This window comes from Megalopta genalis, chromosome 3 (genome assembly GCF_051020955.1).
Source record: "Megalopta genalis isolate 19385.01 chromosome 3, iyMegGena1_principal, whole genome shotgun sequence".
Lineage (NCBI taxonomy): Eukaryota > Metazoa > Arthropoda > Insecta > Hymenoptera > Halictidae > Megalopta > Megalopta genalis.
Window position 1 is genome coordinate 25,597,221 of NC_135015.1, and position 288,358 is coordinate 25,885,578.

Here is a 288,358-nt window from a genome sequence, read left to right on the forward strand (position 1 = left end):
CGAATTGCTTCGCCTTCTTCCAAACATTCACCGTTCCTTTGGAATCCCCTGGCATTTCTCCGTCAGTTTTCGAACGGTTCTCGCCGCCTCTCGTTCTCTCGCGGCCTAAAAATCGCACGGCCTTCCAAAAATCCTTGCTCGACTTCTAGCCTCGGGAACGAAGCTAAAAGCCGGCGGCAGCGGTTCCGACGAAGTTCACCGCCCTTAACCCTTTGTACTTGGACTTCACCGAACCGTCTCGGTTTCGACTGCATTACAAAAACACTTACGATCGACGAGGCGCGTCGCCGATCGGCGTCGCGGAGCCGCGTTCTCAATCGGCGCATGGGTGAATGTCGTCTTGGGTGCGGGAGGCGAGAGGGTACGCGTGCGAAACGGGCAAACAAAGAATATACCGGGGAGTAGTTTAACAGACATCGTATTTATTTAAAATTTTAAATAGGAAAAAAGACGTGTCGAAAGTAATAGGAGAATCATCGGCGACGACAGTTCGTATAACTGGTCGAAAGTAGAGCGTGTCGATCGAACAGGAGAGAAAAAATAAGTAGGAACAGATATAGCTCGTATGTATTCACATATTTATACAATAAAATTGACAGTGTCGAAGGTATCACGAGTTACTCTACAACTGAAATTGAACGAGAGGAGGCGGGGAAAGAAACGTGAGAGGAAAGAAACGGGAACGCGACGTCACGCTACGTTACGGTTTCCTTTTGTCGTGACGGGCTCTTGGGGCAGGGGGGAGGGGGGGGGGGTTCTTGCGGCCGTTTACAATTTCGTATTCTGTACAATGTTGCGTATTAAACATTACAAAACACGGTGCGGGCGTCGACATGTACACGGGAGGAGCGTCAACGAGGGGCGGGGGAGGGGGGTGGTTAAGGGGGGCACGGTCGAAAAGTAAAAATTCGTTGCTGCGTTTCGAGCCGACCGGAGACGAGAGAGAGAGAGAGAGAGAGAGAGAAAGTGTGTGAGTGAAAGAGTTACAATTCCGCTTACGATGCTCGTCGCGCGGCGCTTCGGCGCAGCAGGGAAACTGAGAACGGTGCGCCTGCGAGCAGGGTGGGTGCTCCCCGCGCGTTCGAAAATTTATAAAAATACAATTGTACAACCGCGAACGGTGACGCGAGCCCGCCGAAGGGAGCGGTGTGTCGCGCTTCTCCCCTGCGCGAGTCGGAATCAGCGCGAAGATTCGAAGCCGCCAACGTTCAAAGGGTTAATCGCGGGAACGCGGGGGAACAGAGGGTGAGCCGAGTAGCAGGGCGCGGCATCCCCGGCCTTCGGGGTCGCGGAGGCCTCCTCGCGGCCGAATCTCGCCGACATCTCCTCGCATCTCTTCGGATTTCTTCGGATCTCTCCGTCGCTGGTCGATCGTTCGATGATCCCCCGAAAGCCGATCGCTCCGTGCTTCGGCCCGTTCTCCGCAATTATCTACACCGATCGCTAAATTTTATACAAATACAGGGCCAATGGGGATGAATGGTGAGGACTGAGGGGTCGGGATCGACAGAGCGGTCCTCCTCGAGCAGAGATCGGCCGTGTCGCTTGACGCGGCGAACGCGTCAATGCCGGCGTGCCGGTCGCGCGCGAATCCCGGAGAACGACGACGCTCGACCATTCCTTCCTTTTTTTTTCTCCTTTTTCTCCTCCCTTTCCGTTAATAACATAGAAAACCGAGTACCGCGAACCGGGTTCCGATTCCATCGCGCCCGTCAGCGTATCGTCCGCGCTGTTCCACCGAGCTCTGCCGCTCGGGCAAACGTGCGTTTAATGCGTCTTTCTCATTTTTTTACGACTCTCTAATATAATTAATATAATATTATATTCAATAATTAATACAGAGAGTAGTTATTTATATATATAATATGTATATATATATATATAATATATAATATATAATATCACTAGGGTACATATGTACAGGGGCTGCGAATAGTAGGAGGTGCTCTCGTATTGCAATGTCTCCCTCTTCTTAGACCTAGAACGCACGCACGCGGGCCGGATCGCAGCCTCGACGGCTCGACGACCACGTTCCCCGCTCGAGCCGACGCCGATGGCACGGCCTCGAGACGCGCTTCGAGTATCGCCGGCGATCTCGAACCGATTTCGAAGAGAGCGCGCGGGCGCGTGCGCGCGCGACGCTGTCGGCTGCGCCCGGGACAATTGGTACAGCCCCATTTCACTCGCGATCAGCATCCCCCGGGACGACTATGGCAGAAAGAAGTCTCCTAAACGATGAGAGAAAACGCGTCCTCTAGCGACAAGCTGAAGTCGTCGCGCGTCTACGTCGGCGCGCGTCAGCACGCGGACCCAAACAGGCCCAACCGACATCTTTCGAAGCAACTTTAGTCTGCGGGACCGATTACGGGACGCGGGGGGCAAGACGATCCCTTTCTGCCATAGTTTGCCCGGCAACCAGCGTCGCGACGAAAGGTGCGCTTGCAGCTAGAGGCGGAAGATCTTGCGGGTAGGCTCTCCCGTTCCTGAAGTTCTATCGTGCTCTTATCGGCGGAATAAAAAGCTTGGTCGGATCGGAGCTGGCTGTGACACCGATCGGTTCGTCGGAGAGACGTTCTAGCATGCGACTTTGGTTAGTCCACTTCTAGCATAATCTGGCACCTTTCGCCGCGAACGCTGCCAGCAACTCCGCTGGCAGACCTTCCAGGCCAGCAGAAGGCCTCCTTGAGAATCGCGGTGGCGTCTTCTTCGGGTGTTTCTCGCGTTCGCGGGGTGCTCCGATCGAGGATTTAGGCCAAGGCCCGCGAACCGTCGCGGGCCGACACCCTTCGACCCTTCCTCGCTAGGTGCCGGGATTCGCGAACGAACGATCCTCCGGCTCGAGGAAGAAGAGCTCTCTCCGATCGCCTGGAAGGTCTGCCGGTTATCTAATCTAGTCCGAGGACGATCAATCGGCCCGAGGCTGGCCGAGGTAACGACGAACGGCGGAGACGACACGCGAAGGGCCCCGAAGGCTCGCCTCCAGCCATCCGGAACAAACACAGTGCCCCAAACGTAAATGTACACCACGAACTGGTCGCGCGACCCGTGCAGGGCGTCCGGGCCCCCCGCCCCGCGGACTTTATATACACTCACATGGGACCAGGCCCGTCGCCGAGTCCCGGAAACCGGCCGGGGGACCTGTGGCCCCGGTCCGCTTGTTAAAATTGCACTTCGTAGTCTGGATCGTCCCTGAACCGGGTCGCCGTCCGTCCCCCAGAGGGACGCGGGGGGGCCCGGGACGGCGAGAAGCGTCCCAGAATGGGGCACAGAGGGTCCCGGGTCGAGCCGACGACGACCCTCGGCCCCGCTACGACAGCTCGGAGGTCGAGTCCGGCTCCCTCTCGTCGCCGTAGAGCTCCTGGGGGTCGCTAGGCTCCTCGGACCGCTTGTCTTCCGGCTCGTCCGGGTTCGTGCTGCTCACGGGCTCGTTCTCCTGTCACGGACTCCCCCCTCCGGCGTCCGCGTCCCCCCTGTGCCCGGGGGACGTAAGACTCGGGCTCCGTCTCCTCTTCTCCTGGAGGCCGTTCACCATGTTCTCGATCGACTTCAGCTCGCCCGCGGAGCTGCTCGTCGAGGTCAGCCCGGCGGCGGGCGTCGGGGAGCCGGTCGGCGGCCTCGGCGGCGGGGACCTCGGGCTCAGGGTCCTGCTGCCCGGCGTCACCGTCTCGAACGCGGACCCGTGGGACGGCGCCGGCAGCGTGTACGGCGCGTAACGGTGCCCCTTCAGCTGGTGCAGCGGACTCGCCAGCGGGTGATGGTAGTGCGCGAACAGCGCTGGGTGCTGCGACGCCGCCAGCGCCAGCTGCGCGTTGAACATCAAAGCGCCCGGCGACACTCCGCCGTGGATGCCCAGGTGGCTAGGTGGTATCAGAGGACCTGGACCGGGGTACAGGCCCGTGACGGGCGGGTACAGGTACGGCAGCAAGGGCGGATGCAACGGAAGACCGACCGACACTTCCGGCCGTGGGCCTTCCGAGCCGGTCGGACCCTGACCGCCTCCGCTCTCGGACCCCGACGACTCGCTGCCCTCGCCCCGCTCGCTGGTCCTGTCGTCCCTTTCGCGGGAGTGCTCCCGCTCGCGCTGATGATGGCCCGGGTGCGGCGTGTCCGGACCAACCACGTCCAAGAGCTTGTCCTCGTCGTCCAGTAGGTCGTTTACGGAGTTGGACGATCGTCGCTTCTCTGGAGATGCTGGACCGCTTGCTGACAGCCTCGAACCGCCTCCCGACACTGTCAATACCGCCTGCCTTCTGCAACAACGACGCTGAGTTAGCAATCTTTTAGGGAAGCGGGGATCAGCGCGTGCGCGTTCTTTGCGCGGACACGGGCGTCGGCGACCTTCCTTGGCCAAGATATATTTACGAAAGATTGATAAATAGATAAAGAGATAAATAGATATATATATATAATAAATATATAAGCAATGTAAATATATATTAATAAAGTAGATCTCTCTCTCTCTCTCTCTCTCTATATATATATATATATATATATATATATATATATATATATATATATATATATAATGTGTATATAATAATATAATAAATATACATTAAAAATAAATGTATAAAACAAAAATGTATATGTTATAGATATTATTATTATATTATATATATATTTTTTTATCTTTTTAATGAATATAATATATAGTTTCAATGACCAAAATGCGAGCGTTAACCCTTGGACTGCGGTTACCGGACTATTTTGACTCACAAGGAACACTAGGCGAGTGACCTCCTCCAATTCTTTTCGTTTTCACACGTGTTCAAGTACTCAAAAAACTAAGTAACACGTGTTTTCATGTTTTGATTAGATTTAAAGGGATGAAATCCACCCCCGAAAAGTTCAGCGCGCGACATTGAAATTCGAGAGAATTCCGCAATTCCACGACAAGTTGCAATTACCGTCGATATAAAAGCAAACGTGTCGGATAGTTTTTTTTTTAAACTAATATATAGCGACATACGTGAAAACGAAAAAGATCGGAGAGAAGGACACTTATCTAGATTATATTTAGATGGTCGCCTAATTAGTTAATTCTTGGCGACTCAACTGTTGATATAAATGGCTGTTAAATTAGGAACAAAGGAAATACTAATAAAATCTGCACGAAATCTCTTCGGAAATATATCGGAAAAAATAGCTAAATAAAGCTGAGAATCGTCGCAAAAACAAACGTCAATTGCATAGTCCGAGGGTTAAAAAGACGCTTCGGGTGTCCTGTATCTCCATTTTGAGCCAGTATTTCAGTGAAAAATAAGACAAATATTTAAAAAATAATTACACGTTTCTTAAACTCCAAATATAAAAGTACAAAATTCAAATTCCAATCATTACAAAGATAAATATAATCAGATGCAATTAAATGTAATTAAATGTAATAAATGTGAATAAATGTGAATAAATGTGAATAAATGAAACGGGTCGCTCGGTGACCAGGGGGTCACAGGTCGCCGACGTCTGCGCTAGACGAGTCCATGGGTCTGACCATCGCGGCCGATTCTACTGTGGCCCGCCATTTGCCCGAGCGCAAGCGTGTTGCACACGTTATCTATGCGCCTCGTTCCGTTTTAATGCGCTCGAATCGTTTCCCGGTTTGCCGTGCGGGGACGCACGGCTAAGTATAAGGTAAAAGGGGTGGAAAAATGGCGGCGGGAACTCGTTCGCGCGGGAACGGGCCCGTTAATGCTCGCGAATTTCTCGGTTTAATGCCGGGCCGGGGCTCATGCTCGCAGTAAAACTTTACGACGCTTCGGTTGCGTTAAATATTTCCACCGCGGAACGGTTCGTTATCGTTTACGCTTCGCCTCCTCTTTGAAACGCGCGGCGGCGCTGCACGTTCCCATCGGATCCCTCCCGTCCGCACGAACTTTCCGCCGAGAATTGCTCTGTTCGCCGGCGCGCCGGCCAATCCCGAGCCAATTTAGTGGACCGTGGACGCGAACGTGAGGCGAGAAGCGGAAAAGATCGGCCCTGAACGAGGCTCGTGGAACAAGAGTACCGAGCCTCGTCGAACTTTCGGCGGTGGCCTAGACAGTGGCGTCGGAGAAACCGCGAGAAACCGCGAGAAACCGCGTGACTTCCTTCGAGAGATTCGTCGGCTGTGTAAAATAGCTTCAACGTTGCTTCTTATTGCTGTTTTTAAAAGATTACCTCCGCTCGAAGACGTTTCGCTTGGTCTTGGCATATATTTTTGCATATATTGCCGCGATTCGAGATTTTTTCACGCGAGACAGGGTTTTGTTTAAACTTTTTACCGCAATATGCAGCATTTTATTTTCGCCATTTTTGCGCTATAGTTCGTTCGAAGACGTTCCGCTTGGTCGACTTTGCGTATATCGCTGCGATTCTCGACTCTTTTTCTATAAAATTACGTAGATCTCGCGTGAAAAAAAGGGCTTTGTTGCAACTTTTTATCGCAACCTCCAGCATTTATTTTCGCCATTTTCGCGTTTCATTTCGTTTGGAGACGTTTCGCTTGGTCGATTTTGCGTATATCGCCGCGATTCTCGACTGTTTTTTTATAAAATTAAGATCTCGCGTGCAAAAAGAAGTTTTGTTTCAACTTTTTATCGCAACTTTCAGCACTTCTTTTTGCCCTTCCAGCGTTCATTTTTGTTCGAAGACGTTTCGCTTGGTCGACTTTGCGTATATTGCTGCGATTCACGACTTTTTCTATAAAATTACGTAAATCTCGCGTGAAAAAAGGAGCTTTGTTTCAACTTTTTATCGCATTTCTCAGCACTTATTTCTGCCATTTTCGCGTTTCATTTCGTTTGAAAATGTTTCGCTCGGTCGTCTTTGCGTACATCGCCGCGACTCGACTTTTTCTATAAAATCACACAAATCTTTCGTGAAAGAAGAAGCTTTATTACAACTTTTTATCGCAATTCCAGCACTCATTTTTGCTCTTCCAGCGTTCATGATCATCCAAAGATGCGTCTTCGGCGTCGAAGAAAATCGTTCTACAATCTTCATTGCAGTATTCTCTGGACAAAACGAGAAACCACCGTCTCTGCCATCCGAATCGACCAAAAATTAACCAACTTCTAAGCATTTCGATCGTAGATCATGCTGGCATAGTCTACGAAAAATGCCGGCGCGGCGCATAAACGCCCCTCGGCTGCTGCCAGGCGATAGTTCGGCCGTTCTGTTTGCTGGCGCTCGAGCGAGGCCCGAACAAACCTCGTCGCGCTCGGATCGAGAAAGGGGAAATCCCGTGAAACGTAGCCCGTAATCGAGCCAATTTACACCTCCGGCAAATTACAGGCGTTCCGGGTATCGCGTTCGATCGGCCGGTCGAGATTCGCCGCGACCTCGGCCGCGCGACGTGTCATTAGATCGATTATATCGCGTCGAGACCGCCGGTAATCGGCGGAAAGAATGGCCGGTGCCGTCCCGTTCTACATAGAGAACTCCTCGCGAGCTGATCTCGCCTTTCCGCGAGATCGAACCATCATCGTCGACCTGCTCGTTTCTTTGTCTAACCCTGAACGCGCTAAGCCGATCTTTACTGCCGCGAGCAGAGCAGCCCGTTCGAAGGCTCGCGATCGTGGAATGCGACTTTCGACGGACGTTTTTTCGCATCTGAACGACCGGCGTCCGTCTCGATCGTGGTCCAACGTTTCGCCGACGGATTACACGGTCACGCTAATCATCCCGACGATTAACGGAGAAACGCCGGAACGGGGAACCGAGCGGAGCAGTGCGGCGCGGAGCGGCCGTCGACGCATCGCGCGCTGCGAACAAGCTTAAGTATCGTGTAAGACTCGGCTAGAGCCGTTCGAGAGCCGGACGCAACGAGAGGCTTACCGATACCTTAATGCCGTGTAATGCGATCAATGCATCGACACACAGCGACGGCAAAACGACCGCAGAGCCGGCCGAGAGGGCCAAAGAGACCGGCGGAGAGAGACAGAGAAAAAGAGAGAGACAGAGAAAAAGAGAGAGAGAGAAAGAGAGAGGGAGACGAGGACAAGCCGTGTACGTACATGTATCGACGGAGCGCGGATGAATCCGTGAGCTTCGAAAGGGTGTTACGCTACGGTTCTCCGGTTTCTGACGCGCTTAAGTGCGAGAGCACATTAAAATCAATAGTTTGCGTGGACGATCTGGATTCGGCAAGTCGTCTCCCGCGGATTTTCCAAAGTAAAATCTCGATGCTTCGCTTTGCCAGAAAGCCTGCGCGCGAATGCGGCTCTTGCCCGCTGAGTTTTTCCGGTTTGAAAACGGTGTCCCTTCGGAAGGAAGACTCGAACAAAACGTTCGGCGAGCTCGCAGATCACTTTGCGATCTTACCAGTCGAAAGAACTTCTTAATTGGTTCGTTGTACGCCAATGAAACGAAACTTTTCGATCGGTTCGTTGTTCGTTGGTCAAAAGGACTTTTCTATCGGCTCCGTTGTTCGTCGATCGAAAGCGCTTCTTAATTGTTCAGCTGAACAATTAGGGAACTAGGTGCAGCGTGCTCCGGATTGGGTGTCGTTATCGATGTTGCCGGGGTGTTTCATTATATTCGACGTATGCTTTTGTTCTATGATTTTAGCCTCGAAGAGGACACGGTATCCCGTCTTTTGGCGTTTTGTAACAGTTGATCGAATGTATCTCAATGTTGCAATGGTGCATCGTGCGTGTCCTTCGAGCCCTCTGCTCGCATTCTTCACAGTTCCGCTGAAGCAGGCTTCATCGCAATGTTCAGTAATTTCTCCCGGAAATGCCAAATTTCGGGTTGCCGTGAATTTCTCTGTGCTAGTCCTGCGCCTACGTGATTTACTGCTTCGACAATGCTAAGGATCGACGTAGAATGACGTGAGAATAATTACTAGACGACTTCTCGTCGTCGCTGGACTGCGAAGATCGAGCGAGGTCTGTGCAGAGAACGATTTCGAGAATGTTCGACCAGGTATAAAACGATTCTAACGAAGAGGATCGAGTGATTGGAAGCTATCGATCTCGCTGGTAACAAATTTGAGAACGTTCCAATGGGTTTCGAACGGCGTTCCCGAAACGATTCGAACCGGAGCAGTGTGGGAATGCCTCCAGACAGCGAACGATTCGTTAAGACAGCACACAATCCTAATGTAATCCGCGGAAAGCGCTTCTCTAATCGATTGGACTATTTGTATTTACAGGTCGGATGAGGTAATTGGATTGTCTAGCCGTGCTTCCGTCGCGCGAGCTGCTCCACATTCGAACATGACCGAAGCACTGCGGAGCACCCAGAATTTCAACAATGCGTAATCCATGTGAAAAATCTGTACGGTAATTTCTGGCAGAAATGTTTGAATTGCGTTCGAATTGAAACCGGAAAATCTGAGAATACTGAGACGCGATTCTTGCGGGCCTCGTGGCTCGCTCGTTTTTATGGAAACTCGGGGCAGTCGACGCGAGAAAGCCAGCGGCCGGCATGCTGGTGTACGCTAATATGAATACGTAGCAATGCTATGGAACGAAAGCGATGACTTGACTTTTCTGTTTCTAAGTTTTTGCCGCGATTCGGGGGCAATTCGGAGGCCGCGTGACGCGATTCGAAGTCAATTTGAAGATCACGTGATGCGATTCGAAGGCAATTCGAAGGCAATTCGAAGGCCACATGATTCAATTCTAAGGCAATTCGAAGGCAATTTGAGGGCCACCTGATTCAATTCGAAGGCAATTTGGAAGTCACATGATTCAATTCGAAGGCAATTTGAAGGCCACATGATTCAATTGTAAGGAAATTAGAAGGCAATGAGAAGACAATTTGAAAGCAATTCGAAGACAATTTGAAGGCAATTTGAAAGCCATATGATTCAATTCGAAGGCAATTCGAAGGCCACCTGATTCAATTCGAAGGCAATTTAGAAGTCACATGATTCAATTCGAAAGCAATTTGAAGGCCACATGATTCAATTCGAAGGCAATTAGAAGACAATTTGAAGGCATTTCGAAGACAATTTGAAGGCAATTTGAAAGCCACATGATTCAATTCGAAGGCAATTCGAAGGCCACCTGATTCAATTCGAAGGCAATTTAGAAGTCACATGATTCAATTCGAAAGCAATTTGAAGGCCACATGATTCAATTCGAAGGCAATTAGAAGACAATTTGAAGGCAATTTGAAAGCCACATGATTCAATTCGAAGGCAATTCGAAGGCCACATGATTCAATTCGAAGGCAATTTGGAAATCACATGATTCAATTCGAAGGCAATTCGAATGCTTCGTGACACGATTCGAAGACAATTCGGAGGCAACGTGATTCAATTCGAAGGCAATTCAGAGGCCACGCGGCACTATTAGAAGACAATTCGAAGGCCACATGACCCGATTCAAGGAAAACTTCTCGAAAAAGAAAGAAAGCAAGATAAATGTCCGAGAAGAGAACGGAAGTTATTATTATGACTCCCGAACTGATATCAAACAAAAATACAAAGTCTTTAATCTCTTCGGTTTACAGAGACGAATATAAGATATAAACTGAAACGATTTCACAGTCCCGATAAAGTCACGCTTTCTAACAAAATCACCAAGAACAGTCTCAACGTCTTTTTTCTTTTTTCTCTAGCACAGATCTCGTTGCTCTAAAAACCGAACGCACGCGCTCGGCTCGTAGTACTCCGCTCTTTCTCGAACGTTCTATCCGAGATCTACGATGTTCCACGTTATCGACCGAGACAATCGATTAATCCTTAACAATATTACTGTGAATAAACGTCGCTTCTCACACCGGTGATTCATGGGGGCACCATGGACGGCACCATACTTTATTTTGCTTCAGATCGAAAATGCGTGTGCCGCTGGGTTAACGAACTTTAACGGAGCCCCCCGCCCCGCCGGCCGAATAAATTGGTGTTTACGATACTTCCTGGGTGAGATTGGCCCATAAAAATCTGTTTTGCATGATTGTTCGGGCCGTCGCATCGGTCGTTGCCGGCGCGTTAACGCTCCGCCATCCTGTCGCAATTTCTGCCGCTAATCCCGGCCGACATCACGGTGCCATCGATCCCGATTCAACCGCGTTTCCACCGGTCGCCGATGCCCGTTTTCGGCCGACTTTCCACCATGAATTATGCATCTGTCCCTACGGAAATCCATCCCGGCCGGCTAAATTGAGCCATTTCAAAAGTCGCCGCTGAAACCGTCCACCGGCTCCCGCGGAATCCCTTTGATCGCCGATCGGCCACGTGCTAGGCTTTGTTTTTTTCACTAGAACACGATCGGATCGCGTGCTTTCACCGGTCTTTCTGCCGACGATCGTCGTCCGCGCGCATACGTCGAAAATTGCCGGTCGGATTCGCGCGAATTCGGCTCTCGGCGAGGCAACAACAGCGGATTTCCGTGAAAGGGCGGGCTGCGGAGCGAATCTGACGATTTTAGCATTGTTTCGAGACTTTGTACGCGTCGCCGAATTCGTCAACAGCAGTAACACTATTGGGAAGTATGCGATGACGATTGAAAGGTCAGGGCGACTTTAATTCTTTATTTGAAAAGGAAATTTTTCAATTTTTTATTCGACGAGAACATTTTTTAAGTTTTCATTCGAGTAGAACAGTTTTTAAGCTTTTATTCGAGAAGAATAGTTTTTAAGCTTTTATTCGAGAAGAACATTTTTCTAAGCTTTTATTCGAGAAGAACATTATTTAAATTTTTTACTTGAAAAGAACATGCTTTGATTTTTCATTTGAAGAGAAGATTCTTTCAACATTTTTATTTAACATGGGACTACCAAACGAGTCCAAATGAATTGTTCTAATTATTTAATTAATGATCATTCTGTTCTGTATAAAATATTCTATTTAATAATTCTGATTATTTCTTTTACAATTCCTGATATCATAAAAATATTTCCACCAGTAATTATTCGGATGAACTTATTCATTCAAGCATTCATTACCATAAAAATCGTACAAAGTTCAAATAAAATCGATCTTCCCACAATGTACAAAATATCACAAATTTATCCATAAATGTTCCAGCATTTTCCAAAACCTTCGAACGCCACGACCTCGCACGCAAAGATCCTCGATCCAGCGATAAAAATCGATTCGCAGCAGTCGATTTTTAAGCGAACGAAACAGCTGATCGATCGATAGCGATCGCTGCGCTTAGCAACCCCTCGGCCGAAAACCACCCTCCGCCGAACAAAGGAAAGTGATTCCGCGATGATTCGACGAAAAACGCGGGAAAAAGTGCGATCCCCGCGCTGCGGATCACCCTCGTCGCATCCGCGCGGCAGCCGCCCTCCGGAGCGACCCTTAAATTAACGATCTATTCCGGTGGAACCGGTGTCGCGTCATTGGGAAGACATTTCACCGTCAACGATCCGTTAAGACAGTTCGCCAACAGAGTCATCAGCCCCGAAGATCTCATAGGGAATCGCTGCGCGGCAGCGGCACTCGATGCTGAAACGGCGCGGGTTGGGAGGGGGGTTGACTCTGGAAACAAAAAAGCGCGAGCGCGGGGTTCGTCGCATCATCGGCACGAGGGCCCCGCGAACCGGGTTCAAGGGGTGATTATAAATCCTCGAGGATGACGGTGGGGTGGGCCGACACCGATAGTCGAACGTCAAAGGCGTCGCGTCGGGGGCTGAACATTTTCATTCCGGCGACCATCCACGGAGAAACAGCCTCGACGAGCTCGACGAGCGGCCTACGCTTATTCTCCCATAATTATGGCGAAATTATACGAGACCTTTGACTCTTCGGCTCTTCGCTTTTTCGGGGCCGCGGCCGAGCGCTCTTTAAACAGGGGGCTCGCGGGCCTAGGGGTTGAGGGGTCAGCAGGGTCGCCGCGTTGTCTTCTCCGGGAACGGCTGATCGGCCGGAATTTGAAAGGGTTTCCGAAAATCGCGAAACTGCTGCGTCTCTGGCTAATCAAACGGCAGACGCGGCTAATCGTGATTTCAACCCTTCGCACTCGAATGGGCGACGCTAAAAATTGTTACGCTATTTTCAGAAGAATTTGCACGTTATTAAATCTCCCTGTACTCGATAAATCGATTAATAATAGAAGCGTTCTGTGACGTTCGATTTCGCATGCATCGAATAAAGACGATCGTGATCTTCATTTCGGAGTTAAAATAGCCTCGAGTGCAAAGGGTTGAACAATTTACGGGAATGCGTTAATTGAACTGCGTGTATACTCGATTTTTTTTAGATGACAGAGGGACTAGTTTTCTAGAGGATGACTATACTACTTTTCTTCTTATTTTGCTATTACTTGGAATGACAAGGAAAGAAATAAAAAATTCGCGTTTTTTTATCTTTTCTTGTCTGTAAAACGACAATTTTAGAAATACGTTTCTTACATTCCGGCGACTTGTGTGCGTGTAACGAAAGTTTCATCGAAATTGGTTCATCTTGAAATAGGCACACGAAACGCTGACACTGTGACACAAATTTAACAATCAGATATTATTTAAAAACCATTAAAATCATTAAAATTCTTGCACCGGACGCACTCGATCTTTATTTCGCATAATTACTATGAACAATCGAAAAATCTAATTATCATAATATCGGCGAGCGAGTCAAAAAAGTGACCCGAATCGATATCGTCCCCGAAAAGAAATCGATTGCTCGAAACGTCGAAGCCGGGAACGTTGGTCGCCGGCGAGCAGTATTTACGGACGACGCGACCGAAAGCGATGAAACTGCGATTCCGTAGTTAATTAACAACCGCGAAACAAGATCGTAGATATGCGTTTAATATTGTCATGGCACACTGCGGGCGGAGAGAGGATTGCGGCCAGTAGAAACGAAAATAAATGTTGTTTCGCCGGGCACCGCGGCTTTTCCGTGTGTTCGGCCGCGATTGTTATTTACCGGCGGGGCCGGCTCGTCGACGATATATTATATTACACAAATATCGATAAAAGGGGAGGAGGGCGCGACGATTAATAAACAGGTCCTCGTTTGAAATCTGCTCGCGGACTGATTGATTCTTCGTGCGCCTCGATTAGCATCGTTCCGACGCGGCGCGGGTCACCGCCAGGTGATAAATGACGCGCGGCAACGAGCCGTGGCGAACGGCTTTTCTCCTCCTTTTTTTTGTTCTTCTTTTCGCGGTGGAAATGTTTCCTTTTCGAGCGGCACGACGAATCGACTCGTCACAGCCGAGCTCGTTGAGAACGTGACGAAATAATGCATTTCGGGACGATCACGCCCATCTCTCCGTCGCCCCTCGAAAATAACAACACTTCGACGACTCGCGTCATTTTTCGACGAATTTACAGAGGACAATGTTCAAAAATATAGGTAGAATTTTTACATTCACCGTATAATTTTTATTCTATTATTTGCGCTCCTGTTTCAAGTAAGGGTTGCAAACGAGCGGTGTTTCGTAATAGGTACTCTTACCTTAAACATTTTCTTTCACAGCTAATTGTTACAAAACAACGTTCCCGTAAGTGAATTTACAAAGAAGAATGTTCAAAAATATAGGTAGAATTTTGATATCCACCGACTAATTTTTATTCTATTATTTGTGCTCCTGTTTCAAGAAAGGGTTGCAAACGAGCGCTGTTTCATAATACGTATTCTCATCTTAAACGTTTTCTTTCACAGCTGATCCTTACAAAACAATATTCCCGTAAGTGAATTTACAAAGAAAAATGTTCAAAAATATAGATAGAATTTTTACATCCACCGTATAATTTTTATTCTATTATTTGTGCTCCTGTTTCAAGAAGGGGTTACAAACGAGCGATGTTTCGTAATAGGTACTCTTACCTTAAACATTTTCTTTCACAGCTAATTGTTACAAAACAACGTTCCCGTAAGTGAATTTACAAAGAAGAATGTTCAAAAATATAGGTAGAATTTTTATATCCACCGACTAATTTTTATTTTATTATTTGTGCTCCTGTTTCAAGAAATAGGTACTCTTACCTCGAATATTTTCTTTTACAGCTGTTCGTTATAAAATAGAATTCGCGTGAGCGAATTTACAAAGAACAATGTTCAAAAATATAGGTAAAATTTTGCCATTCGCTTTCATACGCTCTATATTTTTTTTATTGCATTATTTGTGCCACTGTTTCAAGAAGGGGTTGACAACAATCGAGTCGCAATAGGTACTTTCACCATAACAGGCCTGCATCGCGTTGTATATAAAAAAATATATCAAAATCGAAGGAGACTATTAAGAATCGGAGAAATAAATAAAGCTCGTCGAAGAAAAGTTTCACTTGAAAATTCGAACACCGCCATTTCATTTGCAACAACCCAACATTTTCGGGAGCCTGCGTTCCCACGGAACCGTTCCAAGCAGGTCCGTGTTAGCTGCATCGTTGAAAAAAAAAATAATAAAACTGGAGGGAGGAACGAAGAGATACGAGGCCTCGGACGCCGGAAGTCAACCCCCCACGGTCGCAAATGCACCCTTTATACGCTGGTTACGGGCTGTAGCCGGCGATATAAAATTCAAAGCCACCAAGTGGCACCCTCCACGCTAACGACAGTGCCGCCCCTGAGCATCAGTATGCTAATCCGATGATTGGCTATGTTCCAAACCCCCCTCCCGTGCCCCTGCCGGCCGTCGTCCCCTCTCTCTCGCTCCATCTCCCCGTTTCTCTCTGTTTCTCTCTCTCGGGCGGGCTCCATCTCCCGTTTCTCTGCGGCTTCCTGATGGGATCCGGCCACCCTTAACCGAAACCATAAGCCAAAACTAACCCTTATTCTAATTAGGCGGCGCCACGACGCGCCCCCTGCTTTGCATATTTTCTCGATTAAACCTCGCCCTTTCTTTATCCGGCCGGGGCCCACGGGCGTCGCCACAATTTCCGCGGAATTTTCACGGATCCCGCGATTTCCCAGGCAATTTGTCCGAGGCCGCGGGGGCGAGCACCCCCGCTGAGCGGTGCGGTGTTTCGAGGAGGACTCGTCTCGTTCCGAAAATTGAATGTTTTCGGAGAATTTGAAATTTCGAAGTTAACTGTGATTTGAAAGCGATGAATCAGCGAATATAAATCAGTGAAATAAATATTATTCTTAATATTTTTCTTGCACCCCTAATTGTCGAGAAACACCCACAGCAACGATGTACATTTTTTTCTGCGACTCCCAAATCTTCTGACGCGATTTACGCTTTGTATTTTTGAATTGGATCACTGTATATATCGCACGGTGAACATCGCAGTATTCGTTTAATTAATGCAGAATAATAAATAATAATATTATATTGCACTCAGATATGAATGATAAATATGTCGGAAACGAACTCACTGACACTGTTATCTCACCGACTCGCTGTTCTTTTTTTCTTTTTCCATAAGCGAGAACGTTTGCGTTTGAACTTTGGTTGTTATATTGCGTTTATTTCGGTAATTATTCCACCCTTTAAAGCGAGATTTTAATACGTTTATTTGAATAAGAATCGTCTACATGGAGTGTGCGATAATTTGCAAAATATAATCGTGAAATACAAACATAAAATAAGAATAATAATATAAACGTAATAGTATTATATGTTGTAGTTAAAGTTACTAGGTCGTGTTGAAAACGATTATAAATTAATGTTCTAAGTAATTATAACGTACCAACTGTGGACAAAACTTTCTTTTTTTTTATTGTTTATTCATGTGTCGCCGTGTCTTAAATTTTAACAAATCAGTATACTTATTATTTCACACGTACTACCCATGTTTATTAACAATTGCTTAATATAACATGTTTCCAACAAAGAAATGTATTGACCGAACAATAATAAACTAATAAACTAACATAAAGTAAAATAGAATTATATTAAATTGAATTAAGTTAAAAGTAAGTGTATTATGAGTCATTGGTAGTAAAACTAAATTCTCCTTCGTTAGATGAAATGTTTTTCCTCAGAGGAATTTTTGAATATATATAAAAATAATAAGAACGAATTACATATAAAAATGAAAATTGTATTCGATAAAAATAATGAGAAATTTATTTATATATTAGGGGACTTTCTCTTTTATTATCATTATTATTACTGTTACTATTATTACTATTATTATTATTATCATTATTATTATTACTATTATTACTATTATTATTATTACTATTATTATTAGTATTATTATTATTACTATTACTATTATTACTATTATTATTATTATTATTAATATTATTATTACTATTATTATAATTATTATTATTAATACTATTAATATTATTATTAATATTACTATTACTATTACTATAATTATAATTACTATTATTATTGCTACTATTATCATTAAAAGTACGGCGACGAGCTCGGCAACGCAACGGCGAAGCCAAAGCGGACTCTCTGACGAACTGATACCCGCTTTGAAACATCCTCTTAGCGTAGCCAGGATCGTTGAATATCAAAGTCAAAGCTCACCGGACGATTTCACCCTCGATCGCAACCCTTTTCGGCCGACAGGTGTCTCGTTCTCGGCCGGTCACCGCACCCGAATCGTCCTCTAATGGATCGCTCGCGGGTAGACAAATTGGTGGAGATTACGCGAGAGCTTTCGACCCAAAAGGCAATAAGTGCGTGTAACGAGGATTAGCGACGTTAACGAGGACGGCACGAGACCTATGCATAGCAACTTAACCTCGTCAGAATCCACTCGAGCTTCTCCTCCGTCGCTCCCCGCCGCACACGGGTATCCGAGCCGAGCTCCCGCCCCTTCGGCGACCAATGAAATTGAAATGGGTCTAGCCCGATCCCGCCGCGGCGAACCCTCGCTGACATAAGCTCATAAACCAGCGATATTGAATACAAATGGACGATACCGGCGCGGCGCGGAGCGGCGCCGCGGACGTTCGGGGTGCAAATGAGCCCCGTGAAACCAACCCCGTCGCCCTGGGGGCTGACCCTGAGGTCGATACGCCGACCTTAATAGCCACGGACCGAGGGGAGAGGTCGAAATGCTCGGCGATCAATTAGATCGACGTCGAAGACAACCGTCAATCGCTTTTGCTATCGTAACGGGGTGGTTTTTCGGAAAGGGTGGCTACATTCGCGGTTATTCCGGGAACCTTGATACAGAGGTGGAAGTTGTTCGAATTGTTTCGAGTTAATATTTAACCGAGGCTATCATCCGGGTGGATCCTTTTTAGTCGAGGGTTTTTTGTTTAAATGATTTATTTTGTGCGTCGTTATTTAGTTTCTATCTATTTATTCGAATTATTCTTTATTCGAATTATTCTTTGTTGTAATTATTCTTTGTTCGAATTATTCTTTATTCGAATTATTCTTTATTCGAATTATTCTTTATTCGAATTATTCTTTATTCGAATTATTCTTTATTCGAATTATTCTTTATTCGAATTATTCTTTGTTGTAATTATTCTTTATTCGAATTATTCTTGATTTGAATTATTCTTTATTCGAATCATTCTTTATTCGAATAAATTATTCGAATAATTCTTTACTCGAATAATTTTTTATTCGAATCATTCTTTATTCGAATCATTCTTTATTCGAATAATTCTTTATTCGAATAAAATTCTATACCCGAACAAATCATTCACATAATTTTTCATACAGCAATTCAGCCTGTTTGAATTGATTTCTCTGGCTTCACGAGATGTTAGTTTCGGACGAACCTTGTTCAGACCCATGGACACAGTTTCATTGGGATCGTCGGCGGGGTTTCGTTAGAACAATGAAGTTTTGAAAGCGATACTCACTTTTTCTCTCGCTTTCCCGCCCCCGTGTCCCGGAACCCCTTCGCGAACGGGTTGTTGTCGATTTTCAGCTGTGTGATCTGCAACAGAGAATTCAATGAACACAAAAATCCACTGACAGTTAAAAATAATAAAAATTAATATACTCGAGGTGACGAAATCACGCCAGATGCTACCGCGAACGCATTAGACACATGAAACTTCGGATTTTTAATGTATAAATCTATAATTTCTAAATGTTTGTATCGCTGCTTACGTTACGTTGCTCTTTTACAGTTTTATCGTGCATTTCGAGCGTCATATTTAGCCAAACAGAATTTTTCCAGAATTCTGTATTTTTGTTACTTATTTTCAGTTTCGTGTAACTATAAATTCTGCAATATTTTTATATAGAATAAACAATGCTAGAGATCTCTGCGCATTCATTGCATCATCAAAAACGCAAATTAGCATGAAGCAAATGAAGAAAACACTTTGTAGCGCGACAAGGTCAATTCCAGTTCCATTAAAGCGACTTACAAAGAAAAAAATTAGAAATCTCCATAAAAATCCACAGTCTAGTAATCGCTCCGCGATGGACCGAGCAATCACGACGAAAAGCTTTCTCGGCGATGGTCGAAGATCGACAGGTCTCGATCAGGATTTTCGTGAAACGGGGCACGCGGCACGAGCTGCTGCCGTACCGGGAACAGAGATAACGAAGGGGGGGCAGGGGGGGTCAGACGACGAAAAATTCGGACAAGGGAGCCTTTTTGTGCGGGCGCAACATCGGAAATAATGTGTACCGGGAACTGTGCTGGTTCCCCGAACCCTTTCGGCCCATCAACCGGGGTGGGGACTGTAATTAACGCGGACTCAACGAAAAGAGAAGAGCTGTTCTTTCTTCGAACGCGGATCCTCGCTTCCCCCGCATTTTCCATCGATTTCCCGCCGATCGGGAATATAATTCATATAAATTCATATAATATAATTCATATAATATAATTCATATAAATTATGCTGATTGTACAATATGATCGATATAAATATATATTATACAATGTATGCAATACATATTATACAATATATACAATATATATTATACAATATGTACAATATGTATATATACAATATTATGTATATTGTATATTGTATATTATACAATATGTACAATATATATTATACAATATATACAATAAATATTATACAACATATACAATATATTTTATACAATATAATCAATATAAATATATTATACAATATGTACAATATATATTATACAATATATATAATAAATATTACACAACATGTACAATATATATTATACAACATATACAGTATATAGTATACAATATAATTAATATAAATTATACTGATTATACAATATATCCGATATTATATTATAAAATATATACAATATATATTATAAAATATATCCAATATACATTATACAATATATACAATATATACAATATATATTATACAATGTAATCAATATAAATTATACAAATCAATGTAAATTGGATCTTGCCACTTTTTCGAGGCGATGCACACAGTCAACTTCATTGTCTGCTATGTTTTTCCGCGGCGTTTTTCTTGGGCACCGCGGGATCATCGGCAACGTCGTCCGAAAATTTTCGAAAAAACGAAAGGAGGAGAAAACGAGACAAACCAATTTTCCCGCGCGCAGATTCCACGATGGAGCGGCGGCGGCGGCTCTTTTACGCAGTGCGCGCGCGATAATTACAACGTTCTCTTTAATTAGCGTAGTTAATCTGAGAGGACGACCGCGTGCCGGGCTAAACTTCGATAATTAATGTAGTGGCGATGGCTCCGGCGATAACTTTTCGGTGGCAGCGCAGCGAACGTTGTTGCGCTCCACACCTTTCTGCGGGAACAACGGGGGCTAAATATTAATTAACGACGGGTAGTGCGTGTAATTAGCCGCGGTACTGTTCAACATGTTACATTTTGATTCACGGCGCTGCTAACGAGAAGCTGTTCTATGCCCTAGAAAACTCGGCCCGCGCGACATGCTCGTTTCCGATAATATTTTCATCAGCGAAAAAACTCTTCTTATTAACACAGGTTGCATCGAGGGCCGCTGTTCTGCTTATGAATTACTCTGCCCCCGTCTCGTGATGCTCGTGTTACTTTAAAATTCGACTATTTCCCGTCGCATTTCACCGAACACCGATCTCCTGCTTTGCAGAAGTGCCATCGTGTGGTAAAAAGGGAATAGGACGCGATCGGTTGTAATATTAATACTGTTATAATAATATTATTGTTCAGTCGTAATATTAATAGTAATAATGGTAACATTAATAGTGATAATATTAATAATAATAATAATATTAATGATAGTAATATTAATACTCTTAATATAAATGATAATAATATTAATACTATTAACATAAATGATAATAATATTAATACTATTAATATTAATGATAATAATATTAATACTATTAACATAAATGATAATAATATTAATACTATTAATATTAATGATAATAATATTAATACTATTAACATAAATGATAATAATATTAATACTATTAATATTATTATATAATATTATATGATAATATTATTATTATCAATATTATATAATAATATTAATAGTATTAATATTATTATCATTTATATTAATAGTAATAATAATAATAATATTAATGATAATGTAACGCGATGTGTTCGGGGTACAACGGAAGGACACAGAGTGAAATTGCACTAGATTTTATTCGTAGATGTATATAAAATGACGCGCGGTGCTGATGGATACTAGATGGAGCGAGGCGGAATCGTTAGACGTGTAGAGGCTCGGCGTAATGCTTAGACGAGAAGACGTTCAGTTTCTTGCCGCTGTTATTTATATTATGTCCCCCAAAAAGGCCACGCCTTTTTGGGAGACTCGCTGTCTTCTTTTCCCCCGCTTAGTTTGGCGGGGGAGGCAGCCATCGTCGTACCCTCGCTGTAGGGGCGCGCTGGCCGTTCGGCCGGGTAGCGGTACGCGGCCGGCGACTTTCTCCGCGACTAGGCCTGCAGTGCATGTGGCAGTGATAAAAAACAAAGAGACAAAAGAATTTCCGGGTCTTGCAAACGTCAAGGACGTTTTCTCTCAGTCGAACCCTTGACATCTGCAAGCGGACAGTTTTATGGTTATTACGGTCGCCGACCGTGTGCCGCTACAATAACAACATTGTTACATAATATTAAATAACAATAATAATATTAAATTGAATGCCGAAAGGACAAAGGAAAAGGAACATTTTTCAATGCGATCTCTCCCGATAATGATCAATGCTTCGTCGTTGTTCCATGCTCGGTGCATCGCGATAGAAGTTGCCGGATAAAACGAATAGACCAATCGCTTACCTTCTCGTTCTGATAGGCGGTCACCGCGATGAATTCCGTCTCCTTGAAAACGTAACTTCTGAACGTCGAGTAGGCGAGCTGCGAGATGTGGTTGGCCCTCGCCAGGTGAAACCTCGGCTGGTACTTGTGCATCGAATTCAATATCGTCTGAAACAACCAGGCGAGCATATATTGGGACAGACTGTTCCGTGGACAGAGCTCGTGCTCGCAATCATTTCTCGGTCCCTAACCGCGCGCGCCTTGTCCGGGGGAAATCGCGCCGCGACACGGACTCGCTACCGCGGACCGTAAGGAGACCGCGAGGGCCCACGTCTTGCGAACGAACGGGGACGAAACCGCGTTACCTCGACGCGTAAGCTGAATCTGGACTATCCCGGTGTGTCAGACCAGTGCTGCTACCGCAATCCGATACGGTGTTATCACACGAGCATAAGGGAAAACCCGCGAACGCATGCGCAACCCGAGCAACTTGCAAGGGTTCCGCGCTACTCATTTTGACGCTTCGCTGTCGCAACGAGCAGTTCCGGAGAGGTAATTTACGATTCCGGAAAGTCCAAGCTACGTCTGTACGGTCTCCGAAATTCCAAATTTTGCGGTATTATAGAATAACCGAGTTTGCAATAACGTAAGAGTTGAAATTTTAAGAGAGAAATTTTATTTAGCTGCAGAGTGCAACCTAAGTTCAGCACACCAAGATGGCGGGTATTTTCGATTCTCTTTAGGTCATCAGCTTCATTTTATCGCAACTAGGATCTGTCCTCATGGTCCGTGTTCGGTACACGGTCCCTTCTTCCGCGTCGGCCTCGCGCCGGCTATGTCGGCAGAACTGCGAGACAGCGACGTTTGGTCGCTTTCTACGAATAAAAGAGGCCAACATGGCGGCCGAGGAGAACACGGAGGACCGAAGAATCCTATAAATCACGCCCTAAAAAATTCTTCCCCCGGTTTCGTTCTGTCCGCGACGATGACGAGGCGTTCGAACGATCGACGCGTCTCTCGCCCGCGAGATTCGAAGCATCGGAAGCCGCCCGATCGCGACGCAATTCCGCGCAATCTGTGCGTTTAATGGCGGACACTTCCAGCCCGATTCCAGGCGAATAAAACGATCGATTCGCTTTTAGTCGGCCGGACTCGGCGCGGATCGCGCGTCCACCGCGATGCAAATGCGGCAGCGGCTAACAAGATTGCGCCGGGCATTCCAGCGCGGAATGGACGCGCCGCTGTCGACCACTCGATAAATCTGCGCTCCGCCGTGGAATCGGCGTAATTGCGTGACGGAATTTTAGTAATTCACCGGTGGAAACCGTCGACGAAGCGCGATATTGCGACGGGACGCGACGACGAGACGCGCGACAGTTCCGCCGGCGGCCAGCAAAACGAGCAACGAAAAGGGGAAGCCCCCGTAAAGATCCCGGGTACAGACGGGTTATCGTTCATTGAAAATGTTCTTTGGCTTCGCGGAGACCCGAGTGCAGCGACTGCGACGGCTGCAAGCAGCAAGGTGCGGTGTTCGGACCGAAAAGCTGGCCGGAATACGACTTTTCGAACGTTGCGCGAAATAAACGATTGTGGTCGTCCGAACTATTGGAATGTATGAATAACAGTGAAGTAATATTGTCTTTTTTTGTTTACGAATTCGTGCGGCGTTGTTTTGCAATTGATGGTGAAAACGTTTTTTAGTACCCTGTGATAATTATTTATTGTTGTGCAAGGCTGTGACGAGAGCAAAAAGTATAAAATCGTTTCGAATAGCTTTTAATTAATTTAGTTTCAATTTGAATATCTTTTCCTTGGTTATTGTTGCTAGTCTCGATCATTTTTAATATTTTGCAACAGTTTTAACGGTTTTTAATACTTTCTGAGATTTTTTCCACGGTTTTTAGTACTTCTCAATAGCCCCACATAGCTTCTCACAATTTCTAAGTTGTTTCTAATTGTTTCTAGATTTCCTTGCACGTTTTTTAAACAATTATATACCCCTCGCACAGTGCAAATAATAATAATATTTGTATTTCGCGGTTCCAAATGATTTCCGCCAGGTTACAGTGGCATAAATAAATAAATGGTCGCGTCTCGAATCCGTTGAGAAATCGAAACAATATTTCGCAATATCCCAGCAATAATTTTCGCTTGATTATAATTATCGTGACTCGCTCGCGATTACGTCTTCCAAGTTGAAGTACTACAAACAAGTCAGCAGGTACGTTAACACTGTATAATAATTAACCGTCTGCGCGGTCAAACGTCGCCAGGGGCCGGCAATATTTACGTAAATTCATGAAATAATATTCAACGTGTGCTAACATACTCGTAGAACAAGCAAAAAAGCAACAACAACGGTAACAACACATTCTCGATGCAACGAATTAAATACTTCTTCTTTTTATTCTAATATTTATATAATATTAGTTATATAAATTATGGAATTAATGAAGATAATTATTGAAGCAATCACCTGCGTGATTATAAAAACATCGAGCGCACGTTATGCGAGCGGCCATTATGGTCATTATGTTAAACGAGAAAAACAACATTTCGGCCGGCGAAATCGGCGGCACAGGCCGCTCGCTGTGCAGCGGATCGGAAACGAACGGCACCGCGAGCGTCGATGAAACGTGGCCGTTTACGGGGATCTAATCGCGCGTCGGCGCGGCTCGGTGATGAACGCTATTGAAATATGTATTCCGGCGGTGCCGGGTCCGCCATGTTGGAGAGACGCGCGTTTGTCGCGGTCGAGCAGCCTCCGATTACGCTCCGGAGAAGTACTAATTGCTCCGATCGGCGTTCGCACATATTTTCCACGGCGCCGGAGGCGTGTCGAGGCCGAAGGTCCAAGAGAAAGGAGATAGCCGGAGTCAGAGAGAGAGAGAGAGAGAGAGAGAGAGAGAGAGAGAGAAAGAGAGAGAGAGAGAGAGAGAGTCGGGACAGAGAGGAGAAAGAGTAGAGAGGCATTCGGGTTTGATAGGCTAATGACAAACGCCTAGATTGGCCGGCTTATCAGCCGAGCAGCGCTAATTATTTCCCCTTTGTACCGAGCCGCGCGCATAATGGCGACCGCCGCGGGCCAGCAGCTTCTCCCGTATGATCGCGATTTCCACGTACGACCGCCGCCGTTGCGTTTGTCTGCGTCCGTTTTATTTATTGCCGGATCGAGGGGATCCCTGCCGGGGGGACGCGGATTGGACACCGTTTCTCTCTTTGCTCCCGTCGTTATCGCGGCCCTCTTGCCGCACGGACCTTTGCCCTCTTTCTCGCTCTCTCTCTCTCTCTCTGGCATCCTACTCTCTCTCTCTCTCTCTCTCTCTCTCTCTTTCTCTCTCAGGCATCCTACTCTCTCTCTCTCTTTCTCTTTCTGGCATTCTACTCTCTTTCTCTCATTCTCTCTCTCTGCGCTCCTGCTTCCTCTCTGATATCCTATTCTCTCTCTCTATTTCTCTCTTTCTCTCTCAGGCATCCTACTCTCTCTCTCTCTTTCTCTTTCTGGCATTCTACTCTCTTTCTCTCATTCTCTCTCTCTGCGCTCCTGCTTCCTCTCTGATATCCTATTCTCTCTCTCTATTTCTCTCTTTCTCTCTCTCTCTCTCTGCGCTCCTGCTTCCTCTTTGACATCCTATTCTCGCTCTCTTTCTCTCTTTCTCTCTTTCTTACATCCTATTCTCGCTCTCTCTCTCTCTCTCTCTCTCTCTCTCTCTCTCTCTCTGCACACCTGCTTCCTCTCTGACATCCTATTCACTCTTTCTCTCTCTCTCTCTCTCTTTTCACTCCTGCTTCCTCTCTGACATCCTATTCTCTCTCTATTTCTCTCTCTCCTTCTTTCTCAGCACTCCTGCTTCCTCTCTGGCATCCTATTCTCTCTCTCTCTCTCCCCCTTTCTCTCTCTCGGCTCCGAAGATCACCGCCCACGCCGCCAAAACGAAGAACAAGCTCCGAAGACTTCGCTTTTCACGCAAACGCCACGTTTCTCCGCGAATCTTTTTCAACGGCAGTCTTCGGGCTCGAAGTTTCTGCCGAAGCGACTCCGGGCAACGTCGCGAGACTCTCCTCTCTATAACGTCTTCTCGCAGAACGGCCAGCATCGACCGAAACAACTCCGAATCGCAACCAGTCGAAATGCTCTTCGTTGTAGGTTTAGTGTTAAAACGCTATCTAAAGCGCGATTCTGATGGTGCTGCCACGTTTGAGTGCGATTAATGTACGTTATATGATACTACACGACTATGTTACCATTTTATTAGCCCGAGGACGTCACATGTACGTGCTGGAAAATGGTGATCAACGATCTAACTTTACCCTTATTGCGGCTCTCTAGCCACCTACGGGGACGGCCGTAATAAAGCACCCGGTTCAAAGTGGCCGCCATTTTGTCGTCGCGCGTTCTGCGTTCGTTTTGCTTGGACCATCGCGTCGCGCATATATTTAAGTTCTAGTTTAAGTAGGAATTGTCTGAATCGCTGTCACGCTATCTAGAACTTGAACGATATATATAAAAAAATATATATATGTACAAATAATGTGGGAGAAAATTCTATATGTCTAATTTGTCGCTAATTTGTATCGTCAACAATTTGAAGTGTCCTATGAGGTTCTAAAGGGTAGTGTTTATCTAGGTGTTGATCTCAATCTTAATGCCAGCTGTTTGTTCTTTATTGCAACAATGCGTTTTCACTCCTATACAGAAATTAGTAAGTGAATAAATAAATAAATCAAAGAGCATTGGAGTTTCGACAAGCAAATTATAGCTCGAATTACAGTAAATTCTCCCCAATTGTCCTTCAGCCTGTAAAGAAAAATGGACAATTTGGGAAGCAGAGATACGATTGTACCATTGCATCCCGTTTTTATGATTGTTGACAATGGGCAACTATAAGCTCTTCCCAAATTGTCCATTTTCAATTCTAAACTGAAGAAAAATTGAGAAGTATTTATCTTACCGCAATGTCTCTCTAATTGACGCTCAGATTGTCCACAAAAATGGACAATTCGGGAAGAGAAGATACGATTATTCGATCCATGCGGATTATTTTTATGATCCCGAATTGTCAACAAGTATAAAAATGAGAGCTGCAAGGCTCGAATAATCATATCTCCTCTCCCCAAATTGTCCATTTTTGTGCGCGATCCGAGCGCGAATTAGGGAGAAATCACTGTATATCGAGCAATCGTATCTGCTCTTCCCAAATTGTCCCTTTTCGCGCGCAATCTGAGCGCGAATTAGGGAGAAATCATTGTATATCGAGCAATCGTATCTGTTCTTCCCAAATTGTCCTTTTTCGTGCCCAATCTGAGCGCGAATTAGGGAGAAATCACTGTATATCGAATAATCGTATCTCCTCTTCCCAAATTGTCCACTTTCGTACACAATCTGCGCGTCAGTTAGGGAGACATCACTATATTCCAATGCCAATCGCTGTCAACTTCGCTCGCGCTTCTCACGACAACATAACGCCAACAATAAAACAAGCCCTAAAAAGTCGCGTGGGAACCGCGACGAACCATTACCGATCCGTCGAACGAGCGGACGGGGCAAGATCGGGCAGCGCAACTATGTCGAAAAAGGCCGGCGCGACTGCCGCGGGGCCCGACTTGTCCGGGGATCGTTTTGAAAAACGAGGACCCGCGGGACAAAGCGCAAAGCTGTCGAGCGTGGTCGGCACGGCGGGGCGGGAGGGAGCGACGGATCGGAACGACGTCGGGAGCGCAGGGTACATATCGTGCCGCGTGAATTGACCGGGCAGATAAGGTAGAGGGGGTCAGAGGGGGGCACGGCGAGAGGGGCCGGCGAGGAAAGTGAGAGAATATCCTGGCCGACACAGAAGCCGACGCTGCTAATGACTCTGTCCGCGGTAATCTCCGGGTGTTATCTGTCCTGGCTACCTGAGGCCCACCTACTTCGAATCACGAGAGAGAAGCTGCACACGCTCCTGCGGCGCATCGTTCGCCGCTCGGACGCGCGTCTCCTCTCCCCGCCCTCGGCCGGGACCGGAACGAAGCGACGACGCCGGATGATATTGGCCGGCGAGGGAAGGGGGAATGGGTGGTTTCGAGCCGGCCGGGTTTGCCGAGAGGCTGAGAGGCCCGAGAGGCCCGAGAGAGCCGAGAGAGAGAGCCGAGCGATGAATCGAGCCGATCCGGTCGGCATCTTGGATCCGCCGCGCCGGCAGATTTGATTCGCGTTACGACCGAAGGAATTCTGCGGAGGCCGCTGTGAGGTCTGGATCGGGTAATTGGCCGGCCTGCCTCGTCAATATCGGAGCGAACGAGCGGGCCCCGAGCAACCTGCCGCCGCGCCGCGCCGCGCCGAGCCGAGCGGAGCCGCGCCGCCGCGAAATTTCAATCCTTTTCTCTCCGCGAGCCAGAAAAATTGAATCTTTATGGAAACGCGGGCCGGGGGTCGTTAACTGAGGAGTCGGACGGCCCCGGGGACTTCTCGGATCATTTAACGTGTCCGACCGCAGTCTAGATCCCTTTTTAAGACGTCCCTGCGCCGACCGTTCTCTCCCTATGTGTTCATTATATCGAATCCCTCCTTCCCTCCCTCCGAATAATAATCCCCCTTCCGAAAGCAGCGTTCGCGACCGCGTGCGAGCCGAGAAGCCATGCGGTGCCGGAATTATTTTCACAATGTTTCCCAAAGAATCGCAGCTCTAGCCGAGTCGCAGCGACGAAGACGCGTCTTCTGGCGCGTGCATGCCGGTGTTCCACTTAATACAGAGGACTCGTGTTCGTCGCTTACCAATCAGAAAGACCGTTTTAATTGGTCAGTCGAACAATTAGAAAACTGGGAGCAGCCGGCTCCCGATTAGGTTCGGGTGCCGGTCTTTTGTACACGATCGTGTTATTAGGGTGTCCGTTTCATTACCTCCAATGGTTCTTTATACTTTCTCGGAAAGTATACCATGGTCTTGGCTATGGGTCTGTTAATTGGCTAGCTTCGTTAGAGAGTACCTACTTTGTGTCCTGTCTCGATATGGTGTTCCGAGCGCGGCTGATTACCGGGGATCTTTATGCAGAATGAGCATGGCTCGCATCGGTTGCGAAGGATTGCAACCGTGCAGAAATAACCTTCGAGTCGTGACCACTGTCTCTTGATATCGCTATTAATATCACTAGGCAACGTGACAGAAAATTCAATTCGCGTAAATAAGGGTGACTTGAGGTTTTACTAACTTCGTAGCGATAATGGCATTATTGGCGATACTGAGTCAATTTGACGTCGCGTTGATGTTGATTGATACAGAGGGAATTTAATTTTAAGTCATCAGTATTGATACAGAGTCTATATTCGACCTCGAGTCATCGTTAATTGATGCGGAGTCAGTTTGAAGTCGAGTCACTAGTATTGCAGTGACGAAGAGTCAATTCGATGTTCATTGCAACTAGTGTTCGGAGTCAATTTGACTTATGACATCACTAATATCAGTAGTCAATTTGATGTACGTCACTACTAGTGTTAGGAGTCAATTCGACGTATATTGCTACTAGTATTTCGAGTCAATTCGACGTTTATCATAACTGGTGTTGGGAGTCAATTTGACTTATGTCACCACTAATATCAGAAGTCAATTTGATATACGTCACTAATAGTGTTAGGAGTCAATTCGACGTATATTGCTACTAGTATTACGAGTCAAGTCGACGTTTATCATAACTGGTGTTGGGAGTCAATTTGACTTATGTCACCATTAATATCAGAAGTCAATTTGATGTATATCACTACTAGTGTTAGGAGTCAATTCGATCTACGTTGCTACTAGTATTACGAGTCAATTCGAGTTTTATCATAACTAGTATTCGGAGTCAATTTGACTTATGTCACCATTAATATCAGAAGTAAATTTGATGTACGTCACTACTAGTGTCAGGAGTTAATTCGATGTATATTGCTACTAGTATTACGAGTCAATTCGAGGTTCATCATAACTAGTATTCGGAGTCAATTTGACTTATGTCACCATTAATATCAGAAGTCAATTTGATGTACGTCACTACTAGAGTTAGGAGTCAATTCGATGTACGTTGCTACTAGTATTACGAGTCAATTCGAGGTTCATCATAACTAATGTTCGGAGTCAATTTGACTTATGTCACCACTAGTATCATAAGTCAATTTGATCCACGTCATAACTAATATCAGGGATCAATTTGACGTTCATTACAACTAGTGTTAGGAATCAATTTGACGTTTATCGCAACTATTATTAGGAGTCAATTTGACGTTCATCACAACTAGTGTTCAGAGTCAATTTGACTTACGTCACCACTAGTATCAAGAGTCAATTTGATGCACGTCACCACTAATATTAGGAATCAATTCGACGTTCATCACAACTAGTGTTAGGAGTCAATTTGACGTTCATCACAACTAATATCAGGTATCAATTTAACGTTCATCGCAACTAGTATTAGGAGTGAATTCGACGTTCGTCACAACTAATGTTAGAAGTCAATTTGACTTGCGTCGCTACTAATGTTAGAAGTCAATTTGACTTACCTCGTTACTAATATTAGAAATCAGATCTACTCATTTCTGTCATAAAACATACAAGGTTCGCACTCTACCGATTAAATAACATGAACAGACTCCACTACATTAATTACAACACCATCAACTAGGTGATAGCAATCATTATAACTATATCCTCGACAGACCAAGCAATCGTCGATCCTCAAATCTCCTAAACGAAATCGTTCATCGGTGCGATACAGCTTTAGCTCGACTCGTTCAGGACAATTCCTCGTCGGACTAGGATTTATTCGTCGATCCTTATCGAGCAGAAACCAGAGATTTATACGCGCGAAGAAAGGAGCGAAGAGGCGGCAGAGGTGGCCCCGAGGAGAAAGCGAAGCCGCGTACACCTTATTAAAGAGTGCCAAAGAGAAAGAGTAAAAGAGAGAGAGAGAGAGAGAGAGAAGCCGGCGTTGGTCGGAAGGCGAGTTCTCGCGAGGAAAGCGACGGGAAAAAGAAAAGCAGAAGCGGGGAGAAGGAAGGAAGCTCTCGGCTCGGTCTCTCGGAGCCTGTGTGCACCGCAAACTAACCGCGCACAGTTGCCTTATGTACGGAGTCTAAGTAATCCTCGAACCATCAGCTAACTTCTTAACCCTCAAAGTGAAAAGGGCCGCCTGCGGGCGAAGAAGACGGAGAAGAAGCAAAAGAAAGGGGAGGGGAGGGAGGCGACTCGGTTGAAGGAAGGCCGGGAAGGCGAGAGGAAGAAGAGGAGAGAAGAGAGGAGAAGAGAAGAGAGGAGAAGAGAAGAGAAGAGTAGAGAAGCGAAGCAGAGGAGAGGAGGTGGAGAGGCGAGGTCTCGGGAGGACCGCGCTTTGTCTCGCGTTTGTTCGCCGGCTCGGTTCTTTCGACGCGCGAGAGTTTCCGCGCGGCCGCGGAAAAGGAGTCGTCGATGACTGAGAACGGAGGCCGGCAAACCCTTTCGCAGCCGAGAGACTTGTTTGCCCTTCTGTACGATCAGTTGACCAAACAACTCGGTCAGGACTCGGCTCGCGACGCGCGTGCACCAACGGCGAACCTGGAATTCCTCTCTGTTGACTCGCCGTCGCCGGCTTCGACGACATCCGCGCCTCCGCCGCGAACAAACTCCGCTTTCCGCGTAGCCAGCCTCCTTCCGACGTGCCCGTCGTTACCGTTTTCAAACGCTCCGCTAACATCGCTGATCATCTTTCCCTAGATCAGCGGCGGCCGAACTTTTCATCGCCGTGGGCTTTTTAAATTATAGGCGACGATCCATCGATATTTCATTTATTTCAGTGATCGCGAGAAAACTAGTGATTTAAAGCGAAAAATAAGCTTCAAGTTGGATTGAACATAGATAATATCAGGCAGGCGGGCGACTAGGTATAGTTACGACGCTTTGGCAGCCCTTGCTCTAGATTTTAAGCGCTAGGAAAAAGAGAATCCCGAAAGACATCTGCGACTAGTAGTATTAACGCTTCGCTGTCAGACACTTCGACAGCGTTTTGGGAACACTGAGGACAACAGCGAGTATGGGAAGTTGCGAAAGATGACTGGGTTTCAAGGCTGTTTCAGAAAAAAATAAGGATTCCCTTTCCAAAGATCCTACAACGACTGCTGTTTCCTTGCTTAGCGACTCGTTATTTTAAGAGAAAATGAGTCGATTAGTCTGATAGATTAGGAGCGGGATTCGAAACCGGATCTTTCGATTGTCAGATGGCTGCTTCAATCGATCAAGTATATAATTGATTAATTAATAAATGTATCTCGTGATTCAAGGATCTTAGAAATGCCGGCTGGCACTAGTGATAAATTTAGTGATGCCTAGACCGCGGATTTGATGCATTATTATATTATTATATATAATATATACTAATAATATTATATTATATTATACTATTATTATATTAAAAAAGATAATAATAGTATTATATTACTATATTATTATACTATATTATAATATATATCATATTATATTGTTATATTGTACTATATATTATATTATTATATTATTATACTATATTATAATATTATATTGTTATAGTATACCATATAGTATAATAATATGATAATAATATATTATATAGTATAGAGAGAGAGAGAGAGAAGTGTATGGAATAATACTATAATATAATATAATATTATATATAATATAGTATAATAATAATATGTTATATTATTATTCTATACTATATATATATTAATTACATATTACTATTTACTGTAATTCGTAGCAATCGAGATAGTCGATTCTTAAATCGTACAACGACCCGCGGCCGAATAATCGCGCGTCGCGCTCCAATTTCCGCATTCCCGTTTTCAAACAAGCATAAGCCGACTCTTTGCTCGCACCTCGACAACTTAAATCGTCGATCCCAAAAACGCAGCGTACATATGTGCCAGTCGCGACGGCGACACGCACCCTCCGCGCAAACAGGATAATTCCTAGGAAAACGGACGCGCGGTTGATCGCTGCAAGGTAACGTCATCGGGATCTTAGAATAGCGACGATTCCTCCCTTTAATCTCGAGAGGCCGTCGGCACAGTCGGTTTTTCCCGCAGGCCGGCGAGAAGAAGGGATTAACAGAGAGGCCGTAACTAGCCGAAGTTTCTCCTTCGTCGGAGCGGCAAAACAGTCGAAAGGAGCCCGGTAGAAAAGGAGAAATAGTGGTAGAGAAGAGGTTGCGCGAGGAGGAGGAGGAGGAGGAAGACGCGGCGAAACGAGAAAAAGCAGCGTGGAAAGGGCGCCGGGGTGTGGCGGGGGGGAAAAGACGGTGGCCGCGTCAGACGCGATGGTCGGGCAGGGTGAAAGGGTGGCGAGAACAGTGGCGCCACCTCGGCAGAAAGCGGCAGAGGAGCGAAAGCAAGCGAGCAAGCTTTGCACGGCGGGCTGGCAGGCAAGCGGAGGGTCCTCTCTCCGTGTGACCGGGGGTGCGAGAAAGAAAAGGCGAGGCACGCCGGCGACGGGGATGGTACGCGGAAGAGGAGAAGGAAGGAGGTGGTCGTCCTGGTATCGACCGGCTGAAAAAGGGGTGGATTTTTCTACCCCTGGGCGGAGGACCAGGGCGCTGGGGGACGTGTTCTGGACTCGATTGCGGCTGGCCCACCTCTGATCTCCGGCCTCGAAGGAAACCGACCCTCTGCTCGGTTAACTTTCCCTCCAACCCAACTTCCTCGGGCTTATTTGGGGGATGTTCTTTCACTTTCCTCCATCCTCCTTTTTATTTCCGACCGGTCCCCTCCGCGGCCCGGTTCTTCCGCGAACCGGTGCAGCTCCTTCGTTAAAAGCTTCGCCCTCGGAAACTTCGGCGAAGAACACACCGAGGAACGCCGAACCAAAGCCGATACGGATCGGGATTCGCTACTACTCGATTCGATTCTTCGACACTCTCTCGCAGAGCATTCCGCGCGCGGCGATCCTCGAGCTTTCTTGCAAACACGGCGCTACCGAGCCGGATACTGTGGGCTAATTCTCGGCGCCCTCGCGCGTCTGTTTTCGCGTGAGTAATTTTGTAATTTGGTCGAAACTGGATTGTCTGGGCTGAGCAGAGTGACGGAAACGTTCGATTGCGGATGAATTATCGATTATCCGACTCTGAATTATAGCGGAGACTCGGTCATCCGGATCTGCGATGTCCGAATTCTTTATTGTCTCAATTTGTATCGATTTTAAATATTTATATCCAAGGTGATCCATATGCAACTAACACTATTATATGGTGCAAATGAATGAAGATTTAATCCGTTAGCTTAATTATGTAATCGCTTCGTTATCCGAATACATATGTTTCCGTTAATCGGCTGAATAATCGAGGTTCTATCGCATTTACTGAATAATACAGGGTGTCCGGCATTTTCTTGTACGTACTTTGGGAGTGCGTTTTGCAAGTAAAAGCAAGACTGAGATGTTGTATGACGAAAGGTGTATGGATGCTTCGTTGAGAAGTTGAAGAGAAAAATAAGAAATGCGAAGGGGAAAGGAAGTAATCGAGATAAATTGAGAACATAATCGCGAAAAAAAATCGAGGATAAATTCGATAATTCGCGTTGAACGACGAATTTGTGTCGACAAAGACGACCGTCTCTTTAAAATAGAGATATACAGGATGTCTCGTCCAATTGAGGACATTGAAATATCTCGGAATGACTTGAAACTACGAAAAAAGTGTTCATATAGAAGCTGTTCAGTATAAAAAGCTGTCTTAACTAATATTAACTCTAATATTAATAATTTTTATATTCGTACAATGCTGAAGAATATTTCGAGGTCGAGTTGATTTTATAAAAACCAGGCCACACATGGTAGCTACACCTATTAGCTATATTCAGCAGCGTTTAAATTAAATAATATATATAATAATAATATACATTATATATATTATGTATATTATTATTATATTTATTAATAATATTCTGTCTCTATATTCTAGATAAAAAAATTCTATTCTATATTCTATATAATAAATATCCTGTCTCTCTCAACAAAGTATCTATGGACTTATTATTATATTCATTAATAATATTCTGTCTCTATACTGTATATAAAAAATTCTATTCCATATTCTATGTAATAAATATTCTGGCTCTCTCAACAATGTGTCTATGGACTTATTATTATATTTATCAATAATATTCTGTCTCTATATTCTATATAAAAAAATTCTATTCTATATAATAAATATTCTGTCTCTCTCAACAAAGTATCGATGGACTCTTCATTACACGATATTTCAGTCTTACTCGTAAAACACACTTGCAAAGTACGTACGCATCGAACTGAACAGAACAAAAAAGCTACAATGCTACAAAACAATAAAAACCATAAAACCACGAACCTACGAAACAATAAAACTAAACGTAATAAAAGAACGCAACGCGCACACGCCACAGCCAAAAAGCACATCACAAAAGAGTCCCACCAAACAGCCGCGATCAGGTGCGATCGAACGATCGCAAAATTCTCGCTGGGAGCGGACGACGAGCGTTGCTCTCAGACGTTTCGAGTCACAGAATATCCGAGTGTATCGAGTGGATTGCTCCGGGTGAGCCGGGACAGCAGACGGACACACCCGGCTAGATCCCCGGGGAATAAGAACGGGGAGGATGTTGCGATGCGGCGCGGTTCGGCGAGCGAGCAGCCCCCCGACACCTTTATCCAGCTCGCATCGCGTTTTATCGGCGGAACGGCCATCGGGAATTAGGCCGCAGTCGGCCAGGAAGGAAGGAAGGAAGAAAGAAAGGAAGGAAGGAAGGAAGGAAGGAAGGAAGGAAGAAAGGAAGGAAGGAAGGAAGGAAGGAAGGGAGGAAAACGAAGGAACCATCGTCCGAAGCGGTCGCTCCCGGTGCGGTTCGGGCATCGACTCGCGTTCCCATTGGTGGGCTGCGGCTCACGTGCGAGTCGGCCATAATGCCGTGAACCGGATGATGGAAAAGCCACCCTCGATCCGGGCCAATTAGCTTCCGGCCGAGTAAGTGGCAGAGAAGGCAGCGAAGGCAGCGAGCGCAGCCAGAGAAGGCAGAGAAAGCAAAGAAAGCGCCCCGGAGGATCCATTTCTTTTCCTGGCCCTCTCCCTCTCTCCCCTTTCTCTCTCTATCCCTCTCTCTCTCTCTATCTTTTTCTCTCTCTCTCTCTTTTTCTCTCTCTTGACGCGAAGCTCTCGGCGACCGCCGCGCGGAAAACCGAGAACGAAAGAGGCCAGCCTTGGAACGAGCAACGACGCCTAATTCGTTCCGGGAAGGAGCGCGAGGAGCCGGGCTGCTCGCTCCCGCGGTTCTTCCCCGAAGTTAGATCCAATCCGGGGATTAATTGGATTCCGGGGAATCGGCTCGGTGTCAAAGTTTGTTCGAGCCGATAAACGGCCTCTTCCGAGTAGCCGCGCCGTTTCCATTCAGCCGAGATTACATCGAGATTCGCGTGGGAGTGCGCCGCTCGTGATTTCGGCCGCGCCAATCGCCGGCGGCGTCGCGACGGGCCCCGAACCCGGGACCACGTTCTGTCGGCTCGAGAAACTATGTTTATACCGTGTAGAAATGTTCGAACGATCATGCTCGGATGCAGGAAGTCCGGAGATTGTAGTGGAAGACCGATTGCGAGCGCATTTTGCAAGCGAGTGCGGTAATTTCTCCTCGATTCGCGCTCGGATTGCGCACGAAAATGGACAATTTCGGGCGAGCAGATGCGATTATTTGGGCCTTGCGGCTAGTTTTTATTGTTACCGATTCTTCGTAACTAGAAGAACGAGAACATCTTGCGAAATTGTGCAGTTTTGCGCGCAATCTGAGCGCGAATTAGGGAGAAATTACTGTATCGAGAGGATCGAACAGCGCAGCGGTTTTTAACGTAACTCGTTCACGCTGTATTCTGAGCAATAGACATTTGTACGAAATACTGTTCATAGAAAATAACAGCCAATGGTTGTCCAATTGTAACGAGACGGTAGTCGTTTCATAGAAATTCTACGCGACGTAGCAACTGACCTGAAATTAAACGACCAAGTTTCTCTCGTTCTTCTACCTTGCAGAGAAGATTTTAAAGCGAGCGCTCCTCAGTTTCCAGAGATTTTTATACCGTACGTATTCGTAAGACAGCATACTTTGACGTGACACAAGTCTCGTCTGCAAAGAGTTGCAATCTCCGAAGTTATTTCGCGAAATGTGCAGCAAGAACCGGCTGGCAGCTGAGTACGCGGATGTCCACTCGTCGAAATATGAGATTTGCCGACGGTTATTGAGCGAGCAAAACGATTCGCGACATTCTATGATTAGCAGTACGATTAAATCGGTCGAAATTGATGTCTCAATTATCATCGTTAATTATTTAGAAGAAGATATATCACGCTGCTAGCCGAGCGGCCCCGTTGTTCGCTGCACTGCATTGTCGCGTAAATTGTTTGTTTTTCATTCTTTTTCCCCGTTGCATCGATACTTTTTGTTACTGTTTGCCACTGAAAATCCGCGATAAATCGATACTTTATTCGTAAATATCAATATTTATAAGCATTGTTTTCCTTTACACGTAAACGTACGACCATATTTGCAATAATGCCACGCAGAGACTGCTAAAACAGTGAATAAACGAAACAATAAAATAGATAAAAATAGCCGCGTTCGTTTCACGAGTCTGTCAGAGTTTATAGAACGGGAATTATTGAATTTTGTCCGAAATACGGTGCACATATCTCGGTGCACCGTGCGTCGTTCCGCCGCTCCGCTGCCTGCTCTCCTCTCCGAAGCATACGCTTCGGCCAGTCGAACGAGTTCGCATGCCAGCTGGTACCTCGCCGCGGGACCAATAGCTTCTGCGAATCGCTATTGATGAATAGGAACCGTGTCCCGTCGGTTCATTCAGCCGAGCGACGGCCAACTTAAATAGCGTCTTAGTTTGTTATCAAAAGAGATCCCCTTTCAATTACTCGGTATCTCGCCGTTGCTGGAACGGTTCTGGGTAATAGACAGGCCGCGGCGGTGTGCCCGGACACTCGGATCAAGCTTCCGAGCTTACCCTGCGACGAAAGTCGCGCGAAATTCGTTCAATTACCGTTTCATCCGATTCCCTGTAATTTCATTCGATCTTCGTCCCTTCGCCCGTTGATCCGTTCGTATCCACGTTCGACGGCCGTGACTTTATCGCCTGGCATCGTCCGTTAGCCTATCGAGTCCGAAGGATAGCCGAGTGACGAAAATGCATGATTTTGCGGGGCCTCGGACAGAAAAGAGTACAGAAAAGCGGATGATTCGACGGGGCGACGAGCGAACTATGTCCCGTGAGATCATCCACTCCCTGGCTTATACGGTGATATTTATTTTTGTCGAAGTGCTTGCAGCTTACAAAATTATTTGCTGATTTATACCGGCATGGTAGTGTACAGGGTGTCCACGAAATAGGTGAGTGAACTTCGGTATCGTATTCTGTATCTGATGAGAAAAGGTCGTACGAACGTAGATCCGGAAGATAATTGCAATTCTGAGATAATTGCAGATTATAGCGAGGTTATGTTATATTGTATCGTTGTATTAAATTGTGTCGTTATATTAAACTGTATAGTTATACTAAATTATATCGTTATATTAAACTGTATAGTTATACTAAATTATATCGTTATATTAAATAATATTCAATTATATCAATTATACTAAATTATATTGTTACATTAAATAATATCGTTATACTAAATTATATCATTATATTAATTTATATTTTTATATTAAATTGTATCATTATATTAAATTATATTTTTATATTAAATTGTATCATTTTATTAAATCATATTTTTATATTAAATTGTATCATTATATTAAATTATATCGTTATATTAAATTATGTCATTATATTAAATTATATTTTTATATTAACTTATATCGTTATATTAAATTATATCTTTATATTAAATTATATAGTAATCTTACTGCATTATTGAAATAAACAACAGCTAAGATAAGTGAAAATTGGTGGTAATTAGCGGTCCTACGACAATGGCGGACGGCAATCCGGGCCGGACGCGAGTAGCCTGACGGAATAGGCCGTCGACGGCGTAGAAACTCGGTTGCTCGTGCTCGCCGCGGGTATCGATGCCCCGTTTAATCGTAAATTAGCAGGCCGGTGTCGAGTTAACGGACGACGATAGTACCTATTTACTTTTATTCAATGATCAAAGAACCGCGTCAAGCCGATACCGCTTATCTGGCCGCGGCACAGTGGACCCATTCAACTCGGATTCGCCGCCGCCGCGGCTGCGAATTTCTGCGCAATTCCGTCGTTACAAGGAGAACCGGGCGACGGCCATTAACGCACCCAGCGCGCCGGGGCCTTTTTGAACTTTCTTTCTGCACGCCGCGAAACGTGTTCCATTCGGTTCGACGTTAACCCTTTGCCTCGGGTTCGGCTGGTTGGTTGGCTGGGCTCGTGACGGGAAGCTCTTAATAAATTAAGAGAACTAGATTATCTGCCGAAAATTCTTCACGATACGAAAAATGATAAAAAAACGTAGGATTTAATTTAATATAATTTTTTAGTTTTCTATTTCCTTTTTTGATTTTTATTTAATTAATTCGATATCGTATAATTTAATTATGTGCGCACGTGATGCTTTTGTCATGATTTTTTGTTATTGTTATGATTAAATTGTGTATCTGCATCTTCTGGAATAAGATATATAGTAATATATATAGTATAAAATATATTACTGTATATATTATTCCAGAATATATATAATAAATATAATATACACATAATATAATATATATTACTATATATCTTATTCCAGAAGATGCAATTATATAATTTAATCACAATAATAACAAAAGATTATGACAAAAGAATCACGTGCACACATAATTAAATTATATTATGTCGAATTATATATATCTTATATAAATAAATATATATCTGACGTCGCCAATACGTCGACATTCATTCTGAAAGGGTTAATACCTCCCTTTCTCCCCCTAATATATAAATAATTGGGAGATCTCTCAATAAGAGAGAGAATAATTGGAGAAATCTCTGCAATTTAAATAAAAAATATTCTGAAGAGTAAATTCTCCCCAATTCCCCCCCCCCCCCTCACTCTGTCAACGAAAATAGACATTTTCAGAACCGAAGATGCATCTTTCCCCTCTTCTGTCTACTTTCGTTTACAAGCTAAAGAAAAATTAAGAAGAATTTACTGCAATCCCGTTTATCACCGAGATTAACAATTAACCGCGACGAGACGCGAAATCGACGGCATTTCGATCGGACCTCGACGGATCCGTGAGCACCGATTCGCGCGGGCAGCCCCCGGCGCAGCTGGGCTCGAGCGTTGTTTACTTAACTCGATTTGTCCCCGTCGTGCCGGGGCAAAGATTGCTGAATAAGTTAATTAGCAAATCACCGGAAATTAATAATAATGAGTACGGTCGTGACTCTGCAATTCCCTGTCGAGGGACTAAAATTATGAGAGCCCGCCCCGCCGTCCCCGTCCCCGTCGTCGTCTTTGCTCGCGTCCTCTACGTTCACGTCGCACGGCCCTGGAGCCGCGCGGCTCCGATCGAAAACCACCCTCTCGAACGGGTTAACGTTTCTCCGAACCGTTTCGCCGCGCACCGCGTCGGAAACGGGAGTAACGGGAGACAGCAATTTCCGATGGGACGCGGAGAGAAACGCGCCGATCGCTCGGCGTCCCCCAAAGATCTTTTGTGGAGGGAAAAAAATGTACGAAAGAAAGAAAAGCGCCGTCGGTCGATCGTTGCGGATCGTCGCGCTGTCGCTCGATCTCTCGCTGCGGAAAAGCGCGGAGAGAGAGCGAGTTAGAGAGAGGAGAGAGAGAGAGAGAGAGAGAGAGAGAGAGAGAGAGAGGGCGGAAGAGGGAAAACGCGGCGAAGGAAAACGTTAAACGGAAATCAGCCGACCGCTCACAAAGAACTGTCGGCTGCGGGCTGGGGGTGGAAAAAAAACCTCTTTGATGGCTGCACCGCGGCCTCCGCGCCGCTGGAACACGCTCGGAAAGATGGAAAATACCGTGGGGAGACGGCGGGGGGCGGGGTAAGTGTGAAATTGCCGGCGATGCTCCGCGAGAACCGGAATTTCCCTTCTCCGCGAACCGTTCCGGAATATTTCAGGGGGCGCGTTTGAAACATCGATGGACGCGACGCATCCCTTGCGAATATTTCCTTCGAGCCTGCATCCCTTAAGCGGAGTTTCCGGCGTCGAGCCTTTAAAAAATTCATACCCTTCCCTCTCGTTTTTCTTTCGTGCTGCTTTTATGGCGCGCTTCTGGAACACGCGGTTGAAAGGAAATTTCGAAATCTCATAAATTATCAAAGTTGTTCGACTTTCAGTTTGCTCGGGGCATTTTTTTTACATTGCTGGGAAATCGGTCGATCGATTTAAGCGAGCTGTTGTTTAAATTAAAGAATATACTTTTCTCTGTACTTTCTGTGTTTTCTATAATATCGCGAATTTCCCCAAATTTACCGATTTTTAAGCAACGCGGAATTCCGGAGAAATGATGAAAAAATGTGATATCTGTTTTTTTTAAAGAGATCACGCGTTTTTTAACGCATTAATAGACGCAGCTCGGCGTTTCTTGCGCATTTATGCGCTTACGATTTTATGCAATTATAGCAGAAAACGAGGCATAAAATTTAAAACGGTAAAACATATTAGAAAAAGCCGAGAATGTCGAACTCACTAAGAATGTTTATCAGTTCGAACCAATTGAAATGATTAAAGAAAGGAAAAAACTTGGCTCCCGCGTCTTGTAATTCAGATTTTCATTTTTATTTTGCGCAAAAAGATCCGCAGTCCAGTTATAAAAATGTATAAAACCAACTTCTGTCGAGAAGTAAACAGTTCCGAAGTTATTTCAACCGAAGTAATTCCGAGCCGCCATTACTGTCTAATTAACGCGTTATCTCTGCATTTATCAACGCAACAAAAACGACCGGCTCTCTGCGTTCGGCAGCGTTATTCTAATTAAAATATCTCATAAACCGATTGTCCCGTTTTATATGCTGGCCAAAGAAGTGGAGCTCGTTCGATTCGTCCAATTAGAAATTTTTATTCGGCCGGCACGCGGTGACCGGAATATATTTATTAATTTAAAAAAAGAAGAAACTGTAACATCGGATTCTTCGAATTCTTTATTTCCGTGGGCATAGAGCCGAGTGTCCTAAACGCTTCGTCGACAATGCACCGAGCCCGAGTTGGTCGTAAGATAGATTAGATTTCGATTCGCCTAAAAATCTCGTGAAATTCCGCTCGCGAGCTTTATCGCGCGGCTCGTAAAACGCGCGGCGGCGGATCGCGGCGGATCGTGTCGCGGGTAAATAAGCTGCGTCGTAGATGCCGCAATCTGCGTTTTCCTCGAACAATTAGTCCCCGAGGGACATTAAGCGAGGCATCTGTTATCTAAATGCGTCTCCGCATTGTGCGGAGTCCGGCGACGGCGTCCTTTCTTTTAAACTTTCCTCATTAGATAATCAATTACAAATTTGCCCGATACCCGGGGACAAATAAAGTTATTAAACGGCCGCGCGTCGCCGTCGGAGAAAAAAATGAAATATGCTCTATCTGTCGAGCGTGACAAACAAGATAAATCGCTTAACTGGATGACTCGCCGATCTTACGCAATTCGACAATTGCGTTGCCGATTGTTGCCTCGACGGGATCGAACGGAGGAGGATCGTCGAAATTGCGAGCGCGCGCGCGCGCGCTGAAAGCTGCACGGAGAACTGCTGCAATCTTCGTTGAAAAATTGTGCAGGTTGTTCACGGATTTCTGTAATTGTTGCGCGCGGATATCGAATTATCGGCGGATTTTCAGCGAATTAAATTAAATCGTCGGCGAAAGAATAATAATCGTCCGCGTCGATCGCAAGCAACGGAAACTGAATAGAGATCTTCCTACTTTTATTAATAATGTTCACAGTTAGGAATAATATATTTTAAATTTTTTTAAATTGTAACTTCTGAATTTTTCTCGTAAACGCACGAAAACCGCGGTCTAATAATTACACTTGTATACGTTTGATTTTCTACGTATTTTGTTCTTTTATAGAAATATAAATATATAAATATTTATATATATTTATATAAATATATAAATATAAATATATTATAATTTAATAAAGAATAACAAATGATATTGTACTCTTTCTAACCGGCCAGCTGTATTTGACGAGTATATTCGTCACGATCAAAAAGGCAACACGTTGTATTACGATGTAAATAAATTATTATTTCCATTATTATTGTTAATATTAACAATCAGCTGTTCTGATACTGTTCTCACTATTAATTCTCAGGATTAATTAAAGCAATAATTAATTTATTGCAAAGAATTCATCCTTTGCATTCCAATGTCGTCGCCGATACGATAAATAAACGCACAAAATCTTTCATTTACCAATTTATAATTTCATTTATAATTCTTTCATTTTCTAATCGATAATAAAATACATATATATTGGAATATATATTGTTAGGGACATCAAAAGAAGCTTCGGGGTGCAAAGGGTTCATCTACGCTGGCGACGTCGCGCGCGGAGTCCGCGGCCGAAGTTTTCCACGAAAACTTGCGGCTCGACGGAGCTGCGTCGCGTCGAAAAAATTGCGGGTTCCGTTCGATCGTGGGCACAATAGACGGCGAATTATTCTCCGTCGGCGGTTCCCTAATCGTTTCCCGATCTCCATAACAATTTCCCGGGGGCCGGTTTCCCGGTCGAAACAACGTCGCCCACCCCCTCGAGCCGATCGACGGCCCCGTTGACCAACAATGGTGCTGATTGAAACCAATTATCGGACCTTTCTTCCGTCTACTTTTTAAGTTGCCGCCGCACAGTGGCGGCTGCGGGGCACCGGCAGCGGCGGCGACACCCTTGGCCCGCCGCGGCTTCCGCTCGAGATGCTGCGACCCTGTGATTTTCACGGGGTGACGGGGTCAAACGTAAAAAAGAAGGGCCGGGAAAAAATGCGAGCAACGAGGAAGGAGCCGACAGGGAGGGGAAAGGGGAGGCTCGAGGGACGGAAGGAGAATTCCTGAATGCTGCGAACCACCGGGAACCAACCCCACCCACCCCCTTCTTTTCCAGAGCCCGCTTTGTCCACCCCCGGAACAACCCCTCGTAATCGACCGCCGCTTTTTTCGAATACAAATCAGCCCGAATGTTTTCGCCGGGTCTGCTGACCGGTCGCCGGTTCGCTTCATCGATCTTTAAGGACGCCACCCTAACGGCTGCGAAGAAGCGATCTTTTCTCGGCGAGCTTTCGAAAGTCTCTAGACTGTGGAATGAGCGGAGAATGCTTACTTTTTTTTGTTCAGAGAGAAAGGTTATTCTTTACTTTGGAACGATACCCTTTTATTTTGTGGGGTAAGAAACGTTTTGGGGTTATGTTGTAATATTATTTGTGATATATAAATACTGGAACGTATTGAGGTTATGTATTGTGTAATTTAATATAATATATTATATACAATAGGTAAAATATATTGTATATTATATGATACATACAGTTTCAAGGTTTTAATATATTACATGTTAGTATATTTCATGTAACTACAATGTTCTAATTTATTGTATATTCAGTATATTTAACGTACTATATTTTATATAATATGTAGCCTCAATATTTTAATATATTGTATATTTAATATCTTTAATATATTAATTTATTGTAGAATATATAACCTCAATGTTTTAATATACTATATATTTAATATCTTTAACATATTAATTTATTATAGACTGTATAACCTGAATGTTTTAATATATTATATATTATAAGATATATTTAGCTTCAAGGTTTTAATATATTACATAATATATAACCACAATGTTCCAATGTATTATATATTCAGTATATTTAACATATTAATTTATTACAGAATATATAATAACCTCAATGTTTTAATATACTATATATTTAATATTTTTAACTTGCTGTACATTATACAATATACAACTTCAATATTTTAATATTATATATTATATGTAATAGATTACAAAATATGTAATCCCAATGTTCTAACATTCATATATTACATATTATATTAAATATTCTTTCCCCAGCACTTTTAATAAATAACACTCTCATTTTTCTCACTTGCCCTTCCATCGACAATTTTCAAATCACCAGACTGCACAAAATTGCCGCAATTTCCTTCCGGAACTGAAACGATCCACGCCGATCAGGTTTCGCAGATTTCGCTGAGATCCTTTGAATCGGCGCTAAACGACTTCAAGAGAGCAGTCGAAGCATTGTGTCGAAGCAATCGAGCCAATTAAGAAAGAAAACAAACATCGATACCACTTCGATTCGTCGCGATCGAGGACAAACAGCTTCGATTCCGCGCAAAGATCCGCGCGGTCTAATGATAGGCCCGCAAAAAAATCCCCACTCTCGGGGCGCCTCGGGGTGCCATTCTCCGGAGTGTTCGTCGTTTTTCGAAAATCAATCCGGGAGTCGCCGGGCGACAAAGACACCGCCGAAAAACGAAAGCCGTGTCGGCCAACAAGCCTGTTTACAATTTCCTGCCGGACAATATTTAATTGCCGACGCTTGATGGGGAGGGAGGGGGGAAGTCCCCGTGCCCCGGAGGAAGCGGAGAAGAAAAAAAGCAAACAGTGCTTCCGCATTTAAATGCGAAAAAACTAGCCCCGACCGTTTATCCGTGCGAGAGAAACAGCGATCGAGAGAGCGAGAGAACAAGAGAGAGAGAGAAGCATCGTCGCCGACAAAAAGGAGGCGAGGAAAAAAAGAGGAGGCCAGCTCGTTAACAATTAAAGCGTTGACAGAGAGTTACAAGACATCCGTTTCGAGGTTGGCCCACTGGTTTCCAGAAGGATCGGCCGAAAATGATCGTAAATATGGATAGCCGAGGCTCGTAAAGAAGATAAATAGGAGGGGCGAAAGATCGGGAATTGAAGCGTGCATTAAGTGTCCCCGTGGCCGCCGTAGAGAACGAGAGAGAGAGAGAGAGAGCGGGAGAGAGCGAGAGAGGGATCGCCGTCCGACACGACTTCGCCGCGCGTTTTTTCCTCTTCTCTGGTTCCTCGCCGGACGCCGGAGTTTCGTGGCACCGATTTATCGTTACCCGGTATCCGTGACCCCGGGCCAGGGGGGAGGGGGGCAGGCGGACGCTCGGATAACCCCGGGGTTCAGAACGCTCTATCACAATCTGTCTCAATAATTCGGCGCGGAGAGATGCGCGGCTCTGTCCTCACGTAATCGACGTGTCGGCCACCTTTTTTTTCTCTCCCCCCATGGGAACGGCCGATTTTTATCGACGCACAGTAACTCGGCCGAGAAATCTCGCCGACGAGATCTCTGGCTTCGATCTCTGCCTCTTGGTTCGCGCAGCGGGACCAACCGGCAATTTAGGTGGAAAGATATCGGGAAACAGATGTGTCCTCTGTTTGCTCTTGTTTTAGGCTGTTCACCGGGACCAATTACCGTGCCCCTAATAATAGCTTCGGTGACCGCGTATTGTGGCGTTAGAAATCGTTGCGCGAAATCTTGGAATCGTAACGTCACGAAATTATACAATTCATTCGTTGTTGTAGATATATGTGAGAATAATTAATAATTGCTTTTGAGCTTTTATACTGATTACTAAAGTGTATTATGCGAGTATTCTGCGAGTATTCTGTATTCCGAGGCAGTCTCGTTGAAAAGCGTGCAGATTCTTGGCGGATTTGTGTGATCGTTGCGTTTCGAAGTCGGTGCAAAAATTTGTCCGTCGATGCATTTTATAAAACGTTCTGCTAGCTGTATAAATTTCATTTTTATTGTATAAATTTGTTTATTCTGTAAATTTCATTTATTGTATAAATTTCATCTTATTTAATTTCAATCTTTAGATGCGATCAGCTTAATAATGCCAAGAGATACCGCGCCTTTGAATTTATGTTATATTATATTATATTTATATTTCCGAAATTGAACTGCTAATTAAACTGTTCTTTATAAAGGGTTCTTTATAAAGGATTTGGCCGAAAACCTTCTGTAAAGGGTTCTTTTAAAAAGAATATAAAATAATATAAATGATAATAATTATAAAAGTAATATAAAGGATACTCTTACAATTCCTAGATTTGCCGGTTTCAATTCCGATCTCCGACCATTTCTCAGAGAAATTACTGCATTTTTTAATTTACAAAACGTAGATGCGGAGGAAATTACCACGTCAAAGCGAACTAATTTCCAGCAATTCTCTTTAACCGACTTACAATTCCTTAAACTCTGATCTAACAATAACTTTAGAATCGAAACAGCCTCCAGCGCAAAGGGTTAATAAAAATATCCCTGAATCTCAGCTAAAATTTCCAAAGGACACCGAGCAACCGGTCAGCCCAACAGCCTTTGATTTCCGAAATACAAGCCACGTTTTCAGCAGCGTTTCCGCAACGGAGAAAATCGGCGGAGGATCGCAGGAGTCGCGCGGAGGCGGCGGCGGGACAGGAAACGAACGCGGCGCGGCAGCGTGTGTAATTAAACGTGTTTGCAGAGGCGTCCGCGGAGTGGCCCAAAAGGTGTCCGCGGGTCCGAGGAAGCGCGAGAGGTGCCCGGGGCCCCGGTAGGAAAGTGGAGAACGGGCCCGTGCAAACACCGGGACTGTCTCCCACGGAGGCAGTAAGTGAGCGAGAGCCCGGTCGCTCGTTCGAAAACATCCGAACGACAAACAGCAAGGAGTTGCGTTTCGAATGACTGTCGTTCGGCGGGCCGTTAATGGAGTTTGCGCGGCGGTCCCTCTGATGTCCGATCGTCGAATCGGGCCGTGTGTCCCCAGGGTCCTCCGAGAAAGGGGCTCCGCGCGGGTGCTTGACACCGAGGGCTGGCCAAACAGGGACGTCCGTGGCTCGAAACTCTGTCGGCTCCCGGGTTTCCGATCGATCCCGGGGACAGTTTTCTGGGGAATCTTGGGACGCGGCCAGTTCGGAGACGCTTCCCGGGGACTTGCAAGCGAAATCGATAATAAGGATATTGGTTTATCGTTGCGCAACCACCGTGACGCGCCTATTCTTAGAGAGCGAGTGCTCGATCGACAACGAAAAAGTCAATGGTCTAAGAATCGACTCTTAAAAAAGCGTAGGAAAGTTAGAGCTCATCTTTTAACGGATAGCTTGAATGCAGAACTCGATGTAATAAACAATGCTAATTTAGCAGCTGGTACGATTTAACAGCGTTTCTTTTGTTATCCATCTTCATAGCTGAAGCGATTCATTAAAAAATATTTAAGTGATTTGGCAGACAATTTAAAAATTTAACAATTTAACTATTTAACTATTTAACTATCTAACTATTTAACTTTTTAACTATTTAACTATTTAACTATTTGACAGTTTTTAAAGAACGAAATTTGTAAGCGAAATAAAAATGTTCGAACACCAACTACGGGATAATTATTATAAATTTTATCTTGTTGCATAAAACTGAAACGTCGAACGCTGTAACATTTAACATAATTTGATACATTGCCGTACCTTTTTATTATTATCATTATTAGCTGTTACTTATCATTGAGATTATTTTTACCGATTTTTATAATCATTGAAAAATCGCTTGATCGATCGAGCGACGGCTTGCTTCGGCCGAGCCGACAGGTTGGTCCCATCGCTAGCTGCGTAAGTGAAAACAGTGGTCGCGATCGAACTCGAAAAAATGCCCGTCCCATTATTGCGTCGACTAATGGCCGACGACGGTAACCGCGGCCACGGAATGGTGGCTACGCGTGGAATCCGAACGATCCCGATGAAAATCCCCGTCGATGTCGGGATTTCTTCGAAAGGCTCGAAGGCCGGCGGAGTCTGTCTTCGTTCACGGCGCTGCCAATTTTTACGGATTCGTTGTTGTTTCGCCGGCCGTTTCATCCCGCGGCCGGCTGACTCATCCCGCCGGGTCAATCGCACACTTTTCCGACCGAAAGGAAATTGTTCGTCGAAACGCTTCACATACTTCTCCGCGAACAATCGATAAGCGTGGAAGTTGCTGCTTCAAAGATCACGGCGAAACGACGGGTCAGTCTGTTTGTATTTTTGGGATTCGTTAAAAAATTTTAAACGTAAACAAATTATATCAAGATATTAAGTACTAATCAAATATATAAGATATTCAATAGTATATGATATAGTATGTGGTGTAATATATGATATAATATAGAATATAATATACGATAAAATATATAATATACTACATGATATAATATAATATAATATATCATATAATATACAATACAATATATGATATAATATATAATACAATATATGGTATAATATGGAATATAATATATGATAAAATATATAATATACTATATGATATAATATGTGATATATTATAATATATCATATAAAATATAATATAATATATCATATAATATACAATATACTGTATGACATAATATATAATATACTGTATGATATAATATACAATATACTGTATGATATAATATATAATATACTGTATGATATAATATACAATATACTGTATAATATAATATATAGTATACTGTATGATATAATATACAATACAATACGTGACATAATATATGATATAATATATAATATGTAATATATAGTAATAAATAAGAATAAATTCTCAATCCAAACGTCAAACAAATTAAATTAATTTCATTTAAAAAAAAATCAAGAAGTAAGCCGAACGAAACCGAACCGAGTTCGACAGAGATTTAACCCTTTCCTGGCGAAGATTCGTTTCAATTACTAAAAAAAGTGCTTCTTTCGAAGAACTAGACAATACCGACAGATTTGAATAATAGAAAAGAAGTGAACCCTGCATTTCCATCGTTTCTTTCTCTCAAGTCGTCGATACGTCGACATTCGTCCTCAAAGAGTACAGAACGATTGTTTCGGTAGCGATCGCGAAACCGGAAATCCACGAAATCACCGTGGTTCCATGTATATGTATAGTCGGATGGCGCCGGGAGAAGGCGGACGTCGAAATCGCGCGGGAATAAGAGAAAGACGGAGGAAGACGGTGCCGCATTATGTTTCGGTAATTGGCCGAATCCGGCGATGTTTTCAATTTGCTCAAAGGCGCCGCTTGTGCCTGCTCTCGGGTGGCGTAGGTGGCCGAAAAGGGAGGGGCCCTGGCCGCCAAAAAACCGAGGCACACGCGCGTCTAGATCCTTGGATCTCTGACGGCTGTTGTGGAAACGCATCCGCGATGCGAGCCGAAACTCTCCGAGCTTCGTTTCATTCGATTCATTTTGCTGGATTTATCCGATGAATTTATCCAATCATTATCACAAGTATATTAACTCCCTGTGTGTTCTCGAGATAATGCTACTTTGGGGCTCTCGATTAGACCTTTGTCCTGGCTGCTTTAAATTAGACTAGGCTAGGGGAACGATGGATTTTTCAAATTGTCAGTAAATTATAAATATTTGAATCTTCTCGTGTAAAACACAGAATTTTGCAAATGAATTTTCTTTACTGATTTCTGATACTTTCTTTGATGGGTACTGATGTTATGAAAATGATAAATTGAGAGTAGAATTTTTGCTATAGATAAAATTAATTTTCACTATAATATTAAAATTATAATATATTATAATATTATTAGTATAATATATAAGCTATGAAACATTATAATATTATTATTATAATATTTTAACTATAATGTATTATAATATTATTAGTATAATATATAAACCCCCCCTGAAACATTATAATATTATTATTATAATATATAAACTATAATATATTATAATATTATTAGTATGATATATAAACCGTGAAACATTATAATATTATTATTATAATATATAAACTATAATATATTATGACATTATTATTATAATATAAAAACTATAATAAATAATGACATTATTATTTTACAATATAAAAACTACAATATATTATAACATTATTATTATAATACATAAACTGCAATATTTTATACATATTTCTATACATAAAATATAATAATTAATTAAGTTATTTGTACAAAAATGTACACATAAATAGCGTCGATCTAATCTTTTATTTATCAGTGCCAATAAAATTTCCGTGCAGCACAATGACTCCGTAGAACGAGATCTCAATGTTTGCAGAATCTGCTCCGAGATCAAAGGGTTAAATATCAACGCTTGCGACACCGTCTACGCTATTGTTGCAGAATTCTTTCTCCTCGCGATCTACACTGGTTGTTGCCGCGTCACGATCTCGTCCCGCCTCCTATACCGGCGCGAAGAGGCCTCGATCGATTTCCGGTTGCTCCTCTCGGAATAGCCGCGCTAACTCGAAATAACCGGCTGAACGTTATAAACACCGATCTGCCGACCGGCCGGCTCGATAAACTCGATACACTCTATAAATAACAATATTCCATAGTCGGCCACAATGGAGCAGCGGGTGCATGTAAACACCGGCGCGATGCAAATCAGGCTATAAACTTCGTTTACGCGGGGGGAGAGAACCGCGGCGAACGTCGGCCTCGCCGTAACGTCGCGTTTTCCACGTTGCGTGCCGGCTAACTTCGCGGCAAACTTCGAGCCCTCCACTCGAGGCTAGTTTCTTCGTTGCAACAATGTTTGCTCCTTCCCGGAAAACTTTCTTCCCCGTCCGTACGGTACCCCTTTCCTTTCCGCGGCCGTAATCGCGGCGAAACTTTCCTGCGCGATCCATTTTGTTCGCCGGCGAGGGCTGTCTCGTTGACAAATTACTTATCGGACTCGGTAAACGCTCCGCGGGGCGGTCGGAATTTTATTTATATTTATTCTATATTTATTGTATATTTATTTGGTATATATTATTTTGCGGGTGGAAATCGTGACGACATCGAACTGCGAACGGATTCGGAGGGAAACGATTAATGAAACGATGATGCTAACGATTGATGGCGGACTGCTTGCTAATTAATGATAATTGGTTTGTGAAAAAGTTTGTAGAGATTTGTAGGAATTTGTAAATAATATTTCGTTGCGCATTTGTAAGAATTCCACTGTGAAATCCTAAAAATCCTAAAAATCCTCGTTATATACATGTCACCAAAATCTTATTGGCAGTTCAGCGAATATTGAACGCTATTTGAAAATTTTTGGAGAATTCACTGATTTTCCCACGTTAGACGCGTATAAAGCTCGCGCAAAGTGAGCTAAATTGCAATTTAGCACGTTCGCTACCAGGGTCACACATTTGCGACGACCACGATTTTTTATTTCACGCGAATAACAACGAATTCATTTTGTGAATATAATTATTGGGAATTGTAACACGTAAAATAATATTTAGAGAAAATTTATAGCTTCGTTTTGACGACATTTTTATCGTATTTTAAAGAAGGATACCGATGTATTTAATACAATAAGAGAGAAAGAATTGTTTAAGCAGAGAAGAATTATTTAAGACAGAAAACGTAACAGTTGTCTAGTTACGTTTTGTAATCGATGCAGGCCATTTTCGTACTTGTGCGAGACAATTTTGTAAAGAACGATGGTGAAATATATGGACGGAATTTTTACGTGACGTACTTTCGTACGCTTTATCTACTTTTTTATTGCACTGTTTGTGCCGCTGTCTCAAACTAAACAGTCAATCTTTTCACATCGTAAAACTGAGAATCCAATTTTAATAGAAACATATTCGATAAGCCTGTAATAATATCTTTACTAGCAACAAACAAATTCATTAAGCATTATACAAATCTCAGAACATTTTCTTACATTGTACAATTAAAAGTTTATCTTCGATAGAAATATATTTTACAAGGATAATTTATATATATACATATAATAGTATCTTTTCCTGCGACAAACGTTCATTAAATAATACAAAAGATTTAGAACACTATTATACACTGTAGAATTAAAAATCTATCTTTAATAGAAATCTATTTTGCAAGTATAATTTATAATAGTATCTTCTCCTGCGACAAACGTTCATTAAATAATACAAAAGATTTAGAACACTTTTATACACTGTAGAATTAAAAATCTATCTTTAATAGAAATCTATTTTGCAAGTATGATTTATAATAATATCGTCGCCAGCGACGAACGTTCATTGAATAATACGAAAGATTTAGAACACTTCAGTACACTGTAAAATTAAAAGTCTATCTTTAATAGAAATCTATTTTGCAAGCATGATTTATAATAATATCGTCGCCAGTGACAAACGTGCATTAAATAGCACAAAAAATTCGGAACAGAACCGAAATTCAGCAAATTAAAAATCTACTCTTCACAGAAATAGAATATTTTCCAAGTATAATTTATAATAATATCTTCTTTTGCGACAAACGTTCATTAAATAGCATAAGAAATTCGGAACAGAACCGAAATTCAGCTAATTAAAAATCTACTCTTCACAGAAATATATCTCCAAGCATAATATTTATAACAATATCTTCGCTTGCTACAAACGTTTATTATCATTCGGTATAAAAACTTCAAATTGAAGATCCGCGATCCGTTTTCAGCCCGAAAGAACAGTGTTCCATAATAGGCGCGTTTACTACCCCTTTTCCCCCGACGTTCCAAAATCATCGCCGGTGGATAACGCGTTAAGAAACAATGATTCCAGTGGAATCGTCGGAAGAGGTTCGTGGACGACGGGGAACGAACGACGGTGAACGGAGTGGAAACGGGTGATGGAACGCGTGGCAAGATTGGTCGAGTGACGAGAGCAGCGGAGACAAAAGGCGTCCGGGCAATCTCGTGATTGTCGGCTATCGTCACCCGGAGGTGGCTCTGATAGAAATTATGATTGGCGGGCTGATCGACGGAGAGCGAGAGAAAGAGAGAGAAAGAGAGGGAGAGGGAGAGAGGGCGAGGGAGAGGGAGACGGAGGGACAGAGAAAGGGAAAGAACGAATTAGGGAACGAGCGGACGTGGCCGAGTGGCTCGGCGTTAAGCAGGAAGCCGTCCCGACGAAGCGGACCCATTAACTGTCCCCCTTCTTCTGCCACGAGATTGCATTTTATCATTTCAACTCATTTTTCAATATGGCTGACACGATCCATCAGTCCAGCTGCCATGGAACACGCTGGGATCCCCTCGCAGCACGGATTTACCACGCGCTGAAAAATCCGAAAGACGGACGTATCGCGACGGGATCGGGACGCGAACGCGACGTAAATTAGAACGACGTTAGAAGATTCCGTCGATTTCTCGAACGATTTCTCTCGGATCGTCGCTTAACCTTCGACCGGTGGCGCGCGTCGATTCGACGGCTCGTCGGTCTGCGGAACGAGCCGTGAAAAAAGTTGCTCCTCGGTAGAAGGTTAATTATCGGACGGCGGACCGTTCTCGCAGCTGGGCGAGCGATGATGCTTTTGCGACGACGACTCGGCTTTGTTTATTAACTTTCTCGAAGGTAATTTCGAAGATTCTTCGCGCGGATTTGTTGGTGGACGGCGAATCTTTCGTGGAAAATCACAGTTTCGTAGGCTGTTTTAGAGAAATTAGAGTCGAAGAAACGCTTCCTTCGTCGACTGAAAGGAATACTGTAATTAAAAAAGAATAAAAGATAACAGAATACTGTCTTCGGGCACAGCGACTCGTTTTTATTGAAACTCGGGGCCGTCGGCGAAAAAAAGGCAGCGGCATAAAAGCGATGGCTTGAGTCTTTTATTTCCAATTTTTCGCCACGATTCGGAGGCAATTCGGAGGTCACGTGACACTATTCGAAGGCAATTCGGAGGCCACATGACACTATTCGAAGGCAATTCGAATGCTTCATGACACGATTCGAAGGTAATTCGGAGGCCACGTGACACTATTCGAAGAGAATTCGGAGGCCACGTGACACGATTCGAAAACAATTCGGAAACCTTATCAATCAACATAGCAATAAATTACATAGGCGTAGCACTAGCACAGGAAAATTCTCAGCAACCCGAGATTTCACATTTCCGAACAAAATTACTATACTCATTTTAAAACAAAAGTGAAAACGCTGTTATACCTTGCCAACTAACGCGTTCCCTTTCATTTCATAAATCCGTCCATGCCATAAATGCATAAAAATCCTCGCTCTGCTATAAATCTTTCTCTTATTCCCAGCACAAGTTTATTTAATTATTCCACCGAAAATTCATAACTTTGTTAACGATTCGAAACGCGCCGGTTTAAAAATGGCCCGGTGACCGCAGTCCGAGGGTTAAATCTTCCCTAGAAACCGGTAGACGGCTCGTTCCCGTCGTGACAAAACGCTCTCCAAGCCGAGAAGATGCTTTAAAGAAAGCGGTTCGCGCGAGGACAGCGTTCCCCTAATTGTAAAATGGCACTCGGCCCTCGGAGGGCTGTCGAGATTTCCCTTCGCCGAGAAGAAGAAGAAGAAGAAGAAGAAGAAGAAGAAGAAGGGGAAAAATGGTTCGACCGAGGACGACCAGGACAGTATAAGACGGCAAGGACAGCGTATCGTCGAATCGGGGCTCTTTCACAACCCTTTAGCCGATTTACCAGTCGGACCGCGAAAATGGCAGCCACCGGTGACGTCGTCGGCTCCCGTCGAGGCGGCTTTCGCCGAGGAATCGCGGCCAACTCGCGCCATTCATCGCGCTGTTTCAGACTCCGCTCGTCGCGGGAAACCGGCGCGGCTGTTCCTCGAGAGTCGGCGAGCAGAGAGAGAGTGAGAGAGAGAGAGAGAGAGAATGACAGAGAATGAGAGAGGGAGTGAAAGAGAAAATGAGAGAGAGAGAAAGGAAATGAGAGAAAGAGAATGCAAGAAAATGAGAAAGAGAAAGAGAATGAGAGAAAATGAGAGAAAGAGGAAGAGAATGAGAGAAAATAACAGAGAGTTAGAGAGAGAGAATGAGAGAAAATAACAGAGTTAGAGACAGAGAGTACAAGAGAAAATGAGAGAAAATGAAAGAGAGTGAGAGAGAGAGAGAGGGAATGAGAGAAAATAACAGAAAGTTAGAGAGAGAGAGAGAGAATGAGAGAAAATAACAGAAAGTTAGAGACAGAGAGTACGAGAGAAAATGAGAGAGTGTGAAAGAGAGAGAAAGAGAGAAAATGGGAGAAAATGAAAGAGAGTGATAGAGAGAAAATAAGAGAAAATTCCACAGTGTGAGAGAGAGGAAGAGAGAGAATGAGAGAAAATGCCAGAGAGTGAGAGAGAGAGAGAAAAGGAGAGAATGACAGAAAATGCCAGAGAGTGAGAGAGAGAGAGAGAGAGAGGGAGAGAGAGTGAAAGAGAGAGAGAATGAGAGAGAGAGAGTTCGGGAAAACAGGCCGCCGAGGGTAGACGCGGTAGCGAAAGGGTGGGAGAGGGCGGAAAGCTTGGTCAGAGGGTGGTTTCCGGAAGAGCGAGGCGCGCGTCAAAGAAGCGGCGCTCGTCGCACACCTTTCCCAGCCGCGATTGTGCGAGGAATCCGCGTAATTAAGCGGCTTGTTGCTCGGCTCGCAGCCACTCGCGAAGCCTCGCGCAAGAAACGAGATGAAGAAGTGGTCTCCGGGTCTGGGTTAGACGCGCTCGAGGATTCACCGAGAGGGCGCCAAGCTGGTTGCCACCAGAGGGACTCTGCTCGCTCTCGTTCGCCGTGCTCGCCCAACGGATCTCCGAATTTCGGCCGTCATCGACGGTTCCGAACCTCTCGAAACGCGACCGTTCGAAATATTTGTCGGAGCTTTATCCAGCCTAATTCTCATTTTCATACTCGGAGTCGTCGTTAGACTGCATCTTAGAATGCGGATCTTATGCATTCGTGAAGAAAAAGATCGCGCAACAAATGCAGAACGATAGAGAAGGATTAAAGGAATTTAAGAACGTCGATGCATCGATAGATTATTATTATTAACGAACTTCTAACTCCGATTATAGTGAGTTCTCAGTGAATTCTAATCGACGCTCGGATTGTACGAAAAAATGGACAATTTGGGAAGAGGAGATACGATTATTCGAGCCTTGGGGTTCCTTTTTTATAGTTACCAATTCTCGATCAATTGTCGTTAAAACTAAATTAAATAGAAATAAATAATCGGTCTCCTGTTCCAGAAATTGTCCATTTTCGTGCCCGATCTGAGCGTCAATTAGGAAGAATTCACAACTGCCTCTTGCTATTTGTGTAGACAATTTTGAGTTTGCATAAAGATCCAGTTATTTATTATATATATATATATATATATATATATATATATATATATATATATATATATATAGTTATATATTAGTTATATATTTCATATTATTATATTAGTTATATATTATTAAATTCTCCCTAATTAACGCTGAGATTGCGCACAAAAATGGACCATTTGAGAAGAGAAAATACGATTATTTGTGTGTTGCGATTCGTTTTTATAATTGTTGAAGATCGGTAACTATAAAAACGAGCTGCATGGTTCGAATAATCGTATCCCAATAATCTGAGCGTCAATTAAGAAGAATCTACTGTAACGGTCCAGATCCAGTCATTAAACGTCCAATTATCACATATTTGCGATCTATTCCACCAAACTTCAAGTTACCAAGAAGAATAAGAAGAAGAAGAAGAGGATCATTCGATTACAATATCCTAAGATCCCAGATCATTCGATCATAACATTAAAAGATTTCCAAGAAGGATCATTCCACCAGAGCGCCCCTTCCGTCCTCCACGGTGCAACGGCAGCCGCGACAGGGTTAATTGGGGTGTCGTCGTAGTATCGGGGCAGAGGCGTGTGATTCCATCAACCGGCGATGATCGCGGCAGATGCCATCGCGTGGTCGACTGATGAAGGTATACACATCAGCGGCGAATCAATTTCCAGCGGGGCCGCACAATGAATCAAATCCCAAATAGGCCCGAACCCGGAAGCCGGTGGCCCCTTCGGACAGGGACACAATGAGAGCCCCGAAAACCATCAGCGTAGAGGAGCGAGGCGAATCTCGGGACGAGGAATCAGCCACGGGTCGAAGGTGGCCCAATCAGCTCGGCTACTCGAAAAACCAGAAACCCTGTCTCCGTCCTTCTCCCGGCTGCTCCTCGTCTCCCAGCGATGATGATGGCGTGCTGCGTGGCCTACGGGCTATGGTTTGCTGGTTCGTCGATTCCTCTTTCTCTCTCTTTCTCTTTTTCTCTCTCTCGTTCTCGCTCTCGGTTCCCCCTTTTTCTTGGTCCGCGAGCGAGGCGAGGGCAACTGGAGATGATGGATCCAGGTGAAGGGAGGGGAACGGATGGCTGGCTCGGTGTATAGGCAGATATAATGTAGCCAGCTGTAGGCAGTCGGTAATCACATGTTTGTTTAACCTCCAGAACCCCTCATCTTTCGAGTCGCCCCCTCGAGCAGCCCAGAACCGGGCCACCCCGAGCCTAGCTCGCAAACAAAGATGTCGCTTCTTCTTTCTCGTTTTGCCTCCTCGGACGATCCTCGTTCCGCGCGCGTCCGCGTCCGCGTCCTTTCTCTCTTCCCTGGGAGAGAGAGGAGGTCTCTCTGCCTCTCTCTCTCTCTCTCTCTCTCTCTCTCTTGCCCCCTTCGCCCCGCGCACGGCCCATCGGCCCGGTTGGACGCTGGTCGATCTTCGGGCGCCAGCCGAGAGTGATGGATGACCTCGGCCCATGCCGCGCATTAATGGACCCGGGATTTCACGCGTCCCTGGCGCCCGTGGACCACGGATTAGCCGCGGTTTTCACGCACCCGGAGGAGCTTCTCGCTCCCGAAAACTGGACCCGGCAACCGTGAAACGGGTTTCCGTACGCTCGCGACCAATTTCAAGACTCTGTCGCTGTGCTTTCGATCGGATCGCAATATTTGCGATGGCTGCGTTTAGGGCGGGGTGCTCGCTGAATCGATCCGAGGCGAGCCGAAACAAGCTTTGCCGAATTGCAGAAGCTTTCGCGCGTGTTTACGCCTCGGCGAATATTCTAATTCTTTGATTATGCGAATTGGAAGTTGCTAGTTGGTTTCTTTTTATTTTCGATGAATTATTTATACAACCCCCCCCCCTCCATTATTGTATTGCGAGACTTTTTGGGACACCATGTAGAATAGTTGGTCGAGGTTTAATCGAGGCCCTTCAGTAGGATGTTTTATTATCGGCTCGAACAATTAAAAATCGAAATAACGAAGATAGAGGAAAATGCAGTTCGGTTAATCGAGGTTCCACTGTAATTATTGATATAGTTCATGATGGAAAATGCACAATCGAGACATCTTTTGGTCCATCGACGATATTGGTCGCGTGATCTATTTCGTCACAGTGTCGAGTATGCCTGAGTATACATATACACTCCACTCCAAAAGTATTGGGACATCGACAGAAAATTAAATGAATTTGAGAAACCGATAGGAAATTGTTATAATTGCTTCAATATATCCCAAAGCTAATGGTATGAAACTGTATATATATTCTTCTTGCATTATAATAAAAATAAGATCAATCTTATAAAAGAAAATTAAATTTTCTCTTCGACGATGTATCCATCTCGTTTTTATAATTATTTTTGTTCCTATTTGATTCCATGTACGTTGTAATATATTCTATAGACAGACCGTTTATTTTGAAAGTGGTGCCAGTCCATTTTTTCCAAAAAATGGAACATCACGTAATTTGTAATTAATTTACTGTAACCTTTTTATTTACAACTAAAACAATAAACCTTTCAAAATAAACGATCCATATACCGAAAACGCATCCCACGAAATGTATTCAGCTCGCTGAACAAAATGCAACAAACGGGTGAGCTAATTGTTTAAGCAACAAACACTTGTAACTCGATATACATTTTCAACAATACGATGCCATGAAACTCGATACTGAACATAAAAAGCACTGGCTAAACTGAACAAGAAAAATCACAGATTAAAATCTTTATTAAATCAGCAAGTGTCCCAATACGTGCGATAGCGACATTACATCATAGTTAACCCCTTGTCGTACCACATTTTCTTCACAAATTCTTGACAAAATTCACAAATTCTTGGTCGCAATAATATTTTCGAACGAAAAGGAACCTCCTATTTACTGTATGTATGACTCAACTGTGTATGTGTATGTGTGTGTGACTTTAGACTCGACGTCTAAATATCGGTGACAAGAGAACAGACTTCGCGATCCAAGCTTGAAACAGCGGAAGAACATTCGCGCGTAAACAGCTTATTACTGGAAATCTCCGCTTCGAATCTAACTCATTGAGGAACGGCAACGACTTAATCGTAAATCTCGTGGAGAAATCTAAGCTGGAAATATGGAAGCCGTTCGAGTTCCGAAGCCGAATGGAAAGAGACGTCGCGCGCCGCGATCACGACGAAGCGGACGTTTCCGGCATTACGGCTAAAACTCTGTCGCCGGCAATCGAGAGGAAGTTTAAGGATGACGACCGGGACGATCGCGGGGATCAGCCGAAGGATCGGAGGCGCGTTCCGGGGAACTTCTGTTCGCATGTTGCCGATACCGAGCCGATCTCCTATCGAGCCGGCCCGGCTGGCAACAGGCGAGGCCGCGGCTGAAACGGAGTCGGTTCCCGCGGATCGGTAACCCTCGATCCCCGGTTTTTACAATCCGCTCGGTTTCGCAGTAAAGCCTGGAATTCCACGGAAGAAATCGGGAAGCTCGCCGGCGCGGCCGGCGTGCCTCTCCTCTCTCGCAATTATGCATGATGATAAGGCAACTTCCGTCGGGAACGGGCCGGATCACCGCGGCGCTCGATAACGGCCGCAGTAATTCCTGTTGCGCGGCCGATCCCGGCCGTAATGTAGTCATAAGTACCCGCAACGAATTTCCGAGTGTGCGTCTCGAACGTGCCCGTGTTGCCGTGGATCCTCTCTTGCCGTGGATCCTCTCTTGCCGTGCTGCCGCAGCCTCTGGCAACCTCGCCGAAAACATGGCTCCCTCTGTTCTTACCGTTCGCGCGAACATTTCTCGGGCCGGACGGAAATCTAACGAAGACGCGTGTTCCGCGACGCTTTTTTATTTCTTCTCTTTTTTCTCTGCTTTTTTCATCGACCGTCGAAATATTGTCTGCTCGATCGAACATCCACCGGTGCGGTTCTTATATCGTCGAGGCTTTTAGGTTGTGTTCCGGCGGAATTATATACAGGGTGGACACCAAGGAACGCGATCTCGGCTGAATTTATTCAATTTATTCTGCTGTCTCTGTGGTTCCATCGGATCTCTTTTCAGACGAAATAACGAGGTTTAATGCCTCCTCGAGGCACGATGCGATGTATTGGATTTATGTTATACAGGGTGGCCCAACATTGTGGTACTTGCTGGAAATTGGGGGCTTTTCATTCTTGAAGTAACTTGTTGAGGGAGTATCGGTTTTAATTTATTGATAATTGGTGAACGAAATCGCAAATTGCATTTTCTATAAGGAAAAAGTTACTTTGAATGACTGCCGGTCTAAATGTTCATAATTTATGGCATTTATGACATGCGAGTGACTCTCTCGCAATTCAGAAGTAAAGGGAACTCGAGATCCTTTGAACAAAATTTTTCTTTTCGGAAAACGCATCCTACTAGCCGCAGTAAATGATGCAAATTTTTTCCTATCTTTCACGCGTGTGTCAATTACTGCGGTGTGTGGCGAAGCGTCGCAGTAATCGACACATATCGATGGAACTATTAAAAAATGCGCCAGTTACGGTGGCTAGTAGGATTCATTTTCCCAAAAAATGTTCTTGGAAGCATTATCGACCAAGTATTAACAAAAAAAGAATCGTTTTTCGCTGAATTGATGTGAGTGAAAGTTAGTCAGTTCGATTTTTGATGAAAATTAGTCAACTTTGATAAACGACAACTCTGCGAAAAATCATCGTAGGACGGTGAATCTTTTTTCAATTTAAAGCTTGAAACTTCTACTTTAAGACGCATTTTCTCAATTCTATGCTTGACGCATATTCTCGCCACGGTAACTCTTCAAATATGAGGCCACGTCCGTCGCGTTGAAAATTGCAAGGGTCACTTCAAAGTGTTGTAACTTCGCAAAAAAAAATCGCAGCTGCGTTTCTCTTTTTTTAAATTAAAGAGAAAGAAACGAACTTCGTTCCACCGTAAACGGCATCTCCGAAAAAAATTTTAAAAATCCCTGCTCATGCGATAAAGTTCGCGAAACTGGGAGGAGCTTGAGATTCGACTCAAAGCTTCGGTGCTTTGCGAGAGATTTGGTTGCATTCAATCGGCTAAAGCAGGATACCGAATTCTAGCAACACACTGCAATCAAGCAGAAGACACGGTGCTCTCAACGGAGCTAAAGTAGTATCAAGAGACATCGTTCGATAAACTGCGAAAAAGCATCGGCGACATCCAAGCACCCTGATCCCATCACCAAGGACAGAGTCTTGTCGAACATCCACTCTTGAACGCCCTTCTCAAGTTTTTCGAATCGTCGAACTGGCCAATTAATCGAGTCTTTTCGACCGATAATCAACGAACAGGCTCCTCAACAATAATAATTAGAGCCAGCACATGCAGACAGAGTTACAATCGCGTCTTATATTTATGAAGCAAACTGCGACGCTCGCGTAACGCTGCGAAGAAGATAATTTCAAGCTGAACGGGGTAGACGTAACTGAACGGCCAAGAGCGTCGTGGCAGCTTGATTAGCGTGGCGTCCATGTTGCAAGCAGGAATTAGCCGGGGTTCGCGGCGGGCGAAGTTTGCCGGTCGAGGTGGACTACCAAGTTGTGCCCGACGAAATTGGCATCGACGGGACGCGGAGAAGCGAAGCGGCCAGGATCGGCGGTGGTCGCACGACGTTGTTCGACGGCCGGGCAGAAGGGGACCGGAGAAGGCGGAGCACCCTGGCGCCATGTCGCGGGGGGTCCACGGCACCCACACGGCAACGGTTCCCGATGGCGATCGTGTCGAGGCCGGGTAGACGAGCCGGAGGACGCTGACCAACACATGGAAGGGCAAACAGGGAGGGCGCACACCGACGCCGGCACGGTTATTAACCGTGGACTCTATCGCTGGAGGTGTGCTGATGGAGGCTGAGATTTGTGATTTAGATGAGCTCACCTCGGGACAACGCCAAGCCGTGCCGCCCCCCGCACCACCGTTCTGGCTCCGCTCGATCCCCGAGGGCTTTGTTTTAACTGTTCAAAGTTTCAGCTGCGGCGGCGGCAGGCCCTTAACTAGTCGCGGCCAGGTATACAACGACCCCGGGGGACCCCTTTCCGCGGCACCGTCTCGGAGAGGATGGCCCGAGTTGATAGAGGCTCGCGTTGGGGGTTCCAGGATCTTGGAGGAACGTCCTCGAGAAGACTGGTCCACTCCGGGAATTTGAATATGGGCCGGCTACCCTTTTTCTCTGTTTTCGGGGCCGTTTCTCATTGTCCCTTGCGGAGCACGCGCTCGACGGAACCTTTCTGCTGTACGAAATAACTGGCGTTCACTTGCTCGATTCGTCTCGCCAGGTCTGCCTTAGGTTTGTGTTAGGTTTGTATTAGGTATGCGACGGTAAGTCTGCGTTAGGTCTGCGTTACGTTTGCATTAGGTCTGCATTTTAGGTCTGCGTTAGATTTGTGGCGGTAGGTTTGCGTTAGGTCTGTGACATTAGGTCTGCCTTAGGTCTGTGGCGTTAGGTCTGCTTTTTAGGTCTGCGTTAGGTCTGCGTTACGTTTGTATTGGGTCTGCATTTTAGGTCTGCGTTAAATTTGTGGCGTTAAGTCTGCGTTACGTTTGTATTGAGTCTGCATTTTAGGTCTGTGTTATGTCTGCGTTAGGTCTGTGGCATTAGGTCTGCCTTAGATCTGTGGCGTTAGGTCTGCATTTTAAGTCTGTATTAGATCTGCGTTATGTCTGCGTTAAGTCTGCATTTTAGGTCTGCGTTAGGTCTGTGTTAGGTCTGCGTTAGATCTGTGGCATTAGGTCTGCGTTAAGTCTGCATTTTAGGTCTGTGATTGGTTTGCGTTTTAGGTCTACGTTTTAGGTCTGCGTTTGGTCTGTTTTAGGTATGAATTAACTTTGTAGTTAAGGTAGCTCTTAAATGAGCTAGTAAATGATTGCCGAAGGTCCTTTTGCAGTGAGATCTACCTGGATGTCCACAGATCTTAAAAAGCTAAACTGATCTGCACTAAACTAGGTTTGCGTATGCTCTGCTTTAAGTACGGGTTAACTTGGTAGTTAAGTTAGTCTCTAGACGAGCTAATAAACGACTGCTGAAACGACTGCCTCTTACAGTGAGATCCACCTGATAGTCTTAAGGTCTTAAGAAGCTAAACAAAGTCTAAACAAAGTCTAAACTAAACTAGCCTTGCGTTCGCTCTGAGTTTAGTCTGGATCAGGATTAGGTCGAGGACCCGAGTTAAGTTAAATCTGGACTAAATTTGACTGTTAACACGCCTCCTCTGTGCGAGGTTATGTCAAGGACTACCAAAGGTCCCCTCGCGCCTCGCAGCAAGATCTATCAAGCCGTCGAAAAGTCTTAAGAATTTAACTAGCTACCTAAGTCCGGGTTAGGTGTTCCTGGGCCGTGTCGATCGCTCGGACTACACTGGGAACCGGTGGCCGCGGAGAACGCGTTCACGTCGCGACGGCTTTCCGCCGCTTCATTTTTTTCTATTTTCAATCGCACCTATAGCGCGTCGAGGCGACGCGCCAGCTGACGGGCTCGGTGCTAAAGGCGATGAAAAAATAATAACGCTCGGACGCCGATCAACGATTTATTCACGAGCGCCGACAGACCGATTCCTTGCAGGTGACGGCGTATGTAAAACGCCGCGACAGGTAATCATTTATCACAAAGCTAGATTGGCCTCCGTCTCTCGCTTACCTCTGTCGCGTTATCTATCATCGGCGGCTATTTCGGTACGATCGACGGAGAAGCCTACTATCCGTCGGACTCCCGATGCTTTAGCTTCCCAGTAAACTGTAAGATGCTCGCGTTTTGCACCTCTGTTATTCTATTCTCGACGAATGCACGCGGTATCGCACTCCCTTCTGCAACGTTCCGCGGTGTTCTAGACTACGCCTACGCAGTTGAGCGACCACATTTCGATGCAATACCGAATTGTGACGAAGACATAGGTATCAAACAGAATCGAGATACCTTTTGCGATGCTTGCTCGAAAATATCGACGCAAGGAATATCGATGCTAGAAGAAAGGAAGTTGTCATTACTGGTGAACGTTTTCTGACAAACGACCGTTCCTGACGTATCGAACGAGGAACGATACTTTCGGAATGTATCGGAGAATCTTTGATTCAATGCAGTGTTGGTGTGGGATCGTTTTAACCAGTTAGCTGTGGCGTCTTTTTTCTTTTTTTGTCGCGAGAATCAAGCGATGACGAGTATACTCGTCGTGACAGAAAATATTGTCATTTCTCTATGACGAGTATAGTCGTCGTGACAGAAAATACTGTTACTTTTTCGTGACGAGTATACTCGTCGTGACAGAAAATACTGTTACTTCTTCGTGACGAGTATACTCGTCGTGACAGAAAATACTGTCACTTCTCTATGACGAGTGTATTCGTCGTGGCAGAAAATACTGCTATTTCCCCCATGACGAGTATACTCGTGATACAAAATACTGTCGCTTCTCTATGACGAGTGTATTCGTCGTGGCAGAAAATACTGCTATTTCCCCCATGACGAGCATACTCGTCATGATACAAAATACTGTCACTTCTCTATGACGAGTATTCTCGTCGTGACAGAAAATACTGCTATTTTCCCCATGACGAGTGTACTCGTCGTGACACAAAATACTGTCACTTATCTATGACGAGTGTATTCGTCGTGACAGAAAATACTGCTATTTCCCCCGTGACGAGTGTACTCGTCGTGATACAAAATACTGTCACTTCTCTATGACGAGTATACTCGTCATGACACAAAATATTGCGACTTCTCTATGACGAGTATACTCGTCGTGACACAAAATATTACGACTTCTCTATGACGAGTATACTCGTCGTGACACAAAATATTGCCACTTCTGTATGACGAGTATACTCGTCATAGCACAAAATATTGCCACTTCTCTACAACTAGTATACTCGTCATGACACAAAGTATTGCCACTCTCTATGACGAGTATACTCGTCATGATACAAAATACTGTCAACTATAGTTCATGACGAGTATACTCGTCAAACACAGCTAACTATTTAAGAAATCTCCGTAACGACAAGTGATACCAAATACCTAAAATTTTGATAAATATCGATGCCTGCTATTAAGTACTTCGCTATCGAATTAATCGAGCACTGAATAATTCTAGGAATAATTCCTGGAAAAGGCGAACCGACTGCGACGACTCGGCCCAGTAAATCGCGAAATTCGGTGTGCCCGGCGCGAAATTCGAACGCGCCGTCGAGGAGTGATCGCGATAGGAGAAGACGTCGCGTCGTCGGCGTCTCCTATCTATTTCAGGATTCCGGCTCGCCGAGGGTACGGGTCTCTCCCGTCCTTCCAGGAAGATGGAAACGGGATCCGGCGAGCCGGGGACGCGCGTCGATTTAATCGGTAGCCGGGAAAGGGGTCGCATAAATAAGATCTATCTCGCGTGGAACACGGGAATCCTTTACCGCGTAGATAAAAGCCCCTGGACACCCCGTAGATAAGGCCGAGCCTTTCATCGCGCCGCCTCACGGCCCCCGGAGCCCTCGATAAACTGTCCAACGCGGCCCGGCTCCGCTCGGCTCTGCTTGGATCCGCTCGAACGTAGCACAGTGGTCCGACCGAGCACCGATCCGTGGCCAAAAGTCAATTTTTCGCAACTTTCGCGTTCAACTCTTTCGGAAAGCTGGCAACGACGATTTAAAGGAGCTGATTTTTTAGAGCAATTATTATAGATCGTCAATATATAAAATTGCACTGTGTTATTTTGTTGGCAAGTTGCGACATTTCTTTATCGTACTTATGAACTTCGCAGTGCATTTAAATCTAAGCTTCAGCAGGATTTATAGAAAAACTGTCAAAACTTGTTAAAACTGGACTTGCTCCATATGGAAGCCGATTCAATCGTTACCAAGGCCATATAAATTTAAAGTTTATTACTCAGCGTACCCTAATCGCGCTCGTCGCTCGACGCTCGCATCAATTCCAAAACAAACCGCGACGTTTCAGACGTTTCCGACGATCGGACGAAAAAATGTTTCCAACGAAAGTTGCTCAGTATTCGCTTCTCTATAAACTAGAATATAAAAGTTCCCAAGAAAAAGCTTCTTTCTCGCAAAAAATGCTGATCATCTGGACTTTTCAAATGTTGATATATACCTTTGACTGGATATTATAGTAGCCGGCGTCGAGACGAATTCAACGACCTACGGCACCATGACCTTGAACCTTGAAACAACGCTGAAATAATTTTGGCCAGGCACCGCGGCTTCGCCGGACCGCCGCGCCGCACCGCGCCGCGCGTCGTCCGCGTTCCTTGAATCCCACCGGGTAGGCAAAGACGGGCTGCCGCTCTCTCCTCGGCGTTTCTCGCCTCGACCGTTGCCTGCCGATCTAATCTCGATACTTTGCTCCGAGTGGCGAGCGTGATATTGAATTTTAATGCGGGCTACTTTGTGCCGCGGCGCGGCCGCGCCGCGAGCGTGCTCCCGTTCGATTAACTCTTTGAACCCCGGTTCACCGGGGGGGCCCGTCGCCGCCGCCGCCGCGAAAAGCATCTTTGCGGACCGCGTGGGAGACCGAGGGCTGCACACGGATCGATTCCGGGACGAAAACGAAGGGGAAATCCGCGTCGCGTGCATCCGCGGCGCAGCGTCTGGCGATCGGTATGCCACTCGCGCGGACGCTGCTCCGTCTAACTAAAGGCGGGCCACCTTTATTGGCACCGACGGGCATTAACATTAATGCCGGAGCCCATTGTGCGCTCGGTGTCCTCAGATTGAAGGTGAGATCGCGGGACGCCGCGGCAAAAGTGGAACTCGGTTGCGTCCGCTCGACGGCGGCCATCTTTGGGCCGGCCCGTTGTCCCAGAAACAGGCGCATCCTATGCAAACCGGTGACTGCAACCGACGATGCTCACTCGGACGGACTGGAGAAACGATTGTTTATTTGTTTATGGACGGGACAATGGAACTTTTCGTAAGGAGAAATATTGGAGAATCGAAGCTCTTGGAATTATGACAGATCTTTTTCAGCGGGAATCATGTTGTGGTGTGAATAGGTACGGGGGTTTCTTTAAGTGCAATGTTTTAGAGATAATGGCCAGTTAGGTGAGTTAATTGATATGTGCATAGTTTGGTGAGTTAGGTAGGTTTATAATTTGATGGGTTGGATAAGTTTGTGGTTGCAACTGCTGGACTGCAAGTCTGGGATTGCAATTTTTGGATTAAAATTCTTGGTTTGCAAGTCTGGGATTGCAATTCTTAGATTGCAATTCTGGGATTGCAATTCTGGGATTGCAATTCTTCGATTGCAATTCTTGGATTGCAACTGCAACTCTTGGATTGTAACTTTTAGATCACAATTTTTGGATTGCAACTTTTGGATTGCAATTCTTGGATTGCAAGTCTGGGATTGCAATTCTTGTATTGCAACTTTGGAATCACAATTCTTGGATTGCAAATCTGGGATTGAAATTCTTGGATTACAAATCTGGGATTGCAATTCTTGGATTGTAAGTCTGGGATTGCAATTCTTGGATTGAAATTATTGGATTGCAATTGTTGGATCACAATATATGGATAGCAACTGCAACTCTTGGATTGTAACTTCTAGATTGCAATTTTTGGATTGCAACTTTTGGATTGCAACTCTTGGACTACAATTCCTGGATTGCAATTCTTGGATTGCAATTCTTGGATTGCAAATCTGGGATTGCAATTATTGGATTGCTACTTTTGGATTGTAAATCTTGGATTGCAATTCTTGGATTGCTACTTTTGGATTGCAACTCTCGGATCGTAATTCTTTTATCGCAACTCTTGAATTGCAACTCTCAGATCGCAACCGCAGTCGCCGCACTAACATTTACACCGCGACCCTCGGCATCGTAACTCTCGAATGATTTTAAATCGCGGTGAATCGTATCGTTCGCCGTTCGATAATCAAAAATCCGCACCTGGACATCCGATCGAGAGCCCCGTTGATGCCCAATTAAAATTTAGGCCCGAACGGCCCGCGCGAACGACGCCGGCGAAAGAAGCGGCAAACGAGAAAACCGGCGGGTTTCCCACGGAGGCGCCACCCACGGCGGGGTGCTCGACCAGGTAGGTACGAGGCTGGAAACACACGACGGGGCAACATCGAGCGAGTTAGGCCTCGTCGCGGCTAACGAGTCCTTATGGAAATACGTCGGAGCATAATGACCCGGTGTAATGGGGATGATGCCCACCTACCGGCCAGAAAATTCCGGGCCGGAAAGGGGAACGAACGAGCCCCGAGTTTCGGAGCGGAGCTGCCTCTCGAAACCGAGTCACCGTCCGACCGCAGGCTTCTAATGTAAGTACTGGCATTTAGCCGGCCGTCACGCTAAATGCCACACTATTACCGCGTGCCGATACCTAGAGATACTGGCTGCTAACTGGCCGCCGCTCGAACCGCTCGCCTCTCCTTCTCTCTCTCTCTCTCTCTCTCTTTCTCTCTCTCTTCGACTCTCTCGTTTACTGACTCACCGTCTCTCTATCGTGGGATATCTCGAACAGAGAGGATTTCGGCGCACCGGATTTGCCCGGTCGTTGCGCGGACCTTGATCTTTATGGACTGATTTCGCGGAGAGCACAGAATCATCCGCTGTATCAGCGGCTGATATCGAAGGAAGATCGAATCGTTCGCGAATGTTTCGTCGGGCTTTAGGGAACGCGGGATCCCGCATGCACTCGCGCGTCGATTGAGATTAATGGGAGCTGGTGGAAGATTGGGAGCAAGCTGAGATCTAGGAGGTACAGTAATGTCTCCCTTACTGACGCTCGGATTGTCCACTAAAATGGACAATTTTGGGAAGAGGAGATACGATTATTCGAGCCTCGCGGCTCGTTTTTATAATTGTGAACAATTTATAACTATAAAAATAAACCGCAAGGCTCGAACAATCGTATCTCCTCTTCCCAAATTGTCCATTTTTGTGCGCAATCTGGGCATCAATTACAGAGACATTAATGTATTGGGTGCTAAAACACGACACCTGGCGGTTCAGAAAATTTGATGAAATTGGTTCAAAGAATGGCTGTGTAATTCGTTTGATTTGTTAGTTCGCTTCTTGGCTACGAGAAGCGGATTCAAGGGGTAAATGAATTTGTTTATTTACTAAAATGGATGGTACAAACATAATCTTTTTTTAATGCTGAATGTTTATGATTAAACCAGCGTCTGTCATATGCTAGTCAATGCACAGATTAGTCTCTTAGCATTTTATGTATCTCTGTGCCGTGTGTTTGTTTAAACAGTGATACAAAAAGATCGATAAAGCTTGCAAATAAAATATAATAAAATGAATACAAATCTCTCTATCGTTACAAAATCATTGATTATTTCTCGCCAAATACCTAACTACCGCTACGGGATGAGAAAATTCCGCGAGAAAATACGCGCTTAAAACGTGTTAATCGAACGAATTTTCCATACAGACGATCGCTAATATTAAAAACGAATATATATATTTCAATTCGATCGATTCTTCGAAACGAAGATCATAAATTCTAGCGACAAGCAGCGCGCATCGTTCGAATAAAACAGCCGAATTTCCAGCGGCCGATCAAGCAACGACCGAATTCTCTCGTAGCCTTCCGTCGAAGGAAGGATCGCGGAGCCAGTTATGGTAGGAGCGGAGTGATGAGCCACGGTCTCGAAACGGAAAAAATTGCGCGCGCGGAATGGCCGGGTGGGACGCGGCCGCGGAGAGCGGCTGGAGGAGGGGGCCGGTTCTCGCGGCGCATTCCGCTCGCGCGTTGCCCTGATATAGCTTGATATCGGCGACTTGCAAATGCACTCACGCGAGTCAGCTGTATGCAGATGGGCCCGCAGCTGCGGGGCCCTGTAGGGAAGTAGAACGTCGGTCGGCTGCGCTCGCCTAGGAGCCCGCGTCGCGCCGCCTCGCGTCGCCTCGCGCCGCGCCGCGCCGGTCTAATTGTTACCGCGAAAACAACCGCGATCCGCAGGGGCGAAAGAGGAGCCGCGCGGTCGTTACATGCCTCCACGCGATCCGCTAGACGTCTCAATCGACGTCGAAGGTCCCTGTAAATTACCAGTCCGCGGCGTCGGAGGCTGAGGCGGCCGGTCCGCGCGCGGCCGCCGAGGCCTGCTCGCCTCCGCGACCATAAAAGTGTCCCCGCCACATATTATTCCCATGTAGGGCGCGCCGCGACGCCGGGAAACCCGCGGTTTTCTCCTCGGACGCGTTTGCTATGGGCCTAGCGCCCGCAACTTAGATGGATCTCTCTCCCCTCCCGCCCCCCTTCTCCCTTCCTTTTTCTCCGAGACGTCGCTCTAGCCGGCCAGCTTCTTCTTCTTCTTCTGCGGCCGACGATGTTTATGGTGCGCGGCAGCCCAGTTTCTCCTCCACCACGGTCGCGGCGCATTGTGCTCGCGCGACGTCTTATTCCACCTGGGCCCAAAGCTCGGCGAATCGTCGCTGAACACGGCGCACTTCGCGAATCTTGCACGGTCTAAAGGCGTGCGAGTGTATTATAAGAATAATAAGAATAATAAAAATAATAATTGTAGCACCGAAGTTTCACTGGGCCCGGAAATGGGGTCCTCGGGTCACTGGAAGCAACTTTTTCCTTTGCGGAAATGCAATCCGCGGCTTCGTTTTCGAGTTATTAACGAAAAACGTTGGCCAACGAGAGGCGCGCTCGGCTCGCGCGAGGCCCAGTTGCGCTGATTGGCTCGCCGTCTCGCGCTAGACGAGCTCGCCTCTCATTGGTCACTGTTCTTCGTCGATAACTCGCGAACGAAGCCGCCGATTGCATTTTCGCAAAGGAGAAAGTTACTGCAAATTGTCTCAGGAACCTCGCATTCGCAGATTGCGAGACATTTTTGGGACACCCTGTATAGTACCAGATACTATGTACGATGTCATATAATATCAGAAGTAAACGTATAATCCCTTGCGCTATACGACGAGACAGACTCGCGATGAACAATTCTTTTTCATCATTTTCATCATTTCTTTCATTTCCAGTCGTTTATGTTCTGTAAATCGAAACGAAGATTGATTAATCTGTCGTCAAACCTTAGAGGAACGACGGCGAATAGAAACGCGGAAGGAATTAAGACTGCTTTCTTCTATCAGAGAATTCATGAACGCGGAGAAGCGCCGATCGACGCGGTCGCGAAAGAGATCGCAGCGCGAGGGTTTAAGAGGCGACAGGCCCAGCGACGGGCCCAGCGTCTCGTTCCTTCGGGCTAATACCCCAACAGCGCCGAAATGTTTATTCGGTCCCTGCGAATCGTCTTCGAGTCGCAAAGCTCCCGACGTCTTCCCGGCGAGCATTATCGTAACGAAGGACGCAGCCTTGGAATCTCCGAATCCGCGATCACGAATCCTCATCCCCGATTAACGAGCCCTCGGGCCCGAGCATGCAGAGAGAGCCGCCTGCATACGGGCTGAGTTACGCGTACAAGCTCGCGGCGTGTCGATACAACGCCCGGTGCTTAACTGCTTAGCCCTCGCCGAGATTAAGAGGCTCGAACCGCCCGGGAACTTAATATATTTTAATTAAGAGCCGGGGCTTTCGCTCGGTTTAATCGAACATTGTTATAAATCAGGCAGGAGAACCGAAACCAGTCCGGGGCGTGCTGAACGGAGACATTCGACGGCAGATTCATTGCGAACGAACCCTGGCACTCCACCTTTGTCTTCTCGGAGAACGATCTTCGGAAAAATCTGATCGCGTTGCGCCGTTGTTGTTTCGTTTTCGCGGAGAACGCGTTCTACTGTTCGATGGGGAACGGGGATACCTTTTCGCGAATGGTTAGCCACGTTTCATAAGTTTGCACGATTTTTAATTATATTATAGTAATTTTATATCAATTTAATAGATAATCAAATTAATCAATTTTATATCAATTATATTAATTTTTAATCATATATTAGTAAATATTAATATATGAAATTACATATATTAATAACAGATAATAATAGATAATATAAAAATATAATAATAATATAATAATATATTATATATATAATATATTATTATTATTATTATTGTTTTATAATTTTATAAATTAATTTCCATAAATACTAATATATGAAATTATGGAAATTAATTTATAGAATTATAAAACAATAATAATAATAATAATAATAATAATAATAATAATAATAATAATAGTAATAATAATATATAATAATATATAATATATATAATATATTATTATACTGTTATTATATTTTTATTATCTATTATTATCTATTACTTATCTATTAAAATGATCAAAGGAAGAATAAAGTTGCTACTTGCTTTCTATTTCTCATAATCGACGCAAATAATTTTTATTTTGCATAAAAATCCCCAGTCTAGTCATTGTGTTAATTAGATGAATAGGACAAATGCAAAACTGTGACGAAATTACAAGAGTTTGAGGACATTTTTATATTATCTTCAGCTTATTGCAATAATTTTCTAACGATTTGGAAGCAGACGTTCTCATTTGATCGATGTTTCTTACAATCAACACCGACATTTCTGATTTTGCATAAGAATTCGCGGTCTAATAATTAGTCCAACTGCACACGTTATCGAATAAATCAGAATTTTGTACCTCAAGTTTAACCCTTTGCACTCGAGACAACTTCAACTCCAAACACAAGTCATTTGTTTCTACCATTATAGCGTATCCAATCGATGCGATCATTTCTATCCTATACACGTGAAATCGAATACGCTTACAGAAGACTTTCTAACAGCTTTTTAACAGCAAATCGAATACAGTCAAATTTAATAACGCGAGAATTCATCCGAGAACATCGCAGCAATTCTTGGCGTCGCCTCGAAGTCTCCATTCGCGTGCAAAGAGCACACATAAACACATGAAAAAATGCCCACACACCACTATTCTCCCTATATTTCCCCGCATTCTACAACGTCTCGGCATCAACGTAGAAATAAAAAGCTGCATCGTTCAATCTCATCGCTGTCAAAAGCACTTCTCGACTTAGCCCAAACTTTTTCATTTATCCCGGCTGCGCGCCGCTGGAAATTGGCGACACGTTCCTGACGCGAGCGTCAACTCGGGGCCCCGTGCTCCAGTTTTCGGCGGGGCCCGTGGCCGAAAATTGCCGGCAATTTTCGGCAATCGTCGATAATTCGCTGGGCGTTCCTGGATTCCTCGGGGACGCGGATAAATAACAGCGGAAGCCTCGGCTCTCGCCGCGCCGCGCGGCAGCCGAGCCGAGCGACATATGGCTCGTGTGCCCCGCGATCGACGATCGCGATAAGCGGCCCGCTGACGATGAGTTCTATCGTATTACCGGGGAACTATCTCTTACGGTGGCTTTATACGGGGTTCCGGGATTACGGTCCACCGCAGGGACCTCTGGGGAATCGTAGATCCTCGATACGATACATCGCGAGGGTATAACTGTCCCTGCTCGCCAACCCTCCATCCTTCCATCCCGCCCTCGATTTCGCCGGTTTATCCGGCAAAGGATCGACCTCTTTCTCCCGGGGTTTTCCGCCTCCTCGGTCCCGCGATCCAATCGAACGTATCCTCGATGGCTCGCGGTTTATGGCGGCGACGTGACCCGACTTGGACGTCCGCGCGATCCGCCGCCGTTCGTCCGCGATTGCGATCTGCCGGCTGTTTTCCTCCGAGGATCGCCGAAATTTCTCCGCGGAAATTTCCTCCACAGAGTGGATTGGATTGCGCGGGGGAGGGGCAGGGGGGATGGGGCCGCGAGTTTACTGCCTCGTAAATGGAATTAGCCCGTTAGTTTTCTTCTGCGGCTTGACCAACCGGACGCCTCGAAAACACGAGCGCCGATCGTCCGCGGCCGCGACGTCGCTTTCGACCGTTTCCGCGCGAGATCCGGCATGCTTGCGGTTAGATTCGTCGGTGAAACGACGTCTCGTTTGCTCGAGAAATTCACGTTGCGAAAAGGATCGCCGATTCGGATGCTTTTGGAAGAACGTCGGACAGAGCGAACTTCGAACGAACCGAGTCCGAGTTCTCTCTCGGCCGCAGTTTTGCGCGTTCGTGAGATCGTCGGGAGATCCTGTGATACCTTAGGCTTCCCTTGAAAGAACGTTATTATATCGTGTGGACATTCTTTGAAAATTATGTTTAGGTTTTCGAACGGCTTAGAGTGTACACCGATGAGCGTCGATTTCGATCGTGAAAATAGCGGATGCTCGAACGGCTGTAACTTCGTCGGAAAAAATCGTACAGCGATGAATTTACGCTTGTTTTAAAGAGCAAAGTCTCTGCTTTCTGACCCTGGTTTCGATTTTATTTCTAAATGCTTGTTCACTCGAATGCGAAGCGAGAATGTGTAGAATGCATGAAATATGTAAAATGTACGAACGCTTTCATTTCGCAAACATTCTCCAACTTCGATCGTCGGTACAGAGCTTAATAATTTTTTCTCAGACTTCTTTCTGCGACGAGATTAAAGCGGGAGGTTTCCTCTTTACGAAGACCGTCTAAAAGTTTACGCACGATTTTTTGTTCTTGAACTGTCGCACTTTGAACAATGGAAGTCAAATGCAGTATATTCTTTATAATTCCGAGCAACGATACGCCGTTGTTGGTTAAACTTGAGAAAAAAGGGGTTCTTTGAATAATTTTAATAAATTAACAGTCCTATTTATTAATTTATGTCCATTTTTGACGTTTACAATTATCGGGATTTCTAAAATTTGTGTAGTTTCTTCCTGGAACTGCAGTAAATTCTCCCTAATTGACAGCTTGGAAATATAAAAATGGACACTTTGGGAAGAGGAGATCTTTATAGATAGATAGATCTTTAGATCTTTATAGATCTTTAGATTTTTGTAGATAGATCTTTAGACCTTTACAGACAGATTTTTATACACATAGAACATTTTTATGATCGTTGACAATCGGTAACTATAAAACCGAGCCGCAATCTTATCTCCCTTCCAAAATCGTCCATTTCTGTGTATAATCTGAGCGCCAATTACGGAGAAAATTTGTAATGTAATTTCTTTCGAAATTACATCGACAGGTTTGCTAGTTTTCGCCGAGGTACACAGAGCTCCTTCGGCCTGCACTAAAAGGGATAAAGCGATTGCATCAGCTAACTGGTTAATATCTCGTTTATCTTGCACGATGCGTAATTTTGCAGTTCCACTACACCTCTCTCTCTCTCTCTCTCTCTCTCTCTCTCGCTCTCTCTTCTGCTATAAACTTTGTTCTCCGGCCGAACAGATGTCTCTCTATACCGTCCGCTAATGGGTTTTCCGCCCGTATAACGAGTGAATAAATAACTAAACAAATAAACACAGCACCTGCCCCGGCGTCGAAAACGTTCCGGAACGCGCGTAGTCCGGGATTCTTTCGTGAGCCGATCCGGTCGGCCGGTTTTAGGGCCAAGGACGAAGAAGATTGGGATCTCGAGGATCGTTGCAGCCCATCGAGATATCGACGCCGTGAACGGTACCGGGCGATCCACGTAGGATTCGTTATGCAAAGAAGGAAGAGAACCCACGTCAGACACCAGAATTGACGGCCGATTTCCCATAAAATTGATGAGCGCCGTGTCCCGGTGCCGGGGCCGCGCGGCGCGGCCTCGTGATTAGGCCCCGGGCCCCGTCCGGTTGGGTTATGAATGGACCGCAGCTTTTCTCGATTGTTTCGCGCAGGTACACGAAAGGCGGGCCTACTACGGTGACGAGACACGGCAGCGACAACCACGGTCCGTCCCACGAGAAAATTATACGATGCCACGGGATTCGTTAAGAAAAATTAGTGGCTCCGGGGGCCCACTGGCCTTTCTCTCTCTCTCTCTATCTATCTCTCTCTCTCTCTCTCTCTCTCTCTCTCTCTCTCGTTCCCGAAACGATCGATGTCGAACGGCAATTTACCCGGCTCGGAGGGCCGACGGGCCCCGAACACGTTCAGTGATAAATTTCGTCGACTCGAATCAAGTGGCTCTCGGCTGCAGTCGGACGTCCTCCTCCCGTTTGTCACGGTGCAAACGTCCGATCGGGAACTATAAAAATCCTTTGATTCATGGCGAGATGTCCGCCGGTTGGGCCCCGGAACCGGGCCCAAACTGTTCACGCCTGCGCAGCTCGACCGATTCGTTCGTGGAAACTCGGCGAAATCCGGTGACTCTGTGATACGGTAAATTCTTTTATAGTTTTGCCGATTGTTAACGAAAAGAAGAAGCGAGAATAATCGCGTCGCCTCTCCCGAAATTGTCCATTTTCCTTGCGCGATCCGAGCGTCAATTACGGAGAATTCACCGTGATTTGATATTTTCTTCGATAAATCGCAATATCCCGGTGCTCCGAGGACTGCAACTGGAGAAGTAATGGGTGTTATGGTAGACCGGACGTTTATGCGAATGAGTAATCAGCGGAGAAAAACGGAGGAAGAAATATTATACAAGAAAGAACATAGTTGCATCGATAGGTCCGCTCGAACTGGTTTCTCACTGTTTTATGCTGTTGCATCCGTTTCAGTGCTTCTATTTACTTTATCGATGTACGTACGTAATTACTAGACTGCGGTTTTTCAGTGCAAAATATGAAACTGTCTAAATTAATTGCGAGATAGACAGTTCTTTTTTTTCTAAATAATTTCAGTTAATCGTAAATGATGCAATTCTAAGCTCTTTTATTCTTCTTACTGTTTAAAACTGCAACTACTAACTCGTGTTTGCCATAATCCGATGCAAATTTGTCGTGCTGATTTCTGTTTTCTTATGTTATTTCACAAAAATCATAATTGAAGAAAAGCTCCCTTCTGCGACTAAAAAATACTATTCCTCGTAAAAAGAAAATGAAAACGCTGATCGACCTAGCCGATTTCTAAATTTCCTCGCATTTCACAAATCTGCGCATGCCATAAACGCGTATAAAACTCGCGATCTATGTGTCTAACTATTAAAACACGATGTTCCGAGCATTCGGTCGAGTCAAAGCTCGGACGTCACGATTAATTCGAAGATAAATCGTCGGCCGATTTCCGCAGCTCGTTCGAACGCTTCCTGTCCGCGAGCCGCGCTAAATAAAACACTGAAAAAACCATCACGGTTGCGGAAACATTCGTCGCGTATCGTACCGTTAGAGACGGTGACATTGCGAGCACTCGTCGAAAACACGACGAATCGAAGCATGGATCCCGCGATTAGTCCGAGAGTAAATCACCGGCCTATTTCCGCTATTTCCGCAGCTCGTTTCCTATCCGCGAGACTATTAATTCGCGAGCGATCTTACCGATTTTCCGTCCACGGTGCCATCGGGAGCCGGAGCAAAGCCGAACAAATTGTTTCCGACACATCGAACGTCCGACCCGATCCCGGAGAAAACGCGAGATTAACGAGGCTGGCACGGAGATTCGGCCAAGAACGAGAGCAATTGAATAAAGGACGCGACCGTCGGAATCGAGTCGACGTAACTAGAATTTCATTGGACCGTCCGCGAGGGATGATTGGCGGTTGTGCGCGTCCCTTGCTCGGATTTTAATACCGAAAAGGGAGAAAAAGGGAGGAGATGGTGGAGATGGAGGTGGAGGAGGTGGAGGAGATCGATCGGTGGGACGAGTGTAGAGTAATCGAAGCTCCGGCCACGTTCAATCAACGTGAAACGTTGCGTAACCGGTCGCGCCGCGCGAGCAGCCCTCCACGTAAGCCAGCCGAGCCGCCCCCCAGAGGAGCGAAAAACCCCGAGAAAGGAACGCTTGGGCGACGAGAGAGCTTCAAAGTTAAACACAAATGGGGAAGAATCCTCCGTCGCTCTTTGTGCCGCATTTTCATACCCGGGAAACAACCCGCGGCGACAGAAAAACCCTCTCGATTCTCTCTCGCTTCCGTCGATCCTCGAATTCGATCGCTTCTCCCGTATTTATCCATCGGCGCCTCGCTCGAAAATTTATTTGTTTGCCCGTTTGCTCGGTCATTTGTCCGTTTGTTCGTTCATTTGTTCATTTGCTTCTTCGTTTATTCATTTGTTTCGTCGTTCATTCATTTGTTTCGTCGTTCATTCGTTTATTTCGTCATTCGTTTGTTTATTTCGTTATTCTTTCATTTATTTCGCCATTCATTCATTTATTTCATAATTTATTCATTTGTCTGTTCATTTATTTGTTCATTTTTCCATTCATTTGTCTATTTATTCATTTATTCGTTCATTTATCTATTCATTTGTGTATTCATTCATTTACTTTTTCATTTATCCATTCATTTACCTATTTCTTCATTTATTTGTTCATTTATCCATTCATTTGTCTATTTACTCATTTATTTGTTCATTTCTTCATTTATTTGTTCATTTATCCATTCATTTGTCTATTTACTCATTTATTTGTTCATTTCTTCCTTTATTTGTATATTTATTCGTTTATTTGTTCATTTCTTCATTGATCTGTCTACATACTTATTTATTTGTCTGTTCATTCATTGATTCGTTTATTTATTCATTTAATTATTTAACCCTTTAACTATAGCGTACTTTCGGATAGAACCATATCGATACAATAGCATAAAAAGCAGCATCGAAATTTCAAGAAATCCACCGCAGAATTCTTTCGCGAGTGCGAGGAGATCGTCGTTCGAGCATCGTAGAGAAGCGGCGCGAAACGAATTTCGTTGAACAGCCTCGGCGCCGGCCGGGGAAAGGCTCGAGGACGAGCACGAACCGAGAGCTTTATTAAGCCATCCGGACTTTCTCCTGTGTCATTTTTCCTAAGACCCGACCGAAATGGAGATACGAAACGCGCGGAGTCGCGTGACTCACTCTCCGCGGTTCTTTCTCCATTTGCGGCGCAACCCATACCATTCTTACACACCCTTTGTCTTCGAGGGGTCCTACGGTGTGTAATCTGCTTTGTACCAGTTCCTTTTTCTTACGCGCGAGCGTTGCCCCCCCTCTCCACCCCCTTCTCCTTGCTCCAGCCATATTTGTCTTCGGCGGGCGTTGCTGATAGCATTTTTCTGAGATAAGATCGTTCGATCATTTCGATGATTTCGATGATCCAGGTGAGACAATGATTTTCATTTTGGTGATCGAACACGGAAGTATCGTCGATTGTTCGTTCGAGAGACGTTTCAAGCCTTTCCAAAACTCTTGGAATTGTCTCTTGGAAGTCAGCGTGGCTGTAGACATTTTTTATTTATATTTTTCTCAATCTCTCTCGATACACTATTTGATCTTTAATATAAATTTTTAATATATTATTTTATATATATATGAGTTATGTATATGAGTTGCATTAAATACGAGTATTAATTTTTAGTAGAAATTTTTGGTCATAATTAGTTTTTAATAGAAAGAGTTATAATTCATGTTTTATAGAAATTTCTGTTGTAATTAATTTTTAGCAGAAGTTCGAGTCATAATTAATTTTTCGCAGAGACCAGAGTCGCAATTAATTCTCAGTAGAAATTTGAGTGATCTTTAATACAAGGAATTATGATTAATTTCCAACACAGAAATTAGAGTTACAATGAACTTTCAATAGGAATTTAATTTTCTAGACCTTCCGTTTGTTTTCAGGGTCTATTAACTTCATATATTTATCGAACAAGACATGTCACATTTTCTAATTAAAAAACAAACAAGTTAAAAAGATGAGAAATCTCAGTAACATCTTCTTCGACAACTATAAAGTTACGTTACTCCATTAATCAGCTGATCGCGTCTTCCGAAGTTCTACGATTGCCAAACAATACCTAAAATTGTACACGTAAAAATGTGCACCATTCTAAACGAAACAAACAAATGAGCCGTTTATCTTTGAAGTGGCATAAGTCACTTTATCGTAATGAAAAGTGGTGATTTTTTAACGTTTATACGAAACTATTTATACTGAGAAAAATATCAGTATCCCGAGACAACAAATACAAGTAAATCATCTCGAAAGTTAGCATCCATATTTTATAAACGTGTTAAAACGCAAACCCATAAATATATCGACTTAGAAAACAAAGTGACTTACGCCACTTTCCAAATGAACGGCTCAAATAATGCCAAAGAAACGAAGTCCCTGCCAGCCGCGGTCTAGCCACGAATTTGCGGAAGCATCGATCGCGACAGAGAGACCGCAACGAGCTCGTTAGTCCCGCGTCGTAACGTTCTTAACAATCGGGTAAACATCCGCCGTTCGCTCGAGGATCTCGCCGGGAAAATAGAAAGAAAAGAAACCCGAGCGCCGTGAAACAGCGTCGAATTAATCGCGGCGAAGTTTTTATTCGATGCGGGCCCGGATCGCCCGCAAACGGGAATGCAAATTCGCGGCAGCTTCCGCAGTCGGGCTGCGGTTTTCCGCGGCCCCGGGGACGCGGCGTCGGGAAACAGGCCGGTTTATTTATATTTTTCGTGCGACGACGTGTGGTTCCGAGGCCCGACGAGTCTCGTTCGGTGGTCCCGATCGCCTCGGCAACGTGCTATTAAAGGATAACCACGGGTAATAGCGACTTCCTGGCCGGGGACCTGGCCGGAGAGCCGGCCGGATACCGGCCGGTTAGCTCGGCGTGCAAAAGCCCGGCCCGCAAAAAGCCCGAACAATCTGTTTCGAGGCTCGTAAACCTACCCGCGGTCCAGGGACACGGTATTAATGGGAAGAAAATGGGAACGAGCTGCGAGAAATCGCGGACGCGTCGCTCCCGGCGCCGATAGGAAACCCGCTCTCGCCCGGCAATTTTCTGCTCGTTCAGGATCCTGTAACGGTTATGGCTGTTCGCGTTACGACGTCCCCCAGGACGAACGTCCCGCGGCGGCGCTAGGATTTTCGCGACGACGCCGCAAAAACGGCCGCGACTGCTTCCGAAGTCGCGGAGAGAGTCGCGGCGCCAGCCGATTTCTGGCCCGATATACATGACGGGATCTCGGGTGGACGTTGCTCGATAGCGGGGGGAAATTGAATTTCATCGGGGAACATCGGGTGGCTTCGATTGTACGGAGAAATCGAGATCGATGGAGCTTAGAAATCGGCGATTATGCCTGGAGACACCCCTTCGATTTTTCGGCATGGGTATCGATATAGAAAATATAGTGCGAGTAACGTTAAAGCTTGTAATAATTACTTAGAATAGTTTAAACGATAGTTTAAAGTAACGTCGTAATTTTTATAGTTTAAGGTAACTGTACAATTTGTTATGGTTTGAAGTAACGTTAATATTTATTGTGATTTTAAAGCAACGTTGGAACTTGTTACAGTTTAAGGTAACGTTAGAAGTTAGTATAATTTAAAATAACATTACACTATTGAATTATAATAGAACATGTTAGAATATATTCACTCTAGAACCACCCCTTATATTTTTCGACATAAGTAATAATACATCAAATGCCGTAAAAGTAAGGTTAAATATTATTATTATAATTTAAAGTAACATTATAACATTGAAATTATTATAAGTAACGTTAGAATATATTTAATTATATACGATAATATATGAACCCCAAAATGTACAGGTTATAGCATTATATTATAATAAGACATATTACAATATATTTAACTCTAGAAGCACCCCTTCTATTTTTCAACATAAATAACAATAAATCAAATGCCGAACAAGTATGTTAAAACTTATTATTATTTAAAGTAAAACGTTATAACATTAAATAATAATAAGTAACGATAGAATATATTTAATTATAACGTAAAATGATGATATTATATGAATAATAATAATAATATATAATAATAATAATAATATTATAATAATAATAATATAATAATATATGAACCCCAAAATGTCACATCACAGCACAAAATTATAATAAATGGCACTACAATATATCAACCCCAGTACCACATTACAATACATTTAACAATACATACAAGTTCATTACAAATACATTAATAGTACATAATACAATCACGCACAGTTAAATATAATGTCCTAATTAATTATAATGACCCTCATTGCCCGCTGGTGCGGGCAGCAAGGGTGAAAACAATCGTCCCCTTTAACTCTAATTGCATCAAGTAAGTTATTATCGATCTTACAATTATAAAAAAAGAGTCACTTTAAATAAACATCCAACCGCGCATGTCGATCGCATCGCAATTCTTGTTCAAATGACCGCCGTCACCCGGTTCTACCCGATGTTCCAGCCACGACAGATCACGTCACCGACACACAACGTGACCAGAAAACAAAGGGGGAGGATCAGTCGAACGGAGGCAATTTCGTAGAGATCCAGGAAAAATTCGTTCGCCTTGAATCCGGCATTCCGAGACAGACAGACAGACAGACAGACAGACGCCGAGAGGTACTACCCCATAAGTCGAACTCCCAGGAATAGGAGGTTCTGTGTTTGTTTCCGTTGAACTAGGACACTTCTGGCCAACTTTCGCGGGCGGTTGCGATAAAATCGAGCCGCGATGAGAAACAAACGAGTGACGTTTGCCGGGAACGCGATGGCGGGAGCGGCGAGCGAGAAAGAAAGAGAGCAGGAGAGAGCAAGCAGGAGATAGAGAACAGGATAGAGAGAGCAGGAGAGCGCGAGTGCAAGATAGCGCGAGTGCAAGAGAGCGAGAGCAGGAGAGCGCGAGAGGAGAAGAGCGCGAGAGCAGGAGAGCGCGAGAGCAGGAGAGCGCGAGAGCAAGAGAGCACGAGTGCAAGAGAGCGAGAGTAGGAGAGCGTGAGAGCAAGAGAACGCGAGTGCAAGAGAACGCGAGTTGCAAGAGAGCGCGAGAGCAAGAGGGCGCGAGTGCAAGAGGGCGACAGCAGAAAAGAGCGAGTGCAAGAGAGCGCGAGTGCAAGAGAGGGCGAGAGCAAGAGAGCGCGAGAGCAAGAGAGCGCGAAAGCAGGAAAGAGCGAGAGCAGGAAAGAGCGAGAGCAGGAGAGAGAGCGCACAGAAGAGAGAGAGCGAGCGAGCGAGAGAGAGAGAGAGAGAGCGCGCTCAGAAGAGAGAAAGAGAGAGAGACGGAATAACCGGCGTCGATGAAAAGCAGAGGGGCGGAGGGGGAGGCCCGAGATGGAGGAGCAGTTTTCTGTCGCTCACCATCGAAGCGTGAGGCGGACAAGTCCGCGGCTCTTCGTCCGCGTTTGTCCGGGTTAAGCCGGCGCGACATCTCGAAAACCACGACACGTCCTTTGGGCTCTTTCCTCGTCCTGGCATGCTGCATCCTTCGCAGCGTCTTGTTACGCAATCCCCGGTACGCTAAGCTCTGCGTGCGCGCTTACCGGGAACACACCGGCTAGGGAATTTTACGACGGGCCGGACCTCGAAGCCGATGTCGGTTCTTGCTCGAGCCACGTTCTTTTGCTCTTGCTTTACCGGCTCGGCAGGAAAGGAGTCGCCCGGCGCGGGACGCCTCCAGACTTTCCAACTGCCGCTGGCCCGAGACTTTTTCATTTTTTGGCAGCCGACCCGGTCGGCCGGCCGGCCGGCCCCGGACCCTCCCCCCCCTTCCTACGCCGCGATCCACGCGATTACTTCACTACGGCCAATTTTTCGGGACGAGTTTATCGATCGGTAGGGTAGCCCCGGACCGTTTACTGTGCGGTGACCGATTACCGTGCCTTTGGTTTTGTTTACCGGCCTGATTAACACGGAGACGTGTTAAGAGCTTTTTCAGAAATTTCGTTCTTTTTAATTACGTTTTCGTTGCGTTCATTTTCTTGTCAAAATCTTATTGTCGGTTTTGCAAATGTTACGAGGATTTCATTAAATTAAAGTCGAGAAGTTGGTTATTAATTATTATTAAGTCGTAACAATGGTTAGCATTTTTACGCGTGCGATTTTTTATATTAATAATATATTATCGTATATAATTGAATATATTGTAACGTTACTTATTATAATTTCGATGTTATAATGTTACTTTAAACAATAATAAAGTAATAATAATAATAATAATAATATAATAGAAATAGAATTATTAATAGTAATAATAATAGTAATAATAATAGAAGGGGTATTATTCGATATAATTAAATATATTCTAACGTTACTTATTATTATGATATGATTCACCTAAACGAAGAACGCATTGCGAGCGAATATAGCAAATCACGCAGAAATCAGGAAGAAGATCGAGATGCCGTGAACGCGTAACAGGAGCGAAACGAACAGAAAGAGGATAGTATACGTTATCAAAACCGTGACAATGTTGTATAACAAACGCAGAAACCGAGACTGTAAAAAGCATTCAACGAACATGATACTTCGCCGATCGTGTCTGATGCCATCGGATACGTACTCGGACTAGTTTCGTGTATAGTCATTCACTTATTGCGATTGCTTGTGCAAATTATTATACAACTATTCGTAAATAAAGAATTCGCATTCGAGAACACATTTCTGCATTTCTTCGGTGTATACAACATACTCGAACATCGCGAAGCATTTCTGAAGAACAAATTTTCCTCGATATACAGAGTGTCCCGTGTTTACGTTAGCGCCCTGAACGAGGCGATTCCCGAGGTCATTCGAAGTAACTTTTTCCTCGGCGAAAATGCGATCCGCGGCTTCGTTTACGAGTTATTAACGAAAAACGCTGACCAATGAGAGGCGAGATCAGCTGGCGCCCCAGGCGGCCGAGCCTGTGAGCGGGCGACGCCCAGTTCCGTTCGTTGGCTCGGCTGCCCAGCGCTACGCAAGCTCGCCTCTCATTGGTGAACGTTTTCCGTTGATAACTCGGAAACGAAGCCTCGGATTGCATTTCTGCAAAGGAAAAAGTTGCTTCAAATGAGCTTCTGCTTGTATTAAGACAGTTTGTAAATCGGTATTCCTATACATTGTTTCTTCGATTTTTCTACTCTTCCATACTTCTTTATATTTATCCTTATATCCATTATTGTTATTATTTTTGTATTCGATTGCATTTGTATCTATTATTCTTGTCGCTTCTACATTCTTCTAAGTTTTCTAATGATAATGCCCGTGTGATTTGCTTCTAAGACGCCCGTGCTATTATTATTATTATTATTATTATTATTATTATTATTATTATTATTATTATTGTTACTATTATTATTTAATGATACTACTCGTAGGGTTAAGAGTGCCGTAAAAGGTCGCAGCCGCGACTTGTGGGAGCCCGTCGCAGATATTCAGGTGTTAGCTGGAACGGCGTACAATTAATTGCGCTCGCGGTCGCGGAACCGAGGGGCGCGCGGCGTGTTCGGGAAGAAAAGTGAAAAAGGCTGGGATAATTACAGGTGAAGGAATGCAACGTTTTAATAAGAGCCTCGTTTCGCGTCTCGTTCCTTTTCCCGGCATTACCGCGGCCGCGGGTTGCATCGTTGCACCTGGATAGCGCAACCTGCCTGTCGGCCGATGGGATCACGCGATGCTCCTTCGACACTTCGAGCCTCTGTTCCCTCGTAATAAACGTGCTGCGGCCGCGACGGATCCGAGGGATCGGAGATATTCGATCGAGACGGGCGATCTGTGCTTTTTCCACGAAACGCGGGGCCGACGGGAGCGAGCGTTTAAAGGGGACGCGAGGAAAATCGGTGAAGGATCGCCGGACACGGCGAGAAGACAAGCGACACGGGTACGGCCGATTAGCGGCGAGCCATTTTCCCGAGACGGTAGCCGACGATAATTACCAGAGATAAACGGAGGAAGGGACCGGCGAGGTGGTCAACGCTCGCGGAGCCAAAGTTCGTAAAAAGCGAACGACAGGGCCGTCTCTCTGGGCCAGATGACTCGTTCCTCGATTGGGACCCCGCTCGCCAAGTGGTTCCCGGAATGGCGCTTCGACGATGCATTTCGGGAACGCTCGGGCCCTACATCGACGTTTCTGAACCGCCTCGGAACATATATCGAACCGGGGAGCCAATTAATTTTACAGCGACCCGGCCGAGAGAGCGCACCCTGACATAATATTTTCTAAACGGAGTCGCCTAGGCGTCCACCGGCAGCTGCGAAACAGGGCCGACGGTGCAACGAGCCCTCGATGAAAATCGTTCGATTTCTAAACATGTATGTTAATGAATTCGAACGCCTGGCACCGGTTAATTGTCTGCGGGTGCTAGAATTGTAGTTCACTTCGGCGCGGTGGTAGCGCGTACTCTTTGAACACCTCGTCACGGGAACGAGAACTTTATGTGCGTGCGGAGTGTGGGATAAGATCATTTTAAAATGGCTGACACACACGACTGTGACTGAACAATAAGTATTTTCTAAATAATCGGCGGAGTTTTGAACGATTAATATTTTTTTTTTGGAGCAAGATGTGTTTTATAATCGAGAGGTGTTTTCCTAATCGAGAAGTATTTTCTAATCAATGAGTGTATTTTTGTATTTTTGTTATTTATTTAAGCTGGAGTAGGTTTTAAGAAAATAATTGGTCGAACACTTTTTGCAGGATAGGTATTCGAATATAAATTTTGGAAAATTATGATCTCCAAGAGATATTACAACGAGTAGCATTTGAAATTGTGAAAAGTACAAGTTCATGATTGAAATATACTCTTATAATGAATATTTATTATCTTGGATGCTTTAAAAAGAATATTAACTTGGATTTAAATTTAACTTGGATACTCTCTCTCTCTCTCTTTAAAAAGGATATTTATTATTTTGGATACTTTAAAAAGAATATTTATTATTTTGGATACTTCAAGGAGAATATTTATTATTTCGGATACTTTTAAAAATATATACTTATCATTTTGGATACTTCAAGAAGAATATTTATTATTTTGGATACTTCAAGAAGAATATTTATTATTTTGGATACTTTAAAATGGATATTATTATTTTGGATACTTTAAAAAGAATATTTATTATTTTGAATACTTCAAGAAGAATATTTATTATTTTGGATACTTCAAGAAGAATGCTTAATATTTTGGATACTTCAAGAGAATATATATTATCTTGGATACTTTAAAAAGGATATTTACTATTTTGGATACCTCAAGAGAATATCTATTATCTTGGATACTTTAAAAAGGATATTTACTATTTTGGATACCTCAAGAGAATATCTATTATCTTGTATACTTTAAAAGTCTATGCATTATCTTGAATACTCCAAAAAGAATGTAATCTTCAATATTTCAAGAACAGTATTAATTATCTTGGATACTTTGACAATAATACTTATTATCTAGAATGCTTCTAGAAGAATATTCATCATCTCCAATACCTTGAAAAAAAAAACACTTAACATCTCAGATACTTGAAAAAGAATCCTATTTACTCGAATCCTCGCAAAAATCAACGGCACGTCAAAATCGATGATTAAAGCGGGTATCCGCGGACCGCGCGCAAATCCACGACTCGTCACGTGGCGTAGCAATGCCATCAGCCGGCCTCCATCAATCGAAATGCATACTAGAAACGGTAAAGAAGAAAAGTAAGGGACTACTTTCCGCGATACGAGGACACGTCAAGTTTTTACGCCGCGGAGATTAGCAGCAGGACTATCCGGAGCATAAAGGGCTCGGGATATATAAGCGTGTAGAAGCGAGGAAACGCGAAAGGAAGGCAGAGAGAGAGAGAAAGAGAGAGAGAGAGAGAGAGAGAGAGAGGGAAGGCGGCCGAGGCTTGGTGGCAAGAAAGAGAAACGTTTCCTGCGATACCGAGGAACCGAGTCTAGTAACTTTTTACGAGGCCGGCGTATTTACGAGGGACTAACCTCGGAAAGCGGCCAATCCTCGACGGGTTCTGCGACGGGGGGAGGGAGGGGACCGGCGAGGATCGATACCGCGTGAAATTTCGACGACGACGCACGGAAATTCGGCGACCGGAAGTGGCGCGTTCGGGCTCGTTTAATTATTCGGGAGAGCCGAAATCCCGGAAGGTGTGACCCGGGCGCCGGGCGAAAATGTGTTTATTCGGGTTAACGCCGTCCCGAGGAGCACCGGCGCCGTGTAAACGAGCCCGAAAGCGCGCCGCGCACAACGAAATGAACACAGAGCCGGGCTAATTAATATTTACCCTCCGACAACATCACGCCGCCATGACGAACCGGGCTGAACACGCTCGAGGAAAGAGAGAGAGAGAGAGAGAGAGAGAGAGAGAGAGAGAGAGAAACTGCGCACAGCGCCGAAAAATAACCGCAACGCCGAGAAAATAGTGCGAGTTCTGACTCGAGCGACCCGGTAATTGCATCGACCACCTTTCCTCTCTGTTTTTTCATTTAAACGAACATCCTGCTGCAGGCGGTTATACGGGTCGAGGGAGCCATTTTCCGCGGAAAGAAAACTTTCCAACCCACATTTCGCCTCGCTCGCCTCCGCTCGCCTCGACGCCCGAGAAAAAATAAATCGTTAAGGGTGTGTTACCCTCTGAAATTTCGAAACGATCGATTCCTTTCTGTTTTCATAAAGCGAAATCGTTTCCTTCGTTTCGTCGAAATACCAATGTCGGAGACGTTTATGGATACGCGTACACGCTTCTCGGTGAAACCGAAACTGAGGAAGCTGTTTTATCGGAAGTTTATTTGCGAAACCGGCGGTCGCGACGTCTCAAGATCTCGTTGACCGATCGACTTCGAATTTGGCGAGTACTTTTGACGGTCACGTGGCTATGGTTCGAAGTAGAATTGTTTGAAAATGCTCCGTTTTTATTTCTCCCGCACTCGCGTGATTAATGTAACTCGATTTAATTCAGCTCAATTCGGGGAATTTTTATTCGCCGACGTTTTTCCTGCTATTTCCCTGCTCCCGCCGTAAACTGTACGTACATTTAAAAGAAATATCAGTCATTTTTTCGTTTTAACTAAGAGAAAAAGCCTGAAGACTCGCGGACACCGTCGATCCGCGATTTTCCACCCCCCGCCGTCGCGCTTCCTATGCGAAGCACGTGCGTAGTGCGATCTTCGAACAAGCGTCGCTCAAAAACTGTCAATATTATGCAGTCCCCGCAAAAATTAGAAGATAGTTTGACCGTCGTAGAACGTCTCTTTCTTTATCAGACCTCGATATCTCACTTCCAAGTACATTCAATTAATTATTAAAAGACGCGCTTCGTCCTGACCGAGTCTGACAGCGGATTTTTAAAAAACCTCTCTGCACAACGTCGCGTAGCACCGGCATTTCGCCACGTTTCCTGGCGAAAATTTAGGCGAACGTACTCGAAAGCTGCACGAATAAAAGCCCGCCACTTCCAAAACGCGAAGTCTTGACGTTGCCTCGCAATAATTCTCGAAACATATTCCGAAAGAATCGATCGCGATGCTGCCCTTTAACACCGTTCCGACGCGTTCCTCGAACTCCGTAATATCGGAGAGACATCGTTCGGATTCCATCGACAATTTCCAGTGTATCGTGCGTTCTAGAGATAGAAATAAATTCTTTCGGAGCGAGCGGAGAGACCGGGGCCCCGATGCGTTCCCTTCTTTCGACGCGGCGGCGTCCAAGAGGCCGCGGAGCGAACGCTCGCCCCAACAATCCCAAGAATTCCCGTCTCCCTAACCGAGAATTCGTGACACCGTGTGCACCACTTTGTCCCTCGACCCTTTGCTCTTCCTCCTACGCGCTCTTCCTCCGCTGTTTTTTCTCGGCGAAGCGGCGCGTGGCGCTCGCGGAAACGCCCGCCCGCTCGCCTTCCGAAAACACCGCGGGAAAGTTCTCCCATGGAGATGCCCGAGGGACATTCCTCCCCGACGACTGTACACCCGCGGTTATCGAATGCTTTTCGCAATAATTCGACTCGGACGCGACCATTCTTCTACGGACTGCGAGCTGGTTTCATCGCGAGCTGGAAAACCACCCCCAGCGACGCGACACTTTCGGGCTTTTGGAGTTTGTTTTTGGTGCTGCAGTCGATGATTTTCGATGCTCCGAAAGCATTATCTAATATATAGTAGCATTATTTAGTATATAATAGCATTATATACATATATAAAAAGTGGTTCCACCGTGAGCTAGAAGACCACCCCTAGCGACGCGATACTTTCGGGCTTTTGGAGTTTGTTTTTGGTGCTGTAGTCGATGATTTTCGATACTCCGAAAGCATTATCTAATATATAATAGCATTATTTAATATATAATACATACATTATTTAATTATATACATATATAATAGCATTATATACATATATAAAAAGTGGTTTCATCGCGAGCTGGAAAACCAACCCCAGCGACGCGATACTTTCGGGCTTTTGGAGTTTGTTTTTGGTGCTGTATTCGATGCTTTTCGATGCTCGGAAAGCATTACTTAATATACGATAGCATTATTTAATATGTAATAGCAATATATATAGCATTATATATGTATACTGTATTTGTAAAATAAAAGCATTATTATGAAAGCGTTATTTCGATGCTCGACATTGCACGAATAGCGCAGAGAAATCTTATGGACGTATTAAAGACGTCTTAACACTTGATTTATGCAACACTGAAAGCAGCTCTGTTTTATAGTGTTGGGGTTGAAGGAAAAGTAATTTCAGATTTCGAAATAAATAGCTTAGAGAAGAACCGAAATTACATTTGCAACAACCTAATAGTTCATAAAGGTAACTGTTACTCCTTTAGTTTGTTTGTTTAATTAGTCTCTAATTTAAATGTTCCGCTTTCCTAATCGCAAATGTTGGGCTGCGAAATTTCGCCCTCGATTTGCAGAGCATTGAAAGTAAGAAATCTGTAAAAGTAACACATTTACTCTGATTTTTAACGATTGTTACTTACTGTTATTATATTTATTATATTCTTATCGTTATACTTATTATATTATCACTGTTCTATTTATTATATTGGTATTATTGTTACATTTATTACATTGCCATTATATTGTGCATATAAAACAGCTTAAAATTAACAAGCAAACTAATATTTGTTTTCTCTGTTTTTTCTGCCCCGTAAATCTAATGTTAATCAATACGATTTCACCAATCGATTACAGTCGTTTGCATCGAGAAAATCTATAAATCACAACTGCGTTCAATCTTCGTCGAATCACGTTCAATAAATGATTAGATTTCCAATAAAGAATTCATAAAAGCGTTACAAAATAAACAACCTCGCAAAGCAGACACTTCTTAGAGATAAAAAAAAGAAGCAGAAAGAACATTCCAGGATTCAAAAGTTCCGTCTTTCGAGAGCTAAAAAAAGAGTTTCAGATTCGAGTTTCGCGAACGCAAAAATCAGGTCTCCACGCATCCTAGAATTTAATTCATTGTCACCAGCTGTTTTCGATGGAATTAATGCATATTTCTCGTAGCTCGGAACAGTTTGGAACGTTTTGGAAGCGTTGGAACGGGGTGGTAGTCCGTGGGCAAGGAGCCGGAACACTTTCTCGGCGAAGAAGCGCTCTCGCACGATGCCGCCCTACCCCAGGACGCGTTCCCCGTCTCGCTCGCTCTCCCCTCCCGCGCCCTTCGACAGTCGTCGGCCAGGTGGTGGGGGGAAGGACGACCGCCTCCAGAAACGCCCTTCTCGCTCCCTCGACGCATATGCCGCGTCGTACGTGCAATATGTGCACGCGCATGTACTTTTTAAGGCGAGCGGCTCTCGGTTTGTTGGTGAGTATACGCGCGAGAGTGTCGCGCACGCACTGTGCACGCACGCGGTATACACACACACACACACATACACGCACAGAGACGCGGCTACGCACGCAATGTGGGACAGCAGAGGGGTGGGGCCCGGTCCCGCTCGGCTTTGTCGTCGTCCTTCGCTCTTTGTTAACGCGCTTTGCAAATCGCTTCGCTCGGGAATCCAACCTCTCCGCGCTCCTCCGATCATTCTTCCGAGAGCTCGTTCTCGCGCGGCTGTTTTTTCCCCTCCCCGCGGGACGTGGGCGGGCAATTTCCCCGCTAATAAAGCCGCCGCGCTGAATAGAGCCGCCGAAGGGGTTGCCACCCCGCGTCCCTCCCGAAGGACCCACCGGCCGAATCCCGTGTCCTAGACGATCCGTGGCTACTTCCCAGTGTCCCGGCAATTCTGCCGCGTTTATTCCAGTTTTTTTTCGAGCTGCTTTGAAAATGTTTGGAGTGCCTCGGCGGCGGCGGACTTCCGCGGCGAACAATCGGCTTTTCCGTCGCAACACTCGCGAGCAATCGATGCGGCGATCCGCTCGAAAACGGACACCGGCTGTCCGAGCCGCGGACTTCCGAGAAGCTTCGGGGTGGCTCCGACGGAAGGGTGCGAAGCGGGGCCAAAGGGCGGTCCACTCTCGCTTTCTCGAAAGGAAGAGGCTCGAAGCTGCGATCGATACCAGGAGACTTAGACAAAGCGGGGCTTTGTGAAAATGCAACAATGATGCGAGTTATGTAACCGCGCGGAATGAAAACGAAAGGGAAATGCTTTTCCATCATTTCGATGATTCTTGATGATTTTAATTGGAAGCCGGGGTGGTTGGATGATTTTCTTCATCGAAGTAAATTCTTAAGCAGTTTTCTTTAGCGCGGAAAGAAAAATGGAGAATTTGAGGGGAGACACGATTATTCGAGCCTCAAGGCTCGTTTTTATAAATCAGCATACGTGACGTGTGAAGCTATTCTACGTTGTTGTGCTATTTTTTCAGACTTTTCAGCCTCGGTTTTATTATATGGGACAGAAAATATCTTCAAATTGACTTTTCGACGGTGCTGTAAATTTTCCCTAATTTTCTTTGAACTTGCGAACAAAAATGGACAATTTGAGAATAGGAGATACAATTGAGCCGTTTATTTTGAAAGTGGCACAAGTCACTTTGTTTTTAAGTCGATATATTTAAGAGTTTGCGTTTTAACACGTTTAAAAGTATGGATGCTAACTTTCTAGAAGATTTACTTGTATTTGTTACGATTGTTAATAATTATAAAAATGAGGTGCAAGGCTCGAATAAATTGTATCTCCTCTTTAGAAATTGTCCATTTTTGCTGACAAGCTGAAGGAAAATTAGGGAGAATTTACTGTACCTAGCAGCAACTCGGTGCAAATTTTGTCAGAATTGCGATTTTGCTTTAAAAAGTCGCTTTCAATTAACGATTTTACAGGAATCAATGCATAGAAACTTTTGGAGACTCTTCGAATGTGTGCATCACTATCGATTTAATCGAATTATCAACCTTTGGCCTGCGATTACCGCGTCATTTTGGCCCAGTGTGTTTAAATCGTTCCCTAATTAGTGAATTCGTGGGAATTCAATTCAATTAATTACTGTCGCGCTGTGGGAACAACAGAAGGACTAATAAAGTCTGTGTAATAAAGTATCTTGAAAATCATGTTTGGAAAAGGTTTGTGAACAGAGATGATGATCCTAATAAATATCATCAATTTTATAGTTGTAAAAATGATTCGCCGTCCAATTTAGGCGTTTATACGTTAACCTCAATGTTGTTAGAAGACCATAACACTTCTAACAATGTTAAGAATTCAATGCGCACCATCAAAATAACCATATCTCCTGAACTAATAATTTCTCTTCTTTCTTAAATAAATATACACACACACTCTTTCGCAGAGAATTTGAAGCTGCATCAACCGACGCAATAAAAAATAGATAATTCCATTAAGAAAATACATAATTCCTCAATGATTATTCCTATATATAATTCCTATATATATTTTATTTTTATATATAATTCCTATATATAATTATTCTTATAAATCCTCAATGATAATTCCTCTACACTTTCGCCAGCGAGGAAACTAGCATCTTCTCCTCCCTCTGCCTCTCTCTCTACCCCTCCCGAAATCATTTAATCTCGTCAGAAAAATATTTCGCAACGAGTAATAACAACGTCGCAAATCTAGATGCAGCAAACATTGACATAACCACCCTTCGTGCACAAATACAAATTATAGAAACTCAGATAAAATAGAGCCGATCGGCGAGAGACCTTCGTCCCCGGCGCGAGACGCATCTTCCAAAAAAAAACGCGACCGACGCGGTTCCGAAAAACCGCCGCTCCTCCGGAGGCCATTTTCCGCGCCGCGTGGAGCCCGGCGACGGCGTCTCACCCCCTGGCGGCGTCGTCGCCGACGAATCGGCAACGGAAAGGAAGAGCAACGTCGTCCCGGTTCGATGGCACATTGCGGATCAGAGGAAGATCCCGCTAGGAATCCATCAGTTTCGGCTCGCCCTTTCGCCGGAACGTCCGTCGGGGGTTGTTTGTCGATGTCGACACGGGGGAAGGAACGTGTCGTCGCGGGGCGAGGAGAAACGACGAGCGACGCGCCACCCCGGCCTCGATTGGGCCGTTCAACGGCGAAAGACAGATCGCGCGGGATCGCCTTACAGCCTGTTCGATTCTATTAAACCGAGCTACCACCCTCCCGGGCCGGTTACACGGGTTCAAGACGGCCCGACTATCCCCCCTCCTCCGTCGCGCCACCCCAACGCCAAAGCCACCCCAGTTCGGAGATTCAGACCGACTAGATCCTTGCGGCTGTCGAATCAATCTACGGCTTCTTCCTCGGGACTTTATCAGCGAGTGTCGCCGGGGTTGGACTCGGTTCAGCTTCGACAGGGTTATTAATGGATTTGCCGGGGGTTGGAGGTCGACCTTCGGACCGAGGACGCCGGGATGTCCTCGAATCGCAGTGCTTGTCCCCGCGAATCTATACAGAGCGCGGACTCTAGAGCCCATGCAACGACACCAGCCGGCGAAAGCACGGTAATCCGGCGATTATCCAGCTACTATATTCCGTGCTTGTGTTGTATACCGGGTGACCCGAGTGTCGAAGAGGCTGCGCGATGCAGCTCGCCGAAATTTATCGGCTCTTATGGAATTCTTCTGCAAGCGTCCGCTATTTTTTAGAGCCTCGGCCGCGTAACGCTGTGCTCGAGATTGAGGTTTCTTAATTTTCAATGTACAGGGTGTCGCAAAATGATGGTGTTTGCAGGGTACGAGAGGTTTTCGAGGTTATTCGAAGTAGTTATTTCGAAGCATTCGCTATTTTTTAGAGCCTCGATCATGTAACGCTGTGCTCGAGATTAAGGTTTCTCAATTTTCAATGTACAGGGTGTCGCAAAATGATGGTGTTTGCAGGCTACGAGAGGTTTTCGAGGTTATTCGAAGTAGTTATTTCGAAGCATTCGCTATTTTTTAGAGCCTCGATCATGTAACGCTGTGCTCGAGATTAAGGTTTCTCAATTTTCAATGTACAGGGTGTCGCAAAATGATGGTGTTTGCAGGCTACGAGAGGTTTTCGAGGTTATTCGAAGTAGTTATTTCGAAGCATTCGCTATTTTTTAGAGCCTCGATCATGTAACGCTGTGCTCGAGATTAAGGTTTCTCAATTTTCAATGTACAGGGTGTCGCAAAATGATGGTGTTTGCAGGCTACGAGAGGTTTTCGAGGTTATTCGAAGTAGTTATTTCGAAGCATTCGCTATTTTTTAGAGCCTCGATCATGTAACGCTGTGCTCGAGATTAAGGTTTCTTAATTTTCAATGTACAGGGTGTCCCAAAATGATGGTGTTTGCAGGATACGAGGGATTCTCGAGGTTATACGAAGTGACTTTTCTCTTAGAGAAAATGCAGTACGTGAATTTGTTGTAATTGGAACAGCGATGCACCGATTTGATTGCAGGAGAAACATTTTCTTTTTCACTTTCTCGAGAATATTTTATTCACAACGCTCTACAAAAAAGCGTCGCGTTTTCTGTTTTTATAGAATCAGGGAAGAGACTTCGTGGCTGTGCAAGCAGTGTCAAGTGCCACCACGTTTACTCGCTTGCTTTGAAAAATATCACAACCTCCAAAAATATCAAAAATATTAGTAATTTGCTCTTTGTGATTTTTTAAATGTATTTATTTTTATTTTGTTTCTTTTATGAATTTCGTTCTGATTTTTACAAGTCTAATTACTATGTACATTATATCGAATGGATGAATGAATACTCGCCCAAAATCTGCTGCCTTTATTATACTATTTCGTGCATCAGCAAATTAAATCCGTCCCAAAGGCTCAATTTTTTCAGATAAATCTGTGCCCGAGGGATGCGAGAAACAGTGATTCATCGCCGATTGAGATATTATTTTCGAGGAAGAGATCGTCGAAACAGACGCAGATCGCCGACCTTTTTGTGAAAAATGGCATTAAATAAATATTACATTACGCCGTACATGTGTATAAGTAATAAACATTACAATTACATCCAGTACGAATTTTTTCTCGACACATGCCTACCAACCTATAAAACATGCCGTCGGATAAACCGGCCATTCGTTGCCCCAAAAAATCCATTCTCCCAGCGCAATATCTACTAAACGCGTAAATCCTCCCCGCCGCACCTCGAATAAATGTTTAAATTCTTCTCTTAACCTCTTAACACGTTCCGTGCCACGTGTACAATCGATAGTACACGCTTGCATGTTTACTTAGTGAACTGAACAAATTGTTTACAAGAAATTTAGAACCGAAGAATCAATTTCCACCGCAAGAATGGGCGTTGATAAGTTTTTGTTATGTTGTTATATGTACGAGAATTAATAATTGCACGTAATACATCAAGTTTTAGTAAAATATCAAAGTGTGAAGATTCGAGTAAAAGAGCTCGGCACGGAACGTGTTAAACTTTCGCTTCAATTTTCAAACCTCTCGCTGAATTTTCCCGAAATTATCGGCTTGCGCCGTTTCTCCCTTGCAGCCGCAGAAACGCTCGAAAAACCGGAACCACCGCATCACCCGTCGTGTAAAAAAAAGAAAGAAAGCAAACTCGGATACAAAATTATACACGAAAGAGCGGAGCGCGGGTCTCGTTGACCCGATGCGTGGCGAGGCGAACGAAGAGAACGTGTTCATTTCTGTGGCACAAACGCCGCCGAACGAAGCGACCGCAATGATCGTTGCCTTTGTTGTTAACGCTTCGACAGGTTCGCCCGTGTTCCAACCGTGGATTAGGGCAGCGGGAACACGAGGATCGTTACCGCGGGACCGGTGGCGGAACGGCGGAGTCGTTGCGCCGCGGAAACGGAGGCGAACAGAAGAAACGCGGAACACCGAAATTACGCTGGGAACCGGGGGCCTGCGAAAGGAAACCGCGCGGCGGAGGATTGACTGACATCTGTCACACGCCGACGCTCTTTGAGCCGACACGGACACTCGTGTCGAGGAACAAGCGCGAAACCGCGACAGCTGTTCGGCCGGCCGGCCGGCGGCCGAGCCGCTCGATCATCGGACGACGCGATGCGGCGCGCCGCGGCGGCTCTTCTTTTCAGGCTTTAACGCGACAGGTGACACGCGCCGCTATAAATCCTGAATTAGGAGGTCAGCTGGCGCGATCGCGACAGCGATCTACGATGTCAGTCCGGTTATAGATCCTCGGCATCGCCGCGACCCGGAAGACAAACCGTAATCGAGTGCTTCGGGGCGCCTCTGCGCGAGCGGCGCGGAAGCAAGCGGATTTCGCTGATCTCCGAGGGGCGACGCGATTTCGACGTCATTTCGATTGTAGAGGATAGAGAGGCTGATCGACTTTCGCGAGATTCGAACGTCCCGAAATCTTCCGCGAACGCGAGATTTTGTTCTTAGTTTGGTAGTGAATTCTGTTTCATTCGCAAACCTCGTCTCATTCTCGACCTCTGTCGACGTTATTTTTAAGGCTCTGATTTTGTTATATTAACCCTTTCAATTCCTAAAACTTCATCGCTCAGGCTTAGATTTTTATCGATGGATATTTGATTGGTCCGTTTTAAGAGAGACTTTTGACGATTTTTAGTTGATACTGTGTCTAAGGAAGGGGTTGGAAGGGCGATTTAATAATCGATTTTTATAGAAATTAATTGTAATTTTGTAGTGATTAATTTGTAATCGCTGGACCACGGAATTCGTGCAATTTATGGGAGAAATGAATAATTGAAATGTAGAATTGTGATGGCGCAAGAGGAATTTAATATCAATGGCTAAAGAATTGTTGATTGTCGTGAGAATCAATAACAAGCGAAAATTGTGATTGATTGGATCGACAAAGAAGTTACGAAAACCTTCCAGGTAATAACAGAATTATAGAACAAGCATTTTAGAAATTGTCTACTACACTGGCCCCCAAGAAAAACATCTAAAAAAATTCTAGTCATTTAGTACAGTTTTGAGAAACTCATTTCGTTTTATAAAGCGTTCGAATACTTTCTTGTCCTCCTGTATATAGGTTCTAAACTTCTCTTTTTTTATCTTATAACTTATTTCTTTTTATTTATCTATTATTCAGTTTTATTTCATAAAACTGGACTAAATAACTTGAATTTTTTAGATGTTCCTTTGGGGACTAGTGTAGTAAGCAATTTCTAAAAAATTATTTAGTAATTAATTACTATTGAATTACTAATTAATTACTATTAAATTTCAATTAATTGTTATTAGATTACAATTAATCGCAATTAAATCGCACTTAATCACTATTAAATTACAATTAATCGCAATTAAATTGCACTTAATCACTATTAAATTGCAATTAATTAATTACTATTACATTACAATCAATTAATTAATTACTATTAAATTACACTTAATTACTATCAAATCACAATTAATTTCTACAAAAATCGATTAAGAAACGTCCCTTCAACCCCTCGGCTAGAAACAATGACAAATAAAAATCGTCAAAAGCCTCCCTTAACACGGAACAATTAAATGTCCATCGGCTCTGCGCGTCGCGCGAAATCAGGGTCCGTAAGACCCTGACCCGAAGCTATCAAAGAGCAGTCCCAGAGTCCCGAAACTGAGGTAGCCTTAGGAGGACCTGTCCAACGATCCCGGGCGCGGGTTTAAGGTCACGGATCCGCCGATTCTGTTGTTCGTCCGCGTCGACAGATGGCGAGGTCCGCGGACCGGGGGCCCGGCCGGGCCCAGGAGTGCCTCCTCGGAGCCTCAATTTCTGGAAAGCATAGGCTCCGTCGAGCGAATTGCACGTGTCGAATGCTAATGCGTGCCGGCACCTGCGCGGCCCGCCAATAACAACCGAACAAGAGGCGAAAGGCAGTTATTCATGAACCGCAGCCGCGTGATCGGGGTGGGACAGAGAGGGCCGCACGGGGACGGGACACCGGAGAGTCGGTCCGAGAAGGAAGGAAAAAGAGGAACGCGGTGCCGGTGTGTATGCGGGCGCTGATTAACGACGCCGGAGACGGGGGCTGGTTGCAGTCTGGCGACACACGCGGGGACCTGCCGTTAAAAAGGAGACACGAAGAGAGCCGGCGACCACTTTGCCGTTCGCTAATCACTCGCGCTACGGAGGGACAATATCGGACAGGGTCGAGCGGGGCCGCGACGTGCCTCCTCCCCCCCTCCCTCTTTCGACTGATCGGTTCTGCCCGTCAAATTCTGCACGGAAATTCGAGGAAATGCGGTAAATTCTTTCGAATCGAGGCTCAGCTTGCACCGATGCTACTGATAAAATAAGTGGAACAAATAAGATAAATTAAATAAATGGAACAAATGAAATAAATGAAATTAATAAAATAAATGAACTATAACGCGACTTAACGCGGTAAGTGCCGAATATCAACCCCCAAAAATTCTCGCAACGGGAAAGTCTGTTTAATTATTGAAACCGAAACTGGGAGGTTCAAATTTGCCCCTGGAAATATTAGTTTAACCCTGTTGCATAGCACAAATCCTAATAACATTTGGTATATATATTATAATAATATACTAATATTGTTTTTCGGCATATATTAATACAATAATGTATTAATATTATTATTTGGCATATATTAATATAATAATATATTAATATTATTATTTAGTATATATAATATAATAATATATTTATATTATTATTCAGTATAATAATATAATAATATATTAATATTATTATTCAGTACATATAATATAATAATATATTAATATTATAATATATAGTATCGTTATTATTATTATATATAATTACAGTATATATTAATATTGATAACAACATATTACAATAAAAATTTAGAAATCTAATTAAAAATCGGTGTCACCCATACGAGACTCGCGCAGCACCCAACGCGTTAAGTGCGACATAACCTTACTTCGCTCGCCGTTAACCGGCGTGCAGCCGCGTGCAGCCGTTGCAGTCGTGCTCTAGGATGTCGCCAAATTAGGAATATGCAATTGCCAACGATATTGACACGATTGCAACAGGGATTGCAGAGGACGGAGATCGTACAATGGGTGAAGCGATCTAGTTGCGGAGGAGAGCGTCTCGAGCAGCTAATCAGAGATCGGAGAGCGTTTGTGGTAGTTTACGAAGTTGACGGATGAGCTTCGGAGTTGTTTCTAATTGATAGTGCCCAGCGACGCGTTCGCAATCAGCGTGGATCCTATCGCAAACGCGAGAGGGTTGCGGAGCCGGTCACTGTGGGGTGACCAATTGTACCTTTTCACTGCTCTTCGTAATTAACTTTCTATTTATCGAATAAGGCATATCGTCATAAACATTTTTATTCTCTCGTCTCGTTCATTTTTAAACAATAGAATCCTTTTTGTTAGCTTGTTCGTGTTTTATTATTGTACAGAAGAATTTCTTTACATTTTTATTTCGTTTATTTTTGACCAGGGAATTGCTTTTATTCTTTTAGTTTGCATATTTCTGAATAAAAGAATTTTGTTATTCCCCTTTTTTCTGTTCCTTATTGAATAAAAACTGTTTCTATTCTCTCGTTTCGTTTATTTTCGAACAGAAAAATCGAATACGTTTCGCTCGATAAATATCAAGTTAATTGGGCCTAAAATTAAACCAAATTTCGGGCATAATTCATTCTATATTTATCGAGACACATTAAATTGTCCTATTATTTTATTTTGTTTATATTCGAATAAAAGAAAGATATTACATTATATTATTTCTGAATAAAAGAATTTCGTCATTCTTTTATCCCGTTCATTTCTGAATAAAAGAATTTCGTTATTCCTTTATTCTGTTTACTTCTAAATAAAAGAATTCCGTTAATCCTTTATTTTATTTATTTCTACATAGAAGAATTTTCTTATTCCTTTATTCTGTTTCTTAGCGAACAAAAAATCCTTCCATTCCCTTATTTAATTTACTTTCGAACAGAAAGATCGTCCAGTCCAGCGACTATAAAGTCAATCATGCTCGAGCACGAACGAAAGGGCACAGTAATTGGTCAGCTCGCGGTATCCGGCTCCACCACGCTGACAGTAACGATACGTAGATCAATCGAAATCGAATCGGATCGTCGGCATCCGGCGATGAACAACGGAAAACGGTAAAGAAGATTATGTTTGTATCTGTATCGAGCGTCGACGACGTGTCGCATAGACGGCCGTCGGAGAAATCCGGAACGCGGCGTTGCCTCATTACCGTGGACACGTTTCGTGGGCGTAACGAGAGGGCAGCCAGCGAAATTACGACAACGCGGCTATTTATTCTCCTCTATCGGAGGGAGCGGGCCGGGCCGAGCCGAGCCGAGCCGAGCGAAAGACGCGCGTGTAGGTAGATTGAACCGTGTTAATTTCACGATAAAATTGCTGTGTCGACTCGTTTCATTATCTCCTGTTTAGCGCCTACTCCTCCGGCTCTAACAACCCTTGCCGTCCATCGCGGTGACTGATTATAATCTTTATAGCGGCTGGTCCGCGCGTCGGTGTGCCGAGCGTGTGCACGCGCGCCTCGCCTCGCCTCGCCTCGCCTCGCGTCGCGTCGCGTCGCTTGTCGTCGAACGCGGACACACGCGGTCGCGATATAAAACGGTGTCGCGTAATTATCCCCGCCGAGACGGCCAGGGACGCCGCGATTCTAATTGACATTTTCGACGGCGTTCGACGTCGCGGATTGCGACGATCGGATCGACTCTGGTATCGGAGCCCTTCGATAGATTCCGAATTCTTCGCTAAGCGATACAGCGATGTCTCCCTTTTATTGACGCTTAGATCGCGCTTAAAAATGGACAATTTGGGAAGAGGAGATACGATTATTCGAGCCTCGCGGCTCGTCTTTATAATCGTGGACAATTTATAACTATAAAAATAAACCGCAAGGCTCGAACAATCGTATCTCCTCTTCCCAAATTGTCCATTTTTGTGCACAATCTGGGTGTCAATTAGAGAGACATTAGTGTATTGGGTGCTAAAACACGACATCTGGCGGTTCAGAAAATTTGATGAAATTGCTTCAAAAAATGCCTGTGTAATTCGTTTGATTTGTTAGTTCGCTTCTTGGCTACGAGAAGCGGATTCAAGTGGTAAATGAATTTGTTTATTTACTAAAATGGATGGTACAAACATGATATTTGTTTAATGCTTTATGTTTATGATTAAACCAGTGTCTGTCGTATGTTAGTCAATGCACACATTAGTCTCTTAGCATTTTATATATCTCTGTGCCGTGTGCTTTTGTTTAAACTGTGATACAAAAAGATTGATAAAGCTTGCAAATAAAATAAAATAAAATGAATACAAATCTTTCTATCGTTACAAAATCATTGATCATTTCTCGCCAATAGAACGCGTGTTAATCGAACGAATTTTCCACATAGACGATCACTAATATTGAAAAAGAATATATATTCCAATTCGATCGATTCTTCGGAACGAAAAGATACGATTAAATTGAGTCTTGCGCCTCGTTTTACAGTTACAGAATTATCAACAACTATAAAAACGAGCTGCAAGGCTCGAATAATCGTATCTCTCCTCTTTCCACGTTGTTCATTTTCGTGCACGATCTGAGCGTCAATTAGAGAGGCATTACTGCATTTACGGAATTCTTTGTTAGCCAATTCTTTGTTAGCCGGTGACAGAATGTTTGTTAAGCAATCCAGCGGTGACCGAATTTTTGGCTTTTTAAAAATACGTCTGTGGAAACTTCGCTTTTGCTTTGGGGTCAGATACTGTGGAATCGCGATTATCCGGCCATTTGACAGAATTATAAGTGTTCAGACAATAGAATAATTGCATTATTAAGCTAATAGATTGGATCTTTATTTGTTTGTACAGTAGATGAAGTTGTGTGTGGATATATCTCCTAAGATTGAAATATTATATTGAGGTAATATTATCGTTATTAATATATACTATTATTGTATAATATTATTATTGTATAATATCATTACTGTATAATATTAGTATTATATAATATCATTACTGTACAATATTATTATTATATAATATCATTACTGTACAATATTATTACTATATAATATTTTTTAACCACATTACTGTTTACTAAAGACATTGATGTCGGCAACTTGTTGAATTGCATAATAAAGATGCACCATAAAAGATGAAATTGACCATAGTAATATGGAATTGAGCGAAGCAGTTTATATTATTCTGCAATATTCAATCGTCACGTATGACTACAAAATTTCGCTGTATTAATCAATCACAATTAATTAGGGAAAACGACTGATTTCCGATTTCTTCCTCCACGTTTCCCGACATTATAAAAATATTTCCACGAGTAATTCTCAGACAAACTTCATCACACTCGAGCATTTATTCCAACAGAAATCGTCGCAAGTTTTTTCATAAATCTTACCTTGTCATTCTCATAAAACAATACGGTATGATCGTCGCAATTTTATGCGTTCGTGACAAAATTAGGTGATCGTAATTTACGATAGCAAATAAACCAGAGAAACTTCAAAATGTCGCCTTATTTCATACTCGACTAGAACGATTAAAGAAACAACGAACTCGCCGATCAGTTTATTTCTCTCGCAATTGACGCAGATGATCGAACACGAAGCAGGTAGACAGTCATTTTTTGTCATTCCATCGACGTCCTAAGCTATTTAGAAAAAGACAAGAAAAGAACAGAAAAATAGGGAAACCAAAGTGATCCGTAAAGGATCGATAAATTGATTGGCAGAAAAATGAAAATGAGCCGCGCGACTCGTCGTAATTAGAAACGCGGAGCGGTTCGAAACCGATGCTGGTTGTTTGTCAGCCGAGACTGTAACGCGGATGATGATCGTTGGTCGACTGCGGGCAAGGAACGGGCGACGGTCAAGGGTTCGAGGGCAGGGAACAGAACGCGCGACGCGATCCAGCCGAACGCAATAATTACGAGCGGAGGATCTTCGGCCCCTCTCTCCGCCGCTGGCGTGCCCGTTACGTCGTTATCCCATTTATTATAACGATCGGGAGCCACCGCGGACCGGATTCCACGCCAGTTTTCTCGCTGGCCGAACGCAAATTGCCCGGCACTGAATCGGCTTGCGGAGAGACGCGCGCGGCACGGCGCGGCTCGGCGCGGCGCGGAGCGCTAAGATGATGTCTTGATACGGAATGCGCGCGATCGTTAATCGAGTACGGAACCTAGTCGTCGACGTAATTCCACGTCTCGCCCCCGGGAACGCTGATCGCCGCGTTTAATTGAAAAGCGAGCAAAAAGATGCCGGCCGCCGCGCCACGCCGCCGAGAGAAAATCCGTCCGGCGATCAGCTGGCGCGCCGTATTCCACCGCCGATTTCCTACCGGTTCTTTTCCAGAGGATAATCTAACGATTCCGAGCGACTCGCTCCATCACTCGATCCGGCTCTCGAAAGTGAATTTACATCGGGGGGAGGGAACACGCGGCGCACGATTTTTCGTTCGTCGCGCGGCGCGGCCGTCGATCGACGAAATTCGAAAAATGGTCGCCGCCACGTGTCCGCCTCGAAACCGTTCGGTTGTGTAAGAAGTTTTCACGCGAGAATATATATGGTCTTGAAGGAGACACTTCCAGCTTTCGTTTCAGCACGGTTGCGTTGTAATTGCTCCACGGGAACGTAACTTGAAATACGTTTGAACTTTTACTTTTGAGTCCTGTGAACCCGGTGATGATACGGATTGATTTCTTTAAATTTTGCCAAATGATCTCGTCATTCTATTGAAATCTAATCTAGACTGTGTTAAAGTAGATACTTCCAGCTTTCATTTCAGCTTAGTTATATAGAAATAGCTCTACGGGAACGTAAATTGAAATCCGTCTGAACTTTTACTTTTAGTCTTGTGAACCCTGTGATGACACAGGTCGATTTCTTTAAATTTTTCGAAATGATTTCGTCATTCTACTAAAATCTAATTGACCCCGTTTTAAAGTAGACTCTTCCAGCTTTCGTTTAAGCTATGTTGCATAGAAATAGCCCTACGAGAACATAACTTGAAATCCAGCTGAACTTTTACTTTTAGATCTTGTAAACCCTATGATGACACAGGCCGATTTCTTTAAATTTTTCAAAATGATCCCGTCATTCTATTGAAATCTAATCCACCCTATTTTAAAGTAGATACTTCCAGCTTTCATTTCAGCTTAGTTACATAGAAATAGGTTTATGAGAACGTAATATAAAATCTATCTGAACTTTTATTTTTGAATCTTGTGAACCCCATGATGACACAAGCCGATTTCTTTAAACTTTTCAAAATGATCCCGTCATTATATTGAAATCTAATCTACGCTGTCTTGAAGTAAATACTTCTAGCTTTCGTTTAAGCTAAGTTGCATAGAAATAACCCTACGAGAACATAACTTGAAATCCAGCTGAACTTTTACTTTTAGATCTTGTAAACCCCATGATGACACAGGCCGATTTCTTTAAATTTTTCAAAATGATCCCGTCATTCTATTGAAATATAATCCACCCTATTTTAAAGTAGACACTTCCAGCTTTCATTTAAGCTAAGTTTCATAGAAATAGCCCCACGGGCTACAGCTATATTACTAAATTCTTCTTATGTCCTCACAACCTCATATTTTAGCTACACGTTTTTCCCATAAATGCATCTCAAAATGAAATGATTGAGTTCGATTTATTTTCTCACACTTCAGATTAGGTTTAAAAACAAAACAAGAACGCCTCGAGATATCTTAGTGCTGTAACTTCGCGATGAAAAAACATCGTGGCGACTTATTTCAGCCCTGAAATTAAAGGGGAAAGTCCGAACTTCGCGACGTCGGACAGCGCAGATAATCGCGTCGGCGACAGATTTCCGTGCAAAGATCCGTGGCGCGATTGGAAACGGAGTGACGGACACGTAAATTCATTTCATGCGAAAAGGGACGTGTGAACGAGTCGTCGCGGGACCCGCCCCCTCTTACCCGGAGCCCCGCGAAACGTCAGCCCTCGCCGCCCGGCTGGAATCTGCCGCAGAATTTCCGCGCGATCGTTACCAGAGAGAGAGAGAGAGAGAGAGATAGAGAGAGATAGAGAGAGAGAGAGAGAGAGAAAGAGAGAGTGGCATCCCCGGGGGAAATTTGCAGGAGTGCGTGCCGAATGTGGTCATGGCAAACGATCCCGTAATATCAGCCGCAGGCCGAGCCCTTTCCCGAAGACGACACCTGCGCGCGACGTTCAACCCGGACCGGATATGTGCTCGTCTTCGGGACAATTTCGCGTCAAAGAATTTTTCGTCTTCGCGTCACGCCGCCTCGCGTTCTCGCCCGATTGAGACGCGGCTGCATGTCGCCGCGCGAACTGTTCGCCGTTCCAACAAACGGCGCGCGCCGTAAGGGTCAGACTGTTTCAATGTGAATACGCGAGACGGAATTGATGCGGTAATTGGCGAGCGATTTTTCATTCTGGTTTTGTAACCACAGTAAATTCTCCTTAATTTGATGGAAGAGGAGACGCGATTATTCGAGCCTTGCGGCTCGTCTTTACAATTGTTAAGAATAACCTTGCGGTTTGCGCGTACTCTTGCAAAATTGTCCATTTTTGTGCGCAATCTGAGTGCGAATTAGGGAATTTATTATATCGCTTATTGTAGTGCCAAGATTAGCCTGTCTGGACCAACCATAAGCTAATATGTACGAATTTTTAGAGATTTGAAGACGTCTCATTGAAGTTCTCCCAATTGAAGACGTCCCAAACTAGTCTTCGAAACGTCCTATTTCGGTGTCGCGACGACGTCCAGTTCGGGTCGTCTTTAAGACGTCTTAGTTCAGACGTTGAAACGACGTCTGGTTCGGGACGTCTATAAGACATCTTCACGACGTTTTAATAATGTTTTAACAACGTCTTAACAACGTCTGGTTCAGGACGTTTCTAAGACATCTTAACAAAGTCTTAACAACGTCTGTTTCAGGACGTCTCTAAGACATCTTAGCAACGTCTTAACAACTTCTGCTTCAGGACGTCTCTAAGACATCTTAACAACGTCTTAACAACGTCTTAACAACGTCTGTTTCAGGACGTCTCTGAGACATCTTAGCAACATTTTAACAGCGTCTGCTTCAAAACGTCTCTAAGACATCTTAGCAACGTCTTAAAAACGTCTTAACAACGTCTTAACAACGTCCAGACCAAAAAATGTACGTAAAATTACGCTGCTTCGACAAACGCGATCTACACATCAACGAAGACCACTCTAAACGAAATATCTTCCATCCTCAGTTCACATCACAGCATCCAGCAGCGAAATAGTCTAGGTCGAGAGTCTAGATCCAGAGTGTCTACATGATCTAGAACTGCCGGACCGATAAATATCCGGAAGTTTCGACCGATCCGTCTAATAGAACGAGAGTTCGATTCGGTCGGTTCGCGCCGACGTTCGCGATGGGAATCGAGCCGAAGCAAGGTGGTGCATCAATGGCGCGTGCAACACGCTCGCGAGTGCAGGACACGTTCGTGCTCGGAACACGAATCGGATCGGTGTTCGTTGCTCGGTGAACAGCAAAATGGCCCCCGACCCCGGCCGAAGCTCACACGCACGACACCTCGCAGCCGCGCACGCGATTCCGCAATGAGCCCGGGCCGGTGTGCGTGCGCGATCGTGTGCGTGTGACCGCGTGGGTGCGCGGGTTGCACGGGTGCACGGGTGCGCGCACGCAACGAGCCGCGTCGCGACGCGACGCGACCGAGGCGTGGGACGAACGCCGAAAAAAAGAAGAAAAAGAAACGGCAGAAACGAACGAGACGGCTCTAACCACCGAACAACTCTCTCGGCTCTTTCTCCGGCGGGCTCCCTCCTCCTCCACCTCCTCCTCTCGGCCAGAAAAACTGACCCTTGTTTCCACCCTTTTGTGCCATTTTTTCCCCGGCTGCGAAAGAAACCGAGCTGAAAAGCGAATCGAGGACGGACGGACGAGGTGGCGAGCCGGAGACGCGGATGCCGGGAATCGCCGCGGATCGTGTTCAACCCTTCGCGATTTTAGTTAATTAAAAAGTTTTCGGGAACTATTTCGGTTGGGATGGAAGACGATAGATTTGGCGATGGGAGCGGGAAAGCCTGTGGGAGAGCTCGATCTTGCCCATTCTCTTTGGCATAGTTTTTACCAGTTTTACTTAAATGCAGAGCTTTCTTCATTCTCGAACGTAGACTTTTCGCTAGTTTTAGCCGAATGTAGCATTTTCTCTAGTTTTAGACAATTGCAGAGTTTTCTCCAGTTTTTAGTCGCATGTAGACTTTTCTGCTGTTTTAGACGAATTTAGATGTTTCTCCTAGTTTTAGCCAAATCCAGACTTTTATACAATTCTAGCTGAATCTAGACTTTTCTGCGGTTTTAGACAAGTCTAGATATTTCTCCTAGTTTTAGCCAAATCCAGACTTTTATACAATTCTAGCTAAATCTAGACTATTCTCCAGTTTTATCCAAATCTAGGCATTTCTCCATTTTTAGTCAAATCTAGACTTTTCTCCAATTCTAGCTAAATCTAGACTTTTCTCCAGTTTTAGCTAAATATAAATCTTTTTCCTAGCTTTAACCAAATCCAGACTTTTCTCCAATTCCAGCTAAATCTAGACTATTCTCCAGTTTTATCCAAATCTAGGCATTTCTCCATTTTTAGCCAAATCCAGACTTTTCTCTAATTCTAGCTAAATCCAGACTTTTCTCCAGTTTTAGCTAAATATAAATCTTTCTCCTAGTTTTAACCAAATCCAGACTTTTCTCCAATTCTAGCTAAATCTAGACTATTCACCAGTTTTATCCAAATCTAGACCTTCCCCCAATATCATCCAAATCCAGACTTGCCTCCAATTCTAGCTAAATCTAAACTTTCCTCCAATTCCAGCTAAATCTAGACTTTTCCCCATTTTCCGCCAAATCTGCCAAACTTCCCCATATTAAGCAGAATCTAAACCTTCCTCCATCCTTATCCAAATCTAAATCGTTTCCTCGCATCTAGCCAAATGTATATCTTCCCCCACTTTCATCCAAATACAGACTTCTCCCCACTTCCATCCAAATAACCTCTCCTCGCAACGCTATAAACTATGACCTCTCCCACAGAGACACGATCTCGCAATCACAAGATCTAACGAACGCAGCATACAAAAGTCGAAAAATGAACATACATAAACACATATAATGTGTATATACAAATAATAATAATATATAAATAATAAAATATAATATAATAATATAATAAATAGTATATTTATTACTAGTATATTATATAATATAATAATATATAATAATATAATAAAATAAATAAATATATATTTATATATATTCATATAAAAATATATATAAATAATATATATATATATTATTATTTATAAATACAAACAAATAATAATAATATAATTGTATATACAAATATACACATATACACACATATAAGAAAGTCCAAGCGCATCGACTCCGGATTCTCGGATTCTCGCAGCAGTCCGTTGAAAGCAGATGACAAGCAACGAAACAGTCCGGTTAACCATTCGGCAGCTGGTTAACCAGTTTCCGCGACGAAAGGCTGTCACAGAGCGGCGGCCACTCCTTCCGAAGTTCGGTTACGCGTCCGAATCGATTTCCACGGGGCGCGGGCGAGGCGGAGGGCGAAAAATCGAGTCGGAAACCGGCGGGCTAAAAAGCCGGGTAATGGAATACTAAGCGGCATGTCAGCGACGCTCGTAACCGGTGCGCGGCTAGGCTACGCGTCCCACGAAAAACAGGAGCAGAAAAGGAAAAAAACAAACGGAGGGCGGGCCGCGGGGCGCGGCGGTCGGAGGTGGTTTCCGAGCGCGCAATTTCCCACGTACACGGACACGCGTGCCGGCCGCTGGATAATTAAAGCTGCGAGGCACGTTTGATCGGGTTTCGGCTCGATTCGTTCGGCCGCGCTGATTGTTTCCCGTTTTAATTTTCGGCAAATTGGAAAAAAAGAACGGGAACGGCCGCACCACGCGGCCGGGAAATGTACATTAAAACTGATTTTCCGCGGGGAACTCGAAATGGAAAGCCCCGGCAATGTTTTAATCTCGCGTGGTCCCCCCCTCCCCCCCCCCAGGCCCGGAAACGGTACGGTCAATATTTAGATCCACGCCTTTCGTCGCCTCCGTCGGAACGTTGCGGACCTAGTTACCGCGGGGTAGCCAATTACTGTGCCTTCGGTTCTATTTTCAAGCATCGTTCATTTTGTATTTATCGATAGAGACGTGTTGAATTATTGCGCTCGAATTCAATTGTTTATTTTGTGTGTGTGTGTGTGGTGTTAAGGTTAAAATACTATGCAGAATTATTTCAATTTTGTTTATAAAGCGTTCAAGAAATTTTCTGCGAAGCTTATTGAGAAGCTCAAGAAAATACTGAACGAATAAAGACTAATATTCGGTTAATAAAAATTGATTTTTATTAACCGAATATTAATTAAATTAAATTAATATTAATATATCATTCTAGATGAGATACTACAATGCTAATTGTATTGGTAAAATGTACTAAGTTCACGGAAAGACGAAACAGTGATTGTTTATTTAAATTTTTGTTCTTAGTTTCAATTTTTCAGTGGTTCATTTACTGTGGACAGTGAGTGAACTGAAAACGTATTAAATTTTTGCATTCAAATTCAATTATTTATTCATATGTGCTAAAATTAAAATACCACACAGAATTATTTCAATTCTTTTTTATAAGGAGTTCGAGAAATCTTCTGCGAAGCTTATGAAAAAGCTTAAGAAAATACCGAACGAGTGGAGATCAATATTCGGTAAAATATATCATTCTAGGTGAAATATTACAACGTCAATCGCAATGTTAATTGTAACGTTAAAACGAATTAAATTTGCGGGAAGACAAAACAGCGATTATGTATCCGAATTTTTGTTTCCAGTTTCAATTTCAAGTAATTTCAGTAATTTATTTACTGCGAACAGTAAAGTGAACCTATTTCTCGCTCGATGCATTAGTTACCGTGCACAGTAAGTGAACCTATTTTTCACCGGATGTGTGTCAGCCACTGCTTACCACGGGATAAGGTTACATAACCTCAAATCCTCGGATCATCTCTGTCATATTTTCAAAGAGACGAAACGTACATATAAAACTCTGTCAAAGCATTCATCTCCAATATATAAACTTTTAACTAATTTATTATTATATCAAATCTTTTTTACAGTGTGTAAAATTTACGAACGTACGTTAACTAATTAATGTTATATTCTGCACAATTATCGAGGCCAGTGTTCAGGCAGGGAGTACAGTAATCGAGGCACAGTATTCAGTTAAACAGCACATTAACTGAATTAATCGAAGCACAGTAACTGACTTTTGTGGATCATGGCCACGCAGTAACCGGCTCCAGAAAATCTTTTCCTTTCTCCTAATAGTGACACGGTGGACTTTGTACTCGCGTCGCGGGAAAATTGATAGAAGAAACTTCGAAATTGATCTTTGTAGTCCTTGAGAGACGTCAATGAAATTGCTAAAGTTTTGGTCAGTTGCGGAAACCCCTGAATTTTCACTTTAATAGAACACTTGTCGCCGCTGGAACGCGCAATCGCTGTCGATCTGGGTTAACTAGGGACTCGTGTTTTATTGGCGATTTAGAAGAGCATCTTCCGGCTTTTCAGTGCTCCAGCTGATCGCCGGCACTCGGATTATCGAGTCGAGGGGTAAATTAGGATAGAGAAAATCTAGAAGCGATTAGCTGGGGAGCAAGACCGTCACAGAGAGAGAGAAAGAGAGAGAGAGAGAGCTAGAGAACAAGAGAGAAAAAGACAGAGAAAGAGAGAAAGAGAGAAAGAGAGAGAGAGAGAGAGAGAGAGAGCTAGAGAACAAGAGAGAAAAAGACAGAGAAAGAGAGAAAGAGAGAAAGAGAGAGAGAGAGAGAGAGAGCTAGAGAACAAGAGAGAAAAAGACAGAGAAAGAGAGAAAGAGAGAAAGAGAGAGAGAGAGAGAGAGAGAGAGAGCTAGAGAACAAGAGAGAAAAAGACAGAGAAAGAGAGAAAGAGAGAAAGAGAGAAAGAGAGAGAGAGAAAGAGAGCTAGAGAACAAGAGAGAAAAAGACAGAGAAAGAGAGAAAGAGAGAGAGAGAGAGAGAGAGAGAGAGACCGGGCGTCGAGAGGCTGTCAAGGCGCGCGCTTTTGTCGAACCACTCGAAACGAGGAGTCGCTGGATCTTCTTTATGCAACGAGCTGGTCGATCTGGGTGAAAGGACGAATGCCTGGCCGCTTTTCGGCGGCGCGGATTAAACGGCGAGATCAAGCATCCTTGATAAAGCCGGCTCGAGTGCCGCGGAGAACGGCTAAATCGGGGGAAAAACCACCGGCTCGGCGCAAAACACCACGCGATTCAGCCGTTTGTTCCCACCAGACGCCGCCCGCGACATCCTAATTTCCCCGCCGGGCCCTGGCATAACCGATGAAAAAGCTTCCGGCTTAATGCCTCCTCGAAAGATCAAGATATTTGCCTCGAAGATCTTCAGATTCTCCATCGAAACGCTCTTTTTTACCTGGTCGATTTGAAAGACGCGAGAAACGAACCCTGTTTGAGGAAGAAAACGTTAGTTTTGGGACCGATGTAATTCCTATGGGACCGATTCCTATGTAATTCTTTGTATATAGGATCACTTAGCGAGTACATAATTGTATTTTCCGCGTTTCGCGTTTACCGCGATCGCTGTTGTTATTGTCATTTAGTTGACAATAAGTTGTTATGTTTACGCGGAAGATCGTCGTGGAAGCTTTGGTTTGATGAGGCGTGAAAGGGTTATATCAGTCCCAATGTGATTCAGAAAGGATGCCAATCATCTTAAATAGTGTCAAGTGGTTCTATCAATCCCGACACCATCCAAAAAACGATGTTAATTTGAAAGATGCATGATACAGCCTTCGAGGAACAACTTCAAACAACGAAGAACTAAGGCTGCGTCATTTTAAATTGTATCAAAGGGTTATTTCCAATCCCGAAGATCCAATCTTTGAGGAACAATTTTAAACAACGAAGTGTCATTGTTGGATCATTTTAAACAGTGTCAAAAGCTTTTACCAGTCGCAGAATCGTCCAAGAACGACGGCAATTTGGAGAACGCAAGGTCCAGTCTTCGTGGAACAATTTTAAACAATAAAGGGTCAAGGCTAAGTCATTTTAGATAGTGTCAAACGGTTCTATCAGTTCTGATACTATCCAAAAACCATGTCAATTTGAAAAATGCGAGATACAGTCTTCAAGGAACAACTTCAAACAACGAAGAGCTAGGGTTCTGCCATTTTAAATTGTATCAAAGGGTTATTTCCAATCCCAGAACCGTCCAAGAACGGTGGCAATTTGAAAGACGCAAGATCCAGTCAGAGTTGAGTCATTTTAAATAGGTTCTATCAGTCCCAACACTATCCAAAAACAATGTCAATTTGAAAAATGCAAGATACAGTCTTCAAGGAATAACTTCAAACGACGAAGAGTTAGAGTCCTCTCATCTTAAAAATTCTATCGAAGGCTTCCATCAGTCCCACAACTACCCAAAAATGCTGACAACTTGAAAAACACAAGACACAGTCTGTCCCAACAATTTTAAACAACAAAGAGCCAGAATATTAGGTCATCACGAAGTGTCAACGGCTTCCACGAGCCCAAAACGAAGTCAATTTGAAAAATGCAAGACACAGTTTTCAAGGAACAACTTCAAACAACGAAGAATCTTCTGTCATTTCAAATTGTATCAAAGTCCTCCATCAATCCCAGAACCACCCAAAACAACCCTGACAACTAGAAAAACACAAGACACAGTCTGCCCCAACAACTTTAAACAACAAAGAGCCAGAATATTAGGTCATCACAAAGTGTCAACGGCTCCCACCAACTCAACATCGCCGAAAAAACGCCGGCAATTCGAAACACCCAATCTGCATCCTCCCAGAAAAAACAACATTAAACAACGAATTCCCGACGATACAACGAACGGTAACGTTCACAAAGTGGCCTTGTTAAAAGCCGAAGAAACCAGAGCAAACACGGTCGGGGGAACGTTCCGGTGGGATGACAAAGGGGTCCGTAGGACAGTTTTCACCGCGTTATCCCCGTCGAATTGGCCCAGCGGCGATCCATTAACCCCGGACAAGCTGCGTGATCCGAAAGCCGGACACTTTAAGCCCGATTCCCACGCACCGTGACGCCCGGGAAGGTAGATGTTAGCTCGAGCAGGGCGGCGCGGAGGAAACGGGAGCAGCGACAGGACCGGGCGAGAGGCCTGGTTCCCGGTTTTTCCCGATGTTTGCTGACCACCCCGTGTTTGCCCGTGCGCGGCGCGGCTCGAGACGCGCTCGAGGAAGCCGTCTCCGAAGGACTCGACTCGCCGAGTGCCTGATTTTTGTTTGCTGCCTCGGGATTTTCCCGACAAAGGGGCTGCCGAGCCGACGCGTCGCCGGCCAGGATTAGAGAGATCCGATCCTTCGAGACGTCCTTTCGGACGGGTCCCGGAGCTGTTCGCGCTAATTTCTCTGTCCGGCAGCGAACAGGACACCGGGACGAAATAATTACCGGCGGCTGGGAGTCGAGTCGAGGGTCCCCGGGCCCCCGTTTTCCCGGGCCCTTTCTCCCTCCGGAGTCGTCCAACGGCTTCCCAAATCGCTTCGCAAGCTCGTCGCAAACTCGCTCTCGCCGGCTGCGCAATTAATTCGACGAGAAACGTTCGGCGGCCGAAAAAAAAGAGGATGATGCGTCGATGCGTGGCGCGTCATCCCCGCGCGACCGCATGCGGCCCCAAACCCCTCCGTGATCTCCGATAGAAAAGACGCCGGCTGAAGGAGCGCGCGAGAGGACCCTGGCCATCATCTCGTCTTCCGCTCCAGATCCCGGCGACCAAAGTGTCCCGCATTATCCCTCGCAGATCCGCATCTTCCCCGAATCTGGAAAGGGTTGACGGCTGCCGGCGGACCGGCTATTAGCCCGCTCGAGGGGCTGCCGGCAGGGGTATTTTCTGGGCTCGTGCACAAACTGGATCTCTACGGTGCTCGCCGCGGTCGGAAGCCGTCCCGGCGGATCGTAGGTGAACCGTGGCTAACGTTGTGGAGAGAGGTTACCTTCCGCGGACCCTTCCCTCTCCCCCCGTTCAACCCCATCCGGGGCACCGGAGAAAAGGGGACGACTGGTGGCCGGTGGTTGGTGGCGCACCGCGCGATGCGTGCTGCCATGGTGGAACAAACGAGCGGGAGACGAAGAAGAAGAAGAAGAAGACGACGACAGAGAAGAAGAAGAAGAAGAAGCAGAAGAAGAAGACGGAGGCCACGATGAAGAAAAAGGCTGCCGGTAACAAAGGTCGGGCTGTGCCAGCCATTGACATCGCTCTGGGCCCCGGCTGTTCAGGAGAGGACTAGATTTCACGAGCCAGCGATGCAAGATCCTTCAAAGGACGCCGACACGGACTGCCGCAAAAAGGATTCGCAAAAAAAAGAGAACCGACGGGGGGCGGGCAGGGGGCTGCCGAAGGGAGGAGCGGTGGGGAGGCCGCTGAAAGAGCCAGGCTTCTTTGCGAGACGCTGGCTTCCGCAGGCCTCTCTTCTTCTCCGAGAGAAAAGGCGAGAGAGACGGGGGCTAATAGAAGAACTAAGGGGCGAACCGCGGACGGCGCGGGGGGCCGGGGACGCGGGATCGCGCAGCTACTTGACGGCGAAATCCATCGCGATAACTTAATCCTCGGATTAGCCCGCCACGCCGCACCGCACCGCACCGCACCGCACCGCACCGCGCCGCGCCGCGTCGCGGCAACACGGTTTGGAATCCTCGCGGAAATCCGATCGTCAACTGCCGCCGCCGCCCCCGCGGCTCCCCGACCCTCCGCCGCCGAATCCTTCTGTTTCTCGTCTCGTCGGAGGAAACACGGACCCCGTTTCCGGCCCTTTCGCAGGAGGGCCCCTACCTCCAGCAGATTTCCGGGACGGGTTGGGACCTCTCTCGTCTGCGAATTCCTGCTGAAGGAGTCGCTGGAAACTCCGCGCGCGTCCCGCAACTCGGTGGAAACTTTTCCACGGAGCTGCCGCGGTTCGGTTTACCTGCCGCGATCAGGATTAACTTGTAGAACATGTGTGTGTGTGTGGGAAACTGACGGAAACGTTGGTACTTTTTCTCATTCGGTTCTCGTGCGTTGTTGTTGGCGGAATGCATTATTATTGTTATTGTCATTAGGACGTTCCGCGAAACTTGTATCACCGATGGTACGTGCTTGCATGTTTATTGAATGGTAATATTTTGAATGGTAATATTTTATACTCGTGCGATTATGCTTGCGCGATTATACTCGCGCGATTGCGCTGAAAATATAGTTCGTAACGAATTTAGAAGCGGAGAATTCATTTGTAATGCGAGAATGGGTCGTAATAAGTTTGTTTTGTTGTTAGTAGTATAAATAGTAATAGTAATAGTGATAATAGTAGTATAATAATAATAGTAATAGTAATGATAGTATAAATAGTAGTAAAGTTGTGTTTGTCGTAGTATAAATACGATAATTAATAATTACGTATAGTATATCAAGTTTCAGAGAAATATCAAATGATCACTAAAAACAGCTCGGCACAGAATGTGTTGAACTGTTAATTTTACGCATTCGTGGCAGAACATGTTTATTCGTAACGTCGAGCAGTGGAAAGGGTGAACACATTTAACCCTTTGCAGTCGAGCGACGACGTTATATTATATTATATATAATAGGTTATATATTATAGGCGTCATTGTAAATCGTTATATCGCGTTCCGATATGATTTGAACATCATCAAATTTATTTGTATTTAAAAAACCTGTCGAATGTGTGTTGCACGAGTCGCGAAATTCAATTTCATGTGCATAAAATGCACTGGATTATGCAAAATGTAAGTGCTGTAGGTCAGAAAAATTATTTTGGATCGTAAAATTGATTCCGATTGAACTATCCTTTTATCCCCCTCCCTTTTCTACTATTTCTTTTATATATATACATTATAGTGAAAAGAATGCAGCAGTATTTTTAATTTTCTCTTTTGTCTTTGATATTCTGGCTTTCGTTTATTCATTTCTTGCTATGCTAAGTGTATCAAATATTCGCAGTCTATTTATTATTATTATTCTCGTTTTTAGTGTAAATGCTGGTAATTCTTCTAACTTTTCTATGATTATATTCGCGCTGTTATGCTCGCGCGACTTTATACTCGTGCGATTATGCTTGCGCGATTGTACTCGCACGATTATGCTTGCGCGATTTTATACTCGCGCGATTATACCTGCGCGATTATGCTCGCGCGATTATACTCGCGCGATTTTATACTCGCGCGCTTATTCTAGCGTGATTATACTAGCGCGATTATACTCGCGCCTATAAAAATAAATAATTATCATATGCCACGTGCATAATTTATATCAAAATCCAACATAGCCGAATCGAACGCAGATCTGCGATCGCGAAAGATCAAAAATGCCGAAATCGATTCCGGACAAACAGCAGAAATAACCAAAAAAAACCGAAAATAGCGATTTTCACGATCAATCGTGACGATTTTCAGGTCCCGCGCGTACAATTCTCGTCATCGTCGCGGACAGGGGACCGTAAACGAGCTTTTAATCGGCCGTGTCGTTCAAGGGGTCGCAAAGCTGGGCGAAAGTTAGGCGATTAATTGCGAGACACGGAGCTCCGACTTAGTGGCTAAGTAAGTAAGTAATTGTTTGGTTGGCGGTACGTACAATACTTACAAAGTCGTGCTTGTCGCTGATGTTGTTGGTGAGTTTCAGCTTGTGGAAGCTCACGACCTTCTGCATCCATTGCTCGCCGGTGCTCGGCGAGTCCGGATGGATGTACATCCTCTTCGGCATTTCCGGGTCGGCCTTCCCCGCCACCATCCACCTGCTGCAAGCCGAACGCATCGATTATGGTTGGACACGATCGGGAACGTCGGATCGCCGCACGGAATCTCGTGTCGCCGCGACGACACTGATTCACGACACGAATCCCGGTGTTTCGCGCCCGAAAACGGCGCGAAACATTTGCCGAGTGAAATCGTAGATCTACGGGGTGTCCCAAAAATGTCTCGCAATCCGGAAATTGGAGGTTCCTGAGGTCATACGAAGTAACTTTGCCCTTGGCGAAAATGCGACCCGCGGCTTCGTTTGCGAGTTATTAACGAAAAACGACGACCAATAGGAGGCGAGACCGGTTGGCGCTGAGCCAACGGGCGGAACTGGGCCTCCGCGCTCGTCGGTTGAGCCGCCTCGCGCAAGTCGTGCTCGCCTCTCATTGGTCACCGTTTTTCGCGAATAATTCGTAAACAAAGCTCTGGATCGTATTTTCGTTAAGGAAAAAGTTACTTCAAATCATCTCAGGAATCTCCTATTTCGGAATTGCGAGACATTTTTGGGACACCCTGTATATTCGACTTTTTTCATAGTTTACCGAAATGCTTTAATGCTCAATTCTGTTTTTATACACGGTGGTTTCTTCGCTCGATTTTTATTTAAAGCGACGCTGAAAAATACATTTCAAGTTTCTTTTTGGGTGATTTCGTTCGATTTAGCGAGGTTGAGCAGTTTTATGAACGAATTCTTTAGATATTTCTTATGGGTTTTGAAGCTATCGAGCTAATCCTCTATTTTTTTATATATTACAGGAGACGACGATTTTTTTTTTAGATAGGTTTTGATTTAAGATAGTTTAGAAAAATAAATTCAAGTTCCTTTTTACACGACCCCGATAGGATCCCTCTAAGCACCGGCTACCGCGATTGTTGTCTTTTAAGGGGAGGCGTGTCTAAACCGTTCGCAGTCCGATCATCGCAGGTGGGTCAAACGGCCGAAGGAAGAGGAACTCGTCGAACGAGTTCCAAAGTGGCTGCGGTCGCGTGATGTAATCACGTTCATTGTGGTCTCCGCGTTTCGATGCGCGGAGTCTCGACGTTTCTATCCGACTGCTCGCGAGCAGAAATCGTGCACCGTCGATCGTTCGAGCATCGTAGAACGAACGATAAATCTGCAGACGGTCTCTAATTCTTCCGTTGAATTCGGTCTGCTCGAATGTACGGGTGAACGGCAATTTTTACCGCAACGGAACGAAAAGGTAGCTCGCTTTGTGTGACAGTGTATCGGTAAATGTAAATTAAATTAGGTAAAATAAGGAAAATAAGGAAAGTAGGGGAAATAAGGAAAATAAAAGGAAAGTAGGGGAAACAAGGAAAATAAAAGGAAAGTAAGGAGGAGGGGAAATAAGGAAAATAAGGAAAGTAGGGGAAACGAGGAAAATAAGGAAGGAGGGGAAATAAAGAAAATAAGGAAATGACAGCGTATTGGTAAATGTAAATTAAATTAGGCAAAATAAAGAAAATAAGGAAAATAAGGAAATGACAGTGTATCAGTAAATGTAAATTAAATTAGGTAAAATAAGAAAGTAAGGAAAATAAGGAAAATATGGAAAATAAAGAAAATAAGGAAAACTAGGAAAATAAGGAATATGTGGAAATGACAGTGTATCAGTAAATGTAAATGTAAATTAGATAAAATAAGTAAAATAAGGAATATAAAGAAAATAAGGAAAATATGGAAAACTTGGAAAACTTGGAAAATATGGAAAATATTGAAAATAAAGAAAATAAGGAAAATAAAATAAGGAAAACAAGGAAAATAAAACAAGGTAAATAAGGAAAATGAGGAAAATAAAATAAAGGAAATAAGGAAACTAAAATAAGTAAATTAAGCAAAATAAATAAAACAGATTAGCGGGAAATTTACCGTTTAACATCTCAGCAGAAGGGAACCGATGATCGTTACCGTGCTTATGGGAGGATACGTGGGTGGATTCCGTAAAAGCGGAGAGGTCTGCGGGCGCGCGTATGTATCGTCGACAATGGGACAAGAACCGCGGTTCACGGAAGGACCTAAATATTTCGCTGGAAGTACGGGAATGATTTCGCGGTTGCAAAAAGCCATCGGACGGCGAGCGGCTCGGAATAGGATCCCGTTTCATTCATCGCGTGGGAATCGCCGCGCGGATTCGCCATTTACGCGCCGGCCGGTGCGGCCGCTCCGCTTAAGGAGCCGGATCGCTGACACGTTTCCTCGGATTCCGCCGCTTTGTCTCGAAGTCGGCCGCACGAATTTCCCCGACAGCTTTCCCGGGAGGGCAATTATGTTCCGTTTAACACCCTCGCGGCGCGTCGGAACGCGTCGTCCCGTCCGCCGCATCCGGCGAGAGCGCGCGGCCCGCGAGAACAAGAACCGCCGGGAAAAACGAGCCGGCAAAACGCTAAACGCGCCTGATTGTTCGCCGATCCGCGTCGTGAGAACGCGTGCCTGAAATCCCGGCCGCGTCGGATCTTCCGGGAAACTTCGCCGGTGCCTGAGCGGCCGCCGCGCTCCGAGTTTGGCCGCGGCTGCTCTTCGGGGCAGCTTGGCCACGCCCCCTTCAATTTTCTTCAATTCACGGTTCTATTCGGACCAGTTAAAAATTGTTATTCGAGTAACAAGTTTCTGATAATTAAAATTTTTCGTTGAGATAAGGAAAGAAAGGAGTCCAGGAGAAGTACACTTTGACTGCACTGCCAACCCTAAACGATGTTTATAAAATTAGTGTACTTTATTTAATCAAATTAAAATTGAACGATTAAATTTGAATATTCTAACGATTTGCGGATTTTAATAAGATTAAGAAGCCGTGATAAATTGGCGTAACAATCGATTTAAAAAGTAGAGTAATAATAAAATAATAGAATAACTGCGAAAAATAATTGAAACGATCGAACGAATTTCTTTCCCCCTTTTCCCTAAGTCTTAGTCTTTTTCTCGAAGTTGCAACAATCCCGACAGCTTCGGCTTTTAACCCCTTAACTTGTACGCTCGAGTTAATTCTATTAAAAACTGTGCACACTCGAGATAATTCGAGCGGCGTTGTATTTTATGCTGCTATAATTTTTCACACTCGAATATAATCGAGAATTGAAAATAACAATGTGAAAGTAATGAAAAAAAATCGTTTAATTGATATTTATCATTTACATGGAATTGTAAGCTCTCACTTATATATAGAATAAATAAGTAAGTATATAAAATATTCTATACTATATATATAAGCTATAACACTCTTATTTATTCAAGAATAAAATATAGCCTTTTTCCATGGAACAAAAGCGCAGTATATCAAAATTCTCCACCAAAGAATTGATTTTTCTTGGCCGGTTGTTTTTCAAAAAAACTGTGCGCTTGGGTTTAATCGAAAACATTGCATTTTACAGCGAAACGAACGACGCTTCGCTCGGTTCTCGTTCGCCAGCTGCGGCCGTTCGCGCGGCAAGGAAAGAAAGTGTTAAAATGAACCGGGAACACCGTTCCCGGATGACTGACGCTCATTTAATGATGCTCGTTCCTTTATTTTCCCCTGTCCAGGTTCACGCGAAACGCAAGACATCGAAGTGAAATGATTAGCGGTTTCGTCGGTGAAGATCGGTTGCAACGGAAACCGTGCAATTAATTGCGAGCCGTCCCTTTCGTCCGACTCCAAAGCGTGGAATCGTTTCGCGGAGATCGTTTTCGGCGGGATCGAAAGCTCGAGCCGGCGTTGCAATTTCGCGCGCATAAATTTCTGTCGGTCGAGGGCGAACGTTCGAGGCGCGAACTCCGAAAAACACGCGATAATCACGGCTCACGGACCAGTCGGACCGTGTAATTTCGGGCTCCGCTTGGCCCGAATATTCTCGTTTTTCTCGGAGGCGCCCGTTGCTAATTCCCCGCGAATATGTCACTATAATCAAACTTTTCGAACGTGATCGTTTCGAAATATAAATCTGGCCCGCGGAGAAAGTCGCGCCGGTGAATTACAGTGCCGAACGTCGTCGCGCCGATAAGAAGCCACGGCGCGTTCGCAACTCGTAATTTAACGGTAGAAATTTATTATTCTACGGGCACCGGTGCCCGGTGGAAAGTTTCGCGCGGACAATCGTGATTTTCTCGGCGCCGAATCTCGTCGTGCGACATCTGCGCGGAAAAAAGGTGCCGCGGAATCGTTGTTGCCGCGGAAATACGGGGTTGCAGGGAGAGCGCGGTGTTGCGAGCCTTCGGGCAAAGAGAGCCTCGTCGAACATTTATTTGAAAAATTGAAATTTCTGTGTATCAACGTGAAGTTACACGCTAAATTGATTTATCGGTACAATGATAATTTTATTCGTTAAATAATAGTAATACTTTTAGTCTATAAATGATTAAAATAATAAAGCGTCAGCACCTTTGATGAATAATTTTTTGTAAAAATGTTTACTTGAAATTTGACTGGAAATCTTTATCCGTGTGATCATGATTTCTAGAAATATTTGTAATAATAATAATGTAGAATGACTCGGAAAAGATTCATTCAAGTTCGTTGATTAATTTTATTCGTTGCAATTATTGACAAAAAGAATATAGAATAATTAAAAGAAGAATGCTGAAGAAGTTGTTGGACAAATTAAAAACATTGCAAGAATTTAGGAACATTGTCCCATTATTGTCAATCGATTGAAACTGTCAAAGGAACGAATGCATTTTTATATGTGTATAAATATGTGTAAAAAAATATAATACGTGAAATATATGTAAAATATAATATAAATGTTTTATATATCTTGAAATTATGCAGAGAAAGTATTCAGCTACAATTTAAACACGTTTCAGGATCCTTTTTCTTTACCAAAGAAAACGTTTTACATCCAGTTCCAAAGTTTTCTGGGCTCTCTTCGCGCCGATCTCCGCTACAAATTTTTATTCCCACGATTCAAAGCGGGGAAACGGAACGAGAAGCGATACATTTTAATTTGCAGTCTTACTTCCCGCGAGAAATGGCCGCCGCTTTGTTATTTTTTTAAAGAGAGCCATGCGAATGAAAAAGGAAAGCGACCGAGCAGCAAATTCTCCGTTGCTTCGGGTAAAACTACTTTCACCGGCCGCCGATTCTCACTTCATCATCGTCATCATCGTTATCGTTCTCATCATCATCATCGCGACGATCATCATAATCATCGCGACGATGATCGCCGTGGTCCGCGGCAACAAGACGAAAAAAGTAACTCATATCCGCGGGCCGGCCGCTGAAAACGCTAGGAACGCTTCGCGAAGGCATCGAACATAATCAGATAATTGCAATGAGTCCCGTGTTCCGAGAGGACCGCGGCGATTCGAGGAACAGTTGGGATCGTTAACGCGTCCCGTCCTTGTCAATTATACCTTTACGAGGCGTGGAACACGTGTGCACCCACGTCCGTTCGCCGCGATACTTCTGGACGCGTGGAAATAAGCGCGGTAAGTTCGGCAAAATTGCCCTCGAACGACGGATGAAAGATAAAGACTAACGAATGAGATTGTATTCGACGCTGCCGAATGAATATTCGATCGAATCACGATTCATTTAGATACAAATTAATTCGAATGAAATTGTGTCTCGAATTGTTCGAATAAAATTGTGTCTCGAATTATTCGAATAAAGAATTATTCGAATAATATTGTGTCTCGAATTATTCAAATAAAGAATTGTTCGAATAAAGAATTATTCGAATAAAGACTTTCTCGAATTATTCAAATAAAGAATTATTCGAATAAAGAATTTCTCGAATTATTCAAATAAAAAATTATTCGAATAAAGAATTTCACGAATTATTCAAATAAAGAATTATTCGAATAAAGAATTTCACGAATTATTCGAATAAAGAATTTCTCGAATCATTCGAACAAAGAATAATTCGAATAAACAGCAATGAAATGAATGAAATCGCAATGAATTATTCGAATGATATATTCGACTGAAAGGAATTCATTCGGACAACTGGCTTAGATAAATAGGTGCTTGTTGATCAATGAAAACTCGCTTACCTATTGTGGAACTTGTATCTGTAGTCATCCGCCGCGACGATGTCCAGCAGCAGCATGTACTTGGCCTTCGCGTCCAGCCCGGAAACTCGGAACTTCATCTGAGGGAACATCTGCCTAGACCCCGGATCAACAGATACACTTCGATTAGATATTAGCCATAGCCCAATTAGCAGTACTTAACTTATAATGAGTTATCAGAAAACGTTACAAAGTATGTATATCGAATTCGTTGTAAATTTTCTTGACAATAATATCGATTGTGTACTAAGAATTTGTTCCCGAAAGTATGAAACGTCAACTATTAAATATTAAATATAATTTATTTAGTGTTTACAGATGAAAACCCTTTGATGCAAAGATAATGGAAACGCAGCAAGTTCGTGGCTGATAATTAAACGACAACGCAGGATAAAAGCGGATGCTAGAATATTCCAGAAAAATTAGGTAGACCGTGATAAATAAATATCGATTATAAGAATATTTATTATAATGATCGACTGGCCTTCGCACAATTTCCTACACGATGCGATAAAGCGCGCGAGCCGAATTAGAGTAGAAAGTCAGCTGTTCGTCGATCGAATAAAACGAGGATAACCGGACGGTCTCGTTCGGGCCATTCGGCCGGATTTCGCGGGCCGGTCGCAAGAACGGCCCGGTTTCTTTGCGAAACGGCGTTCGATTCCGCGTGGCCGTGGCTCGCGCGGTATTTTCACGAAGCCGCGGCATTCCCTGTCGCCGAGCAGTGTCTTACAAAGCCCGCGCGGAAAAAGTGAAAACACGCCGGGCCACGAAACGGCTTGCAAGGCATTCGGCACCGGCCTCTATCGCGGGTCGGGCTCGCATCGGGCCTCGCCGCTGTCTCGCAGAAGGCGCCCTTTCTTCGTGCAGCCAAAGGGGATTATAATTCCCCGACGTGCACCAAGTGCCTCCCTAACTGCTCGCCAGGTTGCCGCGTGCTGATGGCCTCTCGCGCGCTCCGCGAGGATCTGCTTTTTATTCCGGGGAACGCGCGGGCCCGCATCTGACAGCGGCGACGATTGACTCGTGCACGTTTCTATCCCGACCTCTCGGCATTCCGTCGAGTGTCAGAGACAAGGCGGCATACAGAGAGCAAGAGAGAGAGAGAGAGAGAGAGAGAGAGAGAGAGAGAGAGAGAGAAAGAGTCGGTCCATCGATTTGTGGATTTACAATGCATTCGTTTATGCCAACTCAACGAAGAAAGGATTTATTTGACACTTTGACTGCCGCGCCAACAGTCCAAACAATTTCGTACAATTATATTGTTTTATTCGATCGAAATAAAATCGTCGAAAATGTTCTAGTGAATTTAGGAGGATATAACCAGAGGCGGATTTAGAATTCTATCGCCGCTCTTCTTAAACATTTTATTGTTTTCCTAATCCCAGTGCCTATCTGTTGTTCCAACAATCTATCAATCGTACTGTATCATTCTCTTTTATTTTTCCCCGTTTTCCGCTTATATTTTTCTTCTATTGTATCTTTTCCTTTATTCCATTCTCTTTTCTTTACTTCTTCTTGATATGTTGATCACGCGACATATTGTCATACTATTGTAATACAGAGGCTTCGTTCCATTGATCAAATAAATAGTATTGTTATTGTATTAATTATTAAATTATTGATATATATTTATATATTTATTTTATATTTATTTATGTATATATTCATATTAAGTATTGAATTATTCTATGAATTATTGAATGATTGAATTATTATATGAATTATTGAATGATTGAATTATTATATGAATTATTGAATGATTGAATTATTCTATGAATTATTGAATAATTGAATTATTCTATGAATTCTTGAATAATTGAATTATTATATGAATTCTTAAATAATTGAATTATCCTATGAATTATTGAATGATTGGATTATTATATGAATTATTGAATGACTGAATTATTCTATGAATTATTATTAATTATAAAGAATTATTATTAATAACAAGGAATTATTATTAATAACAAGGAATTATTATTAATCACAAAGAATTACTTTTAACCATAAGGAACTATCATTAATTAACATTATCAGGAATCGGTCCGGAAAATAATCGATCAGGGTCCTATTGTCGCCAGTAGGACCCATTCGGACGCGTCGATGTTCGTCTCGAGCCCCAAAAGCGGAAGGCTCGAAACGCGGGGCTCGCATCGACGAGCCAATGAGCTTCCATTCATCCGCTCGGTTTCCGCGACGAGCGTTAACGAACCGCGAACGCCGACATTCACGCCGAAAAATTCGCCGTGAAAGGGGCGCGGCGCGGCGCCGGCAAGAAAGTCTTTCTCTGAATGAGATTAGCCGAGTCTTGCGAGAACTTCGTTATTCTCCTTCGCGCAATTACGAAGTTCGCGTGGTTGCGCCGAGCCGCGAGCCGCGAGCCGCGAGGCCCTCTGAATAAAAATCAACGCCGCGCCGCGCCGCGCCGGGCCGGCTGCATCTCGCTCCTCTCGTCTCCCTTCTTGGCCCCTTTCCTGGCCCCCCCTGGCCCCCCTGGTCCCGCGTGGCTGCCTCAAGGAGCTCCCTGAAGTTCGCGGGCGGAGCGGCCTGCCTGCCACGGCCTCCGTGATGCCAAAAATTGGCCAATTACGAGCAAACATTTTGCCAGACAGCTCTTCGCGATCCGTTCTCTCTCTTCACCCCGAGGATGTAATGTAATTACAGCCGCTCTCACACGCTCCTCCGAAATGCCCCGGTCCGCGGCAACTAAGTTTCCAAATTGTCGAGCCGATCTGTCGTTTATCCTCGATCGTCCTACGGACAAGTGTTCCGAGGCACAATGAAAAGAAGAAAACTGGATGCTGCAGCTTGCAATCTCGATCGAACGAGCGAGTCGCGCGTTAACCCTTTCGCCGCTACGGACCGATGCGTTTTTATTGGATCGCGGATTTCTTATGCGAAGGGACCTCGTTGCATATTATATTTATAATTAGTATTAATTAGTAGTTATTAGTATTTACTAGTAGTATTCATAAGTAGTAGTATTAGTAGTAGTATTAGTATAGTATATATTTATTAGTAGTACTTAATATTAGTAATATATTTATAAGTAGTAAATAATATTAGTAATATTTATAAGTAGTAATTAATATTAGTAATATTTATTAGTAGTAATTAATATTAGTAATATTTATTAGTAGTATTTATAATTAGTAATATTTATAAGTAGTATTTATAATTGGTAATATTTATAAGTAGTGATTAATATTAGTAATATTTATTACTAGTACTTATAATCAGTAATATTTATATTAATAGTATTTGTTATCAGTGATATTTATTCACAAGTATTTATAATCAGTAATATTTATTAATAGTATCTATAATTAGTAATGTTTATTAGCTGTATTTATAAGCAGTATTCGTAAGTAGTAATATTAATAAGAAATATTTATAATCAATATATTACTAATATCAGTATAATAAGTAATTATTAGTAATTATTACTAATAAGTATATCATTAATATTTATTAATCTTATCAGTATTTTAGTTTTTCATTAGCAATATTTATCAATCATATCAATTATCACTAATATTCATTAGAAATATTTCTAATTCGTAACATTCATCAACAATCCCTAGATTAGCAATATTAATCTCTATTATACTCGTAACGAAAAAACTTCGTCCCCCGAACCGAATAAAAATCAACCAAAATACATATCGAATTAATACAATGAACTAAAAATCCCGTCGGGATCTCACCAGTAGGGTTCTAACGAAATCAAAGGTCGGCAGAGAGACCGCGGAAGAAAGAGAACACACAGCGGCGACGCTCGAGCGCGGCGAACACGTTCCAATTTACACGGGAGCCACCGTCGAGCCAAACCGAGATGGAAATATTGCGCGCAGCGAAGTCCGAGCCGTGCACGTTAGTTAAAGCTCTCTAATTGGGAACAATGGAGGATATCCCGAGCGTCGGATGTCCACGGAGACGCGGTCTGTCTTATATTTATCGGGGAACCGCGGCGCAGCAACAACGTATTGTTCGCTCGAAGGGGCCCAGCCACGAGGTGCTTTCTCAGACACTACTCGTTTATGGCGGCTAATTACCGTAATTGGCCTCCCCCCGGCCGTTATAACGGCGACGTTTAAGGGATACTCGCGCCGTTAGCATACAAAAGTACAATAATTCGAGCCGGCGAACGGGGGTTGCGGCGACGGGGGATGGCGAGGGGGGGAGCTCGACGGTCGAGGAGGGAGTAGACACCGGCGATTTCTCTTTAGGGAGTCGCGGCATCTATAATGGCGAACCGTTCGCGAGCGTGGCCTCGCTTTTTTTACCGAGGCTTGCACGAGCGTTGCGCGCCAACGCTTCCGAGCCGAGACACGGTGGTCTGGGAAACGACGATTTCTAGATGAAATTCGATTCTTCGATTTTCATGTTTTTCAACGATACTTCTTTTCCTATTTTATTGACATTTTTGGAACTCACATAATGCTATCAACGATTATGGTTGTTTCTTTTTACTGCGATGAGCTGATCGAATAGAAAATAGCACAAACGTGTAAACAATTTGATATTAAGAATTTATTAATTAAGTCAATAAATTATTAAATTAATTTACTATTGAATTAATGAAATTTGTTAATAATTTAACCATTTTTGATATTATTGTATCACCGTCAATTCGTTAAGATTATTAAGCAACGAAATAAATAGACTGCGAATTCTGCATGCAAAATAAATACTTCCAGCATCTGTTGCAAAAAACAGAAGTAACAAAGAAGTTTCATTCTTTCTATAATAATATTGGCAGCTCGAAAGCAATAATTTTTATCTTATTATTGTTTCAAATTATAAATATTCGTTCGCACAGTAAACGCATAAAATCCGCGGTCTATGAATGAACGTCTTCGTAGTCGCGATTATTATTTTGCACTAACATTCGCGTTCATAGCGATTAGACAGCGTTGCGAGGCAACGTTCTCACAATAGTAATCGTGTTCGTTGTATGCGACGATTTCTCGTTTCCGTGTCCCATGAAAAATCAGTCCGCACGATTCACGGATTCACGGCGGAAGGAAGATGCTCGAAAATCCGGGATCCTAAGGGGAGGGGGGTGGGGAGAGGCTGCGAATCAGATTTTTAAAGGCCAGAAATCCTGGTAGCATCTGCCTACTGTCCCGAATATCCTGACGAAGGGCGGATCGATTCTCATTCACGTGGAGCACGCTGGAGGACGCTAAGCCGGATTATCCTGGCTATGCGAGCCAAAATATCCCGCGGGAGGATACGCGATACCGGCGCGACCCGCGATCGGTGTCCGGATCGAAGCCTAAAATTACGTCGATTTCTCGAGAGTGAGATTGAGAGAAAGAGAGAGAGAGAGAGAGAGAGAGAGAGAGAGAGAGAGTGAGATTGAGAGAGAGAGAGAGAGAGATAGTGAGATTGAGAGAGAGAGAGAGAGAGAGAGAGAGAGAGAGAGAGAGAGAGATAGTGAGATTGAGAGAGAGAGATAGTGAGATTGAGAGAGAGAGATAGTGAGATTGAGAGAGAGAGAGAGAGAGAGAGAGAGAGAGAGAGAGTGAGATTGAGAGAGAGAGAGAGAGAGAGAGAGATAGTGAGATTGAGGGAGAGAGAGAGAGATAGTGAGATTGAGAGAGAGAGAGAGAGAGAGAGAGAGAGAGATAGTGAGATTGAGAGAGAGAGAGAGAGAGAGAGAGAGAGAGAGATAGTGAGATTGAGAGAGAGAGAGGGAGAGAGAGAGACGTTCTCTAAATCGGGAGAAATCAAACATACACCTGGATAAATCGTGAAATTGTTCACGAAATTTAATTTTATTTATTTAGCATACGCGAGCTTTTTCAATAGACACACTTTTAATTTTTGCTCAATACATTCCTAACATTATTACGTTAACATTATTATGTTCCTTTTTCCGAGAGATGTTTATATAAAAAATAACTGCAAAGTCGTTCGAAGAACTGAAGAATATCTTTCTAATATAAATTATTAAAATGATTCAAAGAGAAAAGAGACATTTTTATCAAACTCAAGTTTCTTGCAAATAGTTTACACGGTTCCTATTTTGCACAATTGACAAACTTTTTGTACGTAATAAGAAACCGAGAATTCAAATGCGCCAACCTGATTGTAATAATAACGGTAACAATAATAGAATAAAAATAAAAAGTGAAAATGAAAATAAAAATGGAAATAAAATTGAAAATGAAAGTGAAAATAAAAATAAAAGTGCAAATAAAATTGAAAATGAAAGTGAAAATAGAAATAAAAATGCAAATGGAAATAAAAATTAAAATAAAAATGCAAATAAAATAAAATAAAAATGAGAAGGGAAAATAAAATAAAAACGAAAACAAAATGATTACAATATACAAAGCAAACGCGAGTCGAACATCCAAGTTCCTAACACCATTATACAATTGCAATAACAAAAGCAATGTAAAACAACAGCAAAATTAAGTTACGAAAAAAAGGTTATTTTAGTTAGCTCCAGTAGACAGAAGATCCCTCTAGCATCTAAAAAGCCGTCAAATTTCGGTCCATTCCTAAAAAAAGGTCAATTAAAAAAGTAATTCGATCGTAAAATGTGACCGGCATATAAATGTGATTCGTGGTAGCTAAGTCCGTCTCGTTGCAGCGCAAAAGCAAAGTCGTCGTTAAAACGAGTCAATTCGATGCATCCTCCGCGCCGCGCACGATTCTCTTCGACGCATTCGGTGCCGGCGAATTTTCGGCGGCTGTTCGGCGCGGCACAGCGATCGCCCGGGTAAACGGCAGCGATCGGAAACGATCGAAGGAATTAATACGGCGTATCTAAACCGATCGCCGACGCACTCCCGCGCTTTCGTAACGAGCGATCTCGATAAACCGGCTTCCCTGGACGCTGTGTCCGCTTGCGGCGCGGCGCGGCGCGGCGCGTTGCACCAATTTCCCGTCACATAACTCACCGGGGGCCCGTGTGCCGCGGCAATGAGCAAATTATCTGGCCGGGAACGACGTCGTACGAGGCTGCTGAAAGCTGTAAATCGTCTGATAAAGCTCTTTGACCGGCCGAAAACTGTAACTTTTTAAAGCGACCCGATAAGGGAAAGGAGCGGCCCGCCGAGAGAGGAAGCTGGTTTCTCGGGCCGCGCCGCGCCGCGCAGGCCCGACGATGCCACGGATGTTAACGAGAAAGAGAGAGAGAGAGAGAGAGAGAAAGAGAGAGAGAGAGAGAGGGAGAGCCGAGGCGAACGAAGCGCCGAAGAGGAGAGCGAGGGAGGAAGAGGAGACCGCTGGTCTTTTTTGGTCGATGAGAAAGGGCGTAACCCCGTGACATTCCTTTCAAGACGAGCCGTCCTCCGGTTTAATGGCCCCACGGTCCTACAGATTACGGGAAAAGAAGCTCCGGGGCCCGAGCGGCGCCGTTTTTCGGGAACGCCGCCGGCCACGCTGACACGTGTTCCGGGCTTACGATTTTATAAGCGTGTACCCTTTCTTCTCGCCTCGCGGAGTACCCATCGCCTTGTTTTCCAGACGTTTCTAGCCGGGAATAAATTCCGGGCCCGGGGAACGATATTTCGGAACGTCTCATCGGCCCTGGGAAACGGAGAATGAGTTACGGGAATCCGTCGCGTCCAACCTCCGGGGGAAAAAAGTTATTAACGCTTTTCTACTTCGTGGCTTCGACCACGAAACGATCGCACGACCGGCCACGCGGCGCCGGGTCATTCGTGACCCCGGATGCAACGTCGAGTCGCGCGGCGCCTCTGAGCCGACGGTCCCAATTACCGAGGTTGCACGGAACGCTGTTGCTTTCATTTGTTTCGACGGCGATCATCAGCTTGTCGAAGTTGATGAAAGAGGAAATAAATATCTCTGTGCGATTATTATATTATAATGTTATATTTGTATGTGACATAGTATTATATTCATATTATATTTTTATGTAATAATATTATATTCATAATTATATTTTCATATTATAATATTATATTCATATTATATTTTCATATTATAATATTAATAATATTATATTTATACTATATTTCTATATAATATAATATTATATTCATAATTATATTTTCATATTATAATATTATATTCATATTATAATATTAATAATATTATATTTATACCATATTCCTATATAATATAATATTATATTTATATAAAATATTATTATTATATTCATATAATATTATTATTATTATTAAATTACTATTAAATCAATTTGATGCGAATGGTCACCATCTAAAATAATTAACATTCAGTCCCATAATCTACAAACTTGTGCAAGTACTCTACTCTGTGTTCGCACTCTATTTTTAACACGAAATTGCATTTATACAATTTAATGGTTCAATTCAAATTGGATAGGTTATCAGAGAAAGCTAACTTAGTATAAACATATTTAAAAATAAATTAAAACAAGAGTAGCAGCTCTTGCAAGCATCGGTAATTGGGACATTTACATTATTTTTGTTTTAAATTAATTTCGTATCAGATTCAAGTGTTCGACGTTCTGAAAATATTCAGTCGTGTAACTGGGGAAATAAACAATATAAAATGCAAGAAAAACAGTTCATGTTTATAAAAATTTCCATTCGAGGAATTAAGGGTGCGTTCTTGTGTACAGGATTATTTTCTTAACTTTCTCAGGGGAATTTTAATAAATCAATACATATATGTTCCTATGGCTTAACGCAGTTATGGCATAACAATTTTAATAAACAAAAGAAATATCTTTCCACCCTTAGGGAGAAAGTAGTAAACACGAATGCATTTTTAACTTCATAGTTCACAGCATAATTCCATCCGCTCTGATTAAAAAGATTCGTCATTGAGCTATTAAAATCCATACTAATTAAAACAGTCCACAATTAATTCGTTTCAGATGTACGATAAATCACACATCGTCCACTTTTCTGCCCAATCTGAGCGCGAATTAGGGAGAGAACTTACTGTACGAACATAACCTCGCCAGAACCATGCGAACCACCTGATTCAATGAAACATAAATTCCCGAAGAAAGTGAAGGAAATAAACCCTTTACGCGCCAGAGGACCCCCTTTTGGTACATCGGGTACAGGTTCCAAGGGACAAAATTCCCTCGGAGCACCGAATAGAAAGTCTCTCTGTAATTCCACTCCCCGATCGAGAAATACTCTATGCTTAAGTGACTCTTGATAATCATTCCCCTGTCGCAATGCTCTGTATCAGTTTCAGCTATGAAATTTCATATGACTGATGTTTAAGAAACCCGGAGCGAACAGCGTCGTCGAAGACGTGTTTGTCATCATCTCTCGCTGATCGCAGCGCCCGAGGAGGACGTTGCTAAAAAATTGGATTCCTAGCGTTCGGGCTCGCGGATTAAAAGGAACCTCGACGAACGCAGTGTAGAAAAGGGTTTCAGCGATTGCCTTGATAACGATGTGTATAGTTTGTGTTAGAATGTGTCGCTGTTGCATATTGGATGTGTGTGTGTGTTGTGTATGTCTGTGTGTCTATTGTGTACTAATCATGCTAGGAGGATGGCGTTGATGCTTCTCTTCAACGCGTAACGATCTCAGATTATATTGTAATACTTTGCTAATTTTTATAGCAACAGAGTTTACAGTTTTATAAGAATATTTATTTATTTAGTTATTTAGATCCAGAAATTTTACATTATATTTTAATATTCTGCTAATTTTTAGCAAAAGTTTAGCAACAGTTTTTTACAGTTTTATAACAATATTTATTTATTTAATTATTTACACCTAGCAATCTTATATTATATTGCAATATTTGGATTATTTTTATAGCAACAGTTTACAATTTTGTAACAATGTTTGTTTACTTAGTTATTTACACCTAGCAGTCTCACATTATATTGTAATACTTTGCTAATTTTTCTAGCAACTGTTTACAGTTCTACATCAACATTTAGTTGTCTAATTATTCACACAAAAGTTTGCATGTGCCTATAAATTTATATCTACAGTAAATTCTCAGATTGTCCACAAAAGTGGACAAGGGATGTAATTGTTTACCAACATATATCTCGTTTGCTGACCAAAATTGCTGTTAAGGTTATGTCAAGTTATAGTAACCACAGAATTTATTTAGTTCGTCTTATAAATATACGCATAAATTACACGTTACAACTCGATGCTAAATTCTTCTTGGATTATTTTCGAATTATTTTCGAATACTAACCCACACGAATAACAAACTATAAACAATTACTATATATACATAACTGTATATACCGTCCGAATTAGTATACTCTCCGCTTACTCTTCGCGACACGTAATTAGGCAGACACAGCTTTCCAAGAGGCAGCAACAGCTAACCGGCAATTATTCTAATAATAAAGAACGCGATCGGGAAAGTACGAGGTACCCGGAGCCGGATTTGAGGGACACCCGGTGTACACGGAGCGGTCGCCGTGTTTCCGCAGTGTGTGGCAGGTGGAAGCGAGCTCTCGCTTCCAGGAAACCTCAGGAGCCCGCGGTGATGTGCGAGGACGAAGGGCCTAGGATATAAGCGCGGCTCGCAACCAGCCCCACGTCCCTAAATTCTTCTCCCTTTCCCTTTGTCTCCGCGCAGCTCCTTCTCCCTCCCGCCACGCACCGTCCTCTTCTCGACACGACTCTCGGCCCTCTCCGGCTCCTCCGTGTCCTGCGCTTCTTTTTATTCGATAGCCTCCGCGCCACAGTCTCGACTACTACACCCTCCCTCCACCATATTTGTTTCTCAGACGGCGCTAATTTTCGGCGTTACGGCTCTATCGGCCGAGGCCGATCTGGTGACCGCCTTGGGCCAAATCTCTCTCTCTCTCTCTCTCTTTTTTACTCTCTTTTTCTCTCTTTCTCTCTTATTTCGGTTCCCTCCCTGTCCGTTTCGGTATTTCGATGCTCGCCTACCGGCTTGTTAACGAGAATCGAAGAAACAGAGGGACCTGGTCGGCGCGACGCGACGACGTGTCATTTCTAGCCGTGGAACACCTGTAGATCGAGGCTCGCCGGGCTCCGGTTGCGTGCCTAGAGGACGCTACGCTGCGTAGCCTCCGCGGTCTCCACGACAGAGGCAGAGACAGAGATAGAGACAGATAGTCACAGTCAGAGTCAGAATCAGAGACAGAGGCAGAGACAGAGACAGAGACAGAGACAGAGACAGAGTCAGAGACAGATAAACAGAGACAAAAATAGAGACAGAGGCAGAGACAGAGACAGAGACAGAGACAGAGACAGAGTCAGAGACAGATAAACAGAGACAAAAATAGAGACAGATAGATAGATAGACAGATAGACAGATAGACAGAGACAGATAGACAGAGAGAGAGAGAGAGAGAGAGAGAGAGAGAGAGAGACAGACAGACAGAGAGACAGATAGTCAGAGTCAGAGACAGATAAACAGAGACAGAAATAGAGACAAATAGACAGATAGATAAAGACAGAGACAGATAGACAGAGACAGATAGACAGAGACAGATAGACAGAGACAGATAGACAGAGACAGATAGACAGAGACAGATAGACAGAAACAGATAGACAGAGACAGAGAGACAGGGAGACAGATAGTCAGAGTCAGAGACAGATAGACAGAATCAGAGACAGATAGACAGAGACAGAGACAGAAACAGAAACAGAGACTGATAGACAGATAGACAGATAGACAGATAGCCAGAGACATAGACAGACAAAGAAAGGGAGAGAAAGAGAGAGAGAGAGAGAGAGAGAGAGAGAGAGCGGGAAAAATAAATGGAAATATAAAAAGAGAGAGGGAGAAATAAACAGAGCGAGAAAGGGAGAGAGAGTGAGAAATAGAGAGAGAGAGAGAGAAAGCGAAATAAAGAGAGAAAGAGACAGAGAGAGAGAGAAATAAAGAGAGAGAGGGAGAGAGAATGTATGAGAAACAAAGAGAAGAAGAGGGAGAGAAACACAGAGAGAAAGAGAAACACAGAGAGAGAGAACAAGAGAGAGCGAGAGAGAGAGAGAGAGAGAGATCTGTGACCGAGATTGCGACCTCGTCGCCCGACTTCTGCCTCGACCGGCTCCCGGGGTGAACGATTATTGGGCCTAACCGTTTAACCACCGCCGCCTTATGGCGACGAGCCTCAACCTCGCACCACGATCCTCGATCGTCGGCACAGATCGCCGCTCCGGACGCGAAACTACTGGCGGAAGCTTTGATCTCGATAGCTAATCGCGCGCGACTAATCCCTCTTAAGCGGGTATTCCGGTGTGAATCGTTGAAAAAAACCGATTTTTGTCGTGAGTAAACTTTCTCGAAGAATATGTATGTAGGTACGAAAACACGTCTACGATTATCTCTCGTCCGACATTCTTGTAACTTCAGAAACTTGATGTTAATTTGTTATTTAATTTATTAGGTCGACTCGACTCGCTTTTTAACGCTTCGGGGCACACGATTTCGAAGAAAAGATATATATATATATATATAGTTTTTTAATACGAACAAATGTGGGAGGAGGTTCGTTTCGATTGTTCCGCATAAAGTATTATTTATTATCATAAAACGTTAAATAATATGTTTTGTTTTATTCTAAATAGACTGCGGATTTCGTGCATCCATCATAAAAATGAGTGGATTGAAAGGAAAACGCTGACAAACTATTGCAAAAATTTAATGATCCGATTGTGTCATTTATGGCTCATGAAAATTATTCAAAACGTAACTAAATGTTCGCGCGGTTCCTTGCGACGAATTTCTTTTTTACTGCCACTTAATTTACGCTCATTGCCATTATCATTGTCATTATTATCACCTTTACTTTCTTCTTTTTCTGCTCTTTTATCGTTCGTAAATCATCTTAAACTTTCTGCAACAAATTGGTTCCCCCCGTTTACAATTATTATCCCTGAGCTTGCGTGACCTTCGAGGCCATTATATACTACACAAATAATACATAGTTTCACAGTTAAAAAATCGTAGATCACCTTAACTTCCAGAACGAAATAACGCGGACGAGAAATTATTATGCAGAGCATTGTTTGCAAGAAAAAGAAAGGTGTAACTTTCGCCTTTCCATATTGTTCTAATGACTGACATTTACAAGAGAAAAAGAGCGCCGGTAGAGCGTGATCGCGAAGGCGGTTTTTCTTTTCTCTTTTCGAAAATTGCATTTCGGCTAACCTTTCGGCGAAATGCAGTGCCGCGCGCGGCGTTGCTTGCGGAGGCTCTCTCGCGCGCGATTGGCGGGAGCACGATCGGCGCGGTTTTACGCGCGTTCCGCGCCGATAAATCGAACATTGAATCGTTATTTACGGGCCGTCATTACGCGCGACGCTCGCCGAAAGCGTGATCCGCAACCCGGTAGCTTTCCAGTTAATTTATTTTATCGCTAAGCTTCGCCTACCGATGATTTGCCTCGGTCCGGAGACCCCGGCCGCTCGCATGCAGCCGCGCTTTTTACTCGGGTCCCTGTGACAATAAAATTGAAAGCCCCGCTGCGTTTTATGGCGAGATTAAAAAACACGTTTGGCTTACTGGTAAATTGCGGCGCGCAACGCGTTCTCCCTTAGCATCCTCCCGGCCGACGACGCCGCGTCTCGCCGCGCCGCGCCGGCCTCGCCGAAACGAGAATCCTCGAGAGCCGAACGGACGCCAATCCGCCACGGAGATAAGAACCGGAGGGACTTTTATGAAGAATCTCTCGTGTCCGCTCGATTCCGAACTACCACCGATCTCCGGCGGGGACCACTAAAACCGCCCGAAACCAGATTTCGCACCACCCTCCGCGCAATTATCCAAATTATTCGCTCCCTTCGTCACCCGCGACAAAGGCGCCGCGAAATCTCCCCGGCTTCTTCTCGACGCTGACAAGCTTTCGCTGTCCGAGATCCGTCGCGGTCTCCCGGACGAAGATGTCTCTTCTATCAGCGCATTAACGCGGGAACTGCCGGGTCAGTCAATTCGACTGGTCTCTCGGGTTTTCGCTTTTATTTCGCGGCTACTGATGTTATAAAAATGTTTCTCGGAAACGTTTTTACATCTACTTCTTTGTTCAAGCATGTATATATATTGTCATAGAAATCGCACGTTTTCCGTTAAATTTATGTTATCTATATTTAATGTATTTGGTAAATTTAATGCATTTAATAAATTTAATATGTTTAACATAATTTAACGTATTTAATAAATATATATATAATATATATTTAATTTACAAGAGAAAGAATATACATAGATTAGTCCCGATAGTATGAAAAAAAAAATTTATGCATTTCATAATTAAACAACAGAAAGTTGGCACATCTGAAAATTATAGCATCGAGAAGTTTTGGATAAAAGTTCACCAACTTTGACTGACTATAATTCTGCGAAAAATCATCGTACAATAATGACTCTTTTCTTGAATTAAAGCTTGAAACCTCTGCTTTAAGATAGTACTTCTAGATTTCAAATTTGATATACCCTCGTCACTGTAACCCTTTAAATGCGAGGCCTTGTTTGTCACATTAAAGACTGCCGAGTTTGGCGAAATACCCGGACTTCGTCAATTTTTTTTCGGAGATGTCCTTCAGAGGATAATAAAGGCCGATCCTTCCCCTTCAATTTAAAAAAAAAGAAATCCAGCTGCGATTTTTTTTCGCAAAGTTACAGCACTTTGAAGTAACCCTTGCATTTTTACTGACGAAAATAATTGAAAAGTTTTGGTTAAAAGTTGGCCAAATTTGACTAACTATAATTCTGCGAAAAATCATCGCACAATAATGACTCTTTTTTTAAATTAAAGCTTGAAACCTCTGCTTTAAGACAGTATTTCTAGATTTCAAATTTGATATACCCTCGTCACTGTAACCCTTTAAATGCGAGGCCTTGTTTGTCACATTAAAGACTGCCGAGTTTGGCGAAATACCCGGACTTCGTGAAATTTTTTTCAGAGATGCCCTTCACATACAAATGAAGACCGATCCCTTCCCTTCAATTTAAAAAAAAAGAAACTCAGCTACGATTTTTTTTCGCAAAGTTATAGCACTTTCAAGTATCCCTTGCATTTCTGCCGACGAAAATCATCGAAAAGTTTTGGTTAAAAGACAGCCAACTTTGACTGACGATAACTCCGCGAGAAATGATCGCAGCACGATGACTCTTTTTTTAAATAAAAGCTTGAAACCTCTACTTTCAGACAACATTTTATACGATCTATTGAAAACAATGTTTTCATAAATCCAAAATGATTCCGCGACGCCGTTAAAGGAAGAAAGAAACCCGAGACAATGGGACATTACCGTCGCCTTGTCGTCCCGCGCGTCGGCCCGATTGTTGGCCAGATTAAAGGATCTGGGAGCGTGAAGCGCGACAGGATCGCAAGCCTAACAGGCGCAAACCATTTCCATAATACGGGAACGCGCGAAAGAGTGTCGAATGGAAACGCTGGAAGCCGGAACGCGTCGTAAACGAGGATAATGCGGTCTCGCCGGCGTCACGAGGGAAAGCCGCATTGTCGCGGCCATGGAAGACAGCTCGCACACCCAGAAAATCACGCCAAGTGCGAACGCGAGGCGCGATCCCGTCCAGATCAGCCAGCCGCGAAACAAACACCGAGAAGTCGGCGGCATTTCGCGTCTGCCATCGATCGGGACCGCGAGGAATGACTAGAGAAGATCGTAATCGTCTACGAGAAATCATAACAATTTTATGAGAATAATTGCTCGGCAATGATACGCCGTTCGATCGAGAGATGTCGATCCCAGTTGCAGGAAGATGTTGTCGCGATTATGCCATGTGATTGACGCAGGTGACTCAGTGAAAGGAGGTGCAAGCTTGAATCAAGTTGGAATCAGTCTTGAACACTCCCGATCAATGTCGAGCAATATCTTATGCGTGGACTCAATACTAAATACTGTTTATTCTATTCTAATTTATTTTATTTGATTGCATTTTGTTTTATTCTATTTTATTTTATGATGTTGTATTTTATTGTATTTTATTGTATTTTATTTTATTTTATTTTATCTTATTGTATTTTACCTTGTTTTATTTATTTAATTTTATGGTATGGTGTACCATACACTACACGATGGACTCAATACTAAATACTGTTTATCCTATTCTAATTTATTTTATTTTATTGTATTTTGTTTCATTCTATTTTATTTTATGATGTATTTTATTGTATTTTATTGTATTTTATTTTATTTTATATTATTCTATTTTACTGTATTTTATTTTATTCTATCTTATTGTATTTTACCTTATTTTATTTATTTAATTTCATGGTATGGTGTACCATACACTACACGATTTTTATAAATTTATCTTTTTACACTACAGTAAAATATATCAAATAATAATAATTCTTTTTCGCTTTGGTTATGAGAACAGTAGCATAATAATAATAATAATTTTTATTCATGTATTTGAGAAAGAAAACTCTTTGTTACAAGAAAAATTGTCACAGGAGCGCAATAAAAATAAATAAATCAAACAGAATGAAAATTAAACGATACTTAAACAAAATCAAAATCCTGTGTGCACCGTACGCAAAAAAACACGAACTGCATAGACAATTGTTATTCCTGTTTTGAATAAATAAATGAGATGCAAACAGTGTAATAAAATAATTAAATTGTTCTAATAGCATCATTGTTCTTTTGTGTCTCAATCCTTCATTCTTGTCATCATCAAACGGCGACCGTGATCATGGCAAATAAATGGACACATGCAAAAAAAAACTGATCGTCGTCGTTCACGAGCGTTCCATTGTCATTTTTTAGCAATTTCGCTGAAAGTCCACCGCCGCGGTACCATTCCCGCTGAATATTTCATGTAACCTTCGAACAAAACTTTCGTCCACGTGTGCAGAACGGAAGGAACGAACGACCGGCTCGGGGAGATCCTCGATAGTTCGAAATCCGTTCGCTTTAACCCTTTCGCTACGGCGGTTCAGTCCGCCGTAGCGCCCCTCCTGAACGGAACCACCCGCCGAAATTGTGCACATTGCGCGTGGATAGTGTATTTGGGAAGAAAAGGGATTTTTCTTTAAAACAATATAGTTATAATTTCTGCATAAGGTATAAAGTTATTTAATAGGTAAAAAAAGTTTCATTAACAATGGAAAAAGTGAAGAAATAATATATAATATACAGTAATAAAATAAAACATAATATTCATAATACAAAACATAATACATAATAATTAGTCCTAAAGTTAGTACTTTCGATTTTCTATCCCTTTATGACATGTAACACAATAATAATGGGAAATGCAGGTAGAACAAATATAACTTGAATGGTGTGTCGTTTATTTCGGACTGTCGTTTGTTTGTTTCGTCAAAAGATTCAGGCAATACCAGCATGTCGGATATATCCGGCGTTCGTCCCCAGAGGGCGATCATGTGGATGTCGGATATATCCGGCGTTCGGCTCCGCGAGTGTTTATATGGATGACGGATATATCCGTCGTTCGGAGCGAAAGGGTTAATAAGGTCACCGCGAGCAAAATTTTACGCTAATTACAAGGGGCCACCCAGCCGTCGATGACCACGTTCGCCCGACGTAGAAATTCCCGCGCGAAGAACAACGGACTGCTTATTATTATCGCGAGTGAATTTTAATCGGCGAAGTTGCTGCCCGAAGTGGGAACGTGAGGGGGGGGGGGGAGCTGAAGAGCAGCGAAGGGGCGAAGACGCTCGCGATGCTCGTCGAAGGGACCCCGGGGTGAGGCCGAAGGATCGCGGAAAGGAGGACACGGCGCGCGAAAGAAAGCCTCGACACGCTTTCCACGAATCGGGACGGCTGGGCTCCGGCCAACGAAACGGAGAATAAGAGAAACAAAAGAGCGATTCGTTCCGGGGCGGGGACGTGAAAAGTGAAATTAAATCGTCCGGTCGACGCGACGATCCGTCCACTTGCCCGCCCTGTTCTGGACCCCGGTACCTGGGCCTGAGGCCCGAACCCGTTGTCCCGCCGACAAAAATCGGCAGATCGACTTTTTCGGTGTTACAAATAAATTCTCCCCGATTTCCCTTCAAATTGCGAACAAAGATGGACAATTTCGGAAGAGGAGACACGATTGTTCGAGCCTCGAGGATCATTTTTGTAGCTGCAGATTGTCAATAATTATGAAAACGAGGCTCGAATAATCCCAAATTATTCGTTTTTGTTTACAAGCTGAAGTTTATTTTTTACAATAAATTAGGGAGAATTTACTGAAATAGTAGAATTTATGAACGTGTTCTGCAACTGAGGGAAGGTTAAAAACAAATTAAATTGTCTCGAACGCCGTTTCACGGTTGTTTTATGATGCAAGAAAGAGGTTAGGTTGAAACCTGTCGTCGAAGAAAGAGACTGTTTTTCTATTGTTTAAAGAACAATCTACCGTTTGTAATATTCTGCGAGAAGTATATATTTTGATTTTACTCTGTTCAGTCCGTTTTACTCCATTTTACTCTGTTTTATTGTTTATTCTGACTGTTTCCCCCTGCCTTTCTTTTCGTTTCTTTCGATATATTTTAAACGCATCGGGAAGCATAATTTTGGTAACTTCAATTAACTCTGCTTATCTCTGATCAACTTTGATTTTGCTCCTCAAACGTCCTCGTTCATCTCTATTTTTGAGTTATTACATTATGTAAGCCGTTTGTAAGCCGTTTGTAAGCCAATGGAAGCCATTGGAAGCCATTGGAAACCAGAAACTGTTTTAAAAAAGCGTTGTATATCTTCTTATTGCATTCACGAGCTCTTATGAATAGAAAAATTTTTGACAAATGGAAGAAAGAACAGGATCAATGCAAATCTCAATTTCATTTTCGTAATATTATAATTCATACGAAACGTAATTAATAAGTAATAAACAGACCGCGGATGTTTTAGTTGCACAGCCAGCTGGTTAACCCTTTGCCTCTTGACTTTGACATAATAATCAATATCTCCGCTTCCCTAAATCGTCCATTTTTGTGAACAAAAGCATAAGTAAAACAACGGAGAATTTACTATAATACAGGACTGATAATCGTCTCGCGACAAAGAAGATCGGTGCAGAGGATCGAACGATCGTTCACCCGTTCACGAAAAAATATTCCTTTCCCCATCGAAAGATCGAAAATCCACAGGTCGACGCGTTGCGCGCCGCGCCGCGCCGCGACGCAACTTTGAGACAGTCCCCGTGGCCCTCTTCCCGTTCCCCCGCGGGCCCCTTTCCGGGCCCTTCTCCCCGTTCGCCACGGTCCAAGGGATCCAGTTAAAAAAGTTCCTCGCCGCGGGGGTCCCCGAGCGCGGCCTCGGGATAAAAGAGGCCCACGAGGGCGACGAGGGCCACGAGGAGAGCCCAGCGACTATCGGTTTCCCTATCGGAGCTGGTCATCTCTGCGTTCGGCCGCCTCCACGACGGGGCCCGGCCGCGGCCGGAGAACCATAGGCGTATATAAACTCGCCTTAACTGCTTTACGACGATCGTTTGTACCGATTTGTTCGACAAGACTCTCGTGGACCCCGTGAACGGACCCGGCCACCGCCACCCCCTCCTCCTCCCACCGCCACTCCCTTTTTCCGCAATGGCATTCCCTGTCGCGAGCGAGCTCGCTCGTCCGTCCTCTTGTCTCTTAAAACCCTTTTCTTCCGAACCGTACTATTATCCTTCCCTTTATAGTCGATGCTACGATCCCCCTCCCCCGCTCCCTTCCTCCCCCACCGCTTCGTCGCTGTCTCCACCTTCTTCTCGCTGACTGGAGTCGATGGCTGTCAGCGATAGCTGTTATCGATATTTCAACCCTACGCTGTCACACTTTCTACGCGAAACATCCCTGTTGTTGTCACTCGAAAACCGGCGACAGCGTTCGGGCCCAAATATTTGAGGACATAATTCGATAACTTTCTACTGGGAAATGTCGTTCTCTTTTCTTTGGAACTCGATATCGCGTTGACAAGTAGATCGAATTAATTGTTCATTTTGTTCTCGTCGGAGGAATATCACTTCCTCGAAAAATGGGACCGATATTGGGACCGATAGTTTCTACGTTTTTTAATATTTTTTCTTTCTTTTCTAAAGGTTTAGGGCGACGTTGGAAGTATGTTGTACTCTAAGAGAATTGGCTCGACCTTCGAAAAATGTATTTATTTTACAGGGTTGATGTATTTATTTTACGGTTATTTAATCTTTTTGCTGTCCAGATTTATTTTGCACACTATGTATGCATTTCGGTAGAGAATCGCTATTTTCCGGCTCGATGAATTTTCGAAGAATTGCTCTCCAATCGATTTTAATAATATGAATGGTGGTTAACCTTAGTTTCTAATAGATTTTATATTTTAATAATTTAACACACGAATTCCAATATTGGAATATAAACAGCAATAATTTAATATTATCCGGAACTTCGCGAAATTATAAGTAGACCGGAAAATAAAAATCGCAGGAAACTGGATTCGAATGGGAATGCCCCTAATCTCTTTTAATGTCTTCGTTGCTTGGAATTTCAGCTAGTCATTTTTATTATAAAATGCGTCAAAGCTGCGATCTATTTATTACACATTAATGTCGGTCGTTGCATCGAAACTGCAAAGCGTCGAATTGTGCACAGTTGAATCTGAAAGTGTTATTTGTCCCGAGCAATGAGTGAGATTTCACGATGCAGTAAATTCCCCCTAATTGACGCTCCGATCGACGCTCGGAATTGACGCTCGTCGTACGCACGAAAATGGAACAGAATTGGGAACAGAAGATACGATTATTCGAGCCTTGCAGCTCGTTTTTATGATCACCGATTGTCAACAACGATAAAAACGAGCCTCGAGGCTCGAACAATCGCATCTCGTCTCCCCAAATTGTCAATTTCCGTGCAGAATCCGAGCGTCGATTAGAGAGAACCGCAACGAAGCGATGCAACGACAGCCTTCCTCGCGTTCGTCCGCGCATCCGACGCGGATCTTTCTCGCGATTCGCCGCCTGAAACGTTTCGAAAGGACCTGGAAGAGCGAAATTGATTTCCCTCGGAGGCAGCTGCGGCGACGAATCGGCGTTAAACCGAAATGGAGAGTCCACTTAGGGGTTAATGAAGTTTACCGGGGCACGGCGGCCGAGTTAATTGAAGAAACTAGCCGCGTCCGGCGACGAGAGGGGCTGCTCTAACGAAATTACGAAATTAATATTCGTGGGGTACACCGCGCGGCTGCTGGGCATAGCCTTCGTCCAGGTAGACGGAATACTAATTCAGCATTTACATTCGGTTAGGAGAGTCGCGGTTCGACGCCGAACTCCGCGCGGAATATCGCAGCCGGTTAGTGAAATTTTCCCTCGACCCGAGGCCTCCTGAAAAATGATTCACGTCTCGCTCTGTATGCATCACTTCCACAAAGAACCGCGCGCGGAGCGGTGCGGCGCGGTGCGGCGCGGAGCGGAGCGGAGCGAGGCGCGGCGTATCCACTTGAGCGGTTGAAAGGGGATCCCGAGGTCCACCTTTCACGCCCGAGGACAATAATTACCCGCCTCTCTCATTCATGCGAGACTACCAGGCCCGCACCCGTTCACGAAAGAAATCTCTCTCTCCTCTCAACAAAATAACACTCGCCGCGCGTCGGGCCCCGGGACCGAGCGACGTGTCCGCCGCGAATGATTGGATCCGATCATCGACGCGGCTAATCGCATATTCATGAGCACGGCCCGGCCCGGCCCGACCCGGCTTCCACACGACTCCGAAAGATACTAGAAACCAATCTCGAAATTACAGACGCCTCGACGCGATTCCTTTCCACGAATCTAGGGACACGCTAGGACCGCAACGAGACGCGCAGCCTTAATTAACGGATCGCGTTCGCACGGCGGAACTCGCTCTGTCATCTTCCTGTTCGTCGAATAATTCAACGATTGCGCGAATCTTCTGTACTTGTGGACAGATCTGAGTCGTTCGGAAAAAAGAGATCGTTCAAAAATTGAAGAAGTCGTTCGAAAGTTTAAGAAGTCATTCTGGAATTGAAGAAGTCATTCCAGAATTGGAAAAGTCATTCAAAAATTGAAAAAGCCATTCAAGAATTTAAGAAGCCGTACAAAAATTGAATAAGTCGTTCAAAAGTTTAAGAAGTCATTCTGGAATTGAAGAAGTCGTTCTAGAATTGAAGAAGTCATTCAAAAATTGAAGAAAGTTATTCAAAAATTGAACAAGTCATTTAAAAGTTTAAGAAGCCATTCAAAAATTGAAGAAATCATTCTAGAATTGAAGAAGTCATTCTAGAATTGAAGAAATCATTCTAGAATTGAAGAGGTCATTCTAGAATTGAAGAAGTCATTCAAAAGTTTAAGAATTGATTCTAAAGTTGAAGAAGTCATTCGAAAGATTAGAAAATCATTAAAAAATTTAAAGAATCGTTCAAAAGTTTAAGAGCTCATTCGATAATTGAAAAAGTCGTTCAAAAGTTTAAGAATTGATTCTAAAGTTGAAGAAGTCATTCGAAAGATTAGAAAATCATTAAAAAATTTAAGGAATCGTTCAAAAACTGAAGAAATCGTTCAAAAGTTTAAGAGCTCATTCGATAATTGGAGAAGTCGTTCAAAAATTGAAGAAGTCATTCAAAAGTTCGAGAAGTCATTCAAAAATTGAAGAAGTCATTCTCCTTTTTACTTATCGTTACGCAGAACCGCTTACGGCCAACATAATTGTATAAACTGACCGACTGCATACCGTTATTGTGATTCTCTCGTTTCTTTTCCGTAATACACGCCCCGTCCTTTCGCGTAATCCGCTAATAAAATTATACTTAATATTCCTTCGTTTTATCGCCGCGTTTAATCCCCGGCAGCTATTTCAATTCGAAATCCGAAGCACACGTTTCGGGGCCCACAGTATTTCCATTTCACGTATGAAATCGAACCCATTATCACGTACAAAAAACGCTTACGCTTTTAACAGCTTTTTAAATATAAACAATTTCGGTACCGTCGAAATTATTTTGAAGCGTGGTGGTAACAACAGCAATTTTTGGGGGCGTCACTCGAGTGCGAAGGGATAAATAATTATTACCTAAGCGAACTTTAGCGTACTTTTTTGTATCGCACATGGAATAATTGCTAGTTATTGCAACGTTTTTTCTCTGCTTCTAACAAACATTGTATACGTTTATTACAAACGTAAATTATAAACGTTAAATACTTTTTCATAAACGTATATTATAAACGTTAAACACTTTTTTAAAACATATATTATAAACGTGTATTATAAACGTTAAATACTATTTCATAAACGTATATTACAAACGTTAAATAAGTTTATCATAAACATATATTACAAACGAATGTTATAAACGTTAAATACGTTTATAATAATAATAATAAACATTAAACACATTTTTATAACTAATGTCGATCGTTCCATTTAATCGAACAAAGTTGACCTTCGCACGACCTCTACGCATCCCCTCCCAAAAAAGTGAATACCACCAAAACATGCCCCACTCGATACCGTTCAAATCTCATCCGAAACATTTTCCTCCACGCGTGATAATAACCGCATAAATCGAAGCGATAATACATAATAACCCACCCTGTGATATTTTCTGATATTTTTCTATTAAATCATATATATATATATATCAAAAAATCGTTGCATTCACACGCGATACGAAAAACAGCCTTCTGGCTACGTCGACTGAAAGTTGTGAAAAACGTTAACCGAACGAAAAAGTCCAGCGACGATTTGTAAAACGGCGTGCACGATTAAAAAGGGGGGGGGGGGTAGAAAAGATGCGAGCGCTGTCGTAAGAAAAAGGCGGCTAGCAGGGCCGTTCGATTTTCTCGGGTCCAAAGATCTCGAGAGGGTCTCAAGGTTGGCCGGTCGAAATCCCCTGGTCCGACCCGGTATAATTTCGGGCGTTTATGACTCGCCAAGAACAAATAATAATTTAGTGGGCGTCCACCGGCTTCATCCCCCCGGTGATAGCTGGCGAACGGCGGCTCCCTCCTGGCCCGAACACACTGTATAAATAACGAGTGGCGCCAGCCGAACTTCCACTGTTACATTATCTCTTATGGTTTACACACGCCACGGCCCACCATTATATTAACCCGTCCAGGCCTGATCCACGCACGCACGCACGCACGCACGGGCGGACGCACGCAGACAGCCGGGTCCGCCGTGCTCGTCCGTGTGAAAAGGTGAAGCTCTAGCGTCTCGATCTCGGCCTTATACGATTTCTTATTAGTCCTCCGGGCCGGCCGAGGTGTGAGAAACCCGGAGATCGGTCATCGGTATACCGGGTGTCCGCTCCGATCGCCGATCGGTGAAAACCCGATCCTTTCTCTTTTTCCGGCCGAGAAATCGGTCCGCGACGCGCGACGTCTTCGAACGCGGCGGCGCGCGGCTCGATTCGGAATGTGACACAGTTCCCCGGCGACGACGAATGCGAACGCGATTTCCCGCGCGACACTCTCGAGGGCTTCGGGGATCTATATAGATCCCGCGGAATCGCCGAGACTCCGCGCGCGGCCGCTCGCTCGCTCGCTCGCATCTCGGTTTTAAGTGGGTTAGCTTCGGAAACAAACGCCCGGTTATTGATCCTTGCTTCTCGGTAGTGGTTGCCGACCCGAAGGTGCGAAAAATGCGGAGACCTCTTCTGAATTATAATGACGGGATCAATATGTACCGGGTGGCCTCGAAACAGGCAGCAGCCCGCACGCCGACCGCGGAAGTCTCCCGGAGTCGGCGGTCGGAACGACCGGTTTCTGATCGTTCCTTTCGGTCGCAGCTGCTGCCCGATGCTGTCGATTTTTTTAATAAACAAATTCTTCGGCGGATTTCTTCGTTTCGGCTTCGGTTATAATCGTAACGCGCGATGTTTAACCCTCCGCTGTCGTATTGGGTTAAAATCGTGTACTTCGTTTCCTTCGGAAAGGTTAGATTGACGATTAATTCGATGCACTTGGAAGTGAGATATCGAGATCTGGCGAAGGAAATAATGTTCTAGAATGTTTAAATTGTGTTCTCAAATTTTTCGGTCTCGATAGTGACGCTGGTTTTTCAGCGACGGTTGATAATTCCGTTGGGAATTGCGTTCGTTCGAATACGAAGCGCGACGGCGGAGCGTTGAACAAACACAATCTCGACGTTATTGTAAAAAAATATAGTGACAATGTATTGGTCAGATTGACGATTCGGTAGTTCTAGCGTCGATATATTCGCATTAGGGAACGAATACTGTAAGTTTTCCCTAATTCGCGCTCAGATTTTCCACGAAGAGTGGACGATTTGGGAAGAGAATTTACGATTATTCGAGCCGCAAAATTTATTAATTTTTGAGCGCGAATTAGAAAGAACTTACCGTACAGTAAATTTTAAAGCCTGCTTTTATAGCCACCGATTGTCAACAAGTATAAAAAGCGAGCCACGAGGCTCGAAAAAACGTATCCCCTCTCCCCAAATCGTCGTCCACTTTTGCGCGCAATCTGACCACGGATTAGGGAGAATTCACTGTACCCTCGATTTCATCTAAAAACAGAGCCAACACGACGCGAATGTATTCGTCGGAATCTAAAACGAAGATCGCCCGCACCGAGTGCATTAAAGTCGCGGCGAATGATTAACGGCAGGATGGAAACATACGAGTTCAAAGAAAATGAAATCGTTCGGTGGCTAGTCTATAATTCTGCTGGAAACATCTTCGTTGGAACTGTTTACCTCACGCCCGGTTAATTAATGGCCTTTAGACGGACGATGATTCGACAAGAATAGCAATTACGATCGCGAAGCAACAAGTCATCTGCCGCAGCAGCACCACTACCACCACCACCACCATCACCACCACCATCACCGTCGTGCCATTCTTTTATCGTTCGGAAGGAAATTATTAAGCTGCTTTCTAGTACATTGCGATCGTTAAACCGGTTGGCCGCTGTGTGTTAGAAATCGAATTTACCGCGGTGTAAGCAATGTAATCGCGACGACATCTCCCGTAGTATGTTTTGTATTTATTATGTATAGACGTGTGGAGCGTTTCTTTCGATTAGTCCAAGTGTCGTTGTAATATCTCGTGTGCGCGGTTCCTTTTGCTCCAGCTATTGTTCAAATAAAACGCTTTTACGACATGTACGATTTAATAAAGAGTATAAAGGTGTACTGTATGTATTTATTAATTGTGTTCGATGGCGTGACAGTCTTTCATTTTTTCCTAAAACAATTATAATAGTAATTGTGATTATGGTAATAGAAATGATTATATATTTTATTTTCATGTTTTTATATTTTTTTGGTATATTTATATTGTTATCGATATATATTAAGACGTAATATGTGTATAATATATTAATATTATATGTTATCGATATTAATATTAATATTATATGTTATCAGTATTAATATTAATATTATATGGTATCAATATTAATATTAATACTATATGTATTAATATTAATATTATGTGTCATCAGTATTAATATTAATACTATATAATATTAATATTATGTGTCATCAGTATTAATATTAATATTATATGTCATCAATATTAACAGCAATATTATATGCCATCAATATTAATATTAATATCATATGTCATCAATATTAATATTAATATCATATGTCATCAATATTAATATTAATATTACATATCACCAATATTAGTATTATATATCATCAATATATTAATATTATATATTATATATCACCAATATTAATATTATATATCATATACCACCAATATTAATATCATATATTATCAATATTAATATTAATATTATATATCATATATTACGTTTAGACATAACCAGATAATTGTTTCTCTCAAGTATACTTATCACAAAGCAATTAAATTTCTAAAACACATCATTCAACGCAGAATACCATATCCTTCTTGTCTCCGAAGGCGTATCAGTCTCTCATCCTCCCTAAAAACAATCTCCATAATAACAATATATTTTATTTCGCGGATTCCTTCCCCCCTAACGTACAAACGAACATATACATATATCGCATTTAAGCCTTACCCAGTTAATTGTTTCTGACGAGTACGCACACACACTCGTCACGGCGCAGCAATGCCGGCAATCTCCGTTACGACGACCGAGCAGGGTCGTGAAAACCGAGCGGCGGACTGGTTAAACAAATGAAGATCCGAGAACGAAGCATCCGCGCGAGACCTTGGCCGACGTGGATCGATGCATAAAATCGGCGATCTGTCGGCGGCGGGCACGACAAAAACCGCGCGAGCGCGCGGAATGCTCGCCGATGGAGCCGAAGGTAACGGTGCCGAAACGAGTCAATTAATTCGTCGGATCGTCGGATCGTATCGATTTTAAAGTCCATTTGGGGGCCGCGGTGTAGCATAATCCAGCGATTAGTATCGTAATACGTGGCCGGTGGAATCGGCGTTTGCTCAACCGGGCATTATTTCCAGCGTTCCGTGTTATTAAGATCGACGATAAACGTCGCGACGCGGCGAGCCGGACACGAAACCCGGCCGTGTACGACCGTTCGTTTCGTGGCTAGGACATGCGGCAGAAAACGCCACGACACCGAACGGAATCGCTACGGTACAGAGGCGAAACGCAACGCGCGCGCGCGCGCCTGGGAAAAAGAGGCGTTACGCGAGCGGAATCGTAGAAAACGCGTGCACCGCGGCCCGGCCACGCGGCTCGGCCGCTCCGCGGGGCACGCTCCTCGAACGATTGTTCCACGGCCACCGTGCAATTATGTCTTCGCGTGAAATCGCAACCGTCACGGTCGCTTCACGCGCCGATGAGAGGCGCGAATCGGTGTCCGCGATCCCTTCGATTACCATCGCTCTTTTTCACCGGGTAATTCAATTACCGAGCAACGAAGCCCGCCAGAGCTTCGCCGGCCACCGATATGGACAACGACGTTCCTACTCTTGCTACCCGTTTCTTCGGTTATCGCGTACCACGATCGATAACGTTGTTGCCGGGTTTGCGTACACGCTCGCGCCTCCGCTCGCGCCGCGTTCCAAGGAATTATGTGGCCGATGCACCGTTCGATTGCGCGGCCAGAACGAGCGCACTCCGCGAAATTTCGTACCGGCGCACGGTGGTATGAAAGCTCGAAATATTGGGTTGGCAACTAAGTAATTGCCGATTTGCTCGATGAAATAAAAGATTTTTTTTACTTGGGATGAAGTTCAATCTGTAATGTATTCTCCATTTTGTTCGATGACCTTTTGCCATCTCTCTGAAAACTTGAAAATTCTTCTTAATTGACGCTCGGTTTATACAAAAAAATGGACAATTTGGGAAGAGGAGATTCGATTATTCGAGCCTTGTAACTATAAAAATAAATCGCAAGGCTCGAATAATCGTATCTCCTCTTCCCAAATTGTCCATTATTCGAGCGGGTGTAACAGCAATTCCCAAGCAATATCCATCAATTTTTGCCGAGTGGACAAGACGTGTGCGGCCTAGCATTGTCCTGCTGGAAAATGACACCTTTACGATCGACCAATTCTGGTCGCTTTTCCTCGACCGCTGCATTCAATTTGTCCAGTTGCTAACATTCGCGGATAATAAAAAATAACATAATAATAATAATAATAATAATTTTATAATATAACATTTGCGGATATCATAAAAATGGGAGTGAGAGACATCTATAACTGAAATCGGCGATTACTTAGTTGCCAACCCAATAGAACCGTCTTCGATAGGTTACATCAACGAACTCTCGTAAATTCGACGCGTTTGAAAAATCGCCGTGATCGATTGGAATTTTGCGAAACGGAGCGGAAACGGCCGTTTCTAGGGAAACGGGACACTCGTGAACATCGTGTACAGTATTTACACGTCGCGTTGCACTTCGAAGTCCACGTGCGACGACTCAGCCCCGCTGCAACGGCGCGTTGCAACGCGTCGCGCCGGCCAAGTACTGAACTGGATCTGATCAATTACCCATTGCATGCGGGCAATTAATCTCGCGCTTTATCTAGAGGACTTTAATAGGTACCCCGCTATTCGCCAGCTGCCGCAGCAGCAGCCTGCACGGGCTGCGGCCGGCATACTTTCAACGGGGCTGCATTAATTCGACGCGTAGAATCATCGACGGCTAGTCGTCGATCTAATTTACTGCGTTTTCCAGGCTGCTAACAAACGGCCGCTGACAAACGTCGACTCGTTCGAACGTCGCTGGTACAACGTACGGGTCCGTTTGGACCCAGATCATTGTTCCGGCAATTTTTGAAGAAAAATGCTTCGTTAACGATAAACGCGGCATCGCCGGTCGAACGACCGATTTCGTAGCTTTCATTTCATAATCATTGAAATTATGAAAGGATAATAAATCCAACGAATATGTCGGAATAGAAATCCCACGATATTTTGAGCCGTGTTTTTTCAAAGCGTTCACTGTAAATTCAGTTGCACTTTCTAATCTGGAAATATTTGGCACTTCACAGAATTAAAGGGTTAACAAAAATCTTCTCACTTTTCTTCTTACTTTGTACTCTCCTCTTTCTTTTTATTCTTTCTTCTATGACAAAGGGCTCCTTACACCTCTACACATGAATAAATAAATAAATAAATAAAAAAGTAATTAAATAAATACACAAATAAGTAAGTAAATAAATGAACGAATACTTAAATAAATAAGTAAATAAATAGAAGAACGAATGAATAAATAATAATAGCAATAATATTCTTTGATATACATCAAAAAATATTATTGTTGTTTTTGATATATATCAAAAAATGTTATTGTTATTATTACTATATATAAGTAAATATTTTTTACGTTATTTATTATATATAAATATTTTTCGATCCATATCAAAGTAAATTGAAATATATCAAAAAATATTACTGCTATTATTATTAAAGTATAGAATTAAATTATACTGAAATGACTGATTCAGTTTGCAATTCTATTTCGCTAACATTTATTCATTTAATCAACTTAACCAAAATGTTACCGTTTTTCCATTCAAACTTTTCATTAGTAATTATTATCCGTTATCACACCGTCAAGTAATCATGTAAAACATAAATAAAAATCCTCCATTCGTCACCTACAAGATACCGTGCAACGACATTAACCTCGACTCGTCGTTGTGCAGCAATTTATGCAAAATTCGCTCCGAGCAGCCGGGTGTCGGGTAACACTTCCGCGTGCAAAGATTTAAAAACCGAATTGCAACTGGCCCGAGCGGAGGGAATAAAAGAGACAATTAAACGTTCCCGCGAACAAGGACACGCTCCGTTTAAAACCATAGTTCCGCGGAACTATGAATAACAGGCCGAATAAAGGAAGGAAGGAAGGAAGGAAGGAAGGAAGGAGACGTTTAAAATTTCAGCGAGCACGGCGGGCTCTCGGCAAAAGAAACAAATCTCTTTAAGAGACCGCCGAAAACCCGCGCGAGCACGAAAGTAAAAGAATGGAGAAATTGCCGGGGCAAGAAGTGTGAAAGTCAAAGGTGGAAAAGTGTCGTCGGGCGAACCGCGGCGGGCCGGACGAGAGAGGAGAGCCAAGACGACGAGGACGACGACGAGGAGGAGGACGACGTCGTCGTCGTCGTCGACGACGACGATATCAATTAATTCGCGAGGGCGAAAAAGACGACGTTTCCCGGGGATGAAAAGTAAAAGGGTGTCGCCAAGACGGGTCTCGTCTAGAAGAATAGTCGACAAGAGGAAGAATGTCGCGGTCGGAGGCGAGCGAAATGAATTCGTGCGTCTAGAAATCTCGCTCGCTCGCTCGCTCGCCCTTCGCTCCGCGGGCCTCGGGGCCACCCACCGCCCCCGGTATCTCTCCTTCTCCCTCCCTCTATCTTTCACCCGGCCCCTCCAGCTTTCGTTCTTTCTATTCCACAGCTGCACGCCGCCCCCGCCGCCGGTTTCCATCTATCTGGTTGCATTTCACATGGAATTCACACGTCTCGCGTGCACACTCGGTGAAAAAAAGAAAGGGGCAGGCGAGTTGTATCCGAGGGGTGTAGGTCGAAAGAGGGCGAAAGAAGGCGGCCGTAACAGCTTTCTATTTGCATACTGCCTCTACCTTTTCATCCGCGAGCCTCCCTTTCGACACCGGCGTTATTTGCATTCAGAAATTGGCCGGCAACCACCGCCGCCGCGACCTCCTTCCTTTCTTCCTTCCTGCGCCCGCCAACGCTGCGATCGCCGATCTTTTCTTAAACCACCCCCTTCCTCCCCACCCCCACACCCGACCTTCCTTCAACTGATTCGATTTCCTGTAATTTCAACTTCGAGAAACCATCGCGTTCGCCCAGGCGAAAGCACCGTTGGAGATCGCGCGACGCCGACTGTGATTTTTTTTAGGAACGATTTACCACCCCCAAGCGATTAATTGTGTGGGGATGATTTTTCTCTCGATTTTCGGGAAATTAACTCTTCGAAAATGTTGCACGAAGGCGAGGTCACTGCTAAAAATACGCAACAGCTAAGATTTTTTCGGAAACAATTCTGTCAAAGAACAATTTACCACCTCCTTCGATTATTAATTTTTCTCTGAACTCTGCTTTGCTTTTTTCGGTTACACATTGTTTCGATTTTTTTTGATTTTTAGAAAAGTAATTTTTTGAAAACGTTACACTCGCGAAGGCGAAGGCTCCCTTGAAAATACGCGACTGCTGTGGCCGCGATTTTTTAGAAACTATTCTGTCGATTATAATCTGCTGTCCACCCCCTTGATTACTAATCTTTCTTTAAACACTGATCTGCCTTCTCTCAATTCTAAATTGCTTCGATTTCTCTCGATTTTCAGAAAAATAATTTTTCGAAAATTACATTCGCGAAGGTGAGATCACCCTTGACCCTTAATCAGGGTCATATGATAGCCGCTGCGTTAATGTAATTATTTAGAAATTCATGAAACTCTGCATCAACTGATTAAGTTTGCAATATTTCACTGTAAATTCAGTTGCACTTTCTAATCTGGAAATATTTAGTAATTCGCGGTTTGGTTAGGGGTTGAAAACGCGCGATGAACGCAGTCGCGATTTTTTTAAGAACAATCTAACAAAAATCTTCTCACTTTTCTTCTTACTTTGTACTCTTCTCTTTCTTTTTATTCTTTCTTCTGTGACAAAGGGTTTCTTACACCCCTACACATGAATAAACAAATAAATAAGTAAAAAAGTAATTAAATAAATACATAAATAAGTAAGTAAATAAATGAACGAATACTTAAATAAATAAGTAAATAAATGAACGAGTACTTAAATAAATAAGTAAATAAATAGAAGAATGAATGAATAAATAAGTAAATAAATAGAAGAATGAATGAATAAATAAGTAAATAAATAGAAGAATGAATGAATAAATAAATAAATAAATAAATAGAAGAATGAATGAATAATTTGAATAATTGATCGATCGATCGAAAAATCGCTTCACCGAATTCTAAGAAAACTCGCATTCCGAAAATATAACATTCGCGACTCGAAACCACCCTTGAAACCGCACAATGGCCGCGGTCGAGGAACAATCCTGTCGCGAACAATCTGTCGAGCTCCGAGGCAGCACGAGCTCGTAACACCCGTGTTACATATTCGCAGATATGTTGATAGGCGTAACCAGCCCGAGACAAAGCGAGAAAAAATGAGGGAGAGAGGTAGAAAGCGAGAAAGAGAGAGAGAGAGAGAGAGAGAAAGAGAGAGAGAGAGAAAGATAAAGTGAGAGAGGCGGTCTCGTCCCGGTAAACGGTCGTTATCTATTCACACGCGCTCGGACACCAATATAAATGGTAAGTGGGATACACGCACGGCACACACCGGCAACCTGTACACGTGTTCCCGGCGGTCGCGCGCCCTTACGCGCACCGCTTAGACCCGGAGCTTCAACCCTCGTAATTCCTTTCTCGTATCGAACATGTACCACGTCGCGACGTCAGCTCTACGGGAACGTTTTTATCGCTCTTTCGACATGGCACCTCTCGCTGTTCGCGACTCCTTCGATTTTCGCGTGGGGTTGCGCGGCCGGTTACTGTGCCTCTGCTTTTCCTTTTCTTTTTCCATCATTCACTTTATATTATTTATTATAGTATACTGTTATATAATATTATATTATAATAATAATATATTAATAAAATATATATTATATTATATTATATTATACTATATTATAATAATAATATATTAATATAATATATAACAATAATATATTATATTATATTATATATTAATAATATACATTATATTATATTATGATATTATTATTTGTTACATTATATGATTATATTTATTATTACATTATTCTATTCGAAGATGAACAAAGTAGAGGAATATAAATATTTATAATGTCTTGGCCGATAAATACGAAGTTAATTTTGTGAAAAATGAAGCAAAGACATTATTGACGTTAAGTGGGTGCTTTTCTCAGACATCTTATGGCATTTCAATTTTAAATACTTTCTGGATTGTTCTAAGACGTCATTCTTTGTTAAGAATTTTTATTACAGTGAACAAATCAAGCGAGTCAATGAATCTATTTTGTACACTTTCAGAATTTAAATGTAACGCTGTATTATTATGTACTATTATGGATAAGATCTGAATAATTTTTGTATAAATCCTTATCATTACATGTTCTGTATATTTTTTGTACAATTGTATAATTTTGGTATCCATTTTATATCATTTTTGTACAAGTTCTGCATGTTCTGCATAATTTTTGTACAAGTGCTGTATAATTATTGCATAATTTTTGTATAATTATTGTATAATTGTTGTATAAATATTGTACAATTGTCCTACAAGTTTTCTATAAGCTCTGAGTAATTTTTTCATAATTTTTATATCAGTTCTATACGATTCTCTTATAATCGTCCTATAATTTTTCTATCCTTTCCGCATAATTTTTGCATAACTCCTGCATAGATCCTGTATAATTCTTTTAATAATTATCATACAAATTTATACAAGTTCTGTACAGTTAATCGTTGCACAATGTTTCATATTCTCGTCATTTTCGGCGGACACGTACGTGTCCGTAGCAGCGAAAGGGTTCGCGTCGAGAGAAAGAGAGAGAGAGAGAGAGAGAGAGAGAGAGAGAGAGAGAGAACCGCGTTAGCGAAGAATCCGAAGACTATGGTTTCCCCTCGACGACGAACCGAACCATAATCTCGACTCGCGTCGGCGGTTGCACGGTCGATGGATCGCCGTGGTGCAGAGCAGTGCGCGATCATCGCAGCGTGGATCGCGGGACTTCGGCGGATGGATCCATCGGCTCGAAATTCGACACGTGCTGTTACAGATTATTACTCTCTCGGTGCACGGTGCAGCCTGCGTCGTGAGTGCAGCCGCATATGCAACATACGTCCGGCCACCACCGGGAGAGTCCTCTCGCTCGCACCGCGAGCACCCTTATCGATTTATGCGCCCCGCGCGACGCCCCGTCGATGCTCCTAGAAACAATGCGCGGCTCTCGCCCGCCGATACAATTCGTTCGGTTAATTTGTCCATAGCATCTCGAAACGTTGACGATGCGAAAAGAAAACGATTCTCGATCGGCCGAAAATAGGGGTGTGGGGCTCGGTAATCGAGTGGACCGTTGCCGGGCCATTCGAATCCGGCGACTGTGAACGCGCTAACAGGACGCCGAGCTCCGCGGCCGCACGGCCACGATGAGAACACGAGCTGTGCGTGCTCTACAAGTCGTAGTAATTAGTACTTCGAACCTTCGCTGCCGCCCGGTGAACAGTCATCGTCGACATTAACCCTCTCTCGTGGATCGTCATTTACCGACAAGTTGATACTTTCTGGCAATTAATCTCGATAGTTTGCGGCAGCGGGCGCGTCACAAATGCGTTTAAAGGCGAGCCTATGCGAGCGTCTTTCGTACGGAACAGCTGTTTCAAGATGGCGAACGACGTGTACGAAGATATGTTTGTATACCATCATCGTACTTTGTTTTATAATTTGATTGTGAGTTTTGTGCATTTATGGCGAAATTTATCACTCGAAATAGCTGAGATATTAAACTGTGACGAATTTAATGTAGAGTTTGATAACATTTATATACAATTTAATAATAGTTAATAACATTTAATAAAATCTGTGTAGAATTTAATAACACTTATATACAATTTAATAATGGTTAATAACATTTAATAGTATCTGTGTAGAATTTAATAACATTTATATTCAATTTAATAACAGTTAATAACATTGTGTAGAATTTAATAACATTTATATACAATTTGATAATAGTTAATAACGTTTAATAACATCTGTGTAGAATTTAATAACACTTATATACAATTTAATAATAATTAATAACGTTTAATAACATCTGAGTAGAATTTAATAATATTTATATACAATTTAATAACAGTTAATAACATTTAATAACATCTGTGTAGAATTTAATAACAATTAATAACATTTCATTAAATCTGCGTAGAATTTAATAACATTGTTACACTATTTTCGACTGATCAAAATGATTATAATAGCAACTATTTATTTTTATTCAATTTAAAATACTTTTATAATCGTATTGTAAAATTTTTATTCTCAATAAAGACCCGCAGTCTAATTACAATATAAATTATTATTATTATTATTATTATTACTATTATTTATCGACACGGTGACTATTCCGAGGAAATCTGTTCGAGACGCGACAACATTTGAAAGAAGCTAAAATAAATGAATGATAATAAGCGAAACGTGATAGCATAAATCGGTTCGTTCGCCACAATTTTGTTAGTAATGAACTTTTTACAGAGACGCGTCGCAATGGGCGTCTACCAAGAGAGATAAAACCGTTGGTGGTTGACGGTGGACGTGTTAAACGGGCTAATTGCCGTTTCAATTACAGAAAATACTACAAAGACCAACAATTTAGTTGGGGAGCGTACCGTGTAAATTGAGACGATAGCTTTCAGAATCACAGAAACGATTAATATTGTTGCCGTAATAGTTTCCATTTCGAATAATTCTATCGATACGATTATATCGATCGTGTGTAGGGTGCGCTGGGTTTCCTCTCTCAGGGGAAAATCGAAGAGATAAGGCAAACTTGTAATGACCGTGCAGTGTATCTGTGTGTGTAACGGTATTTAATATTGAATAAGTTTGTCGCGCGTGAATTTATTTATTATTTTCTAGTTATTTTTACTGTTTACTTATTTTCATTTTCTACTTATTATTATTTTTTACTCACTTTTATTTTTCACTTGTTATCGTTTTGTACTCATTCTTATCATTTAATTATTATTATTCTGCACTCTTATTTTTATTTCTTACTTATCACTGTTTCGTACTCATTTTTATTCTCTACTTATTTTTATTTTGTACTAATTTTTATTTCTTACTTAATATTATTTTGTACTCATTTTTATCTTTTACTTATTACTGTTTCGTGCTCATCCTCATTTTTTATTTATTATTGTATTATACTCATCCTTATTTTTCTACTCATTCTCATCTTTTACTTATTATTATTATCATCTTTTGCTCATTATTATTTTCTACTCATTTTTTATCTTCTACTTATTATTGTTTTGTGCTTATTATTGTCTTGTGCTTATTATTGTTTTGTGCTAAAGTGACACTATCGGACAGAACTTTCCGGTAGACCTAATATTTCGGGTATCGAAACGCGACGTCGTCTCGTCGGACAAGCAATTCTATGCACGGTCGACAGGTTTGTTGTTCGGCCGCGCGGCCGAGGGGCGAGGAAAAAATTAATTTGAAAAGAGTCGGACATTTTCAGCGACGGGATTTAATCGGTCACGCGGTCCAAAGAGGCGGCGGCCGCGCGCCGCCGCGCAAGAAAGCCTGCCAGCGACGCGATAAATTAGCCCCGGCGGTTACGGCAAGAAATAATTAGCGTCCCATTATCTGGTGCGCGTAATGCAGTCTCGCGAGCGTGTAAGTTACGCGTTACGCCGCGAACCGACGATAACGGCGGGACGCGCCGCGCCGGAACGTCCACCTTTTATCTCGCAATTAGGCAGCGGGCTGCGCGCGACGAGATTCCCCCGCGGTGCCCGAGCAGGCCCCGAGCCGACGAGAAAATTCCGAAAATTCCGAAAACCGCTCGGCGTTACATCCACGCCGGTTCTCCGCCTCGAATCGCAACGCCGCGACGGTTCTTCTTTACTCCCGGCGTTTGAAATGCGACGATGACGCTGCTTAGGCGCGAGGGGTTGATTTTTACTAACGCGTTCACTGTCGAGTTTAGTTTGAAGAAATTTGTCCTGGACGCCGGCATTTTAAGAAGAGGAAGAACGCGTATGAAGAAGTAAAAGATATTATTAGGTATAAAAAAATAATGAGTAGAAAATATGAACGGGTATAAAGTAATAATAATAAGTGAAAGGTGGGAATGAGTAAAAAGTAAGAATGAGTGTAAAAGAATAATAAGTAAAAAAATGAGGATGAGCACAGAACAATAATAAGTAGAAGATAAAAATGAGTAGAAAATAATAATGAGTAAGAAATGAGAATGAGTAAAGAAATAAGAACGAGTATAAAACAATAATAAATAAAAAATGAGGATGAGCACAAAACAATAATAAGTAAAAGATAAAAATGAGTAGAAAATAATAATGAGTAAAAGGTAATAATAATAAGTAAAAAATGAGAATGAGTAAAAATATAAGAATGAGTATAAAACAATAATAAATAAAAAATGAGGATGAGCACAAAACAATAATAAGTAAAAGATAAAAATGAGTAGAAAGTAATAATGAGTAAAAGATAATAATAATAAGTAAAAAATGAGAATCAGTAAAAAAATACGAATGAGTATAAAAAAATAATAAATATAAAATGAGGATGAGCACAAAACAATAATAAGTAGAAGATAAAAGTGAGTAGAAAATAATAATGAGTAAAAGATGATAATAATAATAAGTAAAAAATGAGAATGAGTAAAAAACTAAGAACGAGTATAAAACAATAATAAATAAAAAATGAGGATGAGCACGAAACAGTAATAAGTAAACGATAAAGATAAGTACAAAATAATAATGAGTAAAAGATAAGAACGAGTACAAAACAATAATATGTAGGAAAATAAGAACGAGTACAAAATAATAATAAGTAAAAGATAAAAATGAATACAAAATATAATTGTTATAACAAATGCATAATCGAAAATTATCACATCAGTCGTTACGACTGATTTACACCATAAACGATTACATCAGTTATTACAATTATAATCCGTAACATAAATCCTTACAGATCGCTTCTAATAACTAACGAACTTACGTAATGTTTCATCATTAATCGGATTACTTTTTGCCCAATTACTTTTTACCCGACAATTACAGCCGATAATTGCCAGTCATTATCACCGATCCGCAATAATTTATAATAACTAACGAGTTATTGTAACGGTCGTTATTATCGATAAGACATACGCTGGCCGCAATTAAAAACGGGTCTAATTGCGTTCGATCGGTGCGCGCGGTGCCCGGTCGGTTTCGCGAAAATGAATCGTCGAATGATTTTTCGATGCCGGAAAATGGCGAACGCCGAACGGAAGGGGCTCGCGTGCGTGCAGACCGATGAGACCGTGCATTATCTCTCGTAATCGCGAGTTGTGCGGTGCACGCGTGGCCTTGAAGCACTCCGCCGCGAGCATCGACCGAGATAAGGATACTTTCGTTCGTGCGCACGAAAAGTTCCGGCGAAATTGCGCGGGCGGAGACAGAGGGGAGACGACGAAAAAAGAAAGAAAAAAGAAAGAAAACGGGAGACGGTGTCCAGAGAGGGCCGCGGGAGACGTTTAAAATTTCCTCGCGACTCTTCCGCGGAACGATTCGCGCACGCAACGCCGTGCTACAATGTTGTAATATGCACCGGCGGAGTAATTAATCGACAGCTTCCGGCCGTCGTCGTAATCTTCGTCGTCGTCTTCGTCGTCGTTCTGTGTACGATGATCGACTGGATGCCGACACGGCGCGGCCGATTTCCGTAATTATCGAGGCGCTCTTCTTCTTGCCGGACCGACGCAACGAGTAATCGACACCGGGCTGGAATTCTCGCGCCATGTAAACGACGCTTTTTCTTTCCTCCAGCTTTGCTGAACCGTTTTGCTGGCTCGCGACTTGCTAATTCGTCTGTCATTATAAACCGGGCGGGGTATTCTCGTCTCGTTTTAACCCTTTGCCGTGGTCGACGCTCCGAGACGTTCGCGATTTAATATTATCTCATTCTTCTTAAAAAAAAACATGCACTTGCATCACTTTCAAAGTAAACGGTACATATGTGTATATTATATAATCTATAATGCGTAATATATAATGATAATAATCGATGCGAGCGAAGACTATTTTTATTCTGTTCAAAGAGAGAATCATAATTGGAGAGGACAAAAATTGTGTTTATCGATTGTACTTATTATTATTATTATTATTATTATTATTATTATTATCATTATATTATACATTATAAGTTGCATAATATAGATAACCTCAATGTTTTACTATCTATTTACACGTTGATGTAATATATACCGAAAATAATACACTTTTGGACAGAATAAAAATTGTCTTCGTCAATTGAATTGATTATTATTATTACTATCATTATTATTATTATATTATGCATTATATATTACATAATATAGATAACCTCAATGTTTTACTATGTATTTACACGTTGATGTAATATATACCGAAAATAATACACTTTTGGACAGAATAAAAATTGTCTTCATCAATTGGATTTATTACTATTATTAATATCATTATTATTATTATATTATGCATTATATATTACATAATATAGATAACCTCAATGTTTAACTATCTATTTACGCGTTGATGTAATATATACCGAAAATAATACAATTTTAGACACAATAAAAACTGTCTTCGTCAATTGAATTGATTATTATTATTACTATCATTATTATTATTGTATTATGCATTTTATATTACATAATATAGACAACCTCAATGTTTAACTATCAATTAACACGTTGATGCACCATATACCGAAAATAATACACCTTTGGACAGAATAAAAATTGTCCTCATCAATCACAAGACGTAGAAGCCGACTACAACATTATTTTCTTTCTTCAACAATATTTATAAGATCAGAATAATATCTCCAGATTCTCAATTTCTTTCAATCTCGACGCCGTTTCAAATTGCATCGACTCATTTGCGCCACACCTAAATGCACTCTAATCCACGGTCTAATAAAGAGAAATTAATATATCTCGATGATCAAAATTAAAAATTAGCATCGCGCGTCGCGATCGAAACAAATCGCGAGCGCATCGTTCAACGCAAAAAAAAAATGTATCGAATGAATCGGACAATTCGGAATAACTCGAACCGCGCGCGTACTCTCGCTGAAACGCGACGCTCCGACTCAGCCCGGCGGTTCTTCGAATGGCGGCGAAAGGGTAAAAGATTTCATCGTCGCGGCTCGTCTATTTATACGCTGTAAACTCGACTAAATCGCATCGCGCGCAATTTCCTGCCTCGCGGAGAGCTTCGTCAATAATCGGTAAGAAAAATCGGACGAAGCCTCCGTGAGCGTGCTTCGGGGATAGAGATAATTTTAATCGAAAGGAGATTGAAGACCGTGCACAACGCGCCGTGCCGATCCACCGTGCAACGCGCAAACCGCAAGAAACTTGTTGCGTCCGGGTGCCGGCGACGAGACGTTTAATTGCAGGCTGCCCGGGAGCAGACGATATAGTGCTTGTCGATAACCAGTAAATAATTGAACACGCGGACGGAGTGTCGCAACGGAGCGGCTCCAGGAAAACGCGGAGCGCGTTCCATCCGCCGCGGCGGCGGCGGCGGCGGCCGCGCGCAAGGAAAAAGGCTCGCGGAATGAATGCGTATCGAATGATATTTTAGCGGGGTGGAGGAGCGCCTGCGAGTCGGAGCCAATTAACCGCCAGATTCGTTTACCGTTCGCTAAATGTTCTCGCCTTGTTTCCGTCGAATTCCGTTGCTCCGTTTCGAACGATTGCCTCGCCGCGGCGGCGGCGCGGAATCGCTGTCTGCCATTGATTTCGTCAGCTTTTCAGGCGGTGACTCAGCCCGCTTTTCATGCACCTGTTTTCCAGGGTGTGCGCGCGCTCGCGATTCAAAATTCCGCTTTATTCGGCGTCGATCGGGCCAGCCTTCCAAGAAGAAATTTTCTCGGAGGAATCATCCACGATTTTAGCCATATTTTTCGTCGAAGTAATGATTGCCTTCATCAACTAGAACTTGTCCTGAAAATCCATCCTACTTTTCTCTTTCATTTGAAAAAACAGAAACGTAGCTGCGATTTTTTTTCACGAAGTTATAGCACTTTGAAGTAACCCTTGCAATTTTCGACGCGACGAACGTGGCCTCACATTTGAAGAGTTACAGTGACGAGAATATGCGTCAAATATGAAATTAAGAAAATGCATCTTAAAGCAGAAGTTTCAAGCTTTAAATTGAAAAAAGATTCATTATCCTATAATGATTTTTCGCAGAGTTGTCGTTAATCAAAGTTGTACCATTTTTATCCAAAATTGGTCTATGCTATAATTTTTAGAGCAGCGTACTTTGCAATCGTATTAACTTTTTGTGAATCATTCGTGGATGATTCCTCGGAGAAAATTTTTGGGAAAAATCAATCCTACTAGTCACCGTAATTGGCGCATATTTTTTAGTTCCGTCAACGTGTCCCGGTTACTGCGGCGCCTCGAAGCAATTGGCGCATAGTTATGTCAAGGTTATGTCATGTATGCGCTAATTACGGTGGCTAGTAGGATGGATTTTCAGGACAAATTCTAGTTGATGAAGGTAATCATTACTTTGACGAAAAATATGGCTAAAGTGAACAGTTTATTATTAATTAGGAAAATATGGATGAAATAAAATAAGCTTCCCAAAATTGCAAAGAAATTTGCACGTGTACAAACTTCGTACCTCTTTCAGATAGTGATTAAGAGTGAACAAAATTTAAATGAATACCCTGAGGGGTCGAAATTGACCCGGTCGTCGCCTTGCAACGTCGCCTAGCTGTCTAAATGCATATATGACATGTGCAACTGCCAGTGGCCGTGTATTTTGAACGAAAATAGCGATTACTTTCTCTAAAAATAACGCTAAAATTAACGGTTTATTATTAATTAGTAGAATAAAAATGACTCTGGAATGCCATCACATATATAAACTCTCGTTTTTCAACTTTTTCGTCCGAGCTTGCAACGAAAATTTAAAAAACACGGTTCGTAGACCCCGGTAAGTTATATGCACGCTGGATATTTCATCGGAATCGGTTACCGTCGGCACGGGTCGTGTAAATAAACAAATAAATAAATACACGCAATTCTGTTTTTACGCGGTTTATTTTCACACGGTCCCGATTCAACGCGGTCTAAAAAAATAAACTCAGTTCCCTTTTTTACACGATTTCGTTCGATTTGGCACGGTTAAAAAGTTATTTCATCGAAATTTTAGGCAATTATCTCCATTAATCATAATTTTCCAGATACGTTCGAAACAGTTGTATGTTTTCCAGTGTATATAAACGATGTCTATTTTAGCACGGTTTTTCGTTGGAACGTACACACCGTTCAGATAAGATAAATAAATAAGCAAATAAATAACTAAATACCTAGCTAAATAAGTGACTACATAAACGACAAAATAAACAGCTAAATAAATAATTGAATAAGCAACCAAAATAAATAATTAACCAAGTAAATTAAACAAATAACTAAATAAATAATTCAATACACTAAACTAAATAGACAACTGAATCAATAATTAAATACACAGCTAAACAGACAACGAAATGAACAACGAAACAAATAACTTGGTCGACGGTGAAGAATCGAAAACAACGAGCCATCGGCCACTACGTTCCTCGGCCTCCAGTGCGAGTCGTTTGAATAAATAAATAAATAAATATTCAGATAGGTCGGCGGGCCCCAATTATCGGCTATTAACAAACAGGCTCGAGCAATCAATCTCGCGTGTCGAAAGCGTTTCCTTAGTTTATCTAGAGTCTAAGCGAAAACACCGTTTCCTCGAGTGTCGATCCAAGGAAATACGTCGACGTCGACGTCGACGACGATGACGACGACGACGAGATCCCGGTGTCACGCGAAGCCACCCCCGATCGCGAGCAACAGGGCGTTCTCGGCGCCGAAAATCGGAAACGGAGAGGAGCGCGATGGAAATTGGGGCGGAGCCCGGAACCACAATGTCGCGCAAGTCTGCTGGAAAACGCGCAAGCGTTGCCTTATCGCGAGATATCATTCCCAATAACGGGAATAGCCCAGGGTGGGGACTGCTCCGAGGAGGCGAGCCTTCCGAGGGGTGGGCGACGCGGTTCAACGACCCCCGCGGACGGTGACACTGTCAAAATTTCGACGGCTAAGATCGCCGAAACGATTCGCTGGAGAACGCAACCCTTAACCCTTTTTTGTTGCGTGCCGTCGCGGCGAAGCCAACCGCTCGAACAATTAAATTGTAAGAAAAAATAGCGCCGGAAGCGAGTGCAATTAATTGTAGCGATCGAGTAAATAGGGTTATCGTAATTCGAGGTCGATCGATTCGCATTTATTGTGGACGATGTGCGATGCAACAGATTATAACTATAATTATGATTTATATGGACGGCTCGGAAGCGAATCGATGTAAGTTTATTTAAATTGTAATATTAATATAACATAATATTATAAATAATATAAAAATATAATATTAATATAATATTAATAAAAACAAGGATTTTGCAAATTATAATAACTTCTCTCTAATTGTTCCAAAAATCATTGACATTTTTCACTTATTTCTTTTGTGGTCATTGGAATTTAGATGAATGGAGGATTTTGCAAACTACAGTGAATTCTCTCCAATTGTCCCAAAAAATCATCGACATTTTTCTCTTATCCTCTTCTGGTCATTTAAATTTAGATGAATCGAGGATTTTGTAATTACAATTCTCTCCAATTGTCCCAAAAAATCATCGACATTTTTCTCTTATCCTCTTCTGGTCATTTAAATTTAGATGAATCGAGGATTTTGTAATTACAATTCTCTCCAATTGTCCCAAAAAATCGTCGACATTTTTCTCTTATCCTCTTCTGGTCATTTAAATTTAGATGAATCGAGGATTTTGCAATTACAATTCTCTCCAATTGTCCCAAAAAATCATCGACATGTTTCTCTTATCCTCCTCTGGTCATTGAAATTTATATGAATCGAGGATTTTGTAAATTACAGTGCATTCTTTCCAATTGTCCCAAAAAATCAACGACATTTTTCTCTTATCCTCTTCTGGTCATTAAAATTTAGATGAATCGAGGATTTTGCAAATTACAGTGAATTCTCCCCAATTGTCCCTAAAAAATCATCGACATTTTTCTCTTATTCCCCTTCTAGTCATTGAAATTTACATGAATGGAGGATTTTGCAAATTCCAGTGAATTCTCTCCAATTGTCCCTAAAAAATCATCGATATTTTTCTCTTATTTCTCGTTTGTTCAATGCTTCTCTATAAAATCATAAACACAATAAATATCGTATAATTCTAAAAGAAACACATTCGCAAGCCAATGTTACGCTAGCACCTCGATTATCCGGATTAAACGGAGTGACGCGAAACGTGCGGATAATGGAACTGTTGCTAAATTACTCCGATTAAAGATTTAATCTTCATTAATTCGTTATTAACTTGTTCGTCGTATATTGAACCGTTCCGCGCGCGCGTCGCCTTAGATTAAGCGGATTACAAGGAAAAAGCATTTCCATGGTACATACATAGATAATTCGAATGTTATAGGACCGGATAATCGACATCCTGCCGCGAAAACTACGTTTAAAAAATGCCTTCACAAACATTGTTCAACGGATTCACTGATTTTCGCCGTTCAACGTGCTCGTGCCTCGTGCCTGTTACTGCAAATATCGTTATTTCCTCGTACGTGTAAGTAAATTAGATTAAATTATTCAATGAAAAAGGCGTCGACAAAAAAAAAGAAACAAAGTCTGGACAACAATCTTCATAAAGTTGTTCACATGATTCACTAATTCTCCGCGATTCGACGTAGTCGTGCTTTGTTTCTGTTATTGTTAAGACATTTCCCTTTGTAATTACAAATCATAATTATTATTTATTTTATTACTTAAGTTATTAGTAATTACTATATGTATATAATTATTGTAATTATTATTTATTCTATTGTTCAAATTATTACTGATTATTATACTATATATTGTATTATGTTATTGTATATATAATTATTATAAATATTATTTATTTTATCGTTTAAGTTATTATTAATCATTACATACATATATAACTATTATAATTAGTATTTACTAGCATTTAATTATTATAATTAGTATTTATTAGTATTTAATCATTATATATATATTATATATATAACAATAATTATTATTATTATTTACTTTATTATTTGAATTACTATCAATCATCACACATATAATCATTATAACAATCGATAACAATAAATTAGGCGAAACTATCGCCCGAGAATAAAAGCGACGTCGCCGGCAGGGGTAGTTCGCGCGCGCGACAACGATCGGCCCTCGAGAAGACCGCGCGCCGCCCAATAAGTCCTCCTTAAAATCGCGCACGGTTCTCCAAATCCACGCCGGCGGAACGCACCCCTCGCCGGGAGACAGCAAAGCAGCGGCGCACTCGAAAAAAAAAAACTGCACGCTGCAGCTCCGCGCGTCGAGGCCGGAGCCTCGGGACCGATATAAAAAAAAAAAGAAAAAGAAAGAAAAAGGTCGTGTGTACCGCATGGTGTACGCGCTAGCGTCGACTTCAGAGAAGAATTCAGGAAGCCATGAAAAAGTAGCCAACACTTACCGCGCGGCGGCTCGGCGTTCATCTTGCACGCCGGTTCACGGTGTGCGCTATATAGTACACCTCCCTGTGTCCGGGGGTCGACACCACGTGGGAATTGCAGCGAGGAGACGACGGTGTAACCAGCAGCGAGCGAGGTAGGGTTGACAGCGAGAAAGAGAGAGAAAGAGAGAGAGAAAAAGAGAGAGAGAGAGAGAGAAATAGGGGTGGTTGGGCGACGATGACACACGCGCGGGTGGGTGCGCGTGCACTCGCAGAAAAATAAAAAGAGGAGAAAGGCTGGAAGAAAAAGGAGAGAACTCGGTGAAAAACGAAAGGATGCTTTGCTGCCGCGTTGGGTGCCGGGGGTGAGGTGACGGGGGGTGAGTGAGACAGAGGTAGATATAGAGACAGGGCGATGGGAGAGAGCCAGAGAGCCAGAGAGCTAGAGAATTCGAGAGAGAGAGAGAGAGAGTTAGAGAGACAGGAAGAATTAAAGATAGAGAGAGAGAGAGAGAGAGAGAGAGAGAGAGAAAGGGTGCTAGAGAGATAGCGAATCGGAGAGAGAGTTAGAGAGACAGCGAATCGGAGAGAGAGTTGGAGAGACAGCGAATCGGAGAGAGAGTTAGAGAGACAGCGAATCGGAGAGAGAGTTAAAAAAAGAGAGAGAGTTAGAGCGAGAGGGAGGGGGAGAGACAGGAAGTTAGAGAGACAGAGATCCAAAGAGCAAAAGAAAGAGATAAAATATCGGAGAGAGAGCCGCGCAGAGAGATAGCGAGCCGGAGAGAGAGACAGGCCGAGAGAGAGAGAGAGAGAGAGAGCGGTTCCGCGGGGGTGTGTGCGCCAGAGGGGGTCGCTTTGAAAGGCTCCCTCCGTTCGCGGCGAAGGAAACGTCGATACACGGCTCGGCTCGCCGTACGATACTCTGACACTTCCACCACAATCGCAGAGCGCATTTTCAGGCGCGCTCAGGCCACTACGGCTAATTACCAGACCCCGGCGCTCTCTGCTCTCGCTGACACACGCGCGCGACCGGGACACAGCCGGGAGAGAGCGACCCTGAACAGAAAGCAGAAAGCGTTCCCTTCGCGGCCGACAGAGAGAGACTGAGTGCGGCGCACATGCGCCACCCAACGACCCTGACGAAGACGCAACGAGAAAGCCAGACCCTTCTCTCACCTCTCTCTTTCGCTCTCTCGCTCTCTTTCTCTGTCGGCTTTCCTGGTGGGGCGCCCAGGTGAGAGCGAGAGACCGCGACAGAGCGACGGGGACCGATCGCGGTTAAGGGCTGCCGGCGACGGCGGAGGGCGACAGGGGGCGCCCAGCGATTGCGGACCAAGCTACAGGTACGGTGGGGCGAAGAGGGTTGTATCGGGGTACACGGTGCACGCTGTGTGTGCCCAGACCCTTCAGCGGGGCTGAAGTGCTCGCCGAGAGGGCGGGGGAACAAGCCGAACAAGCGCGATTTTTCGACCGATGATGCGTGACCTTGTTGCACCCGAACACTGATTCTTTTTCATTTTGTTCACCCTAGAACGCCGAGCCCTCCAGCCCGCCCTTCCTCTCGCCGGTGGAAATTTTCGAGACGCGGAAAGCAATTTTTTGCTGTTGTTATTATCGTTATTATTATTATTATTGTTGACTTGTCGTCGGCGAGCCCTTATTTTCTATTCAAAATTCAAATTAAGATTCTTGTTATTGTTATTACGCACTCGTGCTCGCGTACTCGATATTACTACACTTTCAGTAACAAAGTGTCCGCCACGTTGTTCTCAACGAATCACAATTGACTTAGTTGAATTAAAGTTATTATTATTATCATTGAAACAACAAAAATTGTAAGGCACGAACATTTTGGAGAAAAGCTGGACAACTTCGACTGACGATAACTCCGCGAGAAATCGCCGTACGATGGTGAAACTTTTTTCAAATTAAAGCTGGAAATCTCTTCTTTAAAACTGTGTTTCTCGATTTCAAGTTCGGCGCACCCTCGCCGCTCGAACCCTTTAAACCTGAGACCATGTTTGCCATATCGAAGATCGCCGAGTTTGAAAAAATGCACGGAGTCTGTGAAATTTTTTTCGGAACGATGTTCGCAACCGGAACGAAGCTCGCTCTTTTCCCCTCAATTGAAAAAAAACGGAACGTGGCTGCGATTTTTTGTCGCGAAGTTACGCCGCTTCAAAGTGACCCTTGCAAATTTTGTCATGTCAAACGTCGTCGTCGGCGTTTCTAAAAATGTTCGAACTGTATCCGTACTATGTATTCATTATGTACGCTACACTATTATTTACTATACCGAATATTGATTGTATATTATACGTATTTCCGTTCTCTGTTTCCTTTATTTTTCGATTTTTATCGCACTCGCGTGCTGGCTACGCAAAGTCTCTTTGCACATATCTTCCTCTGCAATAAAGGATTCTTTTAACCGTATTATCGTATTATTATTATTATTATTATTATTATTATTCAATTATTATTATTATTATTATTATAACCAGGGGACCGTATCAGTCACAATCGAAACGAAAAGGTGTCACGGGACAACAACGTTCGATCGCTCGCAACAGTTAGAAACGCGAGAAATTCACTTCCACCGCGGATAACAGTTATCGACGAGGGAAATTCGTTTCGTTCACTCGCAACACGGTTATCGACGAGAGAGATCTGTTTGGATCGCTCGAATAATCTAATCGGCGCGAAGCGAAGAGAGAGAGAGAGAGAGAGAGAGAGAGAGAGACTTGGACGGGTTTCGCGTAATAATTCCATCGGAAACGAGACCGTGCGGGGATGGATCGCGTGTGCGCTCGGTTGTTCGCCGACGCGAGTCCCGGCAGGCCGTGTTCGATGCCGCGAGCTATCAGAGGTGACGACTTCAGCCTTGACTCTGACGCGGGAATTACCATTCTTTAATCGGCCTGTTCGATCACCCCGTGTCACCACGCACCTGCGAACACCTTCCCAGATTACTCCGCGCGCGGCGACGCTCGCTCGATATCTGCCCTGCGATCCGTGCTCGTCGGAATATACAATCTCGCGCTAATCTCGTATGCGTTTCCCGAACGCTGGCTCTCTGTCAGCGGATTTCAGAATTGACAGCCGCGATAACGGAGTATGTTCGATGTAAATCGTGCCTTTTATTATGTAATGTATGTATAGCGGCCGAGTAGAAACCGATCGGAGAATTTTAAACGCGCGTCGCGTCTATTGTCTCGCTACTTGGCTGATTCGTTAAATACAGAAATAGGTGCGTTTATTTAATGGTGGATGGATAAACGATGGAAATCGAATGTAGATGCGTGCGTATAATCGTAGAGATCAAACTGAGAAGCAAATGATATGATAAGAAGAACGCAGAGCGACGAGAATGCCGATTAACCCTCGGCGAAGTTATATATATTTTTTAAAGTTAGTCGGAATGGAGATTAAGACGGGATTAAGAGCCTCGAAATTAATATTCTTAATATTCTTAATATTTGTAATAAATGACAGATGTATTGATTCATATTTCTTTTCGATTTTTCAATCATTCAGTTTTACGGAATTTGTGCAGAATTGTGTAACGTTTTAAGATTAGTTGGAAGGAAGGTTAAGACAGGATTAAGAGCCTCGAAATTAATATTCTTAATATTCTTAATATTTTTAATAAATGACAGATGTATTGATTCATATTTCTTTCCGATTTTTCAATCATTCAGTTTTACAGAATTTGTGCAGAATTGTGTAATTTTTTAAGATTAGTCGGAATGAAGGTTAAGACAGGATTAAGAGCCTCGAAATTAATATTTTTAATATTCTTAATATTCTTAATATTTCCAATAAATGACAGTTGTATTGATTCATATTTCTTTGCGATTTTACAAACACCCAGTTTTACAGAATTTGTGCAGAATTGTGTAATTTTTTAAGATTAGTCGGAATGAAGGTTAAGACAGGATTAAGAGCCTCGAAATTAATATTTTTAATATTCTTAATATTCTTAATATTTCCAATAAATAACAGTTGTATTGATTCATATTTCTTTGCGATTTTACAAACACCCAGTTTTACAGAATTTGTGCAGAATTGTGTAATTTTTTAAGATTAGTCGGAATGAAGGTTAAGACAGGATTAAGAGCCTCGAAATTAATATTTTTAATATTCTTAATATTCTTAATATTTCCAATAAATAACAGTTGTATTGATTCACATTTCTTTTCGATCTTCCTGCCGGTTTTACAGAATTCGCAGAATTTGTGTAACTTTGCCACGCGAGGTGGATGGATCGATTATACAACATTTTTAAAGACTATATTTAACAACAAAATAACAAGTGATCGTATTATTCTTTTATTTGCGCCCTTTTCTCACGTCTTTTCTCCCTCGATTCTCCGCCTCGTTCTCCCACACTCGTTCCATCCATACGATACACATACTACTTAGATCATACCACACACACACACACACACATAAACGCACTCATCAGACACCACCCGTTTTCACACCGCGCACCATAAGCTGTACATGTAAACATGCCAACTCTCATAATCTCGCGTCACGCTACAGTAATTTCCCCCTAATTCGCGCTCAGATTGCGCACAAAAATGGACAATTTGGGAAGAGCAGGCACGATTATTCGAGCCTCGCAGCTCGTTTTCATAGTTACCAATTGTCTACGACTGTAAAAATAATAACTAATAAATAATCGTATCTCCTCTTCCCAAATTGTCCATCTTTGTGCGCGATCTGACCGCGAATTACGGAGAAATTACTGTACCTCCGAATCAATCCTCGCCAATACCCTGGCGCAATTAAAAAATAGAAAAAAAGTTATTAAATCGAAGTTATTAATTTCAACCTAAAGTTTACAATCATTTAAACCGAAATAGCGCCAATCCTTAATACTTTCATGAAGCACGCGATACGTTCTCGCTATTTAAATGCCTCTATTGTATCAAGAAGTAGCAATTTTTAGAAGAAAAAACCTTGAAAAAGTGTCCCAAAAAATGGGACATTGGCGTACAATAGATAAATACTGCGTTTCCTATGAAAACATAAAAAAGAGCACGCGAAACCGCATCGACCAGGTTCCATATCAATCGCGCGAAACGCGCAGCTTCTCGATGCGAAAGGATTTCGCCTAAGACGAGACGCGAGCGTTTAAGAACGCCGAGCGAACAGCGGCCGCGCGAAAGGACGAGGCGGAATCGACGCCGTCGAAATCGTGGCATCTGATCGAACAACGCGGGCAGTACGCCGTTGGGGTTGATGCGGATGCTCCGGAGGGGTTGAACCGTAAAGCGGGAAGCCAAGCAGGAAGACAAGAGAAGGTTTCCTCCGGCATGGATTTCGTAATCGGAAGTTGACGAGGTTGCGCGTCGCGCGTTTCCCCTTGCAAACTGCAATTGCCAGACTCAAAGCGGACGAGGAAATTATCGTTATTCGCCGGCCGATAGCGGCGACGAAAAGTGTTAACGATAAGTAGCACTTTAGACGTCAAATGTGAACTTGCATATTTCATCGCGCGATACGCGTGACGCCGCGTTGCGTAACCCGCCTCTCTATCCTCGCGCACCTTGCGCGAGCCGCACGCGATTATCTTTATCTCCGTTCCGAAAGTTTGTCGGAAAATTTTCCGGGCCGCGCACAGCGAAACTGTTCGCGTCGAAAACGGCGGAACGCGTCGGCGACGAACGCGAGAAATCTCTCTCTGGGATCGCGCGAAATGATTTCGTCGGTCGGGCCGGGTCGGGCCGGGTCGAGGCGGCGGCTTTACGGTTTGCCCGGCCCGGCGGGAGTTGATTCGATTTAAAAATCCGAGAAATCGGGCCCCATGAACGGGGGCGTTAAACGACCGCGAACAAACTAGCGCGGTCCCCGTTCGCTAACCGCGTCAAATCCTCCGAAATACTTCGCTTTATTTACGGCGCGCGCGCGCTCGCGGCTCTCCCTCCGGGCCGCGCGCGTGTGTGCTCACTCACTGTCTAATTGACTCATTTAAGCGTTCCGTTGTTCCGCCGCTGATAAACTGCTTTGAAATTTAATGCGCGCCACCGAGACCGGCCAATTAGCGATCCTTTATAGTCTGAATACGGAGGCGAGCGAAACGTAGATTCTCTCGCCGGCCAAGCGGGACAGACGATCTCCTCTCTCCATCGGCTGCGAATCGCGCGTGTCGTTAAAAGCCGCGCCTCGATTTCGCGGAAAGAGAGAGAGATTTCGTCAACCGCGAACGTCAGCCGCGCGCTCGATTCTTCGTAGCCTTCGCGATTCAGCGAAGTTCCTCCCCGAAACCGTCCACAATGCTGCTAAACTCAGTGATTATTGGTTTTTGAATCCGTAGCAGACTCGATGCTTCTTTGCTCGGCGGTCTGCAGTGTATGCATTTCGAATTATGACATCGAATATTGTGCACACGTTGTTTGGGAGAAAGTGAAAGATTATCTTCGCGGCGTGGCACATGGAAGCCAATTGACCGAAGGGAACCGATTGTTACATTGTACGGCTCTGGCTCCGGATAAACAACGTTGCTCCCGTTTCGAACTCTTTTGTTTCTATGCGACAAGCGGTTCGCGTTTAATGCAATTTGCTCTCGTTTAATGGGATTGCTACGCGACTTGACGCTTCGCTCGAAAATTCCCTTGGAATTGGATGGATCGATATTGCCAGCTGCAATGTTGTTGTAATATACATTATGTTGTTGTGATAAATGTAAATGTTGGAAGAAGAAAGATGAAAGACGAAGTAGATAAAGTAGATAAAGTAGATAAAGTAGATAAAACAAGGTCGCGTGTTCGTGGATCTACGGAAAGGTCGGTAGATGTGGCAACACCGCACGAGGAAATCCACTGCACTACTGCGCTCTTTTGTAAACGCTGCTGTTCTTTGTGATTAGACTGCGATTTTTATGAATTTGTGACAAAATAGAATAGCTGAACTATAAATAGAAATATATTTTTATGCAATAAACGGTTTGCACTTTGTTCAAAGCTCGCGTGAAATAGACAAAGTTAATATTTTTAATTCTAAGATAAATGTTAAAAGGAGGACAAGGTAGACGCGATGGACAAGTAAGGCAAGATAGACAAAGTAGAGAAGGTTAAACGTCCGTGGATCTATGGAAAAATCGATAGATGTGGCAACACCGCACGAGGAAATCCCCTGCACTACTGCGCTCCTTTGTAAACGCTGCTGTTCTTTGTGATTAGACTGCGATTTTTATGAATTTGTGACAAAATGGAGTAGCTGAACTATAAATAGAAATATATTTTTATGCAATAAACGGTTTGCATTTTGTTCAAAGCTCGCGTGAAATAGACAAAATTGATATTTTTAATTCTAAGATAAATGTTAAAAGGAGGACAAGGTAGACGCGATGGACAAGTAAGGCAAGATAGACAAAGTAGAGAAGGTTAAACGTCCGTGGATCTATGGAAAAATCGATAGATGTGGCAACACCGCACATATTGCAATTCGCTATAATTTCTCTGCTATTTTTACACGTTTAAGACAAAATTGAGCAGCCGAACTGTAAAATTTGTGAAGACACGAGAAAAGCCTGCCGATATCGTTGCACTATTTTCAAGGTTAAATTCATTTCCATTTCAATATTCTGTTTCTTTCAATTTGCATCCGTTTCTTTTCATTCCTTACAACGATCATCAGACTACAGTAATGTCTCCCTAACTGACGCTCAGATCGTGCTTAAAAATGGACAATTTTGGAAGAGCATATACGATTAGATTAGATCGAGCCCCATCGAGCTCGTTTTTATAGTCGTTGACTATAATTCGTAACTATAAAAACGAGACCCAAGACTCGAATAATCGTATCTCCTCTTCCCAAATTGTCTCCATTTTAATCCGATCGTCAATTAGAGAGACATTACTGTACTTCTAATATAAAGTAGCGAACATACTGCGAACGAATCGCGAGAATTGTTCTAGAGCTTCCGACCAATCGCTACAACCCCCACTGTTGCCACTTAGAGAAGAGCAACGTGTAACATTGTAGCTGGCCACTGGTTAAAGCAAGCGAACGAACGAACTGGTCCGCGATGCGTTAAGAGTTCTCGGGTCTGCTTCCCTGCGTCCACAAACCTCAGCGATCCAGCGAGAGACGCAACACGGATCTTTCGGATCGTTTCGATCACTGCGAAGAGAGCGAACAAGCGAGCGAGCGAGAGAGAGAGGGAAAGAGAGAAAGAAAGAGAGAGAGAGAGAAAGAAAGAGAGAGAGAGAGAGAAAGAGAGAGAGATCAGACGAGAGAGAGAGAGAGAGAGAGAGATCAGACGAGAGAGAGAGAGAGAGAGATCAGACAAGAGAGAGAGAGAGAGAGAGATCAGACGAGAGAGAGAGAGAGAGAGATCAGACAAGAGAGAGAGAGAGAGAGAGATCAGACGAGAGAGAGAGAGAGAGAGATCAGACAAGAGAGAGAGAGAGAGAGATCAGACGAGAGAGAGAGAGAGAGAGATCAGACGAGAGAGAGAGAGAGAGAGAGAGAGAGAGAGATCAGACGAGCGAGGATCGTCGCTTCGTTCAGAATCCCGAAGACTGGCACGCACGGCGCGGCGTGGCGCGGCGCGGCGGAATTGGTGAATGGGCAGCAATTTGTGGATCCGGTGGGGCAATTTCGGGGCCCGCTGGCCCACGAGAGTACGAAACCCCTGTCCCCGGGCCCCACACCCACCGGGGCCGTGTTCGCGATGGGCCCGGGTAATATCTCGTTTAGACAGATTACAGGTTCGTGAACAGGCTGCCAATGTATAAAACAAACATCGTTAAGCAAGCCCTATACTTAGCCCTCCTCCTCGGGCCTGGTCCGGGCCGGGTATTATGTGAGCTCCGGAGGATTCCAGGCCGAGTCCTGGACCCTCCGGGTTCGATGCGTGCCGCTCCTGGCCACTGGTAGGTCAGGAACCCACCACCGGAAGGGGGGGCACACCTCGCGCAAGGCCCACCGTTCTGTATTGAGACGTAGAGACCACCGGACGCAGATTGGGCCAGCCACAATTTCCGCGCGTGTAATTATCCGTGATCGTCGTCTGCACCCCTCTCTGGGACAGCCTTAACTCGACTGCTTATTATTTATCGATGGAGATTGATTTAGAGCGGGCCACGGCCCCCTGCTCATTTTCGACGGTTGCCACCCGATGTTTTTGCAACGGCGCGGACCCCGCTCTCTCTCTCTCTCTCTCTCTCTCTCTTTTCTTCCTCTGCGCGGGACTCTACCATCTTCCTGGCTTTAATCTCGAACTCCTGCGATCGTCACACCGCTGCCATCTTCTTCGACTCGTCGAACCGTTTAGAGCAGAGATTGAAGATGCTCCGAAAATAGCGGCGCTGCGGCCGGTTACCGCGGAGTGACCGAATACTGTGCCTTTGGTCCTTTTTTCGGGCACTATTAACCGAGTGCGATATGCGTCAGACTCGAGGCCAACATTTCGGGCGCGATCTACTGAGTATGTGTCCCTAAGTTATCCGGTGGATGTACAAACATTATCTTCTGTAGTGTTTTTTTTAATTATACATATAGATAACGTTGTTTTGCAACTCTTGCCTGGAGGTATATATACACATACATATAAGTACTATGCATATGTATATATGTATAAATGTACTATGTACACATATATGTATAAATGTGCTATGTATATATCTACATATATGAACTACGTGTATATGTACATATGCATGTATGTACTATGTATACAAGTATACATACATCTGAACTACGCATATACGTATATACGTATATATGTACTATATATATATGTATTTACTACGAATATATGTACATATGTACTGCGTGTACACACACGTTCCTTGATTTCGTGAATTATCCGAGCGTCAATTAGACAGAACGAACGCGCGCACGCAACGTATTTCCGAATTAAATCACTCTCTCCATTACACAGAGCTACCGCCTAACGTGCATTCTGCTCGTTCAATTAGTAAATAACAATGAAATAATAATACCGTGCTCTACACGCTCGTCGGCGAATCACCTGTCCGCTCGATCGAACCCACCACGTCATATTGTCGCTAATGGCCGGACGCCGGCCGTTTCGTAGGAATCGCTCCGGAAAAGTCCGGTGAATTATTAATCCGAGAACGAGAGAGCGTCACAAAAAGCGGAAAGGTGCCCGCTGCGCTAAATCTGCGTCGGGTATAGACTTTCCCGGCGCGGCGCGGCTAGGCTCTAGCCACGATCCCGTGGTACGTACGGCCGCGCGTAACTTTTTACACTCAGCTGGACGTGTCGCATATGAAATATGTAAACATTCATGCTCACCCTTTCGCTCGGCACGTAATCAATCGCGGCGTGCCCCGCCGCTACAGTGTCACGGCGACGACAGCGCCGTTTTCCCCGTCGAACCGTGCCCCGACCGTTCGTTTCGTTACCCTCTCGAACGAACTACCACCCCCGCGAACTTCTTTCCGTCTTCTTTCGCGTCTCGCTTTCTCTCTTTCTCTCTCTCTTTCGCGCGCGCGCCCTTCGCTCTACACACGAGATAGAGAAACGCGCGATCCGAGAACGTTTTTTGCAACTTTCAGCACCGGAGAGGCCGCCTCGGCGACCATAGAACCGTTGAATTTTTTAGGGGTCGCGCGGAGACACCGTGCCCCGATCCGTACTCTGAACTCCGCTGAACTCGAAGATCCGTTCGGAATCGTCGCGACGGCGCGGATTGGTGCGCACGGTGCTGCCATGTCTGTAGCTTCTTTGTAGGGAGGCTCGTGATAATCCGCGGGGATCTGGCTGCGATTTCCGTCGAACCGAAATCGACGGCTCGCGAGCATGCTCGGAACCGGGGACCGACGCGGCGCGGCGCGCCGCGATTTCCTGCGGTTTCGCGGGCCCCGCTCGACTTCTCGTGTTTCGCCGTAGCCCGTCATTTTTCTCACGGCTCTTGCCTTACGCCGTCGCCTCCTATCGCGGGACAACGCTTCTCCTCTCGCGATTGATGCCTAGCCGCGGACCCCGAAAACGCTCGAGCCGAACGCACGCGACCTTTCGCCGGCCCTTCGGAGACCTCGCGCGAGCAACTCGGTGAGAACGTAACGCGATATTGATTTATATAGTTATATTTGTGTTTATGTTTGTCGAGAAAAATTCGTCGAGAAAAATTTGTCGACAAAAATTGGTTAAGAAGAACTCGTTAAGAAGAATTCGTCAAGAAAAATTCGTCAAGAGAAATTGGTTAAGAAGAATTCGTCAAGAAAAATTGGTTAAGAAGAACTCGTCAAGAAGAATTCATCAAGAAAAATTGATTAAGAAGAACTCGTCAAGAAGAATTCATCAAGAAAAATTGATTAAGAAGAACTCGTCAAGAAGAATTCATCAAGAAAAATTGATTAAGAAGAACTCGTCAAGAAGAATTCATCAAGAAAAATTGATTAAGAAGAACTCGTCAAGAAGAATTCATCAAGAAGAATTCGTCATGAAAAATTCATCAAGAAGAATTCGTCAAGAAAAATTCGTCAAGAACAATTCGTCAAAAAAAAATTCGTCAAGAAAAGTTGGTTAAGAAAAATTCGCCAAGAAAAGTTGATTAAGAAGAATTCGTCAAGAAAAATTCGTCAAGATCAATTCGTCAAGTCAAATTCGTCAAGAACAATTCGTCAAGCCAAATTCCTCAAATCTTCTTATAATTCTGCATTCATCCTACCCTAATTTTTCCCCTAAATGCATAAAACCCGCGGTCTAGCAAGTTCTCCGAAGTAAATTCGGACGCGACGAACGCAGAATCGAGAACACAATTTGACTGTGGGACTTACCGGCCGCTTTTCGTGATCACCATCTCCGTGCCGAGTTTGTGGAACTTCTCCCATAGTTCCTTGCCTTCGAGGGTAACTTTCGGATCGTCGACAACACCGTCGTCTTCCGGTGGTGGCATCAGGGCAGGGTGAGGCCCGGCGAGGGGATGATGGGGCGCCAGTGGGTGCGGCGACGCATGTAGCATCCCCGGAGGTAGATGGGGCCTGAGGGGCCTCATCGTAGGCCCGCCGGGTCCACCCTGATGGTGGTGGTGCAATGCTGCCGCTGCGGCCGCCAGCACAGCTGCTTCTTCGGGCGTGTGCGGGCCAAGGCCTAGACCTGAAACAGTCGTCGATATTTAGATTATTCTTATTAAAATCGTTAAAGCTACATTATTTATTTTTACTAATGGAATCGATTTGTTCGTTGCAGAAATCGAAATGCAACGTCTCTTATTTGTACATATAATTTTAATATATACATTAAAATAAATAAATAGTAATAATTTCATAAGTGAAATGAATACAATTTTTATACATAAAATAATATATATATTAAAATTATGATATAATATTAAAAATTATAATTAAAATTTTAGATTAAAATCATAATATAATATTATAAGATTGTTATTATATATTTGTACATAAAAAATACAATTTCACAACAGTATAACAATTCCTATTTGAATTCAACTTTTATTGCAATAAAATATTATATATAAAATATACTGTAATAAAATATTTATATTCCAGTGTGTGTGTGTACAATATTTTGATATGCTAATTTAATATGCTAATCGTCATATTGTCGTATCGATTGAACAAATACTATTACTATTATTATCATCGTTATTACTATGAAAATCTCGACGCACCTAATTATCGATAGTTGTCGCGTTGACCAGTTCCGGCAGAACGAGCAATTTCCCGAATAAAATCGCGAAGGTTCCGCGGGAGTGTGTTATCGCGGCGAGGTGTTGAACGATTTAATATGATTAAACGATAAACTCTGTTGAGCCCGGCGCATCGCGGCGGTTCTCGAATTGGTAATATTCGATTACAATTGCCGCGCTCCTTAATTAAAATATTATTAATCATTCGTTTCAGCGGATTTATACCGGCATCGCTCGAAAACAATCCCGGGCATTGTATCAATTTTCACCGGTGCGCCCGATATATTACCGGCTCGTCGCGAACCGCACGACAATCATCGTTGAAAGACGGTTGATTAATCTCATTTGCAAATGAACCGCGGCGCAACGCGAGCCAACAATTTTCCGTCCACGCTCCGTACAGGCCAGTTTTTCGCGGGGAACGCGGATCTTGGGCGTTCCAAGCGTGATCAATCGAATCGATCGATCCCGAGAGAACAATTGGTTAGCATAGATTGCTTCGTTGACCCTCGGGGGACGTCAGACGCTATTTTTATGGTGCTGCGTCTATGCGATCCGGGAATTCGATCGCGACTTTCCGCGATCGCTGGGTAGAGTTCGGCGAAATTTTGATCGGGTGACGGATTGCGACCGAAGAATAACATTTTGTTCGTTTAAGAATTCGTACCAATAACATTTCATACGAATAATTCTTTAATAGAATAATTCTTTAGTCGAATCATTCTTTAGTCGAATAATTCTTTATTCGAATAATTCTTTATTCGAATAGTTCTTTATTCGAATAATTCTTTAATCGAATATTTCTGTATTCGAATAATTCTGTATTCGAATAGTTCTTTATTCGAATAATTCTGTATTCGAATAATTCTTTATTCGAATAGTTCTTTATTCGAATAATTCTTTAATCGAATATTTCTGTATTCGAATAATTCTTTATTCGAATAATTCTGTATTCGAATGATTCTTTACTCGAATAATTCTTTATTCGAACGATTCTTTACTCGAACAATCTACTTGAATAAGGTTTCATTCGAATAATTTACCAGGATCGAATAAAGAATTTTGTTCGAATGATTTATTCAAACAGAGATTCCTAAATGATTCGAACAATAATGCGAATAATTATTGAGCGTTTTGTTCTTACGTAAAGAATTACACGAACAAAGAACTACACGAAAAAAATGGATAAAATAATTCCTCACCAGACTGCTGGTTTTTAAGTAAAATAACAAATGTTCGAATCAATTTTAAGAAACGAAAATTAAATAAAAATACGCCTCTTCTCTCGACGATTTCATTCGATAACGAACAATCGTTGTTCGAGTAAAAAGAAAACATTCGACTACAAATAATTTCCTCGAATAATTATTCTATATAAATATTTATGCGAAATAATTCGAGCAATGGCCGACTCTAAGTCGATTACCTCAGAAACATTCGAGTCATTTGAAACGTTCGAATTTCGAAACAATAAATTTCGGAATCGGAAACGGCAGCTTATCGAGACGATTTTACGTCGACAAACGGTCGCGTTTATTATTCCTAAATAACGCCCGGCCGTAGCGACGGCGCGGCGCGTTCATTTTATTTACAATTTGATTCGCTGATCGATTCGGCCGAGTACAATTAGCAGGCTGGCCGTTAATGGGTCGGTTAACGAAACAGGTCACGTGACGGCGGCGCGTTGGTCGCACGTCGAAACGGCAAGCGTATTTATTATTTCCGAATACGAGTGCCGCGGGCCGTCCGCATAAAATCCTCGTAAATTCTTCGGCGCCCCTTTCAACTAAATTACAGAATCAATAAACGGCCCGATCATTAAGATAACGACCGAATAGAGTCAAGTTTTCCGAGTCGCGGGGACCGGGCCCGCGGGAAACGATCTTATCGATCCGAAAATCTGCAACGGTTCCCGATCAGCGGTTGCGAATCTATTCATTTTTTTCAACCGCCGATAATTCGATGAAATTTTCAGCCGATACCGGTTTAGTAAATATTAGCGATAAAACGTTATAGAACGTAACAATTTTAGGTTATTTCAGCGTAACAATGTTAGCTTAGCTTCTTGCGGGAGAAACGTCGAAAAAAACTTGGTTTCCATTATTTTTCAACTTCCGCTCTTCGGATTGAAAAGTCTGAACAAATTCGTGAACGATAATTATAAAAATATAAAAAAAATATAAAAATACAAATAAAAATCCGGCAAAAATACAAATATCGTAACTATAGAACTTCCATATGAAATCTGTACATTCTCGATTTTTTTGGCGATTTTTCATTTCTCGCGAGCAGAATTTTCAATTTAAAAATCCGAAAAAATTGCAGAGTGTGAATTTGGATCTTTCTACGCGTCTCAGATTTTTCTCAGAATTTCTAAGCATCAAAGGATAGGCGAGAAACCGATTTTCCGATTTTCACCCCGTAACTACCCCCGCGATCGAGGTATCCTCTGAAAGAATTACCGTAAAAAATTGCGGTAAAAATACGAGAGGAATTTTGGACCATTTGTTGAACCGGCGCACCGGTATCGCAATTATTGTTGTGAACCTAAGCGAGGCCGATCTCCCTCGGAATCGGCGGTTCCCACGATTTCGAAATCGCGGATCATCGGCGGCGAACAGAAACGTTAGGCGAATCAGGATCGCGCGCGTTTATGACTAATGACGCGGTTAATAGTCAGCGGCACGGGCTCCCGGTATTTTCTGTTCGGTTTCGATCGATCGATCGCGGCTGCGAGCAGCCGACTGCGCGCAGCGTGCCTCGCCTCGCCTCGTCTCGCCTCGTTTCCACTCGGCGGAAAGGGAAAAGAGCGAGAAAGGTGGGAAAAAAAGGAAAACCGGAGAGAAAAGAGATGAAAAAACTAGGCGGAACCTGTTGCCACGTTAATGACTCGATGATTGTTATCATACAAAGTACGCGAGCGCGAGCCGATCATTAAATCGATACCGTTCATCTGTCTCGTATTTTCTCCTTGTCTAAATACGGGATCGGGCCCCGATTCCATCTTGTTCCCGCGGTTGCCGAGCGCTACAAATGCTACACGAAAATACATTTTCTCAAATTGTTCCAGTCTGATTTTATTTACAACATTTTTTTCTCCATTTTTCAATCTTGATTCATTGTCAAAAATCTGCTAGTTTTAGCTGCACAAAAAATAGATCTTTTTAAATGCTACAATCTTAATTTATTTTCAAAAGTTTGTTCGTTTTAGCTGGACACAAAAAATAGTTCTTCTCAAATGTTCCAGTCTTAATTTATTTTGAAAAATCTGCTAGTTTTAGCTGGACAAATCTGATTTTTCTCAAATGTTCCAATCTGAATTTATTTTGAAAAATCTGCTAGCTTTAGCTGGACAAGAATAGTTCTTCTTAAATATTTCAATCTTAATTTATTTTCAAAAGTTTGTTAGTTTTAGCTGGACACAAAAAACAGTTCTTCTCAAATGTTACAACCTTAATTTATTTAAAAAAAATCTGCTAGTTTTAGCTGAACACAAAAATAGTTCTTCTTAAATATTTCAATCTTATAATTTATTTTCAAAAATCTGCTAGAGTTTCAGCTGGACAAAAATAATTTTTCAGAAATATTTCAATCTTAATTTATTGTCAAAGATCTGCTGGTTGACCTAAGCAAATGCATAATTCCAACAAAGATACCTCTTATTTTATCTTGTTTTATTTATTTATTCATGTACGTAAGTATAAAAAACCCTTCGTTACAGAACATTCACTTTGCAACTAAATAAACTTCGTTATTATATACATTATATTAAACTCCGTTAGCACTACTGCAATTTATTTATTTAAGAAAGCGATTGTTTATGATTTATATAACATCATGCAAGACAAACGAACTTGTAAATAATATATAAATGTCTTTTTCTCTTCGACGATAACAAATAGAATAAAGATTGAACAAATCAATTTTACATGCTCCCTTTTTCGAACAATAAATTAAGATTATTTTCTATCATTTATTTATTCGGGCCCGTCGAAAATATGCTAATTGAGATCGAACCGCTCGACCGGAATCAGCTCGCGAGCCAATCGGCCTCGAGAGAACGAACGCGAATTGCGCGCGTTACGCACCGTTTGAAACCGCCAAGATGGAAATTCGCAACTCCGCTGCGAATTCTTTTTCATATTCACGGCGGCTTCTGATCCTGAACGGGCGAAGTTTCGCAACGTGGTTCGCGGGATCGTCGATATCAACGCGAAGAATCGCGTATGAAAATCGATCGGGTAAAAAGATTTCATCGATCAACGGAATCTATCTGCGTGTTGCCGGGATCAAAAGCGTTCTTGCTTTTAGTTTGAATAACGCAAAATTTGATAGAACTACATATATATTTGTAGAACTACGATATTCGTTCTATAATTAAACTTTCTGAAACAGTAAAAATTGATAAAATTGTTCTATCGAAGCAAATTAACGAATCGACTGATGAAATAATAGCTCGACAATAATAAGTATTATGATTATATTAGCGCTGAAAAATGTCGAGGGAAAGAACTTCAATTAAATCCGACAAATAATGATTTGAAAATCGAGTAATTCTTTTTTATTAATAACCCTGTAAAAATTGAATATAGATGCATAAATCTTGCAATAATTGTAACTATTGTTCCCATAGATAAAACGTAGCGAAAATAAAAATAAAAATTACATAATATTCCAAAGTATATAATAAATATTAACAGAAGAATTCCTAATACCTGCTAATTCGCCTAATGCAGACAAAACAACGCTCACTTGCATAGCACGTATGTTTTGCTTTAAACTAAATGCAACAAATAATATAATGATTTAAAAATTGAATAAAATAAAAGTATGGAAATAAAAATAAAAATTATATAATATTCCAAAGTATATAATAACAACAGAAGAATTCTTGATATCTGCTAATTCGCCTAATGCAGTTAAAACAACAAAATCTTGTATGCTCACTAGCATAACACGTATGTTTTACTTTAAATTAAATGCAACAAGTAACATAATGATTCGAAAATTGAATAAAACATAAATATGAAAATAGAAATAAAAATTACATAATATTCCAAAGTGTATAAATATTAACAGAAGAATTCCTAATATCTGACGATTCGCCTAATGCAAAAATTCCTTCGAATTTCTTCGTTCTCTCTACGCTACGATGCGCTTGGAACCGACATTTCAACGAGTAAATAAATAAATAAATAAATAAATAAATAAACAAGCAAACAAACAAATAAATAAATAAACAAATGAATAATTATTTTCGGTGCGGTCGCGGCAGCGTGGCTGCTATTTATTTAGCGGTGCACGATCAGAAAATCGCGGCGGCGCGAGTATCCGAGGGGTCAAAAACGGTCCCCGCCTCTCTTAAAATTCACCCCAACCCGGTAATTGCATCGCGGGGTAAACATGTTCGCCGGACAAACGACGGAAACGTTGTTATTATTGACGTGAATAATATTATTGTAACGCAAACGAGCGATCCCGTGCACGACTTAATTGAATCCCATCCGTTCGGAGTATTGTTGCATCGGCCATGATTAAATCTGCTCGGCATAAATTGGCGCGGGGGCGCGCCAATCGATTTTCGGCCGGCGATTTTATGCGATTCGGGATATCGTATTTATCGATAATAAATCCCGGGGTCCGGGACGCCGCCCTCGTCGCGACCGCTCTTTCGTATTTTTTTTCTTGTTTTTCTTTTTCTCTCCCTCCCTCCTCCCCCCTCCCACCCTCCCCCCTCTCCCTCCACGCATTCGAGATCGCGTTGCATCGATACGCGGAGCGCGCTAATTACCATGATGATTCATCTCTCGTCCGCGATCGGTCTCAATTTTGCGAACCACTTGTTGGCTCGACTATTTTCAATTATTTTAATCCGGAGATGGGTTGAACGGCTCTCTCACTCTCTCGAGAGAGAGGGAGAAAGAGAGAGAGAGAAAGACAGAAAGAGAGAGAGAAAGAGAGAGAGAAAAAGAGAGAGAGAAAGAGAGAAAGAGAGAGAGAAAAAGAGAGAGAAAGAGAGAAAGAAAGAGAAAGAGAGAGAAAGAGAGAGGAAGAGAGAGAGAGAGAGAAAGAGAGAGGGAAAGAGAAAGAGAGAGAAAGAGAGAGGAAGAGAGAGAGAATGAGAGAGAGAATGAGAGAGAGAGAATGAGAGAGAGAGAGAGAAAGAGGAAGAGAGAGAAAGAGAGAGGAAGAGAGAGAGAGAGAATGAGAGAGAGAGAGAATGAGAGAGAGAGAGAATGAGAGAGAGAGAATGAGAGAGAGAGAGAGAGAGAGAGCGAGGCACTAGAAAAAATTCTACGCGATCCTCGAAACGAGTACTCGACCGGAACGCCGGATGATCGAAACGATCCTCGAACGGTCATCGCGATAAATATTCGACCGATCTCCAGGCCGATTTCCAACGATTTCCAACGATTCGGTCCGATCGCCGGCGATAGAACGTCAGTGTAGCGGGCTCGTCGCGGCGGACCGCGCGGCGTACGGCGCCGGAAAACACGAAAAATTGCTCGATAAACGATCGGTTCATTTTTTATCGGAAGAAATTTCACCGGGGAAACACGGACCACAATGCTCGGGCCGCCCATTAATTGTGCCGCTTTCTATCGGAACCGTGCTCGACCGTGGTTTTTTCTTTCGCGTTTAGCTACAGCGCGACTCAAAAATGCAGCGTTCGAACTCGCTGCGCCCGGATCTCCGTGAAGAAAACGATGCATCGAGAACAGCGCGATGAATTCGTGTAAAGATATTTTTTTCGTAGGAAACGATTGAAGGGACTTCGTAATTTAATAGTTTGCAGTTGAAGCTGTTTTTTAATTCAATGTTTCAATACGTGCTTATCTGGCATGCAGCATTTCCGTTTTATGTCTACGATTTATTGATTATTTTCAGTTTTAATAGTATTTCAATTGTAAATCAATTTTATTGTTTTATTTTAATGATTTCCGCTTCTTTATATTTCACAGCGAACTGTTTTCCCGTTGGATTCACCAAAATAAGTAAATAAATAAATAAGTAAGTAGATAAATAAGTAAGTAAATAAGCAGAGAAATAAGTGAATAAATAAGTAAGTAAATAAGTAGAGAAATAAGTGAATAAACAAGTAAATAAGTAGAGAAAAAAGTGAATAAACAAGTAAGTAAATAAGTAGATAAATGAGTAAATAAATAAGTAAATAAATAAGAGTGAATAAATAGGTAGAGAAATAAGTAAATAAATAACTGAATAAATGAATAGATGAATAAGTAGATAAATGAATAAATAAATAAGTAAATAAATAAGTAGATAGATAAGTAAATAAGTTAATAAGTAAATAACTAAGTAAATATGTTAATAAGTAAATAAACAAATTTTACACTGTTAATATTATTCTGAAACGTGGCGTAGCAATTTTTCAAGGCACCTTCGAGTCGCCATTCGAATGCAGAGGGTGAAACCTACGCCACAATGAGAACGGCGTTAACCCATTGGCGTACTTTGACGTAGTCTGACTCACAAATGTAATAACAATACTGTGTATTTTTATGCAACATAAAGATTGTCTGCATTAATTGCAAGATAAAGGAGCTACACAGATACTTAATTTTCTTCTTAATGTTCTGACTCAGGATGCAATAACTGGACAGCGTATTTTTATGCAAACTAAAGATTGTCTCCATTAATCGCAAGATAAAGGAGCTGCACAGCCGCTTAATTTTCTTCGGAATAATCTCAATCGCTCGAAAACAACGTAACAGTGTCTCGAAATTCTCTAAATATACCAAATGTCTCCGTGTTCTCCGAAAGAAAATGAACAACGAGTTGATTCCAACCGGCGCATATTTTGATTTCAGATTTCTCGAGAGAACTCTCGGTGTCTCGTACGAGGAACGAACTAGCCGCGGAAGATCTCGCGATTTTTCCCCGAGAATCGCGATCGACGCAGTGCCTCGACGCAATTCCAACGCAGGCTCGACGGCCGTTTCGACGCGGATTTCGCGACCGTTCGACCGTTTTTCCCGGTCTCGCCGGGTCCGGGACGACGCGGCGCATGCCTCGAATTTTGAATCCGAAAGTCACCGGTCGCGGCCCGGCGAGATTAATCGCCGCGAAGCTGCGGTCAGTTGGCCGGCAGCCCGACTAGAAAACCAAAGGAGCACGAAAATCGCCGACGGGAAAGCAACGACGAGCCTGTGTAATCGTCGCGGCGAGAGAGAAAGCAGCGTTATCACGACGAAAGCGAGTTTTCGCAGCGGCTCGGATCGATCGTTCTCCGCAAGCCCGAAAAATGTTCTCGCAGCGTGTTTTCGTTCCCCGGACACAGCTGGGCGCCTTCCACGCGATCCGAAGAAGCTTCGAGTTTGCATTCGCCGACGATCTTCGCGGTCCGTGTACGCGGAAACGTGCGAAGAATACGTCTAGCGCGGCTCCGATGACGAAGTCGGCGGGAGGACGACGATTGTCCGAATCCGCGGAAACTCCGTCGCCTCCTCGACGCATGTTCGATCGAACTCTCGATTAGGCGGGGGGAGGGGGTGCTGATAAGAGGATCGATCGGATTCGATTGGATAAATTTGATCTGCGAAACGCTGGAAACACTTTGGGGGTCGCTGCGGCTCGAGAGAAACGCGCGCGCGATTGGAGTCGAGAGCTCTTGCAACTCGACATTTAATTTCTGGCGAGCGAAACAACGCCGCGGAAGCTTTGCTTGTTCCGTGCCCGATGCGTTCTTTCGATCAAGTGCGCAACCGACCGCCGGAATTTCGATCCGAATACAGTAATGTCTCCCTAACTGACGCTCAGATTGCGCAGAAAAATGGAGAATTTGGGACGAGGAGATACGATTGTTCGAGCCTTGTAGCGCGTTTTTATAATTGTCGAGAATCAACGACCATAAAAACTAGAATAGCTATATCTAAAAGTTATATCTAATAGCTATTATAATAATATCGCTATATCTAATAGCTATATATTATAATAATATCGCTATATCTAATAGCTATTATAATAATATCGCTATATCTAATAGCTATATATTATAATAATATCGCTATATCTAATAGCTATTATAATAATATCGCTATATCTAATAGCTATTATAATAATATCGCTATATCTAATAGCTATATATTATAATAATATCGCTATATCTAATAGCTATTATAATAATATCGCTATATCTAATAGCTATATATTATAATAATATCGCTATATCTAATAGCTATTATAATAATATCGCTATATCTAATAGCTATATATTATAATAATATCGCCATATCTAATAGCTATTATAATAATATCGCTATATCTAATAGCTATTATAATAATATCGCTATATCTAATAGCTATTATAATAATATCGCTATATCTAATAGCTATTATAATAATATCGCTATATCTAATAGTTATTATAATAATATCGCTATATCTAATAGCTGTAGCGAATAGCTATATCTAAAAGCTATATCTAATAGCTATTATAATAATATCGCTATATCTAATGGCTATAGCAAATAGCTATATCTAAAAGCTATATCTAATAACTATTATAATAAGAGACATTGCTGTACACGCTTTCCTTCGACTCCGCGCAAAATTCTTTTTTTTTTTTTAGACAATGCATCGAATGTTTCCGCGACGCGCGAGAACGGCGCCGTCTACTTTCAGCCGTCACTAGCGACGTAACGTTAATTAACGCATTAATACATTAAAATGCCGAGCGTCGCGTCGGTCACACATGGGTGACACTAACATTCTCGACCAATTTGAAAAACATATTTTCATCGCAATATACTCGAACAAACTGTATTTCACCAGGATGTGAAACAATGCGAAAGAGTTCTAAGAATTCTAATGTCATTATGATAAATTTTAACTTTCTAGTTTCGCTTCGATTCATTAATCCTTTGCACTCGAAGCCATGTTAATTGTAAATCTAATTTAATTTTTCCGCTTTATGGTATTTCCATTTTACATAACAAAGTGCATTTTATGCATATGAAATTTACAGTCTTGCGACTCGTACAACAGTTAGACTTTTAACAATTTTTATACGTCTAGACTTTTATAATATAAAGATTATCTTGGAACGTGATGTAACAATTTTAATGGTGCCTCAGAGTCACCACTCGAGTGCAAAGGGTTAGATTGCTTCGACTTCGTGAGAATTTTAGTGATTTATCGTCGACGGTGAACGCGTTAGGTTCGTCGAATATTAACTGGAAAAATTCACGGAATATCTCAGAATCGTTTAATTAACAGTAGATTCACGGGACCTGCGAGGCTCTTGAATAATCGCATCTCCCTTCCCAAATTCTCTGTTCTTGGGCGCGCGATCTGAATTCGGCAGAAATTACTGTACCGCAAAATAAACCAAGATAAACGCGGAATGTACAATATAAACGGAACTTAATAAAATCAATAACCAGTATTTCTCTTTGGCGGTGGAGTGCGTTCAGGCGGCGGTGCAACCTCGTCGATGAGCAATGTTTTGCGATTCCCGTTGCAAGTATAGTTTACGTTGCACGTCGCGCCCCGTATTTACTCTCGCGCGGTTACAATAATATTCATTGCCGTCGAATTCAACGTGAACGCAGCGAACAGTCGTAACATTAACACGTACAGTGCCGCGTGAGTCGCGTATGGAAGTCGCTAACTTTTAACTAGCTTCTCGAAAAATTCATTTTTGTCATAAATATATTGAACGTAAACGTAACATAACATGTTTTTATTGAATATATTGCGATATATTGAACGAATAGAATGTTACCAGGCTCTGTAGAAATACAAAATAGCCGAGCCAATATTTGAGCCGTTTATTTTGAAAGTGGCATAAGTCACTTTGTTTTTAAGTCGATATATTTAAGGTTTGCGTTTTAACACGTTTAAAAATATGGATGCGCTAACTTTCGAGAAGATTTACTTGTATTTGTTGTCTCAGGATACTGATATTTTTCTCAGTATAAATAGTTTCGTATAAACATTAAAAAATCACCACTTTTCATTACGGTAAAGTGACTTATGCCACTTTCAAAATAAACGGCTCATTTCCTATGGTAAATTTTCACTTTCTAGCGTCATTAACGCTAGATTTACAGAGCACAGAAAACAGCTGTTTCATATTAGTTTATCAAAGTAACGATGAGACGTTTATTCTGATTTTTAACAAGTATTATTGTAACACTTGTACACGTATATAACACTTGTGTATATATAAATTGAATAAATAACTCATAAACGTATCTTTACGATGCGAATAATCGTCAATTAAAAAATTAGCGACCCGTCGTTTTCACGGGTTCCGTAAATCCAGTGTTAATAATATAAAAATTACCTGAGAACGTGATATAAACAATTTTAATGGTGCCTCAGTGTCGCTGTTTCAGTGCAAAGGGTTAATAAAGGAAAATCGGATCGCTTGCAGCGTCGCGCGATCAACAACAGCCAAACAATCGCATAATAATCGCATAATAATCGCATAATAATCGCATAATAATCGCATAACAATCATAAGAATAATCGTCTCTCCACGCCCGAAACTTCCCATTTTTATGCACAATAAAATCGTGAATTACAGAGAATTCACCACCAATTATTTCGAGTCGCGCGATTAATCGGCGAGCAATCGCGAAGCTCCTTGGCCGCGGCGGGGCTCTATAATTGGACCAATTGCGCGAATTCCCGCCGAAATATATAGCAGAAGATGGAAGACGACTCAAAGGTGGCAGCTGCGTTTTTGGGCCCGCCATTGGCCGGGCCGCGGAAAGAAGGGCGGGCAGCGGAGGGTGCGAGCCGGTGCCGGCGCGAAAGAGCGCCGCGGCGAGACAAGCGCGTGTCAACGGGCCCGGCGAATTAATTCATCATCGAAGTTAACGAAGGGAATAACTAGTTGTAGCGGACGAGGTGGACGCGTGTAATAATCAGATGTCAGATAAGACACCGGCCGCCCGGCTGAAAATCGTTTCTGCGCCGCTCGGATTCGCCGTTTGACGCGCGGCTGGCGTGACACGCGGGGCCCCGCCGATGCGACGCCGGGCCGACGATCCAACGGTGCTAATCATCCGTTTGTCCGGCAAGTCGGGAATCAGAAAAACGGATCGCGGGGCCCGCGTCGCGAGCTTGTCCGACGACAGGGGCTTCCGGCACGTCGAAAGCCGTCGTCCGATCGCCCGAAAGATAATCCTCGCCCGACCGTCGCCTCTTCGGCCGAGCCACGAATTTATTGTTCGGTGCAATATTTATCCGTGGTTTCGTTGAAACGTAGTCTCGCCGATTTTCTGCTCGTTCTCCGTGCTCGCGTCGCGCCTTAATTATCGGCCGCATCAGTCCCTGGCCTCCGCCTCGAACTCCGCCATTTTGCGGAGGAATCTTCGATGCCCGGCGCCCTGCCGCGGATGCAATTAAAAATCCGCGCGAAATAGATCTCATCCGTTCGAAAATTGTCAAGCAAGGAACACTACTCCCTACAGGGTGGGCTTCCTGTAATCGCGTAATTTATTCCCTCCGTTTTCGAAAGCGGCCAGATTCCACGGCGCCGTGATTTTTAGAATTGCGGACGTGGTTAACAAAAAAAAACACATTCGAAACGGATGTCTCGCCCCGTTCGACCGAGGAACGATTTTATCGGGGGGCTTACGACCAGTCGGATCCGGAGCGGCGTTCGTTAATTAACCCGTTAATTTGAATATTTTTAATCGAACATGCCCGCGGGCCTCGTCCGATACGCGACAATGAAGATTTCGAAGTGCTCGAAGTGCTCGAATCGGCTCGGGGATTCCGCCCCGCGCGTCCTCGCCGTGGCGCAAGTTGCCCGTTAACGATAGGCCAGGAACTTCCTTGTTTGTCCTTCTTTTCGGTACACACACACACACACACACACACATATATACACACGCACACTCATTGCCGTAATTATACGTAATTACGCGCGATCCATGCGCCCGGAATGAATAATTACGGCTCGGTTCCGCGCGGCTTTCGAAACCTATTAGAACGAACAGATCCGCGGCGGATCTTTCGAATTCGTTGGGCGTGCTGCTGCTGGTTGCTGGTTGCCGGTTGCCGGTTGCCGGTTGCCGCCGCTTTTTCGTGTCTGCTGAATATATTTGCTTCATCGATGGAGCGCTCGAATTGAACGAGCCGGCAGAGGTACGATCCCCTTCCCCTCCCCTCCCCCGCCGACGAGAATTTGCATTCGAGAAATCGGTCACGGAATTTTCTTCGACCCTGCGGAACACGCTCCGGCTCCTTCTCCGCCTCGAGGGGGTACACTCGCGGAATTTTCAGACGGCAGACGCAACCGGCGCGCCGCGTCTTTACGAAACTTTCGCAAACTTGTTTTGGGAACGTTTTCGACGGTGTTCGCCGAATTTTTCTGCACCGGCGTCGCTGGAATCGCGCGGCGAAGAGCGCCGGAACACCTCCTATGAAACGATTTAATCGACGGAATGCCGTCGAAACGCGACGCTCGTTTCTCAGATTGACACCGATTCGATGGAGATGTTATTTCGCGAGCGGTATATAAAGGAAAATTTATGAAAATATTGTATTTGTTTCTGTTTTCTATTATTTGTGATATGGATACGCGGTGATTGCTAGATTATTCAACGGCTATGATATTATAATGGCAATGTAACTGTAATATTATTATTATAACTAATATAACTGTTATACTATGATATTGATGTAACTAAAATATTATTATTATAATTAATATAACTAGAATATTATAATATTATAATATTATAGCTGTAATATAGAAATACAGTAATTACTAGATTATTCAACAACTATAATATTATAATGTTAATATAACTATGATATTATTATTATAATTAATATAACTGTTATACTATGATATTGAGATGTAACTAGAATATTATAATATTAAAATATTATAGCTGTAATATAGAAATACAGTAATTACTAGATTATTCAACAACTATAATATTATAATGTTGATATAACTATGATATTATTATTATAATTAATATAACTGTTATACTATGATATTGAGATGTAACTGGAATATTATAATATTAAAATATTATAGCTGTAATATAGAAATACAGTAATTACTAGATTATTATACTAAAACTATAATATTATAATGTTAATATAACTATAATGTCATTATTATACTGAATATAACTGTAATATTATAATATTATAGTAACTACTGTATATCTATATTATAAATAATAGAAAATAGAAATATCCCAATATAATATTTTGTTAAATTTTCATATATATTTATAGATGTTGACAATGAATATATTATAATATTATATTATATTATTATAATATTATAATTACAATAAATTCATTATCAACAACTATAAAAACGAGGCACAAGGCACGAATAATCGTATCTCCTCTTCCCAAATCCCCCTACTTCCCAAATTATCTATTTTTATGCGCAATCTGAGCGCGAATTAGAGAGAAATTACTGTAAAAAAGAAATGACTATATAACACGTCGTCTCAAGTTTTCGTTAAAATATTACTAAAAGTGTAAAAGTTGTTTCAAAGTCTACAATTATTCGCAGCACTTGCATTTCTACGAACGTTTGCCGTAACTGATATAATAAACAACACGTTGCAGTTTATTCCTTACAATGGACAGCATTTATTGAAATCTTCGCGATTACTATACAATGAATATTCGCGTATTCGACGAAAACAGTGATACAATATTATAAGTAGCTAATTAAGTGGTTTATAACAGTATTAAAGTACAAACAATAAACGCTCCACGGCTCTGACAATTGTATATTAACCAACCGTTGTTTTACGCGCGTTACATCACACATAACATTTTACCTAATTAAGATAACGACAATTATTTTTTTAACATTAGAGCCACTTGTTTCTATATTATTTTCTCTATTACAGCGAATTCCATTTGTTACCACTCCGTTCACAGTCTTTTTTTTTCTCACTTGTCCGTTTAATCACTTCGCTATTTTAGTTTTGCAACGCGAAGCATTCGTTCCGTAAAAAGCATTACTTTTTTTTATTATTATTATTAGATTATTAGTTAATCTAATTATTAGCTAAAGTATTAATTTTTTATCATCTAATATCGCAAATCTATGGAATATATTTTCATTTTATTCTCTAACCTGTCACAAGTGTTTGTATTTTTTACACTGTCTGTCTGTCTCGCAAATTGTTATTACCACCGTTGCTATTATTATTACTATTATCCGATAAATGATTATTGTTATTTAAACGTCCTGTGGTTCCCCGCGCAGTTCTTCAAGGTCTATCGGGTGGTGCAAATTAACGTCCTCCTGCAACGGTTCACCCACGTCTCAAGTATCTAATATCGAGCATTGAATATTTGAATATTTTTCAATTGAATAATTTTATTTCACTTTCATTTCTAGGTCCCACATTCCTGTCGTATTTTCTGGGACTTCTCCTCCGTTTCCCTCTCGTCGAATGTTCCAGCAGCTCTTTCCTCCGCCACGGTGACGACGTAGAACGTCCTGGTCGCATGGTCGGGCCACCTTTGACCCAGGTACATTTCCGAACGAATATCGGGACATCGGATCGAACTGTCCAATATGTTATTCCAATAATTATTCCAACATATTATATTGATCGCGCTGCAGAGTGCACAGCCAGGGCCCCCTTTCTCAATTAGAAATAATCTCTCACTGTTCCTGAACCCGCGGAGCACTGCAGCAGACACCCATTGTTCAGCGCGACCGGCGAAGCACCTGATCAAAGCACCGAAATCAAATAAATTACAAACTTTTCGCGAGACTCGCGAAACGCGACTCGAAGTCCCTCGAAGACGCGCACGCTGCTCCGTGGCTCCGACGAAACTAACTCGAATAATCGACGATTCTGTTGTCAGAAACTCGCCGTCAGAAGCTCGCCGTCAGAAGCGTCGCAGTCCCTTCGACGACTCGCGTTATCGCGCCAGTCCCGAAAGCAAAAAAGACGCTCGACAACGCCTAGCCTCGCGAAGCGTCGTCCTCATCGAGCGCGATGCAATCAACAAATTCCTGAACATAGTTCGTCAAACCGGTACAAACCTATCCAAACCACCCAAACAAACGCGCAACCCAGTGGAGCGAAGAAAAAGTCCCGAACCGCGCCCCAAAATAAACCAAGCAATGGCAGTTCTCCAATCTCGCTGCTCCGTCTTCGAAACCGTCGACGACAGGGTCGCGCGATTCGCCGGCCGTCATTAAAATCCGGAGAACGATTCGTCGCGATTTTCGCTGTCATTCGAACACGGAAGCCTTCCGCAATACGTCGAAGCGGCAGAAATATTATTCGAGCGAGGACACCGTCGCGTCGCCGGCGAGAACCATCGATTATCGTTCGATCACAGAGCATCTTATCTTGCAACACGCCGATCAATCACGGTGAAAATCCGAAGATAGTGCCGCCGCGACGGCACGTCTCCCGCGAGATTAATTTCCCAGACGGAAGCGCCCTTTCGCCCTGCTCGACGATGTTTCGCGCGTTCAATCCCGGACGTTCGCGCGAACGCCCTGCCGAGCCGAGTCAGCTGGGAACTGGCTCCGCGATAGCCTCGCGGATTCCCGTTCGCACGACTCCGCCGGGCGAACGTGTTAATTTGCGCGCACCGGATCCGCGCGAAACCGCGCCGAAAACTCGTCGAACCCGTTCGAACATCGAGCGACGCGATCGCGGCGAACGTTCGCCGCTTCGTCGAGCGAAGACCGAACGGAGCGAGCTTGTTCGACACTTTGAACCGATTTCGCTATCCGTCGAGATTATGTCAATGGGGCTATTTGTTAACCTTGATACCAGTGGATTCGTACGCTGGTTCTGTCGAAACGACGGAACGTTTGTGTCAAGGTTATCCCGCGCTGATGGCGTCCGTATTTCTGAAAATTGACGCGTTCGTACGAGAAGTGCACTGTCGGCCCGAAAGGAGCCCGAACGAGTCCTCGGTCGGGCCCAGGCCGCGCTCAACCCTTTCGTCACGAGCGCCGGATATATCCGGCGTCCTCGCGACGACTTTTCGAGCTTTCGGTGGCCGACGTGCACGCTTTTCGGCGCGGCGGCGTCGCTCCGCCGGAGCGAACTGCCGCAACGAAAGGGTTGACGCGCGAATCTCGGCCGCCGCGGATTCGTCCGCACTGTAAACACACCGTGGCGAAAAGTCGCGGGAGCCCCGCACGTTTTCCAAACGTTCACCTCGGGCCTGTTTCCCGGCCGGCCGACAGGCCGCGTCCGCTTCGGGCGCCGATGCAACAAAGACAATGCGTCCTGGAAAACGATATCGGCGCTCCTTGGCGTCGCTCGTTTAACGCGAGAGATATGCCAGATCGATTGCATTATCGGGCCCGGCCGCGGCCCGTGATGTATTGCCGACGTGCGGCCACGATTTTTCCTTCCTCAGCTGTTCGCAGCCGCGTTCCCGATCCTTATCATCTTTCCTGCGCTGTTCCAGGCGTTGCCCAATGCACGCTGCTGGCCGACGCGTTTTCCAAGCGGATTCGGCCCCTTGCGAAAGCCCCGGGACCCGCGAGTCTAGGCCCTACGGCTGCCATCTTGACGAATTATTCTACGAATGCACTGCGGCGAGGCGTCCGCTCCCGCGATTTTTCGCCGCTGTTCTCGCCGATTTTTCGCACTTTATTTCGATCATGTTCGTCGATGAATTATCGGCTTTATCTTGGCTCTGCGCGACAGATACCCGAGCGGGATTAGTTTATAAGAATCGCTGGAAAAGTGGTCCCATGACAGCTTAGCTGTTGTCGCGGGGCCTTGTTTTAACACTTGTCATAACTAGCGCTTGTTTTAATGCCTGGCTTTCAAGTTTCGACTGCATTTATTGCGAGATGCAGAAAGTAGACGTTTCTTTCTTCTCTGAATTATTTGACCGAGTCGAAGATAGCGTCACAGCGTTCTTGTATTCTCTGAATGTGCAATCACTGTTTTGTGTTCTTGATCGACTCATTTTTGTATTCAATTCATCCGCGGTGTTCACAGTGCAGAAAAGGTAAATCAACTTTGGAAGCGCGGACTGTAGTCGCGATTAATCTCGACTGCGCGATTGAACGATGTCGTTCGTTCGGTTAATTATTATTCTGTAAAATCTGCTCTCGGTTTCACTAAAATGACGAATGAATTTTTATATATTTTGTCAATTTCTTCTCAGTTTCACGAAAATGACGAACGAATTTTCATATATTTTGTCAATTTCTTCTCAGTTTCACAAAAATGACGAATGAATCATCATATATTTTGTCAATTTCTTCTCAGTTTCATAAAAATAACGAACGAATTTTCATATATTTTGTCAATTTCTTCTCAGTTTCACAAAAATGACGAATGAATCATCATATATTTTGTCAATTTCTTCTCAGTTTCACAAAAATAACGAACGAATCTTCATATATTTCGTCAATCTCCTCTCAGTTGCACAAAAACAACAACCGAATCTTCACATACTCCATCAATCTTCCTCTTCAAAATCTATTAAGCCATCAAGTTGCTTAATACGACTAATACAGTATAATATAATTAATAAATAGTGTACACGTTAAGCGTTTACACGTTCAAAAACGTCGGCGACCTATTGTGACCAAGAATTAAAAAATTGTCATTCAACGAATTCAAAACGAGTTCCTGGCAACTCGTCGAAATGTTCTCACATATATAAAAATTCACGAATGTGTATAAAAATAGCCTAACTCTTCTAGAATCTAGTATCCAAAACGATACGTCGACAGAAACGGATAAATAGAATTGCGAGAAGACGTTAAGCATAGTCAGTTACAGTTCTGTGAAAATGATTTGAGTGTGAGAGAAATCTCATCGGAAACCCTCGGCAAACAGCGTCGAATCGCAGCGCAAGCCCTAACCCTTTGCTCTCGAAGCTGTTTTAACTTGAAGTTCAAAACATATTTTCCGATTTACAGTATTTCTATTTTACACGATTTATTGCGATCTGTGCGTGTTAAATTGCGCTCATTTTCAAGTACAATATCCGCAATTTTAACAGCTTTTTTAAAACATAAACGAATCCGATGCTGTTCTAATTATTTTGAGAAACGATGCAGCAATTTTTAGCGGCGCCACAGAGTCAGCACTCGAGTGCAAAGGGTTAACCAACGTCGAAAACCTCGATTCCGACTTTTCGCCACTCGCCCAACAATTTTGCGTCGCAAATGCAATAAATTCCCTTAATTTTCCTTCGGCTTGCAAACGAAAACGGACAATTTGGAACGATTCTCCGAGCCCCGCGCCTCGTTTCTCTAATCGTCGACAATCGATAACTATAAAAACGAGCCGCTTAACTATAAAATCATCCCCTCTCTTCCCGAATCGTCCATTTCTGTGCACAATCCGAAATTTCGGCAGAATTCACTGTAAATCCGGTGAACAGCTTCTTCGAAGCGATCCGATTCAGGGCGCAATTAACGGTTTCGCAAGCAGAGATTCGACTCGCGTGCGGCCGAACAAAAGCCGCGGTCTTTTCCCCGATTTTCTGGCCGTCGCGCGACGGATGCGTTGCGCAACGCGGACGAACGGACAGCCGCGGAGAGACGCGTGTTCCCGCGGAAAGCGGCCGCGCTTCCGCTCGGACAATGGCGATGCGCCAAGCTGACGGGGACCACGCGATCAGCGCGATTTTGATCGGTTGATCAGCATTTTGACCGACCGATTTTCATCGGTTGATTTCGAGCGGCAATTTTCCTTCGATATCGGCGCGAACTTTCCGGACAAAGGCGTTATCGTCAACGAAAAGCGGACGAAAAATAGGCGAAGAACGGGCGAAAAAGAGCCGTGAGAATATCTGTTGCGAAAAGAGTCTTCGCCTGTCGGTTTGCAACAGATCAATGCCACTTTTGCAGACGCGTCCCTTCTTTCTTCAGAGAGAAGACACCTAGAAGCCGCAGGGAGCTCGAATCTAACGCTAAATCCAAGCTCGAATCTTCTTCGGGCGAGCTTCGAACGGTCGCGAGCGACACGAAAACTTGAACGAGACGAGCAACCAGAAAGAAACGGCACGAATACAGAGTATCCACTTCGCGGCAGTCGAACGCGAGCGTGCACAGCGCGAGCCGCGCGATAAGTGCGAGAAGTCCGTTTGTCCGGCGCGTCGTTTCATTCCGCGCGGTAAATAAATATTTAGCAAAAGAAACTGTTTGCCACTTATTATATTGATCTTTCGCGGCATTGTCAATACGACAGACGGGGGACACATTCAGAGGGCGGGACGGGGACTGAAAGGCCCCACGAACGTTCCGCGTCGCGCCGCAGTGAAATCCGGCCGCGCGTTTTTCTCCGAAAGCGAATCATTGGCCGGCAGATTATTACACGCGAGAGCACAGAGTGCGGAAAAGCTGCGGAGAAACCTGCGGAGCTGATGGCCGCGTTGCGACGAAAAAAGAGCGCCTGAAAGGGTTCGAGGATTTTAGAAGCATTTGTTGCACCGCGGATTTATTTGGGTTCGCGACGGAATTATTCGCTTGTCCGGAAAGTTCGTCGATTTCGGCCGATTTCGAGGACGGATTGAAACGCGAGAGATCTCAATTTTAGCGTATATTTGTTATATTATGCAGGTTTCGTTCTGTTCCACAAGCTTTCTCCATGTTTCGGGCAATTTGAAACAACAAGATTCCATTCTTCCAGAATCTCTCAGATTTTTCAGCGAGGAACTTCTCTACGTGATCGTTTATCTTGATCAAAGGATCGAAGGTTTTTCCATTAAGGGAATTTCGTGACGATCGAAATAGGTGGAAATCAGAGGGTCAGGTCTGCTGAACGTAGTGGACTGGGTAGAACATTCCAACACCGAGCTCCAACAACTTTCGTCGAGTTATCAAAGACACATGGGGCCGCGCAATTCGTTCCCTTGCATATTCAAAGGCGTGCAAAACTGACAGAAATCAACGTATCGTAACCAGATTTCTTTCCAAATGTGCCTGAAGGTACCGCCTTTCGCGATATGTACGCGTGTCGTTTCATTTCAATCGTTCTGACGTATTCAGACCTGTCCATCTACGAAAAATCGGCACGAACTTTTGCGGACAACCCAATATTATACTGCAAATATTATACTGTATTATCTTGTATGCACCGTGCATCGACGAAGTAGAAGCCGATCTATTGTCACGCGAGTAGTGTCTTGCTACCAGGGCGATCGCTTTTTTAACGTTCTTGAGAAGGATTTAGCCGCAGAATCGCAGTCGAGACGGAACAAAGAATCTTCGAATTGAAGCGAAGATCCGAGGCCAAACGCGAGCGTTTGACAATTAAAAGCTGATACCAGCGAACAGAACGATTTGCCTCGGTCTGACGTTAATAATCCTGACGGTTTATTAACTGGTCGAGCACGTGATCCGAGTCGGTTCGGATCCTGATGTAACGTGTAATTTCCTTTGTCACGCTCGTATCTACGTGGAAGTTCAATTTACATTGGAAACGCGGTGGTCGACGATCGGGAAGACAGCCGCGACCGCGTTCGAAACGCGCCGAATTTTCCGTCGCGGGTTCGTCGCGTTTTAATTTCGGCATCGACGAGTTCGACGAGTTCAACGAATTCAACGAATTCGACGAGTTCAACGAGTTCGACAAATTAGACTAATTCAATGAATTCGACGAGTTCAACGAGTTCGACGAATTCGACTAATTTAATGAATTCGACGAGTTCGCGAATTCAACGAATTCGACGAGTTCGACAAATTCGACGAATTAACGAATTTAACGAATTCGACGAATTAAACGAATTCAACGACAAGTCAGCGCAGTTCATTTCCGAAACGCTTGCGATTCGCCAGGAATCGCGTCAAGGCATGCTAGATTATGATTCGACGAGCGAGAACGAACTCCGAGCTTTCCCGATGGATTCTCGCGTATTAATTTGCGAAATGGCACGGTTTTTCGCGTGCTTTCTCTTTCCTCCAATCGAAAGACCGAGCCGCATTCCCTTGGCCGCGTAGGCGTCGCTTGTCCGCCGCGAGGAAACGCGAGCCCTTCCAGTTTAATTCGATTTTAATTGACGTTTGACGCGGGCAAGCGAGCCGCGTATTAATGAATTAACATAGAATACACACGGTCCGCGCAGAAAAGCTTCGGTTTCGTTTAATGAATGGCCGAGTTATCGGCCGCGGCGGGGATCCGATCACGACCTTAATGAACCCGCCCCTCGGTTTCGGTGCCCCGATGCCTCCAATCGATTCGATCGAGCGACGACGGCGACGTGAACGATCCGGCGCCGATTTTTGCGCGGCGCGCGGGGCCGGAAGCCGCGCGATTGAAGCGTTTCCTCGAGGAACTTCGTTAAATCGACCGCGATCGGACGCGGAAACGTCCGTCGAATCAATCTAAACCTCGGCGATCGTTCCGAACTCGGAATCGACGGCGAATCTCATCGATCGCCGGAATTACAGAGGCACTCTGATCACTTTGAAACTGCGTTCGCGCGCGCGCTGCACCAAACAACCTCGTAAATCCGCCCGTATCTCGCGCACGACTGTTATTCCGTGCCTCCAATGATAAACAATCCCGCAAGAACAACGAAGAAACGTCTCCGGAGCCAATTTATCCGGCATCGCGGATAAATTGCGTGCGACAGGCTGAATAATTGACGCGCGGAAACTTCTCCCGCGGACGGTACCGTCGCGAACTTCTGCCGAAACGCGAGCTCTCGACGCTTCCGGGGAACCTTCTGGAAGGATTCGGCATCCGCGAATCGAAAGTGAATCGAAAGGTAGCCGAGACGACAACGCGTCCGATTCTTGAAGCCTTGAAGCTCGCTTCTTCGCGGCGCTTTCGCCATCGAATTTTCTAATTCGCCGGGAAGACAAGCTCCGCGCGATCCGCTCGGATCGTCGCCGGTGGACAGATAGATCATCCCGTTCGACGTGAAACGGAATGAACGGCTCTGTGCAACGAGAGGCGACGTCTAACAACGTCGTTGGCCACGATTGACAGCCGGACGAACGGCCGGCCGAGCGAAAACACGGCTCGCCACGTTAACAAACCGATCGTCGATTCGGGAAACGAATGTATCGCAGCCGATCCGGCCGGATGAATAAGCGATGGAACGGTTCTCTCGCGTGCCGCGCGTACGTCTTTCTCGGACGATCATTGGAATCGTCTGTACGATCATCGCGACGACCGACGCGAAGACCGCGGAAACCCGCGGAGTCGGAATCGACGCCGAAACGACCCGGTTTTTTCGCGAACACGCAACAAGTCCTGTCCCCGGACAACAATTTTCGAGATCCGCGACCTTTCTCGGGGTTTCTCTTGAATCATGTCTCGCACGATTCGCAGGAACAGCGGACTTTGTCGAACGAATCTCGAGAGATCGACGAGAAGCGTGGCGTTGCAGAGGTTTGGCCTGGTTCGACGACGAATTTGCTCGCGTTTGCGAGGAATTGCGAAGGTTCGCGAAGATTTGCGAAGGTTTGCGAGGGGTCCTTGATCCCAGCCGTGTTCCAGGTCGGTCGGGCTCCGTTTTATCCGGCGCGAGGCGATAAAAGTTGCCGGCGCGTTCTCGGAAAAGCCCGGCTCGCCGGGAGCATGGGCCGCGTAACGAGTTTTTGAATATTCCCCAGGGCGCCAGGGAGGTCTGAACTATCTCGGCTGCAGCTTCTCGCTCCGGCCGAGGTTTCCGCGAATCAACATTCACGGCCTCGACTCGGGGCGAAGCTCTGTACCGAGAATATTCTCTGCGAGAAAGACTGCGGCACTCGATCGGGCGGTGTTTAACTCTTTAATTGTGCTTCGGATTAATCGAAGGTGTTTCCCTTGAAAGACCCAAGGGTAGATCGCTACTTGGACGTGAGAGCTCGCGTTCCCGCGTGCCGTTTTCACTTGGAACGTTACGAGAAGATTACGGGAGAAACGGAACTGTCGGCGGTCCGTCGAACTTGGCCGGAGCACAGTTCGCGCAACGTTTGCACTTTGAACCGCGGTTTTCACACACCGGGGACCCCGTGGATCACTCCGAACGATACCTACTCCGTTCTACGAGGAACCCGCGACGATTCTACGTTCCGTACCGAGTCCCACGGGGACCGTGGCAAGAACGGAACACTGTCGCGCGTCGAGCGCGACCTTTTTCGCGAGCTCTCTCGAGAGCTCGGTATCGGGGCAATGAATCGCACAAGAACAACAACAACAACAACAACAACGGAGACAACACTGGACCGGGTTTCACTGTCGTTATCTTAGGTAGAGAACACTTGTCTGGCTCACCTGGTGGCGTGATCCCGTGGGGGTTCAGATGCGGATGATGGTGCGCGCTATTCAGGATCCCTTTGCCGGGCAGATGATGGGCCGTCGGGCCTGGCGAGCTGGTCGCCGGCAAATGGGCCGCAGGATTGTAAAAGCCGGCCGCCGCCAGGGTGGCAGCGCTGAAGTAGCTGGCGACGACCACCGCCGAGGACGGATGCGACAATTCCCTCTGGCTGGGCAACGGCGGCGGCGTTTCCGGCGCGGCCGCCGGGCTACCGGGTCCGCCGGGCGGCGGCGAGGCGCTGCCTTGGGACGACGAGCCGCCCAAGATCGGCGGATGGGTGCTGGCCGCGGTCAGCAACGAGGAGACGCTGAAGTCCGTCGGTCTCGGGGCGGCCGGGGCCGGCAGGTGGCCGCCGGTAATGTGTCCGTTCGGGTTCGCGGACGGCGGGCCGGCGATCGAGGTGGCGAATGGCGAGTGCTGATTCAGAGCCGTCGCTGACGCGGGGTACGCCATCCCAGGCCCCCCCGCCTCGGCCCTCGGCCCCGTGTTCGCACCCTCGACCACGTTAGCCTCCAATTCTCGTCTACGTCGTTGACCTTCGATGTCCTTCGCGGAGGAGTCCACTTCCTCCTCCTCCACCACCTCCTCGACCCGTGATCGCTGCTGCAGCGCGGAGGGTTGCGGAGTGCTGGCGCAGTGGGTACCCCTGCACGCCGTGTCTTGTTCGAATCTCATCGAGACGGGCCGGGTGTGCCGAGTCGCGCGAGATTCCTCTTCGAGTGACTCAAACTAGAGGGACGCTAAAATACCGAACCAAACTCTGCTCGTACTAGTATCGGTAACCGTCGACGAGTTCGCACTTGGGTTTAGTTAGCACTACTTCTCTTCGAGACACACTTCGTTGTCCGTCTTTTCACGAGCGTTCGTTTGCACCGCGGGATCAGCTGGCTGCCGCTTCGGACGCGTCCTTCGATGCTTTGTCACGCGGATAGTCCAATAGTCTTCGCCGGATTAGAGTCCTTAGTCACTCTGCTCGAGCATCGGACCCGTCAACCGCAACTGTTCGGCTCGTTCTCGGACATGTTTCCGCACGGACTAGACCAGGCCCGCTCAGGAGCGGATCCCGCGGTCCTCGCTGGCCTCCTCGCGGTCCCACTGAGGTCCTGCGATCGCCACGGGCCCCGTCGCGAACCCGCCAGAGAACATCGTACGTCGCGACGGGCCTTTTCAACTCAGCACTCTTTTCCTCGCTCTGCGGGAACTGCGGTGGACGAGAAGTGGCTTGCACTCCGAGTTCTGCGAGACACGCTTCTTTCTCTGTTTTCTTTTTCCTGATCGACCGGACGCGACAGGCGGATATAGAGAGACAGACGAGAGGCAGAGGTAGAGAAAGGGTGTGGAGACAGAGCGAGAGACACGCGGGATACGGATGGATCGCCTCGGAACACGTCACGGACACGGATTTTCGGGGAGAGAGAAAGAGAGACAGAAGGAAGAAAGGTCCACTGGGCCACGTCCGAGGATTACTTGTGTATTAGATCGATTGATTCACTTGTGCTTCGAGTATCCTGCGTTCACTGTTGTTCACTGGGGCGCACACTGCTCGGGTGCTCACCTGGTCGATGTTCCGTGGGCACTCTGATCACCACACTGACGAAACCGGTGGGCGCGCGAGGACGCGGCCGACGAGGACGACGCGCGAGTAAACGGAGCGAGGCCGGCCGCGCGCACCGGCTCGGCGTGCTGGAGAGTAAACGGCGTCCGACGGCGACGGCGACGATCGACGGCGACGACGACGACGACGACGGCGGGCGACGACGACGACGACGACGACGGCGGCTACGACGACGACGAAGCCGGGGAGGACAGTTCAGTGTGCCGTGTGGGTATACCCGGAACGCGAGAGACGCAAGTGACAAAAAGGCGAGTGCGAGAGAGACACCGTGAGAGGAGAGAGAGAGAGAGGGAGAGAGAGAGAGAGCTCTAGAGAGGCTCGGCTGCTCTGCTGCTCCCGAACCTGGGCCGGAGAGCGGACGAAAGGTGTTACTTGGGTGGCGCCGCGATGGTCACTGAGCAGCGCTAGGATTGACACCTCCTCTGGGGGCTCACCCCCACACCTCCCGCGGAGGTGTTGGTGTGCTAAAGTCCTCGTCCGGATTCAGGGCGTGTGTACGCGCGGCTACGTGTACGGGCACGGCGGTGTGTGCGTGTATACAGACGAGCGGAGTGTGCCTGCGCCGACGAACGGACGCGGGAGGCGTGAATGCTGGAGGGCAGCGACGCGAAGACTGAGACGGTGCAGGGGCTCCTCCTCCCTTCCCCTACAGCCCCGTCCCGGTCCGGCCTGGTGGGAGAACCTGCCTCGCCGGCCCGACTCGCTATAAGCTCGCTAGAGCGCGAGCGAGAGGCCGATACGCCGCCGTCCTCGACGCGACGAGGAAGCTGCGAACGCTATAGAGGCGCCCTTCCCCGGCGTCCAACGGGCGATAATGAGCGCTCGTAGTCGGGATTGGCGTTCCGGCGCCAATCCCAGCGGCGTTGCTCTCGACGCCTTTCCCGACGTCCCTCCCCCGTCCCGCGCGTTTCGACCCTCTCCGTCCGTCCTCCTTCGACCGCACCGCTCCGTCTCTCTCTCGGGCATCCCCACCACTCGCGCCGGCTATGCACCACGCTTCCGACGGTCTTCCCTCGATGTCGCTCCGTCTCGCGCGCTCCCCTCCTCTGTCTCCGTCCCGCGAGCCGGGCCAGCTCTCCCACCGCCGCCCGCCGTAGGGTGTTAACCGCGAGTACGCCCATTAACACCACCCCCCCGCGACGCCCGGCTCCGGGGGCGGGGGATCCACGGAGAGGGGGAAAACTGCGATCGACGTTGCTCGAAGCTTCGCTGCCGCCGAGAACCGTGTCGTGTCGATTGACACGCTGGATTTTTACCGGCGCTCTCGACTACCACCGAGACAACCCAACGATACCGTGCACGGCTGCTTGCTCGCTAGATTGAACGTCTTCCGTTGCCGGTGTCGCGGGACGAATCGCGCGGCATCGATTTTCGAACACCGGGTTCGTCGACTTTCCTGGATTCGTTTTGTCGGAACGTTTTCTCGAGCGTTCTGCCTCGAGCCGATAGACACCGCTCCGATGAACCGTGCTTTCTTCTCGCGGGGATTCTTGATGAGAGATAGACAGAGAGAGGGAGAGAGAAAGAGAGAGTGAGAGAGAGAGAGAAAGAGAAAGGGAGAGAGGGGGAGAGGAATTCGCAGTCGAGACGGTCGCGAGACCGCTCGTGAAATTGCGAGTCTGTTCCGGTCGTCCCGTGCAACCCGTCCGGATCGGCCGGTGCCGGCCGGATGCCGAAACCGCGCGGATTCGGCGCAACCGAGGCGCCTCGACATCCCGTTTTCTCCATTAATCCGGCACGGCACTTCATCAGTCATAATTCAAGCCGATTGGCCGTGTCGAGGGCCGTCCAAGTTTTCCGCGAAAAGCCGAGTGAGAAATTTTCGCGAGCTGTGCCAAAATTCGCGCTAGCCAGCGTCACGAGCATCACCGTTCCGCTCTCCCACCGCCGGCTTACCCCCCTGTCTCTCTGCCCCCCGGCCGGCCCCATCCCTAGGCCGCAGAACTCGGCGAGGAGTTGACCTGCGCGTTCCGCCGCGAAGGAGAAACCGCTGGCGCCGCCCACTCGGCCCCCACTCCCGCGCCGCGTTCCCACGTCCGCGGCTCACGTGACCACCCCCTCCGCTAATCCGCGTCACTCTCTTCGCGGAGTTCTCCCACCGGGCGCGCAGGTCTCGTCCCCAGCCCTCCGTTGGGAACCTACTCCACGGTTTTTCGACTCGCTCGCTCGCTCGCTCGTCGTGTGGCCCCCTCATCCTTCGCGCCATCGAGTGTTAGCGAGACGCCCAGCGCGTCACAGTGTTGCCAAATCCGCGAGAGCTTTTCCACCGGTGCGCCGCGTCGCGCCGCGCCGTCATTTCTAGAAACGGTACGCGCGAAACCCACGGAAGCGGACCCGATATACTCGGTGGTCTCATTCGCCGGTGAACCGGGCGCAACGTCGAATCAATTCCGAGATCGGATCTTCGCCGCGGGATTTTCCACGGCGGCGTTTTGTTATTCGAGCGTCCCGGCCCCGCGCAGATAAGGATATTTATTATCTCGGCAGACGGTCCCGGCCGATGAATAAAAGATGGACCGCGCGAGGCGGTCCTTGATTTTGCGCGAAAGCCCCGGTGTCCTCGTTAGAATATCAAGCACCGTTTCCTTGCGGAATTAGTACGTCGTTAGGAGCACAAGCTGCTTCCTTTTTCCCCGATTCCGTGCGCGCGGACGGACCGATCGTAAATCGTTCTTCGAGGTGTAGCGCTCGCTCGGATGCATTTTTTTTACGTTGCAACCGGTGAAATTAGTCGTCCCCGTCGATCTCGCTTCTGTGCACGTCGCTCGAGGACGTTCCTCGAGCACACCCGGTACACACGATTTTCGTCGCTAATTGCCCGGCGAACGTCGGAAACGCGGGCGGTCTCTCCAAAGGAAGCTGCGGAACGAACGGGCGGCATCGATGACTTTTTTTTTGGAAAACGATCCGCGTGTTCGCCATCGATCGGCGAGGAGGAAGCGTTCCGCGATCGTTTCCATCGAATTCTGAGGCAGCTGCCGGGAATACTTTAAGGAAACACTTTAAGTACCGGGGAGTAGTAGGTCTATCGATTTTCTCCGCTCCTCGGAAATCCTTTCGTTCGCGAAACCGTCGACGATAATGGATCCGATCGATGGCGGATTCGCTGCGTCCACGGCACCATGCGAATTCGATCGAATTCGCTTCGTATTCGGCTTCGAATTCGTTTCAAATTCGCTTCGTATTCGGCTTCGAATTCGCTTCGAATTCGGCTTCCAATGCGCTTCGAATTCGGCTTCGAATTCGGTTCGAATGCGCTTCGAATTCGCTTCGAATTCGCTTCGAATACGTTTCGAATTCGCTTCGAATGCGCTTCGAATTCACTTCGAATTCGGTTCGAATGCGCTTCGAATTCGCTTCGAATTCACTTCGAATTCGGTTCGAATGCGCTTCGAATTCGCTTCGAATTCGGTTCGAATGCGCTTCGAATTCACTTCGAATTCGCTTCGAATTCGGTTCGAATGCGCTTCGAATTCGCTTCGAATACGCTTCGAATTCGGTTTCGGATTCAGCTTCGAATTCGACTCGTATTTCGAACGCGGACTGCCGGCGTCTAATTTTCGCCTCGTTTTATTTCGTCCGTCAGCTTCCGCGAAAATATTGCCGCTCAACAAGTATCGAAGCAATCGCGCGGAGACTCCACAAATCTCCCGGGCTCTCTTTTCTGCCGAACATTCTAATCCCGATTCGAGCGTGCGTCGATAACGTAAACGTTATTCCATCGAATTACTCGGCAGATTGAAACAGGAGGATATATATATATATATGTACATGGCTCCAACCGGCAAAATCTCATCGAACCAGCTGCGTCCGTGCGCTATATTTTTTCGTCCGTGTGTTCATTATACGAAACGATTGAACCTGTTTTTGTACATAAATAAGTAAATCATCTCGAGCAGAATCGAACCTCTACGCGCCGGACTTCTGTCGTGAAATATGTAGCTTGTTCCATGAATTCGCGCGGTTTTAATTTCGATTCGTGCTTCTTTCATAATGATTACCCAACTGTTACGTCTCGTACGATAGTCTCACATTCGATTCCTTCTGTCCCGCGCATTGCTTGCAGCTGCATCCTAAGGTGATTTATCTGTCGGAAACCATGAAGTGTCGAGTTTACGAGAATGCGACACGTTTCGCTGTGAACCGCCTGTGTTCGTTCCTCGACGCTCCAAATTCTTTTTTCGAGGAATGAATCGCTTTATTTTACTTATTTATCATCGCCTACGCGGCTTAGGGTGACATCTGGCTTACGTGTTTTTGATATATTATGGTCGATATATAATATTGTGTATATTGTGTATTATTGTGATTATTGATATATTTTATTATATTATTATTGATATTATTGTGATATATATTGTGTATATTTATACTTATTGGTACGTATTCTATAATTTTTCTAAATTCAAGTATTAATGCTGATACTTCAAGAAATCGCTTTATTACGAATTTAATCGCACTGCAACGTCAAATGATAGAAGACCATGATAGAAGAAGACTAAAGTCATCGTACGAGACATACCGTCATGCAAAATCCTTATGCAGGAAATATAAATCGCATTTAAAAGCGCACGAGCTTACGACCGACCCAATTCTGCAGTGATTTCTGCCTAATTCGCGCTCCGATCGCGCACAAAAATTGGCAATCTGTAAAGAGGAGACGCGATTGTTCGAGCCTAGCGTCTCTTATTTATAGTTACCGATTGTCAACAACTATGAAAACGAGCCGCGAGGCTCGAATAATCGTACAGCGAATAATCTGTGCGCGAATTACGAAGAAATTCGTAAATCTTGCGACTTCGAAACGTCAGAGAAAAAATAGGACAAACGCGGCCCGCGAACGGCGCAGGGGTCGCAATTTATAGGGTCGACGGTGAATTTTTAAACGTTCGTTCAATTAACGAAATTAACAGGAGGGACGCCGTGGCGGGGAGGCTAGGTAATTCCGTGGGCTCCGTGGCTCACGCGATCTAAAAGAACCGGCGTTGACTCTCGAAGACGAGAGGCTTCGACGCTCGCCTTCGCCTCGACAACAGGGAATTTCGTAGCGACCGCTGGTCGAGCCATGGACAGACGTTGCGATCAAGCGCTCCTGTAAATAGAGGCCCGCTTAGGCCACAATAGTAGCAGCGATCAATTCGACCGGCCTGTGTCCGCGTTTCGTGCGCGCACAACCTGGCCGGCACAAAAATCCCGTCGAGTCCGAGCTAGTTCTCTGCTTTATGTAAACGAAATTAGCTGCTCCGCCAGGCTTTAAAAATCGAACTCTTCGCTGCGCGGTTCGGTGCAACTGCATTAATCGTGTACGATCATCGATAACAATTAGCGCGGTCGGGACTGTCGCAGCATTTGTACGAACTTGGACTGAAATTCCGAGCGATGGAGATATTAAGAGGAGTTGACATCGTCGAAGGAAGAAAATTATTTTTATTCGAATTGTTTCTTACTATTGATTTAGGCAATTTTTATTTTGCACGAAGATCCGCTGTAATTAACTCAGAGCCGTTCGTTATTTCGTTTCTGGTTTCAGCTTACTTAGTTTACAAGTTTTTAGGCTTTTTGTGGATGTAAATATAAATATAAATATCTATAATATATATATATATTTTTTTATAGATATTTATATATATATTTTTTTATAGATTTATATATATATTTTTATAGATATATATTTTTTAATGGATATATATATATATATATATATATATATAAATTCTTATAGATATATATTTTTTTATGGACATATATATATTTTTATAAATATATATATATATTTTTTTTATGTGGATATATATATTTTATTTTTGTTTATAGATAAATATACTTCCACAGACACATATATGTATTTTGATAGACATACGTTTGGTACTAATTGAGTAGAAACTAATTAATGGCGTAAATAACTGAATAAATCGAGAAATCTCGCGAAACTTCGTCGATTCACGCCATCGTTCGTCCCGCAGTCTCAGATCTTCTTCTTCTTCTCCCGTCGAATCTCAGCTTTGTGAAAAACAGTTCCTCCCCGACTTTCGTGCAGCAAACTTTTCGATTAATCCGCGAGTTGGATCGGCCTGCTCCAAATCAGCGGCGAGAGAACTTACAAACAAGTTCTGCTCTACTGAAAGGAAGTTCGATCGGCTCTCGCGAACGAAAGCGAGCAAAATATTAATGAAACAATTAAGCGAAGAGTGCAGGAGCGTCGAGGAAGCGATCGCGGCTAATGTGCAATTCCCTTTAAACCGGGACCCGCTGCGCCAGTTCGGCTCGTTCGGAAACATACGTGCTTACCAACGCTCGGACTTTAGTGCGGCGGACCTCTGATGAGGTCTTCGACGATTTGCCATTTGTTTGCCGAATCACCGAGACGGATTCTCGAACTGGAAGTTCAATTCGACAGCGTCGCTCGTCTGCTACTGAGAGTGGAAATTCGCGTCGTTAGAATTGCACCGATAGAACGATTAGAAACGCAAGCTTTCTCGGCAACAATATTCATTTTGTTCATTTTCCTGTGATTCTCAAATCTTTGATTCTCTTTGATTTTTCTTTGATTTTTCTTTGATTTTTCTTTGATTCTCAACTTTTATTATTAACTTTTTTTACACTGTGTAATCTTAAGAGCAATTATTTGCCACGTCATTTTCTCTACAATCAGAACGATTAGAATTTTTTCAAATCGCAATAATTTCTCGGCAGAAAAAGAGATTTTATATTTATTGTTTACATTTACTTGAATGCTTAAATATTGGTGACAAGAGAATAGAATTTAATCTTAAAAGAACGAAACAACATTCGTACTTAACAGCTTGTTATTAGAAATCCCCACCGCGAGTCTGACTCGTTAAAGTGCGGCAACAGGTTAATAATAATGATAACAATAATTTATTCGTGTGTATATATACGGGCGACCCTGTGTAACACAGGTGACACAATTGTAAAAGAGTTAGAATACAGAAGAGACAAGAATAGTGATAATAAGTGAGTAAGAAGTAAGAGTGACGTTGATATAGTTATAATAAAATAAAATATGAAACAGAAATAACAATAGCAATAGTGAAAAATAATAGTAGATAGAAGGAGATATGGAAGAACAGGATAATAATATTCAATAATAAAAATAAGTGAGTAAGGCGCAAGAAAGACATGGATTTAAATACAGTAAAATAAAATATAGCAAAATAAAATACAAAATAGAAGTAATAATAATAGCAATAGTGGAAACAAAGGTAGACAGAAGGAGATATTGAAGAACAGGATAATAATATTCAATAATAAAAATAAGTGAGTAAGGAGCAAGAAAGACATGTATTTATAAATACAATAAAATAAAATATAGCAAAATAAAATACAAAACAGAAATAATAATAATAGCAATAGTGGAAACAAGGGTAGACAGAAGGAGATATTGAAGAACAGGATAATAATATTCAATAATAAAAATAAGTGAGTAAGGAGCAAGAAAGACGTGTATTTATAAATACAATAAAATAAAATATAGCAAAATAAAATACAAAACAGAAATAATAATAATAGCAATATAGTGGAAATGAGGATAGACGTGAAGAAATATGAAAGAATAGAACAATAACACCTAATAATAATAAGTGAATAAGAAGTAAGAAAGAATATAAATGAATATAAATGAATACAAATGCAATAAAATAAGATTCAATAAAATAAAATACAGTCAAATAAAGTACAAACTACAAATAACAACAGCAATAGCAAAAATAAGGCTAGATGCAAGAAAATATGGCAGAATAGAATGATAATACCCGATAATAATAAAATAACTAAAATAACTAAAATAAATAGAACAGAATAAACTGCAAAGCATAAAATAATAATGGCAAAGCGACGAGATCCGAATTTTCGGAAGCGGTAAATTGAGCGAGCGGCAAACGCGTGGTAAAAAGGTTCAACGGCAGGGCCCTTGAACGAGCCGGCGATTCCCGCGGAATAACATTGATCTTGCACCGTGTGCTACTATTTCTATTTCGATTGCTATATTTCACCGTCGAACAGGCACGGTACGCATCGCGCGCATAATGTAATATTGATTCGATCCCGTTCGCTTTAGACACGGCCACGTAAAACCGCGTCTAAAATACGCGGCCGCCTCTATATTTATCTTATAGCGGCTCGAACGACTGATTAAAATCGAGTTCCCGCGATTCAACCCCCTCCCCTCTTCACGGTGTCGGAAGCCAAGTTTAGAACCGCGACGATCTTTCTTGTTCCCGAATAGAACGAACGCATCGGGGGCCCGCGTGTCCGACTATTGTCCGTATCGTAGCTACAAGTGTCGGCGGATAGCCGGCACGCAGCGCATATTAATAACGCGCATTGTCAGCTGTCGAGTCTCCGTTGGACGGCGCCGAGCGGAAACGAACGAGCGGCCGCTTCCTCGCGCACCGAGGGAACAGTTACGTTCTCCACGCATCGATCCAGCACGGGGATCGAGGATCGAGACGCGATCGACGATCCTTCGCGTTCCCGCGACGCGTCGAGTCGGCCCGACCCGGCCCGGCCGCGCTTCGCTTTCGTTGCTCCGCGAGAGGAAAGCGACGCGGCTATGTGTCCGAGAGTTTGACCAGGCCGCGATTGCCCCCCTCCCCGCGCGGGGTCCGCCAGGATCCGCGGAACGGTCCCGAAAGGAAAAGCAACGCGAGAAAAGTTGTCCGCCGCGGAGAGGCTGCGCCGATGCGCGCCTACTCGCGATGCACTCGGTCGAAGCTTCCGTTCCGTTCCGCGACACACTTTCGGCTTCTCTTTCGTTCGCTTCGCGGCGAACAGTCCCGGAACCGTTCCCTCCGTACCGTCGCGTCCCGGTTAACGAGAACTCGGCGACGAAACGCGCGCGCGCGACGCTACGGAGGAAAGTCGGACGCGATACCGGCGCGGCGGCTCCTTAATGCACTTCTTATCTTGGCTGGCAGGCATCGCGCGAGCTCCTGCCGGTAATTAATCGTCGGCCAGCGGACGCAAACGGGGGAGGGGGAGGGAAAACTTTCGTTCTAGAACCGTCGCGCACGACGTTTACGAAGCGATCGCTATCGACCCGGCAATTACTTTCTAATCCACGGGCAACGGAGCCGGCACTCGCGCGACGGAACAACGGCACCGTCGCCGAACTTCACCGATCGATGGCCGAGTCTTCTACGCGATTACGTCGAATCATATTGATCGATCTCGAAGGCGGACCCGATGTGTCCGCCGGTCAGGCTCTCTCGCATCCGGGGCGATCGGCAAGCCGAGGAACGCGCACTCGAGGTGGCCGACGACTTCCATTAACCGCGTGTGTACCTTGTACAACGGAGAGGGAGCGACGGGGGTGGCGGGGGGGGGGGGGGGGTATGGTGGAAGGGGAGGGTATCGCTTCAATTTGAAGTTGTCCAGGCGACGGAGCTATACCGTCGGCAGCGTGTACCACCGATTGGCCGTGTATTCCCCCGGTTGTCCCATTGTAGCCGCGTGCTAGCGAACGCTGAGTCGACGACTCGTATTCCTGCGCGTCCGATCTAAGAGGAGAGAGGCCGACCGAGGGTCGAGGATCGATGCGTCTCGAGCCGCGACGGAGCAGGACACGATCCTCTCTCGCGGGAGAGCCGCGCCGGGCGACCGCGACGCGAACGAGGAGGCGAGAGAGTCGGGCCGGGCCGGGCCGTGTCGAGTCGGGCCGAGAGCCGAGTCGGGCCGAGCCGAGAGTCGAGTCGAACCGGACCGGAGCAGGCCGAGCGGAGCCGAGCCGGTGGCCGGCTAAGCGGTCGTCCGACGGGCTGGGGCAAGAGCAAACTTCGTCCTGGAAGGAGAGCCGGCCGAGAAAGCGAGAGGGACGAGGAGGGAAAAAATCCAGCCTCGAGGAGGAAAGCGCTTAAAGATAGGGAGGGAAAGAAAAAAAGGAAGGAGCAGGGATAAGAGGACAAAGATCGTGCGTCGGGTTAGGAAGCGAGACGAACGGACCGCGGTGGAGTAAAAGAGAGAGAGAGAAAGAGAGAATGATGGAGAGAGAGAGAGCTCGCGGAGGGAGAGAGAGGTGGTCATAATCGCGCAGACCGCGTCATAATCCGCGACGAAAAACATTTGACGAGCGCGCCTGGCTGGTAAACGGGCAACGCGACTGGGCGTGGCCCGGCTCTGGCGCCGCCCACGCGACCGAGCGACCCCCACCGCTGCCGGGCGGCTGGCGGGGAGGGGGACTCTTGTCCCCGAGAGACGCGGTCTATCGCATCGGAACACGGGGTGGGGGGTCCGCCAGAAGAGGACGGAGACTCGCGCTGCATTCGTCCCGCGACCACGATCCGAGCACCACCGAGAAACCGCCCGCCGCTTCCTGCCGTTTCTTTCACGCACCTTTTTCTCTTTTCTTCCCTCCCTTTCTTTTTCGTTTGTTTGCTTTTCCGCCGAGCACCGGTACTACCTCCGCGGCCGAGCCACCACACCGCCTATGGACACCTACGGCGGCCAGTTTACCGATGTTCGAACGCCAACATCACCGATACACGGAGCACCAACACCGCGCGACTTCCTCCGACCCTTTGTTGCCGGTTTTCAAAATTCCCCGTGATCCAGAGCATCGATCGCGGAGATCCCGGCCGCCTCCCACGACTCCCCCGGAACTACGATTCTTCGTGCCAGAAGGCTCGCTCGCTCGCTCGTTCTTCCGTGAAGTAGACGACGGTTTTCTTATTTGTCGGATCGCGCGACGCAATCGCGGCACATCTGCCGCTCGTACGTTATCGCGTATTCTTTAAATATTTCTCGTTTATTATTGTATTATCTTGTAATAATTCTCTTCTTGTCCCGTCGACGAGTATACTTCTTATATACAGCTAGTGAAATATACAACGTGATCGCTCGAAATGATTTGAGACTGTGTCGATTCCGCCGCGAAACTTCGACGGTATCCCAGAAGAAATTGTTGCAGTTTGTTACTCGAGATCGCCAAGTGAGATAAACGGCCGCTACTCGTGGACCTGGAGCCCATTAGAACATTGTGTTCTGGCCCGTTCTCGTTCAGGCACACACACACACACAAACACATACACATAGTGACTACAGAAGTTCGTTCGTTCGCGAGAGAAAGTCGTGCTCGCCGAATCGGGCCCGTTTATGCCGGGATCATCATCCGACTCGGCTTCTCTGTAGTATCTTGTTCCGAGCGTAAGTGTCGCGGACGATGTTTGATGTGTGATCGCTGCGCTTAAATCTTCGCGTTGCTCGGCTAACACCATAAACGTCTCGTAAGAAGCACGTCACCGATTCGCCGGCTTCGAAATATGCTGGCGTTCGCGGGTCTCCGACAGAAACACATTGCCATTGATTCGAGATCGTCGTATATTTATACGTTATGGTAACGCTGTAACGACACCGTGCGGTCGTATTATACGCTAATTAACGGACCGCGGAGTTTTAATGCAAAGTAATCGTATTTTATCCGAGACGACTGCGAGAAACGGAAATACATCGATCGAATAGAAATAAATTGTTTCTTTGAATAATCTTGATGAATTGAGAATAGCGCGATGATATTATTAGATTCTTTTTATGTCGAATTTTATATCTTAGCTATTCATCTTTGCCATAAGTGCGCGAAATACGCAGTCTTCTAGTTAGTAGCCAGCAGATTCGACGCGATATATTATGAGAGAGAGAGATATAGATATAGATATAGATATATTGAGAGAGAGAGATATAGATATAGATATAGATATATTGAGAGAGAGAGAGAGATATAGATATAGATATAGATATATTGAGATATAGATATAGATATAGATATATTGAGATATATATATATATATATAGATATAGATATAGATATAGATATATTGAGAGAGAGAGATATAGATATAGATATAGATATATTGAGATATAGATATAGATATAGATATATTATGAGATATATTATGAGATAAATTAGCAGCCAAAATGCAGGATATTGAATTCAATCGAAGAACGTGCAGAGATTCTAGATTATTTCTAATTTACCAGATTTATCTACAGATGGGATACTCTTTCATAATTTTTCTGTTTCTCGCGATCGAGGGAGACAATTTTTATTCTGCGCGCAGATCCGCCGTCTACTCATTATATTCGCAGAGAGAATACATTTTTATTATTTTAATTTAACCCCGCGGTCGAGGGAGACAATTTTTATTCTGCAAATAGATACTAATAGTCTACGTAGTCTTCTAATTCCATTTGTTGATCAACTATAGTAATATGTATCTACTTATTCGCACACGTGATCTAACTAAATCTACCTAAGTCTAACTAAATCTAATTAACCCATCGACTGCCACGCAAATTCAGCGCGTCTTGCCCTGGGTGCCACGGTTTTATTTTCAAGAAAAAACATGAAGTTTTACAAAATATAATAACATTAAGTTACCGATATAATATTGCAACGGCATTTACAGTATTTTTTTATTATTGATAATCAATATGTTCTCTACGCTATATACATTTTTCATTCATCCTTCCCAATAGTTCCTAACTTTCAAATAGCCATTTGTAGCCAATCTAAACTTGCAGCACCCACTACGAGACATCTCGTAGCTGGCAGTTTTGTTACAGACGCTTGCTACGAGATATCTCGTAGTTGACACAGTCGACGGGTCAAATCTAATTAAATCATCATCCAACTGGAATCATCTAACTAAAGATAATAATAATAATAATAGTAAAGATAATAACTAAAGATAATCGGCGATCGCTACATTTTCTCCATCCCCACGTCCAACAATCACCATCAGCTGTAACACAGAATCTTTTTAGAGAAAGTCGCGGAGCTGTGAGCGGGTTAACAAAGATCGCCGCGTGCGGCGAAATCCGGCGCCGCGTTGGCCAAAGTCCGTAGCGAGTAGGCGACAGGTCCGCGGGGCCCGATCGAAAGAGAAAATTGACTGGCGGTCGATCCGACGTCCGGCCAGGTGATAGGAGATTAAAGCGGACGCTGTCGAAAGGCGGCGGAGCGGATAAGAGATCGGCTCCGCGTCCGAGGATCGGTTGGTTTTATTAGGCCGGCCGGCCGGCCGGCCGGTTCGCCTCGGCCGGGCAGAGATAGACCGCGCCAGATTATTCCGTATTTTCTTGTATAATAGAGGCCCGCTAAATAAGGAGTTTCCAGGCGACCGGATCGCAGGCAGCAGCAGCAACAGCAGCGGCAGAGCAGCAGCAATAGCTCGCAGCTCGCAACCTCTCGCGACCGCAACGGCAACGGCGACTGCAACGGTCGCCGCTGCATCGGCCGGCGTGCACTCTCTCTCTCTCTCTCTCTCTCTCTCGACCGTCCAATCAGCCGCGGCCCGATCGGGATCGGGAATTTAATGCCGGTAATGATCGCTGCGGCCACGGCACGCTACCACCAGGGCAGGACGACGAGTAAGATCTAGTGCGTAATTGTAAGTGCGAGACCGAGTCCAGTTGTTAACACTTTGGCGGAGGGTGAACAAGGCGGCGGCCCGCGATCCTGTTCGGATCCCATGGCAACGTCTCTCCGGAGGAGAGCCTGCCATGCCGTATCGTGCGCCACCGCCAATTATGAGCTCGCCATAATCGTTTCGCCGGGAATCGTCGATGTACCGATACTCCGCTTCTTTGGCTGATCTAATTGTGGACACTCGGATCGTGTAAGCCGGTCTAAGAGCAAATTCTCGGGAATTTCGCGGATAATTGCCGGTAATTATAAAGCTGCCGGCGCGGCGGGACGCTATATGGTATCGGAGTGGGCATTTTTTTACGGACCGGTCGCGATCCCGCGGCCGTTCCGCACACGCGCGAGACATGCCGGGACGCTCTCTCGCCGCGGTACCTTTCGTTAAACTGGACGCGCGTGTCGCGACGGGGAAATCGCGTTGAACGCTCGTTCGCGACGGACGCGACAGACCGTCCGCAAGGTTTATTAATTAAGTGTTGCGTTGCGTTAAAACGCCTCGACGCGACGCGAGACGCGGCGATATTTCACCGGAGCCGGATGGCGGATCCGTTTCAGGTGCGTCGCGATAAATAAAGTCGCCGAAGAGAGAGAGAGAGAGAGAGAGAGAGAGAGAGAGAGAGAGAAGCCAAGGAGCTCGGTAATTCAAGCGACGGAAACACTTTCAAAGGAAATGCACACGCCGGCCCGCTCGCGCACGCGGCGCAACGCGGCGCAACGCCGCGAGATTTACAGAGATGATAAAGCGTCCCGCTGTATACCAATACGCCGGGATCGCTTTTTATTGCCGCCGCGGGACCAGCGAAACGTTTGATCTGCTGCGTCGGCCCGCGAGACGATCTTTTAACCACCGACGATGCGCCTGTCCCGTTCTACGCGCGCGATTGTTCGAGTGCCTTTCTACCCTTTGTTTCCCCGGCCGAACCGACGAACGACTTCTAATTCCCTCGCTGGAACGTTCGAGGGCGGCAGCTTCGTTCGAAAATCAGACGTCTTACGGATTCGGTGGCCGTTCAGTCGTGAACGGCTGCAGGGTTTGCTCGCGGTGAAGTGCGCTCAAGAATTATAGTTGGTTAATCGATTTATTTTTCGATGACTCGGGAACGATAGTTTGTTGGTTTGTTAGTTTATTTAGTTTCGAGGGTTCGAGAACTATATTTGGTTGGTTAGTTTATTTATTTTCAAGGGTTCGAGAACGATAGTTAGTTGGTTTATTTAGTTTTCGAAGACTCGAGAATAATAGTTAGTTGATTAGTTTAGTTACTTTCGAAGAGTCAAGAACTATAGTCAGTTAGTTTACTTATTTTCGAGGGCTCAGGGACAATAGTTAGTTGGTTAGTTTATTTATTATCAAAGGCTCAGGAACTATAGTCAGTTAGTTTATTTATTTTCGAAGGTTTAAGAACTATAGTCAGTTAATTTATTTATTTTCGAAGACTCAAGAACTATAGTCAGCTAATTTATTTACTTTCGAAGGCTCAAGAACAAAATTTAGTTGATCACTTTATTTACTTTCGAAGACTCAAGAACAATAGTCGGTTAGTTTATTCGAAGGTCAAGAGCAATAGTTAGTTGGTTAATTCATTTACTTTCGAAGGCTCAAGAACACTAGTTAGTTATTTTATTTATTTTCGAAGACTCAGGATCAATATTTAGTTAGTTGTTGTATTTATTTTCGAAGACTCAAGAACAATAGTCAGTATATTTATTTTTAACAAGGCAATCAAGACTTACAAATTTACAACTTATTTCGATTGTTAAAATGAAAAGAGATGCATAGTCTATGATTATATTAGTTATTACTTACAGTCTACAATTATTATAACAAAATTAGCACTTATATTATCAATGATTACGAACGCCTCTTGAAATCTGAATTATCATATTCCTCATAGAACCAATGGGTTCTCCTGATCGAGTAAAATAAACAACCAGGATTTTCTGGATTTTCTGCGTGCGTGACAAAACATGCGTGTCCGCGACCTGGAACAATGATAATACCAAACGCGCTTAATAATTTCGATACGCTGCTTTCGGCCAACTAGAATTATTAACGAAAGCGCCGAATTAGTCGAAAGCATCGGACAACTTCGAACCGATCGATGCAATTCTGCGATCTAAAAAAAAAGAAAAACAATCTAAAAAGACAATCTTAAAAGACAAATCGCCGGAATAGAAGAAACGCGCGTCGCCCGATGAAAAATCGCCGGAACCAAAGAGACACGTGTCGCTTAACACTAGATTTACGGAGCCCAAAAAACAGCTGTTTTATATCAGTTTATAAAGCTAACAATAACACATTCATCCCGATTTTTCACCAGCGTTATCGTAACATTTGCCGCAAGTAACATATAAATTGAATAAATAACTCATAAATATATCTTCGGGACACGAATAATCGTGAATCAAAAAATTCCGTTCCGTAAAAAGTTCCGCAAATCTAGCGTTAATAAAAAAATCACTCGAATAAAAAGGCACTCGAGTAACAAATTCATCGAGTATACCGCAACACATTCGACAACAAAATAATCGATGTCGTACGCAAAGCTAGCCTTTCCTTGCTACCTTATCAACCTGCGATTTCGAAGAGCCGATGAGCAAATCGCGTGCGATTAGCAGTCAGATTCGACGGTGGTTTTCCTACGAGTACCTGTCGCGATCCGAAAAAGAAGGGCTCCGCGTGCAGCCCTCGGAGATCTAACGGCGCGGCGCGGTGCAGCGCGGTGCAGCGGCGTTGCACCGGCATACCGGTCCGCTTCGCTGTATGCATATCGTCGCGCAGCCTATAAATCTCTCCTCGGCCCATAAACAAAGCTTTTGATGCAAAAGGTCGTTGCAGCATGTGCGTGACGAGCTCGTCGGGCCGCTCTCCCGCGAGAACGCGAGATACCGGGTGCAGGGTGCCGCGGAGGGTGCCGGGGGGTGAGAGAGCGAGCGCGAATGGAGTCGAGAAACACGGGAGGTGGAGGATGCGCGAGCTTCGGGATCGAGGGGCCTGGAGGAACGGAGAGCGAGAGAGAGAAAGAGAGAGAAAGATAGAGACGGAAATTGAGAGGAAGAGAGAGAGAGAGAGAGAGAGCGAGAGAAAGGTAAACGAAAACATAGAGAAGGAGAGAGAAAGATAGACGAAAACAGAGCAAGAGAGGAAGAGAGAGAGCGATAGAACAAGACAGAGAAAGATAGAGAAAGCTATGAGGAACAGAGAAGAAGAGAGCGAGAGAGAGAGAACGGGTCGAGGGTAGGAGGTTACGCGGAGCGACCGACGAGGGGTGAAGAGCGCGGGAACAGAGTTGCTGACGCTGTTGCTGAACCCCGCTGAAAGCTCTGACGGCTGAATTTAACGCCAGGGCCATCAAGGCAGCGTGTAACAGGCAGCCTTTACGCCACAGAAACGTGGCCAGTTTTCCCGCCCCGGCTCGGCGCGGCGCGGCGCAGCGCGGCGCGGCTCGCTCTTTCGCTCCGGCTCTCCGATTCCCTCTCGCTCGCACGCATTTCCCGCGGGAGCCCGGTTCAAGCCCGTTGAAGCCCGCCGAAGCCCGCGGGAGCCCGTGTACGTACCCGAGCCGAGAATCGAGAAGTGCTTTCGTTCCGCGAGCCTGCCGCCCGGGTTCTCGATGACGATCGCGTGCGGCCGCGAGAGGGAACCTCGCCGCGGCTCGAACGCTCGCTCGAACGTTCAGCTTTTGATCTTTGGCATCGTCATCATCCGACGCCGCTCGCGCCGCCTCATGCCGCTCGCGCGCCGCCCGGACCCTTTCCGATGGAAAATAAGTAAGTACACACCGGAGGGAGAGGGCGAGAACGAGGAGCGAGCAAACAGCGAGCGACGATTTATACGCTCGCGTCGAACGGACGCGGAAAGCTGCCTTCGTTCGGCTCCGAGACACCAGGCTTAGATCTGCCTTGATTGTTTTAGAAGGAACGCTGGCGATCGGCTTGAGGCTGGTTAGCCGGATATCCAGCTAAACAGCTATTCAGGTACATGGTCGACCAGCTAGATAGCTATCCAGTTAGCCAGCTAGTCAGGTGAATAGCTATCCAGTTAGCCAGCTGTTCAGGTAAGTAGCTATCCAGTTGGCCAGCTAGACAGCTGTCCAGTTAGCCAGCTAGCCAGTCATCCAACTAACTAGACTCCTAGTCAACTGGACAACTATTCAGTTAGACAGTTTTCCAGCTATCAAGCTGTCCAACTATCCAACTATTCAGTTAGATAGCTATTCATTTAGACAACTACTCAGTTGGATAACTATTCATTTAGACAACTATTCTAGTTAGAAAACTATTCCAATTAGAAAACTACTCAGTTAGGCGACTATTCAGCTAAACAACTACTCAGCTACACAGCTATTCACCTGTAAAGCTATCCAACTATCCAGCTAAGTAGCTAGTCAGGTATTAAGTAGACAACTATTCTGTAGGACAGCTACTCAGTTATCAGACCACCTAACTATCCAACTAACCAGCTGGACAGCAAGATAGCTATTCAGTTACACATAACTATTTTGTTAGGCAGCTATTTAACTAGCCAGCTAGCAAGTTATTCAGCTGTATAGCTATTCAGCTATTCAACTATCCAGTTAGCCAGCTACTCAGCTATCCAACTATCTAGCTAACTAGTTATCCAGCTGGCTATCATGACAGCCACGCAGCTATCCAACTATCTAGTCAACCAGTTATCCAGCTGGACATCGTGACCGTCAGCCTGCTATTCATTTATTCAAAAAGACAATTAGCCAGCTATTCACCTATTCAGATAGACAGTTTCTCAGCTATCCAATTATCTAGTTAGCCAGATATCCAGCTGGACGTCGTGACAGTTAACCAGCTATTCATTTATTCAAAAAGACAATTAGCCAGCTATTCATCTATTCAGATAGACAGTTTGCCAGTTATCCAACTATCTAGCAATCCAGCTATCTTATCATCCAATGCTACAAAACCGCCGATATGCATGACAATAACGTCACCGCCAAAGCATCACGCGAATAACCAATCAATTGCCAACAGACCCGACGGATCTAAGTTCTACCAGAACAATCTAAAAAACAGCGAGTTGCGACTCGCGCAAACTGCGCCGGTTGCTCTGGAGTATTCCGTATGTAAAGACGCAATAAAATTCATCGCGTTGATGCGCGCACCATTTTCAATAAAGCCGTCACGTAAAGTAACCTATCCGGCTAATCAGCCATTCAGCTATCCAGCGAACTATCCAGCTATTCAGCCAGCCAGCTGGCCAGCCAACTAATCCAGCAATCCAGCTAGCTAGCTCCGAGTGACTTGTTCGTCGCGCGGACTTGTTCGACGCTAATGAGCATCGCGTGATAAAACTGGTCACAGGCGAGTGCATCGGGATTTCCCTGCGCGCTCGCTGCCTCGCGCTGCCTCGCGCTGCCGCCGCGGACACTTTGTAGGTTGCACCGACTGCACCGGGACCAGATAGACCCGTCGCTGCTGCTCGCCGCGCGTCCTGTCGGGGCCGCGCGTTTTATTCCGCGGCCGCGATCGCCGCGGCTTAACGGCCGATCGTAAATTCCTGGCACTCGCGGCTACGCCAAGAATTATTCCCGCGGAAACGAACCGCGCCGCGGCACGTCGCGCGGAGAAAACTCCCGGAGAGACGTGCCGCTTCCTTCCTCTTTTCAACCCTTGCGCCGAGCTCGGATCAATATCGTCCTGCGAGGGATGCTCGATCCATCCGCGATCGGCACCAGAAAATTCTCTAATTTGTTCGCTGGGCGCGACGATTTATTACTTATATTTATTACTATTTTACAGTGAACAAGGCGCCTCTCTCTTCGTCGTGGACGCTTTTTAACACTTTATCGACCGCTAGCCTATTTATCGGCTTTTCGATTGCCAATGTTTATCGATCGCTAGCCTATTAATCGGCTTTTCGATTGCCAATGTTTATCGATCGCTAGCCTATTAATCGGCTTTTCGATTGCCAATGCTTATCGACCGATAGCCTATTAATCGACTTTTAGCTATCGACGGTTTTCGCTTCTTTACTGTTTTGTTAGTAGCTGACCTCCTGTATACTGACCTCCCCATATCCTTATGAATTATAATTATAATTATTATTATTATTTATTATTATTTTTAAAGGAATAAGCACAACACAATGAATAGCGAAAATTTAGCCGGTACTGGGAGCAAATGCGCGCGCGACTAAGCCAGTCAGTCCTTACTGAGTGGCAGCCTCAACCACGACCGGACGATAAAGTGTTAATGTAACTCGTGGCAAAAGCACGTGTCGTCTTCGCGTGTCAAACTGTTCGCACTCGAAGCTGTTTTAACTCGAAATACGAGACACGTTTTCCGACCGACTGTATTTCTATCCGATCGCGGCCTAGTCGAAGGAGAAACAGCAGGCTTCGTGCGGCCATCGGCAACCCCCGCGCGGGCTTATGTTTATAAACAGTGCAGCCGAGAGGGTGGATACGCTGCTCCTATAGCACCGGAAATTGCAGGGTAGATGACGGACGGTTTCGTCGCGAGGACGTTGGATCGGGGACGTTGCGGTAACTTCTCTTCGGATATAGAAGATCATAGGCAACCCTGTCCGAATATAAAGTATACAGGGCGCGCAGAAAATTCCGTCTGTATCTGGATACTTTTTAATCAGCTGCTTCGGAAATAAGCAATTTAATATTCTACACAGTTTACTGATTTAATAAATATCATTAATTATAATATCGAACGATAACGTTTGCATTGGGAGATCAAAATTTGCTTCTTCAACTTCGATAGAGTTTTCAAGGTATTTTCTAAAAATTATCGATCAATTGACCGCGGATCCTTATGCAAAATAACAATTTTCCAAGACGATTGCAAGGAACGAAAATTAAAGCCGACGAGAAATCGTTTCTTTTAAGAAGTTCGATGAGTTGCGAACGGTGTAACAATATTATTAAAATTCTTCTTATATCTTCAGAATTTTGTAATTTCAACCACTGAATTTTTTCGTAAATCTGTATTTTCATTATTCGTTTATTTATCGAATTTTTACGGGAAGTTATCAGTGAGTTATAAAATCGAAGAATGGATCGGAATAAGGTTAAATAAAAAATAAATATAATTATACTACAGGGTTAATTCTGTTTATAAATAAACATCAGCTTCTAAATTAAAGAACACAGAGGTTTGGAATGGAGTACAAGATTGAATAAAAAATCAGATGAAATGATATAATCATAATTAAATTATATAATCATATATCAGATTAAATATAATTATACTAGCGGGTTAAATTCATTTATAAATAAATATTAGTTACTAAATCGAAGAACACAGCGATTCGGAACACAGCGATTTTGTTACAAGATTGAATACAAAATCAGATTAAATTAATACGTTAAATATACACGGATAAATAAACACTAACAAATAAATATATACTCTATCACACATTTATACCACAATTATATACCGAAGTGTTGAACCAGTTCGCAAATAAACAGATAAACGTCAGCGCGCTTCCGCGCACCGAACGGTTTTCGGTGAAGCGAGAAAGGGTTAACGATATTTCTTGAGAAAATGGTATCGCGCTCGTAGATCGTCGATACGGTTTAAAAATGATCGATAGCCGGTGCCCCGATCCCGCGGAGTCGCGCACGAGAACGGCGCATTAATCGGCGCAGCGATGCGAGTCTGATTACGAGTAACGAAGCGAAAGTGGGAACCCCTAATTGTTTAGCGATTCCGGTGAAGGAACCCTCGACAGGGATATCTACAATTATCCGTAACTGCGCCAGGGATCGGGATAGTCTTGCAACAACACGCCGAGGCCCGAGAACCGCGCGTGTATTTCTAGGAGCGCGGGGCCGCCCGCGTCCGGCTTTAATTGAATTATCGTGTACGTATGCAGCCGGCCGTCCATTCAACCCGGAATATACCATTAGAATCCGAATGCTGTTGCTGCGACCGATGGGATTCGGTCCTCGTGAAATTCGTACGAGATCCTGCGTCCGGTGCGCCGCGTGCAAGACCGAGAAATTCCGCTTCGCGAGAAATTCCGTATCCGCTCGATTTCTACGCTTTTTCGATAACCGGCGGCTGTTCATCGCGAACGCGCGCGCGCGCGCGCTTCGGGACGCGTGATTATCACTTATTAGAGCAAAGTCGATTTTCTGTCGAGCACCGGGCTCGATACCCGTGAGCTTCGAGATCGGTGAAAGAGTCGCCGAGGCGAGCGTTCCGGCGATTCGGCGATTTATATTTTCATTAATGTCGTACATGTTCATTAATAACTAGGCGATAAATAATGATTAGTGAACCGGGATAATGTGTTTGTTTAACTTTTCGGTTCGCGAGAGAACGCGCGGTGTTTTTTGTACGTGGGATACTGTGTGAAGTGCACAAATTTTGAGGTGAAATTATAGAGAGCAGAGTAGGTAGTTTACAAATGCGTTTCATTTAATACTTAGACAGCGAGGCTCGGGTCTATGTGGACCCAGAATATAAATATTGATATATATCATTGATTATTTAGTTTCTGAGAATTAAGTGAAGTCGAAGACCTATAGAAAAACTCAGGTATCTAGGAGAAGTGTATCAAGAACTGTGTTGAAAAGATTGCTAAATAAAATTATAAGTGATCCTGAGCGTATTAAAATATATTTTATAGGGCTGAATTTTATGTATATTTTAGTAACCTAATATCATATGGAACAAAATTTTGTAGCAGAATATCTACAGCAGAAATATAGCAGAAATATAGCAGAAATATTGCAGAAATATTGCAGAAATATAGCAGAAATATAGCACAATATATACAGCAGAAATATAACAGAAATATAGCAGAAATATAACAGAATATATGTAGCAGAAATATAGCAGAATATATATAGCAGAAATATGGCAGAAATATATATAGGAGAAATATAGCAGAAATATAGCAGAAATATTGCAGAAATATAGTAGAAATATTGCAGAATATATATAGCAGAAATATTGCAGAATATATATAGCAGAAATATAGTAAAAATATTGCGGTAATATAGCAGAATATATATAGCAAAAATATAGTAGAAATATAGTAGAAATATAGCAGAAATATAGCAGAATATCATATAGCAGAAATATAGCAATATATTCTTCGCACGCATCTTCCAAACTTTGTCAAAAATCGTCTGCCAAAAGCTTCTGCCAAAAGCTTCCCTCAATCAGTGCACCCGTTCGCCGAATTTTGTTCTCATTCGACAAAACAATTTCGATTCCGAGAAACGGACGATCCACCCGGTTAAACCTGTCCACACGTGAACGTAACTCTTGCTACCCTAATAAGTGACTCGCAACGGAAATTCTCTGCTTAATCGTCGAATCAGTGGAGCGTTTACCTTAATCGAGCGGCGCAGTGACTCAACGGTTCGGGCACAATCGGCCGTTTTAGCCGATCTCTTCGAGGGTAGCACTCCGAAGGCAGCGATCGAAAGGCCACGGTAGGCGTTTACAGACGTAATCTGCAGCGGCCAGAATAGGTGGGGTGGGGGGAGGGGGGATGGGGGATGGGGGAGGCCAGGGGTGCGTCGATCGAGTGGTTTGACAGTGGGGTAGTTTACTCGGAGATGTATATATATATATTTCTAATACTATTAGCCGGTGTTCCGTTACACAACGACAGATGGACGAGCGGATATATCCGGCCCGTTTGGATTTCGGTGTCCGGGGGTGCAGCTGCGTGTGTTTGCGCTCCGACATCAATTGATAGTTTCTCGTGGACGGCCGGCGAGAAAGACGAACACTTTGAATGGGGAGGTTTCGACGTTTTGTCCGGACCTTGGCTTTAATGGGAAGTGTTGTTCCAGCCTGTCTTGCACGGCTTTTCCTCTAATCGGGACAAAGAGGAACACGCGGGGGTGCTTGCACCGGGAGACGCGTCTGCGATCGGCGGATCGTTACGATCATTCCGGTGCTTGTAAACTGTTTACAACTGTTTACCCTGTTTCATCCAGCGTCGTTCGACGCGTTTTATGCTTTGGTTTTTGTTATTGTAAAAATTGGCTCCGTAATCGGTGCGGAATCGTTGCGGATAGTTCATCGGAATCATTGCACAGCGGTGTGCATAATTTATTAGACAGTGGATCTTCATGCAACATGAACGTTGCTCGCGTCTGTTGCAAAAAGCAAGTGTCGAGTCGCAAGTTTTTCTCTCCCTTTTTGTTAACAATTTTAATACGTTCGAAATAATACATTGAATAATTCTTGTTTCTTTCTTTTTTGATAGCTTTTCATTGTTTTAAATTATACCTACTCGTTTTTGGTACGATTACGTCGGAGGTAATAATTATGGACTCGAAGTAACTTTTACATTTTTGATGGTACAGTTAGTGGAAATATTGGAGGATAGAAATATACAAATGTATAGTTCTTCTTTGCTTTTCGTTCAAATATCGCTTGAAATGTGAAAGTTACTTTGAGAATGGCTCTCGAGAAAAGCCATTGAACTTTAACGGATTCGCCTAAATAATTGTTAAAATCGTTGCACAAACTGTAGTAGTAGTATAATTATTATAATTCAATGAACAGCTACATACTATTATATACTATTATACTACTACTATTATATGATAATAATAATGATAAGAATACAATAATAATAATAGTAAGTTAATATATATAATAATAATAATAAGATAATATATATAATAATAATAATAAGATAATATATATAATACTACTACTAATAATAATATAGTATACACAATAATAATAAAATAACATGTATAATAATAAGAAGAAGATAGTAATAATAATAACAATAATAATTAATGATAACTAATGATAAGATAGTATATATAATAATAATAAAATAACATAAATAATATTAAGAAGAAGAAGAAGAAGAATCTTTAAAGAAAATTTATTTAATGCTTACGGGTCAAACGCTTTTGTCGCAAAGTTCAAGAAAATACAAATTCGTGGTTGATGGTCAAACAATAATAAGCTTAAAGCAGACACTACAACATTCTAGAAAATATAAATTCGTTGTTCACGGTCGAACAATGAGATAAAATCAGACGCTAAAATATAACAGAAAATACAAGTTCGTGGCTGACGGTCAAACAATAAGATAAAACCAGACGCTAGAACCAGTCGCGGAAAATACAAGTCCGTGGTCAAGCAATAAGATAAAAGCAGACTCTACAATATCACGGAAAAGTTATGTCGGTCGGTTGGCATTCGTGACGGAGCATTCGTTCGTAGTCGAGAGAAGACGTCGCGCCGCGGAATCGTCATCGGAACTCGGAGGGCGGATTCGCGGGGGGTTGTTCGATCAGGCGATCGCTCGTCTCGAGCACGCGAGCCAACCCCCGGCGCGTGTCGGCGAGGCTGATCCAGCCGGGAATTCGAAAATCGCGAGCGGAGGCGCCGCGCAGACGGCACCGTGTGCGCCGCGTTTTTGCCGGCCCGTTCGTTTGTTTGTTTGTTTGTTCTGGGCGTTCCAACGGTTCGGTACTCGATCCCGGCAGCACCCCGCCGCCCCCCCACGGCTTTTTCACTTTTCCATCCACGTAGAGCGGCGCGAGGCGACGTCTTTCGCGTTCCATCCGGCTCCAGCCAATCTCCAGAGATCGATCCGCGGGAATTTACGCGCGATTCGCGCCGCTCGCCGGGTTCGCCGACGAATTTCCACCGTCTTCCACCCTCGGGAACCACCGTCGGGGCCACCCCTCGCCACCCCACGATCGAGAACGACGCCGAACCGCCCGCCGATCGTTTCATCCGATCGTCGCGCGAACCCCGCGCTCGCCCGAGCAGCTAATTGCTCTGTCGCCGCTCTCGCGGTTTTGGCGTTTGGCTCGTCGACGGTTTTTTTATCGGGTCCTTCGCCATCCGGCATCCCCCAGCCACCCTCTAGCCAGCCGAGGAGCACCGATTTACCGAAACCTCGACGTCTATCGAGTCGATTAGCAGTCGATAATTGAGTGGTGGGACGGACGAACGCCGTTGCTCGAAACGCATTATGTAACGCGAGGAATCAGCTCTACTGACGTGAGATAGATCAGCTGTGTCGAGAGCGTCGAGAATTTGTTATGTTATGCAGGAGGTTATGTTACTCGAAGGCGAACGGCTGGACGAGATTTTTGTTCCCAGCTTTCTTCAACTTCTTCGATTTTTCTTCCATTTTTCTTCGATATTTCTTCGAACTTTCTTGCGATTTTGTACGTTCTGTGTCCTGTCGGATCGTCGTTAAATAATTTGTGAGAAATTATAATCAGAAATTGTTAATCTAGTCGAAATGTTGCAACTGTTCATTTATCGAGTAACTTGAAGTTTTAAACACAAAGGCAATCGTAACTATTTATTTGTAACTAGGACAAGTGTATCAATAACTGTGCCCCTTTCTGGTTAATTTGTAATAATTTTATAATGGTTTTATTACATTTAAGAACAACGTTATTAGATGAAAGACATTGAACTTCTTAAGTAAAATATTCGAGCACAATTTTCACAATCGAATCCCCTGTTCTGGTCGTCTTTGAAACGTTTTGAAGACGCGAAGTTCAGATCTCGAAACGACGCCCTGTTCAGGACGTTTATAAGACGTCTTGAAGACGCAAGTTTCATACGTCAAAACGGCATTAGGATAAGTGTGCCAAAACTGTGCCCCCTTCTGGTTAATTTGTAATAATTTTATAATAGTTTTATTACAATTAAGAACAACATTATTAGATGAAAGACATTGAACTTCTTAAGTAAAATATTTGCCCACAATTTTTACAATCGAATCCCCTGTTCTGGTCGTCTTTGAAACGTTTTGAAGACGCGAAGTTCAGATCTCGAAACGACGCCCTGTTCAGGACGTTTATAAGACGTCTTGAAGACGCAAGTTTCATACGTCAAAACGGCATTAGGATAAGTGTGCCAAAACTGTGCCCCCTTCTGGTTAATTTGTAATAATTTTATAATAGTTTTATTACAATTAAGAACAACATTATTAGATGAAAGACATTGAACTTCTTAAGTAAAATATTTGCCCACAATTTTTACAATCGAATCCCCTGTTCTGGTCGTCTTTGAAACGTTTTGAAGACGCGAATTTCAGATCTCGAAACGACGCCCTGTTCAGGACGTTTATAAGACGTCTTGAAGACGCAAGTTTCATACGTTAAAACGACATCAGGCTCGCGACGTCTACGAAACGATTTAAAGACGCGAACTTCTCGAAGCCATCCGGCTTGGGTCGCGACGCGTTCGGACCAAAGATGGACGCGAAATGGGCCTAAAATGGACGTAAGACGGACCTGAAATGGGCGTAAAACGGGGGAGACGCCGTGTGCTATCCGGCGAACGTGTCGGCGTCGATCTGTAGCGAAGGGTTTCGCCAGGTTTTTCGGGTTTTTGAGCCGCGCCGCGCGCCTCGCTGCGCGCCGGATGGAACTCGTTCACGTGGCGGCATGACGCTATTCCGGGAATGTGGGAATCGCCGCGGCTGTGTTTCAGTTCATGTTACCTCAGTTTCTTCGCCGGTAAGTAATACTCGGCCCGACGTCGCCGTGCCCGGGTGTACGATTACGGTCTTTGTCACGGCGGACGTGTCCGCGAAATCCGGCCGCCGCGACCCAGTCGTCTGTGGCCGTGATTAATCAAACCTTTTTTCTCGTTTACCACGTTTCGCCGCCGCTCACGGTCGAACAGTTCGCCTGAATCGTTGCCGCGGACCTGATCGAACGGTAGATAGTATTTATTGTAATGAACGCGGTAAATTCTCCCCGATCGTGCCCCTCGGCTTGTTGACAGAAATGGACAATTTGGAGAGAGGCGATACGATTGTTCGCGAACATTTGCGGCTCGTTTTTATAGTTGATGGGGATCGATGATTATAATTGTATCTCCTCTTCTTAAATTGTCCATTTTTTGGTGCAATTTAAGCGCGCAATTAGGCAGAAATTGTGTAGCAGAGTAATTTCTCCCGGAAATGCCGAATTTCGGGTTGCTCTGAATTTCTCTGTGCTGGTCCTACGCCTGTGTGATTTATTGCTACTGCCAGGTTTCGGGTTGCTTTGAATTTCCCTGCGCTAGTGCTACGCCTATGTGATTTATAGCTGCTGCCAGATTCGGGTTGCTGTGAATTTCCCTGCGCTAGTCCTACGCCTATGAGATTTATTGCTAAATCGATGATAAGGTTCGACGGAAGACGACACAAAATTGTCTGTTTGGCCTCCGAATTGCCTTTGTATAGTGGCAAATAAATTAGAAATAAAAAAAGTCAAATCGTCGCTTTTATTTATTATATATTTATATTATATTTATATCAATATATATTAATTATTATATTAATAAAAACAAGTCGCCTCTTCCCAAATTGTCCATTTTCGTTCCCAAGCTGACGGACAATTGAACCGAATTTACTGTACTAACAATTCTCCGCACGCAATAATAACAACTTGCATAATAAAAATTCTCCACGCACCAGCGCAACGCGAGGAACTTTTGTTCAACCACGTGGAACACTGGAGAACCGAATAGAAATAAACAGAAAATCCTGAAAGTGTACCGACGGATCGCGAAGCAAAGGGGAGCGGGGCCACCTGGAAAATCTGGGAATCGTTCGCGCGGCGGTGATTGAACGTTTCAGTCATTTACGCGTCGTTGTTATGCATGTGGATGCACTGCCGCGAGTCTAACTGCGAGCAACGTAGTCTCTCGAGTTACGTTAATGCTCACGATCAATTTCACTTCCAGCGCACACACTGTGTGTTCCCTTCCCTCGGAACCGCGGCGCTTAATCGATACGTTGCCTTCGGGCTCCCCGACAGCCTAACCGCGCGCCACTATTCCGAGCCCCGTTGCTCTAGGAGTTCGACGAAAGTTCGTTCTCACAGAAGATTCGAACTGCTGTTTAGAGCCTCGCGCCAATCCTTCCAGCGATCATCTTGCCGCGAAGTGGCTGGCTCTCTCGCCTAACTGCGACTGTTATCGTGTTTGTTTCGCGGATCGCGCCGCGCGAAAAATGACAAGACAGCGATTTCCGATTCGTATATTAACCGTTATATAGTATATTAATAATATAGTATATAGTATAGTATATATACATAGTGTAGTATATATATAGTGTATAGAATATATTAATTATATAGTATGTTAATAATATAGTATATATTAATATTAGCCGTATAGTATATTAGCCGTTTATTTTGAAAGTGGCATAAGTCACTTTGTTTTTAAGTCGATATATTTAAGGGTTTGCGTTTTAACACGTTTCAAAATATGGATGCTAACTTTCGAGAAGATTTACTTGTATTTGTTATCTCGGGATACTGATATTTTTATATTTAATTTCATTAAAAAATTACCACTTTTCATTACGGTAAAGTGACTTATGCCACTTTCAAAATAAACGGCTCATACGTTGTACCGTTATATTAGACCGCTGATCTTTGTGCAAAATAAAACTTGTCTTCGGCAATTGCAAGAAAGATGAGTCAAATAGAGATTTCTTTGTTTCTTTTAGTAATTTCATTGCTCGAAATTTCAGCTACCCATTTTTATCGTAAGTGCATCAAATCCGCAGTCTAATCATTATATATATATATGTATATTTTTATTTTCATTGTACACGTGTGACTATCTTTTTTATTTTTACGATTTTTTGTAACAAAAGGGTTTTCACCTGCTATATGCGAATAAAATTATTGTTATTATAGAATCGATTCTGGGATCAACTGAATACCAAAGAGTCGATTTAAAGGATCGAGCATTTAACTGAAAGAATCGAATCGGAGTCGGACATCCCTGATTCAAATGTTAATTAGGGAGCGTAATTAGATGTATGCGAGAAGAATTCTAAAACTGTACGCGTGAGAAATGTTAATGTTTATATTTTCTCTATGAAGTCCAACGATGTTTATTCAACACTGTTTTAGTCGACTGAAAGCTAACTATCTCGAATTATGACCAGATACGTAAATTCCATTTTTGCAGACACATAACTATTATTTTTTGAATAATTTTGTTAGAACTTACGGTAAACCAATGGATTACTTGAACAGTTCTATTCTGACGTATTTTTTCTGTTAATAAAGCATCGAATGCCATATTAAAATTGTATTGTTTATAATTCATCCTCACAGTATTGTGATTATTGTTTAAAAAAAAAATGAAAGCGACGTTATTCTAGTAGTACCATTTAATAATTATTTCCGGACTTGCAATAAACTGACGCAGTACTTGAACGACTTTATTCTCTCGATTTAACCTCAAATATTACATTAAAAAATATTGTTATTTATAATTTTAAAACTTAAAAAAAGAAACTGACGTTATCTAGGCCGAACCTCGGTAATCGGTACACTTGCCAAGTTACCTTTTAATAATTGTTCCAGCACTTGCAATAAACTAATTAACTACTCTCAAAACTTCTCAATACAACGTGAAAAATGTTGCATAACAAAAATATCCTTGTCTATAATTCTACGTCGTACTATTGTCGTTAAAAAAAGAAATTCTGTAAGTGACGTTATGTCGGGCAACCTCGGTAATTGGTACACTTACCCGATAGCGAAGCAGAGCGTTACACTCGCTTGATTTCCCATCGAGCCCCGAGCGGTGGCAGGCCCAGAGAGCTCGGTCCCTTTCGTAGAGCGTAAGAAACGACGATGGTTAATTAATGGATCGGCACGCGAGGAAGGTCCAATGGGCAGAAGGCTGTCGTGTCTCGGTTCCAGCTCCCGGTGACGTGAAAACGCGCCCCTTCTCCCCTTGCCCCTGGATCGGGCCCAGCGCGGCACGGCGTGGCGCGGCGGACATGCGGCTCCTCTCGCTTCCTCGCCGCCTCCCTGACGGGGCCCGAATCTCGCGGAGGAGACCGAAAGGCCCTCTCTCTCTCTCTCTCTCTCTCTCTTTCTCTCTCCCCTCCCCCTATTGTCGGGCTGTTTTGTCCCGTCAGTCCCGACCGCGCAATGCGATATCTATGGGTTTCTTTTGGGGCCTGTGCCGAAGCCGCCATTATACCGGCGGCCCTAGCCCCTCTCCGCGGCCGCCGAGCCGGGGCCCGTGGGCCCTATTTAGCGATGGGCATTCAATGCGCTCTGTCTCGCGCGCGCGCGCGCGCGCCCGAGTCTTCTTGCGATAGTGTGGGATACGAGTTTCTAATTCGCGGCCGAAAATCGCCGATTCTTTCCGGCCTTCGGCCACTTTGAGATCGTTGTACAGTTCGTCCCGTTAATAGTCGGGCGCGCTTTGAAACGCGAGAACGTTTTTTCGGACTTGAGCAAATGGGTAAATCGTTTTGGATCGTGCTTTAGACACGGTGGAGGCTTGAATTTTGTATTTTATAGTTTTCTGTTACTTGGCATTTTTTATTCGGTGTTTTAATTTGATTTCGAGTGATCGAGTCGGAGATGTAGGGACTTTGGTGTTAATTGAGTTCCTCCAATTAATGGTTCTTAACATTTAATATTATATATAATCGTGCACTCTTCGTAATTACAGGTGAAATAATTTTAGCTATAATTACGAAGAGTGTACGATTACCTCTTTCTTTATGATCTGCCACTGTGGGAGTATATTTATTAATTCGATTTATTAAAATGCTCTATAACGATAATAATGTACGAAATTATTTATTTATTACTTTGGGATTTACCGTATTTTTATCAGGCTTGATAGCACATTTTGGAACGACAATAAATTCCGAGCATTCCGAATAATATAATAATATCCGGTTATCCGGTTATTATTATATGTAATAATATCCGGTTATTCGGTTATTATTATATGTAATAATATCCGGTTATTCGGTTATTATTATATATAATAATATCCGAATAAATTCCGAAGCACCGTTAACGAGTTATTAACGAAAGCGCGCGAAGCCCAGGTCCGCTCATTGGCTCGGTCGCCACGCGCCAGCCGAGCTCGTCTCTCATTGGTCACTGTTTTTCGTTGATAACTCGTTAACGGTGCCTCGGAGAAGATTTGACCCGAGGAACCCGCCACTTTCGGATTGCGAGATATTACTGGGACACCCTGTATATCGGCCGAGGAAAGTTTACAGAAACTTTCGGAAACATTCCATCTGACCTTTCAAGTGTTCCAGCTATTTTCTTGTCGCATGAATTATTCGCCGATCGCGGACCGGGACGGGACGGGACGACGGGAGACGACGCGAGACGACGTCTCCGCGAATACGCCTGTGCCCGTTGAATATTAAATGCTGTCTGTGGAACTTGTTGCGGGACGATTATAAACGAGACGCAGGAGATGGATGCACGGTGTTGCGGTGTTCGGTAGTTGCGCGCGGCAAATTGGCTGCGGACGTCGGGATTTATTCCGTTCCGCCGAACGAAAAATCTTCATGCGAGATTGCGGCAGCTTATGCCGCGGGGATAGAAACCGCAGTCCGCAAATGATGCTGCAAGGTATAAGTCACTCGGTGAGGTACACGCAGGGTTATCATCGGTTGCAAAACGCGATGCTTGCTGCTGCGAGCTTGTGACAGGCGAATACGATGCTCGAAAATGCTCGAAATTATCCGCGAAGACTGTTACGACGAGTCGCGGATGCATCGGTGTGTCGTGGAATCCGGGCTGACGGAAAGGAAGCGCGAAACTGTTCGAGTCAGTTTTCTCGTGATCGGTGGAACAGTTGTCTTCGAGAATTAGGGGAATTGTAGGTATTACTGCGGTTTCTTAATGAAAGAGAACTTTGATCTTTGACCTTTGATCTTTGATCTTTGATCTTTTACTGAGACCTTTCGCGCCAATAAATTGACAAATTCGAGCTGTACCTATTATTCTATTATTCTTTAACTTGAATGTTCACTTTTTTCAAAATTTGCATATCTGTTACTGCGAGCCAAATACTGCGGACGTTTGTAGCACTGCTTCTAAAAATGATTCCCATATGTTTAATATTGATTTGATTTATTGCCTTTATTATATACGCCGAGTCTTATGAAAGAGACGCCTAACAGCAGCTACACAATAATAAACTGTTCATTTTAAGTGCTATTTTTAGATCGAGTAATCATTACTTTCCTGAAAAAAAGGGATCTATTATGTTCGTTTCATTTTTTCGGAAAATGAATCCTACTAGCCACAGTAACTGGCGCCATATCGCCTACACTAGAAAAATCGCGTCAGTTACTGTGGCTAGTAGAATTCATTATCTAAAAATAGCGCTAAAATGAATTGTTTATTATTCGGATGGGGAAAATTTGAGATTAAATAATTTGAAATTAAAATAATATTGATATTAAATAAATGAATGAAAACTCTATCATCCCTCTATCATCTAAATATGATTCAAGACATTTAGTCTAGTTTGGAAAAAGGTCATTGCGTTTTAAAAGATGCACGAACAATTTTTTGCTCCATGAGGAAAAGATGCGTTCGACATAGTTTAAGGTCATTTTACACGTATCAGTCAATATTGTTTATAGCAGACGGCGTGTATTTTGTGTTACGTTTCTTTCCAACAAGTGAACAAATTTGATTGGAAATCATCTGCAAGTTGAACCCAAGAAAATGATCATATTTGAAGCATGATATTTTTGATTCGGTTTTTATAATTACAATTAAACACCATACATAAGTGTGTAATTTAGAGGTTGTAGTAACTATATGTTACTTATTTTTTATACAATAAAGAAAAAATCTTTCCTTCTGTTTTATCATACAAGCTGCCGCAATCCTCATTTTGTACTATTTAAAAAACATAAAATATTCCAACAACAGAACATAACTTGAATATAATTATATCGCTGCTCAACTTTTTGTACTATATGTACATTATTATAACATTATATATTGTACATATGCATATTATTATTATTCTATATTATTCACATGTATATTATTATTATTACAGTACGTTGTACAAATGTCTATAGAAAACTTTTCCCGCGAAAAATCCCCAAAAACTTGAGCAGCGAATGCGTTAAGGTGGGCGGTCTCGAGGCCATCGCTACCGGAATCCGGGAGCCGCGGACACAGACGTAAAGTGCAGTTCACAGGGGACGTCGTTCGGGGCCGGGACAAGTCGACGCTTGGCTCGCCGGCTCGCCGGCCGGTCTCTTTCTACCCTTTCGCTGGGAAACGTGTGTGCGCCTCGTGGCCTCCGCGGCGAGGACCGGTGCCTCTAGTTTCGCCTATTCACGGCGGCGCGCACGTCGAAAGGGATGAAAGGCCACGGTAACCGACAGAAACCCGCCGACGATGGTCCACCGTCCGGTCCCCGTCCGGGCCCCGTTCGGGCGACAGAAAGGGACCGGCGGGGTCCCCTGTATGCCCCGGCTGGCCGGCCAGGACCCCAAGCCCTCCCCCCCGTCACGCCGCTCTCGGCCTCTTCTAGCTCTTTAAGCAGCCTAATTATTGCCCTATCGACATAGATGTCTTGGATCGGATTACGCCGACAGACCCGGCCAACCGACGCTCGCTCGCGCGCTACGATCTCCCCCGGCGGTTCTCGTGGTCTTTTTTAGCCCCCGGCACTACCGCCGGGTGACGGTGATTAATCTTTGTGGGGGAACGCCGCCCGCCCGGGAACTTTCTTTGTCCGCCTTGTCCGGATCCTGCTCCACTTTCGGGAAACGCTGCCGACCTTCGTGGAAATCCCCTCGCGGTGTTTATACCGGCGAATGCGCTCCTACGCGGGACCAGCGATGCTGCCCTCTTCTTTTACGACGACTCTCGTGGATCTCCGGCGCGTTTGGTAGCGACCAGCTAGATATCGATGTGCGATATCTTTGTGCGAGAGTGGGGACGCCATTGCGGGACAAACGAACGGTTTCGAATTTTCTGTTTTAGGTTTATTGTCGTTGTGAATTGTTATTATTAAGATAATAATAATTGAAATGTTGAGATAATAATTAAGATATTAAGGGAATTGTGATTAAGATATTAAGAGAATTATAATTAAGATATTAAGAATATTATAATTGAAATATTAAGATAATTGTGATTAAGATATTAAGGGAATTATAGTTAAGATATTGAAGGAATTATAATTAAGATATTAAGAGAATTATAATTAAGATATTAAGGTAATTATAATTAAGATATTAAGAGAATTATACTTAAAATAGTAATATATCAATAATAATGATATTAACACATAATTATGATTAAGATATTAAGATACTATCAATTAAGATATTAAGGTAATTATAATTATGATATTAAGGTAAAGAGTTAAGATCAAGAAGTAATCGTTGATTATTATTATTGAGATTACAAAGACGCGAAATTATGAATTACGACCACCTTTTAGGAAAAATCGAAACATCATTTTTCAATCTTTTCCTTAACATTTCAAACAACTGCAATCCAGCCAAATTTTGATCTAGCAAATTAATCGATCCAACATCTCAAAGAGACATCGTTTGGACTAATCTAAAAAATTAGATGGCTGTGTAAAAAATTAGATTTAATTTTAAAAACATAAAAAGGCGCGACGATGCTTTTTGTCTCGGCACTGTATAATTCAATCGTCGACAAATTTCGTTTCCGTCTCGATACCGTCTCGAATTGCCGCGAACACGGGAATTAGGGCGCGCGGCACTTAGCGAAAAATTCGGCCGCGAGCAGGCTATATCCGCGTCCCGTTCATGCACTATTCACCGGGGAGCTTCGAGGACGCGGCAATCTCTTTCGCGTATAGTTCGTCCTCCTCGATAAGCTTTAGCCTCGCGACAAGTTCGCGGCGCATCGTTAGGCCGCCCCCGGCCAACGAATGTTCCGAGCGTTCCTCGATTTTCGAGGTGATCGTGGACGCCGGCGCAGCTGTCGGCGAGGATCAATTTGCTCGACGAGCCGAGTCAACGACGAGTCGTCCTCGCCGACTCGTAACGCCGACGCGATAGGCGGCTTGCGTCATAGTTCCACCAGGGACCAGGAAATCGCAGTTGAGGAAAAGTTGTGCTTCCATCGGCCGGCAACTATCGCGATGAAAAATTACTATCCCGGGAAGGGATCGCCGGTCTGCCGCGGACAGTGTAGCGCGCGACCGAAACGGACTCGACCCAGTTTTCAAACTCGCAGTCACACTTTTAGGACGAACTTCGGTCCCACGCCTAACGACTTTCCACTCGCGGAGTTTCGATCGTTCAACGGTGAATACGTAAACCCCTCCGACCTATAGATCGCAGGTGTTCGAGGGAGGAAACCCGGCTCCGAAACTTTTCATCGACCCTCGACGGCAAGTTTCCGCGGGACGAGCTAACAAATCCGAGCCGGCTCGTCGTCGGAAGCAGGCACCAGCGAATCGGGATCGACCGAGGCTCCTCCTAGGTCTTCGGGAACCTCTTCGAAATTTTACGGAGCTCTTGTTTGAGACGAAGGGAATCGTTTGATGCGAGACGACGGTGGCTGGACAATTTTCATAGATTAAATTCTATTGTGTGGACTTTGTCGAAGAATGCTATAATAGCGATGATAGTAGTGACAATAATTGTAATGATAATAATAATATCGATATTAAGAATTGAGATTTGGGAATCGAGGATTGAGGATTGAGGATGGAGAATTCAGGCTTAAGGATTGAGGATTGAGGATTGAGAATTGAGAATTGAGGATTGAGGATTGAGGACTGAGAATTGAGAATTTAGAATTGAGGATTGAGAATTGAGAATTGAGAATTGAGAATTGAGGACTGAGGATTGTGGATTGAGAATTGAGAATTTACAATTCAGGATTGAGAATTGAGAATTGAGAATTGAGAATTGAGGACTGAGGATTATGGATTGAGAATTGAGAATTTACAATTCAGGATTGAGAATTGAGAATTGAGAATTGAGGATTGAGGATTGAGGACGGAGAATTGATGCTTGAGGATTGAGAATTGAATTTAGAATTGAGGATTGAGAATTGAGGATTGAGAATTGAGATGCAAGAATTGAGAATTGAGAATTGAGGATTGAGGATTGAGTATTGAGAATGGAGAATTGAGAATTTAGAATTAAGGATTGAGAATTTAGAATTGAAAATTTAGAATTGAGGATTGAGAATTTAGAATTGGAAATCCACAATTGAGAATTAAAAATTGAGAATTGGAAATTGAAAATTGAGAATTGAGATTTGAGAATTGGAAATTCAGAATTGAGAATTGGGAATTGAGGATTGAGATGATTGAGGATTGAGAATTGAGAATTACGAATTACGAATTACGAATTACGAATTAAGAATTACAAATTACGAATTACGAATTAAGGATTAAGAATTTGGTCGACCATATAATTACAATAGAAATCGTTCAAAGTTTGCGGAAATCCAAGTATCTCATTGTAATAAAAATTCCATTGAAAACTACATTTAACCCGTAACAAAGTTTGCAGGGTTCGGTTGTTCCATTATTAAGGGACAGGAGACAGTGTGATTAATTAGCTCGTATATAGATTTCGTTTTACATTGGGCAAACGCTGGAGGACTTTCGGGAGTGCCGTGATTAGCGTGCTCGAATAACAGGAGCCAATTTCGCGGCGCGTCCAACCCTGCGGCGCGTCGGTGCGCCGCGCGAGGAAGGTCTCGCGAGGACGATGAAATTTTCAAGAGGAATGAAACGCGTCATTACGGTGTGACGTGCCACGACAAAAGGGGGCTCTCTCCTACGTGCGATATTGAATTATCGATGGTCGCCGGCGTGCTTGGATATTAATGTCTTCGCGACATCGACAACGCTGCGCCGTCCAATGAAGAAACATCCCTTCGGTGAACAGAAATTTCCACCCGAGACCTAGCACCGAGCCAACCCTTCCACGACTCTTGTCGGTCGGCTTTCTGTCGAGTCTAGAACCTTCGATCTGCACAAACGAATAAAAACTTGGCCTAGGGGCTGGTTCGGTTTGCAATGGAAACGCGCGGGAACCGCCAAGTCGTCGCAAATTCACACGATTTTGCAGTAAATTCTTCCTAATTGACGCAAATAATGGGTAATTTGGGAAGACGAGACACGATTATTCGAGCCTTCCGTCTCGTTTTTATAGTTACCGATTGTCGTAAACAGCAGAGAAGTCGCGAGGCTCGAATAGTCGTATCTTCTCTTTCTAGATTGTTCATTTTTTTGCACAATTCGAGCGTCAATTAGGGAGAATTTACTGTTCGCTTTTGTACAAGAAATCCGCAGCTGCCGCAATGTCGCGACGACAAAGATTATCTATTATATATTTATATAATATTATTATATATTTTGATTATATATTTATTATATTTTTGATTATATATTTATATCCACATGCATGCATATAAAACATTCATGGGACCCGATTTTGTAAATCGGACCTAAAATACAATGCTCTAATTCTCATAGCACTTTAAAACCGGTTTACAAGATTATAATCAATTCTTCAGTTATTGTTAATTCTTCATTTTCTTCTAGTCCTAAATAAATTAATAAATAAATATACCAATCTAATTGGTATTTCGACAGCGTTATAAATTAACCCTTAACTTGATGCCTTAACCTTTTGCTCTCGACTGGTGACTCCGATTCACCACTCACCAAAATTTTTACATAACGTTTTAAAATAATTTTACCATTATCAAATTCGTTTCTATTTTAAAAACTGTTAAAGGTGTAATTATCGCGCGAGCCACAAAATTCACTTAAATCATACAAAATGGAAATACTATAATTCAGAAAAACTATTCTGAATTCAGAGTTAAAATGGCTCCGAGTGCAAAGGGTTAACATCGAGTCACTTTAGTCACTGGATAACTTGAATATCATTCGTCAACAATTTATCACGAATAACTAACAATTTAATATCAATGTAGACAGACGAAATGTCGCAAAACAACACTAATGAACGACACCATGGCGTCTTCGAATCGAAGATCGCTTCTCAATGAAAAAAAGAAGAAGTCGATTCGTTTCAAAATCGAAAACATCCAAGAATCGCTTGAACAAAAAAAAAGAAAAGTCGAAGATCACTTCGACGAGAATATCGATTCCATAGAAAATCGACTCCGAATCGTTTCATCCCTAGTTTCAACCGAGTTTCAACCCAGTTCGAGCGTGGTCGCAACCCAGTTAGAGAAAGGTCTCCGCGGGAGCAAAGTCTGTCTCCGGAACCTTTCTGGCAGGCCGGCTATAATCACACAGGTCGCGGCAAAGATTACGTGGCGAGCGTAAGCGGTTCTTGAGACTCGAACCCGTTCGTAGCAGGTGGTGCATACGGCACGGGGACAATTGGACTCGCGAGGAGCCACCCTCTAATTTATTTAGATCCCAGTCAAGAAACACGGCCGACCATAGGTGAGCACCGTGTGCCGCGGGTGGCTGGGAAGGGGTGTAAGTGGGTGAAATGGACGCCAATCGCGAGTCCAGGCGAGTAGGCTGCCTCGCGGAGCCTCGTCGGCACGGCTTCGACTCGGATAGCGCGAGCTTGTTCTCGCCCATTTGCGACTGCGTTGGCCCCCCTCTGGATCGAGCGGGGGCTGAACGGCCAGGGTTTCCGGCCGAGGACAAAATGGTGCCACTCGACCGCCTAGCGTCCTCCTTCTACCAACTTGGCGAGCCGGGCTCGCAAGATTTATTCGAGAAGCCCAGAGATCCGGGTATAAATCGCCGAGGCTCGGTGTTCGTTAGAACCGCGCGCATTTATTTCGACAAGCTGTTGAAATCGTTTCCGCTCGAGCGGCGACTCCGACGGCGACATTAAAAATTGTTACGTCACGTGGCGAAATAAATTTCACTCATCGAATTTATTTGTGTTTGAAGAGCTGTTGAAAAACCGTGACACGAGTCGCGATATTCAATTTCATACGCGTAAATTGCAACGGGTTATATTAAATGGAAAAAAACTATTTTATACTTTCAATTAATTCGGCTTCCAGCGCAAAGGGTTAATACCAAGCGATAGAATAATTGTTCGCGCGCGGTTCTTCTCTCTGTCCGCGGGGGAACATCCCCCGGCCACTTGCGTGCCATTTTCGTCACGCGCGCGCAGTGATTAATTAACCCTTATCACTCTGAGGAATTTAGAAAAAAAACACGCTGGAACGCTGGCTGAAAGCTTGGCAGCATTATTGCCGTGATTTATCGTTGTCGAGCGATAAGGGTTAATATTCGGACCAGCTTTAGAACTGTTTCGACTGTTTTTAACTGTTTTCAAACTGGATTAAATAATTTCACTATAATTGTATAACTTTTTTCTAGACGATACAATGACTAGTCCGGTAGAAAATAATAAAAAAGCATTTCCTTAATTTTGCTATTTCTCGCAACGACAAGAGAAGTTCTAAAAATATTATTTCGTTTTAAAAGAGTGTCCGAATATTATTCAGGGTCTCCGTAATTTACCGAGATCTGTAAAGCACGGTTTTTAAATTTTCCTTGTAGCCTGACAGATGAGAAAGTTACAAAAAGTAGGTTTGGAAAAATAGGAAAATCAAGCGAAAACATTTTGATCGCTGTTCGATGTTGGTGCTACAAGGCGACGTGTTTTCAAAGCAATTCGTTTGCTCCAGTTTTGGAAAGTTATGCTCCAGTTTTGAAAGGTGTCCGAATATTAATGGAGGCCGCTGTAAATATTATGACCATTAGACAATAAATAACGGCGGAATCCTGTCGGCGCGCCAATCGGGCCAAATGCCCCACTGTTTGTCGGCAGTGTTTCGGGGGTACCACGGGGAGGCCGGCCGGCCGGTTTTCTATTGGCGCTCACCTCAGGGGTGGTTTTTAGTCGAGCTGCCCCGAAGAAAGGAGCCCTTGTGCACGCCGGCACGAAATGTTTCGCGCTGATGCACGAGTACACCCTCGGATAGAAAAAAGAAAGGAGAACGAACGGGAGAGGGAGAGAGAGAGAAAGAGAGAGAATAGAGAGAGAGAGATACAGTGCGAGAGAGAATAGAGAGAGAGGGAGACAGTGCGAGAGAGAATAGAGAAAGAGGGAAAGAACGCGAGAGAGAATAGAGAGAGAGAGAGACGGCGCGAGAGAGAATAGAGGGAGAGGGAGAGAGCGCGCGAGTGAATAGAGAGACACAGTGCGAGAGAGAATAGAGAGAGAGAGAGAGAGAGCGCGCGAGTGAATAGAGAGAGAGAGAGAGAGACAGTGCAAGAGAGAATAGAGAGAGAGAGCGCGAGTGAATAGAGAGAGAGAGAGAGAGAGAGACAGTGCAAGAGAGAATAGAGAGAGAGAGAGCGCGAGTGAATAGAGAGAGAGAGAGAGAGCGAGAGATAGAGAGCGAGAGAGAGAGAGAGAGAATAGAGAGAGAGAGCGAGAGCGCGAGAGAATAAAGAGAGAGAGAGAGCGAGCGAAAGAGAGAAGGAAAAAGCGACGCTCATAATGGAAACCCTCCCCTCTTGCCGACCCCCTCCTAGATGACGCGTGCACCATTGGGAATTTCCGAAATATATATACGTTGGCCCATTGTCGTGCGAAGAATGGCCGGAATTTTCGTAGCTTCCTCCATCTTTTCCGTGGTGTTTTCACGGCGCGGCTACGCGACGGTCTCGCCGGGGCTCGGGAGTGGATCGTGTTTCGCCGCGTCCACGACCGCTATAGGGTAAAGGAGCCAATTACTGTGTCCAGTCTACAGGAGTTTTCGCCACTGAACACAACTTTAGGAATTTAGATGACATTTCTTAAGGACACTCGAAGGTAAATTTCAAAGCTTCTTTTGTCGATAGACATTTTCGTAGGGCAGTTACCCTGTGCCTGTGATCCACGGAAATCAGTTACTCTGCCACCAGTTACTGTGCGCCCGCTCCGAAGTCTGTGCTTCGGTCACTGTGCCGTCTGTCTGGACACTGTGCTTCGATTACTGTGCTTTCTTTTCTTCTGTATACCGAGCTTCGATAATCACGCACAATAAAAATTTTGATATTTAATAACATACTTTCATAAATTATAATATATAATAGTATAATAATAATATAATAATTTAATGTAATTATAAGTCGTTCGAAAGTTCACGTTAGAGATGACTGCTTCGACAACCTTTCGTATTTGCATTTCTTCTCTTTGAAAATATGTTGCAAAGATGATCTGGGAGGTTTGAGGTTATGTAGACCGATCCCGTGATAAGCGGCACAGTAACTAATGCATCCAGTGAAAAATAGATTCGCTTACTGTGCACACAGTAACTAAATGCAAAAGTCTAAATAAATAATCCGCCGGGATTAATAATAATAATCCTTAACAATAGTAATCCTAAATAAATAATCACTAAACATTTCATCAACACAATTAACATTGTGATATTTTATCTAAAACAGTTTATTTCACTAAATATTAATCACGCATTGGTTATTCGTATTTTCTTAAGCTTTACCAAAAAAGCTTTGCAGAAAAAACCTCACGAATTCTTTATCAAAAAATTGAAATAATCCTTCAACAAATAAACAATTAATTCAACTTAAACACAAAAAAGAAATTCGATATATCTCATACGACAAATATAAAGTTAATCATGCTTGGAAATAAACGAAGACACAGTAATTAGCTATCCCACAGCAACTGGCTCCACGACCATTTAGCCCCGGAGACGATTCGCGCGCGTCGTCTTCTTTTTCCGTGGCCGAAACCGAGCCGAAACCGCGGCTCTCCGCGAGGATACGCAGCGTTTGTTTTCCTAAGTAAATTGTCCTCTCGCCTGGACATGGTTGCGGCCTCGCGAGGGGGTTGCTTTCCTTGACCGGGAACGTCGTCCGCGACGCAACGCGAATTTCCGGCTCGACTTTGCTTCCGCTCCGATCTTCTGCCCGCTTGCTCTCTGATAACGAGCCGCGGGACCACGCGACAGTGCAACGACGGGTTCGGAAAATTGAAGGAATAACGTACGAACGTGAAATAAATTGAATTTATTCGTTATTCGCGAATAAGAACGACATTTTATTTATTCGGTATTTACGAATCAAAAATAAATGCAACTTACTCGTTATTCAGGGATAATAGATAGATTTAATTAATTCGCTCTGTGTACGAATAAGAAATCAATTTAATTTGTTCGTTATTTAGGAATAAGAAATAAATTGAATTGATTCGATCTCAATTCATTTCGAATAAGAAAAACAAATTTAATTTAACTCGTTGCTTAGGAATAAAAAGTCAATTCAATTCATTCGTTATTTACGAATAAGAAATAGATTTCAATTATTCGATATTTACGAATAAGAAATGCATTCGATTCATTCGTTGTATACGAATAAGAAATAGATTTCAATTATTCGATATTTACGAATAATAAATCGATTTCAATCATTCGATATTCACGAATAAGAAATCGATTTCAATTATTCGATATTCACGAATAAGAAATCGATTTCAATCATTCGATATTCACGAATAATAAATCGATTTCAATTATTCGATATTCACGAATAAGAAATCGATTTCAATTATTCGATATTCACGAATAATAAATCGATTTCAATCATTCGATATTCACGAATAATAAATCGATTTCAATCATTCGATATTCACGAACAAGAAATCGATTTCAATGATTCGATATTTACGAACAAGAAATCGATTTACCCGTCATTTACGACTGAAAAAAAGAACAAATCTACTTTATTCACGAATAACGTCCAACACCGGCACATCGGCTGTGTCCGGAATAGTATCGTCACAGTCGAACAACCTCGAATTAGTCTTCGAACGCACCCTTTCGGATCCAGCCGGGATGACATCTGTTCGCGGCGAAGACACGTCAACTGACGGCGCGGGTGCAAAGAACTACGGGATACTGCGGGATAATTTTCAACAGCCGCCTCGTTAGCACGCCGACGTTAGCTCGAGCCGGGCTAATCAAAAGCAGAGATATTCGTTGCGCGTCGCACGCATTGCGACATGCAGCGACGCGACGAACGAGCGTAGAGCCCCGGCTGAAAGAAGGATGCGAGCCTGAATCGGGTTAAGGTCGGGTCGCGCGTCGGGTCGGTCCGGGCCGATTTCACCGCGTCTCTCACGCCGATTGTCCGCGCGCCGTTTTCCCGCGCGCGTTTTTCCCGCCCGTCCCCCCGTCCCGCGTGTTCCTCTGCGTGGCGCGCGTTTATTAGAAAGCCGCGTCACCAGGCACCAAAGCAGAATTAATGACAGACGTCGAAGAGCAGCCGTGGAAACGCAGCTCCGCGGTTTCACAATGGCATCGGGCTGCGGGTTACGACTGCGAATGCCAGTTGCGCGGCGTATCGCGGTAGGAGCCGCTCGGATAATAAGGGGTTATTTCCAGTAGCCGTGCGGTAGCATGTCACCACGTTACGCGACTCGTTCCGCGCGGAATCGCAACGCCCGCTTCCCTTTCCTCTTCCTTTTTTTCGGCGGCCTAGCGCGACGCGGAACCGCGCCGCCGCTGCAGGACGTCGTTCTTTCGAAGAATCAAGGCACCTTAACCGAGTTTATGGCGTTTTATTTCGCCGATGGCATTTATAGCCGCCGGGGTATAATTCGGGTAAATTCGTTGATCGATGCTTTCGGGCGCAAGAAGAAATTAACCTGGTTCCAGTGGAAGACAAATGAGACGCTTGTTTATTGATTTCGTACGTTCCAATTAGACCGCGGATTTTGTGCAGTTTTTTTGTTTTAGTGGAATGTACTGGATTAAGTAGAGAAACGCGAAGAGAGAAGCGTCGGAGAATGTCGTCCCGTGTGCAGCTTGTTAAAAGCGATTAAGAGCGGCGGAACAGTTTTACGAGACACAAGTTTCTGATTAGCTGGGACTATTTCGTATTTTGCATGGAAATCCATGGTCTGCTTGTAATAAAAATGGATGAAGTTTTCTGATTTAATCGAATGTTTCAATTTTGTATTGAAACCTCTCGATAATTCTCGCAGGAATGAAGAATTATTCGAACAAAGAATCATTCGAATACAGAATTATTCGAATAAAGAATGATTCGATTCAGGATAAATTCAAGTGAAGGATCATTCGAATCAATAATAGTTTGAATAACGAATTATTCCAATCAGCAGTCTTTTGAATAATGAATTATTCAAATCAGCAATCTTTTGAATAAGAATCATTCGAATAAAGAATCATTTGAAGCAACAATCTTTTGAATAAAGAATCATTCGATTAATGAATCACTTGAACAAAGAATCATTCGTATAAAGAATCATTTGAAGGACGAATCATTCAAATAGAGTCATTCGAATAAAGAATTGTTGGAATCAAGAATCGTTCGAATAAAGTATAATTGGAATCAAGAATCATTCGAATAAAGGAACATTCGAATAAAGAATAATTGGAATCAAGAATCATTCGAATAAAGGAACATTCGAATAAAGAATCATTTGAATAAAGAAACATTCGAATAAAGAATCATTCGAATAAAGAAACATTCGAATAAAGAATAACTGGAATCATGAATCATTCGAATAAAGAATAATTGGAATCAAGAATCATTCGATTAAAGAACCATTAGAATAACGAACCATTAGAATAAAGAACAATTGGAATACAGAATTATTTGAATAAAGAATAATTGGAATGAAGAATCATTCGAATAAAGAATAATTGGAATGAAGAATCATTCGAATAAAGAATAATTGGAATCAAGAATCATTCGAATAAACAGCTCGAATATACATAACGACTCGTAATGAATTATTCGAGTGAAACATTCTTTAATGGAATCCGTCCCCGGTCAATTATCCCCGATAAATATTTATCCGAAACAATCCGAATAATGGCCAGCCGTGATTTCGCCGAGGATGAATTCCGCAGCATGCCAGCGAGCAAAATGACGATTCCGTGGCTCTCGGTTCGACTTAATGACTCGTTCCTCTGGGAAGGATCGGGCCTCGGCCGGACAGAAGCGGGCCGCCGGCGTGGGAGGGAGAGAGATAAAGATAAATCACCGGTCATATCGGCATTATTCGACGGCGCAAACATTATGCGAGGCCCGGGAATCATGCAAATTCGCGGGGCGGATTATAACGAAGCGGAGCCGGATCCGCGCCGCGGCGGATCCCGGCGGACCGATAAAGAAACCACGGTTAACGAGTTATGATCGAATAATGATAAATTCCGTGAACTCCCTCGGCCAGCTGCTGACGATCGTTAAGCTGGCCGTCGTCCCACCTTCGGCAACGAGCCCGAGCTTTTTCTCGTCGCGTCGCTTGCCGGGCATAGCGATTAATGTCTTCATGAGAGACGCCGGCCGATGCTGTCCTCGCGCTTCTTTTCAACAGCGATACCAGGCTCCCCGTGCACGCCCGGAGACCTTTTGCACGCTCGGTCTGGGTGGACGCCGGGAAAAAACTCGATTCCTCGCGGATGTCCAAAATCGAAGTACGCGATATGAAACGGGCCTGTTCTTGCTAATACGGCGAATACGGCGTATTCGGATGAACGGTTCTTTTTTACAGACGATTCTTATGTAATAGAATGCTCAGAAATGTGGCTAGAATTTTTATATTCGCTCTAGAATGCGCTGTCTATTTTTTTTTATTGTATTATTCGTGCCACTGTTCCAAGCAGGGGTTAAGATCGAGCGGTGTTTCATAATAGGTGCTTTTATCTTAAATATTTGTTTCTACAGCTGATTGTTAGGTAATGATATTTGTGCGAGCGAATTTATTAAGAACAATGTTCCAAAATATCCGTAGAATTTTTACAATCACTCAAAGTATGCTTTATTTATTTTTTATTGTATTATTCGTGCCACTGTTCCAAGTAGGGGTTAAGCTTGAGCGGTGTTTCATAATAGGTGCTTTTATCTTAAATATTTGTTTCTACAGCTGATTATTACGTAATGATATTTGTGCGAGCGAATTTATTAAGAACAATGTTCCAAAATGTCGGTAGAATCTTTACAATTACTTAAAGTATGCTTTATTTATTTTTTATTGTATTATTCGTGCTACTGTTCCAAGCAGGGGTTAAGATCGAGCGGTGTTTCATAATAGGTGCTTTTACCTTAAATATTTGTTTCTACAGCTGATTATTACACGTAATGATGTTTGTGCGAGCGAATTTATTAAGAACAATGTTCCAAAATATCGGTAGAATTTTGATATTCACTCAAAGTATGCTTTATTTACTTTTTATTGTATTATTCGTGCCGCTGTTCCAAGTAGGGGTTACAGTTGAGAGGTGTTTCATAATAGGTATAATTTTTATTGTACTGTTTGTTTACTGCATATACACGACTGTCGTAGTCAAAGGGTTAATATCATCTGAAACACTTCTCGCTGCGCAATAATTACACTGCGGATTTCGTGCATTTATGGCAAACATGACAAGACACAATCGTACAAAACGTTGTCAAGATTAAAAGATAATAAAAAATGTTGACTTATTAATCTAATCTTGCGACAAGTATTAAATTAAAAATGAATATCTTGCAATTGGCGGAGGCAATTTTTATTCTGCATAAAGATCCGCGATCTAACAATAATAATAATAATAATAATAATATCGTAAAACATATCCGCTCGAATTTTTGCGCGCGATCCGAGCGCGAATTAGTCTTCATCTGATTCGGCGTCGAAACGTAATTTCGCCGTTCGCGATTTCGAGCGATAGGAATTTCGATGCGCCCGAGTTTAGGCGACGTCTTGGAGAGACGAGCGCCGAGAACAAGGGCCGTTTCTCAAAGGGACAATCGGCGAAGTAGCTGGGAGCGCGGCGGAACGTGACGCGCGGCAAAGGGACATCGGTTCGCGTTTTCCGGCCGGCGATCGGTGAAAGAGCAGAGATTTGAGCAGAAGCTTGCGTGGACGAGCCAGAAAATTAGCGACATCCGCATCCAGCGCTAAATCGTTCCCCGTGTTCTCCTCTTCCTATTGTCGCTAGCTCCTCGACTGTGAAACTTTTGTTAAGGCCTCGCTCGGGGCTTTTCCGCGGCGGCTCCCGGCCTGTTTGCCAGTTTCGCCTGTTCGGCTCTGCCCCGGGCCGCGCAGCCCTAAAACTCCTAAAATCCTTCGACACGCTCGAGTACTTCGTTTATCTTTCTCTGGAAACATGTTTTCGGACTGCTCGCCGAAACAAGTCCCGTCGATCGAGCATCTTACGGAAGGATGGGATGGCTGTCTCCGCGAATATCCGTTCGGCGTGCGACCGGTTGTTTTTGTTGTAATCCGATGCTAATCTCGACATCTGTTAATTGCGGTGGCAACTTCGTCGCTAAGATGTTCGCCGGGTCTCTATGTACACTCCCCTCGGAAAGTATTAGGACGCTTGCTGAGAATTAAACGCACGTGGAAAACCGATGGGAAATTTTTCTAAGCTTTTAAACTGATTTCAGAGCTAATTGTACTATACTTATACAATAGTATAATATATATTGTATATATAGTATATATTGTACTATATAGTATATATCGTATATATTGTATATATTGTATATATTGTACTATATAGTAGAGTATATATTGTACTATACTACTATATTTATTTTATTTTATTTTATTTTAAAAGGAGCGACAATTTTATAGAAGAAAATGAAATCTTCTTTTCGTCGATATATCCATCGCGTTTTTTAATTCGCTGCTTGGACTAATTTCATTGAGTCAACATTGACACGGCCGCCGTCTTTGCGGATGGAAAAGATACTAATTTCAGAATCACAGGTTTTCGATAAATAAACATGTGGTAACATGTATTAATAATTATTTGAACACGCTAATCGACGAGATATTGGAAACCCTAATAGTCGACTTGAAACCGTGGAAAAAACGTGGACTGTTTTTTGCTCGATAAATACTCCTGAAAAAACGAGTGACATCTTCGTACTATGAATTTTCCACGATCCTAGCTTATACAGTAGAACTCCATTTATTAAAACGAAATTTTCAGCAACTTATGTATTTATTTATTTGTGAAAGGCTTAAAATCCTTTGCCTTAACAAAATACCATATTATAATTTTTTTCACAGTAATATCGGAAGTGAAGAAATTTAGAAATCCGCCGAGTTTGTTTACGTTAAAAAATATTCTGTTTAAACTGTTGCGTTGGTCATAATCGGTTCTATGGAGTTCTAGTCGAAGCAGTAAATGGCGTCTCACCGATGTCCGTCCAGGACGTAATTACGTGGAACTTTGATAAAATATCGGGACAACAGCAGAGAAACCATTTAAAACTTTCCGATGCTCGATTTTGTGAACTTCTGCTGAACTCCAATTATCTGAACTACCGTCGACCGTTAGGGTTGTGGAGTCGAGTAACGCCGAGTGACCAACAGCTGTGCCTTTGGTTTGTTTTTCGTTATTAACTTTGTATTCGTCCAGTAAGACGTATTGAATTTTTGTAGCCACAAACAAACGAAACGAAAGAATGGAAAGAACATAGTAAATATTATATATTTTTAATGTTGAACATTTTTAATAATGTATATTTTCGATATTACATATTTTTGGTGTTACCTATTTTTGGTATTACATATTTTTGATATTATATATTTTTGGTATTATATATTCTTAATATTATATATTTTTAATATTATATATTTTTAATATTATATATTTTTAATATTACATAATTTTAATATTACATATCTTTGATACTACATATTTTTAATATTATATATTCTTATTATTATATCTTTTTAATATTACATATTCTTATTACCATATATTTTTAATATTACATATTCTTATTATTATATATCTTTAATATTATATATCTCTAATATTACATATTTTTAATATTACATATTCTTACTATTACATATCTTTAATACTACATATTTTCAATATTACATATTCCTACTATTATATATTTTCGATATTACATATCTTTGATACTACATATTTTCAATATTACATATTCCTACTATTATATATTTTCGATATTACATATCTTTGATATTAAATATTTTCAATATTCCATATTTATAATACCCCACATATTTAACGTTAAATATGTCCGATATTTAAAATATATTAAATATACAACCAAAGCCCCAGCAATCGGTAGCCCACGATGGGGGAAGGGGGTGGTACATACCTCGTACCCGAAAATCTCGCAGGATTAGGGGATGCAAACCGCGGTCGCGTTGAAAATCCGATCTCGGTTTCGCGGCGCAGCGCGCGTTAAAGGAATAAATATTTACGAACCGCGCGGGTCCCATCAGCAAATAATCAGCGCGCGCTCCTCTCTTTCTCTCGGCGAAGAAACGGATAGCCGGTGAGGGTGGATGGGTGGGGGCGGGGGGGGGGGGCAGGCAACTCGGCTCGGCGAGCTGAGACGGACGCGGGGTTGGTTTTTACGCACGAGCTGCACTCCCCGATGAAGGAGGAAACATCGATCCCACGGGGTGAGCAGTGCGCGTTCTGACACACGGACGCGACACCCACACACGGCCGGTGTCGCCGTTCCACGGTTTTCGGGGGGTGCGGCGGGAACCTTCCGCATAAAGGGGGATGAAGTCTTATGGGGTTGCGTCTTTATGTGAAAGCATTCCGCGGGTTCTCATGCCGGTTTACGAATTCTGGGAGCCCGACGCCGTCGTCCACCCCCTCCCTCCCCCCTCGGTCCGCGGAATTCTTAGCCCCTTCGTCGGTCTTCGGTCCGCCGAAAAGGAAAAATACTGAAATAAAAGGCCCGCGCCGTGGTCCACGCGTTTCTCCGCTGTGGCGCGCTGCGCTAACTACCCTCGATCACCCCCGTGGGTCGAATCGCGATTCTAGTGAATTGAATATTATTATATAATATTATATTATATTATTATATAATATTATAGTATATTATTATATAATATTATAGTATATTATAATATAATATTTTTAGAAAATATATTATTAATTTATATATTATTATATATATTATATATGTTATACATATATTATTATATAATATTATATTATATTTATATAATATTAATTGTTGCAAATCACTCTGTTTCCCTCGCGTCGCGGCATTTTATTTGCAACAAAGAATATAAACTGTAATACAACTCGATACGATTATATTTCAGATCTTTCGATTTGAAATGTTGCTCGTTCGATTTCGTCCGATTTCGACTCTTCGATTGTCCGTTGGTAACACTCTTCCGTGGCAACCCCTGTCTTCTATTATTTTTTTAAGGAGTTGTACACAACAGGGCAGTTTCACGTTACAGCGACTTGATTTGGACAAGCTTATGGCTTTTGATCGCTCGACTCGCTTGGCGCAGACAATCGACCGCGAAGATTGTCGGGAAGTCAAAGCGATTTAATTAATTCAACCGAAACTAGAATGTTAAAGTTTATGATAGCGAGCGACATTGGAACCCTTTCGCGTCCGAAACATTCTAGTCAGATTCAGTTTGTTCGCATATATGTTACAACGGAAATGAGTTTTCAGAGCTGGTCAAAATTAGCGTCGCCCATATGTGAGCGACGACGCGGCGAGCAACGTGTTAACTTGCAGTTTGCTCGAAAAATCTTGCAATCTTTATGCATGTATAAAGGAAGTTTTATAAGGTGGAATGAATTTTGTAAGTAGCCTAATATCCTGCACGAGAGTTTTTAATTGCTGTTGCCTTAAGAAGTAGCGTTCGTCGGCTCATAATTTTTCCTTCGATGGACAGCAGTATGAAGCTTTAATTATTAATATAATTATTATATTTCTTCAATTTATTATATTTAATATAATTATTAAATAATTAATCAGCGCTTACAGGTTTTTTGTTCACTTCGAGATTAACACACTCAAAAATTCGCGAATTTTCTACTTCGTGCAATTTAGTTTCTCGACGAAAAGTATAAAAATTTGCGCGGATTTGTCATCTCCTTTAAGTCATTCTGTTAATTAACTTCTGTCCTTTAATTTATATTAAGGCGAAGTGCAAATCTTCGCAAAGCTATTGTGTGAATAAATTTTCAATTTCAGGGTCGCCATATAGGCATTAAATAAAGAGGAATTAATACTTGTGTGATCAATAGTAATTCCTCAGAGAAATTAAAAATGTTTAACAAACACAGTTCTTATAACTAATTCTGTTCCTTATTTCCTTCTTTTCGCATTGAACACCAGCAACGTTAATATTTCCCCAAAATCCGAAGCCAGCGTTTAAAGTTAATTTAAACAAATATTACGACAACATCTTTTATTTCATTCTTTCCACGTTAAAAGTCTAATAACATAAATTTACATAAAATTCATGCGAAACAAACGAAGAGATACATCATCTCCTCCCATTTATTTAGAAAAAAAAGACAGAAGGCTGAATCGCGCTATCGGACAAAGTTAAATTGGTTTTTATAATTTTTGACGCCACTGCAGCGATTTTCCCGCGGGGTTGCAGCAGATATTTTGTGGGTTCCGAGGGAGGGCACGGGGGCAGGGAAGCGATCCTATTCCGGCGCCAGGGTCTGGCAAAAGGTCGAAACAAAACGGGAGGCCGAGGATGCCGCGTGGGCAGCTGTGGTCAGCCAGAGAACGGAGGAGGTCTCGGGTCTAGTAGGTGGCCCGTGATCCTATTGGCTTTGGATACCTAATCACTGTTACACGGGAATTAATAATGCCTGCGGTTTCTCGGTTTTTCGCAGCGTCACTCGGCCCTAAAATCGTCTAGACGAGATGATTGAGATGTTCTGCGACCGCTTCGCGGCTTGCCCGATCCACGGTGAACCCGTTCCCTTGCAATCTGCTTCTCCACGGTTACGAATTCGAACGTTATTTCACCTCGTTCGATGCGGAATGGCTGAGTTAAGGATTTGAAGGAGGCTGCAAAACTCGGCAGCGTGATTTACGTCATTGTGTGGAACGCTAACACGATAGGTGCGATACTAATGCTCATAATAAAACACTGTAATACTAATTTTAGTACTGATATTAATGATAATAATAAAATACTATACTACTAATACTGTAATACTAATAATACTAATAATGTAATACTATAATACTAATATTAATAATATAATACTCTGATACTCTCTCTCTCTCTCTCTCTCTCTCTCTCTCTCTCTCTCTCTCTCTCTAATTCTAATAGTATAATACTATAATACCAATTCTTATAATGTAATACCATAATATTGCTAGTAATAATATAATAGTATTATACTAATACTAATAATATAATACTATAACACTAATACTAATAATATAATACTATAGTACTCTCTCTCTCTCTCTCTCTCTCTCTCTCTATCTCTCTCTCTCTCTCTCTATCTCTCTCTCTCTCTCTCTCTCTCTCTCTAATACTAATAATATAATAATATAGTACTATAATACTAATACTACTAATATAATAATATAATACTATAATACTAATACTAATAATATAGTACTATAATACTAATACTGATAATATAATACTATAATGCTGATACTACTAATATAATACTATAATACTGCTAATATATAATACTAATACTAATCCTACTGATATGATACTATAATACTAATACTAATAATATGATACTATAATACTAATCCTACTAATATGATCCTACAATGCAAATACTAATAATACAATACTATAATACTGATAGTATAATAATATGCTATTTATAATACTAATACTACCAATATAATACTATAATACTAATATTAATAATACAATATTATAATACTAATACTATAACGGCAATATCAATAACAATACCAATCCGCGAAAGCGTTGCCCTTTGAACCCTCACAATCCTACCTTTTGTAGCACTGGATCCTAGATCAAGCCCACTAATTCTGTCGATAATTATCCCTCCTCAGTCACTCGCACTCTATTTTCTTAAACGAAGGATCTCGAGTAAAGGATTTTCCTGTCCAAATCGCCAAAGAAACAAATGAAATAAATAAATCGTTCGGCGCAACACGAAGGGTCAAAATTATTTCTAGCTCGGTTGCCGGCCCCCCTCCCCGCTCCGAGCTCGCATCCAGGGGGTGGCTTTTGTGTCTGGGCGGGGTGTGCCATGAGTCACGGTAATATTCGCGCCACCCCTCTGCTCTGCTCCCGAACGATCGCCGGTGGTTCGAGACTGGCGTGATGGAGGCGCCACCGACAGGACACCCTGTCACCGGAGTCTATCACCTATGTCTCTCCCATGCGGACGACCCCTCGATTTTTCGAATCCACGTAGCCCACGGAAGCTGGAAGCGTCTCAAGTGTCAGATTGCCAGCTGGAGATACGTCGGATTCCGTTGGAACTATCTATCCGCATGCAGGATCCTCTCTAGATCTAAATTCTAGATTCAGCTCTGCTCGATTCGAACATGTCGTTGCCTTGTTTGTTACAAGTTGGTTCACCGGTTCCTGTTTTTTCTAACTTCGATTTCAATCTCCCGTCTAATAATCGCCGAACGCAATTGTCTCGAACGTCGTTTACGGCGACGAAGTGGCCATCAAGTTGACGGACACGTATCCGACACGTTTTTATCCATACGATTTTGCTAAAAAATACGATGCTAAAATCAATGTGTGGCAAATCGGTATTTATTTAACACCCGATACGACATCAGAGCGAAGCCGAGCGATTTATTCCTAATAAGATTTATTCCTAATTCGTGCTCAGTTTGCGCGCAAAAGTGGATAATCCGGGAGAAATGACTGTATCACGTGTTTCGACTTTTCCAAATGGTGATTGTTTAATTGAATTTTCTAGTTAACAATCGAGTTAGTTAACGCGGACGTCTCATTGAGAGATCAAATAACCTTCCTCGGTGAACGAAAATTATTTATAAAGAAGAAAAACGATTATATGTATATTATAATACTATAATACTAATACTATTAATATAATAGTATTATACTAATACTACTAATATAATATACTATAATACTGATACTATTAATGTAATACTATAATACTAATACTAATAATATAATAATATAATACTGATACTCCTCTTATAATACTATAATACTAATACTACTAATATAATAATATAATACTGATACTCCTCTTATAATACTATAATACTAATACTGATACTATTAATATAATAGTATTATACTAATACTACTAATATAATATACTATAATACTGATACTATTAATGTAATACTATAATACTAATACTAATAATATAATAATATAATACTGATACTCCTCTTATAATACTATAATACTAATACTGATACTATTAATATAATAGTATTATACTAATACTACTAATATAATACTATAATACTGATACTACTAATATAATAATATAATACTAATACTCCTCTTATAATACTATAATACTAATACTAATAATATAATAATATAATACTGATACTACTAATATAATACTATAATACTATAATACTGATACTACTAATATAATACTATAATACTGATACTACTAATATAATACTATAATACTATAATACTGATACTACTAATATAATACTATAATACTATAATACTGATACTACTAATATATAATACTAATAATAATAATATGATACTATAATGCTAATCCTACTAATATGATACTATGAACGAAAATTATTTATAAAGAAGAAAAACGATCGGAGGGCACAGCAATTGGTCAGCCCGGAATAACCGGCTGCATTGGACAGGAAAAAAAGACGGACGATCTCGCGGCTAACGAGACGTACTTTTCACGTGAAAGCTTCTCGTGGGCCACGTGGAAGCGCGTCGACGGTTCGAACTGTCTTCAGGATCAGGGTTGAATCAGGGAAATAGCGATGCTATCCTCGGCCACGGAATGGTCCAGATAGCCGCGGTACAGTTGTTCCTCTCTCTCTCTCTCTCTCTCCTCTCTCTCGCTCTCGCTCCATAGTTTCTATCCCAGCACCGAGTCTTTTTTACTCGCTTATGGCTGTCAGGAGCCCCGGGCATGGCGCCACCATACGCGAGGAGGGAAAAGAGAGGCCCCGTAGCCTCGGTTCGCGTCGGGAACGAACGAACGGACGGACGGACGAACGGACGAAAGTGCGCGCTTGCTGGTCCTTTTTGTAAAAATAAAATGGCGGACGGCGAGCGGCGACGTTCGCAGGGGACGAAGAAAACGGTGAAGAAGACGAGGACGACGGCGAAGAAGAAGAGGAGGCAGAGGAAGAGAGAGAGCCGGGGCCGGGCGGGAGTGGCGGTGAACGCGGAGGAACAGAAAGTGAGAGAGAGAGAGAGAGAGAGAGAGAGAGAGAGCCACGGAGAGGACCACCGGAGAGCCGTTCTGCGATTAGACTTACAAAACAAACGGCCCGCCGGTCCGGGCCGCGCAGACCAATGGCGTAGCACGCTGATCCCGACAAGGGACACGAGATAATTGGATCAAGACCCACCGAGACCGCGTCCCGTAAGATCGCCTCGTAATTTTCGATCGGACCAAGGTCGACGACCTTGACTCCGCCGACCAGCCAGCCCTTTCGATCCGCGAATCGCGCGAGCTGACCCAATAATATTGCCGCGGAACGTCGCGTCGCGGAGCGGCGCGGAGGAGAGGAAGAAGAGGAAGACGCGCCGGATGCAGAGACCTTCTAATAAGAGTCACGATGCAAGGGCGAAGTCGGGTCGTCGGACGCCATTTTTCAGCGCGTCCGTGTGTGTCCAACACGTGCGCCCTTGGTAAACACACAAGCAAATAAAATGGCGACACGGTCTCCTTGTCGTACTGCACACCGCGTCCCGTGACTATAATATCTACGAAAAGTTTTCAGTTTTTGTACGAGCGTGGTTGATGTAAAAAGAAAAGGTGATCGTTTGACCTTCGATCTTTACGCGGAATGTAAAAGTTGCGTTTCTGATGTGCGAACACTGGCAGGAACTTGTCAGGAACTTGAAAATAATATAATGGCAGTGTTAAATGCTTTTGTCTGTGTTCGTTGTTTTCGATTCGATCTGCTCGTTTTCGTCGGAAATGCATAGAATCCACGGGCTAATAAGAGTGGACGATGGTTTTTCGGTGGTTTAATTGTTATGAGACACGGGTTATATGCATATGTTATCTGTGCTTGACACTGGAATTGTTAAACAAGTCGAATTGACTGGTTGCTGACTTTTTCTTTCGCAATTCCTGCTGTTGTAAAAATGTTTTTCTGAGAAATGTTTCGATATACTTCTTCCGAGCATATGTCACAATCAGACTGCAGAATATAGAGTATAGAATATAGGAATAAAAATATAATATAGAATATTATTCTATATTATAGAATATAGAATAATATTCTAAAATTCTAATAATATTCTATATTATAGAATATAGAATATAGAATTATATTCTAATATTCTAATAATATTCTATATTATAGAATATAGAATATAGAATAATATTCTAATATTCTAATAATATTCTATATTACAGAATATAGAATATAAAATATAGAATAATATTCTATATTACAGAAATATAGAATATAGAATATAGAATATAGAATATAGAAAAATATTCTATATTACAGAAATGTAGAATATAGAATATAGAATATAGAATATATATAGAATATTATAAATGTAGAAATTTCCTGCATCCGTTGCCAGACATTGGATTAAAATATTGCTTCCTCTTCCTCAATAATTTCAGCAGGCCCAAAGTAATACATCAACATTATTAAACATTTTTAATCCTTCTACCTTACGAATACAGTAATTTCTCCCTAATTCGCGCTCAAGATAGCGCGCAAAAAAGGCCAATTTCAGACAAACAGATACTTGCGACTTCGTGAAAGTCTTGAAATAATAATAATAATAATAATAATAATAATAAAATGATACTAAACGTATAAAATCCGCAATCTACCAATAACAGAAATCTTGCGATGTTTAAACATAAAAATCCAATCCTCGTCCTGAACATAGAGCAACATGCATCGGTCGCGTTTAGGGCACGGCTAGCTCCAGCGTCGAGCACGGCAGCACCGATCGGAATGGCAAACGTAATTTCGTGGCTCCTATAAGAGGGTCCCCCGGATCGTCGTGGAGTCGGGGATCGTCGGACGGGGCGCGATTAGAGTGAAAAAGCGGTGCAGCATCGACGGTCTCCTGGTCCGGGTATCATGCCAAAGGTGGCTCTCTCGACGACGCTGCTCGACGACGTCGTACACACGCGAGGAGAGTGGAGGAGCAGTGTGTCCACCTCCTGGAAGCGTGTAGGAGCCTCTACCCTCTATTGATCGAACCGGCCTGGGCTCCACTGGAGTGGACTGGACACAACCCCAAACCCATCTCGGGGTGGCCGGAGTGCGGCGTGCGTGTGTGTGGAGACCCGCGCACACGTTGCCGCACACGGACACGGACACCGACGCGAGCTACGAACCCCGCCGGTCAAAAGACGGCGAAAACGGCTCGAGGCGGCCGGCCATCTCCCGGCCACCCTCCGGCCACCCTCCGGCCTTCCCTCGGGGGCGGCTGGATGCTTGGACGTGCGTTCACTTCCCGTGAATCCTCGCGCGCGCACGCGGCTTTATCGGACACCGGGTATTGAGCGAAGGTGATCGTCTGGAAGCACGGAACCGACGCGAAAATATCAAATTGTCCACCCGCGGCAGAGGCGCCTCGAAAACGCCACCCTTGGACACCCTCGGTTCGGCCGTTCACGCGACTTCCAGCGGAGAGTGACACCGTTTAATTATTTCTTTTCATCCCCTTGCGCTATAATCAGGCAGATTCGAGTCGACAATCTCGTAAGCGATCTGCTAAGTAAGAATGTTATTCGTTTGTTGCAAATTGAGGACAGATTCTTTCGTTAACAAAGATTTAGGGGCGGAATGAAAGGTGAATATTGATAGAAAAATGGAATGAAAAGGTGTCGAAATTGAATGAAGATGTAGAAAATTGTTTGGAATATTGTGGAAATTATTATGGTTACTGGAGGGAGATGCTTAACGCAGCTGTGGATAAATTGTAGGGCAAGGGGTTGGCACTATTTTTAGCAAAGGGGTTGGAGGATATCTTTGAATGATTTTTTGTATGAATTATTTTCTGTTTCCTGTGTTTTCCATGTAATCTCTTCTCAGGCTTTGCTGTAATTATCGCGATCAGTTATTTATTTATGTATTTAGATATATATTTACTTGTATATTTAGATATGTATTTATTTATATATTTTATAGTATATTTATTTATATATTTAGATCATAGTTATTCGATCAATTGCATAATCAGAAGATGAAGAAGAAGAAGAAAATTTTGTTTCGATTCAGAAGAAATAAATAATATTTAAATCTTATTATATGTATACTTAATATTCATCTTTATCATATTTATCAATATTTAATTTTTAAATCTTCATCGCGAGTGCAAAGAGTTAACATAATCATTTTCAACCCTTTCGAAACATCTAAGAAACTATTTTAACCCTCAAACATCGCGCCATTTTCACAACTGTACCATCGACGATGTTCACAACAATTCTGATATTTATTAACAATTTCTCGTACCACATTTTTCCAGACATTTCTCTCATACTAATTAGCCTTTCTATAATTCCCAATGTATAACAGCGATTTATTTGATTTAATCGCCGAGACTCCAGCGATCGAGCGAATTAAGCGAACGATTTAAATACTCTGGGTCACGATTGACACAGCCACCGTCGCGCGAGGGTCGACCAAATACATCGACGGAGGGATAAATAGAGTGTAGCGTTTGGCACGGCACGCCGATGCGTGTCGGTCTAGCAAGAAAAGGCATCGAGCACGGGTTCCGGGGGGCACGGGGGACGAAGTATCTCCGGTTCGGGGACAATTCGGTGGTCACGCGACAATAAGAGAATTTTTGTCGCTCGCGAGCTCGCGGCGAAACGGCTCGTCCGGCCGATTAATCGACCGATCGATTTACCCGAAGCCTGGAAATTCGTGGGCCGGCGTTTGCGAGCACCGCGCCACGCGACTGCCTTTCAACCCCGCGGTGGCCCGAACTCGCGTGACAATTCCAGTTATAATGCGAAATCGTTGACAGTTCCATTAACTATCGGGCCGGGGCCGCGTTATTACCACCTTGTTTGTCTTTTTCGTGCTCGATCGCGCGCGATTGAAACCCGCCGGGCTGCTGGCCAGCAAATCGGCAACGATCATAATCTGTCGAGGGCCCGACGCGAATGATAAGCACTTTTTTAACGGAATGTCGCTCCGTCACGTCAACCGAGCGGCGAATCTCGGCCGATCGATTCGTTCCGCCGATCTTCCACCTGATTTCTTCTTTTTTTCTTTTTTTCTTTCTTTCTTTTCTTGATGGAATTGATTACCTAGATATTCTTTCCAGCAATGTTGTTGTTATTTGTTGATTTATTTATTCGGTGGCGTGGAAGCCGCTAGACCGGAATATCCTTCGTTGCGGAAGACAAAGAAGCGGAATTTTGAAACGATTTGTTGTTAGACTAGAAGCCGGTAATAAAGAATAGCACTGAGCGGTTGAAACGTTGAGGTCAGAGGTCGCCAAAAATTTAGTAGGGCGACGAACAGGAGATAAAGGCTGACGAATGAAATTTTATTCGACGATGTCGAATAATTGTTCAATCGATTAGAAATGTAGCCGAGTAAGATTTTATTCGAATAAAGATTTACGTTTCGCAATCTCGAATGATTTTAATAATTCTGCGATCACTATTCGAGTGATCTGTTCGAGCGAAGGAAGTATTGAAATAATTTATTCGAGCAAAGTATAATGGGAATAATTTATGCTCGAATATTGAATTATACTCGAATAATTCGTTCGAATAAAGAATTATTGGAACATAGAATTATTCGAATAAATGAGCCGTTTATTTTGAAAGTGGCATAAGTCACTTTTTTTAAAAAATCGAGTTAATGGTAACACCAATTACAATTGAACGGTATCTTTTCATTAAAAAAAAAAAGTGACTTATGCCACTTTCAAAATAAACGGCTCAAATATGTGGAATAATTTATGACGAACATTGAGTGAAAAATTATTCGACTAAATAGACGGAATAATTTAGAACGATTAATGAATGAAAAATTACTCGAATAAAATGAACTCGAATGAAAAGAAGTTATTCGAATAAATAGATAGAATAACTTATGACGAACAATGAATAAAAAATCAGTCGAATAAACAGACGAAATAGTCTGGTACAAATAACGAATAGTTAAAACGAATTTAACAAATAATTTACGACAAATATCAAGTAATTATTACTCGACGAAAAAGTATTCATTCGGATCTCGGACGAATATTTAAACAAAGAAGCTACCGTCGATTCTCAATTTTCTAAAAAAAAAAATTCTATAGTGACTGGATGACCCGCGGACCAAAAAATTCGTGTGAAATCGCAGGTTCGGCGTCGAACGAGATTGGAGAGCTCGGCGAGATCGAGCGGCGGGCCACCCATGCGTTGCGGCCCGCGTAGGCCCGAGCCTAAGAGCTACGTGCAGAATGCCAGCACGTAAGATAATGCTCGTTGCAGGCCCGTTACACAATGTAAGATATCTGCTCGGCTGGGTTCTTTTTTCGCGTGCCCGTGCCAGCAGCCCGGGAGGATCTCTCGAGCGTGAGCGAGCGGCCCGATCGAGTCGTGCCGGATAGAGATATTTAGATTGCCGATCGGTGATACACTTGTAATGGAGCTACTTAGCTTACGAGCGATTTTCTAAAGTCGATCGAGCCGCTCGCCAGCCAGTCCCGCCGATTTCCACTCGGCCCGATCATCGAACAACTCGGTTTTTTATTCGATCCGCGGCGCTGCTTTCGAATCGAATCTCGGCGACCTTGTTTGCTCCTGTTTGAAGAGGATTCGCAGAGTTTGACGGCGAGATCGAGCCCGTTTTGTCTTGCAGTCGAGCGGATCGAGGCTCGAAAGGATCATTGACAGTCGCAGTTGACCGGGTTTGATCGGGTTTCATCGGGTTTGATTGAGTTTGATTGAGTTTGAGAGCGACGTACGTACAAACAGTGCTGGAAATATTATTTTGTCTCTTCAAGGTACACATATTTATGCAATACTATTAATTAACGCATCAACGTACCTATTAATCCAAATATAAAATATAAACAATTTATAGAAGTACATCGCCAGAACAGAAATACATGTTTAAAATCTAGTGGACATTTTTCTAGCCTGCCTTAAGTATTCCAGGGTTAATTATTACTCTTGTAATTATTAATTATTTACTATTCGCCATCGTTACGAAGAAAAGTTTCGATTCAGCCCAGTCGCCGGTTAAACAATGGCATAAAGTAAGATCAAATAAAATATACTAAAAAGAAATCAAATGAAATGAAAGCGGATGCTGCGACATTGCAGAGAAGTACAGTTTGTCGTATCACATTCGTGACAGAGCGTTTAAAGTTGGGACGCAATGGTTGATCGTTAGTCGATAAAGTAATCGTCAAGTAAAAGCAACAATTAATAAAGGAGTCTCGTAAAAAAATGACAAAGATAAGTGCGACGTTGAAGAAGGCCGATCGACAGAACCGTTCTACGACCGATTCTCGATTCGCATTTAATTGAAACCGGCGTGGTAGGTGGGTGTTTGATCGGGTTTGAAAGTGAAATATCGAAATGAAGTTACTCGAGCGTGCCGGGTAATACAAGCTGGGATATTAAACAATAACGAGACCAACGACAGGGAACACTCCGTTAATCTGCGCGGACACGTTCGCGATCCCGAACGATTATCCGCGTTGTAAGATATCGTTGTCGTTCGAACCGGTACTCGCGGCCGAATAGATCGCCTCCGGCACTGCCACGGCTACCACACGCCATACAACTGTCCATAATGAACCATTCGAGTGCTCGTGATCCGTGTGTCGTGACTAAGGCCGCTAATATTTAAACAAGAAAGTCACCGGGACTCTACTGTCCCCTGTCCCGAGCCCAGCCTTCGATTTATCGTCCGTTATAGTTTACCGGATCGATCATTTCACGTTCACCCTCCGAGAATTCACCCCGTCGAACCCCAACAACAATTCGATTCTTCCTTCGATCGCGCGTTACTTCAAGCTTTTTTTACCTTCGCACGAAACGCGAATAATAATTGTTCGAGTCCTTCTTCGTCGAATATTTTCATCCATCGTCGATTATTCATTATTCGTGGTACATTGTTCTGTCTGTTTATTCGAATAATTCAACATTTAGTCGAATAATTCAACACTTATTCGAATAATTCAACACTTATTAGAATAATTCAACATTTAGTCGAATAATTCAACAATTATTCGAATAATTCAACACTTATTCGAATAATTCAACATTTATTCGAATAATTCAACATTTAGTCAAATAATTCAACACTTATTCGAATAATTCAACACTTATTCGAATAATTCAACATTTAGTCGAATAATTCAACACTTATTCGAATAATTCAACATTTAGTCGAATAATTCGACACTTATTCGAATAATTCAACACTTATTCGAATAATTCAACATTTAGTCGAATAATTCAATACTTATTCGAATACTTCGACATTTATTCGAATAATTCTGCAATATTTATTCGAATAATTCTCCGATATTTATTCGAATAATTCAACACTTGTTAGAATAATTCTCCAATATTTACTCGAATAATTCTCCACTTATTCGATTAATTCTCCAACACTTCTCCGAACATTAATTCGTCTTTCGACAGGCAATAATGAAATCCTCCGTGAATCGCAAGGATCCACAGGATTAATTTCCAAACTATCTCCCGTCGCCGGGACATATTTTCCATCTTCTCATTGTTCTCTCCGTACGACTCGCATAGCTCGCATCGTCGAGGTTTTCAGTTCCCAACGTCTCCGGGTTCTCGAAAACGACGTGATTCGCGGTCGCGTGTTTCGCTTCGTCTCGCTTATAATTAAACGAGCCGTGGAATTTCACGTGGCAGCCTGCAACACGGCTCGGCCAATCGGCACGGCCGTCGTCGCGCAGGAACGAGCCTTTATTCCCTCGGCGACGGAAACGTTGAAATTCAGGGACGAGCCAGCCGACGCAGCAGCAGCGGCAAGCTCTATTTTCGCCGGGCGTGCCGGCTTAATGGTGGCTGCGAGTCCTGTCGTCACGTAACCCGTCCGCTGCATTGTTATTCAACAAATTAACTCGTACTCCCGTCACACGCGCCGCCATCTTGCGATTGCCTCGGTGCCGCACACGAAAAATACCTCTACACGACTTTCGACGCGCGTATTTCCACACGCATGTTCTCCGGAACAGCTTCAATTTGTTGTATCTGCCTGACTGACGATGGACGTCGCGGCGTCTGCGACTGAGGTTTTATTTATTTATTTATTTGTTCAGCATCAGCGAGCCAAGTGCTCTTTTAATTTCTCTGCAAAAATTCTACGTAATAATAATATACTGCAGTATACTATAACATAGTATGAATAATAGAAAATAGAAATATATAAATAGGATGTTTTTAGTTTTTGTTTAAATATTTACTAAGATTCTAAAAAGTACTTTGAGTCTATGATTATATTTCCAGGAGTGTATTGACGAGCGAACCGTGGACTTTTATGCACTTATGACAAAAATGAATACGTCAAATACAAAATAATAACAGTATTAGTAGTATGTGAAGATATTGTTTCGTTATTTTCAAATTATTATTAAAATTATTACATAAGAAAATATATTTCCATTTAGCTCACGTTTCTTGCAATTGACCTAAACAATTTTTATCTTGCACCAAAGAACTCTGGTTGTTAAAATAATGAAATAAAAAATATTTTAGCAAAATATACCAACATTATAGATAATAATAATAATATTTATCAAACGGGATATAAACGCCTTTAGTTATACAATTATTTACAATAAAAAGCGTATTGACACCAAGCAGTTGCCTCATAAAATTGACGAGACCCAATTTATTTAGGTTTAGATTTTTATATAGTTTTCATTATAGCACCAATAATACGATTTATTCAATCAACTCTCAATCAATGTTTTCCACAATTGTTATAATTATAAAATGAGAAACGTGTCATCCGTGGCAGATTTAGCGTGAAGCAGAACAGAATAAAAATAAATTTCATTGCCAAATAAAATCTGAATCGACGCATCAACATTGTCCGATCAGCAATGTTAATTCCGTTAATAATAATATTATAACTAATATATAATAATAATATAATATAATAAATAACTAATATATAATAATAATATAATACAGTAAATAACTAATATATAATAATAATATAATACAATAAATAACTAATATATAATAATAATATAATACAATAAATAACTAATATATAATAATAATATAATATAATATAATATATAATTAACAATCCGTCAATGTTAGGCAATGTCGCCAACGTTGCAGATGCAGAAAGATCCCAATTCGAATTATTAGAGCAGGAAGTTTCGCGTGTAGCGGGAACACACGGGAACGTCGGCGGGCGCATTAACGGAGAGCGAAACTTCGGAATCCGTTTCTTGGACGTTCCGGTCCGTTTCCATTGGGTCGAGCTGTGCGGAGGGTTCTCGCCGGTCGTCACGGTCCGCAGTCCTCGAAAACAAGGATCGATCACTCCCGAAGGGTAACTCGATTCAATAACGTCTACGTCGGCCACAGGACAATATTGTTTCACCAAGTTGGCCCGAATTTCCGGCGTGCCTGTGCGCGTAACTTCGTACGCCGCGCCGCCTTGTTCCTGCAACCTTGTTTATCCCGTGCCGCGGATGCACTTTGTGCCCGCGCACCGTGCACCGCCGCACACGCAAATTCGATAACAGCCGCCGCGCCGATCGAATCCATCAACGGATTCGATAATAGCTCGCGGAGGAGGCCTCCCGCCGGGCTCCTCGGTTCACGCCGCCGAGGAAAACACGAGTGCGTTGCAAATCGTTGTCCGACACGGCCGACTCCGAGACGATCGAACGTCGACGAGTCGGAGGTGGACGATCGCACGTTGCATCGTAGAATTCCGAACGCAGAATTCCGAATGCACAAAATGTGAAACACGAGAAATCGGGCGCGAAGGGGTTGTATTTTATAGTTGACTTTATATTTATGGAACAAGACGTATTCTCAATTTTATCGCTCTTCTATTCGGTTTATTTTTTAATACACGCACGCTGCATTATAGAATTTCGAACGCAGAATTCCGAATGCACAAAATTTGAAGCACCAGAAATCGGACGCGAAGGGGTTGTTTTTCACAGTTGACTTTATATTTATGGAACAAGATGCATTCTCAATTTTATCGCTCTTCTATTCGATTTATTTTTTAATAAACGGAAATATAAATAGAGTCGAAGGTTATTTTTAATTAATAATATTATTATTAATTAGTAAATAAATAATAGATGGACAAATAAATATGAAATAATGAGTAAATAAAATGGTGGTAATATGATGGTAATAAAAAGTTGATAGTAAGTAAAATAATTGATCAAAAAATGTTTTTGAATAGGGTAGCGGAGACGGTTATAAATAGTGTCGAAGTTTATTTTTAATTAATAATATTGTTATCAACTAATAAACAAATAATAGATAGCTAAATAAATATAAAATAATAAGTAAATAAAACGGTGGTAATATGGTGGTAATAAAAAGGTGATAGTAAGTAAAATAATTGATAAAAAAGTGCTTTTGATTAGGTTAGCGGAGCTAGTTACTATGGGGCGATAAATTGCAGTGCCTGTCTTTTGATTTCCGTCATGCTCAACTTTATCTTATTGAAGATAAATGAAATCTTTGCATTCCTTTACTCTTTGTTTCTTCATTTTTACTATTTATTTCTTATTTTTCGATAAAATCTCTTTAATACGTCCCATTCGACAAAAATTAATTAACAAGATAACCGGCTGCACCACCCTAGTTCCAGAGATTTCGCGACGACCAGCATGAAAAATATAGTTTCGAGAACAGCATAAAATCAGTTCCAAGATTACCAATCTCTCCGATACGGTCAGATTTCTTAAACTTCCCCCACCCCCAACCCCGTATCGCCGAACGTTCGAAATATCGCTTCGACACCGATAAAATTCCGAAAAGGAAAACTCGACGTTTTTGAACCGTCGGGGAGGTGTCCTCCCTCGGGAACAGCCTCGCCGCGGATCCGGCGGAGAGGGCTAACCTCGGCTTGGTAAAAGTACAGCGCGGAAAAAAACCAAATCCAGAGGGTTGTAAAGCACCCTCGGAGCGTGTTCCGGTGTGAGACGCTAGTCGCGTAGCGGAGGAGCTAGAACGGGAGAAGAAAAAAGAGCGTTGCACACAGGAGAGTGACTAATTCTCGGCGGAGCATCGAGAGAGCGAGAGAGCGAGAGAGAGAGAGAGAGTAACGAGAGAGAGAGAGAGAGAGAGAGAGAGAGTAACGAGAGAGAGAGCGCACACGAGAGAGAGCAAGAGAGAGAGAGAGAGAGAGAGAGAGAGAGAGAGAGTGATAGTTCGAGGGCGGAGAACCGTGGAGGGGCCGAGGGGGTTCGGGAGCCGGTGACACGCAAGCCACGAGCTCCGCCGTGGTCTCCTCCCATAGTAATTCCTTGCCGGGAAAAGTGACGTTGTTCAGCAACCCCAAGACCGCATGAAATACGCGAGGGGGTGCGGCACGCGCTTGGCTACAGCCCCGCGAGAGCGTATCCGGGGGTGAGTTTGTCCGTGTTCGTGCGTGCCGCGGCACTCGGATCCTTCCAAAGGAATGGAAGATGCTAGGCGTCCCTTCGAGGCGCCTTTCCCGTCATCTATCACCCCCTCCCCCACCCCCGTAATGTCGCGCGGAGAGAGAGAGAAAGAGAGAGAGAGGGAGTCTCGGGACGAGGCTCTGCGGAAACGCGGCTGCTGGATAGCAGAGGAGGAACGAGAGAGGAACGAGCAGATATCTCGGAGTCACGGGGTCGTGAGTCGACGGGAGAAGTTATCAGAGCGTGGAGGGCAGTCGGTGGATGAGGAGAGAGACGGCCCTGAAGAAGCTGCGCGAGCGAGCCCGTCGAGCAGGCCCGCGGGTCTCGAGCACCAGATTAAGGGTCTCGTTATATGCTCCGTTGAAATTTCGACGACGCTGATTCCTCGGAGGCGGTAAGTCGGACGGGAAGAGCGCCGCAGAGCCAGCTGCTTTTTCACAAATTAAATCACACTCCGAGCTAGCCTAACCACCCCACCGCCTACGACCAGCTTATTTAACGCTCCGATCAGCACCGATAGAACATCCACGGATCCCATCGGTGTCTGCGGATTTTAAAGGAGAGAACACGTTTTCAGATTTTTCCTAAGACAGTTCGCGAGATCTGATCTTCGCAGGGTCTCGAAAGGTTCTGACAATAGTTGCTAACTGTTGGGTGCACGGTTCAGAATAATTGCAGGCGAAACTCCAGTAAATGATTCGAATTTGAACTTATTTGAGTTTGAAGAGTGAATTTGAACTTATTTGTGTTTGAACTTATTCGTTTGAATTTGAATTTGATTGAATTTGAACTTAGCTGAGTTTGAAGTGAATTTGAACTCATTCGTTTGAATTTGAAGTTAATTGAATTTGAACTTATTTCAATTTCAACTTACTTGTTTGGATTTGAACTTACTTGTTCGAATTTGTACTTGTTTGAATTTGAATTTGTTTGGGTTTCAACTTACTTCTTTGAATTTGAACGTATTCGAATTTCAACTTACTTGCTTGAATTTGAATGTATTCGAATTTCAACTTATTTGCTTGAATTTGATATTGTTTGAACTTATTTGAATTTGATTTTACTTGTTTGAATTGGAAACCTATTTGATTTTGAATTTATTTGAATTTGAACTTACTTGAATTTGGATACTTTTGGATTTGAACTTGATTGAATTTGAACTTATTTGAATTTGAACTTGCTCGAATAAGAACTTATTTGAATTTGAACTTATTTGAATTCGCACTTGTTCGAATAAGAACTTATTTGAATTTGAACCCACTTGTTTGCATTTCAGCTTATTCTAAACTACTTTACCTCTTCAAACAAGCCCTCAAAACTCGTTCGAAACAATAACCCTGACATTTCCGAGACCAAAAACAAACGCCCTCCAAAAAATTCTCCTCGAAATTGTCCCAACAGAAAGACCTAAAACGCGTTCGATCCCAAAAAAGAGGATGCATCTGTGGGCGTGCACCCAGCGTTTGGAAGACCGACATCAGGGAAACACGTTGTTCCGACGATGTAAAACAACGGAACTCCGTGTACCCTTAGAAGAATGCGTTACGAAAGGCGGCAGGTTTCCCGAGGAGCTGCGGCGCTTCGCTCGAAAGTCTGTGACAGGGCTCGAACGACCGTTAGAACCTAAGGTACACGCGGCACGGCTCTCGACCAGGTCGTTGACGGACAACGACGTTCCCGTGGATAGAGGACGAGGGTTTGGCAACACGTTAATGAGCCTGAAACAAAAGAATCCGCCGTCCCGAGGCGGAAACCCCGCGGAGTCGAGGAGCTACGGGGGGTTGGTGGCGCCATCGGCTGTCATCACGTGTCGAACGCTCGCCTATGATATCCAGGTAGGCGTGCAACCCCCGTTTCCCAAGGAGCCACATCCACCCTTTCCTTCGGCCGGCTCTCGGGGCCCTGGAAATACCAAACGGGCCGCGCCGTCCTTCTCCCGGCCCGAGATCTCCAGATCGGATAAGCCTAATGTTCGCGTCCCATTAATACCCCGGGCTCCGGCTCTACCCCTTCGGCGGGGGCCTGCACCCCAGCCGGCGTTCGGACGTTAATTATTTCGGTAAACGAGGGTGGAGTGCTCGCCCTTGTCCTCGACGCACGACACCGAGGCCCGCTGGGGAGCTGGATCTTGTTGCGTGTATCGATACCGGTGGCGATCGCGGGGTCGCTTGTTAAATGACCGCAAACAACGCCAGATTACATCGGAGAGCCGATCGTTCTACGATAGAGATTCGACGTTTTCGGCGGATCTTTTGGCGCGGACGCGACCAGCGCCGGAAGCTACCGTGAAATCTCTTCGGGCTCGCGTCGGGCTTTGGACATTCGCTGTGTTTGCGAGCGAATTAAGAGGCGGAACACAACAAAAATTCGTGACGGATTGTTAGATATTTATATTTATATAGTGCTATTTTATATTTATATATTTATATATTTATATGTTTCTATTATATATTTTTATATTTATATATTGCTATTATATATTTATATATTTATATATTGCTATTATATATTTTTATATTTATATATTGCTATTATATATTTTTATATTTATATATTGCTATTATATATTTATATATTTATATATTTATACATTGCTAGATATATTGCAATCTGGATTTACGATATTATTATTATTATTATTAAATTGTGGATCTTTAGGTTAAATAATAATTGTCTCCACCAATTGCAAGACTTTCGTTTTTCATTTAAAACTTGTCTTAAATTTTTAGATTAATACATCAATATTTTTAGTATCTTTCGATCTTGACACTGTTTTTTATGATCGTGTCTAGTCATTTTTCTAATCTCTAGTTATTATGTCTCTCTAAGCCTAATTAATAAGAAATGTTTGAGGCGCGGGTTCCCGATGTATTTCGAGTTCGGGCCCGGCCGGGTATTTGTCTGAGATTTGAGTCGGATCAGACATATTTCTCGGGTGCGGGTCGGGCCGGATATTTTTCTCTGTCCCGAAAGTTTGCAATACTCGTTTACCCGAATATTTCGGATATCCGACGTCGAAGTCCTGTCAGAGCTAATCCTAATAGATTTTAGGGTTCCTGACTCGGCCTAAGCACCGCCTGTCTCGACTTCGATGTCGACTACCCGAAATTTTCGGGAACTCGAGTGTCGCAAGATTTCGGGACCCGCCCTGGCCCGACGCGGGCCCCGCACCCGCCCACTTCTACGAAATAGTGAATTTTTATGGAAAATAAGCATTCGCACCGTCTCTTAAAAATAAAATAATATTATACATACACACAATAATGTTAATTATAATACGTAATTACATAATTATAAACTATAATATTATACAATAATATTATAGTTTAGGTAATAATATTATAATATATGTACAGTAATATTATACATAATTATACATAATTATAAACTATAATATTATACATAATTATAAATTATAATTATACAAATGTATCTTTTCCTTCAACTTCTTACTTTAACAAGCGCACCCCATATAGAACACAGGTTCTCATTACCGGGTCAAAAATGTCCGCATTCGAAGTAATAAAAAATTTTAGAATATTTTTGGACTATTTAGAACATTTTTCGTTCGCTATATTATTTTTGTACATTGACTTACAGGGTTTTAATTTCCAAAGGAAATTCAAAGTGAACCTTAAATTCTGTATTAAACCTCTTTCGAAAATTATAACAGAAACTTAAAAAGAGTCTTCTCATTTTTAGTGTCTTATTAATCTGAATGTTGTTATCGTAAGCCTTATCGATGCAGAAAGCATTTTAAAATTAACACAACTCCTACTAACTAATGATTTTTTAATACGAACAGATTAATACATTTTTCTCAAGATTATCAAGCAACAAATGCAATACAAAATACAGTAATGTCTCCCTAATTGATTCTCAGATTGTGCACAAAAATGGACAATATGGGAAGAGGGGATACGATTATTCGAATCTTGTAGCTCTCTTTTTCTATCGACACTCGGTAACTATAAAAACGAGTTACAAGCTTCGAATAATCGTATCTCCTCTCCCCAGATTGTCCATTTCTGTGGACAATCCGAGCGTCTATTAGAGATACATTACTGTACAGTAAATTTTCCTCGATCGTCCCACAGCTTGTAAACAAAAATGGACAATTATTATTATCATGGACAACGATTATTCGAGCCTCGCGGCTCATGTTTATACTCATTGACAATCGACGACGAGCGAGGCTCGAATAATCCTCTTAATAATTCTCTTCCCGAACTGTCCATTTTTCTTTACAAGCAGAAGCCTTTACAATTTGAGAGAATTTACAGTATTTTGTGTCGATCTCGGGAAACGTGGAAAGGGGTGGTGCCTTTCCGGCACCACTTTCCGGATCGAGAAGGAAAGGCTATCGAAATCGAACAGATCGTTCGGTCGAAAAGCTGTCACGCGCGCGCTCGCTCGCGAGAGAGAGAAAAAGAGAGCGAGAGAGAGAGAGAGAGAGAGAGAGAGAGAGAGGGAGCGCGAGAGACCATGCATGCGCGTCCCAGCCAATCTGCTTAAGACATCTCGGACCCGCGGCGGCTTGCAACTGTCCGGCGGTCGCGGCGTGCACCGTTGCACCGCGGCCGGACAATAGTTGTCCGGTTGCCGGTGTGCATCGGTATGCGCCGGACCACACACGCCGGCGCCATACCCGCACACCGAAACCGGCGGGTGAACATACGAGCGATGTAAACGTATTTCAAACACCAGCCTACGTGGAAACGATAAATAAACTATAACTAACCGCCCTCGGACCCGGTGACAGGTGAATGGTGAATCCTCTTGTTAGCCACGCCGGGCGAGGGAATGGAGCCGGCCGAGCGGAGCCGAGAGAGGAGAGCCGAGAGCGAGCCGAGCGGAGCCGAGCGCCAGTTTCACGGAGCCTGGACCCAGCGGACCCGGCGGACCCGGCGGACCCGGCGGACCCAGCGGGCCCGGCCGTGGGCCTGTCTGCCTGCCTGCCTGCCTGCCCGCTCGCCTTTATGCGTGCCAGCTAAGCCGTCGAGATATTGCGCCACGGAGGGGCCCAGGGGGGGCCACCATGTCGGGCCCGAGCGGGATTATCGATGTAAGTCACCGAGAACAAAGGGCAGAGCCTACTCGTCGCCCTGATGGAATAAATCCGCGCGATCCTGGTGATCGGGGACCGGCCTACGCGGCCCCCAGCCTCTTTGCTAGCTGAGATCTGGACCCGCGCTGCTGGGACTCTCGCCGACAAATCGCTTCTTTCTTTTAACGTCGAGACAAGTATCGGGCCATAAGGCAGACGCCTTATGGTAGTGGAACCGAAGACTGTTTATTTGGGAATTTCCTTGGAATTCTGATTGTTTGTTGATGCTAGCGTCCGCTACGCCTTCAGAAGAATTTAGAGGAATCTCGGCGTCTCGAATTCGAGATAATTGCCCGCAGATCTTTGATCTTCAAGGTAGTGGTACTCGATAGTGATTTATTTTGTTTCTTGAAATTCTGTTGGGATGTCGGTACAAGTGTCTTTTAAGTGTTGTCAAAATTTTAAGGAATCTCGAGATCTCATATTTAATATAAGCGCTTGCAAATCTTCGATCTTCAAGGTGGTCGCACACGGAATTTGTTGTAATACTGAAAGCTAGATTTCTCTTATTTTTCTTATTTACTAAACTATGACGTTGTCGAATTTTTATAAAATTTTCGCTGTAATTGTAACATTACATTATCTCGGGAAGAACGTAGGGATTTTTAATTGTAACGTAACGTTCCTTTGTTGGAATCAATTTTGCACATCATTTCCTATCGAAATACAAAATTATATTATATCTGTCAGGCGTCAGTCTTACAAAAAGTGATATTGTTTAATTTCGCTATGCGCATTTCGAGATAATCTTATGTAGAAGTCTACAATTTTTGGTTCTTTGTTGTAGATCAAAAATTGTAAGAAAAACCTTTCCGATCGCACAGTTCTATTCCTAAGGAAAGATTTCCATCGTTGCGCTTTTGTTCTGCTATCCTGTAAAAAAGAGTTGGATAAAAAATGGCGGCTATTTTCCGAAACAAGAAACAACGTCAAAGTGACGTTACCCATTAATTAATAAACTTGATCGATTTCCTTACGGATTACAGGTGGTCCATCACTTTACACATCACAGATGATAAAATAAAATAAAATAAAATAGATGAAATAAAGCAAGAAGGTCAAACAAAATAAACCAGGAAAATAGAATTAAATAAATCAAGAAAATAAAATAAAATAAAGCACTAAAATAAAATAAAATAAATCGAGAAGATAAAATAAAATAAGTCACTAAAATAAAATAATATAAACTAAGAAAATAAAATAAAATAATATAAACCAAGAAAATAAAATAAAATAAAATAAAGCAATAAAATAAAATAAACCAAGAAAATAGAATAAAATAAAATGAGCCAAGAAAATACAATAAAATAAAGTAATGAAATAAAATAAACCAATAAAATAGAATAAAATAAAATGAGCCAAGAAAATAAAATAAAATAAAATCAAGCAAGAAAATAGAAGAAAGTGAAACAAAATCAAATAGAATAGAATGACAGGTAACCCCTTAAATGCCAAGCTTTGAAGCGGCAGGGAACGGTCGGTGCCGCACAAAGTGGACATTATTCCGCTAACAGTATTAGCATTTCGAGTAGTTTTTAAGGTCGAGCGACAAGAACACAATGCGTTTAACGCATAAAAGGAACGTTTTGGAACTGGCACCGAGCCGGACAAATTTCAAGCCGATGATTCGTTACCGAGATCTGTTGGGCTCCCACGGGAAAACGGTTCGAGCACGGCAGATTAGAAGCAACAACAGTCCTCTAAGTCTCGTGGTCGCTCCAGCGAGCCGGAAGCCTGGAAAACAGAGGCGAAGAAAGCCGCCTCCGGTTGGTCGGCGAGACCTCCGCCCGGTAAGTCCTCTTCCGGAAAGTTACACTCTCGGATGATCCGTGAGGACCGCTGGGCCCATTGTCTGTCCTGCTGGAATTTGCGAAAATCGATGGAGAAGCGACGAGGCCGGCGGACAGCGCCGGCCACGACAATGGTAATGGATACGTTTAATCCAATTTTCGGGGCAGAGATGCCGGACAGGCCCCCGGGGGCCTGGCCCGACAATGACAAGGCAGCGGCCGGGGCGGGGCCGTGACAATGTCGAGAAATATTGGATAAGCGTGACGGAGCCGGGGCCCGTTCGCCCCGTCAGGTAGAGACGGGCGACACGCTTAACCAATTTCGGGCTGAATGGGCTCTAAATTTGCTTAAAATTAGGCCTACTCGAAGACGACCGGTCTCCCTATAGTGGTCTACGATGCGCTCGCTGTCTTGCTCCCGCTCGATCAGCGCCGTTCTACGCGCCATTGTCCCGGAAACCGAGCGAACCGAGGCCCTCGCGACGGGCCCTTTTGTCGCCGGATCGCAGCTTCGAAATCCAAGCCCGGGAAACAGCGATCACAATGACAGCGGCGGAGAATGAAAATCCGAGCCGGGTTTCTCGTAACTTTCCAACGAGACGCCGAATCACTTCGGCGACCGGTCTCGCACGCCGCGCCCGATCGCACCCTTTACCGACCGAATTTTTCATCTTCTTGCCGTCGAACCTGCGGCGGAACCTCCATTTGCATGAATCTCGGCGGGAGGCAACCGTGTAACCGGGTCGGTTCGCACGATGATAGGACTGCGATTATCTCCGGCGCTTGTAACTTTTCGCTCGGATGATCGGATTTTCGGGTTCGGATATCCCGTGGATTCGATCGAACGAACGAGAGGAAAGCTGCCGAGTTTCGAACGTAGGATATTCGATTTTTTTATTCTTTTAGCTTGTTTATTTTTTGAACGCTGAGAACAACGGGTGCTGGTTTATGAGAATTACAGGACTGGATTTATTGAGAATTTATCCGCCATTTCGATTGTAACCTGTGTTTGAATTGCGAAGTTTGTTCAATCGTTTTTTGTTAGAAGAGAGTCTTTATGATCTCAATAATTTTAAGATAAGTTTAGACTGAGTTTAAACTGGGTTTAGTGTTAATATTATACGATAAATGTAATGTTAATGTGTAAAGTTCCGTGCCACGTGAAATGCTCCCGTTTTTATTTAACATTCGACTGATGGCGCGCGTCAATCTGGCGTCTTTTCACTCTGAAAAAAAACAAGCTATGAAGAATTTTTATTCTTAACGCTCTGAAAAGATGTACTTTATAATACGTTTAAAGCTGATGAATATGTTTTTACAAAAAGGACGAGACAGTGCAAAAATGCGACGTACACACAGAACGAAGCAAACAAGCTGCTGGATTGTTGCGAAAGTAATTTCGGTTTTGCAAATACGCAGCTTCCAAAAAAATCGAAATTACTTTCGTAACAAACCTGGCATTTCAATGCAATAATTTATCATTAGATACAGTAATTAATAATTACACGCGATAGATAATAATTTCATATAGTATGTCAATCGAACGAAGCAAATAAGCTGGTTTAATACAATAATTAATAATTAAATGCAACGATTAATTAATTAACTATCAGCCATTGTAGGCTGCGCTACTAAATCGTCTCCGCTACTCTAGCGCCAAATACAGTCAATTCTCCCGAATTTTTCTTCAGCTTGTAAACAAAAATAGACAATTTGGCAGCAGAAAGTACAGTAAATTTTTGTCAATTGTCTCGCAGCTTCTAGACAAAAATTAACAATTTAGGAAGAGAGGGCTCATTTTTATAGTATAATATAGTACATATGTATAGAGTATGTATAATATACCTTGTATTATTTATAGTTGCCATCTCTCCCCAAATTGTCCATTTTTTGCACAATCTGAGCGTCAATTAGAGAGCGTCGATTACAATACACGATCTTTCCCCTAATCAAGTACAGTAAAATATCTCTTAATGCTTCGAATCCACGAACAAAAATATCCGCACAAAATCCGTTCAATAAAACGTTCAATAAATAAGCGTCTCACGACGCAGTATTAACCATTTCTTTTTCTTTCATTCTTGCGCAATGGTGCAAGAGATATTCCAAGGTCGCGTGAATATTTAGTTAATCCAGGCCCATTTTTCAACACATTCTGCTCCGTGAGGATTGCTCCGGAGCCGATGTAACAACGATCGCGAGAATCCGGCCAGCGAAAGCGCACTCGGCGAAAATCATTGTTCGCGCACCGAATTCCTCGGGGCCCGATAAAGGCCGGGCACTCAAGGTGGCCCGAGACCCGCGACTGAAATTCTCGGCGCAGGTACGCGGCGCCCGCGCCCGTTCCTCGCCGCCGCCGAGTGCGCGCGGTTTATCGCGGCGCTCCTGGAGCCGTTCGCGCAATATACGTCCGCCGTCAGGCCAATCAGCCATAAAGAAGCGCACGCATGAGGACGCGGCATCACCATAATCATCGGGAACGGGCGCTGGCCAGAAAAACGAACGCAGAGTGGAGACGGACGGCGGACGCGCGAGCGAGGAGACGGAGACGCCGAAGAAGAAGAAGAAGACGAAGCAGAAGAAGAAGAAGAAGAAGAAGAAGAAGAAGAAGACGAAGCGGAAGAAGACGAAGCAGAAGAAGATTAAGCGGAAGAAAAAGAAGAAGAGGAGGAGGACGAAAACGCAGAGGAAGAAGAAGACGAAGCAGAAGAAGATTACGCGGAAGAAAAGGAAGAAGAGGAGGAGGACGAAAACGCAGAGGAAGAAGAAGAAGGAGACGAAGGAAGGAGGCGACGAGTGGAGGGGACGGAGCAGCGAGAGATCAAAGGGGCGCCGATGCCCGAACGAGAGGAGAGTGCCGCGGGAGGGAAATAGGAAGAGAGAAGAACGAGTCCGCTCGAGAGGGCACCGGTTGCGGCGATATTTTAACGGAGGACTTGGTCTCGCTAGACAAAAAGCGTGGCCCGGGTCCCGGAATAGAGACGATAGGCGAAAACCGGGGGCCCGGGGCCCGCGAGCCGCTCTCTTTCTCCGGGCCCCTCTGTGTTTTGGCCACTGGCCCATTGTGAACGGGAAATTAGGCCTGAAATTCCCCGGGGAAAACGATCGGCGATGCGCGCGTCGCCCGACGGTCCTTTCTTCCCTGACCGGATCATCCCGTTAAACAGATCCCCGGGGCCCGCCGGTTTGCTACTTCAGCTCTACCGGCCATTCTTCCGCGGGCCCTGTCGCCTCATTGTTGCCGCGAACCGCTCGCAGAGATCGTTTCTACGACTGTCTGTCCGCTGCGAGCGTCTTCCTTCTGTTCGGGTGCAGCGAGCGAGCGAGCGCGCGCGCGCGTTATGCTCGGCGGGCCGTGCGCCTGAGATCCGGGCCCGAGGCAAATCCCTCGCGAAAGGATTCGGGCCGCGTCCTCGTTCGCCGCCGCGTTATCCTTTAATTCGTGGCCGTCGCGCGGCGCAAAAAATCGCCGGGAATGCGGCGGGAGACTTCCACGAATCACCGGCCGGCGTCGTTCGGGCCCCCGGGATTTATAGAATTTCTGTCACCGACGATTTTTGCCCGGATCGACGGGGTCGTCGTCGCCGCGAGCATCGGACCGGTCTCCGACGGGATCCGACGGATTTTATTCGATTCCCCTTTTTCGCAGGCCGTTTCTCCCCTTCGGTCCGCGGCCGCCGCTCTCTCTCTCTCTCTCTCTCTCTCATTCTCTCTCTTACTCTCTCTCTCGATCCTCTTTCGAGGCTTTCGGGTGTGTTTACGGCCCCTTGATTGAGCTGTTCGCCTGCGGGCTTCGTAAATCGTACGAACAAGGGTTGGTCGCCGCCTAGGCAAGGGTCGCGGGATCTTCTTGTGTCCGCCGAACAGATAAACCGACACGGAAAGACGCTACGGAGCCGCGTCGGCCGACACACGGGGAACGGACGCCTGATCCTGAGCGGTTTATGGCGCGGATGCACGCGCGTACGCTACAACCCCCGGCCGCCATCTTGCCGTTTGTCAACGTTTACGGTTCACCTTACCGACCAGGTGAACCGATGCACGGTTGCAGCAATAATATAGCTATGTTTTTTTGGGAGGTAAATTGACGTATCGGTGAGGTGTAATGCGATGTAATAGCAGGCATGTAATGCGAGACGATTGTAAGGACAACAATAGTCGAATTCGTTTTTATTGACTTAACTGATTCATTTGTAATGATATGACGTAATACTGTTTATTTAGTTGTAACTCATAACGTTTGTTATTATATTATATTATATATTTATATTATATTATATTATATATTTTCATATTATATTATATTACATTATAATTACAGGCGCTAATTATATTAAAATCTTATCTGATGAAGTAGAGTCCCTTCAAAGAAGGAACTTCAAAGGAATTTGCCGCGAACTCGCAGTAGTTTAATTTCCTGCTTCGATCTTAACAAAACAATACTACATTTACACAGAATAAGTAGACGCATACTATGCAACTCTGTAAGTAAATAAAAACATTGAACTATCATAGTCGATATTTTTTACAATGTCGCGATGCTCGTTGCATCTTTTTCCTGTTTCGTATTAAAGTTCAATCAATTCTCGAGAGTTTGCGAAAGCAAAATTTTCTGGAACGCACTGCAAACAGAACTAAAATCTTACGAATACATATACAAAAATTTGATCGTTTCTGAAGCTACAAAAAAAAATTACTGTAACGAAATATTGCAACCCTTTCTGTACACCACGATATCTAATCCTTCGCTCGCGCTTACCGCTACGTTACAGCACAAGTCAGAAGAAGTATTTACGCAGGAAATAGCATAATCCCTCAGTGATTAGCGAGTATCTTCGAAATCGAATGAAAAGAGCGCGCCGAGCGAACATTCAGTGGACCGTCGCGTCTGTTGGCCCGAGGGATCGGGATCAGGATCAAGATCGGGACGCGGATCAAGATGAGGATCAGACTGAGGATCGGAGCGGGGATCGGGATCGGCGCGACATAAAGAAGAACAGAGCCTAAACACGAGCAGCAAATGAAATGCATGTCCCGCGCTTTTTACGCGGTCCTCGCCGACATCTTCGGGGCCCTGGAACGAACGAGCAGGGGCCCGGGCCGGTGGCGGTGGGGAGGGGGAGGCCCGACGAGGACAGAGCCGGCGCGCCGCGGCTAGGAGCCGAGTTTAACGCGCGCGGAAGAAAGAGGCCGATGGCTCCGGGGCCCCGGAGAACACCCCGGAGATCCAAGATCGAGTTAAGATAATTGCTCGTTTGTTTAAACATTTGACCGGGGCCCCGGTCCTACCGGGCTGTTTGCTCGATTTTTGCCGAGGGCGTACGCGGCCGTTTCTTCCTCCCGCTGGCCCCCTTTTTTTTCTCTCGAACGGGTTACATCGATTCCCGATCCGTTCTCTCCTGCCTCGGCCGAGCGTTGCTCCGGGAGGCCCGCGAAGGCCGGGCCTCCCACCGCTTGCTCGAAATGAGTCAATCAGCGCGGACAGATCGAATTCTCGCCGATACGAAAAGCTCCGCGGGGACTTCGGGGACCGGCGGCGATGTCACAACGCCGGCCTGTCATCGGCGAGAGGGAACCACAGGAAGCAAATACAACTCCCCGGCCGCCGGCTCCGTTCCCCGTCCGCCGCGAAAACGACCCTCCGCCGCGTTTTTCTCACCCCCGGCCGCGGTTTCGTTCCCGACCCCGGAAGAACCGCCGCGAAACAATTTCGGTTTCGGTCAGCGTATTCGTATCAATTCGTTCGCAGTCGCGCAAAAGAAACGCCCTGCGGTCTCCGGCCGGCTGGGCGCGCCGAAAGAATCCGCGATAGTCGGAGCCTCGTCGCCGTGTTCCGCTCTATTTACACGGCGGAGGTTTGTCGATTCCGTCGGAAACGTGGCGGGACGAGCTTTAAACCCTTGATATACCATTGATCTGAGCACTTGGTGCGATTAGAAATTTTTCGGATGCGATCATTTCTTAGAGGAGGCAGAAAATTGATGATTATCGCGTGCCTAAATT

At 43.7% G+C, this 288,358-nt stretch overlaps 1 protein-coding gene across 3 annotated transcripts; it reads right to left on the minus strand.

Annotated features, from left to right (window-relative positions):
- Positions 1–402: 402 nt before the first annotated feature.
- On the minus strand, positions 403–209,353 carry bi (T-box transcription factor bifid). Of its 3 annotated transcripts, none has more exons than XM_033473506.2 (7): positions 207,082–209,353; positions 182,025–182,343; positions 124,619–124,732; positions 118,493–118,646; positions 21,974–22,120; positions 18,620–18,696; positions 403–4,250 (listed from the first exon to the last, which is right to left on the minus strand). In XM_033473506.2, exons 1-7 carry the CDS (start codon positions 207,797–207,799, stop codon positions 3,437–3,439), a joined length of 2,343 nt encoding a protein of 780 aa, XP_033329397.1. In that variant the 5' UTR covers positions 207,800–209,353; the 3' UTR covers positions 403–3,436. The 3 variants fall into 3 exon arrangements, with proteins under 3 accessions (XP_033329397.1, XP_033329396.1, XP_033329395.1); XM_033473505.2 differs by having other exon boundaries at positions 403–4,247; positions 118,484–118,646; positions 207,082–209,352; XM_033473504.2 differs by having other exon boundaries at positions 118,484–118,646; positions 207,082–209,352.
- Positions 209,354–288,358: the final 79,005 nt, after the last annotated feature.

Coding starts and splice junctions, on each gene's coding strand:
- bi (XM_033473504.2), bottom strand. CDS start 207,799: ATGAGATTCGAACAAGACACGGCGTGCAGGGGTACCCACTGCGCCAGC. Junction 22,121..118,483: donor AGCACGACTTTGTAAGTATT/GTACGTACCGCC, acceptor TGGTTGTTTCAG/ACGATATTGAATTCGATGCA. Junction 4,251..18,619: donor GCGGGAAAGCGAGAGAAAAA/GTGAGTATCGCT, acceptor TCGTTGTTGCAG/AAGGCAGGCGGTATTGACAG.